Here is a 288,358-nt window from a genome sequence, read left to right as displayed (position 1 = left end):
AGGGGAAAAAAATTGCATCTTCATTTGCACTAGGCCCAGAGTGAAATTAAACAGTTTCTTCCATGACAAATGTAGACAACAAACCACTGTAATATTAGCAGTACCTGGAACTCTCACCAAGAGGAATTACACACATTTTTCACATCACTTTACAGTTGTTGCAGATACCTCAAAAGGTTGTCAACACTTAGCACTGTGTCAAAGTCAGTGTTCATCAGCTCTGCCTTGTTAACATGTTAATAAAGAGGTACATGTGATACTGTAATATAAATTTGTTTTTCAGTAATTTGATAACCATGTTTCAATCTAATTGGCTTTCTTTCTAATTGTATGTAGTTTATTTTAGTATTTACACATTTATCTCAAATTCAACTTTTGTTCATCCCATACTTTTTTGCTTTTATTGTAGATACAACACCTTGACCTCTAGACTCAGACCCTGTGCTTGACCTGATAACTGCAGCCCAGATACAAGAGTTTTAGTACTGAATGACCTAGGCTAGTTCAACACTGAATGACCTGGGGTGAGCCACCTTTGCATTTCCATATGCCAGTTGATGAATGAACATCTTAAATATAAGCTAGTGTATATGGTTCTTTCTGGGTGGCCCACACTTCCATTTGGCAAGCAGTGCCATCTTTGTTAAGGCAATAAATGTATACTGTGTTAAATTAATTTGGCTGGCATTATTTCAAGTAATTGGATGGGAAAAATAAAGGTGCTGAAACTATTTGCTAGAAGAGATGTCCTGAATTTAGATGTCATCAGGTTGAAAGCAGCATACAGCCTCATGGATGCCACTGAACGAAAGAGAAGGGTACAATTATAAAAGTCTATGGAAACACACCCCTGAAGCCCAAGTAAAGGGTGGGGTGGAATTGGGGATATAAAGGCTTCAACTCTCTAGGGACAGACTTTTTATTTCCTCATTCCATATTCCCTTAGAGCAAGCTTTTATACTCTTAACTTCCACACATGCTTCAGAAAAACAGCCTGTCTGCTTTCGACAAGCAATTAAAAAAAAATTCACATCTCACTCTTTCAGCCTCTACCTTCCCAAATGGTAGTCATCATTTTTGAATTTTTATGCCAAAAAGATGATTTCCATCACCCTCCAAAACCTGCCTAGATTCGTGCCAAGCTTCTTAGCTGATAGGTAGGTGATGAAGTGGTCTTCAATCACTTTAAGTAGCCTTTAAGTGGTCTGTCATCTCCCAGCCCTTTCCCTCCACTAGCATGCAACTGGCCAAAACACTCTTTATATAAGTCAACTATCTTTGGTGAGTTACTGTAACCTGCAGAACAAAATCCAAATACCTTAACCTGGCATTCAAAACCTTCCGAACTTTGCCCCAATCTGTGTGACTAATTGTGCATGACTCTCCTCTGAAAGCTATACCTCTTGACAAATAGATTTTTTTCCCTCATTTCCCAAACAAGCCACTTTTTACCAGCATGGAAATACCTGCACCCACCTACCAACCACGTCTGCTTAGATTATATTTATCCTTAGCATCCTTAACAGCCAAGTTCAAGTCTAATATTTCTTCAAGTATCTTTGGCCACAATGCCTGTCCTATATGAATATCCAGAGTCCTGAATATATTATTCGGTTGGGATTTTTTAATGAACTATGTTGAAGTTGTGACATATGGTTCTTTAACTAAATTGTGTTTTGATTTTTCTTTCTTTCTTTCTTTCTCTTTCTTTCTTTCTTTCTTTCTTTCTTTCTTTCTTTCCTTCCTTCTTTCTTTCTTGTTTTTTTTTGTTATTATTTGTTTGTTTCTTGAGACAGGCTCTTGCTCTGTTGCCTAGGCTAGAGTGCAGTGGTGTGATCATGGTTCACTGTAGCCTCGATCTCTCAGGCTGAAGTGAATTTCCCACCTTAGCCTCCCAAGTAGCTGGTACTGCAGGTGCATGCCAACATGCCCATCTACTTACAAAACATTAGTAGAGATAGGATCGCTCCATGTTGACCATGCTGGTCTTGAACTCTTGGGCTTAAGTGATCCACCCACCTCAACCTCCCAAAGTGCTGAGATTACAGGTGTGAACCACCATGCCCAGCCCTATTTTAATTTCTTTGAATTGAGTGCTAACACACAGTAAGTATTCAATAAACCCTGGCTTTGTCATTTCTTGATTATTTGATCTTGGGCCTGTTACTTGCCTTATCTAACCTTTAGCCTTCATATTGGTAAAATGATAATAATTGCCACCTTGCAAAGTTGTTGTTAGAATTATAGATAATATAAGTCAAGAGTCTTATATAAAATATTATAAGAGGCATCTTTACCCCAAAGTAACATATAATCTTGTTGGAGAAATTGATATAAATTAAAAGAGGCAAATTGGTGTAGAGGAAGAATACTAACAAGGAGTGGGAAGACATAAGCCTCATCTCAATTTAGCTTCTTAACAAATGAGTGACTTTCCTCCTCCTTTTTTTCCTAGGTCTTACTTTCCTCATATCAAATTGGAGGGAGGTGGTTGAGTGTGGAATGGAGAATCCCCAAGATCTTTTCTCACAGTAACACATAAGGATTCTAGAAACAGAAAATAAAAACAAGAGTAAAGATATGTAATTCTGAATTTTGAGGTGTGTAAAGAGAAGGCAGTGGCTGGGCACGGTGGCTCACACTTGTAATCCCAGCACTTTGGGAGGCTGAGGCAGGCAGATTATGAGGTGAAGAGATCGAGACCATCCTGGCCAACATCATGAAAACCCCTCTCTACTAAAAATTCAAAAATTAGCTGGATGTGGTGGCGCATGCCTGTAATCCCAGCTACTTGGGAGGCTGAGGCAGGAGAATCACTAGAACCTGGGAGGCGGAGGTTGCAGTTAGCCAAGATTGTGCCACTGCACTCCAGCCTGGCAGCAGAGTGAGACTCCATCTCAAAAAAAAAAAAAAAGAGAGAGAAGACAGTTATTCCAGGAAATTTTTCTGATACTATTTGAGACAACTCTTGAATAAATTGAAGAACACAAACTGGTTGGAAAAGAGAGAGTGGGGTGGGGGTGGGAAGAGACAAGAAGAAGCACAGACAAAGGAAGATTAACATTCCAGACAAAATCTTGGAGTAGTTGTGAAAAAAACCATCAGACCTCTGGCTAGAACCAGGAAGTTATGGCTAAGATGCAGTGGGACAGGAAGGGGAGGACCAGTGGATGTAAACCTCAAGCCCTAGGCCTTAGAATTTAGATTTGAACTGACTGGCAATAGGGAGCTGCCAGAGGTTCTGAACAGGGAGTAACAGGGTGATAATAGCATTTGGGGAAGTATATTGTGGCAGCTCCTCTGCTGTCTATATAAAACGGAGATGCTAGAGGCAGGGAGACACAAAAGGATCTGTGGAAACACTTCTGTAGGAGCCAGATTAGATTTGCTTCATCACATCTTGGGATCCGGGTGTGAGGTAATGGGATCCTTAACTAGGTTGATGTAGTACAGGGGTCCCCCAGCATCAGTCCATGGCCTGTTAGCAAACAGACTGCAGCGGGGGAGGTGAGCATAGGGCAAGCTAATAAGGCTGAGCTGCCCCTCCTGTCATATCAGTGATGGCATTGGATTCTCATAGGAGCATAAACCCTATTGTGAACTATGCATGTGAATGATCTAGGTTTCACTCTCTTTATGAGAAATGTAATACGCTTGAATCATCTCAAACCTATCCCCACCCTGCAGCCCTCAGTCCATGGAAAAATTGTCTTCCATGACACTGGTCCCTGGTGCCAAAAAATTTGGGGACTGCTGGTGCAGTCAATTGTTTTATTGATCAAAATATTTGTTCAAGCTAATGCATGCTGGGCTTAATATCTAGGTGATGGGTTGATAGGTGCAGCAAACCACTATGGCACACATTTACCTATGTAACAAACCTGCACATTCTGCACATGTATTCTGGAACTGAAAATAAAATATTCATTTAATCTCTCTAGGAGATTATTTTGCATTCATGCTCTCTGATGTCACCTTGGCCATGTGACTTGCAGTACCACTCTTATAAAGAGCATCAGGCCTATCTTCCTCTTGAACTCAGAAGTCATGTGGCTTTAGCCAATAAGAAATGAGTGGACATGACACATGCAACTTAGAAGCAGAAGCTTGAAGAGCCACTTCGAGGTCTCACCATCTTCTCTTTTTCTTCTGCCACAAAACTAGTGATGTTCCTGATAGGAGGTGCTCCTTCAGCTTAGGTACTGGAGTGAAAGTGTGTGGGGAAGAGCTGCGGTTGACCCGCAGCAAAAATGCATTTGCAAGACATAGTCACTGGCATTGTAACCCACTGAGGTTTTAGAATTGTCACTGCGGTTTATTTCAGCCTTACTACAGATGGATGTAGATCATGGCTATAAAAAAAGACACCATTAGAGAGGAAAAGAGAGAGAGAAGAAAGTCACTAATGCGATGAGGAAGAGCGAAGCAGACCTCTTGGGTTCAGGGCATTAGAATGTTACCTCCTCAGTGATGAGGGCCTATTAAAGGTTTGGAGGTGGGTGGGAACCCTGTTGTTGACAGCCTGAGGTAGAACTGATGTTAGGATGTCCAAATGGAGGGTCCTTGGAGGTCAGGCCTCCCCCAACTTCCTTTCCACTTCTCATTTCTCTCATTTGATCCTGGTATGAGGAGGAGGGGGCTAGAGCCAATGGAAAGTACCATCTGTGGGCTCCTAGATGGGATTGCTGGGCTTGTGAAATGTCAGTCCTAGGATCCTGGCTTTTCATCTGTAGGTGGTAGGAGTCTAATGAGATGAGAGCTGTGTAGTAGGAGTGACTGTGGGACCATGGGAGGGACTTTGATGAACTGGAAATGGGAAGAGTGTATTAATGACTCTGGGCAAGGGGTGAAGTATACATGAGCCAGTGCAGGGCACAGGAATGGAGGTCTTTTAATCTTTGAGATCAAAGTCCCATGGCTAATTTATAGACCAGTATTTGATATCATATTTGTTCTTTATATTATACCTAGAATCTCATATTTTTAGTGAAACTTCCAGAAATGAAATCCAGAAATAAGTCTCCACTCACAGCCTATCACAGAGCCTGTCTTATCTTTCACCTAATTGCCAAGCCCACTTACCTATCAAAATAATAGTGATGATAATAATAATAATAGTTGTTTGGCATCTGCTATGGTACTGTGTGCCTGGTATCGTGCTAAGCATTTTCTATACATTTATTCTCACCTGAGAATGGGCCATTTGTTAAGCGAATGTCTCTGAGCTCAAGACCTATCTCTCCATACTCCGCTTTCTGATGCGGAAGCTGAGACTCTGCAAGTCACACTGATGCCTTGTCAGCTGCTTCCTGTTAGGCTCTGCAGATAGGGGCAACAGAGGAGGAATGTGAGTCTTGGGTAGGGAGAAGGGGGCTGCTCCTTCTTGTCTGCTTCCTGTTTTAGTAATGTCTCCCCAGCAATGGTTCCTCTCCCTGGCAGTGGGTTCATTCCAGTAGCAATAATGAAATCTAGTTTGCTGGCTTTTCAACTGTCACAGAACTGGTCTCATCATGCCCACTCAGCAACCCTGTACCAGCCCAGCAATGCATATCCTCAGAGGTATGGGTGTCAGCCCTGCAGGAAGTTTCTCAGTTTTAGTGATTCTAGCTCCCTTTGCTTTGTTCTCCAGCCCTCAGGGCGGCAGCTACTTCCTGCAGTTCCCGCCTCAGTGATATCTCAGACTTAGCGTTTTACCCCTTCCAGTTGCCTAGTTAACAACTTTCTACCCACTCGATGATTCTTTATGTTTAATTCTTTCTGTTGAAATAACGTGTCATTTCTCTTTTCTGCTGTAACCCTGACTGGTACACTGAAGTACATGTTACTCCTTCCCTTGTATAAATAATGTAGCCAATGCTTAGTGTTATGCCCACTGTCATACTGCTAATAAGAGATTTGAGTCAGAATTCAAATCTTTCTTTTAACTCCAAAGCCGTGGTTGTAACTGTCCCTGCTTCCTTTGGGGTCTCACAGTCTTGCTTACTTTGTGTCTGGTGTGTGCCATCACTGAGTGACCAGTCCGGATCACCCAGTCTTGAGCTCAGAGACATTGACTCAACAAATGGCCCCGCTCTTTCCCCTACCCTCTGAGTGGGCAGGGTAGAAGGCCCAGAGGGTGTGAGGTGTAGATGGCATCAGTGTCGCCTTGTTGATGGCCGGCTGCTGCTGGTGCCCACATCCATGGTGTCGTGAGTTTAGGACTTAGCACCCCAGGACCCCCTTTGCAGCCCTTGGCTGAGAATTCGCTCTGCTCAGCTTCCCCTGGCTTCGGAAGAAGAGAAGTGGGGCACCAGCGTGTGGACAGGGAGCAGCCCGGGAAGGGAACCAGGCTAGCTGAAGTGGACAGACAAAGGGACGAGCTGGGAGCTCCCCGGTGTTTGGCTTCTCTGTTCAGGAAGAAAGCAGACACTTTAAATCTCAGTCTTCTGTGAATCAAGCCATCCCAGTTTAATATGGTTTTGCTTAGCCCCAAGCTGGAATGCCCCCTCGTTAAACAAAACAAACAGAACAATGCAAACATTTCATCCCCTCCGCCACCAGTTTCCAGGCCTGGGAGTCTCCTGCAGATCTGATGTGGTGGCTTGTGCTGTGGGTGGGGCTGCCCTGGTGGAATGTGGGTGAAGGGTGAGCCTCAGCCTGGCTCCCTCCCAGGCTTCCAGGCAGCAGGACCTAACTCTTCCTTGCAAAATTTTCACTAGAGCCTGGAGGGAGGAAAAAGCCAGGCTCATCAGCACCAGGCCTAACCTGGCCTGCCCCCACCTCATGGCCCTCCTACCGACTCCCTCTGGCTCTGGGCCAGGGATTATCCAGCTGACACCTGGAAGGTGGTTGAGGGTGGCCTGGGAGGCAGGCAGGACCCTCATGACACTCACAGTGTCCTTGTGCCTGATCTCATAGCTTTAGAGAGAGAGGCTGGAGAATCAGTTATCCACAAACAACTCAGAATTATGGGAAGGGCTGGATTGTTCACTGTGCTCCTGATGTTGATAAATTTTGTTAACTGAACGAGTCAAAGTGTACTGACTGCTTACAGTGTGCCACTGGCAGGAAGGTGCCAGCTCAGTTCAGTGCCTTGCATAGCAGGGCACTTGGGGAAACAGAATTTGTATTGTTGACATTTGACATCGTAGATTTGTCCACTTACTACGATAGTTTCCCACATACCCTTGCTGTTGATTTCTGTGACTCTGTTGGTATTTGTACACAGTACAGACATAAAAGCTCTTGTTTCCTTCTGGAGAGAGGAACTGGGGAAGAAGCTTCTGGAGAGGAGAAAAATAGGGAAGACAGAAGGGCTGGCATGCTTTCTACTCTCTAGCCCAGTGGTCACGGGGCCAATGACCAATGCAGATAAAAATACTCTTCATTGAGTCTCAGCAGTGAATTTTCTCAGGGCCCAGGGGCAGCTTGCTGTCAAAGGGACCCTTCTCTCCCCTGCCCCACATTCAGCACTTTTGTGGCATCAGAGAACTGCAGACCTTGGGGACAGGTAAGGATACGTGAACACTTGGCTGGGTCCCTCACCACCCAAGGATGGGCAATGGCAGGGAGGGTGTCTGTAGCTTATGAGTAAGAAACATGGAGCCATGGGAACTCAGAATGACAGATGGTAACTGGAGATTGTGGTAATTCCTTGTTTTTTGTGGGCATGTCTATGAGCCTCACAGACTTTTGGAGACAGCCACTTAGCAAGAACTGGGGGCAGATGGGGGAAGCTAGGATCCTGCTGCTTTACATTCAGTAAATATTTAAGGAGTTAGGAAAGCTGGAGTATTCTCTGTCATCTAGTGTGGTCAGGATGGGCCTCTCGTAGGAAATGACTTGATACAGTAGCCCAACGTGGGGTGAGGGGGCATTTCAGGAGGAGGAACTAGCTGGTTGTACATCAGGCTGTACTGTGCCGTCCAGTAAGGTTGGGGCAGTGAGTATGGGAGATGGATGCAGAGGAGGGCAGAGAAACAGGAGGAAACCAGAACCTTGAAGGTCCTAGACAGCACTGAGGTTTTCCTCTCAATGAGATGAGAGGGCTTTGAACAGAGGAATAAGGTGATTTGATGTGTGCAGATAAGGCTTTTAAACTAGCAGCCATTGCAGGGTTGTTCCCAGCAGCCTTTCATGGTGGTACTATTATTATCCCCATCATCAAAGCAGGAATCCTAAATACTTACAGGATTTAAGTAATTTACTCAAGGTTAGCCAGAGTGGAATGGAAGTTGGGATTTGAACACAACCAGAATGAGCCCTGCTTTTAATCACCAATGGATACTGCCTCTTCATGGCGGAAAAAGCTCGTCATGCTGCAAGAACCTTTTCCTTCAAGCCTAGTACTAGGTGTGACAGCAGCCTCCACACCTGCCAAGTCCTTTCTGACCTCCCGGGGACTGACTTGACTCAGCAATCATCCTTCTTGGTGATTGGAACACCCAACTGTTGGTGCTGTCTCAGGCAAGCAAACGCATTTGGGTTAAGGATCTTAGCTCAACCTATAGGGAGATCCTCCTTAGCTCAATCTATAGGGGATTCAGAGACCTAGTCCCATTGAGGCCTATGCATCTATTTAATTAAAAACACGTTCAAATCTTGAGGTTTGGGAAATTGCCTGCCTAGTGATGCAAATCTATAAATCCCACTTCCTGCTGCTTCCAGGCTGACTGTAAATACCCTGAAAAATCAGCCTCCCTGGAAATGTTTTGATCATTCCATTTCTGGCTCAATAGGTAGTAATAAATAAAAATGAAAGTGGTGGGAGAAAAACTAGACTAAATTAAAATTAGCCCTATAAATAGGGCTCAGCTCAGGAAGGGTGGTTAAGGACTTCTGGCTTGTTCCAGAAGTGGCTTCTGACGTGACTCTTTAATTACTAAACCCGAGTCCTCAGGGTCTGTACAGCCACTTCGTGTCTCCCTGATGACTCACCTTCAGCTTTGAAGTTAGCAGGGATAGATGAGTCATCATCGTTTCAGAAGAAACAACTGATGCAAAGGATCTGTTTTGCTATCAAACTAGGGCAGTTATTACCTGTACTCAACCAAAAGCAAGCACCAAGCCCTGGCATGGGCTACCCATGGAGCACTCACAGGGCAAGGGAGCAGGATATTTGAGATTTGTGGTGTTCTAGGAAATCTGGTTGCATGGGAGCCACATATTCTGTGAATTTGAAGTCAGGGTCTCTGGCAGCCTGAATTCTCTAAAAGGTCTCATTACCACTTAAGGAGACACATTGCCTTCCTGGTAACAGCAGCTGCAGTGATACGATAGTAACAATTACAGTACACCCCAATGTGCTGCAATCCCAAAACCATCTGAGTTCACCTGACAGTCCTTGGTATTTATTTGATGAAGTAAGCTTTGAGATAGGCATACTTCCAGAGCTGGTGGTGACACTGCCTGGATTCTACATGGACTAGTATGCCCAGCTAGTGTGTTGAGCAGTCCCAGGGAGGGCTGTCTGTGGAAGGGTAAATGAGATGCAGATGTGAGCTCCTCATTTCATTGCAGCATACATCTACCTACCCAGTGAACATTGTCATTGCCTTTTATCACAAAGACCCACCTCCCACTCACCTTTTCTAGCACTAACCTAGGGCTCTTTTAGATCTATTCAGAGATTCGTGGGCCACTCCACGGCGGCTAATAGCCCATTGCTTGCTCTCAACACCTGCCCACTGATGAACTTTTATTCCAATTGCTTAGCAGTGGCATTCTCAGGGATCAATGGCCATACACTCATGCTTTCTGCCATTCTGGTGACAGCACACAAACACACATGTGCACACTCCCTAAAAGCATATGTACACATACACACACAGAGGCCTCCAGTGAACCAAATGTGTAAATCTTTTCCAGAGTGAGGGCAACTAGACTATGCCAAAAGATAGAATTGTTTCACTCTCTTCTTATTTTACTTGGATTCAACTCTTATTTCAGTAGAATTGTTTTATTTTTCCAGGGAGGGTTACTATGAAAGGAACCTGATTCTCTCTGTGTCATTAGGAATGTGTCTCTTTCACACCAAGCTCTATGATTTTGCCTCTAGAAATGAACTCCCAACTCAGAAAGAAAGAAAGCTCTTTTTTTTTTTTTGGAATTTGATTCTTTCAGGCAACAGATGCTGAGTGCCTACTGTGTGCAAGATCCCAGCCAGGTTGTTGAGGATATAAGAATAGATAGATTAAACTTTCTGCCCTCTGATATACAAAACTTAAATGTCTTTGCTGGCAACATGAAAGACAAGATACATATGCCTATATTTAACTCCTAGACAGATAACTTCATGGATCCAATCTCAATGAAACACTTTTGCCACAGAGCTTTTGACAATTTCGGGTTCTTTGCTATGGGAGTTTACAGTGTCATTGCAATGAAGGAAACTCTTTTTCGTATTTTGTAAACTTTTGCAGTGTGCAGCCCTAGGGCAGAAGTGATTATAGTGAGCTTCTGTTAATTAATTATGCCTATCAGAGTGCAGACGCTGAGCAGTCAGTGGGCTTGGAGCTGCATCTGGCAGCTTGTGGAGAGCTGGGTGCCACAACGGGGCTATTGTTTTGCTCACTGTTGCCTTTGGCTCCCTCTTGGCATTGGTTTCTAATTGCCTCCCAACTGGGTAGGTCTGAACCTGTTTTCTGAGCCTCCTTGGCAGGTATGTAACCAAATGTCCCTAGGCCTCACCAGCCTGTGGGAGCCAATTAGATGACACTTTCACTAAGAGTTAGCTAGCTGCTTGCTCCACCTGTGTGACTCCTGTCCTTCATACCTCCCTTTTCTCAAAGTTTATCTTTTTCTTTGGGGGAAGTCCATAGCATGTATCAAGTATGCAGAGAAAAAGTTGGCAGCTCTTGGATGTTCATGGCTTGTCAACCATTTGCAACTGCCCCTTTCTCAGTGTCCTGTGTCTCAATTCCCCTGCTCTGATCCAAGTCTCTGGTTCAGCCACTTGGGACAGGTGGCTGAGCTGCTGGCTGGGACACCCATGAGCTTTCAGGGTCCCCAGCCATGCAGAACTCTGAGGAGCTCAGGGATATGCTCCGTGGGCTGCAACTGTGGCACAGCTCAAAAGAGCACTGCAACATCTCTCATGAAAATCCTCCCTGGGATGCTTCTCTCACTCTGGTCTTGTCTTCCAGGGTCACAAAACTAGCCCTTGGCCTCTGCTTCACCTGCAAAGTGCCACAGAGCACTGTGTTCCCTGCATTCCTTCTTGTGCTGGGTCCTGCTGCATTCCTCGAAGAACTGGAGAAAACACCCTCACCCCACCCTGTGCAGTTTTTTTATAGTTTGAGTCCTGAAGCTGCTATGTGTGTACCTGAGGATCTAAAATCCTCTGTGCGGACAGCTCCTCAGTTTCTGGCTCTGGCTTTGTGCTCGCTAGGGGCTCACACCCTACTGGGCCAACTTCCATCATCCTGCAACCCCCAACCCCAGTTGTCCCTTAATGTCCATCCACTGTTCATTAAACTCCTCCTTGATGCTCCAGCTAAAAATTAAGATGATACAGATCAACTGTGCAAATAAATACTTGGAGACAGTGGTTGGGTTCTGCTCTCAACTAGGCCTATTGCAAGAAAAGCACCGAGCTTCTAACATGTATATTCCTTTTTCTGGCTTTAGACAGAAAGCAGCTTACAGCTTCTTGGCCGCAAGGCCCTCCATTCCTTTCCTTGATTTCCTCACCCTGTTTCCTAAAAGGATAAAATGAGATAATGTGGTAAAAGTTACACCTAAATTGCAAATGGCCATGTCAGTGTAGTATAAGGTTAAAACCTTGGATGCGGCAATGCTCATTAGATACCAACACTGAATGACTAGTGGCCATGATATTTATTATTTATCTAGTAATCCATTAGAAATATTTAGTGAGCATCTATTATGTGGCAGTTTCTATTATAGATATGGGAGATATAGGGATGAAAAAGAAGGAGGTCCTAATGGGGAAAGATGAATGCTACATAAATTAATTTAAAACAATACATAAGAAAATATCAGACTGTGACAAATGCTCTTCAGAGAATTGATTTAGAGTAATGTGATTGAGGGCAACTATGTGGTTCTGTTGGAGCAGGAAATGAGGTTAGGCTTCCCAGAGTTAGTAACTGGACAAGATTAGATTGAAGGAGGAGTCATCCATGCAAAGGTCAGAGGAAAGAGGACTTCGGGCTGAAGAGCAACTTGGGCAAGGAGCAGGGCTGAGCTTGGTGAGCTCCGATGATGGAGTCCAGGAAAGGGGGAGGCTTCATTTTTCTGCTTTTGGCATAATTGGAAGCAATTAGAGTTTGAAACAGGGGAGTAACATAATCTGGTTTGTGTTCAAAAAAGAGAACTTAGGCTGCTGTGGAAGGAAGGGGCTGAAGTGACTCAAGACAGGCAGCAGGAAGACCAGGCAGGAGTCTGATCTGGTAGGATGGTGATGGGTTCAGGGTGACCACATCCAACTTGGAGACCGTAACAGATTGGGAGTCTTTGGAGGCAGAGCTGACTGGACTTGTTGATTGATTGGACGTTGAGAGTAAGGAAAGAAGGGGCTCCAGGATTTCTGTGTGGCAGCTATGGAAACCAGAAGCTTCTTACCAGATTGGGATGCAGGTGGCCTGCATCAGGGTGGTGCCCAAGTGTTAGGAGAGTGGCTTATCCTACAGGAGGGGGAAGGGAGACGAGCTCCTCTCTTTTTCTCTCTGACATGTATGGGTACTGCAGGAAGATTGGAGAGAACCTGCTAGAGCAATCAGTTGGTTTCAAATACTTAAGCAGCTTTTGAAAGCAAACCATAGCCAATTCCACAAGCTAGCAAGTCAAATAACTTTAAAATAGCCCAAGGCAGGTATAGTGAATTAAAGTGGCCGAAAGTTCTGTTTACTGTCTGAAATACCCTTGGCAGTGGTACAGAGAGTTCAGGAGCTGGGCTGGGCTTGGGGATTTCTGATAACAGTCTTCACATTGGAATTTAATTTGTTTTACTTAAAGGTAAGTCTGAGTACTGTTCTCATGAAAACTGCCTGCCCAATCTATTCTTTAAGGACCTGAAAACCCAGACCCCAAAGGAATGTTCTGCTTTGCCAACATTCACTGTCCCGGTGTTTGCTGACTTCACAAGCAGAACTTGATGAAAATATGAAAAGACCTGCGAAAGGGTGAATGTATGAGAGAGAGGCCCTCTGGGAGCCCAAGGAATTTACAGATCCCTGAATTTTATCACTGTAGTTACTTTTAAATTAAAGACAATACTTTTCCTTCCAGGTTCTCCTTGACAAATAAGAATGCAGATGTCACTCAAGTGTATGATACGAAAATCTTTCCCAGAACTGGGAGTATCCAGAACTAACCACACATGGGAACTGTTTTTTTTCAAGGTCTGAGACTTTCTCCTAATTCCATCTTAGTCACACGTAGTTACTCATTATCTTGAAGGGCATTAAGAGTTTATCCATGGCCACTGTACATTTTGTGCTTCTTTGTTATATCAAGAAAAAATGCAGCCAGCTGAGTCATAGTGTTCAATTAGTTTTTCAATTTCACCAGGAACACAGTTTTTCAATATCTTTACAATTTTGTTGCTTTTCGTATAACTCTGATTACATACTTTGCAGGATAATCCAGGCTTTTGCTTAAGTATATTAACAATGCATAATATAAATGGGGAGCAACACTATTAAAGTAATCTTAAGCAGAGGTGAAAATTTGAAAGACAGCAAGATTTAGTGACTCACATTCAAGGTCTATCGGGATGTGACAGAGAAAAGGAGAATGAGACAATTATGAACCTCGAAATCATGACAGGGCTTTATTGAGCTATTCTATGTGGTTTCCAAAATCTAAAATTTATTTAATTCAACAGACATTACACACCCATTTTACATCCAGCCCAGTAGGATAAGTGTATTCATACATTTATGAATATTTATACATACTTATTCATACATTTATGAATAAGTGTATTCATATATTTTATCAATAAAATATTTTAAGCACTGCTGACATGTAAAACACTATGGATACAAGGGCCTCATCTTCAAGGAACCTTTATCTAGTTGGGTAGAAAACACAAATGAACTAGTTCAATGGCAGCACAAAGTGGTGAGATGAGCTCAAATGAGAGGTATGGGCAATACATGCCTGAAGGTCAAAGACTGTTTCCTGCCTGAAATAGTCAGGTCCCTGACCTCAGCTAAATGGTCCTTGAAGGACAAACAAGATTTGGGTGGAAGAGACTAAGGGACAAGTTTCTTTAGGCAGGGTGAACAGCACACACAAAGGTACTGTCTGGGAAGGGTTCAAGTGTGCATGTGGCAAAAGGGACCCACTTGGTGAAAAGGCTTTATGGGGACACAGTTAAAAAAAGTAGACTAACACAAATAGTGTCATTTTCTGGGATAGAAATAACATGCTTTCTGAGACAATAATGACTTCGCTGACACTGTGTCTATATGCAATTGTGGAGGAACTTAGTCACAAATAATCTTTCTTATCTATTTGCATGAGTCAGGCTGAAGCTAGAAAAATTTATGAAAAATCAACGCATTAAAGAAGCAGTAACTCACTCCTCAGAAAGTAGGAAGAGGAATTAAGATGGACTCATACAGAGTGTAGTTATTTGAGCAAAGGAGAGGCAGAGTTATCAAATGGTAATGCATTTACCTGCCAGTCCTATATATTAATTTCCTCTACTGAAGAGGTTTGATCTCAGAGGGATTAACTCTTTTTTGGGGGGATTAAAAATAATCTCAATAATCAAGAGATTTCTTTAGCTCAGATGGTCAACGGATTTAAATCCAGAATGAGAACCATAGAGATTGTCCAATTCTTAATTTACCTGGGCCATTAGTTTGCCACATGTGTGATCCTAGATATAATTATAAAATGCCAGTTTTTTTCTTGCTTGCTTTTTCTCTCTCTCTTTTTTTTCTTTTTTTTTTTTTTTTTTGCCATGGAGTCTCACTCTGTTGCTCAGGCTGGAGTGCAGTGGCATGATGGCATGATCTCGGTTCACTGCAACTTCCACCTCCCGGGTTCATGCAATTCTCCTACCTCAACATCCTGAGTAGCTGGGATTATAGGCTCATTCCTCCACGCCTGGCTAATAGTTTGTATTTTTTTTAGTAGAGACAGGATTTCACCATGTTGGCTAGGCTGGTCTCCAACTCCCGACCTCAAATGATCTGCCTGCTTCAGCCTCCCAAAGTGCTGGGATTACAGGAGTGAGCCACTGCGCCCAGCCCCCAGTTTCTTCATCTTTAAAACACCTACCCAAATGTTTCAGAAAGTGAAATATAAGATTCATATTCTCTCTCTCTTTCTCCATCCCCCTCTCTCTCTCTGTCTAACTAGGGTGGTGCCATGAATGTCAAACACCGTATTTTCAAAGCTGTGACAGGCCCTGCCACTCACTACCTGTTGACTTCGTATAAGATGCTGAATTTCTATAAGGCTCAGTCTCAGGCTCTCTTTAAAACCCGCATAATAATACAATTTGATAAGGGTGTTATACAGTTGAAGACAAATATTATGTGCAAAGTGCTTAGACAGAACTTGGCAATTCAATAAAATAAAGCTATTTTTTCTTTTTGTTAAACTGGTATAGTTATTTACAGTTTATAAAGCATTTTCATGAACTTCACGATAACCTTTTAAGGTAGAAGCAGTTATTACCAGTTTTTGAGATAAGAAAACTGAGGCTAAGAAATATCATGGCCATGCCTCAGCAAGAGACAGTCGGGCAGTCTATCAGGCCAATTTCAATGGCATTTACCCTCTGCTCTAGCTGTCTTTTGTGGTGGGACACACAAACTAAAATGAAGTAAGTTATATATTTGTTACATACAGTTCATAGTGAGCATTCAGTAAATGTGGTTCCCTTTGAATCTCATAAGGTAGCTAGTGAGGGCTCCAGGCAAAACTAGTAAGCTGGTCAATAATTTCTTGATTTTATACCTTCGTGTGTCTAATATGGTAGCAACTACCAACATGTGGCTATGAGCATTTGAAATGTGGCTACTCCAAATGGAGATGAGCTGCAAGTATAAAATACTCACTGGACTTTAGAGATTTCATGTAAAAATATGTAAAATATCTCACTGACAATTTTGAAAATTATAATGAAATGAAAATATTTTGGTATGTTTAGTTAAATATTTCACCTGCTTCTTTTTACTTCCTCATAATGTGGCTACTAGAAAATATGCAATTGCATATGTAGCTCATATTTGCGACTTGCATTGAATTTCTATTGGACAGAGCTATTTACTTAATCCTTTGCCCTTCCAAAGGTATTCCCTGGCCTCTTGGCCCTCTTCACCCCTCCTCACCAGGACTCCAGGATCCTCCTGTCTGGAAAATAGTGTTCTGCTCACCTACTTCATGCCAAGATGTTAGTTAATATCTGTCTCTGCAGAAAGTCTGCTTTTAGAAAATGTACCGAAAGTGGATGTTAATACAGCTACGTGTGGAAGAGATACTAAGGCAAGGATTGGAATTTCAAATGCCTACAGGAGTCAAGAGGATACTGTAAAGTTGACTAGATGCAGGCAGCAATAGGGAGTGGTGGAGACTGTGGCAAACTGAAGAACACATGCCTCATTCAAAGGGAATAGTTACCACCCAGCTCTAACTAACTGTTGCCATATCATATCCCATATTGGGCCCAAATTCTTTTGATTTTTTTAAGGGCAGCCAGAAATCAAGTGTCTTCTATGATGTCTTCTGATTTTCAAAGATTTGTGATTAAATACTTTCAATAAGCATTGTAAAGGGCCTATGAAATCTGCCCAGCAGTTCCATTTGGCCCACTTGGCCTCAGCTTTATATCAAGGCTCACCTGGTGAGGTGTGTGGTAACCTGGACAGGTAGTGCTTACGATATCAGCTTTTGCTCTTGACATTTGTGGAGCTAGAAGAGTCCTGCTTTGTTACAGATAAGATACTATGGCCCACAGCAGACAAATGGCTCACTCTCAATCACACTATCACTCTCTTAGGCCAAGAATGCCAGAGTTGGCTGGGCACGGTGGCTCACACCTGTAATTCCAGCACTTTGGGAGACCAAGGTGGGCAAATCACAAGGTTCGAGACCATCCTGGCCAACACAATGAAACCCCATCTCTACTAAGAATACAAAGATTAGCTGGGCATGATGATACATGCCTGTAATCCCACCTATTGAGGAGGCTGAGGCAGGAAAATCACATGAACCTGGGAGGCAGAGGTTTCAGTGAGCTACAGTGCACTCCAGCCTGAGTGGCAGAGCGAGACTCTGTCTTAAAAAAAAAAGTTAAAAAAAAGCCAGACTCCTGCTCTTCATGACTTCAAAGTCATTGAGTCCTCAGTCTTTAAAACAATAGTCAGTAGGCAGCTATTGATTTGGCAAGACGACAACAACAACAAAAACAACAGGCAATGTCTCTTTCTGTCCCATGGTTTGCCTCTGAGAAAGGCCCTTGGTGAGTGGAAACACTCTGTCAGGTGGGTAAATCAGAGCAAAAGATGCTGTGTCCACACTGGTTTCTGGCTGGTTAGGGGAATAGTACAAATGGATAATGTTCTTCATGAATTTATCTCACATATCATAGAACTTACTCTACAAGGTCGTACACTAATCATTTACAGAGTGAGCTGAAATCCCTAAATAACCCAGGCGGAGAAAATCACCGCACTGCTGAATACTCTTGTTATTTATGAGCAGGTGCACATTCTAGACACCTGAGTCAGGCCCAGAGGGAGAAAGTTTCCTTAATCTGCAGTTGACATAGGAAGATTTCTGTCTGTGTCATGCTCTGAATGTGTCTGTCCTCTTCCCAATTCTAAAGTGCAAATGGTCTAACCCAGTCAGCAGGAAAAAAATGCAGGTATAAAATTTAGCATTCTCTCAACACAGCATTTGTTCATTCTAACCTCGCCTTTTGCAAATACACCTTTAGAGCTCTTAACACTTAAGCTACTTACTTATGTTATTGATAATGGTTCCAAAACAAATATCAGACTTTAAGTGATTTCAACCCTTCTTGCATAAACTCTGAGCTCTAGCTTATGAGAACATTGCAGAGATAGCCAGAATTAGCTTTTTGCTAATTTGTAATATTATGGCTTCTAGGGCTTTTAAGTCTTAGAAACAATTTCTTTTCTATGAAGGGTCTTCAAAAGTTCATAGAAAACGCATATTGTGGAAAAAAAACTACATGTGGATTTCAAAATTTTTTTGCACCAAAATAAACTCATACTAACTTGTTACAACATACCTGAAGATGATCTAGTTTAAGGCACTAAGAATAAGACATATGCCAGGCAAGGAGACTCGTGCCTGTAATCCCAGAACTTTGGGAGGCTGGGGCAGGTGGCTCACAAGACCAGCGTGGGCAACATGGAGAAACCTTGTCTCTACAAAAAAAAAAAAAAATTAGTGGGGCATGGTGGTGTGTGCCTCTAGTCCGAGCTACTCAGGAGGCTGAGGTGGGAGGATCACCTGAACCTGAGAGGCAGAGGTTGCAGTCAGCCAACATCACAGCACTGCACTCCAACCTGGGTGACAGAGCAACAGTCTGTCTCAAAAAAAAAAAAAAAAAAATAAGAAGGATAAGATATAAATTCAAAGAGAGTACATATCAGAGCATTAAGAATTCTGCTAAAATTGAAGCAAGAACAAACATGAAATTTATGGTGAAACTTGGGTGGAAGAATGGTGAAATCACTGATGCTTTATGAAAAGTTTATGGGAACAATGCACCAAAGAAATCAGCAGTTTACAAATGGATAACTCATTTTAAGAAGGGTTGAGAAAACGTTGAAGAAAAAGCCCATGGCAGCAGACCATCCACATCAATTTGTGAGGAAAAAATCTTGTTCATGCTCTAATTGAAGAGGACCAATGATTAACAGCATAAATAGTCAACACCATAGACATCACAACTGGTTCAGCTTACACATTTCTGACTGAAAAGTTAAAGTTGAACAAACTTTCCCTTGATGGGCACCAAAACTGTTGTACCCAGATCAGCTGCAGACAAGAGTAGAGCTTTCAATGAAATTTTTAAACAAATGGGATCAAGATCCAGAAGCATTTCTCCTAAGAATGTAACAGGAGATAAAATACTGGTTTACTGATATGATCCTGAAGACAAGACATAATCAAAGCAATGGCTACCAAGAGATGGATGTGATCCAGGGAAAGCACGAGCAGAGCAGTCAAAAGCAAAGACCATAGCAACAGTTTTTGGGATGCTCAAGGCATTTTGCTTGTTGAGTTTCTGGAGGGACAAAGGACAATAAGGTCTGCTCATTATGAGAATGTTTTGAGAAAGTTAACCAAAGCTTTAGTAGAAAAATGCTCAGGAAAGCCTCACCAAAGAGGCCCTCTCCATTATGACAATGCTTCTGTTCATTCCTCTCATAAAACAAGGGCAATGTTGTGAGAGTTTCAATAGGAAATCATTAGGTGTCCACCCTGACTTCTTTTTGTTTCCTAATTTTAAATATAATCATAAAAGGGCACTCATTTTTCTTCAGTTAATAATGTAAAAATGACTGCACTGGCATGGTTAAGTTCCCAGGACCCTCAGTTCCTTAGAGATGAATTAAATGGCTGGTATCATCACTTATAAAAGTGTCTTGAACTTGATGGAACTTATGTTTTTTGTTTGTTTTGTTTTTTGAAGCAGGGTCTCACTCTGTCATCCCATTGGAGTGCAGTGGCATGATCTCCACTCACTGTAACCTCTGCCTCTCAGGCTCCAGTGATTCTCCCACCTTAGCCTCCCTCCCAAGTGGCTGGGACTACAGGCATGCACCACCATGCCCAGCTATTTTATTTTTATTTTTTTGTCGAGACAGGGTTTTGCCATGTTGCCCAGGCTGGTCTCAAATTCCTGGGCTCAAGTGATCTGCCTGCCTTAGCCTCACAAAGTGCTGAGATTACAGGTGTGAGCCAGAAGCTTATGTTGAAAATGAAGTTTGTATTTTCCATTTTAATCTTTTAATTCCATTTTTCCACTAACTTTATGAAGTCTCTTTATATTATGCTTTCTGACCTTGTCAGCTGTCTAATAAGATTGGAAAAGCAGGGATTATTATTCACATTTGAAAGATAAGAAAGTCCAGCAAGGGAGACTGACTGTGTGACCCACTGAGATGACATGAACAAGGTGTCTCCCTATCCCCATGTTTTTTTTATGTAAAGCAATTATGATCTAAGAAATCTGTAGCTCACATTCCAAAACAGAGCTGAACTCCATTACTACAAAATAGATTCTTATATTGCCTTAGATATTCTGTGGGCAAAAAATAGACCTACTGATATATGCCTTCATATTCATATTGATTCTATAATACCTGTAGATCTAAATCATAAGGATTATTTATAGCATTATACTAAAAAAAATCAAATAAGAAACAAAAAACAACAAACCAGGTACAGTGGCAGATGCCTGTAATCCCAGAACTTTGGGAGGCTGAGGCCTCCCTGATCACCTGAGGTCAGGAATTTGAGACCAGCCTTGACAACATGGCAAAACCCCTGTCTCAACTGAAAATACAAAAATTAGTCAGGCATGGTGGCATGTGCCTGTAATCCCAGCTACTAGGGAGGCTGAGGCAGGAGAATCACTTGATCACAGGAGGCAGAGGTTGCAGTGAGCTGAGATTGCACCACTGCACTCCAGCCTGAGTGACAGAGTGAGACTTCATGTCAAAAAAAAAAAAAAAGGCCACAATTTCTGATATTCTTGAATGACATGAGAAAGCTTTTTCTCTCTCCATTGGAATCCAAATGAGAGAGCACATCCTTCCAACCAGGAGCAGCCAAACAGGTGGTCTTGACATGTTCTCTTCCTATGACCTCCTTACTCTATTTTTAAGTAAAAACAAAAAACATGAGAGAATATTTTGCAATGGCCATAGTGTTCAAGGAAGAGGTGAGAGAGGCCTCAGCTCTCAGAGGGACAAGGTAGGGATAGATGACAAAGTTTGTACCTGGTAAAAGGAAAGGGAAATGACCAAGAGAAGACCTAAGAAGGGGGACAAGGGTGCTGGGTATAGGATGGGACACCAAATATGAGGTCACATTTTTAAGTTCAACTTATATTTCGTTGTTTGATGTCAATAATCTAACAGTATTCTTTTCTACAGTGTACATCTTAAATTTATGGTTATCAATTGCCTTATTCTTACATGTGCTTTTGTGGCCCAGCCTGGAAACTCTCCCTATTTATTATGCAAGTTCTGTAACATAATATGTTCAAACAGTTGAAGTAAAAATATGTTTTAGGGCCAGGCACAGTGGCTCACGCCTGTAATCCCAGTACTTTGGGAGGCCGAGGTGGGCGGATCAATTGAGGTTAGGAGTTCGAGACCAGCCTGACCAACATGGAGAAACCCCATCTCTACTCAAAATACAAAATTAGCTGGGTGTGGTGGCACATGCCTGTAATCCCAGCTACTCTGAAGGCTGAGGCAGGAGAATCGCTTGCACCCTGGAGGCAGAGGTTGCAGTGAGCTGAGATCATGCCATTGCACTCCAGCCTGTGTAACAAGAGTGAAACTCATAATAAATAAATAAATAAATGTTTTAGGAATACAACATGTCAGTTGAAGACTATTGGTAAGTACAGTGACAATCCTGGAATGAACTGTGAATGCAGGTTATGAATCATAGAATTGCTTTAAGAAATAGCATAGGCCAACTAGTATTCAATGTTGTACCACATTCATTTATCACTGCACCCCAGTCCCTGACATGGGAGGCATTGGGAGCTTCTGGAAAAATATGGTCAGAAGCAGTCTTACATCCCATGGGGACTAACATACCCCATGCTTAGCATATGTTTGTGTATTTTTAACAGATTAAGGTATAAAATAATTATATTCAGATCGCCACACAGCCCACAACAAATGTGCTTTGTTGCTAAAACAAATGTATTTATATACAACACAAATCATCTATAATAATAAATTATTTAACTGGCCCCAGACCCTATGACAATTTCTCATAAAGGAAAAATCCTTCAGTCATTACAGAGGGCTCTATGGAATCCCCCTGCTAAGCATGGTTGCAAGTATGGCAGACGTGCAACAGGCAGGAGTCCCTGCTCTCAAAGGGCTTAAATCTTGAAGGAAGGAGATAGATAAAAAGCAAAATATATAGGACTTTAGATAGTGCAATGTGCTAAGGAGAAAAAAAAAACTAGGAAGGGAAATAGGAATTTTCAAAGAGGTAGAATGGGTTTGGAAGCCCTCAACTGAGACGGGACGCTTGAGCAAAGACCTGAAGGCAGTGAAGGATCCACCACATGGGCATCTGAAGTGAAGCTTTCAAGGCAGAAGAAACAGAGGTGGAGAGGACCTGAAACAGAAGGGTGTCCAGCATAGGCAAGGAATGTGGAGGAGCCCAAGGAGGTGGTGGAGTGCGGGGAAGATAGTGGCCAAGAAGCCTGAAGGGTCATATTTTATATGTGTCCTATGTGGAGAGAGGGAAGAAATGTATCCAGTCCAACTGTCTGATACTGTTCTCCCATCAAATCCAAATTCCTCTTTAGCTTTCCTCATCTCCATGTAGATCACTCACGCAGATAAAACCATCACCCTCAAATATCAAAGATGGTCAGTTCTTTGGCATGGAGTATGTTTATTTCTTTCTGGTCATGCACAGCATTGGCACACATTAGCTGAGAGGGCTAAGCAGAATCAACTGAATTTGCTTTGTCTCCTCCTCTCCATTCCTACACCCCTCACCCACCCTAAACCCTCAGCATCTCTCCTCTGGGTTACCAGAAAAACCTTGAGCTCTGGTCCCACCTCCAGTGTCTGTGGCTTTCAGCCATGCTACACAGCTGCCCCAGCCACCTCCCTAATGCCAAGAGTTCTGAGGCTCCCTGGGGTCTCTAGGGAAGGCAAGAGGAGAAGGTGAGTGGTTGGGGCTCTAGACTCCAGCTCCACTTCAGCCAGAGCATCCCTTTCTATTAGAATCAAGTATGATGCCTCTATGTGAATTTTTTTTTTTTTTGCCTACGAAGCTGGTAAGTCACTGCCCTAAAACAACAGCTCGAATCACATTACTCCATCATTCTCAGGCTCTGAAACCCTCAATACCCCTTGGCCAATGAGATAAAGCCCAAGCTGCTATTACACTAAAATAAAATCCACAATCCTTACAGTGGCCCATTAGGTACCCAGTGGCCTCTTGAACTCCTTCCTTCCTGTCTTCTCCTCATACTGGCCACGCCAGCCACACAGACCTCCTTCCAGCACCCTCCAAGTATGGCACTGCCTTGGACTTCAGCACTGACTCTCCAGAGCTCTTCTGCATGTTTGATTGGCTGACCCCTCATTTCATTCAGGAATTCATTCAAGTTCCTAACCAAGTGTCATCTCCTTTTAGCCAGCCCTGGCCACCCCATCAGAAATGGTGCCCCATGCACTGTCGATTTTCCAACCCTGCGGTATCACTTTATAGCACCTACTGATACTTGATGTTGTAGTATATCTTTGTTTATTTGTTTATGGTTTATCTCTATACCAGAATTATATGCTCTATGAGGAAGAGGACTTTATCCATTTTGTCACTGTTCTATCCCCAGGCATTTAGTATAATGCCTGGTGCATAGCAGGTACTCATTAAATATTTATAAATATATGAATGAATTAAGAAGAGTGGAGGCAGGGGGCTGTCAAGGCTCTCTAGCCTTGTCTGAACAAGACTGTTCAGTCCTAACCCATGGCTGTCCCTGCTCCTTCCCCGACCTGCCCTAACCAGATTCACTCCTCATCTGTCACCAGCCACCGCTTGTATTGTCTCACTTCGGCTCAAGGGATTCCTAATACTTGAATGCCCTTCCTGTCACCTACTGCCTGACATAACAAGACTCAGTTAAAATAAAAAATCCTTTTTGGAATTTTCCCCAGTCCTGTGCCTGAAGCATGTTTCCCTTCCTGGAGCCTAGAGCTCTTTATTCTCTGATCTTTCCCTAGAGTCCTGCCCTCAGTCCACCTGGCTCCATTTGTGAGTGCACTGGAACCCTGGGCTTGCAGGGCATTCTGTTTCTAGAACAGTGCTGCGGTATCATATGTGCTCAATAAAAGTTGATTTCAGAGCTAGAAGGAAGAAAGGATTGAATGGTAGCTGACACCACATTCCTTGACCTCCCTACTTTTACTTTTTTAGTCGTACTGAGCTACAGTCTGATTTACCTTTGGGTATCATTAACTCGCAGCAATGTAGCTTTTGTCCTTCCCAGGCAAATGCTGCCAAGTTCTTCCCAGCCTGGCTTTTCCTCACGCTTCTGTTGTTGGACCTGCCCACAGCACCAAGAGGTCCTTTTGTGTGCCCCTACCTTCAATGCTCACATACTTTCCTCACCAAGCCAGAAAGTTTCATTGACTTGGATCCAAATTATTTATTACCAGCACTTCCCAAAGTGTATCCTGATGACACCAATTCCAGGAATGGGTCTGTGGAGGGAAAGGCTTCTTTCTGGAGTGGAATCAGGATATTGAATGTTCTGTGAAGTTCTGCAGTAAAAATACCTGTTGAGCATCATCAAGCCAAAGAATCACATATTTTTTAACTACTGAACAATTTTTCCCCTCTGGAGTACTTCCTAATACTTTGAAAAATTACAAATTTGCAGAACAGAATTGTACTATATTTTCTTAGATGACATAGGTGTAAAAGAATATTTGCAAAATAAATTGGGGAATAACCTGCTGATAGCACCACAATTCATGCATACATATAGAGATAGAAAATAGTCAATAGCATAAAACTCAGTATAACAACAGTCAGCATTAGTAGATGCTCCTTACAAAGTTGGTACTCTAGAATTCATTCAATCCACAGAGACACAGATTGGTTAAGTCCTGCTAAATTCATGTAGCTATTGAGTAGCAGATGAGGGTCTCAAACCCAGGGGTCTGTCTTTCAGGGGCTTGCCTTAGTCACCCCACTCTGATAATGCATGCCCCACGGATCTCTCTGTAGCTGAGATTTTATGGAACTTTTCTAAGGGCAGGAAACTAATACTTATTTTGTACTCACTCTGTTAAAGTTCTCAGTAACCTTGTGAAGCAGGAATCAGAATCTATATCTCAAGTCATCCAGTTAGGGGCTTACTTCTATGTTGCTTTCCCATTTGTGAAAGGGCTCAAAAGTGCTACTGGGACCCATTAGTCCTGTCTGATCACTTGTTAGGGTTTCCATATGGCAGTGGCTCGTTTGCAGCAATTCCTTTGAGAGGCCCGGAGGAAGGGCTGAGGGAAAGGCCTCTCCTGGGGACTGCTTGTAAGCACAGAAAACATGTCTGGAGAGAAAAGGCAGCATTAAGCCAAGGGCACACATACATCAAGGTAGCTTTTCTTTCCTTTCACTAACAAGCCTAAGAGGTAAGGAATAAGACTAAAATGGTCTGTCAGCCAATACAGGTGAGAATTGTCGATTATCAGACTCCACCGGAAAGAGGGGCGGGCTTGATGACTGGAACATCTGCTGCCCTCTGAGAACGGGGCCCACCTAACACTGAGTTGAATCTTTCTTGAAGCTGCAATGTGCATCTTCCTCCACCCCAAACTACACAAAAATGCCACATAATGAGAGAGTAGGACAAAGGCAAAACGAATGCCTTTTCTCTTTCTCTCTCGGAAGGATAATAGTGGCACAGTCCAGGCTGATCAAGTTAGGGGCTTACTTCCATGTAAACCTGAGAGGAGAGTATGTCTAGATCTTTATCTTCAGCAGAAACCCATGGTGGAGTGTGAGAGTGTCTTTGGGCATGACCCTCCCAGATGTGGGCGTCCCCCAGAGGATCCTTTGAAGGGGGAGAGAAACAGGGTCAGCTGGCCTGCAGGTAACTATGCTGGGCTTCACACTGGGCTGATGCATCAATAAAGGAAATCCAGGGGGATTAGGTCTCCTTTGGAGAGAGATCTGAGCCTGAAGATGCCTCTTAGTGAAACTGGGCTCAGTCCAGGGCAGTCTTGCTGGTCTTGAAAGTACTGTGGCAGAGAGAGAAGCATCCGGGGCTCTGAAGTCAGTGGGCTGGTGTGAACTGCTGTCCCACTACCTTCTTAAGTGCTCTCTTTAAGCCTTGGGTTTCCCCACTGTATAATTTATATATTAATGATAATTCACAGAGTGGTTTTAAAGAATAAATGAAATATATGTGTATAGACTCTGTAAACTGTGAAGTGCTGTAAAATGTAAGCTGTTATAATTATGAGATCATTTTTATCCACCTCAGATCACCTAGGTGGCCACTGGAAGTCAGGACTTCAGCAGAATCATTTTTTTGGTCATTCATTCAAATGTTGTTTGTAAAATTGCCTGCCTTTCATTAAGCTAAATACTTACTAATATTGATTAGATGGTAGGTACTATTGGAGCCACAAAGGATATAGAGAGAAGACCTGGCCCTTGGTCTTGAGTAGCTCATAGTCTTATAAGAACAAGAGTCTTGTAAACAGATATTACACCTGACTTATACACATTCAGCCCAAATCTGTGAGTGGGTGGGTGGGTGGGGAAATGGTGAGGCAGATGAGGAAAAGAGTGAGGCTATGATGGACTTTGCCGTAGGATCTGTTCAGGGCTATCACAAAGGGGGAGCTGTAATGTGCACCTGGGAAAGGTGGTCCCTGAGAAGTCAGAGAAAGTTTTGCAGGGTTAGAATCACCTTGGTGACAGATCACCGGACAAACTGCCAAAGACAGCAGCTCCCTGAAATAGAGAAAACTGCAAGGGCAAGATCCTGCAGCTTCAGGGAGGAAATCCAAATGGTTCCAGGACAACCCAAAATGCTTACGCCTTGCAGAACGCTAGGGGGCGATATTTCAACTGTACTCACCATAGGTGAGCAGATCGATTAAGACTATTATATGCAGATGGCAGTCAAGCGTCTTGGAGGAAGGTGACATTTTTTTCCCATTCACAAATAATGCTATATGAGCTCACCCAGTTCTGCCCAAACCTTGAGCTGCTCACACAGGCAGTGGTGCCTAATTTGAGCCTTGCATTCTCTTCATGCTACTTCCCCTTTGGGTGAGGAGGAAAGGGATGGTCACGTTCTTGCTCAGGAAGAAAGCCATGGTGACAGCCTTCCTGGGGCCAGTGGGGCCTATGCCACCTAGTTTATAAGAAAGGCTAACAAACCTCTACCTTTTCTTCGAATCATTTGGTTAGTCTTGTTTTCACACTACTTTTCTCTTATTTCAACTGGGACTTACAAACATCGGGACATTTTCCCTTTAAATGCCAATGTAAAAGGTGACACAGTTAGAGAACCTGGAGAGAAAAGTCTCTTCCTGCTCCCCTACCGGCCACTCTTCCAGGTCAAAGTGCGTAAGGTGTGATGACTGGCCCAAGGCCTAGCCCTCCCTGAAGCTTTTGCGTTGATGAGAACCCTCTTGGACTTCCAGGAAAGGAAGTGAGCTGAGTCCATTCCATCACATTAAGAAGGGGAATTCTTAGGTACTTGCGGGGAAGAAAGCTTTCTCAAGCTTAAGCTTGCCCAGAGGGAGAAAAACCATCCTGACTCTCTCTCTCCCTCCATGCTTTGTTTCTTTTCTTTTTGGTGTCATAAAGCCTGGGTGCTCTGGATGCCTGGGCAAATGTGTTTTATTCCTCTTGGCTCCATGCCTGTCTGTGCTGTCCCTGCCCCAGGCCAGGGCAGCTGGAGGTGACTCATTGTCTGAGTCTAGTTCCTGTAGATTCTGGGCTGGTTTTGTTTCTTTAGGAAACTTCCAGCACTGCCCTGGACTTGCCTTAAATCAAACCACTCTTTGAGATCAGGAACTGCTGCTTTCTACCATTACTCTTAACACTTAGCACAATGTGGAGCACATGGTAGGCAGTCAAAGAATCTGTGTTGAATCAATGGAATGAATGGTGTATTTTACATGCATTTATGTATATATAATGTCTGGTTTCTCCAGACAAAAATAGCATCAATAAGATTAGATAGAGACATAGGAATAGAGATAGAGAGATACTTACTTTAATTTATTGGCTCACACAATTATAAGGGCAAATCCAAAATCTGCAGGGTGGGCTGGCAGCCTGGAAACTCAGGGAGAAGTGGCTACTACAGTGGAGTCAGAATTCTTTCTTCTCTAGGAAACCTCAGTTTTTGCTTTTAAGGCCTTCAACTGATTGAATGGTTGAATAAAGCCCACTTGTTATCAAGAGTGATTTCCTTTACTAAAAGTCAACTAATTGTAGATAATAATGATATCTACAAAGCACCTTCACAGAAATACCTAGAGTTTGATTAGATAACAGGGTACTAGAACCTGGCTGAGTCACCACATAAAACTAACATCACATCAAGAAACCCTGTCTCTACTAAAAATACCAAATTAGCCAGGCGTGGTGGTGCATGCCTGTAATCCCAGCTACTTGGGAGGCTGAAGCAGGATAATCACTTGAACCTGGGTGATGGAGGGTACAGTGAGCTGAGATCACCCCATTGTACTCCAACCTGGGCAACAAGAGTGAAACTCTGTCTCAAAAAGAAAAAAAAAGTCCAGAAAAACAGCTGGCCTAACATTTGTACCCCAATTCCAGCTAGGTGCTGACAGTACCAAAGTACTTAAAACACATTCACTGCCCTCAAGGAGATGACTCTCTAGTGATGGAGACAGTCCAGTAAACAGATAATTACACACTGATGGAATAAATACTATAATCAAGGTGTGAATAAAACTTGCCCAGTGTTATTTAGAGTTCGGTAACCTTGAAGTAGTCAGAATGACCTTGGTAACCCGAGAGAGGGTCTGATGTCAGCCAGGCTATTATTACAACCTAGCTGCTCTGGGAGTGAGTTTAAAATACCATCTTTAAATAAATGGACTGTGAAAGAGTCAAAGGGTCTTCATGCCAGCAAATGTCAAAACACCCTAGGCAATCTGGGTATTTGGAGAAAGACCTGTAAGTCAACCACTCTCATTCTTGCTGCCTGCAGCTTCTCCTGAATGCCAATCAGACACGCCGGGCCCTGACTGAAATCGTCCGGACAAATCCCCCAAGAAATTGATGCCTGGGAGGGCAGGTTAATGATGCAGCTCTGTCTGTTGTCTTACCTGTGGTAAATGAGGCCCAGGGCCAAATTCAGCAACATTTCTATTTCTGGAAGGGTAGCCTTGCATCTTGTTTCCCTCCCACTAGTAGGTGTGAGCAGACTGCAGGCATCTGTTGACTTCAACAGCTCTGATAGCTGTAATATGCTCGTTTTCTTCTACTATCTTTCCAACAATATCTGCTGTCAAAGTAAAGATTGGGCTCTGCATATTTAGTTGCAGATGCATTTCTAAAAGCATGTTGGTGGTGGTGGTGGTGGATTCCTCCCTTGTCTCCTGCATAGAAACATTAGGATCATGCAAATAAATACCAGTGTCCCTGCATTCTTAGGCCAGTCCATGTGGTCACATGCATTAACTAGACTCCAAAACTGGGTCTGTTTTATGTAAAATCTGCCGCTAAGCTAACTCTTGTGGAAGCAGAGAAGTTGAGGACAGAAGAGAGTCTCATTGATACAGAAAAAGCAGCAGGGATGTTAAGATGTCACATTAAGAGTCAGAATCTGGCTGGTCAAAAAAGTATTCAAAGACTGCAACCAGCTGCCCAGGAAGAGGGAAAGCCTCCAATCTCCTAGAGGCTCCTTCAGGATGGGGGGATTGAAACCAGGCACAGAGGAACCCTCATTGTTCACTCATTTACTTTATACACTTCTACATTGTGTAACTTTGCTACAAAGAATATATATTGCTTCCATAATCTAAAAATTAAAAACAGAGTTTTTTTTTTTTAAAGATAATGGATTACATAGCACAGTAACAACAATAACACCAATTAACACAAGAGGACCAACTGACCCTGACAGGGAAAAACTCTGAACCCCACCAAGCACTCAACTCATGAGGGCAGATTAGAGGCAACTTTGATCTTCTGTTTTTTTTGCTGAGGCTTTTAAATGCACCATTCTATCCAGGACAGTCAATTCACAGCAATGTTGCCCACTTGCCCCCTACCCTAAACCCAGGATATTTGTGCCAGGAAGTCCCATGACCCCCACCTAAACCTGACAGGTGGTATGTGGCAATGGCCATCTGAGTGTTGATTTGTCAAACTAGAAGGAGCTTAGGACTGACACAATTTAATTATCATGCAGAGCTGCAGCTGGAGGCGGCCGGAGTGAGTTGACATCTGCTTTTGCAAAGCACAATTTCTGCAAAAAAAAATTAACCACCAGAACTCTTGATTCTCTCTAATTAATGAAGAGGAAGCCTGGAATCTTCAAAGTCCACGAATGTCATACTGCCATTGTGTCAGGATTGATCTCCTTTGTTCTAGACCGAAGAGCATGCTTCTCCTAATTCTTTATAAATTGAATTTTTCTATTACTAGTTGTGACAGCTAAGTAACATGACTTCAGAAATTCACCCGCAGTTCATGCTAGTATTAGAAGCTTGAATAATAATAATTTTTAAAAAGAACCATAATGGAACAAACGTTCTGTCTTTGACCCAGAATTAATCATAGTGAAGAGATACCTACTGAAAAGAAGGTCGTTAATTAGCTCTAATGGCTCTTGCTGGGTGGAGTCTGAATGATTGGGAAGTCCGCAGACAGAACGAAAGAGGAGATGCTTCTCCTTCCCTGTTTCCATGTGATGCCAGGGTGAGGCATGATGGGATTTGCTTCTAGGGTACAGGGAGTCATGATGGAGGCCAGAGCAGCGCTCGGCTCAGTAAGGGATGCATTAGCCTGGCGGACCAACAACTCCAAACATCCCCCAGGAAAATCAGGGGAAGTGCATGGTTGTTTTCAAAGCAAATTGCCTAACCCTGTGGTCTTATCTGAGCCTAAAATAAAACCCACCACACAGAAGCCAGAGTGGGATCTTATTAAGCCCTATGTCAGACTGTTTCACTCTGCTCCAAACCTTCCAGTGGACCCCATCTCTTTAAAAGAAAATAGACGTTGTTCATCAGCCTAGAAGGTCCTGCCTATCTGGCTGCTGTTTCCCCTATGCCTTTATTTCCTTCTCTTCGGCTCAACTCACTCTGTTCCAGGCACCTCAGCTTCCTTGATATTCCATCAACACTCCAAGCATGCACCCACATCAGGGCCTTGGCACTGGTGCTTTTGTCTGGATGTAGCACTGTTTTCCAGATTTTTACTTGCCTTACCTTTTATCTTCTTTAAAACTTTGTTTAAATATTCCGTTCTTAATGAGGTGACTTTGAGCACTCCATGTAAAATCGAACCCTCTCCCCCAGCATCCTCCTTCCTCTTTACCCTGCTGTATTTTTCTCTCTTACCTCTTAACACACCTTATACTTTTCTTATTTATTATGTTTATTGTTAAATCTTTGCCTCCTCCACCTTCCACTAGAGCATAAGCTCCACAAGAACAGGGATTCTTGTCTGTTTTGTTCACTAATGTATCCCCAGCATCTAGAACTGTGCCAATTCAAGAAATATTAGGAGATTGGAAGAATCGGTCCTTACACTTTGGAGTGCTTGCTGGTCTGTGTGAAGACTGCCTGTTCCTGCCCAACATGACTGCTCAAAAATCTTATAAAGGCCAGGGTATGGGCCAGTCCTTTTTTTTTTTCCTCAAGTGCCTGGGGAGAGTGTTATTGTTGCCTTTGGTTGCCAGATGTTAATAATTAAAGCAAATGGGTGATCAGAGTTAACTATTACCTGAGGTGTTACTTTCTTTTCCAGTGGCTTCTATGGGAAAAATCTTGTCCTAGACTCTGCAAGGATGGTGCTTTTATGGGAGGGGTTGGTTTTTGTCCCCATGGTGCACACTGTTTCTCTTTCAGTCTACAGAGAACGGGAGGTCTTTAGAGGCGTTGTGCAGTGGAAATCACAGAAGTCAAAGGCCAGGGGGTTTTCCTTGGTGTAACTCAACAGTGACTCTACTGAGCGGGAAGCATTCTTAGGCACCCAAGGAAGAGGCAAATATGCTGAGGATACAGGACCAGAGCCCCAGGAGGGAGCTTTAGGGAAGGAGCTGCAGTAAAGCCTACAGCCCCTGCCATCTCTACAGATTGTTTCCAAACGACAGGGCCATAGATCTCTGTACAAGTTGCTTTCTCATACAGAAGAAAGAATTGAAGAACGCCTACTGAGTCTTGCCTGTGTCTCTAACTTACTAGGTGTTTAGTATATCCAGCAGAGATTGCAGTTTAGACAGATCAGGGCCCTGGGAAGTGGATATATCCAACCTTCCGGCTCTACTTGATTTGTGCCTTACATCCCGTCCTTAGCTCAAAGGGCCTGATGAAATAGGAAAACATGTCTGCATTCAATTAACAAGCCTGCTAAAGCTGGGCTCTATCCCTGATTCTGCAGCTGCTTGTTGAGTTAATTTTGGCCTTTCATCTCCCTGTCCATGGTTTCTAATCCCATCTTCTTAAACTTTACAGAGTTTTTTTTTTTTTTTTTTTTTTTTGGCATTCACTTATCTGAATAACTGTTTCCTTAAACAAACAAACAAACAAACTTGTATTTTAGTTTCAGGGATACATGTGCAGATTTTTTTTATACAAATAAGCTCATATCATCAGGGTTTGCTGTACAGATTGTTATTTCATCATGCAAGTACTAAGCCTAGTGACCAATAGTTATTTTTCCCGATCCTCTTCCTCCTTCCAACCTTCACCCAACTCTGTTTCTTAATTTAAAAATAAAATAAAATAAAGAAAGAAAAGGCCCAGAGAGGTCAACGTATTTGTCTGAGGCTACACTGTTATTAACAGGTGGAACCAAGACCCACACCAACTCTGCAAATCGTTTCTGTCCACAATGCCCTTGAGATCAGAATGACACCCACTCTGTTTTCCTCTAAAAGCTGCAAATAAAATTGTTCTTATGAGTTAAAAAGTACTGACACAAATTGGATTATCATTAAAGTGGCCTCCCAAAGTTAGAGGATATTCAGAGGTCAGAGATGAGAACCCTGGTTAAATCTTGCGCGTGTCTGAATGATTGTGTTTTTAAAATATTCTAAATTCAAATTCCAAGACTGACATTTAACACATCCTTCCAAAGCCAAATTTGGCGTAGTGCTCTGGTTCTAAATAGCAGCATTGACCTTCCCTCTTAGACTCATAACCTAAATTATTCTGAAGATTCTTCCTCCAGACTGTGCCCGACAACCCACCTGGAGCAGCCTCCAGGACACTCCTGCTGATTTACAACTGCAATCTTGCTAAAAGGAATGGAAAAGAGCCAGGATGAGTTTCTGCTAGACAGAATTACTGGCATGAAATACTAACATGGCTACAACTTGGCATATGAATGACTGACTGCATCACTGCCCCACCCCACTTTTCTTATTTCACTGAAATAGGTTATTTGTTGGAAAATTGAGGGAGTCTTATTCCTCAACCCCAGCCCCTAAAGAGTGAAGGAAGAAGGCTGCTGACTATGCTACTTAGTACGTGTTTGAATGTGGCTCCCAACAGTCAGCCTTGAACCAGGAAGCCTTTTCTTGTTCAGTTTCCATGTCAGTGGTTTGTCTTTGATGAGCATCTGTGACTGCTGTGTGCAGAGCCCTTCTGTTTTCTGCCTTTATAGGAGGAATAAAGACGACTAGGCAGGAGGCAAGCAGTAAGCTCCAGCTGTCTCTGGTTAAGATGCAATGATTTGCTGTGAATCGGCCATTTGGCTTAGGTAAAATAGTCTATATGAAAAAGGGAATGCCTTTCCCTTGTATTTATTCTCTTCTAGAACCTTGACCCAAGCTGTCAATTAGTCAATCAAACATTTATTGACACTCCCCCTCCTCATTTTGCACAAAGTGCAGGGTGCCAGAAGTAAAACATTACAAGTTATTCAAGACTTAGCTTGGAAAATAGGACAAGTATTTATTCATCAAGAGTGGAAAACTCAGATGACTATCTGAGGGGAGCAGGTGGGCAATATGAATGAATGAAGCTGTTTCATAATAGCATTTTAAGGTGCATTGTTTTTACACATACACATTTTTCTTGTATATTTAACACACAGGAATATTCTTTCCTCCTCAAAATCGAAGCCTTGTTGGTCTATCTGTAGTTTTCATATTTTTGAGAGAAAAAAATGTCCTCCTCAATTTTTCTATACAATAGTTAGTGCCAAGACAAATGGCAAGCAAAACCTGGTTTCCGTGTTCAAAGACAATTGAAAGTGGACAAGAAAGTGATGGGGACTGGATCCAGTCAGAGAACGTATGGGTTATTGGAAGGGAGCAGCTGCTTGTTAAGTGCCATTTGCTTTGTGGCTGAGTGAGGATGGGGGCCTGGAAATGTATCTTTAAATTCTTCTAAAACACTCTATTTCCCCAAGCTTGCCATAAGGTATGTTGCCATTTCTCTCTCTTAGATATCTTTTGGTTTGTCTTGTCCTTCCATTTCTCTGAAGTGGATGGGAGGCTCCTCAGTGAAGGTGGGGTGTTTTGTTTGTTTTTATTTGTTTGGTGTGCTCACAGGGGTAGTCTGAGCTCGCTGCACACAGCTGCTAGACAGAGCTTACTCCATGTCATCATCAGGCTCACCAGGGAAGAATGCGTACCATCCCTACAGTCTGGTCAAAATCATGCCAAGTAATGCACTAACTCATGAGTATCCATTACTAAAGAAAGCAGAGGAATACTCCAGATGACACCCAGGCCTCATACAGATAACCTTGAAAAGGCCCCTGTGGTAGATTGCAACATGGCCACAAAGGCCTCCCTTTCTTGTATTCTTGCCTCTTTGCTACCCCTCCCATGAAGAAATCAATTTCTCACGTTTGACTTTTGTACATTGATCTTGTATACTGTGATCTTGTTAAGCTGAGTTATTAGTTCTAATGTGTTTTGTTATAGATTCATTAGGATTTTTGATGTAGACAGTCATGTCATCTACAAATAAAGACATTCTTACTTTTAAAAAGTATTTTTCTCCACTCCATTCTGGGTGTGACTATGTGGCTTGTTTTGACTGTTGGGATATTAGTAAACATAGTACAAGTAGACACTTGAAAAGTGCTTGCACACTGAGGCTGGCTGACTCCTGCTGCTCCAGATCCATGGGATCACCATGAAGATAAACTTAAATTAAGGCCACTTAGAGGAGAAATGAAGCCCACACTCTAGCAGACATCCTGTTACCCACCAGGTGTGTGAGTCAGGCTTCTCTTAGACCAACCATCTGGACCAAAGGAGACCTGCAGAAAAACTGCCCAGCTAAGCCCAGCCAAAACTGCCAGCCCACAGAGTTGTGAACTAATAACACGCTATGCTGGTCAATCCAATTGAAGGCCAGATTCTGCCCACTGCTATATCAATTTGCTCCAGGCTCAGGTAACGATGATAACACGGCTACATAAGAAAAGTGCTAGTGAAATCACAGAAACTCTGTGCAAGGGCACTGTACCCATTCCCTCCTCCTGTATCTCCAGGTCAGCCTTCTCATTGTTTGAATGCCTCTGATCAGAAAAAAAAAAGGAGAGAGGAGTGTATGTGGTGAAAATTACTAACCAGGAAAAGCAAAAGTAGGAACTGTGCTGGTGATTGATCTTGAAGTCAAATTTACCAGGTTAAGCCTACGTCCAAGTTGGGAATTGCATACTTGAGTGGAGAGTACAGAGATTAAATAGAGAAGAGATAACCTAGAGGCATAGTATATATATGAGCCATGAATGGTGTCTATTTCAATTTTAACAGCCTTTTTGCTTCCTATGTCTTCAACAATTGGACTGTTCTCATGGGGCAGCAAGCCAGCCCTAGAACATCTTTGCTTCTGCCTCTTTTTCTCCCATCTAATTCCCTGGTCCCCAAGAGTTTTCCAGTTCATCTTTTGGCAGAAACATCAGTTTTCCTCAAGTGCACATATCGGGCCTTAGTCTACAACCCAGCTTGGAACTTGGCAAGTCAAGTTCTGTTTAGTGAATGGCATAAGTAAAGACAGGAATTGAATTCAAATATATTTTCTTGAATGCAACTAGCTGATTTGTTTATGAGGTTTATAGTTTTATTAATTACTATAACAATATTTACTTATAGATTTGGTTTAGGTATGGCTCTTCATATCGTGAACCCAAAATCAACATTAGTTTCCTTCATTAAGAACCCTGCAGCCTAATGAGAGGGTTCAAACTGTGTGTGTGTGTGTATGTGTGTGTGTGTCTGTGTGTGTGTGTGTGTGTGCATGTAGAGAGAGAGAGAGAGATACAAAAACAAAGAGTGCATAATGGCCCAGCCCGGGGAGCACCATAGATGAAGGAACTAACCATATATATGTGCATAAGTTGAGTGAGGAGTCAGGCAAAACGTCATCAGAAAGTGATGCTCAACCAGATTCTTGAAGAAAAGGAGAAGATTCCACTAGGCAGATCTGGAGACACGAAAGAGCCCTATGCGTTTAGGGAACAATAAATACTTAGTTTGTGCAAAGCATAGGGTATATTGCTGTGATGAAGGAAAGATGGTATGGAGGGAATAATGAGAGATGAGGCTGGAAACATGGACAGAAGTTTCTGGATCTTGAATAATCTTGAATAGCAGTTGAGGTGCTGTAGGTGTTTAATTGTGTTCTCCAAAGTTCTTGTGTTGGAAAGTTAATCACCATTGTAACAGTAGTAAGAGGTGGGACCTTTTAGAAGGGATCAGGCCATGAAGGCTCTACTCTCAAAATGGATTAACACCATTATCAGTGGAGTGGGTTCATTGTAAAAGCATAAGTTCAGCTCCCTGCTGCCTCTCTCTCACCCTGTCTTGCTCTTCCACCTTCCATCATGGGATGAAGCAGCAAGAAGGCCCTCACAAGATGCTGGCCCTGATCTTGCATTTCCCAGCCTCCAGAACTATCAGCTGACAAATTTCTGTTCATTATAAATAACTCAGTCTGTGGTATTCTGTTATAGCAGTACAAAACAGACTAAGATGATAGGGAACTTAAAATTTATCTTGTCTATGATAGGGAGCCAGTGAAGAATTGTAAACAGAAGATAAATGCATTCTGATTTGTCATTTTGAAAAATAACCAATGGCAAAACATTGGCGAATTGGAGGGAGGAAGATTGCTTGGGAAGTTGGTGTAGCAGTCTAGGCAAATGTAGATGAACTATAACGCCAGTGGACATGAAAGAGGGAAGGACCAACAGCAGGTCCAGGTGAAGGAGGAAGACAAATAGGCCTAAAATTTCCTACTCAGGTACTTGGTTGAAGTAACCTGATGTAGGAGAGCTGTATGTATGGGTGAGCTTCCTGTTGTTAAACAAAGTAATCATTTTAATATTACAATTTGACACATCTATCAACCTCTTATGGGGTACCCCAAGGAGGTAGAATTTTTTTTTTGAGACAGAGTTTCGCTCTTGTTACCCAGGCTGGAGTGCAATGGCGCGATCTCGGCTCACCGCAACCTCCACCTCCTGAGTAGCTGGGATTCAGGCAATTCTCCTACCTCAGCCTCCTGAGTAGCTGGGATTACAGGCACGCGCCACCATGTCCAGCTAATTTTTTGTATTTTTAGTAGAGACAGGATTTCACCATGTTGACCAGGATGGTCTCGATCTCTTGATCTCGTGATCCACCCGCCTCGGCCTCCCAAAGTGCTGGGATTACAGGCATGAGCCACCGTGCCAGGCCAGAATATTTCAAAGGAGTGAAGCAGTTAGGGCATAGAGTAGATAATAGTTTAGAATGAGCTAAGTACAAAGCTGAATGCCAGCAGCGTGAAGGACAGTCAAGGGCCTTCTTTTGGGAACTCCAACCTAAAATAGCAATCTGGGCAAGGCTGGCTGGATTGGCAGGCCCATGCCCTGTGGCCGGGTTGAGGTGCCATGCCTATGAGCATGCTGGATGGATCCCCAGATGACCCTGGCCTGTAGTTAGCTCTTATAACTACATTTGGCTGTGGCTGATTTCCAAAGTAGCAGCAATGACAGCTGACAGCTTTGGAGGTATGTTTATTTTCTGTAAAGAAGTGCACCTCCCAAGTGGTTGTTCCTCCTGGTTGGACTAAGAGCTTCTGTGGCTGAGAAGATGCCTATGGTTTTGTAAAGATTAAAAAATTAATCGCTTTTTTCTTGAGTCAAAATGTCTTGAATCTCTTGGGTAATTTAGAAGAGTCAGTGTAAGTTCTACCCCTGGGAAATATGTCAAAGAAATGCTTGCTTGCATGCTTTAGTTCATTAGAGTATCTTTTCTCCTTCTGTATATCACAATAAAGTAAATTCCAATACAAGGATTCAAAGGCAGAGAAGGAACCTAACCATAACAATCAGATTAGAAATAAATGCCCCCTTTGAGGATCTGAAGTTGGAATACAAGATTACACTAAGTTTGAGACTCTCTGCTTAAAAATTCTTGCTGTCATCTACAGCTCACAAGGCCAAACATCTGGTGCTAAGTTTGCTTTACTCTATGGTAACTAGGGAAGACATTGAGAGATTGCAGTAGTAGGATTTTGTTTGTAAATTGAACTTTAGATATTGTATTTCATGCAGGGAACACTAGAGGGAGTAAGTCAGAGAGAGGAAAAGGTTACGATGGGAATGAATGGGGAATGTAGAGGAGAACTGAAAAGAGGAAGGTGTTTTTTTGCATTTCACTAAGGCAAAAAATTTTCCTTAGGCAGGCACCAATATTTGTATTATGACCACGTGACTTTATATTTAAAACCCCATATTAAAAAACTTTATGATATTCTGAGCCCGTTCAAAATCTAAAATAGGAGAGGAAAACTATTACTCTCTGATCAGAATCTGTATTCTGTCCATTTAAGGCATTTTATAAGCCAATATAATATAGCTCTACCTGTGATTTTCTTTTTTAATTTTAAAGGATACATTATTGGATGAAAAACCTTTCACAGATATTGGATTATTTTTTCTTTACAGTACTAGTGGTCATACTTACAGTTCTCATGGTGAATAGCAACGATACTAGGCATTTTCAGACACTTGTAAGAATAAAATACTCTTTATAGATAATCTGAATTGGAAACCCTTTTCTTTCCATTTTCTCCATAATTCTCACGTATTAGCTCTACACTAAAACACCATTTTACAATCCAGAGACACTGAAGTTAACCGGCCCAATGTCACGCATATGTCAATGTAAACATGAACTGATATTTATTTTCTTGTTTAAATGTCCAGTTCTTCATTTCCTTTGTGCCTCTTGAAGATAAAGTTAGTGAAGACTAGCGTCTCATCACTGATTTTTTAAAAAAACTTGAACAGTTACTACAATCAGAAACAAATATCTCAGAATCTTAACGAGAGACTGATCAACTGATTATTAAAATATTTTACTGAATAATGAACTAAGGCTTTTATAAAATATTGTCCTTAAACCATAGCAGATTTTTAAAATGCAGCTGTCCAAACGTAAGAAAAATCACAATAAAGCATGCTAAGTTAATAAGGATTTGTCCTTTTACAAACCTTGGGGTAGGCTCACCTGGACGTTAATGTCAAGAGAGTAGAAACGACATTACAAACTCCCTAAGGCAGCGTCTGTTGGAAACGATCGGTGACACTGACAAGAAACACTCAGTTCTGAAATTTGGATTTGCATTTGTTAGCCATGCATTATCCTACTTACCTCTCAGGGTAGAACCTTTAATTTCAGAAAGTGCTGGCATGCATTACTGCACCCGTTATCAAAAGTCTTTGGCAGAAATGCCATTTATCCTTGTTGTGGTAATGAACAGATTTAAAACATTCTGGTGTCACCGTCCCTGAGAAAGCACATTCATTTGAATATTTCTTCCACCGGCATAATGAAATATTTCATGAAGGCACATGGGTGTAGAATACTATGGAGAGATATTGCTGGTGAATGACAGAACGTCTGGTTGATTTACATGAAACCCCAAGTGCTCATATGAGAATAGGATAGGTTTAGATTGACGAGCAAATGTGTAACCAGACTTCTGGCTGACAAATGGCAGAACTATGCCAGCACATTAGCTTCTCTGGAGAGAGACCAAAAGTGAAATGGGAGGATCAAGTTCATTCTATAAAGTACATTCAAACCTAGTGGATGGCAGTGTGGCTGGGATATTAAGCACTTATAGATATTAATACCCCCAAATAGTATTCAGTGAGTTTACAGTTGAGCTGGCCAACTGTAACCCAGTGGTTAAACTCTTATAAAGCATTGCCATCTCCTGTGTGTATATATCGACATTCCTTCAGGAGGATCCTGGTGTTTTCAAGATAAGTCTATTTTATTGGCAGCTTTGGTCACTAACTCTAAAAATGGATTGTTTGAGTAAACTAGAAACTGAAAATAACAACTGATGAGATTAGTGTAAAATGTGGTGCCAAGCATTTAGTGGTCCAGATTGAATTAGATTTATTCCGGCACAGCACAGCTATGAACAGAAACATCCACACAGGCTTTGTCCAAAGGATGAAGAGTTTGGACCCATACTCTCTTTCACAGGCTGAGATTGAAAGTTCAGGATTTTGAGTATGCCTTCAAGGAATTAATGTGATAGTAATAATAGATCCTCCTCAAGTTCCCATGGCGTGCCAGGCCCCCTGCTTGGCACTTAGTGTACATTATTTCATTTGATCCTGACCACCACACTGTGGGTAGGATTCATGATGTTTGCTTTATAAATGACCCTGAGGTTCAGAGACATTGGATGACTTGTCCTAGGCCATATAAGTAGGTGACCAAATTGTGATATCAACTCCAGTCTGACTCTTAAGCCCTTTCCATCATGTTACAATCCTTCCCAAGTGTCTGATGAACAGTACTCATTAAGGTTTGCAGCTTGCAAGCCCTTTGGTATTTGCAGAGCATTGAGCCAAGAACAACAGAGAGAGCCAAGAGTTCCGGGTTTGAATCCTGGCTCTACCATTTCTTTACTCACTGTGTGATCTTGGAAAAAGTTCTAACCTTTCTGGGCTGTCTCCTGATCTATAAAAATGTGTGTGTGTGTTGTGTGGTGGGCATTAGAAGGTTTATAAGCTACCTTTCATTTCCAACCTTTGATGATTTTGTGAGCTTTCAAGAGGCTTTTAATTTCCTGAAATTGAGGTGCAGGTTTGGTCTTTTGCTTTGTAAGTGAACTCAGCTGTGAGGAAACAGTTCCATTTGAAATTCAAAACTGACTTAATTTCTGCCACAGAGACATCATTTCTCCCCTCTGTAAAATTCATGTTTCTAAGTGGGTTGTCTCAACACAAACTACCTTTTATTTTCTTGGTGGGCAACTCCACTGTGTACTGAATGTGGTGCTCTGCTCGTAAGTGCCCCATAAGGAGGGTTGTAGGACATGCTAGGAATACAAAGTGGTATACCATAATATTACCACGAAGGGGTATCACTGAAGTTGGCTTTCATATGAAAGCAGTAAATCTTACTTCCCGTAGGTTAGAAGACCAAATATGCACGGAGCTGCCTATTTTGGATGCTTTGGTTTATTTCTGTAAATTAATGAAATTTTATTTATCACACGTCCCTCCTTATTTATAATTCTGTACAATATGCTGACATCTCTGCAAATGGCTGTCTGTGCTTACAGTGCACAACCCTTTGCTAGTGTGGCCTGCACCCATTCCTCCTGTTGATGGAAATGTATTCATTGACTCTCCTGCCATGAATATTCATCGCCCACTGCTCTGCATTCTTGAAGATCAAATGACATGGGCCATGCTGTATGTGGGGAGCAATGTTTCAGAATTCCTTTGATGTTGCGCCTTGTGACAATGGCTAAATCCAGGCTTTTGCCATTTGACTGAATGCCAAATGTGTTAGCCTGAATTCCTATGATCTTATAGATAGATAGCTGGATGGAAAAATAAGATACAACCACTGCTAAAACCTATTTTTCCAGGGCTAATTAAGGTAAAGTTTTGACTAATTGAAAAGTTAGTTGAGCAGGATGTTATTGCTAATTAGGAGCTAAGGTATAACACTTAAAAAATTCATTTAATATATACTTTGTGCCATCTTTGTACATAGTATTAAGTATTGAAAGAGGAACAGAAGTTCTTATAGTCTTTTCTATCCAAAGCACTTTTTGATTTTCTTCTACCAATTACTTCTGAAAATTTTTTCTACTTGTTCTAGTCCTTTTTAAGGCTTTTTGTTGCTTCTGTTACCAAGATGTGATTATGCAGAATAGGCATTTTGAATCAATTTCCATTCATTTAACATTACAAGAAGTTAACCCAAGTATCATTCTGTCAAGTGTATATAACAGTGTGTTTAAACATTCCCTTGTTTGTTTAAAATTTGAGTTGTTTCCACTTGTTTTCCATGATAAAAATGCTATGAAGAAAAGCTTTCATATAGAGGTAAAGACAAATTTTCATATGTGGAATTATTAGATCAAAGAGGACACTTTAAAATGGTCAGTATTATCAATATTTTAATTGCAATTGCTTTCCAAATGAGTAGCACCATTTATACCCCTCTCATTGTGTGGCATTAAGTTTCTCCTTACTATCTTCATCAGCATTGGATTTTTCGCTTATGCAACAGGCAAAGTTCTTTTGGAAAGAAAATGTAACACCCTCTATCTATTGAATTCACACAATAATCTTGTGAAGTCAACCATTTACAGATGAATAGATACTGAGATGATTAATTGATTTGCCCAAGTTTGTATAACTATTATCAGAGCTGGACCTTGATCTTGGTTCTTCTGAATCCAGCCTATTGTGTGTTTCCATTCGACCACAGCTGCCCCGTAAGTAACAGGAATTGGCTAATGAGGCCCTCAAGATAAGCTTGAAGAAGCTCAGTGGTTGGTGTGAATAAAGATGGAATAAATGAGCAGGACTGTAAAGTAAAATGTCCAAATGGCTTTGTTTCTTTAAAAACCAAACATTTCCTCAAAAAGAGTGAATAATTTTGATTAATTCATGCACGCCGTTTCACTCATCTACATGCACATTAAAAAGGTTTAAAAGAAAAAAAGTATCTTATTTAATGGTGGCTAGGTGTTGGAGTATTTTAACTAAATTCAGATATACATGAGTAATTCCAGTTGGAAGTTGTTCATGCATATCTGAAGGCAGAATGTGGCCTTTTGACTTTAGCCTATTAAACACAAGAAAATTCATAGTTAAAATGCCACTCTCACTCCCCAGCCAAGATGGGAATGGCCCCAGCCATAAAACATGATGGACAAGGCTGCCACCAGGCCCAATAATCTTGTGGCATTATAGAGTAGGGTAGGCAAACCACAGTAAATCAAGGCCTACCCTTCATTTTTCAAAAAGCCGAATGGGTTAAAGGTGTGTGCATCATTCTTTATAGTGAGAAGGCAGACATGTTTTGCAACACGCTAGAGGATGGTGTGTGGAGCAAATAACAAATGCCTCTTGGTCGGAGGCTGTTTGATCACTCCAGGTATCCATTAGGAGGGTCATCTTGAAAAAGGGACTTGGGGCCGTGTGCTTTCTTATTCTTTGCAGGGATGAAAAAGAGGAAAACCCAGTTTGGAGGCCACAGTCTGTAAAATGGCAGGATCTGCCAGCCACAGAGTGTGGCTTTGGGCAGAGCAGTTGTGCTTCCATTTATCTGGAGGTTCCTGGTGTGTAGAAGCCCCACCCCTGAGCACAACAGGAGGTTGAATAATGAGGATTGGCAAAACTCAGGAACGGGCTCACCTCCCTAGATTATGAAATCCCATTATCTGATCAGACCGTCTCATAATGGACATTAAAAACAAACAAACCAAAGAAAAAAGAAAGAAAAAAAACCCACCAGTATTTATTTTTCAAAGATTTGATTGTGACTGTGGATGGCAGAAAGAATGTCTTGTTAACATGACTCAATGTCTTTTAGAGAATTGCAAAGAAGCCTGGTGTCTTCAAGCATTCAGATGAGCTCCTCTAGAGGCCTTTACGAAACTGCTTCGGTGCCTCCTTCAGGGCTGAGACCATGATTTGGATTCACCCTGCCTTAAAGGAGAAAAATTGGAAGCAGCAGGAGGCATCTGTGTAGAGAAGTAGTGAACATCTCTCTAGGTCCCTTGTTTTGTAACCAGATTTTAATTTTAATCAGTAAGGAATCCTGAAAAAACAGTAACAGAAAGCAGCCTGGAAGTAGCTTTGATTACAAAACCGTACAGTCATGTCTCCCAGCCACCAAAGTATTTTCATAGACATTTGCCCGAAAGGTCAGGCACTAAATAAGCATGTCGTCCGCTGCATGGATCTGGAGTCTCATTTTCCTGGAGGCATTAGAGGAAAGGCATGCAGAGCTCAGCTCCAGGAGTGTTGCTCCCCAGGCTAGTCTAAATGGCTCCTCTTTCTGACGTGACTGGAGTGTTTTCTGTCACCTCTAAACACTGCCTGCTGTGATAACATTCATTCCCCAGGCTCAGGCCCCCGTGACAGTCAGGAATGCTTGGAAGAGGCCAGAGTGGGACAAGATGGCTGTCCCGCCCAGCCCGCCGCTGGCCGGATGTGGAGGGGGAGGAGCTGAACCTCATTTTGCCCCCTGTTGTCTTTGGAAGGCTTTCATTTGGGTTTTGACTGGGTGGTCCCTTAGGTCTGCTACTACATTCCAAATATTTCCAAAATGTTCTGAGAAATGGTGGTTCAACTAAATGAACATATTCTCCTGACTAATGTGGTAAGCTGTGTGGCGCTGGCAGTTCCTCCTTGACATTCCCCACTTTCATTTCCTTTGAAGGCATTTAGAGCAAGGCAGAATGTGTCCATCTGAATTCTAAGATTCAGGATACAGTAGATTTTTTTTTTTTTTAACAGCCCCTATGGTTTAATGCTCAGTGGTTTCCAGCCTTTCTGGATGTCTCACTGGATTCAGTAAAAGGTTTTTAAGCAGATACTCCCAATACTCGTTATTTATTTGTAAATTATATATATGTACTATTGAACTAACATATTAATTTAAAACACACAGAAAGAAAATGTTAAAGAAAGAAGCAAAGAGGCTGGGGTAGTCACTCAAGCCTGTAGCCCCAGGACTTTGGGAGGCTGAGGCAGGTGGATCACTTGAGGTCAGGAGTTTGAGACCAGCCTGTCCAACATGGTGAAATCCTCTTTCCACTATACAAAAATTAGCCAGGAATGGTGGCGCAGGCCTGTAATCCCAGCTACTTGAGAGGCTGAGGCAGGAGAATTGCTTGAAATTGGGAGGCGGAGGTTGCAATGAGTGGAGATCATACCACTGCACTCCAGCCTGAGTGGCAGATCAAGACTCTGTCTCAAAAAACAAACAAACAAAAAAGGAAAAAGAATGAAGCAAAGATGAAATAATATTGTTTACTTTCTTGATGGTACAAAACCCCTTTCTTCTTTTTGCTTTCCTATTAAGATTGTACACCCATTTTATATTTATATGTGACTGAAAATGAAGATGCTTTATTTGAAACAGCACTTCTCAGTTTTTTTACACTTTATTTTTATTGAGTTTGGTTTAACACTTTGTGACACCATTCAGAAGTCTGCTTCTAATATCAATCTATTCTGATACCTGGCTTTAATGATTATCATGGCTCAAACAATACTGCAGAGATAATGCAAGAAGGGCATTATTGGCTGTAATTGCTAAGTTCGAGTCACTTTTTCAGCCACATCCACCAGCTATGCAAAAGTTTTGTTGAAAGTTTACCAATACATTTTCATCTGCCTTGAGTCAATCGATAGTTCTTACACTCTAATCAAAGTGCTTCCCATTGATGAAACCCAGAGAAAGTCATAAGGCAAAGAAGCCTGGTTGATGAACCATTTTTTACATAAATATGCAGAGACAAAGATAGATAAAGACATATTCAATGTTCTCTGAAATTGTACATTTGAAAGATTTTAAAATAATTTAGAGAAACACCAGTTGTCAGTTTTTTTACACTTTTTTATTGAGCTCAATTTTATATATACATATAAAATTTATAATCTTTACCATTTTTAAGTGTACAGTTCAGTCAGTGCTAATAAATACATTTATATTCTTGTTTTCCCTTTCATCTCTCCCTCTTCCCTGTCTTTCCTGGTCTCTGGTAATCATCCACTTCTTTAGCTCCCACATATGAGTGCAAACATGTGATATTTGTCTCTCTGTTGGTTGGCTTGTTTCAATTAAGTGGCCTCTAGTTCCATCCATGTTGCTGGAAATGACAGAATTTCATCTTTCCTTATGACTGAATACTATTCAATTGCATCTATATGCCACATTTTTCTTTCTTCATTCATTCATTGATGAAGCCTTAGGTTTAATCCATATCTTGGCTATTGTAAATAGTGTTGCAATAAACATGGTAGTGGAGATATTCTTTTAATATATTGATCTCCCTTTTTTTGAACATAAAAATATGTCCAAAGCTCTCTGAAACTGTACATTTAAAAGTTTTTGTTGTTGTTGTTTAAGAGATGATCTTGCTCTCTCACCCAGGCTGGAGTGTAGTGATGCAATCATAGTTCACTGCAGCCTTGACCTCCTGGGATCAAGCAGTCCTCCCACTTCAGCCTCCCAAGTAGCTGTAGCTACAGGCGTGAACCACCATGTTCAGCTAAATTTAGAATTTTTTGTAGAGTCCAGATCTCACTTTGTTGCTCAGGCTGGACTCAAACTCCTGGACTCAAGTGATTCTCCTACCTTGGCCTCCCATAGGTGCTGGGATTACAGGTGTGAGCTAACATGCCCAGCCTACATTTTATATATATATATATTCTTTTTTTTTTTTTTTTTGGAGATGTAGTCTCGCTCTGTCATCCAGGCTAGAGTGCAGTGGTATGATCCTCAGTCCATTGCAACCTCTGCCTCCCAGGTTCAAGCAATTCTCCTGCCTCAGCCTCCTGAGTAGCTGGGACTACAGGCACATGTTACCACGCCCAGCTAATTTTTTGTATTTTTAGTAGAGACAGGGTTTCACTGCGTTAGCCAGGATGGTCTTGATCTTCTGACCTCATGATCTGCCCGCCTCAGCCTCCCAAAGTGCTGGGATTATAGACATGAGCCACTGCACCCAGGCTCTCATTTAAAATATTTTAAAATAATGTAGAAAAATTCCCATTTCTCAGTTTTCAGCACATGTACATATTAGGATTTTTAATAGAGGTAACATTGTTTTCAGAACCAACATTTCTCAATGGTGGAAACAACTCTAAATATCCACCTTCAAAGTGTTCCCTCCATAGCATACATTTCTTTTGTCAAAACAGTCAGTTTTTCACTCACTAGTTACAATTCATTATCTTCATTTTTGCAGAGCCATTTGCATATTCCAACAGCTTCTTGTCACCATGGAAATCTTATAAAATACTTTTTTACACAGTAATGTGACAGAAGGGGTCTCACCTGATAATCCATTCTGGTTTATTTCTGCTAGGTAGGATTACATTTTAGAAACAGCTCAGGCAAATAGTGAGGGAAACAAGTGGATCAATCTAAGTTCCTGTAAGTAAACACCTGGTGCACTGGAGTGGGGTAATTGAGGAGAATTAAATAAAGGTAGTTACAAAGGCATGTGCACAGTTCAGAGAAAGCAGTGATAGGGAAGCAATAGCAGGGGCCCTTCCTGCTTTCTCCTAAGCCTGAAGGGGTAAGGAAAGGATGCAGTGATCCAAGCCCAGGTAGAGAACTGGAGCTCTAGGAGTGGGGTCATGGACTGCAGCTGTGACTCTGGTCGAGAGATTGTATTAGTTTGTTCAGGTACCATAGCAGAATAGCACAGATATGATGGCTTAAGCAACAGAGATGTATTTTCTCACAAGTCCAAGATGCAGGTGCTGGCAGGTTGGTTTCTTCTAAGGCTTCTCTCCTTCCAGTCTTCACATGGTCTTCCCTCTCTGCCTGCATCTGTGTCCAAATTTCCTCTTCTTATAAGGCTACTGGTCATATTGGATTAGGGTCTCACCTAATGATCTCATTTTAACTTATTTACCTCCTTTAAGGTCCCATCTTTAAATATAGTAACATTATGAAGTACTGGGGGTTAGGAATTAAACATATTAATTTGGCGGGGTCTTAATTCAGCCCATGACATGGACACTGCCAAACTGTGGGCCACAGGGAGGAAGCGTTAATCAATCTTTGCTTCAGCCCACCTGGCAGCCTACTGGTCTGCCAGGACATCTCATTGGCCAAACCAGATGGAAGTCAGAGGCAAGTAAGCTTGTTTGATGCCACCTGTGAAGGTCAGTCTCTTGAGCTATAGACAGCAAAAAAAAAGTAATCTGCAGGAACATGGAGAGTTTCTAGCTCACAAAGTCACTGAGCTGAACTTAGAACACAGAGATTTCATGGCAGGCTTATGAATGATTTAATGCAGAAAGAGGGAAAGAAGTAACGATCCGAATGAGCAGTTTTGTGGATCACACAAGAGATGTTAATTTCAGGCAACTGCTGTTACTAGGCTCAGTGTTGCAGTGACAATTTGAATCTCTTGTATGGCACTAGTCCTTGTGAGAATTAGAAAAAGGCATCCCCTGTGGGCAGACAAATAAGAAAACATTGCCTTCTGCTGGACTGAGCAGTCTTTTTGGTACACAGCTTTTGGTAAGCTCCCTGTTCAGTCTCTTCAGCCAAACACGCACTGTTAGGACTGAACACTTTCTGACAGCGCCCCTTACCATGGGCTCAGCTGGATAGCCCACACCCTGTCAGCCCTCTCTTTTCAGCCCCTAGTAGGAACAACTTGAGGTTAAATTCCGATGTTGTGCCTGCTATACTCTGCAAACTGCCAGCCTCCTAGTTCCCCATGAAAGAAAAAATCATTAATCCATGAAAAAATTCAAATCTATCCCTGGCTGTTTTATTAAATCATTCAAGCCCCTTGTGCTGGCAGTTTCTGGCTGATCTGAACTTAAGTATTTGGTGGATCTTCTCCCTAAAGGGAGTAATTAATGTTAATTTATATCACTGGTCCTTGTTAGCACTTCTGGGAACCCCATTTTGAGAGTTTAGAATTATTAGCAAAAATGAATATAAGTATTGACTATAAGCATTGGATTTCTTTCATCCATCAAACAGACTGTGGCTTTTGGTGAGAAAGCTACACATGGCACAACTCTGGGGGCGCCATTCACATAGTCATTGTACATTTGTATGGGCTTTCTGACAATTTTCTGGCAGATGGCATAAAGATTTCTAAAAATAGCATACTCCTTCATCCCCAATTGAATTAAAGTTGCAGTTTGAATAAGTGGTAGGTTAGGTACCCATGTGTGTGAGGCACTAGGAGTGGGGCTGGGGAAAGGGAAGGACCCAGTGAAGACAAAGGCATGATCCCCCTTTCTTAGTATAGTGGAGGAGGGAGACATATGGGCAAAACCTTATGAAGCCTAAGCTTCAGAATAATACCCAGATTCACCCCCTCCATCTGCCCCACCCTCTCTGGTTCTGTGATGAGTCGTAAATGAAGAGAACATTTCACCACCCCACTCAGGCAGTGGCAACACTGGGCTATTAAAGCTATTCTCTGAGCTCAAAGGGCAAAGACTGTGAGAGACCCATGATAGCCACTGCCAGGCCAGGAGAAGGAGAGTGGCAGAGGCCAAGGGGACTGGGGTGGATAGTGAGCATGTGGCAGGTCCTGGAGCGGCATGGGTGTTTCCCCAGCTGCCATAGCTGTCTTTTGAAGCCACTGGAACAGCATGCAATGCACCAGAGCCCCATAACCATGAATTGCATCTTTGCTTAGCCAAACCCAATTTCCTTTTTTTAGAAGAAAGGAGAGGAGCTCTTCTGCAGTATCCACAAAACCAATGCAACTACACATGGGAAGCCACTTATATCCCTGCTATCCTAAGCCCAGCTCCCCTTCATTGATGAGGATTAGCTCCCTCTCAGCTACATACCTCGGGCTCTCTGCTGGTCTTTGCCAATATTTATCCTCTAACCCACTGGGCTCTTCCTACTGTTCTTTCTATGACAGAATGACAGATACAGCAAAGAAATCATTAGATAATAGTTCTTTTACGTAAGAATAGGATTCTGACCCTTTGAGCATGGAGAGCTTGTGGCAGATACTAGATTGTAGTAGAATGAGGTGGACCGGAAGGTGGGCACATGGAGACAAATGGGGTTGGCAGAACTGACCAAAGCTGCAGAGGGCCAATTGGAGGACAAAACAGGTGAGATGAATTAAACTGGGGACTTCATACTTCCCCATGACCATAGAAGGTTGAAGCTCTTTTCATTCTCAAAAACTCAAAGCATTTATTTTAGAAATTTAGGACGGTTCAACTGGTGAGGATGAGTCCATGTGTTCTGTGAGGCTGTACTTGCTTTTCTTCGGAGGTGTTTGAAAAATACCTGGGAAGATCCAGAGGCTGCTGCATTTCAGTTTCTGTGGGAAGTTGGATTTGTGGCCTCAAAGTTAGTAACTCACTGCTGACATCTTAGAAACATCACTGTTTCGTTAATTTAATACATGCCAAAGTTGGTGGCTGAGAGATAGTATGGGCTATTACAAGCCTATTACCAGCTGATTTACCAGGCCTTCAGAGAACAGCTTTGGAAAGGTGATGTTAATCAATCGTTCATTTCATCTTCCTTTTCTCCTACACTTTTTACTTTTTCTTGCATATATTCATTTTCTCACTTAACCTTCTTAAGTCTTTCTTTTCTACTTCCGTTCTCTCCTTTATGCCACCCTCTCATTACTCCTCTTTATACTTTTTTTCAGATTTTCCACTTTCACACCCTTCCTGCCCTTCAACTCTGTTTCACACTTTATCACATTCCATATGACAGTGAGACATAAGCAGACTTCATGGGGCAAATTTATGCAATCACAAAAGGCCTCTTCTTGTGGATGGTACTTGCCTTCTTATGGCAGAATTATTTCTGTTCTTTAATATGCAGTTCTCTCTTGCTTCTGGGCAGAGAGTAGGAGGTGAACCGACTTCCTTACCACCTCCAAACTCCCACACAGAGCAAGGTATCAGAGCCTGAGCAGAGTTAGCTGGGCTTTGGTGCCAGCAATGCTGGTTGCACCCAGGTGGATTGAGCAATGAGTAGTAAGTGTATTAGTCCATTCTCACATTGCTATAAAGAACTACCTGAGACAGGGTAGTTTATAAAGGAAAGAGGTTTAATTGATTTACAGTTCCACAGGCTGTACAGGAGGCCTGGTAGGAAGGCCATGGTGGAAGGCAAAACAGAAGCAAGCACATCTTCACATGGCGACAGAAGAAAGAGCGAAGGGGGAAATGCTACACACCTTTATACAACCAGATCTTGTGAAAACTCACTCACTATCATGAGAACAGCAAGGGAGAAGCCCACCCTCACAATCCAATCACCTCCCACCAGGTCCCTCTCCCAACACTGGCGATTACAATTCAACATGAGATTTGGGTGGGTACACAGAGCCAAACCACATCAGTAAATACATCAAGGGTATTGGGAGCCATGTTTCTTACCATAAGAAAATAATTACAAAAATGGGAAGGGGTCAGGCACAGTGGCAATTCCAGCATTTTGGGGGGCCGAGGCAGAAGGACTGCTTGAGTTCAACAGTTAGAGTTTAGTCTGGACAACATGGTGAGATCCTCTCTCTGAAAAATAAAAAATAAGTTAGCTGGATGTGGTGGTACGTGCCTGTGTGAGGCATTCGCAGTGGGTTGCTAGCTCAAGTAGTCCTAGCTACTTGAGAGGCTGAGGTGGGAGGATTGGTTGAACCCAGGAAGTTGAGGCTACAGTGAGCTACATAATGGTATCACTGTACTCAAGCCTGAGTGATAGAGTGAGACTCTGACTCTAAAAGAAAAAAAAGGAAAGGGAAAATGAAATCTGTGGTTGAAAATTCATGCTTTCCAATATTTACAGACAAGATGTAAATATGTGTGTGGACATACAAATGCACACACACTCTCTCTCTGCCTGCCCCCGCCCAATCCTGTCTACCAACAGGGCTTGGGAACAGTGACATGTAAGTAGCAAAGAGTATACCTAGCACCTAGACCTTAACTTCTAAATGTCATCTCCATCAAAAGAAACTAGGGCTGGCCAAGCGTGGTGACTCAAGCCTGTAATCGCAGCACTTTGGGAAGCCAAGGTGGATGGATCACTTGATGACCAGCCTGGCCAACATAGTGAAATTCGTTCTCTACTAAAAACACAATAATTAGATGAGCTTGGGGGTACATGCCTGTAATTCCAGCTATTCAAGAGGCTGAGGCAGGAGAATTGCTTGAACCTGGGAGGCAGAGATTGCAATGAGCTGAGATCGTGCCAGTGTATTCCAGCCTGGGTGACAAAGTGAGATTAAAAAAAAAAAAATGGGGAGAGAGGGTGGAAATAAAAAGGAAACAAGGCTCTTTGAAGAATTCCAGGGCTGGGGCAGGGAAAGTACAAAATAAGCCTGAGACAGCTTCTGGTGCCAGTAGGCAAGGGAATGCTTAAAGAATGACAGGGACATGTCTAAAAAACACAGAGGCTGCCTTGCAGGGCTCCCATGGGCCAAACTGGGGAGAATTTGAACATCAAAACAAGTAATGACTGCAACCGATTAGACTCCATTGAGTACAATAGGAAATTCTGAATCCATACTAACATAAAGTAAATGAATAAATTAGAAGTTTGAGGATGCTTGTGGTATTTCCATGGTTTCAAAGCACTTCCTCACTAAATACTTCTTAACTGCAAAGTGTGAAGTAACTTTACAGTGGAAGATGCCTGGCAGACACCACCTTAATTAAGTGATCAAAGAGAGTATCACAGGTAACGAAACACAGTGAAATCATTCACCTCCTGATGGCGTGCAGTGAGGAGAACACAGCTTCACTTTGTTGATATTCCTTCTAAAAGTGGACCACGCGGAAACTTCAAACAAACGAATCTGAGACACTCTGCAAAATCACGGGCCTGTAATCTTCAACTGCGTCAAAGTCATGAGTCAAAGACTGTTCCAGACTAAGAGAAACCTAAGAGACACAACTAAATGTGTGATTTTCGAACTGGATCTTTTTGCAACAAGGAACATTTCTGGAATAATTGGTGAAACTTGACTGGGTCTGAGGTTTATTCAGTAGTGATGTGTCCCTGTTACTTTGATGGTTGTGTTGTGGTCATGTAAGAGAATGTCCTTGTTTTTAGTGGGTAATGGAGCATTTGTTCTGTGATCTGCTCTCAGATAAATTAGGATACACCTTCTTTGTACTGTACTTGCAACTTTTTGTTTGAAAATTTAAAAACATTTAGGCTAGGCATGGTGACTCATGCTTGTAAACCCAGCACTTTGGGAGGCCGAGGGGGATGAATCACGAGGTCAGGAGTTCAAGACCAGCCTAGCCGAGATGGTGAAACCCTGTCTCTACTAAAAAAAATACAAAAAAATTAGCTGAGCATGGTGGTGGGCTCCTGTAATCCCAGCTACTTGGAAGGCTGAGGCAGGGAATTGCTTGAACCTGGGAGGTGGAGGTTGCCGTGAGCTGAGATTGCACTACTGCACTGCAGCCTCGGTGACAGAGCAAGACTCTGTCCCCCTGCCATAAAAAAATAAAAAATATTTAATAAATCAATGGCATATCCATTTTGGGTAAAAATAGACATTATGAGGTAAACACAAAATTCCCATTAATTTAGAACAAAGCAGGAGAATTTACGGAAATTTTATGTTTATGTTGGGCCACATTGGGCTCTCTCTGCCTTGCATCCCCGAGGCTCTCTATTCTCACTCCTCGGCTCTCAAGGGTCCTTTGATGGCAGAATAGAAAAGGACTATGATTTGTGAGAGACCTAGGAAGCCTCCAGTATTAGGTAATGGAAAGGGTCATCAGCCTACTTCCTGATTTACTGGCCAGAGGAGGGAATGCCTGTCCAAATCAGCCAGGCCAGCAACTCACCTCTGAGCTGCTGCTTCGGGTGAACCGGAAGAAACTGATTGGTGTCTTAGGTATAACACGAAGTGCTCAGTAAGTGGTAGGAGGACTTGTGGCTTGCATCCTTTTCCCATGTGAAGAGCCAAATGTGGAAATAAAAAGGATCTGGAACATTTTCGCTGTTGCAGAGCTGTTTTGTCCTTCAGAATCATAGCAATGGGCTCTGTGAAAGGGATGAGGTGTATCACCCACAAACATTTGATGAGACTTAGAATACCTGTTTTGAGTCTGTAGCCTACCAGTGTCTATCACGAAATGGTCCCTTGCTGTGCTGCCCTTGACTTTTATGAATGGGTCCTATCTGAAACAGGCTTGGGAAATTGTCATTGTACTGGTGGTGAAATGTGGTGGACACAGGAGCCCAGTACCCCTGGCAGCAGCCCCTGTACACAATCCTATCTTTCCCAGAGAATATGGCAGGCTTTATTCTTTTTGACAGTCAGAGCTACAGATGCGTGTTCTTTTCTCCCTTTTTACGTTGGCTGCCGGGAAACATAACTATTGAGGTTTAACTGTAGTGATGGTGGAGAACTTTTGGCCTATAGAACCACATTCTGTGTACTCCTTATGTCTCTTCCCTGTTAATTTCTCAACTCCAGAGTTCTACATTTCTAATTAATTGCGTGTCCTTGAAAGTTACCTCAAATTTTGGTAAAATACAGGTTTGTAAATCAAAAAACTCAGATCATTGGAAGAATTAAGTTGAAGGATACAAAATTTTCTCAATAAAATTGAACTAAATGTTAGGGGGAAAATAATAATGGAAGGTCCTTCACATATTTCTTAGGAAAAATTGTTGTTCCTGGCTAGGAGGCCAGGAACAATATTTATGGTCTTGAACATGTGTCAAAGCACACGAGTTACAAAGTGGGTAAAATGGGATTCCTGCCTAGATGTCCCTGAAGAAAATAATAGAATATTTCTGAAGATATATGGAGGGCTCAGAAAACTATACAAGTCTTTGCAAATCCAAAATCTGATGTGTGGAGAATATGTGACCAAGGGTAAAAGAAGTCAAAACGACGTTACCTGGAAAGTATCCCATACCCTACTTGATTAAAAAAAACAAGACAGTAGTTTCTTGTTACACATTCCAATATTTTCAGAGCAGAAGTGACAGCAATGTCAACTCTTTGGATATCTGCTCAAGTCGCATTCTGGTAAGGCTAGAGCTATCAAAGACTTCCTCTGTCTGCCTGACAATTTCATCTCTTAGAAGGTAGAGGAACCGGTGAGGAAAATGGCTGCTCTCAAGTGAATTCCGATTGGTAAAAAAGGAACTGGTTGGAAATGCAGAAATTCTGAGAATCTCAGGAGAGATGTTTTCATTATCTTCGCCCCCTCACAGAACTCCCAGAGCTCTTTATTTAGCTCTTTTCTTACTTCGCCTTACAATATCGTCACTTATAGACTTGTGTCTCTGTTTAAGGTTGTTCATTGAGGACTAGGACCACATCGTATCAACTTTATGTCTGCCACTATTTGGCGCAGTTATTTTTCAAACACAAAAAAATCGATCAAATGTGTTTAGTTGGAATATGAGCATAGCAACTTGCATAATTTCAGGATCATCCGACAACATTCTTTGTTAAAGAAATTTCTTGATCATAAGATGTTTTTATTGTTGAAAACTGGAAAAATTATTCAGGGAAGTATAAATGAGAAAATACAGACTTTCTATAATCCTCCTGCCCTGCTAAGCATTTTGAAGTACTTTCTCCTTGTGATTTATTTATTTATTTATTTACTTACTTACTTTTGAGACAGGCTATCTCTCTATCACCTAGGCTACAGTTAGAGGCATGAACATAGCAGCCACTGCAACTTAAAACTCCTGGGCTCAAGCAATCCTGTCTGAGCCTCCCAAGTGGCTAGGACTACAAGTGTGTACCACCACACTCAGCTACTTTTTAAAATTTTCTTGTAGTGATGAGTCTTGCTATATTGCCCAGGCTGGTCTCAAACTTGTGACCTCAATCAATCCTCTGGCCTTGGCTTCCCAGTGTTGAGATTACAGGCATAAGCCACTGTGCTCAGCCTCTCTTTGTAGTTTATACTTAAATAGTTTCATACTTTTAATCATACTGTATCTATGGTTCTGTTCCCAACACTTTTTGTTCACGTTATATCCTAAGCATCTTCCATGTCATTAAAATGTCTTCTTTTTTTTTTTTTTTTTTTCGAGACGGAGTCTCGCTCTTGTTATCCAGGCTGGAGTGCAATGGTGCCATCTCGGCTCACTGCAACCTCCGCCTCCTGGGTTCAGGCAATTCTCCTGCCTCAGCCTCCTGAGTAACTGGGATTACAGGCACGTGCCACCATGCCCAGCTAATTTTTTGTATTTTCAGTAGAGACGGGGTTTCACCTTGTTGACCAGGATTGTCTCGATCTCTTGACCTCTTGATCCACCCGTCTCGGCCTCCCAAAGTGCTGGGATTACAGGCTTGAGCCACCGCGCCTGGCCCTAAAATGTCTTCATTTTAAAATGACTTCATATTATCTTGCATGTCTTTAGCATAACTGTGATTTAAAAAATAAAGCAACGTAGGGATTTTCACTGGCTACAAGTTCTAAGAATTGTGGTATGTCTGAGAAGTCAAAAAGGAAACCATTTCACCTGTAATAGCAAGATCCAGCAGGGCAGGGGAGACAGGTGAAGCCCCAAGTTCTCCCTCCGGTTTTGGGTTTTATCCTGAGTCAACTGTGGTGCATCTGGAAAGTTAGCTGATGACGTGGAGTGATCAGGGCTGACGCGGAAGAGTTAAAAGCTGGAAGGAATGCTCGACACAGAGAAGGGCAGAACCATGGATCACGTTTCCACACCTGAAATATGACTGATTCTGTGGCAACCGGGTTGGCAGCACTACGGCCAGTAAGTGGGAATTTCAAAGCCACAAGTTGGACTCCTCTGCAAACAAGTTTGAGAGCTGTTCCCTAAAGATACCTGATGCCCTGTGAGGTGGGCAGTGTATGGCCCCTGGAGTTGTTCAAGTAGGGCAGGTGGCTTCAAGGATACTAGAGGGTAGGAAATCCCTGCAGTCTGGTTTATAGTCTGGGTCTTGTGTGAGCACTGGAATAACCTACATCAAATCTTAGTCTCTCAGTGCTGCATCGAAAAAAAAAAAAAAAAAAAAAAAAAGAACAATGTTAGAGTTTGTATTTAATTCAAAGCCATGGGTTTTTAATTCTGAGCAGCCCAGAGCCCTGCCAACGCTTTCTCGCGCCGAGTCACGTGGTCTGGCAAGGCGCGTGGTTTTCTCCCTAGCCCCCAGCTTCTCTGCACCTTCAAAGCCACATTTCAGTCATTCCCCAGTCTGAGCAATGATGCTCACAAGGAGGGTTGCTGCCAGCACCGGCGACGGCCTGCTCCAGTCTGACGAGGAACCCCAAATTCAAGAACCCTGTGACCCAGCCTGTGTGCCCCGAGAGACTCAACCTCCACCCTGGGGGCCTCCTGTTGCCCGCGGCCGAGGGGCTGGGTTTCCAGCCTGCAGAGCTCGGGGCCTGATGGCTGAGGAACAAAACACCCCCTCTAGCGGCTCAGGCTCACACAGTCTCTTGCCCTCCGCAGCCCCTGAGTGAGTCACGGGAGACACTCCGGAGCCATTTCGCGGGGCTGGAATTCCTTCGCCCGGCGCGCACCCCTCAGCTGTGCCGAGGACCCTGCGCCCTGGATGCCCCGCGGCCACGTGACCGCCATCTGGCTCTCGGCCGGGACTGAGAGGGCTGAGCTCATCGCGGTGCTATTTGAAGAGGAGAGATGGCCTGGCCTTCCTTAAACCCTGAGTTCCGTGCTCTCCTCCCTCACCCACTTACTTGACATCTCAGGCTTTTTGTGGGAGGGGCAGGGTGGTTGTGAGAGGTCAGTGACCCTTGTCCCAATGGCGCTGGATCGTTTCCTTTTTGGCTACCCTAATGGAATGAGGATATAATCAGTCCTATCTTAACATCCACTGAGCCCCTGCTCAGGCTGGGAGGCACTGCCTTTCTCCTAGCGAATTTTAAATCAGTATTTGTGGGATTTCAGCTCTAACGGATAAACCTAGAGCCACTGGCCATGAAGGGTGTAGCAGCGGGGTGAAAAACGGAGCTCTCCCTCAACCCCATGGCTTTCCTCATCCCAGCCACTATAGTGGGGGAAAATATGTAGACCACAGAGCGACTGCCAACCCCAGAATTAATTCCACTTCAGTCTCAAGCTTTCACCAAGGTGGGGTTTACCCCAAAGGTGCCACAAACCCTTTAGTTATATGGGAGCGGCAACTGTGAAGCACCATCACTGGCTTGATCCTCCCTTTTCCCTACACTGGTGCTCCTGAGTGTGTTTACAGGTTTCAATATATAATGCAGCCAGATGGATGGCCCCGGACTTCAGCTGCGGCGAGAAGCTAGAACAAAAATAAGGTTAACAAAACCGAAGGTGCCCAGCAGCCTGAATTGCATTTCTCTCCTACCTCTGGTCATAGGAAAGAGCACTTAGGTGTGTGGCTGGAACGCAAAATGAGACCACAGCTTACATTCTTAGCAGCCTGGGTTTGTCTCAAGAGGCCATGTTTTTTTCCTCCCTGACATCTTGCTTTCTGAAGGACCACTTAGCATCAGAGGAATGGTTCCTTCTCTGAAACAGCCATCAAGTACCAGCGATTTCTTGGCTCTGGCAAGTTAAGTGCTCTGACCCCTCCCTTAATCTAATTCAACCTGCACACCATCCACATTGCACCCAGAAATGGAGAGGACTGCATCTTTTCCTTGCCCATTCTTTTTATCATCATGACAGAGTCACTGGAAGCCAGGAAATAAATACTGGATCACCATACTAAAACGTTTACTCCACTATGGGCAGAAGGGGCCTATTTGCATATTAAGTGAAATTTTGCATATGAAATCCCATAAAGCAGCCATGTGAGGGAAAGAGGAGTTCTGACTCCTCTGTGAATGCTGCATGGAGCCTCCAACTGGGAACAGCTGAACAGGTCATAAAGGCATGGATAAGATCATCCTAAGGTCCTTGCCCATGTGCTTCCCTACCACAGGTGGGAGGGCTGTTGTTACTCTGTCCTTGTTGAGCATTGACAAGCAATGAAATAGACGAGGGGTAGCAGCAAGAAAGGAGGAAGAAAAAGGGTCTGGTTCTTTGGTCTTTAAGAATAGACCACTACTGGTGTATTTTGGGCTGCACATTTGCTGAGATGACATGTGCTGAGCCAGGTTGACATCTCTGGTCATTACACAGATTTAAATAACCAGAAAGAGGGGGGTGGAAAGGTTTTTCCAATTCCTTTCAAGGAAGTGTATTTTGAAGATATAATGTATCTGACATAACTTTCAAACCAATATACTGAGCTGAAGAAAGAGATCAGAAATGAAATTCTGATATATACTTAATCTACTTAAAAAAAATTGACAGGAAAAATAAAATTTCAGATGTTTTTTATTCAAAGGTTCTCAAAAGAAATAAAACAGAAAAGCTAACAATCTGATCAAATGTACAGTTCAAAAATGTCTTTTGGCGTTTAACAACAAGTCCTAGGAAAGAAAACTACAGAGTTATCTTGAACCGGACAAATAAGTTACCACTGGCAAGTCTGTGGCACTAGTAAAACAAAAATAAAAAATTAACTCTCTTGATCATATAGATATCTCTATGAAAATCTTTTTTTTCAATCTGTACAAAAGGTCTTTCTTCATAAATTAATTTTTTTTATAATTTAATGGCTGTCTACTATGTGATGTTTAACTGATTTTTTTTTTTTTTTTTATGTACAGAGGTTATGTTTCCCAAATCTTACCCAGACGAGTATGGCACTTAGTTCAGACATTCCTAGCAGCAGATTTCCCCTCCCCTCTAACCGAGCGATCAAATTTCTGTCTTAACTAATGCAAAAATATCAAGTAGTGAGAGACCCAGGTTTATAACTGTACTAGGTACAAGAGGGTGCTGCGTTCAGTCTGGACTTTGACAAAGCAGTAATATTCCAGGGAGCATAGAACCAATAATACCACAACTTTAAAAAAAATGAAACAAAACAAAAACAAAAACACATTTCTCTTATGACTATGTAATTTTCACTAGAATCTACACTTCTCAGAGCAGCAAGGACTTTTGAAACTATGAAATGTCACTGACATCTATCATCAAATACAAGCATAAAATTTAAGAACTAAAAAATACTCAAAAGAAATAACTGCTTAGCCCTAGCTCCTGAGCTAGGAGGATTTGGTCTGTGGAAACAGGGAGGGCCAGCAACCTGTCCCAGCACAAAAGAAAATAGACTTTGAGGTAGATAACTGATCATATACAGCTGACCAGACAAGTACACAGTTCTGGAAGACAACTTAATTTACCATTGCTTTTAAAACATATGCAATTGCCTTAATAAAAGAGCTTTAATAACAGTGAATTATCTTATATGTACTAAAGTAGAAATAACTGTATTTATGAATCAGGAATTTCATAGTTTCAAAATTGGTTTTCTTTACACTTGAACACTTGTAGTGATGATGTAAAGTGTGGCACTGCTTGGATCCAAATCTTCCTTCATGCTTGTTTGTGTGTGTCCATACATCAATTAAAATTATAAAACCTAAATGCAAAGGTACAAAAAAGGCACATTCTCCTAACCGCAAACTGGTCCGGCAAAAATAAAGAGCACAGAAGATGTGATGCTGAGACAAGTTGGAGCTACTGGTTACTGGCTCTTCGGTCTTTGGTGAAGTTACCTTTAAAAGTGCCAAGTCATTTTTATTTTTCAAATTTACCTAATAGAGAGAGAGAGAGAGAGCTAGTAGCCAATCATTTTGCTTCTATTCATATCTCAGCTTATGTTTGAAGATAAATCCTTACTTTTAGCTTTTGCCACTTTGTTGCAATAGCAACATTTTTCGGTTTGCCAGATTTCAGGCATAATTCTCACTCTAAAGCACTATCATTAGTATAAAGGAAGGACAAAACATTCAGTGACTCCCCTCCCCCGCCCCCCAACCCCAACCCCCAACGCTACCTACACTAAATCTAGAACATCTAGTTTTTTTTTTTTTCCTGAAAAAAGGCAAAAAAGACTTTACATTGCATCATACAGCAGATATCCTAAATCAGTCAAACTATCAGAGGAAACTGTTGGCGTACAGCCTTACAAACAATTTACCCTAATAAAAGTTCCCCAGTCAGAAAATGTGTTTCACACAAAACATTTTTCCCTTCTTGCATATCACTACCTTACACATTATGTGAAAAATCATTAAAAACACCTACTACATATTTAAAAAAGCCAAAATTTCAGCAACTTTTATTGACTACCTTTTAAAAGCCCTATGCTGCTGTTTTACAAGGCATAATAGACCAGCTCATTTGGTCAAAGCATTCTACATCATTAGTTTGAACTAACTTTTACTGAAACAGCTACAGCATCAAAAGAGTTAAGGCAAATTGGAATTCATAGAAAAGGATAAGACACTTCACACTACGTTGAAAGAAATACAGAAAGCTAAGAAAAGAGACACTGACGGCAACACTGAATTACAGCAACACTCGCACTGCAAGCACAGAACACCATGGGTGAAGTCGGACTATTTAAACTTCAGAAAGCCCATTTCATACAGCTGGAAAAAAAACCCACAAATTAAACACAAAATGAACAAAACCACAAAAATCCGGTCATGCACTTGGATAAGTCTTCATGGTCTTTGTGCATACCCAGGAAATTGAAGTTTTCTTTTCTTTTTTTTTTCTTTTTTCTTTTTTTTTTTTTTTTTTTTGCATCGTAACATTTGATAAAAATCTTTTGTTTTTGTTTTTTGTTTTTGTTTTTTTACTAAAATAAACCTGTTCGGGGGAACAGCTACTAGATGAATTTAAGGGTTTTATGCACCTTATAGAACTTATAGCAAAAATAGTTTTAGTTGATTTCATTATAAATAACGTTTTCAAGAACCTGTGCAAAACTGTCAATAATTTCCTAAAGCACAATTGATCAGAAAAAATCCATGATTGTTCAGCCTTCACACCCTTCTTCATGTAAGAACACCTTTCTGTACATCTGCAAGAGAAAAATAAAAGACAAATGCTTTTATAGATTTGGTGTGATAATACTACAGAGATCAGTAATCTGTTTCTTGTTTTAAAGAGATACACGTTTGACAAAGGCTATGCTCATCACTTGTGGTAGACTGATAAATGCAAACTCTAGAATAGAAGATTACTTTCAATGCCTCTCACATCCAGGACTTGCAAAATATTTTCTTCTCCAATTTAGAGTCAAATTCATGTGGGTCTCTAAAGAGTGACTTTATGAAGTCAAAAATACCTATCATCATCAGGGCAATCCAGAAACCAGGGTATTCTAAGTTCTTCACAGCTATTTTATGACAGACTGCATGACAAAGTGAAAAGTTTTGAAATTCGAGGTTCAAGTGAGAGCTGGAAATATCTTTCAATCTAAGGATATTGCCATTTATCTAAATTCATAATTAAGATGTTACTAAACTTGTAATGCTAGATTAAGCAACATCTTATGCTACAGGTCCTCCAGTTTATGATTATTAAAGCAATATAATACAGGATACTTATATTATAGGACAATTTTGGTAATTAGTGTTCTCTGATGTCACAGATTTTTATTTATTTCTTTTTAGTGGGGAGAGTAATCATACATTTGGCTTTAATATAAAGTGTTCTCTTTGGACAAAATGATTAATTTTAAATTCATAAAATCATTGATTTTAATTTTTCAACAAGACTGGATGCCTTGGCCATGATTAAAGCAGCAAGATAAATCTGAGTTATCCCAATCACTAGTTTGATTAAAAAAAAAAAAGCCCTATAGATTGTGCTTGATTAGAGCTCCCCCAGTCATGGAGACCTTTCCTTCATACCTCACAGTTACTTATTGGGTTGAAAGGTATATGGAGAATGGTCATTAGACGTCTCGACAGCCACCTGCTGTTGACCACTTGCCTCCTACAACAAAGCAGAATGGAGGAGACATGTTAGTGAAAAAACCTCAGCTCTGCTACTGAGGCCTGAGTCCAGCAGTGCCTTAAAAACAGTTACTCTTTAAATTTCTTCACATCATGTAGAGCTTTCAAAGTTAATGGTTTTCCTAAGCAGCTGGCATGTCTAATAGACCCAAAGCACCTCCCATCCAAATGTTTATGACTTTCCTATTCTTATCAAGCTATAGCATATCAAACAAATCTCTTACCCACTTATCCTCTGGGGACAGATGTAAACTGTATTTTGGTATTTTCAAATTTTATAATCTGAAATATGATATGCATATGCTGTATATAGTATGAAAACTCCAGTAGGGTCTATGGCTGTACCTCATAATCAAACATATGAATAGTTCTAGACTGGAAGGCATGAAGCAGCACAGTTAAGTGGGTTCAAGATTTTGTATCATTTAAGTTCAAGCTGGGTTTTGCCATAGGTCAGGTTTTATGCTAAAGTAGTTACAAATATAATTTTTATTTCTTTGAGTTTCAGATTGCAGATAAGGAATCGTGAGTTCTGGTAATTGTGGTTGTCAGTAATTGCACAAACAGAAGTAAAATACTACCACCACCACCACCACCACCACCACCTACTACTACCATTATCACCACCACCACCAGGCCAGAGTCCTATGATGCTTTTCTGGAATCAGAACCTTTAGGATCTGCCTAGTGCAGAAGATCAACTAGATTGACATAATTCCTTGAAATTTTAAGGATACTTTGCAGGAAAAGCTAAGCTTTCTCTCTAACCATAATTCAAATGCCAGACTTCTTTCATATCTTCCATAACAAGAACAGTTATCTAGCCATACTAACAGTCTTGTAAAAAGAGGTATAGTTTCTTCCTCATCCCTGTAGCAGTTCTGAAACAGCTTTATCTTTTCCACTAAGTATTTTAACTACAACTGATTTATTTTCATCATTATTATCACTGATATGATCTTTAGTACTGGGACTGCAAACTCCAGATTTATCTTTTTGTGCCTGTAGTATCATTTTATAAGAGACAAAGTAGAGACTCTGAGGGGTATGAAAGGCACTACAAGTGTAGAGAATATTTCTGGGAGTCTTGGAGGTGTGGCCTGTTGTCACCCTAATTTGTCAAGATCATAGCTCACTGCAGTCTCAAACTCCAGGGCTCAAGGGTTCCTTCTGCCTCATACTCCTCAGTAGCTGGGACTACAGATCCAAGCCACCATGTCTGGTAAATTTTTTTAAAAATTAATTTTTTTGTAGAGATGGGATCTTGCTATGTTGCTGTGGCTGGTCTCTAACTCCTGACCACAAGCAGTCTCCCTCCTCAGTCTTCCAAATTGTTGGATTACAGATATAAGCCAACACATCTGGCTAAACTCAATTGTTGATGCAAATATTTGATGTCTGGTAGATTTTTCTGAGTTCTATTTAATTTACCCATTTCTGAAAATACTTATAGCGAGAATGGTCACTGGATGGTCTCTACCAACCTCAACAGGAACTGCTGTCGTCTGCATATGTGCATACTGTGGCAAGTAGGCTCCTTGCATAGCTGATGTTGCAGGCATGTACTGGAAAAAAGGAGGAGGTCAGAATGGGCAATGGTAAACCATGCAAAATGTGGAGAAGTTGGGGGAATTGTGAGATATATATAAAGTATTTGTAAATCTCAAGGAAGAAATTTAAATGGGCTACCTTGAACCTTAAATATTGCATATAAATATGTCATATGGAAGGCAAACCGTTTTCTCCTTTTTGAATCTGTCGAACTAAAAATCCCACACTTCACTAACAAAGTGAAGATAAAAAAGTTTATCATGGGTGAAGATAAAAAAGTTTGTCACCCTCAAGAATTCAGTGTCACTGATGTGTGATTTTAGAAGATCTCTCCTCAAAGGATCTCATTATTTTCTAGCAGCTCCCTAAACTAGTACCTAGTACTGTTTCTACAGGTGGAGCCCACAGGGGTAAATGACCTATTAGACCTCTAACAGGTCACTGCAGATTAGGCAGCAGAGCCCTGCTTTTCTGACACTGACAATCATCCTTTCCCAAAGGCAGGAGAAATTTCTAGTCAATCTCACTGGGTATGTATGGCCCTGGCTTAGCCTCCACAAGAAACTACTGCTGGTTTTGAGTGTATGAAGGGAAAATGGACCACTCTTTGTTCTTTTAAGCCACCAGAGAATACAGGCTAAATTAACACGCTTTAGCTATCTTACCAGCAAAATGCTAAGTACTAAACCTGGAAGCTGATCGGGTGCCAGCTCAGCCTCACTACCCAGAGGGGTCTTCTGGACTTTGTTGAAATATTTCAATACTAAGATCATGATTCAATGCTCCCAAACTCCATAAAAGAAGAAATAAGCAAGAAATAATTTCCTGCTTTTATCACCTTGTATTATCTTCATCTTTTGCTTCATGACACTGCCACAGGGACAGTGGTACTAGATATAAATGACACTAGTCATAAAAGACTAGATGTGGTCATGTGTAGGTGCTACATTCTTGTTAAGGAGAGATACCCAGAGAATAGACTTTCAGTTCATCAATTAATCAAGAAATTGCTATTTGTTTTATGGAAGGTTATGTAGGGGGGAAAGACAGGGGATTAGACATAATCTGTTATCATAGAGCCTATCATTTGATAGGGAAGATACCGGCTGCATTAATTTACCCTCCTCTGTTTACAGGGACATATATTAATTTGCCACCTACTGTTCCAGTGCTGCCTAGCGACAGATGACTCATCTGCTGGGCCAGAGGGCTGATCATTGATGCGGGCTGTAGTGACATGGTGTGCTCCATTGAGGGAGTTAGCACGGCACCCTGGGGAGTTGGAGACAAGAGCAAAATTAGAGAAACTGAGGCAAGAGTTAAGATCCTGTAATGACTTTTGCAAAGGAAATGCCTTAGTTTGTTGAAGAACATGAAGCAAAAACAACCTCCCTCAATCTTGCAAATGGCATCATAAACAGTTTCCTAAAAAGCTTCTAAATTGCTCTTCCTGAGAGTTTTGTAAGAGCATTAGGGGAAATAATATCTTGGCATTCACTTCACAACAATCCCTGTATTAAAGCTGCTGTCCCTCCTCTCCCTTCCTTTCCCTTCACTTGTATAACTAGAAGCAAGCTAGTCCCGCAGGAGGAGCTATCATAAGAAAAACAAACTGATCATCATTGCCTGCCTAGGCTTACAAAATGATTTTTTAAAAAAAACTGGAAAAAAAAAAAAAGGGCAGTTGATGTTTTCTCCAGTCACAAAACAATATATTATATTTAATATGATCAATATAGTATCTTGTTTAACAATGTTCTATCCAGATGGTCATTTAGCTCAAGATCAGGTTGTTAGGATCAGTAACACATTTCTTCATTCACTCAGTGTTTCTCAGAACTTTAAGTTACATTTTGGTGCCTGGAGGGAAGGCAATTCAGAAATGATTAATAATCTGAGTCCAGATACTTTCATTTCATTTGAAACAGTGTTGGTCATTAAAAATAAGATTAAATATATTTAAGAAAATAGGAGGGAAAACAACAATCACTTCTAACTTAGCCAGTCCAATAGAACCACTGTTAGCTATGCCAGGGTACTGCTGCCAGATCCTAGCCTCTGTGTGTTTCTGTACAGGTTCAATCAGAGCATAACAACAATTTCATATCCTGGGTTTTTACTCTTAACTTAGCATCTATTCTAAGCACTGACCTAGCTTACTGCAAAACTACCATTATTATCATTTTTTAAATGATTACATTGATTGTATAAACCAAATTTAATGAATTCTTTATTTTTGGACTTTTGCAATCACCTCAATATCTGATAATGCAAGTATTCTGACATGTTTTACAAAAACTAATGTATGTTTTGGTATCACTGTACCTGGCATCCCTTAAAATACAATGTTATTTATTGATAATTAGACAATCTAGGACAGAGTTAGGTATACAGGCACTTTAATTCTGATTTAAATCAGGCAATTTAAAGCTGGGTGGGGAAAGGTAATGAATCCTCAGATAGCAACCTTCTGCATACATTCCTAATGCCTTCTCAAAGATGTTAAGCTCAGATATGTGCAGTCTTTTTCTGAAATGCTGCCAAAAAGAAAAAAGATATAGATGTGTGTCAGAGATAATGTTTGTTGTTCACACATTTCGAAAGAAAATTTTTTCCTTTCTTTTTTAACATGCATCATCAAAAAGCATGTGGTAACACGGAAATGACTCAGAAGCCTAGAAGATGGTGGAGGAGTTTTCTGCTCCTTTTTCTCATTCATTGGCACCATCTGTAATAGGAAGTCCTCAAATTCAAAGTTGATTTCCAAGCATTCCAAAATAGGATAGCATGGATTATCAGGGAGATAGATTGCTATGGGCATGTGTGGATCAGTGCATGTATATTAGGTACACATGTACAGGTAAGTGTGGATTTGAAGATGTGTGTGTGTGTGTGTGTATGTGTACATGTATAAATATATATGTATATATCACACAAAAGACATACATATATCAGAGAGCTCTTCTATGTTATCACCTAAACATGTTTTATCTGCTTCTTAAATGTCATCTCAACATTTCTTATCTGGAACCTGTTATCCCTGGATTGCTATTTCATATACAGGGTCTTACTTTGCAGTATCCACTTCAAAAGGTATCCCGAGACAAATTCCTGTCTGAACATAAGGTCAAGAATAGAGTTCTTTTTCTTTTTTTTTTTTTGAGACAGAGTTTCGCTCTTGTTACCCAGACTGGAGTGCAATGGCACGATCTCGGCTCACCGCAACCTCCGCCTCCTGGGTTCAGGCAATTCTCCTGCCTCAGCCTCCTGAGTAGCTGGGATTACAGGCATGCGCCACCATGCCCAGCTAATTTTTTGCATTTTTAGTAGAGACGGGGTTTCACCATGTTGACCAAGATGGTCTCGATCTGTTGACCTCGTGATCCACCCGCCTCGGCCTCCCAAAGTGCTGGGATTCTAAGCAACCAAATCTGTTTTTATTTGACGCAAATTGTGAACTGTATTGCTTATCAGGATTCCCATTTTGTATCAGTTACTAGAAAGCTTAGAGCCAAATCTGTGATCTTCTCATGTGAGCACACAGGCCATTGTGTTGGACATTCTTAGCCTTTTTGTAACTTTGTTCTCCATACTTATTTTTCAATTTTCCAACCCTTCTTTTAATTCAACAAACTAGATCTTATGTGTCTTTGAAAAACACATAAAATACAATATATAATAAGGTAAAGTATAACTCAATTTTAAAAAAATGTAACATAAATGCTCACATAATTAAGAAATCACATTTGTTATTTACTAAATAACGTGATGCCATTTTAGTATTTATAATCTCCATAGAAAGGTTAAGTAAAACTGATAAAAATATTCATCTCAGTTTTGAACTTTATATTTGCATTAAACAGAATGTAAAAAATGAGAGCTGTTTTATCCCAAGTACTATTAAAAATTTAGCCTCTCAATTGAATGATGTCTATAGACTGGGATGAATAAGAAAATGGTGCCTGCCTCAAATATGATGTATTTTAAGTTCTTATAGAAAATTTAGTATCTTCTACCAAGTCGTTTTACAACAAGGATGAGAAGTTTTATAATACATTTGTACATTCTTGTATTCTATGTTTAAAATTTCCAAAATCCTATACCACCCTTGGCAAATGGTTTTAACCCAGAGAGAACATACATACAGCTTACTTGTAAAACAAAAAGTCATTAAGATGAAAAACTTACGGGGTGCTGTAGAATATATGGTTGGGGTTGCATCCAAGAAGGACTTTGCACCTAGAAAGGGGAGGATTTTGAAAGAAATATTGATTTCCATTGAAAAGCTTACCTATTTCTTTAGAACTCTTTTTAATCATGTTAAAAAATCTACAGAAGGAAAACAAGGAAACAATACTATCAATGATTAAAAAGATAAAGGCAGTTAGAATTCTTGGCAAACTGGTCACTCTGAATAGGATGAAATGATTATTTAGCAACAATTTCTATTTGCCCACTCAAGAAGTAATTATTGAGTGTCAGGCGACAAAGAGAAAAAGGCAAAAAAGACATGGGCCCCACCCCTAAGAAATTACTATCTATGCAAGGGAGATAAACACAGAAATAACTGAGTAATGAAAAGCATTAACAGTCAAGGTACAAATTAGGTGCTTAGAAATACAGATAAATGATGATTAATTCCAGCACATCTTATAAGAAGCTAATCCTTAAAGTATGTGCTTATTTAATACAAATAACCAAATTCAATTTCTCTTTGATACCTAGGACATTAGTTTTAGAAATCTTATATGGTGGTCAATGATTTCTAGTTAGTGCAGAAATTCAGATTAAGGAAATTAAACTTCGGTAACTAGATTTTGACATCTATAGTCAAATGGGCATCCACACAGTAGACCCTCCGAATTGAGAAATAAGATGTGAGAGTCAGGTTTCGTGGCAGGAAAGCAAGTATGTGTAGTCTGCCACTCAAGAGAAAAATGTATCAGCCCATTTCTTGATGACTGGAGCTTTCCAGAGTCGATGTAATTTTATAGTAAATTTAAGTTTCTAATTCTTAACAACAAAGCCCTCCTGCATTTTACCCCCTATTGTTAACTCCAGAGGTTCAATAGAGAGGATATGGGGAAGAGTCATGGGGGAAGAATGTATTGTGATTTACCTTGATAGCAGAGCCCCGATACTTGTTTTCTCTGGTTTCCTTTGCCACCTAAGGCAGACCAAAGTTAAGTGCTTCTGCCTTGTTAACATTTCAGTTATCTGGACTGTAGCCTTTCCCCACTGGGGTATTGGTGGTTTCTTGCAGCTGCCAATTTCTCAAATCCAATTGCATAAGCTTATGGTGGTTTACTGGAGAAAGGCCCACTCCAACACGAGTGCAGGGCCTTCACTGGATAAATGATGGAAAGGCAAACAACTCCCTACAGACCCTAATTTGGGCCAGATGCCCCCATTTTTTAAATATGCTTCAGTGGTCTTAAAAATCTAATGGCTTACAGCATTATGGGGTTAGGGAGCTATGACATCTAATCTAATTTTCTTTCTTAAGCAGCAAATCAGCTGCTGTCCATTTCTATTCCTCAATTTTCTAATTATAAAATGGGAATAATAATGTTTTGTAAACTCTTCACTATTGGTTTTTAACCTCTTTAGGGTCATGGAGCCCTCTGAAAACCTAATTAGAGAAAAATAAATTTTCCCCCACTTAATTGCACATATACAAGCAACATTTTGCAAACAGGAGTCAAACATCACTTAAAGCTCATCCACTAATCCTTCTAGGTCCCTGAAGTTATGGGGTTAAAAATCAGTCTTAGAGGATATGGCACTGAGTGTCAGGCAATGTGGTGATATTCCGTAAGTATCTCAGAGAAATACAGAATGCCCAGTAGAGGAAATAAGGCCGTTGAAATAATACGTTGTTTCCAGTTAGCTATATCAAATTTTTACTGATACTGATCTCCTAATTTTTATTGTACAAAATGATTCTGTGGCCAAAATACACACTGGTTTTATATTAAAGAGGGAAAAAGAGGTGTTGAAGCAATGTGTTAATAGCTGTAATATTTATAGCAACATAAATTCAAATTAATATTTACAATCTTTCATTTGCCTGAGAATAACTTACCCTTGCCCCTATTTTTAGTAAGATATAAATGACAGAGGTTTCCAAGTTCAGACAGTTAAGAAAGACTACCTTCTCATACCAGACACAGGAATTATTTATTAGGGAAGTGCACTAGAGCAGATCTCACTATATAGGCAAGGAAAGGGTAGGAATCTTAAATCCAAAATAACTAAAGGGAGATTAAATTAGTAGATACTATGCCCAGCAGAATGAAGCACCAGAATAAGTAATGTAAGAACCCAGAGAGAATAAAGAAAAGAAAATGAGTGACATCTCAGGGAAGGGAGGCTATAAGAGCCTAGAGGCCTAGGAGACTGTGAATGATACTGTCAACCTTCAGTTTTAGCATATCTAATCATTTCTGTTATTCAAAGCCATTTTTATGTTTTTAGACAGAATTAGTTTTATGGTATTACTTATTTTGGCCAATTCATTATTTAAAAGTATAACTAACATACTCATTATCAACTACCTAATCCTGCATATTAATGATGATCAGAACAGTCATAGCTAACATTAACTGAGTGCTAATGATATGCCAGGTCCTCAGCTGGGCTCTTTACACAGTCTGTCTCATTTGGCTTTTATAATTCTCTCAAGCCTATGAGATAAACACTATTATTATCCCCATTTTAAAGATGAGGAAACTGATGCTTATAAAGTTAAAATAACACAACTATTAGATTACATATTGTAGTCCCCTAACCCCAGAAATTAGGGCTACAACACCTAATTCAATTGTTTTAAAATCAAGAATACAACAAAAATTTAGTCACACAGGATCCCGACAGTCGATGAAAGGGAACTCTGCTCCCACATGTCTTGCAATTGAACTCCATTATGAGACTCCTATCTGGGCCCAGGCAGTAACCCTGTTAGAGGTTCTCTGACACAGGAGGAGAAATGCACGTACACCACTGGGTCCATGGCAGACAGGAGCTACCTTTGCATTAAAATCAAATCAGTATAATAAATAACAAGTAAGCTTCATGAGTTTTTGTTTGTAAGTTGGGAATTTAAGGTAAAACCTTCTCACACGAAAACCTAAACAGAAAGTCACATCCTTTTTGCTTTTATATTTTTGCCTTAAATGTCAGCTGCATTGCACACTTAATGTTACCTACTAGAGACACATCTTTGTTTACTTCTTTTATCAGTTCCTGCTGATGAGTAGACAAAAGCAAGGGTACGCGCCTACTCTGTATTATATCTAATGGCAATTATCTTAAGTTTCAATTTTTGGGACACATGGTGTCCAAAAGCAGTGCCCTTTGGTGAAGGAAGTGTTTGGGTTCACTCCAGTGCCAAAATGCTATGATTCCAAGGACTGACCACTGACAACCATCTTCCTTTGCTTTACATTCTACTATACATAAAAGTAAATCACTCTGCCAAATACAAAGCAGCTCATACTAAATTGGGTATCCAAGCTGCATAATATTTGACTCAAATTTCATTATAAGTGCTCAAAATTTTAAGACACATAAAAATGTAGCAGAGATTCATGGTCCACAAGTGGTTATATTGCTGATGAATCCTAAGGGTACAAACCTGGTAGGCAGATACAGGAGATGCAATATAGGGTGTAATAGAAGTTTGAGTGATCATTCGGTTTGTAGCAATACTGTATGGTGAAGGATAAAATCTAGAACAAACACAAAAGCCTTTATTAAGTAATCCTTTATATAGAATAATTCATGGAACAAATGTCTGATATTTTCCACCTTCACATTTTCTCTCAAGCCATTATGCATTTATCTTAATGACATACCCGTTCTGTAGAGCAGCTGTAGTTGGGTCGTAAGTAAGTGTCATTCCAGCCTATGGGAAAGAGAAAGAAATATAAACATTCATCTAGAAAGGCATGATTTAAAAATTATATTTCTAGCCAGGTGTGGTGGTGTGCACCTGTAGTCCCAGCTGCTGGGGAGGCTGAGGTAGGGGATCCCTTGAAGCCCAGGAGTTTAAGGCTGCAGTTAGCTATGATTATATCACTGCACGCTAGCCTGGGCAACAGAAAGAGACCCTTGTCTCTTTAAAAAAATGTTGGGGGAAGGGTGCGGGTTTGTTCTTAAGTAGTATTTGATAAAATTGGGAGTTTACGTTAGCCAAATAAGTGTAAATATGAAAATTAATCTCTAGACTTGCACTGTCCCATGTGATAGTCATAAGCCACATGCAACTATTTAAATCCACATGAAAAATCAATCTCTCTAGCATACTAGCTACATTTCAAGTGCTCAGAGAGTCACTTGTGGCTGGCAGCTGTCACTGGACAGTGTTGATTCTAGAACACTTTCCCTAGACATTCTCGGATCAATATTATTATTGTTTTTAAAATAATAATTCATGGAAAGTCAATACAGGGAAATGGAGGTCCAGCATTTTATTAGGTAATTGAGGGTTTAAAAAAAAAAAACTATTCAAAAGAGAGGTTAAAAAAAAAACAACTCAATGATAAATACACTATTTATAAATAAATAATTATAATATTATTTAGGATAATTTCTTTTAACCATAAACCCCTCTAAGAAACCATGCCAACCTGGGCAACATAGTTAGATCCTACCTCTATAAAAAATTTAAAAAAGTAACCAGCAGTGGTGGCATGTCCCTGTGGTCCCAGCTACTCAGGAGGCTGAGGTGGCAGGAGTGCTTGAGCACAGGAGTTTGAGCTATGACCACACCACTGGACTCCAGCCTGGACAATGGGGATCCTGTTTCTTTCCTTTTTCTTTTTCTGAGATGGAGTCTTGCTCTGTTGCCCAGGCTTAAGTGCAGTGGAGTGATCACAGCTCACTGCAGCCTCTGCCTCCTGGGTTCCAGCGATTCTCTTGTTTCAGCTTCCCAGGTAGCTGGGATTACAGGCATGAGCCACGATGCAGGGCTAATTTTTGTATTTTTAATAGAGATGGGGTTTTGCCACGTTGGCCAGTTGGTCTCGAACTCCTGACCTCAGGTGATCTGCTCATCTCAGCCTCCAAAAGTGCTATGATTACAGGCATGAGCCACTGTGCTCAGCCTACAGAGACCCTGTTTCTGAAAAAAACCAAAAACAAACCCAAAACACTTGTGTTTTTCTTATGAATTAGAATGCTCTTTTACTTCATGTGTAGCTAGCTGGTAAACACAGCTGTTTCCACCACCTATCTGTCCATCTGGAGAACCGCTCTGTTATCCCCATGTATAATGAGAAGAATTTTAATTTGACATCACTTGAATTATAATGTACCAACAGGAAGATTTAATCCTGGCACCTATTTCAGAAATGTAGTGGCCAAGTTAAGATGCCTTTTATGTTACTTTTCATGTGAGCATTCAAGATCACACACACCCCCCACTAAAGTTTCAAGAAAGGACTTACAAGTCTCACCTCTCCTTCTCTATGCCATGGTCTTCCATTAGGGATGTATTTGTTTGGGTTCTGTCTCTTTTTCTGTCCTCCATCCGCAAACTTACACAATAAAGGTTCTGTGGGGGCTAAGTAAACAGAAAAATAAAATGAAACCACAATTATATAGTGTATGTGGATGGCAAAATGTATTTAAAAACTAGGAATAGTGTTCATATTATAAGAAAATTCAGATAACACTTTTAGGCAAAAGTAGTTTACTCAGACCCTTGTAAAATTATCCAATGGCAAAAAACACAGTGCAGAAAAAAATACTAGTTATTATTTCTGAACCAGAGTGTAATCAAAACATTTAAAGAATCCGAGGAAGCAAAGGATCTTTCAATTCACTTTCATGCTTAAGAGCAGACACATTTCTTTTTGTTTTGGGCCCTCTCCAATTCTACTTCTGGACTGACACCAAAATAATCTTCAAATGTAAATAGGTTTGTGCCATCCTCCCCTTCCTCAACTTATAACGGTCTCGCAGCTTCCCACTATAATTCCTAAGAGAGATATTCAGTTCTCACAGTAGAAAACAAGCTGCCTCTACACGGCTCACACCATAGTTTTATTCACAGCATTTGTAACAACTGATGAGTATGGTTACTTGTTTGGTGTCTGTTTCCCCTTCTAGACTATAAGCCCTAGAGGGGAGGTAACGTTGCCTGTTTTGTCCATCACTGTATCCCCACTGCCAAAGTGTCTGGACATTCGTAGTTGCTTATTACATCTTGGTTGCATCAACGAATGAACAGAAGTAGGTGTCATTTGTTTATTTTTGGGCTATGTCAGGAAGATGGCTGTTATGAGAAAGCTAAAAATACGTGTCCACCCTATTTAAAGGTTTTTCTGTGCCTTTACTCAATCCCACTGGATATTGTTTTACTATATATCTATGTATCACTATATATAGATGTGGATATATTACTATATTACCATATGTATAGTAATATAATACTTTTAGTATTCCATATTGATACATATTACTATACATATAACACATATTACTATACATTATATAATATGTAACATTACTATACAGTACTGTATAGTAAATCATTACTGTACATATAGTATATGTAATGTTAGATATTATATAATTATAGTAATATATATACTATATTACTATACACAGTAATATATAGTATTATATATAGTAATATAGTCATATATAGTAATATATAACGTATATAACTATATATCATATATGTAGAGATATAGTATATAGATATATAGTAATATATAAGTATACATTACTGTACTATATATTATACGCTATATAATATATATTATTATAGATCTATATATTTTTTAACTCTAATGAGTATATATCCTTTAAAATAGCCACTACATCTTCTGCTTTGCTGTGAGGCAAACATAAAGAAGGCTGCAGTGAGCTATGACCACACCATATGACCACACATCTGCTTTTCTGTGAGGCAAACACAAAAGCAGAAGATGTAGGGCTCTTCTAAAGGATATATACTCATTAGGGTTAAAAAAAAAAAGTCTACAAACAGCACAATAGCATACCAGTGACTTTTCCTTTTCATTGCTTTCCTGCAATAGAAATAGCACTGTATTCCCGAAAGTTGTGGATTTTTCCATTTCTAGATAATGTCATAAAGGCAATCACACCTTCCTGTCTGGTTCCCATATTCTGTCCTTTGTCTACTATAGAACCATGATTACTACTTTCAAGTTCTGTTTCAAAGTTAAATAACCATGAAGAGAAAAATATTACTTGTGGAAAATTTACTCCTTTCTCCTGTGCCTCTTATTATCCTAATTCATCTCTTATTTTATTTCACGATTACCCACCCACTAATGACAGGGTGGAAGCAGTAGTGTCTCTCAACACTTCTCTGCCAAAAAACAAAACAAAACAAAACAAAAAGCCCAACTGTAACTCCTCCTGGGTGAGCTGTCTGGGCTGTTGCCTGGCACTCCTTTCTTCTTTACCTGGTACGAATGACTCCAGAGGGATGGGTTGGAATGCCAACTCTAATGACAACTGGACTATGGATATGAGGAGTTAGGAACAAAAATGTTAGGTGTCTGGTGAGAAAATCAGCAAGCCTTGGCCCAATCATTCACAAAGAGGCCCTTTCCCTATCTTCTGACTCCATCCCTGTCCTCTTTCCTGAACAAGAAACTTCCATTTAAGGCAAAGGGGTGTGATGCGAGCTGGACTGAGGCCAAATCCCAGACTGCAGATGAACTACACTATTCATCTTTTCAAAAAAAAGGCGCCGACTTTGGAAATTTCTACCTTCATCAGCAATCACAGAAGGTAAATAAATAGATGAAACGAGGCAAGAGAGCTTCCTAATCACTGATGATACTTTTAACTCTACAACCAGACTCTTAAGAGATAGATGGAAATTAGGGCTGAAAATGCAGAGCATCCAAGAAGGAGAATGGGAATGGTAAACCATTAAGACTTACTTTACACCTGGAAGAAATTACCAGTCATCCTTGCCTTTGTAGGCAACCAAAAAAAAAATGCTGCTTACAATTCCAGTACTGAGACTCCCCTTGATCTCCTGGGTCAACGTGTTAGCAGATGCATGTGTATGTCTAGAAGGGGCTGTGGCTGCTGGGGGATGCCTCACCTTGATATCTATAGACAAATCAAGAATTCAGAGAGAAGCAAGATCCCACTCTTCACAGATCTAGAGAGGTTTATCCACTAACATTTGAGGTTTTAAGATGCTTACTCCACATAATCTCATAGAACAAGAGAGAAGATCATAAATTCTGTGGTGCTGGCACATAGTGGGTCTTCTCTAAAAGAGATGCTTTTATCTAGAGGGTTTATGAAAACGAAGTCCTAGACTGAAATTTAATTTTTTTTTTTTAAGATGTTACTTGGCTCAGCAAGTGATGCCAACTGGCTGTTTTCTTCCATTAGCATAATTTCTTTCAGAGACAGTAAATGATCAGGTTGGACTCATTCTAGAAGTTCAGCTCAGGCCACCTAAACAGGCAGGTGTGAATGAAAGCAGGTAAGCAGACAGACCCTGGTGCCTGCCTAAGCTCAACATGTGCTGAATGACCAAGTGTCCCTATCTGTGGATAAGGTTCTTCTAACACATTTTCCTTCATCTAGACTCTGGCCTGTCATAGAAAAAGAAATCTCAGGTGACAATAAAGCCTGCTAAAAATGTGTAATGATGAGGTAAAAATCAAGGGAGTGATGACATGTTTGCACATAGATCATTTAAAATGAAACAAATAAAAGGATGTAGCTGAATCTTTCAAAAAATGAATTACATTTACTACATGATTCTACACTGTCATTAAGCTATTTTTTCCCCTCTAAAAGCAAAAAGGGAAGTAGTTACAATAGTTTGTGTACTGGCAGGCATCCTGTATCTTAGGAAAACTAGCTTTTCAAGAATTATAACCAGTAAAAGTTCTGAGATAGCAACTGGCTGCTTGTTTTGGGGAAATCGGAGTACCCCAATATTCCATGTGAAGCAATATAAAATTCGAACAGCTTCTTTCCCCTTTAAAATTCTCTTTGGTCTATTTAACCATCAAAAATTTAACTTAATGTCTACTTGTGCCAAGTACACAAGAGGTGGGGACACAGTGGTGGATAAAACAAGGTCCTTGTGTCCTTGGGGCTTGCAGTTTAATGCAGAAGAGAGTGTACCTAATCTCATGAAAACGCATTTAGTCTTTTACGGAATAGAGCATTGTCTTTAGAGGGATTTGTTTTCAATAAAAATGCTACCCAGAAGCAAAATACTTTTGATGCAGAAACATCTGTAGTTCTTTGACAATTGCTGTTCCATTTACTTGAATGACATTATTAGAAACAGCTTCTCCCTGTAAGTTCTTAATGTTTTATTCATTAAAAAGGTTGTACATGTGACCCAGGAAAGCAAATTACATGAAGATTTAAGAATTTTCTTAGTATTTTAGGTGGCAAAAGGGCCTGATTTACTCTAATTGATATATGGTCTTACCATGATGTTCAGTGAGGTTTAGATGGTCTCAGTTAGATTTTTAGGTAAGAAAAACAAACAAAACACACAGATGTCATGACCCCCTTATTTTTAAGTGTGTGTGAGAGATCCTTATTTAGCCAGCATCTCCTTGGCTTCTACCAAACCAGTGGTAGTCCCTGGTTTGCCTTTTGGAGCCAAATACACAGGTTCCAGGTTGAAGAATTGGGAGATCCTATGTGATTGTAGCTTGTTCTATAGAGTGGACCTTTTAGCCGAACTCCAATTGTTTTTTTACAAGGTAGATACTGAAGACCAGCAAGCAGAAAAGGAAGTGCCATAAATACTAGTCATATGACTCTGAGTGATAGGCAAGTTTGGGCAAATTAACATAAAAAATTAATATGTAACTGTCAAACTTCTATATGTATGGTTAATTTTCCAGATTAGCAACTTTTTGCCTTATTCTACAAAGCAATGATTACAAAGCGTTCTGACAAATGATTTGTGATTTAAGATGTATTCCTGTATTAAAGTACTATAAAAATTATATAACCTATCCTTAAATCTACTGATTTTGCCAAATATGCAGAGTATTCTAGTATTCTAGGCTAGATTTCCCTTTAATTCGTTAGCTGTGATCTTTTGGGTTTGTAAAGGGATTCTCATTCTCATCACCCAAGACTAAAGAGTTATTTTCCTGTTCATCAGAACCAACAGGAACATGCATCTCCAACAGCTTGACAACTGCAGTGTTACCTTGAGCATTTGTTAAGGGCCGCAGGCAACACTGCAAGTGCAAACACTGATCTAATATTTTCTGGCATCTCTTAAGAGCCATCTAAGGTAATTATGTTACTGGATTCTTCAAGCTGCTCTCAACAGTGATTTGACAGTGGGATGATCTCTTACACAAGCCTGATTTTGTGGTACTAACAGTCTCTCCTGATAGACTGTGAACTCCATGGGTAAGGCTCAGGTTGACTGACTTGCTGCCTATCTCCACCAAGTATTTTCTGTACTGATCTTCTGAAACTTAACTCTACACTGATTTGTGCTCCAATGTCTTTCCTTGATAATTGTACTAAAAAATCACTTCTAGAATGCCTTTGTAGCTCATGATGAGATCTGCAAGTCCTTCTCACTTATCTGACAGCTTGGAGGACTGGAGCTCTCTAAAGTTTGTAACAGAACAGATCTTTTCCTCAGTGTGTTCTAACGAAGATCTTCTCCATGCTTTTCCCTATCAGATGCTGAAAGCAGTTAACAGCTGGAGAAACTGCCACTTCCAAACTTCCATCTTTCTAGTTATGCTGCATTTTACCCTAATCAACGCACAGTAAAATGTAAACTGCACTTGACAGAAGATTCTCCGTCCATTGTTGAAAACTAGTCCACTCAGCAACTGTAATTAGCTTTCTTTCTGATAACGTTGGCTACTGTCAACTTTCCTCAATTCACAAAATGCAAGAACTAGCTGCTGCTTTTAAAACATTTCAATAAGGATCCAATAAATATTATCTATTTTTTTAGCACAGTATCATTTCCTGTTTAAGCCGTCTCCTTTCTAACCAAATTCTATTGACCTACTCAACCAGTAAGCAGAGCTACAGCTTCTCTCTGTGGATGTTCTTCCTCCATTGGCTGTTTTGGGTTCTCCTCCTCTCCAGTGTTGTTTCTATCTTCTACCAAGTTTGAGGAGAGAGTAACATTTGTAATATCATCATGTTAAAATCATGTTACCTGATTATATACAGTCATGCTTTGCTCCTGCTGGCTTTGAATTTTCTTCTTACTGGAATTTTCCCTCACCTCACTTCCCAGCCCATCAACAAAGAGTTGTGTATCAGTAAAACAATGATTTGACAATATTAAAGTCATGTTAAATACAAAACAAAAACTCCATACCTCCCATGACTCCCAACAAACATATTTTAATTTTCTGTATTTACTACTTTTCTAAGTCTATGTAGATCCATTTATTTTTCACATTTCCAACAATAGGTCCTTTTCTTCTACCATTTATGTTGTGGATCCTTCCCCACCTTGTTTAATGGTAACAGAGTATTTTATTTGTATAGATTCTTTATTATTTTAACGAACACTGCAGGAACATCTGTGTGTGTATCCTAATCTTTTTAATACCAGTGCCAACTGCTGTAGTGGTGGGTGCACTCTATGGTGGTATACTAACCAGTATTCTAACTGGCTCATAATTAGTCTCCATGGGTTTACAATTCTGCTTTGGTATATACTAGCTAGTGACTCCAGGGAAGTTATTCAATGTCTCTGTCTCAAAATCTGTGAAATAGGGATGATCATAGTGACCACTTCAAAAGATTGTTAAGTTAACAAGTGCTTAGAACAGCCAGTGTTCTTACTCCTGCAATAATAGGGGGAGCTCAAATGTTTGAATTACGGCTCTTCCTCTTGTTTTTGAATTAAGAAAAATTCTCAGGGAAGGGACACTTCTACTTCAGAAGTTCTAAATACTTCTAGGGACTGGCCTGTTATCCACGTGATTTGATTCTGAGAGATTTAAGGAGCTGGCTACAGTTGCTGCCTTCTTACAGAATTAAGAAATGTTGAAGTTATGGTTAAAGATGAAGTTACTGGTGAATGCCTTTTAGAAAACTGTTACACAGTAACACCTACATCTTTTACCCAAGAGCCTTGTGCTTTAATAAAATCTTACTCCATTATTTATTCCTCACTGGCAGAGCCTGAGAGTGAACGGGTGTAAAACGTTGATTTGTGAGGCTGGCTGTAGGCTGGGTGTGTGATTGATGGTGATAATTGTTGGAAGGTAGCCTCACCATAAGCCTGGTGTAGCACTCAAAAGCATCTGGGGCTAGAACACTGGCACATCTCCAGTTGTGGGCCCTTGCCACTTTTTAAAAACTAGTCTCCTTCTCAGTAGGAATGATTTTGAGTTCTGGATCTGCAAGACTGCCCTTGCACCCTGGCCACCCAGGCCTGTTCCAGCACTTTGGCTGTCACAACAACAATTCCTTTTAAGAGTACAGCCCTTGAAGGGTATAGCTCATGATGCTGTGTGAGTTCAGATCCATTCTGTTGTTCGTACTGGGTGAGGGAGATATGACTGCAGGTCCTGAAGGTACCAGAAACATTGCACATTTCTTTTGTCCTAGAGCTACCAAAATTTTCTGTTTTTACAGGGTAACAATGCTTAAGAGAAATATTAAGGGAACAAAATGGGCAATAAAAATCTTTGAAAAATCTCCAGGCCTTTTACTAGAGTCATAATTTTCCCTCTAAACATTATCTTTTCTGCTACCTGGCATAGGACAATGCCCTAATAATATCACTACACACAGAGAGTTGGGAAATGCGAGCAAGAGTGGTTTTCAAGCCCCAATTGGAAAAGTCAGAGTAACAGAGAAAGCAGATGTATAAAACAAGCTCAAGTCTTTGGAGGGAGTCTGCCAGCAGACACATGCATTTCACTGGGGCTCCTCTGTGACAAGATGAAGCTGTGAGCGATGTGGCAGAATGGTAACAGCGCAACACTGAGAATCTAACAGGCACTCCCTGCCCTTAGCACACAGGGACTTATTCACACTCCATTAACATCATGGAGAGCTTCAGATAGACAGATGGGAAATCATACTGTGTCCTGCAGCACCGAACACACTGTTAGCCTTTGTCTTTGAGAGGTGGTGCTGGTGGCAGTGGGTGGGGGAGGCATTTATCCAGAGAGTCAGGGCTCCAGAGCTGTTCTCAGCTCTAGGATAGTTCCAGCTCACATGCCATATGTATTAGTCTTCTCAAGGACTGCACTCTCTTCCAGGAAGATCCTAGAAGAGCATTTTTAGACAAACCACTGAATCATGATCATGTGTTTCAGTGTTTTTGCCTAAAGCATCTCCTAATTTGGACACTGGTTCTAGATAACTAAGGCTTCCCATCTCTTGTTTCTAATGTTCATTATGTGGAAAACTGCCATCAGAGTATTTCTGCATAATGGAATTTTTATCAAGCAAATATTAAGTGCTTGTTGAAAACCTCTAAGGAATTCACCTAGACGGTTCACAAAAAAGCCATGGGTTATTTCATCCTGGTTGGAGACCTCCCAGGTAAATCTGACTTACTATCAACCAACCACCTCCAATATTTCAGGAAAAAAATGCAGGATTTGGTGGGGAACGACAGAAGGAAAGGCCGCATAAACAATTCATCCCCCACCCAACAAACTACAATATACATTTAAAGAAACATCTGCTATAAGAAAAGATAAAGCCTCTTTTAAAATATGGTGACATCAGACATGAAAGCACAACATTTTAAAAGAGCATTTCAGAAAGCAGACTGCCCTAGAAATGGTGATGTGGTACATTAGATTTTTAGAGAACTGTAAATATGTGCTATATTATGTGCCATGCCCTACACCAGAATGGGACATGGCTGGCACAGGGGACTAGCCATGCCACCTGGGTATGGAAAGAATATGTTGGCAGGAGGGCAGGCGATGCAGAAGTGACGGCTCATGTGCATAGCTGACTTCCTCCTGCTTAGCCATCTAGAGACTTCCTTAAGAGTATCACAGCTAAGATGAGTTCATTGTTCAGTTTGTTCATTTTCAGAAACTATCTTTTGGGAATTGTGTCTAATGTGGGTTTCTTTTCTGTACTTGGCTCCAATGTCATGGGCAAACTGCCAGCCACACAAGAAACCAAGTACTCTGACAGGAACCATCCCAGATAATTCTGCTTATGCCAGCTAAACAACTTGCATCATTAAATAAACTGTCTTCTGACTGTATTTATGAAATGTTATGTCTGCCTAACAATGAGACGATATTATTCAAACATTCAAGTGGAGGCTCATTCAACTGACCCCTGCCTGACAATATTTTTGTTTTTCATCTAGTTCTACTGATAATAATCACATGCACTCCACAGAGAAACTGATGCTATGGAGTAGCCACTTAAGGGATATGAAGAAAGAACAGTATCTAATACACAAACTGGTATTCAAAAGAATTCTGAAGTTAGCATGTATACAAAAAAAGAAAATAATAAGTCCACAAAAGTTGAAAACTCTTTCACATGCTTTTTGGGTTTTCAGGTCTGCTGGGGACTTGTTTTTGGGAAAAGCTGAATTCACTGTGACAGTGTGTTTCCAAGTCTGGCATTATACATTTAAAATTCATGCCTAAAGGCAATTTAGCCTCCCATGCACAAAGGTGGTACTCAAAAAGGCCCTCAAAAAGCAATGTTTCTTGGGAGAAGCTCTGCATGAAAAATGCTCTTAGAAACCCGTTGGTAACTTCTGGTGGTAGGATGACACACAAGCTCCCTGAGCCCAGCACAAAATTAAAAAGAAAACACAGCTACTACCCGCAAAGAACATGCAATCTAATTGTCAACCAAGATTTATATGCTCAAAAGATCATTAAACGTTAAACATTCAAAATGGCACAAAATTAAGTGCTGCTTCAGCACAGAGAGAACAGCTTGACTGAAAAACTGAACCCCTGCAGTGATGCGCTCAATATAGAAGGAACTCATCTGTTTCTTGTGCTTCATTTGTAACTTGGCACACCTTGGAAGAAACTACTCTCTACTAGCTGTAAATGTGCAGAGGATCCTATGATCATTTACATGTGGTTTGAAAATCTAGGGCTTTTTTTTTCCTCCTTGAATGGATGTGACCAGTAGTCTGGAAACCTACTTCAAAGAAAACAGTTAAATGATAAAACCATAAAGTTCTTAGGGAAAAAAAGAGACTGTCTAACCTTGATCTGTGACACCCTGAGATCTACTTCACTCTCAAGGAAATGAAGATCTTTTGTTGTTGTTATTAATTTCGCAAACCATTCCTTCAACATGGAAGATCTTATCTTAGATTGATACACCATCAAAACAAAAGTTTCCTAGATGTTTCTCCTTCTCAAACTTTGCTTGTTGCACATAAGAATGAGTTAAGAAAGTGAAGACGTCACAAGTAGGTGGATGAGCAGGTGGTCACAAGGAGGTGGAACAGCCCCTTCAAAGGGAGTAATATGTGGCGCCCTGCTCATGCAAAGGCTGACACAGTAGAAGCAAGAAAACACCAGCTGGACACAGGAGCTCAACATCAGAGGCTGGCAGAGTAGGGTTTACAAAAGGCTCCCACATACAAAATTTCTTTTGTCTTTACTTGGGCAGAAGTTAAAAACATTATTTTCTCTGTTTTTTTTTTCAACTCTACTGATGTTGATGGGAAAACAATACTAACTTAAAAAAAAAAAAACAACGAAGCTCTTCCACTAGATTAAGTTTTTGGGAATAATGTACTTCCAGGTTTTATATTTGATATTCCAAATTTGTGCATGTAAGCAGTTCAACTTCAGATACAGTCACAAATGCAGTGTGCTCTCAGGTTTTAGTATTACAAGATCAGGTGTAGCCTGTGGAACTGCATATACAAATTAGTTTCTCTATGAAATAAAACGCAACTGAATACAGAAAATTAAAGTGAATTTCTAATGGTACTCATCAGTCATCTAGCTAAAGATAATACCGTGGAGCTATAGCAGAATAAGTACTAAACAGTAGTTATACACGCACAGCCTTGGCGAAACTGCTCACTTCAATGACTTCTGGCTGGAATGAATCTAACTTCAAAATACCTCAATGTTTCCTGGCTGTCTCTCACATGAAAAACTGGGATAGATATTCTCTATGGCCTCTGTGCTTGCTTTCAAGATTGGGCCTGACCTGTTTTTCATGTTATTTAATAAGGTTCAATTCACTCAATCTATTAACTTCAGTGTATACGTATTTTTGCATAGAAAAAGTGGCAAAAATCTGTGCTTTGGCAAATGGGGCACTCTTTTCTAGTTCTTGTGGATTCTGTGGCAGTTGCTCATTTTAAAGATGCCTCCCCCATTCAGAGATGAGCATGAGTGTCTGCTCTCCCAGCCTGAGTATTTGGGATAAATCTTGTTGATATGGCTAACCCACTTAAGAGATTCCAACAAACAGGTGGCCAGAGTAGCAATTCAAGGCTCCCCCTCCAGACCTGCACCTGACACTAAGTAAGACCTCAACTTTAACCCTTGGGCATGCTTGGGCAGAAGCTGGACAGTGGGGCTTTTAGCTTACGTGGACCAAAGGATCAATGAAGCCTTGCTGATCTGGGATACAGACTGGGAAGTGGAATTACAGATGTATTATGCCAGCTAAGCACACTATGACTAAAATTACAGGGGAGGAAAAATGGAGGAAGATGTATGTGGCTTTTGTTTTTTCTTTTTCCCTGTTTTAACAATTTTATTACCTTCCCCTCAAAGCAAGGTGATGTGGTTTCTAAATTTTGAAACTTTCTCCCTTCTGGCAGGAAGCATGCTACTGGCTGGCTGGAAATCAGATCAGAAGACGAAGACATTTCAATTTCTCCCATATGCTAGCTTGTTAAGGACATAGTAGTGTCCTGGTGTTATAGTATAGTAAAATGTATTCAAAACCAATAAATATTTGTTCTTGCATAGTATGGCTCAAATGTTGTGGTGGGCATGAAAATAAAAGGCTGAGGATATAGCTTCTGCCTTCAAGGAGCTTCCAGTTTAGTGGGACTGACACATGCAAACACGTTGAATTCCATACTACAGGGAGGTGCCCTCGAAGTGATGAACTGGGTCAGAGGAGGTCCTTGCAGGGAGGAGGCAAGCCATGAGCAGAGTCTTGAAGGCTGAGGAAGAGAGAGCCAGGCTAAAAGAAACCAAAGGGATCTGGGCCACTGGATACCATGAGAGTTCAGAAAGCCCAGAGAAATGATGCAGCACAGTGGGTTGGGGATACTGTTTGTAGTTCAGTATTGGAGGAGGATAAGCAGGAAGACAGAGGATGGAGGGAGACAGGACTGCAGAAGTAGGCAAGGACTCCATTCACCTTTGGCCTTCCATGTCATTCCAAAAAACCTCGGTTTTTCCTCCTGAGAGGGGGTGGATTTTTAACAATAAAGTGACATGGAGGTGTATATTTTATCTAAATCTCTCTGGCTACAGTCAGGGAGAATATCTTAGAGAGGTAAGATGAGATAGGGCAGGGAATGAGGAGGCTGATGCAATAGCACAGATGAGAGATGATCCGAAATTAAACTAGGCAATGATAGGAGCACTAGAGGGAGAGGGTAGGTTCTAGAAATAATCAGGAAGAAAAATTTAGGGAATTGAATGATTATTTGTATGTGAGCTACAAAGGACAGAGGAGGTGGTGAAGTCCAGTCCTAAGTTTCTGGCTTGGGTGTCTGGGTAGATACTGGTTCTACTAACTGAGAGCAGGAAAATAGGAGGAAGAGCAGAATTAGATGGCAAGTGAGGTAAGGGGACTTAGGCAGTTTTGGAGAAGATGAATGTAAGGTAACTGAGGCCAGGCAGTCTGAAACTCAGGGGAACAGCCAGGATGAGAGATAAATGAGAGTCAGTGACTATGAATGTAAGTAGTAGTTAAAACCTTGAGAGTAGATAAAATTATCAGAATCCTGAGCCAAAAATGGAATTCAGGGCAACACTAACAATTAGGAGCAGACAGAAGAATCAAGTTTACAAAAGAGAAGGGATCAACACAAGATGGGAAGAAAACAGAGACAGGTATAAAATAAGCCAAGGGAGGACACATTTCACGGATGAGTGAGGGACCAGCAGTCCCAAATACATACAGCAGACAGACACAGGATAAAAAAAAGGGGAAATTCTCCAGATGGGGCAATCAAGAAGTAAGAGTTACAGGTTGAACACCGAGCCCTCAGAATGTGATCTTACTTACAGACAGGGTCATCAAAGTTAAAGTGAGATCACAGGGGTCGGCGGGGTGGCTTCATCAAAGATGGCTAGGGTCTTCCTAAGAAACGGAAATCTAGGCACAGAGACAGATGCACAAAGAGAGAAGGTGCTGTGAGGAAATATGGGGAGAAGATAGCCATCTACAAGCCAAGGAGAGCGGCCTGGAGCAGGTCCTTCCCTCACAGCCCTCAGAAGGAAGCAACCCTACTAACACCTTCATCTTGGACTTCGGACCTCCACAACTCTGAGATGCTAAGTTTCTGTTGTTTAAGCCACCTGGCTTGCCGTACTTTATTATGGCTATCTAGCAAACTAACACTGTAAGTTTACCAAGAGGAATTTCAACTGCACACCAGGGAATGTCAGAATGGAGAAAGCTGAGGCATAAATGGGAAGTAAGGAAGTGAAGACTAAACTTCAAAAGTGTTGACATGAGGTGTTCTAAAGAACCGGAGTGCTTAGTTTAGTTTCTAGATTGCAAAGACTTGAATGATTTCAAACACAAATGGCTATCTTCTTGAATATTTTTGGCATGAAGTAGTCATAGTTTTTGTTCCCCGAATCCTGGGATTTAAAAAACGTCTATTGTAGTTATGTTCACAAGTTTTGTTCCCAGTATTACTTGTTTGCACATTTCCCCCCATCTCCTCACCAATTAGTCTTGCTATGTATCTGTTACTTCAGTAACTGAAAATCCAATTTCTTGGCTTTGCTGAAAAACAAATGAACAAAAGCAAAAGACAGAGACTGAAATTACAGGAGAGGGAGGTAATGATTGGCAGAGCAATGTCTCAATGGGATGAAATCTCAAGGACAGCTTCTAAACCCTTGTCCTTGAGACTTTAAGAAAGGAGCGTGGTAAGACTGGATGTGGGTGTAGGTCCCCTTACTGGGAGGAAGCTGAAGGAGCTACTACCCGGTGATCTCAATTTTATTCATCAAGAAGGAAGTGAAGTCATCCACTTGAGAGCTTTGAAGTGGGTTAGGTATGGGGCAAGTAGGCTGGGGAAAGTGAGAACTGCTGCTAGGAAAGGGAAAGAAAGCCGAGTGAGGACTGGTGGTGCTGAGCAACTGGTCAAGCTGAAGACATTTAATTGGTGGTGCCAATCTTTGGCTGCATGGATGTAACAGGACTTGTGTGGGTGAATTATGCAGGATTAATCGAGGTTCAGCATTCTGAACCTGGACATTAGTGTAACCAAGGGATGGGGTGCAAGAAAAAGGAGAATCCCACTTAAGAAATGATTTTAACACTAAAAAATGGAGGCCAGATTTAGTAGGAAAGAGAAACAGGTAAAGCAGGATGAACAAACAGTGGAATGAGAAGGATGACCTTGGAATGAAAAACCTAGGAGTATGGTATTCTTGGTAATAACAACACAAAGTAAAACCATGGGAGAAAGTGGCTAAGGTGGAGTGGACATAAAAGCCATAGGAGCTGAGGTCCAAGCACTGCTGAGATAGAAGGGTACATTGCTCAATGGATATGATTGAATGAAGGGAGGTTACTGAGGATGGTGATAAGATGGCTTAGAAGCTGGCTACTGTATCAAAAGAGGAGTGAACTGCACAACACCTTACAAGTCAGCTCCTTACCACTGCTTCCGTTCATCTTTAAGCATCCAATCCCTAGGGAGAGGTGATTTTTTAAGTCTTATTTGTAAATCCAACAAAATGCATCTTAGCAAAATGAGGGGTTTTTGTTCTATGAAGAGTCAACATGTGCTAAAGTTATACATACATCATATAGAAGACTACTGATAAAGTTTTAGACAAACAACATACCAGAAACTCCTGGTGGTGTCTTAATAAATTTTCCATTAAAATGACCAATAACAGCTTCGCATTTTTCTGTTGATTCCATCCTATTTATACATAAAAATAGAATACATAAATATTTAAAGATCTCTTAGCTTTCATCTTGTTCTGTGCATGCATAAACAGTCTTATAGGTTTTTTGGATGCAAATGAAACCTAGTAAAAATGTGAATATGATAAAGCGTTTAGTCTACCTTTTAGCTAAGTGTCGCTTTTGCACTTCTATAGTAAAATGATAACCGATAACCATAGAGTATATTCTGAAGCAAAGCAAGACTCCATTATATCGAGAATGTTTAATACCAAGTATATCAAATGAATAATTTTATTCTAATTGTTGTAAAATTGAAAAATCAATACACAATAGCTTTGTTAGCCATAATACTGAATTGAAGAAACAACAGTTTAAAATACTAGTGCATTTTCTACTTGCTAAAATACTAGTCATTTAAAAATTGTCTTTGCTGTTACAATTCACAAAATGACAGACTAAAAAGTCATGATAACAACCGGTGTCAATGAGAGGGTGTGCTCTGTATGTTTCTTAGATTTGTTTCAGGTTAAAAATTAAATTATTGAAATCAACTGTATACCTTCTTTGTCACCTTGCCTTTGGAAGAGTAAAGGCTGAGTAAAGTCGTACTAACTTTACAACTTATTCTATACACACAGGTGGCTGAAAGTATCTGAGAAACATTGCTAGGAACTTAAATTATTTCAAGTTATTTTTCTTTAATGGAAGAAACGCTGAATAAGCTACTTAAAATGCTCTATACTCCTAGACTACTCAGAGAGTTACACCTTAGTTTTAACAAACAGTGACAGTTTCAAAAAACAATGTAATTTAATTGAATTCTGTCTTTGGATACAGAAATGATACAACTTGATCTGTTTTCAGAACACCCACAGAGGTGACAAGATAATGCTGAGCTATTCAGTGACTCACTTGCGTCATTTTAACCAGTGGAGCATGCACTGAAAATGCTGGCCTTTGTGAGTTACTACTAGTAGGATATTTTCGTTTTATGATAAAATTATCTGACCCAACAGAGCAATGAACTGAAATCCAGCTGAAGCAAGTATTAGCCCCTGCTTCATCATTTGGCAGTTAGGTAACAACGGAAAAGTTCCCTTCTTGTCTCAATTTTCTCATATATAAAACAACATGTAATAATAATACTTTGTTGCTATATCACATGTGATATAGCATGTGATTGTCATTTGTGTATAAAAGTAAACTCTCAGAAATTTTTCCTATAAAATCAAAGTCAATACCTTAAAATATGTACATATTATTTGTTATTGCACAGTATTAATGTTTCTAATTAATGCATCATATAAAAATCAGCTTTTATACATGGGCTTTTGGATTAGAATTCTGATAAAAATCATAGCTCTATTTATTATTTTTCCACCAGAAACCAAAATAACCACTACTCCGAAGTTTCTTTTTTTCTGTGGAGTAACGGATAAAAATTAGATGGAAGGAGTGAGGGCACTTTAGTTACACCTAGACTTTTTTTTTGAGAGACAGGGTCTGTTACCAAGGGTAGAGTGCCGTTGCATCATCATGGCTCACTGTATCCTCCAACTCCTGGGCTCAATCACTCCTTCTGCCTCAGCTTCCCATGTAGCTGGGACTACAGGTATATGCCATCATTCCTGGCTACTTTTTTAACTTTTTGTAGAGTCAGGGTCTTTCTATGTTGCCCAAGCTGGTCTCAAACTCTTGGGCTCAAGCAATCCTCTCACCTTGGCCCCCCCTCCCAAGTGTTGGGATTTATAGGCGTGACCCACTGCGTGCAGCCGCAGATTTTCTTTCTTTCTATTTTTTTTTTTTTGAGACTAAGTCTTGCTCTATTGCCCAGGCTGGAGGGCAACGGTGTAATCTTGGCTCACTACAACCTCCATTCCCCAGGTTCAAGTGATTCTCATGCCTCAGCCTCCCAAGTAGTTGGGATTATAGGCACCTGCCACCACCACGTCCAGCTAATTTTTGTATTTTTAGTAGACAGGGTTTCGCCACATTGGCCAGGCTGGTTTTGAACTCCTGACCTCAAGTAATCTGCCCGCCTGGCCTCCCAAAGTGCTGGGATTACAGGCATGAACCACCATGCCTGGCCTAGATTTTATTTCTTTAAAAAAAGATCTGAAACAGAAATTATAAAATGTTAATATTTGTCAAATCTGTGTGGTGGTTACACAGGTATCATGTCCTTGTTTTACTTTCTGAATATTTTAAATATTTCTTTTAAAACCTAACTCATTTACTTTATTGATGAATTGAATTTCCATCTAATAAGAAAAAACAAACAGATTTATCTATGAAATTTAGGAGACTGCTATTTTTAAAAAGTTAGAAGCATCCTGATCTAAGGATATACACACATTCAGAACTTTTTGCTCATGTGATAGCTCCTTTCCATGAGGCTCCAAATATTTTGTGTGCTCAGCTTTATGAATTCTAATGAACAATGCAAAAGATCTGGAAAAATGCAGTCCAGAATTTACATGTAATTTAAGTTCATGGTGCAACTGCTCCCATAACCCTAGCTTACACTCTCTTTTCTTGGTCATTTTTAATTTTCCAAGATAACTTGGCAAAGCTATTGCTGTTGACATAATAAAGACAGGGCAACGGGCTTACCTAGCAAAGCCAACACCACGACTTGTACCACTGGAATCACGCAGTATCCTTGTAGAAATAACCTGTCCAAATGGTTTGAGCATATTTTCCAGTTCTTGCTCATCCATGGAGAGTGGCAAATTAGAAATGTACAGGTTGGTAGGATCTTGTTCCTGTTGCTAAAAGAGAAGAGAGTGTTGTTCATTAATTTCCAATAATTAATTAAAGGTGAGATATTTATGTTAATACACCTATTTTTATTAGCTACTTTCATTGCGCAGGTCTTTTTAAAGTACTAAGTAAGACCATGGGAACTACAGAACACCAAAGTCACCCTGGACACTTGAAAACAGTGTCTGAAGCTTGGACAATTTGTACAGGCCAGACATGATCCCACCAAGCTCTTGTGAGCAGATCTGAAAATGGCACTACTGAGTTGGAGTGGATGCCCTCATGGAACCACAACTCTCAGCTGTTTGCAGTATTTCTAAAAATAACCGACCTCTCCTCCACTGTTATTTTTAGGAGTCCATTTCAGGCACACTATTGCTCAGGAAGCTATTATTGCTAATAATTCAATTTAGAGATATATGAAGGATTCTGGACCAAGTCATCTAGAGTCCAACAGGGACTCTGCCCAAATTCCCATCCTCTGCTCTATGGCAAAGTTCATACCAGTTTTGAGTAATGATCACCAATAGTAAAAACAGCTAATTTAACAAAAACAAGAAATCACAAAGCCATATACAATAGTCTGTTCTGAGTAGGGCAAATTTTAGACTCTTGGAAAAGCTAAACTCAAGAGTAGATAGGGGAGAAAATACTTTGTTCAGAGGACACAGCATTGACTTGGGACCCATGGATCAAACAGAAGTCAAGAGGCTTGCAAAAGGCTATCTAAAAGGTTTGATTTTGTCAGTCTCTGCTGCTTCAAGTTTCCTACTTAAGCAGTGCTGAAAGCAAGAATAATTACGTAAAAATGTTCTTGAAGTCTTGTGTTTTATCTTTAAAAAAAGTAATGTACATTTTGCAATCTACTTCCTAAGTTTACCTTAATAGAGAAACAATGTTTTGGACCTAATACCAGTAAGTAACACTGATACTCCAGGAAGATAAGCCATGTTTATCTTGTTATATCATGCAGTCATGAGCTGCATAATGACATTTCAGTTAATGGCAGATGGCATATATGATGGTGGTCCTGTAACAGAAATGAAAACTTCCTATCACCTGGTGATATCTTGATGATCCTGACTCTGTGTAGCCCTGGCTAATGTGTGTGTTGGTATCTTAATTTTTTACAAAAAAGTTTAGAAAGTAATAATACATTCTAAAATAGAAAAATGCTTATAGAATAGAGGTATAAAGAAAATATTTTTTTGTACAGTTGTACAATGTATTTTAAGCTAAGTATTAAAAAATCAAGAAGTTAAATTTAAAAGTTTATAAAGTAAAAAAAATTAAAATAAGCCAGTTTATTAAAGAAATAAATTTTTAAAAATAAATTTAATGCAGTCTAAGTGTACAGTGTTTATAAAGTCTACAGCAGTATAATGTCCTATGCCTTCCCATTCACTCATCACTCACTCACTGACTCACCCAGAACAACCTCCAGTCCTCTAAGCTCCAGACATGGTAAGTGCCCTATAAGGGTGCACCATTTTTATCTTTTATACCATATTTTTACTGTACCTTTTCTATGTTTAGATACACAAATATTTATTATTATATTGTAACTGCTGACAGCATTCAGAACGGTAAGAGGTTGTACAGGATAGTAGCCTAAGAGCAAGAGGCTATACCACATAGCCTGGGTGGAGAGCAGGCTACACCATCTGGGTTTGTCTAATTGTACTCTATGATGTGCACATGATGACAAAATCACCTAAAAATGCATTCGCCAGACTGTATCCCCATCATTAAGCAACACGTGATTGTACTCCGGTAGGTGATGGGGAAATGGGAGGAGAAACTGCAGTCTGAAAGCTACATCTTGAAAAATAAGGAGATTTCAGAGGCATGGAAGCAGGGGAATGATATGATCAAACCCATCTTAGATTTGATTTTAGGTTCTATCTTTTAATAAAGATAGGGACCCTTAATTGAAGGGCACTAAGACACCCTTTGGACAGAGATGTGGTATAAAAAATGTTACAGAAGAAACACGTATCAAAATATTGTGAGGCTAGGCACAATGGCTCATGCTTGTAAATCCCAGTATAAGCCAAGGTGTGAGGATTGCTTGGGACCAGGAGTTTGAGACCAGCCTAGGCAACACAGTGAGATCTCATCTCTTTAAAAAAAAAAAAAAATTAACCAGGTGTAGTGGTACACACCTGTAGTCCTAGTTATTTGGGAGGCTGAGGCAGGAGGATTGGTTGAGCCCTGGAGTTCAAGGTTGGAGTGAGTTGTGATCACACTACTGCACTCCAGCCTGGGTAATAGAATAAGACTATTTCTCTGTCTCTCTTTCTCTCTTTACACACACACACACACACACACACACACACACACATACACAAACACATATATATATATATGGAGTGAACTTTCTTTTAAAATTACAATTAGGAAAATCTAAATGTCATATTTAAGAATGTTCACAGGAGAATTTATTATGTGTGAAGAATTTTTAGAAGGGGATCGACAATGTAGGCACTAAATCTGTGTTTCAGTTGCTTCTGTTATTAAAATATTATTTAAAATATTACACATGCTTTAAATTTTTGATTCAACTTGAAAGTATACTGATGAGGAAATAATATTAAAAAGTGCTAAAAAATCAGAATCCAGAAAGAAACTGTGCTCTTAACCCACGCTTTGATATAGTGAAACAGTGTAGACTAATGCAGGTAATTATTTTCTATCATGTTAATGCATTTGTTTTCAGTAGCCACAGCCCTGTCAGTTAAAAACCTAATTTCATTTGGGATGATCCTTAGGGCTAACATTATTTACATTTCTTTTCAAATGGTCAACATACCTTGCAAACACATTGCCCACAAAGTTGTAATAACTAAAAAAAAAAAAAAAGAATGGGAAGAAACTCCAAGCTGGCAGCACATGCCACAAAATAATAAAATGTGTGTGAATTCTTCTTCTTTTTTTTTTTTTTTAAATCCTTTCTTTTCATGGGTGTTTTTTTCTTTTCCTTTTAAATTTCACTTTTTAGTTTTTGTCCAAAGAAACTCCAAGCTGGCAGCACACGCCACAAAATAAGAAAGTGTCCATGAAATTCTTTTCTTTTTTAAATACCTTCTTCTCATGTTTTTTTTTTTCTCTTTAAATTTTACTTTCTTTTTAGTTTTTGTCCATGCATTCTTATAACCACACATTCACTGTGAACAGGACATATAATACTTTTAGTATGTTTAAAATCAGTGACAACCATAACTGGTTTATTATTTACAATGCTATGTCTGAAAAAAAAAAAAAACAAAAAAACACTTATTCTTTCAATTACAGGTGACCAAACATAAAAATGGTGTCACAGGCCTCCTTTGTCCCTAGGAATGGAAGGGGTTCAAAGGCTTCCATTAACAAGTTTGGGGGGGGAAGGGAGAAACAGCGGGGAGTGGGGAGCTGGGGAGACATAGCATGGGGAGAAATGCCAGATATAGGTGATGGGGAGGAAGGCAGCAAATAACACTGCTGTGTGTGTACCTATGCAACAATCTTGCATGTTCTTCACATGTACCCCAAAACCTAAAATGCAATTAAAAAAAAAAAAACAAGTAGAAAACTAGATCCCACATTGGCCATGAGAGGGATAAACAGCTACCAATGTTCACGTGAGTAGAAAAGCCAGGCTCAGAAGTCCCACAAAGCATAAAGCACTCAGTCATCATTCGAAAGAAATTAACAAAAACCTCCCCATACATGTGGTATGGTTCCTAAAATGCAAGAATGGGGACTTGGCAGAAAGAGCAGACACCTGACTTCTCCTGTACAGAATAGGTTTACCAACCAGCAGATAGCCACTCACTGGCATGTGACTGCAAATTGCTCAGAGTATGGTGGAGCTCTGCATGGAGGGGGGACTGCATTCCTGCTTGTTTGACCGCCTATTTATTGAAAAAAATGTGTAAACTTCCTAAAAGCCAAACAACATACGAGGATCTGCTGACGCTTGTTAGGCCAAAGGAGGAACTGAATGACCTACAGAAGTCACTATGTCAATAGATATAAACAATCCCCATTTGAGATTTCTGTTTCTCTGTCTTTGTAGCTCATTATCTGCGTTTCTTTTCTTTTTATATAATCTGAGTCGTCTATTTGAAAGATGCACACATTTGTAACATTTGCCTAGTTTAACATAAACAGGTTTTCCAAAAGGCCCAAGGCCATTACTGTTGGTTAAGTTTCATCAGCGTACTAGATGGGTATAATTTTTAACTGTCCCTTTCTTAATACTCAATAGCTGCCCAAACTTAGAAAAAAGTTATTTTCTCAATTAATTTCTTTGATCATCAATTAAACAAATACTTAAAACCTACCATATGGCAGGTACCAAGCAAAGCACTGAAAACTAAAACACGAATAAAAAACAATCACTGGTCTCTAATGCTCACAATTTGCAGTTTTGCAATTTAGTTTTAAATATTTGTGGGGTTCTTTTTCAACTCAGGTAGCCAGTATTTCAAACAATATTATATTTCTGCACCTATCCTCTAAGTGATTGCCCTTTTTTTTTTTTTCTGATTATGTAAGGATGATAGGGAGGGGACCCATCACTTTCCACTTTCCTCTAGTGAAAGGCATATGGAAATACGAGTTTTTGGCACATTCTAGTATACTGATTAGTTCACTAGAGGAAAGTGGAAAGTGATGGGTTCCCTCCCTATCATCCAAGCACAGGAGATGGACTAAAATTCCTTTTAAAAATCATCTCCCCACTGGGTGTGGTGGCTCATGCTTATAATCCCAGCACTTTGGGAGGCCCAGGCAGGTGGTCTGCTTGACCTCATGAGTTCAAGACCAGCCTGGCAACATGGCAAACCTGGTCTCTGCAAAAAATACAAAAATTAGCCAGGTGTGGTGGTATGTGCCTGTAGTCCCAGCTACTCAGAAATCTGAGGGTAGGAGGATCACTTGAAACTGGGAGGCGCAGGTTGCAGTTAGCCAAGATCACCCCACTGCACTACAGCCTGGGTGACAGAGCTAGATCTTGTCTCAAAAAACAAAACAAAAAAATCTGTCTCCCTGAAAGAATGTGTGGCAGGTGCTCCTTTATCCAGACAGCATAAAGGGGCTAAGTCAGGTCTAGATACTCAGACTCATGGTTCTATGCTATATAGAACAATAAACCCACTGACATTTAAAATATCTTTTGTAACTTTAATGATATAATAAAAAAGAAATCAGGTCTAGGAGTTTCCAGTCATTCTACAGAGACCTAAAGAAATTCACAATATGCAGAATATTGGCACCTGGTCAGTAACTCTGAACCTGAATACTTGTCCTCACCACAGATGATGGAGGAAGGGGTCCTTTTCCCTGGCCAATTCATAATATCAAGCTTCCTAAAGAGGTCTTTGAACAGTGCTCATTTTCAACTTAGGGAAAAGCTACTACTTGAAGAGCACTGTAGACACAACATATAGTGCCAATCCATACCCAGTCCAGTTTTGAATAAATGCATTATAAAGCCTTCTTCAAAACAGTGTATATTTAATATTCTATGCTGCTTAATATTACAGGCATTGGAACTGATTCCTAGGTAAGTGTTCAGGGGCCACTATGAATGAAGCCTCTACATTCTTTTTTTTTTTTCTTTAATTGCATTTTAGGTTTTGCTAAAATACAACCCTTTTTAATTCTGTTTCAGCAGAGACCACAAAACACTGAGTGTCAGGCTCCAATATTCCAGAGTGAGAAACTAGACCACCTAAAGATAGCCTACAAGGAACTGGCTGAGAACTGGTTTGGGACACTTAACTGACCACCCACCTCCTATCTGTGTGTAAGAAACTGGAGAGACTGAGAGTGAGCATTTATTGGTAGGGAAATGCTGAGGTGTTCCAAGTCTCAACAACTGAACCACTTTCCTCTTACTGTCAGTCAAGCAAGAGGGGCAACCACTCAGGGAGCTTAATTTGAGTTTCAAGAAGCTGAGTGGCTACAACAGACTGATGTCCAACTTAAAATCTAAGGATCTTCAAGGAGAAAGGCTGAAGGGCCGACAAGTGTGACTGGGAAGTAACTCTCTCTTAGCGATGACTAGCAAAGGTACATCAGATGTGGGCCACACAGAGATGGCCCAGGGTTGTGTTAGATCCTCCTAAGAAGGCTGCTTTGAGGGGCAAAGAAATCCCAGCAGAAAGAGGCTGAAGATAGACCATCAGATTATCAGGAGCTGAGCATGTCAACCTGAGGACATGTATTCTTTCACTTCAAGGAGCTTTAGGACAAAGATCTATCTGGGGAAGTGGGGATGGAGTTGGTTAAAGATCTCAGAAAACCAAAGCATTCCATGAGAGAAAGCATCAGCATGCTGCCTGGCTAAAATCAACATCAGATGACCTCTTTGTCAGGTCATCCATTTCCAGCACACCAACCCTGCAGGGGTTAAATGAAGCCACGGCTAGTGAGCTGAAGGAAGAGTGGGAAAAACAAACTTTTGAAATAGGAAAGAAATTAATCGTGTGCTCATCTCACTATAAACTTGCTACTTGGCGCAGACCTAATCCAGGGAAGGGAGAAGCTTCAGCTGAAGATTTACTACATGATACTCAAAATTTTTGTCAAATAAACAGTATTGGAGTATTAAATTATAAGCATCACATACTTAACATCATAATCTGTTCCTGAAAATGAGAAATTCAGCATCAAAATGATAACTGAGAGTCTATTTTACTTTATGTCAAATAGGGAAAATTTATAATGTATTACACATCAGTCATAATCCTCAACCAAGTTGTCTAAAATGTAACTATTTTGTTTTCCTATTTTTCTATAATTCCCTACAATGCAACTAAATACAGTCATTACATCTGTCTCTTTGTGTGTGCGCATACATATAACAAATGGTTCTGTTGGGATGGAGACACGGCTTCCTGATCACCAAATAATCAATATGGTTGTCAGCCAACAATTGCTTTTCAGTCTATGATCTCTCTCTCAGCACCAACAATATCCAAGACACACATCCCTTATATTGACTCTCAGCAGTTTTAAAAACATCTACACGAGTCTGACATTCTACAAACTGTATTTGCTAAGCAACTTGAGACTGTTCACATATGTCTTGTTAAAAGTATTGTACTGAGGTTGGACAATGTAAATATAGACAGAAATGATTGAAAATGTATTGAAACGTATGTATGCTTTATGGAGTTTGGCTATGAAAAATTGAGGCATTCTACTGAAAACAAAAAAAAATCAACAAGAAACACCTGAAACAAAAGAAGCTGGGGGAACTTCTTGAAATAATGACAGTGTCTGGAGAAGTGAGACTTGCCCAGGATTTTATCCAAAAGCAAGGAGCTTTAGTGAGTGCATTATTAATAAATGAGCAGTGGAGGAAAAGAAGAAAGTTATTTTATGAGTGTGCCCTAAGAGTCTTGCTTATACAGCACCTGGGTACCCATTGTTTACAGAACCAGATTAAACATTCTGCAAATCATTATGCAACACAGGTATCATATAGTCACAAAAAACATATTTAAAACCTCATAATCACTGTCTTTCAATAATGTCAGAGGGAAGCTCTAAATGATGGTCAAACAATCTGAAAATCATGGTGCTCAATATTTACTGAGGCAAGGTGCAGTGGCTCATGCCTGTAATCCCAGAACTTTAGGAGGCTGAGGCAGGTGGAACATTTGAGGCCAGGAGTTCGACACCAGCCTAACCAATATGGCGAAACCTTGCCTTTACTAAAAATACAAAAATTATCTGGGTGTGGTGACAGGTGCCTGAAGTCTCAGCTATTTGGGAGTCTGAGGCAGGAGAATTGCTTGAACCTGGTGGGAGGAGGTTGCAATGAACCAAGATTGTGCTACTGCACTCCAGCGAAGATTGTGCTACTGCACTCCAGCCAAGATTGTGCTACTGCACTCCAGCCTGTCTCAAAAAAAAAAAAAAAAGTGTGACACACACACACACACACACACACACGTATATACACACATACATACAGTTTCTGTTTATTTACACACACACATACATATAGTTTCTGTTTATTTTAACTTCTTACTTTGGAGTTTAAGAAAATCTTAAGTAAGTCAACTCAATGTAAAGTTTTAAAAATATTAAATGGCAATGTCTACTTCCATACTACCATTCAGATGTAGCAGAAGATAGTAGTATAAAATTACTTTCCTCTTTACTTCAAGAAGCCAGATAATATAGAAGTATTGCTTTTTTAAAAAGAATACTCAAAATATCAAACTGCTGAGTTTCAGGCTTGAAAATATTTTCTGTAGCAACTGAAGGACTCAAATTTTTATTACATAATTACACAGATGTCTTAATAACTGCACTGTACGAAGTAGGTATAGGATGTAACCCAAACTTACATTTGGATAATAAAGACTGGGACATAAATATCAGTTTATTCAACAGAGACTCCTAAATGTGTTTGGTGGATAATGGAACCTATATTATAGAATATAAACACTTAAGAGATGCATGCCATTCCAAGGGTGACTCTCCTCTTTGAGCCTTAGCTCTTCTTAATAAAAAGGCCATGCCCATTTGAAAGTGGGGTTGGGGGTGGATGCACCAGACAATCTAAGGTCCCTCAAGCTTTAGAATTATGACTGCACCTGAACTAGGGATTTAGATCATGTAAAGCCAGCTTCTTCAAGGCCATCAAGTCTATCTAAGGCATCATTACTTTTGGAAGAGGGACTGAGCATCTTTAACTTTCAGGACAAACCTAATGCAAAGAGAAAGCCACAATGACTGGCTGGTCAACTCCATTTACATTCAGAAACTGTGATATTCTAAGTCAAAACTGTAGAGGGAAACTACCATAACATGAAAGTTTTCAAGGAAAATGTATCTTATCATAACTAATATCCATGTGTGCTGTGCTAAAATACATATTAAGCATGAAACATGGTCTCCCATTTTATACTCCCCTAACATTCAGGTATATTCCTCACCTGAAGACATTTTCAACAATATTGGTCATCTAAAATATGCTAAAAGTTCATTAGAAATAAGTCTTGAATAAAGTCATTATAGAACTACTAAAAAGTAGATTTATATCTCATCAATAATCAATATCTAAAAATGTCTCATTACTGTACAAAAAACTAGCATCTGTAACTTACATTTGTGTTAAAACTACTTGTTTTAATAGTTGTATAATGCACCAGTTATATATAGTTTTGAAATGGAACATGCTATACACAATTATCTTTTGAAACATGTCTAGAAGTGTATACATTTCTTAAGCATTGACATTTAATTTTTTTTTTTAAACAGGACAGATCTTAAAGACTCACAAATACCTGATTATCTGAGAAAATCTGCTATTTCTCAATTTACTTATGGGGTTACATAATTTACTATGTAAATTTTATATATTTATAAATCCTCCTCCATGGGTTAAGTTATGAAGAACAGTCCTCTGCACAATAGTGACTGTAGAGGCTGCGGAGGCATAGGACAAGTGTCCAGAAGGAGCTGTGCTGAGTGGGATGAAGGAGAGAGAATAAGGATGCGACAGAAAAAGCAGACCTGTCAGGCTTCACAACCAAAGCTGTGGAACAGAGAAGCCATTGCCGGCTCTCAACTCACCTTTGCCATTTGAGCTTGAACCCCACTGGCCTTCAGGGCAGACACAGCTTTTTGAGCTGCGGCAGGGCTGTCAAAGTCCACAAAACCGTAACCTGAAATGCAAAACACACTTAGTATTTAAGTTATTATTCTGTGGTTAGGTAAAGGGTAAATGAATGGCTCTACTTTGTTTCTGGTGCAGGCAAGAGAGATGAAAATGTCCTGAGGGAGCTCAGGCATTAGCAGCTGCAGGGCAGCGGCCTCCTGGGCTCTTCTTCCCTGTCATCTATCACCAGCCAGACAAGCCTCCCTTCCGAGGGAGTCGGGGGCTAAAGAACCAGTGTTTCCCTACTCAAGGTCATAGATATCCTGTAGTTACTGGGAAAAAAAATGACATCTAAATTGCCAACCAAGGTTAAAAAAAAAGAAATTTTTAAAAAAGGAAGAAAAAAAAATCAACTTCAGAGAAACAGCATTTTAATGATTCAGTAAGAAAGACGGAGCCATCCTACAGAGTTTACAAATGACAGAAACAAAAATTATGCTTATTTAGTAAACTTTTAAAAATTAGAATAAGTACAACTTTTAGATGCTGCAAATATAATCTATGAAAATTAGAGTAAGTACAACTATTAGACACCCCAAACATAAAATAATCAAAATTTTAGGACTTGGTTAAAGACATCATACTTATTTTCTTAAAATACAGCTCATCACACCCTTTCAAAATAAAGAAGAGCTAGGAAAAATGCCTCAAGACACCAAAATACATTTCGGCAGTTCACATTATTAAAGTTTAAATACAAAACATAACAAAAAAACACATAACCTCCTAGAGACTCTGGTTCAACGTTTCTTTATCCATAGCTTCATAAACATTTTTAATGTGCTGGTCATCTGCCTTCATAAGTATATGAATGATGTCTAGCAGAGAAAACTACTAACAAGCAATAAAAGAGAAAAACTAGGCAAAGAATAGGACTTAACACAGCCTAAGCACTAATAGCTTCATGAATCTCAACAGATCCCAGGAGTATCACTGGATCAAAATAGGGAATCACAGACTTTCCTCTGTGATAATTGTTAAGTTATTGAGAAAAGGGTCAAGTTATATTTAATACACTAAAGAAACAAGGTACCAGGCAAAATACCAGGACCTTTCTTGGAACTCAAACTAATTTTAAATGAGTAAGAATATTTAAAAAAAAAAAAAGTGACATTGCAAGGTTGTTTAGAAGAGGAGCCAGCCCTATCATTTACTTACAGGAATATTATAAAGTAGTAATAATTTAGATAGTATGATCTAGTGTCAAAGTCAATATCAATAAAGTCAAACAGAAAGCTCAGACACAAAACAAAGTCAGTTTTACAGTATTAGTACCAAAAATATTGCCTGGTAACGAAATAAGTTATAATGAGATGGAGCAGACTATTGACTACAGGAATAGATGTTTCAGGAGAGATGAACGTTAACGCTGAAACAAGCAGCAGCTTCCTTATATTAACTTGGCATTGGGCTGAAACAAGGCTTAATTTGATTTAGACAGTAGAGAAGAAGCCAGTTTGGAAAGCAAAAGGAAGAGGTTGATCTAGGTAAAACAGAGAATGCTACTCAACTGCCAGGTTATCAACTAGGTTAAACCTATCTTGGATGTTTTTTTAAGACATCTGTTGTCCATGCTAACATGCAACAACGCTCTGTGGATACACACACACACGCACATACATGCACATACTCTCTCTCTCACATACAGTTTCAGTGAGTCATAAATGAGCACCCAGCTACGATGAAAAAGATACACCTTTTACTGATGGATATTTAAGATTTTTCCTTCAATGTTGCTATTGTCAACAAATTACAATAGACAGATCTCAATTTTGATGTTATTATATTTGAATTTACTATCTACTCGGGTAATATGAGCATTCTTTTATCTATTATTTTCTTATAGAGAAATCCATAATGCTTGTATTTTAGTTAACTTTTCACATCCTTTTCTGGCCTTTCCCAATGCCTACTACACTAGGGCTGTTTCATAACCATTTGCTGAAAACAAACATAATAGTTAAGTATGAAACCTTGTGCGCTTTCATGTTTTCTACCTGTATTACTTTCAAGTAAATAGAAGACTATATAAAATTTAAGTTATGCAGGCTCTATGGATTTGATTATATAAATAGATGTAAAGATGTTTTTGAAGGCAGGGTTCACTAAGTAACATGGTGCCCTCTCACTGAGGCTTCCAGGAGAATTCCTCTCAGATTTCAGGACCAGGAATAGTTACGTTACTCTTGCTTCCTGTGTTTTTCTCTAACATTGTGATGACTGAATCATGGGAAGAGCTATGTGTTCTATTTTCGCCTTGGCCACTAGGAAACACAGGGCCTGATTTGGTAATAACTTAAAGCTGCCCACTTTTACCCTTATTTTTCCTGTTGGTCTAATTCATCCTGAAACTATTTTTGCTCATGTGTGTTAAGTGTTCTGGTCTTACATGTACTTCTGTAAGTATAAATAATTAATCAATCAATTTCATAACCAATCTTCTGTGAGCTTTTTTTTGGTCCTGAACTGCCACATTTACCAGTACTGGAGAGCCTATAAATGCCTTTTGTTGGCTAAACTTTGATTAAAAATTAAAATGTAAAACAGCAACTGAATTGTGAATTTTAAAATTTAACAACTTAGGAAAATGTTATCCTGTCTAATGTTTCCTTTAGATAAATTCTCTTGAGAATACAGGTTCTGAAAATACGTTTTGTGGCAAAAGATGTTCTATAACCCTGTAAGACTTCTCATTCCCATATATAAGGTTCTTTGATCTGTTTAATTTAAAAAATTAGTATATAACACAAGTAGCTTTCATTTATATTAATATTCTATAATGTTTTATGCATTTATTTATATTAATTTATCAATCATCTTTATGCCTACCTATCTATCTATCTATCTATCTATCTATCTATCTATCTATCTATCATGTCAAGTTATCTTGGGTAACATGTTATCTAACTTTATTATGAGCTAAGTTAAGTGTTATTTCTTCTCATTTGTCCTGAAATTACTTTTTTCTCGCTTCTAGGATTTTATAAACCCACTCTTACCCTCTCCACTCACTCACTCACCGCCCCCTCAACCCACCAGATATCTGTTGACACCTATTGCTGGGAGGCTCACGTAAGGCAGAGAGCCCTGGGAGGTTTGTATTACTGCCCCCATACCCAAAAGCAGTGACTCCTAAGAACCACTTTAAAGGAAGGTCTCCAGGAGACTTCTTGTATCTAACATCAGTTCTGAATTAGTCCTACCCTTAGTTAGAAGTCCATAAATTTCTCCACTGTGGACCCTTAACAAATGTTAAGGGTTTGCATTATGACAACATGTTAGATTTAGCATTAGTTTATTTTTACCCATATCTTTTCTAGATCATGTGGAGCACTTGGAGGAATTTTGGCTTCTATATAATAGATTGCTTTGAAGCAGAGTGTAAAATAGCATGGTTTTTAGTTCAGGGGTGTGGTGAAGAATTTAACCTCTGGATCCTTTCTTTTACTTAATTAGGACATCTCTGCTTTTCAACACACTGAGTTGACATATAAGATTTATTTTGGGGTGGGGAAGGAAAAGAGGGGAGGTTAAGTATGGCTAAAACCACTTGGCTACTCTGATTTCTCTCTTGTTTGAAAGTAATGTTGGTGATCTGCTTCCTGTTTTTATGTCTGTAAGGGCCTATTTTTCTTTATAAAACCAAAAGATTTTTTTCTTGTGTCTCAGCTCTCCCAAATCATTTATAAATACTAAATAAGACTAATCTTGGAAACTAAGTATATGCATGTCAGTCTACAATTTGACTCTCCCTAGTTTAATTCATTTAAAATATTTATTGGGTACCACTCTATATAAAGCACATTCTATTCACTGTCCCAAGGCAAAACTGTCTTAATGCACCATATTGATAAAACATGGGCTTAGCTATTTGCCACAATAGCTCCTTTACATTTAGACACTTTGAAGAAGAGACAGAAATACAATGAACCACTTCAAGTTCAGATTAAAGGAAATGCTTGGCTTATAAGGAGAGGCCTCTACCATAGGGTTCATTTATGTTCTCTGCCTTTTTCAGATTGCGCTAAGCCACTGCCCTGTCACTACTACTTAAAAAAATGGGGTCTAATTAATGAGGAGATTTGCCTTCTCTGCCTATTCCTGTCAACTTATTTCAATTCAAGGGGTCAGTAGTTAGATTCAAAGTCAGCTGACTCTATTCTTCCCTTTTCCTAGAAATCACATGGCTATTGTTAAGATGCTGGATCATTAGAAGTCAGAACCACAGAGCATCAGGGCTGCCTACTGTAGACGCCTCCTCTTCCAGCTCATGGGGCTGGATGAGCTCATCCTAATTACATGGAAAACTGAAGGTCAGTGCATCAAATTAATGCAGCAGCATATTTCAAAGGGGTGCATGACCTCCCTTGCCTATTACAATTTGGTCAGTGAAAATGGTTCTCTCCTCCCCGCTGCCAATATTGTCAACAGGCATTCAGCAGAGAACAATTGGGAGTATTGAAACATGTAATTAAGTACTGCTTAAAACTACTCTATTCTAATTAATAGAGCCAATTTGCACAATATGTAATCTTTTCAGTTCTTTAGTACAGTCCAGTGGTTTTCAGTAAGCAGCTCTAATCTCCTCAGGCTCAGGAAAGAAAGCTATTTTCTAACTCTACTCCCCTTTTAAAAGCAAGGGCTAAATGCCAACCAGTATTTTGCATGTTAACTCTACTGGCGTCAAATCTGGAATTCTGGCAAACTGCTAGCTGCTGTTCGGTTTCTAGCCAAAACCTAACCAGGGACAAACATAAGCAATATGCTGACACTGTGCAAGACAGAAACTGGGTGATATATAAGATCTAGTTTCTAAGAAAATGGAGGTGGTTCTGAAACCAAAGATCAGGAATTTAATTCCATCATTTTTCTAAAGTTATCATTTACCAAATAACCAGCCAAGAAAACATACCTTTGCATTTGTTCGTTGTCTTATCCAATATTGCCTTTGTGGAGACTATTTTCCCATATCTGGAAAAAAGAAAAGAGAAAGAAGTTATAAGGAACCCTTATTAATGCCTAAATCCAAAGAACACACATCCTTTTCAAACATCTGCAAACTTTATAGTACAAAATGTTCTTTACTAAGAGACAGGAAATGAGAATTCTAAACTCAAAACTAAAAAAAGGGAATGGCTAGGCCTCTCGTTTAAATTGAGGGATTCCAGTTTGAAGTTCAACTTTGAAGAATCAGGTACTTACCTGACAATCTTAGGGCAGAAATATGGGACGTGAGCTGTATACAAAATATTTTCTTCTAATAACAGTACGTCTGTGGTAAAACACAAAGCCCAACACACGGCTACAGAATTCTCACAGGAAAGTACCATGCTATGACCCGCAGGGCTTTTATGAAATAGTAAACGGTAAAGCTGCTTGCATTATTCTGTTCATTCTGTTCTGTGGACAGCACTGCAAGGCTCCATACTTCCACAGAAGGGCGAATGTGCATGCATACTTTTGTATAACACACCTAATGGTATCAAACAGATCCTTTTTACTGACGACTTTTATAACTGTTCATAAAAACACTTATTTACACCACTTCTAACTCGTTAATAATTATACAGTATACTCACTAACTTGTGTGCATGTGTATGTGTCTAAGAAATGGACAATCAAGAATATAGTGAAGGACATAAGAATCAATCAGGGATTAATCATTAATTTATGAGGTTTCTATGAGAAATATGTTTAAATTCCTTTATATGCCACAGATGCTGGGGAATATAGGAAAAACAAAGAACATTACAATTTAGCACACTGCTACTGAAAATGAAGTGACAGTGTAATGTAAATATGAACCAAACCCACCCTCTCTCCACAGTGACTATTTCAGAAGGAAAAGCGCTGTTATCTATGCTTGCCTTCTAAAAATTGAGGGCAAAAAATTTTGAAAGATAACTTTTAAAAAATTTTCTTAAAAATCAAAGTAAGGACGGGTACAGTGGCTCACACCTGTAATTCCAGAACTTTCGGAGGCCAAGGTGGGTAGATCAGTTGTGGCCAGGAGTTTGAGACCAGCCTGGACAACATGGCGAAACCCCATCTCTACTAAAAACAGAAAAATCAGCTGGGTGTGATGGTGCATTCCTGTAGTACCAGCTACTCAGGAGGCTGAGACAGGAGAATCGCATTAACCCAGGAGGCGGAGGTTGCAGTAAGCCGAGATCGCACCACTGCACTCCAGCCTGGGCAACAGAGTAAGACTCTACCTCAAAAACAAAACAAACAAAACAAATCAGAGTAAGACTCTGGGAAATGCACATAACTTACCTGATGCATCTGCATCTCATATTTCCTCATTTACAGTTGAGATATTAACTTCCTAGATATTAACTTCAAAATTTCCACATGTGCTCTACTTTAACTTTCTCATGATTGATTTTGAGGACTAAAAAGCGTACTAAAAATTTTAGGAAACGGAATTATTTTGTAGCATTTTAAACCATTGTGAATATTACAGACTTGTATTTTATGCATTGAAACAAACTGAAATATACTTATCTAGAAGAAAAAAAAAGGCTTGAGCCACTTTTCTCCTTCAGTTACTCTTCTCTATGTTCACTCCATGTAATCCTGTAATCAAATGATTACTAACTAGGCATGAAAGTAAAGATAATTTCAGGTTCAAATGACAATTACATCTAAGAGGCATAATGCTGCACAAACACCTTCAATTCCCTGTTAAGATTCTGAGCATTTATAACAATATTAAAACAGATCACTAAGCTTACAAAGAAATAATCTGTAAAAATCTACAAATGAGAAAAAGTAAGTTATTTAAAGACAACTTTTTAGCAACCATCTATCTACCTAGGTTATATGCTTGATATCTACCAGCTCCTACTGTATGGGTATTTCACCCATCCAAATCTCCTGTCGGAATATGATTCGCAGCTGAGCATGGTGCTTCATGCCTCTAATCCCAGCACTTTGGAAGGCTGAGGCCAACGGATGGCTTGAGCTCTAGAATTTGAGACCAGTCTGGCCAACATGGCAAAACCCCATCTCTACCCTCTCAAAGCACAAAAATTGACTGGCATGGCGGTGTGGGCCTGTAGTTCCAACTCCTTAGGAGGCTGAGGTGAGAGGGTCACTTTAGCCTGGGAGGCAGAGGTTGCAGTGAGTTGTGAACCTGTCATTGCACTCCAGCCTAGGTGACAGAGTAAGACCATGTCTCAAACAAAACAAAACAAAACAAAACAAAAATCCCAATGCTGGAGATGCAGCTTAATGAGAGGTGTCTGGGTGATGAGGGTGGATCCCTCATGAATGGCTTGGTGACATCCTTGTGGTAGTGAGTAAGTTCTTGCTCTATTATTTCTGGTGACAGCTGGTTGTGCAAAAAGCCTGGTACCTCCCTCCTCTCTTGTTTTCTCTCTTTCTCCATGTGATCTCTGCACACATCTTCTTCCCTTTGCCTTCTGTCAGGAGTGGAAGCTTCCTGAGGCCCTCACAAGCAGCAGCTGCTAGTGCTATGCTTCTTGTACAACCTGGTGAAGCACAAACCAAATAAACCTTTTCTCTTTATAAATTACCGAGCTTCAAGTATTCCTTAATAGGAACACAAAAATGAATGAAGAAACCAGGACTTTCATTTGCACAAGTCCTTGACGAAAGCACTTTTAGATTGTATCCCTGCTTCATACTTTTCCAAAAGCAGGGGAGATGGTAGGTATGATTCCAATTTGGGGTAAGGAGATTGAGTCAGAGAGATTAAGAGACTGCTCGAGCTCTCAGAGTTCAGGGCTTTTTGTACACCAAACAGAAGAAAGGCTATTTCGGAGAAGGAAGGTAAAGGACTGGCTTTCGACACTTCTAGTTCTGCTTTCAACATTTAATGATGGGAAAGACAGGAAAAGGCATGGAGAAAGGGACATGAGGAAGTAGGCCAAGAGAAAAGGCTCGATAATGCTGAAATGCAAGCCACGCCACACCCTCTCTCGGCCTCTTTGCTATGTCTGGCATGAGTCCTCTATGCCAGTGCTCCTCCCTTCTCTGTGGCAGGTACTCTCCATCTCATTCCATCTTTCGTAGCCCTCTTTCAGGGGTTCTTCCCCCATTCAGCTTCCTTTTCTTCCTCCTTAACTGAGTACTTTCATCAAGCTTTATACTTGGTGTTCAACTGTTCTTTCTTTTAGGAGATTCATTCAGTGCAATGGTTTTAATTAATGAATCTCCTCTGTTGCTGCCGAGTTCTTCCTTGTGTGTGTGTGTTTTTTAAAAACTCACCAAAGCTTTAGTTTTTCTCTCTTCCTCTTTCTACTTAAATACCTTAATATTTTATTAGGATTCTTAAATATCTAGTTAAATATTAACGTAGTTAAATATCAAGCCCACTGCTTTTTAAACCCCACCTCCAACAGTATCTCAAGCATGGCTTTCCCTGTCTCTCTCCACTTCTTTTCATTCACTAGCACTGCCCCTCTCCCAATCTCCTACCAAGCTTGGGTTCCTTGTGGCATCAGCAACTCAGTAACTCCTGAATCCAGGAGATCAATAACTCTTCTGAGTTTTGTCTTTGATGTGTTTCCAATATTCACTTTCCCCCTTCATTGTTCCTAGACACATGTGAAAAGCACATAATGGCTCTCCCTGCAACCAGCCTTTCAACCCTGTCTGTTGCATTAATTTACCTTAAATACCACTTTAATACATCTCTCCATTACACCATTCTACCCATGCTTGAACTTGAAGGACCTGTTCAAACATTATCTTTTCCATTGAAACTATCCCTAATCTCCTCAACTGTTTAGTTGGCTATTTTCTAAGAAACCAGAAAGGGGATTACATTTGTTGAGCTCCTACTTATATCCTAGGCACTGTGCCAGGTACTTTACATGTATGATCTTATTTAATCAACTTCACAACAATCTTGTGAGGTAGGTGTTATTATTCCCATTTGTGCATATGAGAAAACAAAAAGTTCAAAGAAGTTTTGAGTATTATACCTTGCCTGAAATCCCAGAGTTCACAAAGGAATAAATTTTCACTGCAACTTATCAATGAACTGATTTTGAGAAACAGTGTTTCATTTATGCACTCTGAGTATGGAAATTGAAGGCTAATGGAAGGTCTCTATGGTATTGAAATATTCATTTTCCAAGCACAGGCAATTTTTTACTTGTTTGTTTTAAACATAAGAAATTGACATGGGTCTTATAGTTGAAAGAGGGATAATGAGACAGAGGATGGTGAACAGAAAAAGGGTGATTTCTGACATTTATCAGTTTTACTTTCTAATGTGGTTTTCCTTGCAATTTTTCGGGTAAGACTTAAAGACTGTGATTTCACAGAACATCAGAAAACAGGTCTCACTCATCTGTGGGGCAGCTGCGTACTGGCCTCCTGCAAACAAGTGGTACAAGAAGCTGCTTATTTGGAGTTACCTATGGTGCTGAAGGGCTTCCATCTCCTAAAATATGTGACTCAGTTATGCCACTCACAGCAACAAGAGGCTGCCATTAAAATACAGACCCCAGAACTGGAAACTGCAACCCTTGAAATTGGTCAGGCCCTAGCTAAGTTAGCTCCTCAGTGGGTAACTTGAACACCTTATTGTGGTAATGGAGTAACAACCAGTAGTTTTGATGGCATGAGAAAAGGGCCAGGAAAGGTCCAGATCTAGAATATGAGGAGGAGCCATATTTCAAATGGCACCTCAGGGACTGAGATAAGGGGTGGCAGGGTTCAGGGCAGTCACCATCTCTCTCTACTCATTTTACTTGCAGTAAAATTTAAAATGGGGGTTGGGAAAGGGGGAGCTGTTACAGACAGTTAACATTTAGTCTAATTCTGCTATCACCAGTGCCTGCAAGAGTAACAAACATCTGGGTATAAACTCATAAAGCAACCAGATCTTCACCTCCCCTTGCTCCTATCTTAATTAAAAAAAAAAAAAAAATCATCGGCCAGGCAGAGTGGTGAATGCCTGTAATCCTAGCACTTTGGGAGGCTGAGGTGGGCAGATCGCTTGAGCTTAGGAGTTCAAGATGGGCAAGGTGGCAAAACCCCATCTCTGCAAACAATACAAAAATTAGCTGGGCGTGGCAGTCATATCTGTAGTCCCACCTACTTGGGAGGCTGAGGTGGGAGGATCGCTTGGGCCTCGTAGGCAGAGGTTGTAGTGAGTCAGGATTGTGTTACTGCACTCCAGCCTGGGTGATAGAGTGAGACCCCCCCATATCAAAAAAAGAAAAAGCCGTCATTAAGGAATAGGGACATATGGCATACTGAGAGAAACAGGCCTCCTGACTGGCAGAATTCACACTCTAAGGACACCAAGAAAGTGCATGACCAAACAGCATGGTGTACAATTTTATGGAAAAAAAAATGTGACTATGAAGAGTCTTGGTTTTATCTGGCTTGAAAGTAACATGGGTTAGACCACAGCCCCAGCTACCCAGATTATAATATTCTTTGCTAAGGGTAGATAATCCACTCTAGAGCAAGCTCTGACAGTAAAAAGATAAAGAGTAATTAAGAGACATGACTATACAATAATATGAATTTCAAAGAGAGAGGATAACAGGTAAAAGCTCATATTTAAACCTCTTGGCCTAAGTGAACTTGGCTGATAAAACCTTTTGCTTAGAATTTACTAAAACTTTTTTACTTTCCACCACAGTTTTACTCATTTCTTTATTTCCATTTATATCTCCTCTTTCATCTGCTATAATATAAAATCTAGACATATCTTAGTTTGCACTTAGTATATAAAGCTTAATTTTCTCCTCTGCCGCCATCACTTAGTTCCTCCTAAATTCTACATTTTGGTAATTTATACTAAAAAAGAAGCACAAGCTTATTGTAATTAGAAGACATAGAAGAGTAGGTTGAAAAAAATTAAAATCACCTAAGTCCTAGATATGAATATTGGTGCATATCATGACAGACTTTATCCAATGTATATGTACAAATGTATAAATGCGTGCGTGCATGCATGGGCACACATGCCCATGTACATGCGCGTGCACACACACACACACACACACACAAACACACAAATTTTCCTGTGTGCTAGGAAACGTGCAGCTGTTGAGGAGTCCCAGTTATAAGTCAAAGCTCTGGAGAGTGGAGTCCACTCCAACCACCACCAACAGATGGCGATAATGGTTGGTAAATTATTTTAATATTGGTCATTTCAGCTGTAAATTCATTTAAGGCGCATGGGGTCATTTGCAGTGCTTACGTTAGTTTTAGAATATTTTATGAACATTATTAAACCTGAAAAAGCAATGGGTGTGTTAAAAACAACAGTTAAAAAAAAAAAGGATACATATAAACAAAAAGATACTTTAAGTTTGAGAAAGGGCAGGATATTTATTGCTCATGCACATAGGAGGATAGTTTTCATAATAACTACTCCTGAAGGACAAACTGGGATTCACACATCCTGTGAAAGATGCTGCGCCTATGTAAATGGCAATAATCAGCAAGTGGGGGGGCAGGGGATTGAAATGAGAAAAAGAAGAGAAAAAAAAAACATCATCATCAAAAAACCTATGACCTCATGAGTTAATTCAGGGGAATAAAAGTAATTACTTACAGGTATACAGCTCCTACTCTATGCCAGGCACTATTCTAAGCAATATATATAAAGGCCAATTATTTTAAGCAATATATATAAAGGCCAATTATTTTAAGCTCCTCAATCTTTTGCGGAGGTGGAATATTATTCCTTCTCTGTAGATGTGAAACTCAGGAGCAGAGTGAGTAAGGGACGTATTCAAGGTTACACAACTAAGTAATAAAGATGGGAGGCTGAATGTCTGCTTTGGAGTTTAAAGGCCAAGCATGTTGACAGCTCTAGAAACTTGGGTCACCAACCACAGACTGTTCTACAGATTGAAAGTAATTCCCAGTTCGACTCTGCACAGCTCCAAAAGAGTCAGGGGATGAGGGTGGACTCTGTAATTGCTAAGGTCTTTAAGACAGATGCTGATGACATTCAGGAAGAAGTTACCTGCCTAAAGACCTTCTGGACACACAACATTGGTCTATCTTGGAATAATATGCCCAATAGAGCATATACATCAGTGAAGGGTTGGCAAGACAGGCTTTAAAGCTTAGAAGGAATAACTAATGTTATCTATTTGAAGGAAATGAATTTGAGGAATACAAGCCAAACCCCCTCTTGTTATTTTGGAGTTGCTGGGAAAAAAGAAAAAAATACAATACACCCCCTCACACATATACACCCAAATGAATGCAGTTTTCTAAAAATCACCTTTTTGGCTACTTTGTTTTTTCAGTGGCCTCCCAGACAAAGGGGATTTCCTAAAACTTGCTTTAGTCCTTTTAACAGTGGTTGGATAGGGAAAGGAACACAAAGTATACACTATACCTGTTTGGCAAATAAAAACGTTTTTTTGGAGAATGAGGCCTAAAAATAGTAGAGTCATTTACCCATGTTATTCTGAATTCTCACCACCTGGAATAATTCAACTGGTTATATTTTCTTTATTTAGTATGTAAAGTGATATTTGGAAATGAGACAGAGGATGTAAAAATTTTAAATTAGGCAATCAAAATCAAATAAATTTTATAAGACTTTACCTCTTCTGCCCTGATGATTTTCAGTGTTTCTACAAGAATCCTCCAAGACACAAAAATTAGGTGTATGGAAAGATATTCCACATTTCATTTGGTTGTTCTGGCCTAACTCTTACATTAGATAACTGCCCCTTCCACTTACGTTATATGGCTGAGTGTACCTTGGCTGAGTGTACTTTTGTGAATAAAAGCTTCCTGGTATATGTAGAACAGGAAGCTACATCTTATACAGCTGGAATTGAAGCCAAGGTTTAAAGGAGAATGCTTGGTAAGAAAAGCTACTGAAGACCTAAAGGTCAGAAACTAAAAACCAGGCGCTGAAGGTGAAGGGATTACAGGAGAGATAAGTACAGTCAAGAAAGGAGAGATCAAACCAAGAAATCAACTCGCAAATATTTATAGCATGTTTACAGCACGCCCTTTCAAGGCCTATGAAAAACACAGCAGATGCCACACCTACCATTAAGGAGGACAGTCCTTTGGGGGATGTAAAAAAAACTTTTAATACTAAAAAATAACTAAAAAATAACAGGGGCCCTGTATGATGGATGCTAAATAAAGGGGGCATAAGCATAGAGGGAAAGTCAAATTGAATAAGGAAGACTAGGGAAAACAAAAATCTAGGCGGGCTCTGTAGGACAATAAAGAATCTAATGCAAACCTGTGTAGTGAGTTATGGAAGCTAAAGTCTCCAAAGGTCTTAGAGGACTCTGCATTCCAAGATGAGGACAGAGAGAACAGAATGAGGCTGGAGGATTTGGAACTGTAGAATGAAATCACAAAGAGCAATTATTTTGGTGAGATTAATGAAAATTTTATGTCCAGGATTAGCAGAGAGCGATGCCACATTTTATTTATTTTCTTGCCTTTTTTTTACTATAGCAGTAACACTTAAGTTCAAGAAATTACAATGAGGGATGATGAGAGGGAGGGGGTGAATGGAAAGTTTTTTCAGGGAAGGAGAAATTAAAGACAAAGTATTTATCTGAAGAAGTCTTAAATGCCTAACTTGACATCTGAGAAAAATAATCCATGGTATCTGTGCAATGGAAAGCCAGTGGCTTGTCTCTGTGAATTTAGAAGATGGGGAAAAGAAATCACAAACTTCACTTTTCTGAACTGTCCTGGAAAGGACAACAATTTCAGCTCCAGTCACAAACGCAGAGCCTGCAGATTTGAGGTGATTTGGCAGAAGTTCAGACAATCCTCATGAGGTCTAACCCTCAGCTGGCATAGCTGCCTTACAGCAGGTGAGCTGATGAAGAATAAATTACAGAAGCATTGGGACAAAGTATCACATTTTTACAAGAGAGGATACAGACATCTACATATGTGATTTTTCATAACTTTGAAATTTTCAGATCAACACATCCTTTGAGAGTACAAATGAAACACTGGTCATCTCTACCCAGATTTTAAGACTAACAACCCTTTCTCACTAAATTCAGAACCATTCCTGTTAAATTGTCTTACAGACATTCCTGGGTGAATCCATTATAAATAGTATATAAAGGTAACAATTGATGCTGTTTACTTTATGTATAACTTAGACTAAAAAATTCATATAAGACACTAAAACTACCTCATTAAAAAATCGCTAAGATGCATTTTTTTGCCATATTCTATGAAAAACTTATAACCTCTCTTCTAAATAAAAAAGCATACTATAAGGCATTTGATTTACTACACAGGCTTACTATTATAGTTTAGTATTTAGTCTATTATGGTCTGCAATCAAGGTAAAGCAGCTTTACACTATTTTATGGTCTTTTAAGAGCACATTGCACACAAAAGGTCATTTACATTATCTTATGACAATATTTTTACCACAAGTCACTGTACTGCAGCACTTAAGGATGTAGTCACAGATGGCCAGACCCAAATTAGTGTTCCCTAGTACTAATATGTCAGAGGAAAATAATATATGCCGAAAATGAAACCCAGAATTTTAGTAAAACATGTATTATCTATCATAACAATGAATCCCCAAATGTCTCAAACACTGATTAATGCCCAACTTTTAAAGCAAAGGCAATTCGATTATAGAAGGTGGCCTTTTATATCTGAATTGAATTTATGAACTGACAATAATTATTTCTTAAATTTTGTTCTTCCCCCACCAAAACCTGTAATGTATTTTCTTTGCTTTGACAGTGTCACCCTTGTGTTTCCATATCGCTTAACTGTACTGAAACATAAGGAAGACAATATTATAATGGAAACAAGACAGAGTTGCCACTAAAGAGACCTGTCCTCAAGTGCTGATATGGCAAATGGGCAGCCCTGTGGCTCTGGTCTAGCTGCCTAGCCTCAGGTTCCTCATCTGTAAAGTGGTATGATAAGGTCTCCCACACAGTGCTGTGGTAAAGGATCAGTAGTACAGTGCTTGACATATAATGAATATTCAATGACTAATAAATATTATCCTTTTCTCCCATGCCCTTCAATTAAGGGCACTTCTAATTCTAATTACGTGAGAGCATTTAGCCAGACTACCTTCTTACCCTAATATCAATGTGCTCCTATGTGGCAAAAGTTGAGAAAACAGAGACCTAACTTTTTTGCTACTTTTCACCACAGTTTCTTTTTTTTCATATTGTTAATCTCTAAACATACATTGGTTTGAGTGAATAAAATATAAATACGTAATATAGTTATCCCCCCAAAAGTGTTTGGTGTGGGGAGTTACGGGACATTGGCAGCAATGAGGAGAAGGGAAATATATTTTGCCTTAGAAAATGAATATGACCTTATATTTTATGCCAATTTAGCTTATAAAATCACAGGAGGGAAGCAAGGCAATTTAGGAGCTTAAAATGAAATTAAAAATTAGCAGCCCCTTCCCCCGCAGCCTTAGAAACAAAATGTAAGGGACCAGGGCAGGGGGTGGTGGTGGGGGACACACACACAAAACAAACAAACAAACAAACAAAAACCCAGAAAGGCTTTTGTTCCTAGACTGTTTTTTAGGTGTCTCTAAATTTGTCACTCCTTTTGAAGTAAATCACATAACTGAAAATCTTACACACACATATACAACCAAATAACTGTGTCTGCATCTATAGAAAGTGAATGCATTAAACTCCAACACTGAAAACCATAAACGACTGCTTCATTCAAAACAAGAACAGCATGACAGAGAGTAAAAGTAAACATCCTCTCTGAAGGAAAAGAGAGTTATCTGAAGCTATTAAAACAGAGTGTGCAAAATTACCTAGAAATTTCTCGATTCTGATACAAACTAAAAAGGCAAGAATCAAATTGGACATTTCTTAGACTGAATAATAACGTTGGCTTTGATCCAAAACAATGCACCGGCATATTGATTTCTAAATGTAGTCCATCCTTTTCTCAAGTAATAAATCCTGACTGTCCTGTGACCTTGAAAAGCCAGTCTGAAGAACAGACTGACAAGGAAAATGATATCTATTTTACCCACTTCAGCTCTAAAACATTGGGGGATAGGATATAAACGTACCCCTAGTGAAAGACACACTTGACTGTCTAGGCAAGGGAATGCTACCGTAGCCTGCTAACAGAGTTGACATTTCTAAACTCATACATTTGGCTCAAAGGTCACTTGTGACAATAGTTACAGCTGTAAGAGCGGATCTGATGGAAAAGTATACATAGGCCCCCATATTGATTTCTTACTGGTTTGCGTGCAAACAACCCTGTCCTTCGATACTGCAGATAAAGATGAGCAATCATTGCCGAGGCAGGATAGTACGGCTCCAAAAATTCAGAATCTTGAAACTTAAAAAAAAGTCAGAGAATTATCTTTGTATAAAAACATACAACTATAGAGAGCACCAAATGCTGTAAAATTACTTTAGTATCAGTTTCTCACAATTACCATATCCCAAACGAAGGTAACATGCCTCACCCTCAACAGAGCTTAAATCCACTGTTTTCCAGATGATGATGTTCTTCTGCTTGTACTTAACAAGTGTGGGATCCGGGTATGGAGATCAGGACTAAAAGTGCTTCTTATGTATATGAAAGTCAATAAGCATTTTCCAATCTTGTTTTGAGAAACCTTGCATAACATGAGAGCTGTTGATAGGATGGCAAAAATGCTATTCAACTTCCTTAAAAAAAAAACAAAAAAACTAGATTCTGGAAACTAAAGGCAGGTAAGACGAATGTTGATGTGAAGCAAAATTCTATACTGGATTAGTAAATAGAAGGTTAGAGAGACTTATGAAAAGAACAGGTACAAGCAAAGTCCTTAAGAGCAAGTCAGGACACCTTACTTTTAGACATCTAACCTCCAGAACTGTAAGAACATTAAACATTTGTTTTTCTACTTTGGGGGGTAGTGAGAAAATCAGGGCTGCTTAGGAAGGTTACAGAACATATTTTGATTTGAGTTAAATTAAAAAATCATTATTTGCTCATGGATGATGAGGAAATCTGGGAAGATGAAATGTGGCTTGCCTGAGTGGTAACTGGTTGAACAAGTGACTGAGCTGTCAACTGTTGGTTAGTGATCATGGCAAACACGAAGGGAGGTATCTGGGGACATGCCATACAGCTCTGTTCTTGGCCGGCACTTGTCAAAGACGCTTTAAACAATGACATAAATCAGGTCACTGGTGGCACACTTATCAAATATATAAATGTCCCAAAGCTGGGGGGATGGTGAATATAAGATGACAGAATTAACATTTTGAAATTATTTCAACAGGCTAGAATGAATACTTGGCCAAAGTCCATAAAATAATATTCATCAGAGAAAAATAGGTCTCACATGTAAGTTCCAAGGGGGCAAAATCAACTGCACAAATTTAGTAAAAGCCTTGGCTTATTCACATGAAAATACCTGTTTGTTGTTTGTTTTTGATTAAGCACAAGTTCAAGGTCCCAGAATAATTAAATTTTAGGTTGCACACACACAAAAAGGCGATCATAGGAAAGACATTATGCTCTTGGGCCTTTCTGCTCACCATTCTCCAACACCCACTGTTATGGGTTAAACTGTGTGTCCCAAAAGATATATGGTAGTCCTACGCACCAACGCCTCTTCTGAAGGTGATCTTATTCAGATACAGGGTCTTTGCAGATGTAGTCAAGTTAAGATGAGTCTCTCGGGGTAGGCCCTAATCCAGCATGGCTGGTGTTCTCATAAGAGGGAGATATGAACAGAGAAATACAGGGGAGAAGGCTACGTGAAAACAGAGGCAGAGATTGGAGGGAGAGATTCCTGCAAGCCAGGAATTTACTAAGGATTGCTGGCAAACCACCAAAGCTGGAAGAGGCAAGGAAGGATGTTCCCCCACAGGTTTCAAAGGAAGCATAGCCCTACTGACATCTTAATTTTGGACTTCTAGACTCCACAACCAGAAGACAATAACTATTTGTTGTTTAAGCTACCCAGGTTGTAGTGCTGTTAACAGTAGTCTTAACAAATGAATAAAACTCCAGCTTGCCTCTGTATCTCTATATAGGTCCCTGTCCTGTCCTGCTCCACCTTAATTTCCTGCCCTTTAAGATGTTCCTTCACCAGGGAAATTTAGCATCTTTCTGCAAGACTCAGTTTAATGGCATTCTCTAGCAGCAGGCCTTTTCCAACCTTTCCCGGCTGAGCTGAGTACTGTCTCTGCACTCTGCCCACGGCATCCTGTCCATGCAGCATCTTGATGCAGCACTCAGCACGCTGCTACATTATCTGCATGGCTGTCATCCCCATTAGGTGTGTGTCCTTGGTCTGTGTTTTCCTCCTTGTATATGAGGCCTCAGCATAGTGCCTGACAAATAATAAACATTCAACATTCAGAAGAAAGGAGTGGAGGAATAAATAAATGAGTGAGATAGCCTGCTTTCTACACTGAATGCAATCATTCTAAACATCTCCTTTAACCTACTCTTCTGAGCTCTTTCAGAAGAGAGTAAGCACCATAAACAAAGAGCTAGAAATCACATCCTGCAAGGAAGGAACAGCTGAAGGTCTTACAGATGCTTACCTAGAAAAGGAAAGACTATAAGGAAGGCTATTCCAAAAACTGGAGTCATCTGTTTGCAGCAACTAGGTGTTTTCAAGCACAACTAGCCTGGGTCAGGAAGGGTGCTGCTGAGCAGGGCTTCACAAAAACTAACCTGGGGAAAGATGATCACTAGTGTGTCAGCAGAAAAATAGGTGCCGTGGATTTGTCAAGAAATTAAGTTCAGTTATGTACTTTTAATTTTTTTGGTAGCGAAATCGTCTTTCTTTTTAAGAAAGAGTATATAAGATGGTGGTTGTTGCAGTTTGTGTTTTGACTTTACTGGATCTCTAACCCTAATATTTTTTTGTTTAGTTTACTGGTCCTTAAAATCTAAACATCTAGGAAACTACTAAAACATGGTGGGTTGGAGATGGAGGCTTTGATATCCCTGCTTTGAAAGAGGACTGGACTGGATGATCAATAAGATGAATGTCAGTAAGTGTAATGGTTACATGTACAGAATTACGGAGTAAACGAATAATGGCAAACATGCCTTTTAAAAACCATACCTCACAGCATTCAATTTATTTTAATTTCAAGTTATAAACTGGGACAAAAAGGGTCCAATAAAATTCTGTAAAATTATGTATTAATTGACCATGCCACAAACAAAAATCCACATAAGAAAAACAAATCAGACAAAAGGGAGAGGCATCTGATTCGTTTTTCTCCTTCCCATTCTCTCTGGGATTCAGCTGAAGTGAGCATGTTATCAGCAACGATGCCTCCTCACACTTCCTGTGACAATCCTGCTGAATTAGCAGAACACAACCCCTCCACTCCCCTGACTTCCTGCTTCCTTTCTCGCTTTGTTCAGGGCTTACTTAACTTTGTATGCTTAAACAGTCAGGGTAAAAATGGGTCTGAACATCCAAGCAGGGTTTTATAGGTCTGCCAAAAGCCCCTCAGAAACAGAAAGGAGTGAATCTTCCAAAGGGAGTTGAGATCCTAGTGGTACTAGAAAATCACTGAAGACATGGCATCAAAGCCTGTAACCAGAAAGCTTCATTACATGACATGGTTTTATACATATATATAACATACACACTTTGTATGTGTATAAATGTATACACAATGAGTGTGTTTATATAGACATACACACTTATGTGTATGTGTCTATACGCACACATATATAAAGTAAGTATACACTGTTTTATACTTTAAAGAGTAAATGTAGCATCTCTGGCATTAAAAGGGGATTCAAGACATAAGGCAACCCAGGTGGAAGTGAGTTCACTCTTTGCAGACCTCACCCCAGAGGCTGCTGGGTTATGATGGGGGTGGGGCCAGAAAGGGTAGGTGAGATTTCCTTGTGTTCGAGTTGAGGGAAAGGCAGGGATAGGAAATGATTATCTCTCCTGTGCTCATCTGAGAAGTACGTATTAGAAATCATCTATATTATGATCCTATTAATACTAATTCCCATTCTCTTCTTAGGAACACAGTGTGTGGTGTAGAAGGGAGGTACAATAAATGATACATTCGTGAATAAAAATTAAGTCCCCTTTCCCACAACTTAACTTCTCAGAACTCAGCGTATCAAAATATTTGTTTTATTTTACCTGGGTCAGCCCTGACCAGGTCAGCCTGAGATCCTTCCACAGGCCAGTCCCTGTTCCAAAGCACAACCAGAAGAAGGCGATAATGGCCCCCTTAACACCCAGACCTGCACTGGGCTCACTAATTGCTCCATGCCTCTGCTTGTTTCCTCTAACAAACACCTTAACTCAGAAAGGTGGCAGGGAATGGCTTTAAGCAGAAGCTCATTTCCTAGACCTGACTCCAAGCCCTTCCCAAACCATACACTTCACTGATAAAGCCAATAAGACAGGAACAGGAGAAAGTGAAACAGGGATGGGTGGTGGAGAAGAGTAAGCACCTTTAGGTCCATTAAATGAAAAATTGAATTTCCTTCTAGTGGCTGAGCATAAAACACAAGACACAATCATAGAAGAATCAGAGAAGTTGTGATGGAAACTCAGGAACCCGTTTTTCTAAAATCAACAAATACTTCAGAGAGATGAAGCCATATAACATTTCAGCATGAACTCTAAATAGTGAACTTTAAAAAGAAGTTCATAGATTAAAAAGTGCATTCATTTTAAATAGACGTGAAAACATGAGTGGTACAGCACTTATTCTAGTACCATAGAAATGAGATGCCCACATTTATAAATCTTTTTTTAAGAATGATTATTTTGAGAACTCAGTTCTATAAACATTTTCATTCTTTCTAATGAGGAAATCTTCCATCACTGTTCATAGAGCATTTATCTATAGTACTTAAAGATTTCCATTTATCTGACACAACATTATGAAAGGAGATTTTGCAGAAAAGGAAAATAAGATGTAGAAATGCATTTTAGGTGCTCAACAAAATATTTTTAAGTAAACATAGGAGCTAACAGATGGGGGAATTTGTTATTTGTAATGAGTTTAGCAATAAACATGTGGGCAGTTAGGATAAGAACCAGGAGAGAGCTATGACAAGTACTTAACTTCTATGACAAACTTTTAAAAGTATTGCCACATTTGACACATTATAAGGGCTTTCACACATGGATCTCGTCCAAGCCTGTGGCAACCTGGCAAAGGCAGCACGATTAATCCTATTCTACAAGGAAGGAAACTAAGGCAGAGGGTTCCCATCGCACTGCAGATGAAAGAAACCAGAAAAGAAAACCAGGTTATTTGGTAGGCCCTCAGTAACAAGAACAAGTCTGAGTTAGCTCTTTTGAGTAGCCACTTCCAGTGACTATATGTGTTAAGGAAACTGTTGGCTAAGAAGGGAAGAGATCATTACCAGAGCCAAGATCGGGCCTGGGCCAGGAGGAATGTATGGAGCCAAGGAAATAACGCAACACAGCCTTTTTCTTTAGGGAGATGAAACAGAAACATTTCAACCCAAAATTCAACCCGTTAGTCACCCATTCCAGGCTAAGTTTAAATCACAAGTTTTTAATGTATACTAATATGAGTAGAGACTTGAAGTGATTCTGGGGGAAAACACAACCCAAAACGATAGTTTCTGAGCCAAACAGTTAAAGCTATAAAGGATACCTAAGATTTTATCCTGAAATGTAAAAAAAAAGGAATATTTATCTCAGAAACAAAAAAGTCAAAACCCTTCAGCTCATCATGTAATAAAAACAAAGGAATGAAGATTAAAATCTGTCCCAACCCACTCTGCAAAAGAAAGATGATATGTTTAGAATCTAAAGAATATGGTTTGTACACACAAGTTCAACAAAGAAATAGAAATAATTCCTGGAGAAATGGCATGTGTCGGACCTATACACCACTTGAAAAGGGGATGAGAGAATGCGTAAAACATCATGTGGGGGGAAATATTTTTTTTAATGTATTTTATTGTCAAACTAATGAACCCAATAAAAAAATGCAAAGGGACAACGATTTGCAGTACCATCAAGCTCCTACTCAGAATATGGAGTAGCTGGGAGAAGGAAGGTGGCAAAGCAATGTCTGGGAATATCTGATGCACCAATGGGCTGAGATGCTCTTACTGTTATACCACATAGCAACCCAGACATGACAATTACAGGACAGCAACCTCCTGGAGAACTGTTCAAATTGTTGTGTGTAAAAAATGTTAATATGCTGGAGACAACGGTGACAATCAATTTTCTAAAGACCAACTCGCTCCTACTCTTGCTAAATGAAAAGGAGGAAAGCTACAGTGTGTTCGGGGTTTCTTTTCATTTGTTATTCTCAAGTTCAGGAAGCACAGAACAGATTTTTGTAACTCTCGGCTAATTGGACTTGCAATCCTGATGTAACTGTATCCCATATAGCCAGGCCAATTAAAAACTTCCCAGTTGAGAAGGACTCTTTTCCCCAGGATCTTCATTCATTATGTTTTTCCAAAACTACACGTAATGTTAACTGTTCTTAGCCTCCTTTCGTGTCTAGGGCACATTTACGGATTGGTTCCCACAGGATTCATCCCGCCAGGTATTCTGTGCATTTTTAGTTATTTGTTTCTTAGGTCTTCACGGCTGACAAAGAGGACCATTCATTAAAAATATAATTTGGAATGGTCACTGAGTCTGGTATACTTCTGCATAGACTGCAAATTAATTCAAACCTTTAACCCAACTGGGTTAGGATAAGCTGTCCTTCATCATTTTCTCCTGTTATTTTACAATGAGCAGGTCATGTCAGAGTGTGAAATTTAGGTGTGATCCCTTTTCTAATAGAGATAGTGTGTAAACTGGAAAAGACAACAACAAGTGAAAATTCCCAGGTCAGAGAGAAAACGGCAAAACAGGCACACACATCTGGTAAGAGCAAACTGCTTATACACGGAGTGCAATTTGGCAATCTGCAGCCAAAGCTTTAAGTCATTTCTTCTAAGAAAATTATTAAGAATGTGTACAAACACTGTGTGGCAAAGATTACATAGAAAAGTTAACAATCTAAATACTAAGTGAACTGCAGAGGAGCCACAGATTGGAAAAAACATGCCATCAATGATACTGTATGACCGTATTGGTAGGGGGAGACAACCCATGCCCCTAAGAAAGAAGAAATAGGATGCTGTGTCCTAGGAGACATAGACCATGAAGAAACCAAATACACATTCCCCTCCTTCTCTTCTCTTGAAATACCTAAATCAGTGCTGTCCAATAGAAATAGAATGCAAATCACAAATGCAGCCGACATTTGTAATTTTAAATTTTCTAGTAACCCCATTAAAAAAAGCAGATGAAATTATTTTCAATAGTATTTTCTTTAACTCAATACAGTATATCCAAAATATTATTGTTTCAACATGTAATGAATATAAAAATATTGAGATGTTTGACATTTTTTTCCTACTAAGTATTTAAAATCCACCGTGTATTTTACACTGCCAGCATATCTCTGTTTGGACTCGCCACATTTCAGGCACTCAATAGCCACATGTGGCTGGTGGCTACCGTGCTGTGCATGCAGATATAGATGTTTATGGGCTGTTGCCTCTTTCACAGTTTAACATTTCCCTTGTCATGAGAAACAGGAGCTTGGCACCATTTAAATCATGGCTAACACAGTCGCCGACTCTGCTTTAGACTGTTTATGGTAGTTGCTTTAAAGTGGGCTCACATAAGGGCAATAATCCAACTTTTGTATTTCTGAAGCAATTTTTCTAACCCTGGGTCTCAGGGAGATAATCATTCAGTTTTGGGATTAATCTCTGAGAATGTCTGAACAGCAAGGCCTACTTGAAAAGTCCCAACAGTATTTTCTTTTCTTTTTTTTAGAGGCAGAGTCTCATTTAGTCACCCAGGCTGGAGTGCAGTGGCATGACCTCAGCTCACTGCAACCTCCAACTTCTGGGTGCAAGCCATTCTCTTGCCTCAGCTTCCTGAATAGCTAAGATTATAGGTATGTGCCACTGCAGCTGGCTAATTTTTTGTAATTTTAGTAAGGTGGGATTTTGCCATGTTGGCCAGGCTGGTCTTGAACTCCTGACCTCAAGTGATCTGCCTGACTCAGCCTCCCAAGGTGCTGGGATTACAGGCATGAGCCACCGTGCCCACCCCGCAACAATTTTTTCCTTTTAATGGACTTCGTAAGACTAATAAGTGGTTACTCTCATGGTATAAGTCTTGTGGCATAGCAGAACACTCTACAATTCTACCTTCATCATTCACAACTCTTACTTTGAATGAGCTTTAATCATATACTCTGAATGAAGTGAATTATCATATATGATTTGAGAACACACATCACAATGGTACATTTGTTTGAGAAGCTTCATTTTAGGGAAAAAATCGGGGGGGGGGGGCAGAAGGAACCAGGAATTTATTCATTGTCTAAAAACCAAAAAATTGACTAAATCTGAAGCCAATTGACCCTGCAGATCTGCAGCCTCTACTTATCTCTAATACTATAACTTAACCATATAACATTAGGGGAGCAACCAGGGAAGCCACTAGCTCTTAGGGTACCTTTTTTGCAAATTAGAAAAAGGTACCCTGTATGGGAAGGGTCAATCTCTGAAATATAGGACTTGTGACTCAGCGTGAGATGGGTATCAGCTCCACTCAACCCAACCAGGCATTCCTGTGCAGGTGACAATGTCCACAATTATACATGGAATCCTGGGAACAATGTCCCAGTTAGTATACAACAGCAGACATAGGTAGAAGGCTTTGACGACAGAAGTAAACTCAGTATGTAGGTTACAGATTTCCTCTAGACACCCCAGTACCAAAAATACCATCCTTATTGAATACTGCAAAATTGATAACAGTCCTCCTTATGGAAAGGTGAGGCGGAAAATAAAGAAAAAATGCCAGATTTTCAAAAAGTAACACTACTGATATGCATACAAACTGGAAATTAGAAATTTAAAGTTTAGGACAGTTCTTAATATGAATAAATACGTGATAATTTAATGAAAACATTTTACGTAAATGTTTATAAAGTATGTAATACATGACTCTGAGAGTGTCCACCACCCATTGATATAACTGAGGAAGTTGGAGTTTGTTGATCGAACACTTTTTCACTCCTCCTTTACTGTAGTGACTACAACAGAATATAGAGTACTCAATTTTACGTATACTAGAAAAAAAGTTACAACACATTCTACTGTCCATCTAAATAAGGACTAGATGAAAATGCACAATAGCAGCATATCAAGCTCATCTCCCCAAGCAAATCTGGTATTCCTTATACATTAGGAAAGCAGTCGTCATATCCTGCTTGCTATCTACATATCTTTTTCTCACATATATTTAATCTTGTTAAGGGTAGGAACTGTTTTATTCATTTTTATGTCCTATGCTAGCTACCACAACACTTTTAACATAATAGGTGCTAAATAAATGGTGGTTGAATTGATTTTCTTAATTTAAAAAGAGTTAAATTGTGAAAAAGAAAAGGTAATGGCCATAAAACAGACAAAACAGGATGTGCACAGATGAGCCTCTGATAACCAACACTCGATAGGCAGAAGAGGAGAGAGTTGAGAAAAGAGAATAAAGCAAATAGTATTGGTTCCAGGCCCTATTTGTGCCATGCACTGTCCAAGGTGCTTTACAAATGTTACCTTACTTAATCCTCATCACAGGCGTTATAATCCCTACTTTATGGACAGAGAACACTGAGGCCAGAAAGCAAAAGCAAGTTCCCAGGATCGTCTAGCTATTATACAGGCAGCCAGGGTTTGATTAGGCCTGCCTGTGCCAAATCACATCTCTCTCCCCAGTGCCCTCAGCACTGGAGGACAGGCGTGGTGGGAGGAGCCGCCGAAGAAACGCCAAGAAGCCAGCTGCACAAGACTCTGGAGAAAAATTCTATGTATGTCATCTAAGGAAAGAGTTACATTTTCCGTTTTTCCTTTACCTGTAACACAACTTCTTCTAGTCCACTGAAACAAATTTTCATTTTGAATAACATGACCACCTCAGCATAAATTCTAAATTGATTAACAAGTTATTCTAATAACATTCAAGATAAAATTCCAGGAAAAAAAAAATACTTTGAGCTCTTATTCCTTTGAAGTTGATGGTAACGATGACCTTGTTATTCAGTTTTCCTGTGTTTTGGACATAGTTGAAAAAAAACAGATGTCAAAGCCATGGTGATGCTCCAAAATCATTTGTGGTGATCTAAAAGTTCTGGGAAAAGCAGTTGTAAATTAATTTTTGCCACAGTGCCAGGAAGGGAAACACAAGAGTGTATTTACTACACATTGTGATGTGTTTTTTAAAAAAGTTCTTAGCGAAAGGTCCAAAACAGCAACATGAATATAGTGTATATCTTCCCCATATTGGCATACATCTTTACATATGTGTGTGAGAGATGCAATTAAAATACACACACACACACACACACACACACACACACACACACACAAAACAGCCTTTGTGACCGAAGTAAACTGTTATAAGCTGTTGTTAGTAAACACACAGCAAATGTGTTAAAGCCATTTATTTTATCTTTGTTTTGATGTTTAGGTCACCACTACTGCTCATCAAATGTTCACACTATTCAAAGTGCTATGTAACTCTACATCCTCATCCTTCAGAAGCCTGTACTATTTAGGTTCTGATGTCTCAACCATTCTCACTCTTAGACACACAAACATAACATGTAAAAATTTGGTGCTGTACCTGAAATTAGGACCAGCCTGGCCAACATGATGAAACCCCATCTCTACCAAAAATACAAAAATTAGCCAGGTGCAGGGGTGGGTGTCTGTAATCTCAGATACTTGGGAGGCTGAGGCAGAAGAATCACTTGAACCCAGGAGGTGGAGGTTGCAACGAGCCAAAATTGTACCACTGCACTGCACTCCAGCCTGGGTAACTGAGTGGGACTCTGTATAACAACAACAACAACAACAACAACAAATTGATACTCTGTTGTGTAGACCTTAAAGGATCAGTTTGGATTAATTTAAGTATTAGCAAATCAACTGTTGAGAGGGGTTCTTCACCAATGGTATCACTTTTTGATTCTTAGTTTCTTCATGTTTTTCTCTAATTTTTCATGACCTACATTATTTTTGAGAGAAAATACTAAGACATACTATTTTCTTTGCTATCATTTATGAATGGATTAACCCTATTTAAGGACTATAGGTTAAAATATCTAAAGTAGCTAGATGAGACAATTATTTGAAAACATCTCTAATTCTGCTCAATCCCCGTGACAGCTTTAAAAAGAGCCATCGTTGAATTTATGTTCTTATGGATATGAGCCTCTAGATGAGTTTAGAAGGAAGAATTTCTCAAAACATTTTCCCAGGAGGCAGAGGTCCAACATTGGCTTTTGGTTCTCCAAGGTGTAATCCTAACAGCAGAAACACACTAACATACCTCAGGGTACCTGGGGGAAAATGAAGACCAGAGATCCCCAGGAAACAATGACAGAAATTAAAGGGGGTTTGGAGTGTGAGGAACCAGAAACACTTGGAGAACATCTGAGGCAGGTGCGAATTCAACAAGGAAGAAATGTAGGTAACAAGAATTTTCTGATATACAAGTTATAAAAGATGGGCAAACTGTTACCACCATCCAGGAAAAAACCTAGCAAAACAAAGAAAACTTCCTACATCTAAAACTAAAGAAATTAGCAGTACTTGTACATTCCTTAATGAAAGTAAAAATTCTAATTTACTTTTTTAGAAAACTGGGATCCTCATAGGTATGTTAGTAAACATACAGATTTTTTAAAACTTGCTATTGTAAAACACATGTAAGTCTTAAGAGGAGTGATCAATACTTTTAAGCCAATTTAAATACCCAACTTTTAAAGAGAGTGTCATACAGCAAATGATGATTCTTAATCTGATGACTAAGTACATTTTCACAGTTTACTCTCAATTTTCCCATTTCTCCCCTTTTAGAAAATGTTCTTTTTTAGAGATTATAAAATTGCTCTTAAAGAATCAGCAAAGTTACTAGTTATTTTAGAGCTTAAAAAATATATGTGGCCGGGTGTGGTGGCTCAAGCCTGTAATCCCAGCACTTTGGGAGGCCGAGGCGGGTGGATCACGAGGTCAAGAGATTGAGACCACCCTGGTCAACATGGTGAAACCCCGTCTCTACTAAAAACACAAAAAATTAGCTGGGCATGGTGGCGTGTGACTGTAATCCCAGCTACTCAGGAGGCTGAGGCAGGAGAATTGCCTGAACCCAGGAGGCGGAGGTTGCGGTGAGCTGAGATCTCGCCATTGCACTCCAGCCTGGGTAACAAGAGCGAAACTCCGTCTCAAAAAAAAAAAAAGTATGAGTAGGTGGAGGGATAACAAAAAAATTTTAACAGAATTGAGATGCTGACTCTATAAGTATTAAATCCTTTTTATTTAATCATATAGTGAAAATTTTTTCATGTCATTAAATATTCCTCAAAAATAAGATCGGCAACAAATGTTTTAATGGACACACTATAAACTCTAAGCATTTATATTGTTTCCAATGTTTTGGTATTACAAATGACACTGTGATAAACACCCTTTTACTACCATCTTCAGCTCCAGAATGACCTTCCCTCTGCCAGCACCCATCTCACTGTTCCTGTAGGGTGAGCAACTGTGACGGGGAGAGCCCTGACTCCCGGCACTTTCATTCTGACACTGAAGCTGCTTACTTGGTACCACTGTTAAGAACAGTCTCCCTCTTGACAGCCCAAAAAGATCAGGGGAATCTCATCTTCACTGTGAGGAGGGGAGAATTCAGAATTCAAGGTCCAGAAAGGAATCAGAACTGAAAAAACAAACCATAAACCACAAAAAAAATACATCTTAATTAGACAACATCCAGGACACTGTCCCTGTTTTTAGGGACTCCTAGAAAGGGGTGTTCATAGATAGGAAGGTGACAGTTGTGCTGTACTACAATCTGTTTTATGTTTTAAACTAAATGAGTAAGGTACATTAAAATGTTCAAATAATTTTTTTATCCCACATCTCAATTTCCCTTCCATTTGAAATTTCACAGTAAATATTTGTGTTGATAAACGAATCTGAGCAAGACCTAAGGTTGAATTTTCAACTCCAATCTAGTTACATGTTTTAGTAGTAGTCATGTTTTAATTTATGACTAAATTAAAATACTTAATGTGGCCTACTAATAATATTGAGGAAACCCAGTAAAAAACATACTCTCCAAAAGAAAGTTCAGTAAACCTAGTAAGACATTTCCTAAGCCATTTGTTTTATCCAACAGTAAGTTTCACTTCACAGTCTTAAAATGTGATCCTAAAACCCAGTTGAACTTGCCTATGAAATCAAATGAGAGTAACTTGTTTTTCAAAGGGCTAATTGAGATGTCCTGCATTCTGAACAGCTGCTTCATTACTGTCATTTACAGAAATTTATCTTAAATATCTGACCCTTTCCCCTCACAGAAAATGGCTTCTATTAATGCTTGGCATAATATGAAACTGGGAGACAAAATCATCTTCTGAGAATTACGTGTTTTAAGTATCCAAAAATCTAAATCTATGTTCCCGTAAAGTTTTAAACAAAAATAATCTAAGCAGCTATCACTAGGGTCCCTTAGAGTAACCAAAGGATGTAACACTATATGCAAAGTTAAGAAAAGCTTGTTTTTAAAAGCCATTATATTTATTTGTTAATAGTGCCAGTGGACTATTTACAGTATTCAAATGTTCAAACAGTCAAGTCTCCTCTTAAGATTAAATCAGCATTACAGCAGAAATAGAGCACGTTCTAGAGGTCACTCACTCACCACACCCTGAAGCATCCACATCATCTGCTCATATCAAAGTCCTTTAGATGCATATAGGAAGTTAGTATTTCAGAAAGGAAAATCAACAGCTTTTTTTTTTAATAAAGAAAAATGTTACATTGCCATTATCCCACTACCAGTGGAACTTAGAGATGTCCAAGTGATACTTGAAAAAACAATTATCGGCTGGGTGAGGTGGCTCACGCATGTAATCCCAGCACTTTGGGAGGCTGAGGCTGGCAGAGCACCTGAGGTCAGGAGTTTGAGAACAACCTGGCTAACATGGTGAATCCCTGTCTCTACTAAAAATAAAAAAATAAAATAAATTAAAAAAAAAAAAGATTAGCTAGGTGTGGTGTCGGGTGCCTGCAATCCCAGTTACTCGGGAGGCTGAGGCGGTAAAAACACTTGAACTCGGGAAGTGGAGGCTGCAGTGAGCTGAGACTGGGCCATTAAACTCCAGCCTGGGTGACAAGAACAAGATTCTGTCTAAAAAAAAAAAAAAAAAAAAAAAAAGAAGAAGAAGAAGAAAAGAAGAAATGATTATCTCCCAAGAACTGGAATAAGGGACATATGAAGCCACCATGGCATGGAGCTCACTGAAACTTACGGACAGGACAAACTGAGATCCCAGGCAATACCTCCATTATAGACCACATCTGGAGGAAGACCACTGCCAGCTAGGCAAAAAAGGCTCACTTCAATCAAATGCTACACCCAAGGAGGGGCAATCACACAGTTCTCAAAGCTTCCTCTTTCCACAGAATCTTAGGCAAACAGAATCAGATTTCTAGTGAATATTTCTAAAAATAAAGGCAGAGTGTTCATTACTTGTATCTTCAAAGATGGCTGATTTACATTTCAGAAATTCTCTTGGAATGTCATAAATTTTTAAAAATTTAAAAATGTTAAGTCTACATTAAAATGACAGACTGATTTTAGTTAGCAACACAGCAGCACTGGGCCACATTTTGCTATCTTACTGTAGCCAAATTATAGCCATGGCTTTGTCCTAGGTCTGCATATGAAAATGGAACAAGTTCAGTGGGGCCTCCTGTTTCATTATTAAGCCTATCGGATTACTGATTCTAATTAAGGATCGTGTTACTGGCTACCACACAGTTATTAATGTGCATTACTGCCATTATATGAAGTTCTGACCTCTGCTGTGAGTCACCTGGAGTAAAATTTAATTATCAACCAGAGAAAATGGGAGTAAGGATGATATAAAATGGCTTCTTGTGAGGCATCTGTGATTATAAAATACTGTTTTATAGTATTTGTTCTGCTATTAGGAGAATAATTAGAGTGAAGCCCCTTTCTAAAACCTAAAAATAATCCATCCAGAAGGTGAGACCACAATGTATCTATTCTACTTTTCATGTGTTATTAACTTAGCAAATTGCATAATATATTTTTCAAAGTTCAAGAACATGAGCTACAAGAAACTGAATTTATGGAATGAAATTAGGCTAATGTTTAAAACAGTATCTTAGGAATTGAGAAAATACGTGTTAAATAGACATATTTTCCTATCCTATTCTTTGTTAGCCAAATATAACATCTTCAAAAGATATGAATGAATAAGTTATTTTTCACTGGTGTGCAAGATTAAAGATATGAAAAGTAACTGTGAATCTGAACTTGAAATTAAGAAATCAGCTGCTACCATTTAAATGGACATTTCCTTTCTTTTAACCAGAAAATTACATTTTTTAAAAGTCAAGATGAAATCAGTGAACAACCCACTTCTAATATTTTAGTTATAAAACGAACGATGTTACATAATCCTCGCAATGGTCAGTCAAGTAGGCAAAAGAGGTAACTTGTAAGCAGCAATGGGGGGAACAGCAGGGATTACTAAGAAAGACAGTGGTTTATTCCTCTAGAAGTTTTAACCAAGATGAAGTACTTTCTTCCTGAGATACTTTCTGTGGAGCCACACCCAAAGGCAGAAGATGGGCAGATACATTTCTGAATCCGATTCCCTATCTATGATGTTTTGCCTGCCTTAATGAATACTGTATTTTCCTTTGGGATTTTTGTTGCAGTTGTTTATTTCTAGAAGTTCTTTCATTCTTAACGAACACTTTAGTCTATGACTCTAACAACATATGGAAACACCAATGTTTTCTATGAAGGTGCAAATTATTCAAAAGGAGGTCAGATTTTAATTTTCAAGAGGCAAGTGCAAGGAAATGGCAAAACATTTACAACTATGTCATTTCACAACTATTTACTGAGTGTCTGTTAAGTGTTAGCATTCAGTCCAGACACTAGAGAGGACAAAGAAGAAAACCCAGTGTTACAATACAGGTGGGTGTTAGGTCCGGTGGGCTATGGAGGGCTCTGCTGGTTGGGCTTCATATCATCCCATCATTTAGCACAGTGCTGGGCACATAGCAGATGCTAAAATAAAAGCTTACTAAACTGGACCTGGTATACAATGACCCCCCAGACTAAAAAGGTGATATATCAACTTTAACTTAAAATATAATGATACACATATATTAATAGAAATTTCTAGCCAAGAGTGTGTCTATGGGTTTGCTGGTCTACATGATAGGATATATAGATATATACATCTATAGATCTCCTACGAATAAGCTTAGAATGTTACTATTTTATGCCTGTTTTACAAAAAGTGACACTAAGTCTCAGGAAAATTTGCCCAAGGTTACACGGTAATTTCAGAAGAACTGAAACGGGAAACTCTTTTTCTTCCTATTGTGAAACCCACAATGCTAAGTAGAGTAAGGCGCACAGCACTTCAGTCGTAGAGACTAGTGGACAGAAAAAAAATAAGACAACAGCCCAGAAAAGAGGGCTACACCAGATATTTCCATACCAGAAATGATCAGTTTATAGAGAGCAGCTGAAAATAAGGGCAAGGGAGGAAAGGGTGAGTTACTAACATTTAAAGGCAGGAAGTTAAGCCTATGAGGGGAGGCTAGTAGTGTTTCAGGGGCCACCGTGAAAAGTTCTTTAAGTGGGATCTGAAACTGCCCACACCTAAGGAAAGCGAGGAATCCTGAAGTAGAGATCAGAAATTCGTATTCCATGTAACATCATTTCTATTTTAAAGATAAAGACACGGAAACTCAGATATTCAGGGCATTCTTAAAGGTTGGCTTGTAAGCAACGCTTGCTGGTAACTAGTAGGCCCAAGGTGTGAAGTCAGGTCTTCTGTTTCTAAACTGACTCCAAGTCATATGCTTTGTCTTTTACTTATTCTTTGAGAAAACAGCCCAGGTAAATAATATTTCTTAAAATCCCATTTAAAAAGTCAGAGAAGTTCCCCATGGGTGGGCAGAATGGGGATAATATTCCATTTTTCAGTGCTTGTTCTTACTGTCTGGAGTCTGTTTTCTAATTGTTATATATTTTGAGGATCACTCCAGAAGTAGGTGGTGAGTAGTGGGAACAATCTCCCCTTATAACGCCAGATTTAAAACTTTAAGAAGGTTGGATACCACTGAAACAGTCCAGGCTACACAAAGTATGGTGTCAAAATTGGTATTACAAGCAGACAATAGCTGTTCAGAGTGAAGGAGTGTTAGTAACTTCACTCTGCATTTCCCAGAACCTGGCATAGTAGGCACTCTCAATTTTTGTTGAATTACTTGATAAACAAATTTCCCCAAATCTTGGAAGCCTTATCCAGTCTCTAGGGTCTTCTCAACCAATGTTCTCTCAACTCTGCCCCTTCTTCAAAAAACTTTTAGCTAGAGCTTTAGCTCTTGATCTCTTTTGTTCTGAGTCTTTACAGTTCTTATCAGAGATGGGCTGTGATATTACTAACCACAGGAATGTACTCTTTAACATGAACATGCCAGTCTAGAAGCAATGCTAAAAGTATTTAATGCTTTGTATGACACAAACACTAAGCAAAGTGGGCAGCAGCGCACAGGGTCTCCTGGTGCTGCATGGGGCCCAGGCCAGCCTGGGCATTTTTTCAGAAGAGTGGCCCCCTTCAAGGGGGAATTTTGTTGATCAAAATGGTATAAAATAAGATTAGAACACATCCTTAAAATAGGGACAAATCACAGAAAATATTCCAATCTTCTTTATATCCACTTAAAAAGTGAACCTAAGTTGATCTGAGTTCTCATGCTGCAAAACTGGGAAAGCTTCCATCATCCATCCATTCCTACTGAAGATACATTAACAAACACATGAATGGTTAGGATGAAGACAACCCCCAAGCAACAGGTGCTGCATATTAACTCTCTCAATGATTAATCCTAAGACTAAATCTTTCCATTGTTTTAAGCCATTTCCAAAACTTAGGACTCTCAAGGTAATGCAATGGAAGGGAAAAACTGAACAGAAATTAGCGTCTTATTTTAGACAATAACAAAATAAATACTATAGAGTTCTGAACAAAATTTCTTAAAGCTACCTTCCAAAATACACGAAGGAAAACCTTAGTTTTCATTTGGATTCCTTGATAAATTTAAACTAGATATAATTATTACATAGAAGTTCTGCTTAAAAAGCAAACTTTGCAAAAGAATGATTATGGAAGAAATTTTGTTGTTCTTTTTCTAACAGTACTAAGAAAAAAAAGATATTTTCTTATCACAGTGGAAAAAAAATAGTTGTAAGACCCCTGTCCCAGTCTTTGAGCTTTAACTTAAATCATATAAGAAATAAATATCAGAAAAATGAATGTCTTTGAACTACAGGGAGAAAAAGTCACTTTTACTATTAATGTAGAAGCGGGACCATGGATGTCTTTTTTTTGTTTGTTTTCATTATGAGCTCATAATTAATTGCTTAGAATGCTAAAGCTGTGTTCTCTTGCCTCTGTAGATGTACAAATTCAAATGGTTTAAAGTTTCAATGAAAAATTCAACATAACTGCTCACAAGACATTTCAAACCACATCACCACCCAAGCAAATAAAACCTTGCCAAAACACAAAACACAGATTCTCAACGAATTTTCATGTAATGATTATAAGACCATACTGTGTTTCTTTACGTAAACACCATCTTAAGCCTTACTTTTATCACCTCTTATAGCATCAGTGTGATAACCAGTGATGTAAGAGATAGCCACAACAATGAACTCCATTGATGTCAAAGATCAAGTAAGACTACAGAACTGGAAAATTATTCTAAGTAGAATGGTGGTGAACACAAGACAGTAGTAGAACTAATCAGTTTTCTCACCAAAGGTCAACAAGTACCAGTATAAACCAGCTCTGAATACTATGGGTAAAATCACTTTGAAGGTCTGTCTACCAATTTCTATCTGTGGAAGCTGTCATTTTGAGAATTGCCTTTTTTACTGATCTTTAATACCACATAAAAGCACCTTCATATATATTATCATGATTCATAAAAATTTTTAAACTAAGAAATTTTGCTGCACTTCAAGAGCAATGTCTCAAATCTAGCCCAACAGTACACCCATAGAAGCCCTGATCTTGTTTGAATAAAGTGTTTTATTACTTAGTGCTTTCACATTCATTATTTCAATCTTAATTTAGAGTCCATGACTGAGAAAGGAGGCTAAAATAAACAGCAACAAATTAAGCAGTGTCTATTGCATGGAAAATAGGCAGGGGTAGTATTTCTGAGCTTTGACCATTCTAGAACAGAACAATGGCCTGCACAGTCATTATCTCTAATTTTATCACTGGAAACAAGTTTTCCTAATTGTGATCCAATTAAAGGATGCTATATGTATTGCACTTAGTGAGAAAGTAAATCATTATATGAAGCTACCCAAAATCAATACTGCATTTTTTTTCCAAAAGAGCATATGCATCTGATATCTTAAATGCTCCCCCACAAGATATTTTAAAGGTGTCTCATTCAAAATATCCTCTTTACCAGAGGAATGAAAATTTTCTGGTTGATGTTTTTCATTTTATTTACACAAATAAAAATGACATTTACCCATCTATGCATTCAAACATAAATGCTTGTGTGCAAGTATGTGCATATGTGTATTTATATATATACACATATATGTAGTATATATACCTATTACAGCCTGTCTTGTTCTAGAAAGGACTTAGGGTAGCTTACAAAGAGACATACCCTAGAAGGCAAAGGTAAGAAATCAACAGCAAAGAACATAGGACAAAGGCAAAAACAAGGCAGGGATGAAATGGCTTTGACAGAGGTTGACTGTTTCAAGTGCTTGACTTCTCATTGATGGCGGAGCCTGAAAAGTTTATCTAATGACTATCAACCTGCACTGCTCAAATATAGCATATGACCTAGAAATGAAGCACCTGACTGACAAGAAATCTATCATAAGCAGCTCTTCAGAGCAAGCATAATTCAATACTAATTGGTCCTAATGATGAGTTTGGAATGCAAGTGATAAGTGTAATGTGAATGATGATAAGAAAACGTATCTCAATGCATCCTATTGCTTTTGAAAACAGGCAATTCACATTAGACATATAAGGTAAAACTCTATAATCTGAAATTCAAAAATGCAAAAAATCTGAAACAAGCAAGGTTCTAGGACCTTAGAAAGATGAAGAGAAACCCTTTATTTCTCCTTTTTTGGATCACAGAGCTGAAAGAAATCTGCCAAGAGTTTCAAATAACTTTCCTCTTGCATGCCCACTCTGATGAATTACTAGTGGTTGTATTGTATAGGGAAGGATTCTGAGTCCCAGCCAGGCACAGCAGGAAGAGTATTCTCATCTATTTATTAGCAATTCTGCCAGGAGAGAGGAAATGAGGTGGTACATGGCCACTTGCTTGTTTATTTCTGATCTCTGGTTTAATTTGCTGATATCACCAATGAAGAGCCAGAGGCTAAAAATATTTGATTATTTACCATTTTTTAATAGATGTATTTATTTGTAGCCTGCCTCATTACAAAAATGACTTGACATGTTACAGAAATACATATGATAACAATAAATAGATGAAAAAAATACCCAGGATGATAGAGAAAAATACACATCATGTAGGAGGATAAAGTTTGATGACTTGATGTGTTACAGAAATACACATGATAACAATAAAGAGATGAAAAAAACCAGGATGATAAGAGAAAAATATGTATCATGTAAGAGGTTAAAGTTTGTTCTTGTGGCAAATTATAAAGACTTCATTTTTGCCACAGCCTTACCCAGGACTGAGTAATCCACATTCACTGCTATTATAGTTGAGAGAGAGAGAGAGAGAGAGAGAGAGAGAGAGAGAGAGAGAGAGAGAGACAAAGAAATATGTATGCCAGGAACAGGTCAATGCCTTTGTAATTAGAGATTTGGGCTCACACTCAGCCTCCTTTGTGCCATATACAGCAGGATCTTATTCTTTCATTAAAAAATATTTGCTGATTTTGTTTATAATAAATAAGAAAAAATAAGCAAATTATACAATATGTTAGGGGGTGGTATTATGACATAGTACAAGGAAAGTGGAGGTTGAGATTGAGAATGCCAAGGCAAAGAGGAGGCAGATTACAATTTTTAAAAGGGTGGTTGAGTAGGCTGACGGAGAAGGTGACATGAGCAACGTCCTGAAGGATATGAAGGAGCAAGTCAGGAGGATCCAGAGGAGGAGCAGTGCAGGCAGAGGAGGAAAAGCTTGTGTAAGCAATGTGGAATGCCTGGTGCACTTAAGAAACACCAAGAAGTCCACTATGGCTGAAGTGCAGTGATGGAGGACAGTAAGGAGAGATAAAGTCAGAAAAGTTATGGGGAGAGGAGGAAGAAAATATAAGGTCTTGTGGCCATTGTAAGACAGCCTGGCAACTGCGTCAGTGTGGCAGCAGCACTCCAAGGACCCTGCTGCTGGAAGCTTTATACACCAACAGCAGTACAAGTGAAGAATGGAGGACTGCCTATCTGCTGCAGTCTGAGATCATTTAGGAAGCGTCTCCTCATTTCTCCTCAATACAGTATTAAAATTATTCTGCCCTGGACATTTGTCAGTGGTAGGACCCATGGAGGAGACCTTGGTCTAGCAGTATCAGAGGTCAGACAACCATGACATCTGTGTAATAAGGTTGAGGTAAAAATGAACAACCCTGTAAAGAAGTAAAAACAATCTGGAAAAACTCATAACAGATCCATCATTACTATCCATGCAAGCCCAGGAAAGGCTGGTACTGTCAGACAGACATTGCAAAAGAAAGGAAGAGAGGGGAGAGGAGGAAAGGAAACGAATGAACAATGATGCCATGATGAACTGATTCCAGAATGTTCCTTCAGGCTCAAGGCTGGGAATATATCAAGAGGTTTATCAGGAACTTACAGTAGGTAGAGAAGGAAGCAGATGTATCTCACAGGAGGTTTAAAAGCCAGAACCAATATTTTTAAATTGTGACTTATTCAGCAGGCAAAACACAGGTAATACAAACCTTTGCAGCTGAAACACATATCCAGGCAAGTTGCTGAATGTTTCCTATCTTCAAATAATTAAGAGGAGAGGCAATTAATTCATTGCCAAAGTAAATTCCAACTGAGAATGGGTATAAGAAAAATCACATTTTAACAAACTTTCCTTTCAATAAAGATGCCAATCAAGCTAAACGTTGCTAGAAATCTTGATTTTGAGTATTTGCTGATTTTAACGTTTACTGACAGTCTAGGGAACTGTTGAGCATCCACTAATTTCTTTGCAGGGCCATTAAGAGAAGGGACCAGATTCTCCTTTCCAATGGAAATGCCATTAGATATCAAAATATCAGCATTCCCAAGTGAGCAACTTTGATAATAAAAATAATGATTGCTATGCAAACTGAAAAAAGGTGACTAAGCAATGTTCCTTCTGTGATTTAAAGGAAGTCAAACAGAGAGCATGAAAAACATTTACTTCTACCTCTTCCCCTAAAAAGTTTGAGGTTGCTGGCAAAAATATATGCAACACCACAAGAAGAAAACAGATACAAAGGTCAAGGTAAGTGAAGAAAAAATAAACCCAGGAGTAGTTTTTCCACAAATACATAAACCTGAAAGTGAGATCCTGCAGAGCTGATAATGCTGGATGCAGAGTTTACTCATAACTTCTTAGTAGTGAACAAAAGGAAATACAGCATTACAGAACTGAGTATTCATTAGAGTAAAACCAAGTCCTGGGCTTGAGAGAAGTTCCATTTTTCCCAGCTCTAAGGCCGGAAGGAGCATCTTCCTGTGGTTCCTCCTTAAAGCCATACTTTATGTGCTATGCATGGTCAAAGGATCACATGGAGCTCAAGTATTGTAACTCTACAAGGGAAAATAGCTATGTGGTTAAAGCATAAGGCTCTCTGATAATGTTGCTGCATCCAGGGATAAATGGCACATGTCTTGGAACAGTGGCTACCAAATTAGGCTCTGAAGAAGTACTTTAGGGGTTCCATCAATTTTCCATATGAATATTTTGTATTTAAAAACTTCTTAGCCTTTAAGTTCAAAAACAAATAATAGAAAATGCAGGCAAATATATAACATAACAAATGTTAACATACTAATCACCATATCTACATTAAGTTGCTTCAAGTGCTGACACTAGACAAATGAGTCTCCTACCATCTCTTTGCCTAAATGAATCACTGATTAGGAAAGTTGTAAATATGCGTTGGTATTCTTTGGAAATTCAAGTCTGCACTTGTCCATTCATATAAAATTGTACACATGACCTACACATCCATCATGCTCAAACAAATGCCGGGCCAAGAGCAGGTACAACTAGTTGGCACACACCCTCACCATGATCTAATAGACAGTTGTACAATACTAAAGTGCCTACCGTGTTGAATCATGATAAAGTGACATCATTGACTGGTACTGATGCTAAGTTTTGGGTGCTTCTGGTCTGACTTTTGTATCTATTGTGAGGCACATGAGTAGCTATATTATTATGAATTCAATGTTGAAGCAGAAAAATTATTTCCAGTTTCTAATAAGATTAGTTCAAGAGGATATCAAGACAAAATGAGTGTGTTAAAAATTATAACCTCCTACAACTGCTTATGAATGTGCATAAGGACTATTTTCCAAATGCCATACAACCAAAATGAAATACAGAAATAAATTAGGTATGTTATTGGTACTGTTCTGCAACTGTTATCCAGAAGCCCTGATCTCACATTTTTTAGTTTATCAGAACCATCTCACTGTTCTCCCTGATAAGTTTATAAATGTAAATTTGTACTTATAAAGCATATAATTAAAAATACTACTTTTAAATATTTTTGTATATAGTTTTGTTGAACATTTTTTAAAATCCACACCTGCTGGGGTAGTTCCGTTAAAGGTATCAGGAGATATTGATTCTGTCAACCCTTGGAGACTGGGTGGGGCCTGTCACCTCCAGCAATGATCAGCCTCATCCATAGGTGGCAATCCAATATAATCTAATTCAATGTCAATGTAACAAAATACAAATATTATTCTTTTCTGGGTTTGTCAAGACAAAGTTGGGAAGCTGTGTAATGAACAAAGAAACTCCAATCCTTCATACAATTCCTAATAAATCTCATTTCTTCCAAGAGCTTTTGACAAGACCTGCCCAGTGGAGAGGACAAAGTTTTTTGGCAAGAAACTAAAGTACACAAATTTCATCCTCATGATTAAGAGCAAACTTGAGGGGAGAGTTTTCATTAACTCATGAAAAGTAAAGTGGCAAATCAAAATGGGTGGGTATTTCAGGAGACATGTACTCTTTTCCCAAGCCTGCCTCTTCCTAGTTTTGTGACTTCAAAAAGTTCATTTAACCTTCTGTAAGTCTCAGCTTTCTCAGTTATAACATAAAAAGACAAAATCAAACTCTCAACTTGGATTCACCATTAGAATCTCCTGGGAAGCTTTTAAAAATACGTCATAATAGCAGTAACATTAATACGTGCCAGGAAGTGTTCAGAACACTTGACATTAACTCACTTAGTCTCTAGAAGAACCCTATGTTGCAGACACTATGATTATCCTAATTCTATAGGTAAAGAAATGGGCACAGAGAGGTTGAGACATTTGCTCAAACAAGAGGCAGAGCCAGGTGGAAAGTCTGTGCTTTTCAGTATAATTGCCTGGTACGCTGCCTCTCTGTAAGTATCTTGCTATCTTCTGACTCCTGAATCTATGGAAGGACCTGACGTGTAAATTTTGATTCTGGTGCGTGTTCCTCGTTAACGGCCACTTGACTAGAAGAGATGTAAAGTTCTGTAATTCAGACTATAGATGAAAAAAGTTCAATAAACCTTTTAATTAAATAAATGCTCAAATTCTTGTGCCTCAAAAATCAGAGCCAAAATTAAATAAGCATGGCTTTTAAAAGCTAATTGCATGCTGTCAAACTTAAACTAAGGATAATGAATAAGGGTGATGGAGGAAAATCTAAGAAACAAAATATTATCTATAGCTGCACCAGGGCATTGAAATAGGTTAAGCATTGGAGCAAAAACTGTGCCTCATATTAAGGGGACAGTGAAAACAATTTCACAATTTATGGCCTGGCTTTGAAGGTGAAGATGAAACACTCTAGCAGCCCCATTGGAAAGCATCAGTGCTCCTGTCCAAATGGCCTAGCAGGCCCAATTTGTTTCAAGGACCACAAATGACTGTCTCTCTCTGTTTCATCTTTAAAGAACGAGTCCTTATGCTATGGGAAAGTAAATTTCCTTTGTAAATCTGGAAATCTACAGCTGTACATGTAAATGCTGATGCTCAAAAACATGCCGATCTCCCATGCAGGTTCCTTTATTGAAAGGTGACACTTAACAGAGGCAAGAAGATGCTATGGCACAAAAAGAAAATGAGGAAGACAAGTGGCCCCATAAGCAATTTAGACAAGCATTAAGTCTGGCATGGCCAGGTTAGTGAGTGCATAGAGATCCAAGAGGAGAGAAAGTCCATGTGCCCTGGCAGAGCCATAAACTTGGTCAGGACTGTTTGTGCTGTGAGTCTACTTTCTCGCTAATTCTAGGTACCCCATTTATGGAAACTGAACCTCCTCTTTTCCTCCTACTTGGCTCCATGGCTCTCTCACAAAATTTCTTCTCAAGAGTCTCCAGTCTGAAGCCAAACAATCCTAATCAAGGAAGTTGCAAAGTACATTATTCAACAAAAAACAACTTTTAAAAAGCTTGTACCCCTAAAACAAACTATAAACATCTAAGAAAATAATTAAGTATCAGAGAAATTTCTGCTGAGAAACAGAATGTTTAATTACTAGCCTCTCTTCTGCATTGAAGATTCACCAGCCTGGAATTGATGCACTATTTCTTTCTGTTTAATAGCCATACCAAAAGTACACAAAATCATAAAGCAAACAGGCACTCAATTTGGAGTTTCCCCTGAGAGCAGAAGAGAATTTCCAGGCAAGAATAAAAACAAACTCTTCCTCTTGATCCCTATATTTGTTAATGATATCAACTTCTCAGTTTCTTAGACTCAATCAAATCTTATACTCATCTTTGAACCACATTGTTTCTCCACCTTCCCTCTGGCCCTCATTCCATCAGGGACAAACCTTGGGGCAGCAAGTATTATCTACCTTCTCAGTGAAGTACAAGTCCTCCTCTGGTATTAAAGACTCTCCCTCCAATATGGCATCAGTGAATACCAGACAGGGCAGGTTAGCAAGCTAGTCCTGTCTCCAGTGCCAGGGTGGGGCTGCCCAGTTCATTCTGAAGACTCATTCAAATGACAAGCTTTGCCTGATATCCCCCATCTCATGCAACCACTCCCTATACTGTGTAATCTCAGTAGCACTTTCTATCTCCCACATTCTAATGTACATTATGTGTGAAGTTTATTTTCTACACCTCCTTAAAGGTAGAAAATGTCTCAGTGCAGTATCTAGAAAAATCACTGGCATAATGCCTAATAAATATTTGTTAAATTATATAAAAAATGGTACCCCCCATTCACTTTTCTCCAGAAGTGTCCTGATTTTATGTTTTAATCAGATTTATACTCATAGTATTCATGTCTTTTGCAGGAACATGGATGAAGCTGGAAACCATCATTCTCAGCAAACTGACACAAGAACAGAAAACCAAATACTGCATGTTCTCACTTATAAGTGGGTGCTGAACAATTAGAACACATGGACACAGGGAGGAGAACATTACACACCAGGGCCTGTCGAGGGGTGGGGGGATTGGGGAGGAAAAGAATTAGGAGAAATACTTAATGTAGATTACGAGGTGATGGATGCAGCAAACCACCATGGCACGTGTATACCTATGTAACAAACCTTCACATTCTGCACATGTACCCCAGAACTTAAAAGTATAATAAATAAATTTTAAAAAATAAAAACTACCAAAAAAAAAAAACAGATTTATACTCATAGCAAAATTATAAGGCTCTTACATGCCCATTATTTTCTAAAGCAGTGTTAGGACTTGTTAGACAGTGATCCCTAAAAGATTGTTTCTTATTATATATGTACAAACCCTCTCAGATATCTAGCAAGTGACAAGTTACATAACTTCTCTATGCTGTGTAATCTTGGGGAGTTGCACATTAGACAGCTAACCAGGAGCTGAGTTTCATACGACCAACTACGCTAAAAGGGACTACTCTGTTAGATGTCAGGAAAGACATGTTCCTCCTCTATTGCCCTGCCTTTGAGTTTTTTATTTTATTGCCTATTCAAGTGGACATAAGGAAAGGTGCTTTATCTAATAAAATCTTGTTAAATCTATCATGGCTGAATATCATTTAGGGTCCTGGAGAAATTAATTAGTCTTTTGTAGTTTGTGGTGCTGATGAGGTGAAGAGGAAGTTAATAAACTGGCATTCAGGGTACACTTGGAGAGGCAGAAAGCACAGTGGATCAGAGGATGAGGTGTGAAGTCAGACTGTCCATTCTTAAGTTCTGATTCCAACATTATCAGCTATATTATCCTGAGCAGTAGGAAAAGAAATCTCTTTCAACTTCATTTTGTTCTTCCTCCATGTTATGAAGCAGCAAAAGGGCCTCACCTGATGCCAACATCATGCTCTTGGACCTTCCAACCTCCAGAGCCATAGCTGAATTAACTTCATTCCTTTATAAATTACCTAATCTGTGTTACTTTATTATAGCAGAGGAAAACAGACTAAGACAGAAAATTGGAGATGATAATATTGCTCATAAAACTGTTCTAAGGACTAAATAATAAAACACTTGGCATAGTCACTGGGGGACAGCAAGCACTGGACAAATTTTGGCTGCTAGCATTATTTAAGTGTTTACACATTAGTCAGGATTTTTTTCACATGCATTTACTATGAACTAAAGATGAAGAGAAAGATTATAAATTTCTGAGATTCAACAGTAACCCATAAGGAAATTCTAAATAAAACCCAGCACAACTACCAAATAAAGATTGTAGAGGCTTTTATTCCTGATGACAGTAAGTCCATATTATGGTTAAATATCCCCAAGCTGCTGCTACAGAGATCCAAGGCTCATATAAAGAAACAAGGAAAGGACGTAAAGTAAATACTGCCTTCAATCACAGAGAAGGAAAAGGTGATTAAAAAAAATTCTTATGTTTATAATAATTATGTTCAGTGCTGGCTCCCCAATTAACTTCTGCTAAGGCTGATATTAAAATAAGCTTGCCAACAACTTATGCAGTATTTGGGCATTAGAAGAGAGAATGGCTCTTCATCATGCCTAGGAGTAACAAAAAAATACCCTAAAGAAAAAGGTCAACTGACAATAAGGAAGATTGAGTAAATTTCTAAAGATTCATGCTTACCAGCAGATTTTATATTGAGGATAAAGTGGAAAATAGACATTACTGAGATTTTCTGTCAAAATAGCAAATGCATGTATAAAGTAGGTACTCGGTAATAATTAATATCTGAGGTTTCAACAACTCATGATAACACTAAAATTCCCTGATGTGCAGTTATCCTTAATATTGCAACAGCATGCATTTGAATTGTGGATACTCTCAGCAGAGGGGAGCAGTCATGAAGCCAGTGAAGAAGCACAGCCCATCATCTAAGGTCCACATTTCAATTAGGTTTTGTTCTAATTGTGTACACAGCAATATTCAAGAAGGGATTAAACACTGTGTTAATATTTAAAAACTGCCCACCCCCTAAAAAAACAAACTGACTGATAGTTCTAATGATAAAACTAAAGAAAGTACACACAGAGGTATAAGTAAGATGGTTCTCTATTTGGGAAGCAGGTATTTATTTAATGAGATTTTCTTTTTTGTGATACTAAAATTATTTCAGTGAAATCTGGGGATTTCCAAAAGTCTTCAGATTATACCTTGGTATGTCAAAGAAGTATTGTACATAAAGTATTTCTTAAAATGCCAAAATTTTTCTACACCAAGAATAGAAATGATACAACTAGCATAAACAATAAACTGTTTCTATATTTCGCTTACCCAAGAGATGAATGGGAAGAAGATTCAGTTAATTACACAATTGCTCTTAAGCTCTCAACTTTGCTTTGGTATCCATTTATTGGGTGTGGGGGAGAACACAAAGATTCTGTGTTTTGCTCAGTCTCAAATGCATCACGTGTTAAACTCTTCCACATGGAACCTTACTGAAATACTGCCCGTGATGAGAGAGTTAAGTTACTATCAGGAAGTCAACATTTCAACTTAGCAGACTGGCACTCCTTTTTACAACGATGAGACAAATTTTGTAAACTGCACATCATATAGATTGCACTTTTCAGCAAAATGCTCAAGTTCCTTGGTCTAAGCCCTCATTGTGTTATTTATTATGTGTCATCCTATTATGCTAGGAATAACAGAAGCAAGTCATGTTCCAAAAACTACTTTTATTAATATTTTATGTATGGAGAATCTTCTAGATCAATGAAGAAAGAACTTAAGAGGATAAAAATGGGTTGTTTTATGGAACAAAAACATTTGGAAATTAAAAGAAAGCCTATGATTTATAAAATAAAATTTGTCAATGGGCACAAGAAGCTATATAATAGTAACAGAAACAAAAATGGCATGCATTTTCTATAATTAAGTATGAAAGACTCATAATCTTAACTCAATTTTCACTTATTGGGAAGACTAAAACATTTTTTACCAGTCAATAAAGATTAGTCTTTTTTAAAAAAAATTTTTTAAAGGACACACTGAATCAGAGAAGAACTATGTGCCCACACTCTGTTTTTGTTTACTTTTATTTTTCTTTCCTTGTCTCAAAAAAATGTGGGAAATAAAAATTCACTAGATATAGATTTCGGTACCCTGTAAAATTCCATTTAAAAATACCAATTTAAAAACCATTTAGAAAATTCAAACAACTACAGTACAATATAATATAGCTCAATATGCCCGATCTCAATTACCTGAAATGTAGTAGCTACCAAAGAAAAAATCATCTGTGGGTGTTTTACTGTAATGCTTGTAAGTTAAATACACCATAACCATTATCATCACCACCAGCAGTAAGACAGTTCTTCAATTTGCTTGGAAGACAACACATGAAGGGTAAATTTCCTTATATTAGCCTCTAATTTAACCCTACATGAAAAGCTTCAGGTTTCTAAGACTCAGAGATGTTCCTTTAGAATGATGCTGAATGTAGGCAATGAAGCCTTTGGTTTACGTCTGTCACATCTGCATAGCTATCATAATATTCCTGTGTGGAATACATGTGGAGCATGTGTGTGTTTTTCTTTCTAAAATAAATGAAATAACTAAGGGTATGTTCAGGCTTTTTGGACTGAGTCATTTTGAGTCAAATGGCTCAAAATCCTCTCTTTAATTTTGAAGTGAGAACTGAGTCCCTGTTCCGTGGAGTGATTTTCCTTCTGCATCATAGGATCATTCTTCTGTATTGAAAATAAGGGCTCTCCTATTTCATGTAATTTCTATACATTCCAAAGGATTTCCTATTTATGTAGGGATTTCAAAACACTGGGTTGGCTGGGCCCATTGCTCTTTTCAGAGTAAATGTTGAAGATAACTTCGTAACAGGGTAAAAGCTGATTAAGTATCAAAAACCTATTCAATTTATTAGAATACCTTCACTTCCAAATTTTACCCTAAAGGTAGCCTAATCCTTTTGTAATAAAAAGGATGATCATTTAATTTCAGGGTGGAGAGAAAACATCTTTTTTTTTTAAGATGGATTGCTTAAGAAATCTTAGTGTTATAGAACTCAATGGAGATGTACAAATAAAGGATATAACCATTTCAAGTTGTCCTTTTCCTGTTAGTTGCCCTCATTTCTTATGACATTAAGAATAACTTAAAATATTCTTTTAAATCCCAGCTACTCAGAAGGCTGAGGCAAGAGAGAATCGTTTGAACCTGGGAGGCAGAGGTTGCAGTGAGCTGAGATCGTGCCACTAAACTCCAGCCCAGGCAACAGAGTGAGAATGTTTCAAAAAAAAAAAAAACTTTAAAATCAGTATTCAACAAATTATCTCGTGGTTTCAGAAAAGCAAGTGGTTCACTGGGCCCCATTTCTAGATACCACAAATAAAAGCATGGTCGAATCTGGGGAACACAGGGAAAAGCTGGAGTTTAGGGACTAAGAGAGAACTACTAAGAGTCGGTGCCTTTCATATGTACTCTCTCCCAGTTAATGCAACTGGAGGTTTCCCTCTCATCTATGACAGTCCTGGCCTTCTCCAATCTACCCTCTTACTTTCGTCAAAATTAGCATCAGAAAGGGAAAGAAAGGCGAGAGATTAATTATGCTACTCTTCTAATCCAACAGCTAACCTTTTCTCTGTAACTAAAGAATCAACGCCAAACTAAAATATTGGCATTAAGTGTATTAGTCAAGATGCTAACAATATGCCCCCTTCCTAAACCGCCAGCCTCATATTCCTTTACACCCACTGATGCCCTGTCATGAGAGCCCTGGGTAACTAACAACTGCTGAGTGCCAGCTCTGTACCAAGAACTCCTCTCTGTGCCTTTTTAAACAACCAAGAGTTCTCACACCTCTTGGGAGCTTCCTGATGCCTGGAGGACACTATTGCTTTCACCTTTCATGAAATTTTCCTTGTCCTTTAAGACTGAGATTTCATCTTCTTCCTGAAAGCTACCCCAATTCCCTCACATCAAGGTTAGCCTTCTTCTGGCTTCTCCCAGCTTCTCCCAGTACACCACATTGATGATAATACTAACCCTGTCTCTCTGCTAACCTATCTTGCTTTACTGTTTCACCTTTAAGATCTGTGCTGTGTTCAAAAGCATAAGGAAAACTTACACAGAAAACAAAACAAAGGGACAGAAAATTAATATGTATTGGATATTACAAATGGGGAAACAGATTACATTTCAACAATATTTCCTTTTAAATAGTAATAGGCTATCATAAGCTAAATTTAATTTCACATTTCTATGAAAATTTTATGTTTTACTACACTTGGAAACATATTAGAAATTTACTGAATGAAAGGGAAAGACTGGTTGATCAAGAATTGGTTTAGGAATGATGGAAGGGCTGTCTGTAGAAGATGGAAAGAGTAGTTTCCTCATTTTGTTTTAGTATCAAGTCAATGGTTTTTCCATTAACACTGCTACACTGAGTTATCTGGAACTCTTCATATGATGTCAATACCCAGCCTTTAAGCTACCCAGCCTTGGTCAACAGAGACTCTCACACATTTTCTCCACTACAAATCAGGGAGAGCTATTACCAAATCTTGCACACCCATGCTATTTTTAAATCTTTAAAAAAAAAAATGGACATAATGGAATATTTTACATGCCACAGCAATAATTATTATGAGCAATAATCAGGAGTGGGTACCATGTGGCTGAAACTATTCTTCTGCAAACACAGGGATATCTCAGACATTACTGGTTCCATTCCAAACCACCGCCATAAAGCGAGTATTGCAATAAAACAAGTCAAACGAATTTTTCTGTTTCCTAAGCATATATTAAAGTTATGTTTACACTATATTGTAGTTTATTAAGGATGCAATAACATATGTCTAAAAAACCCTGGTATGCATACCATAATTAAAGAATACTTTATTAGCCAGGCACAGTGGGGCACACCTGTAACTCCAGCTACTCAGAAGCTGAGGCACAATCGTTTGAGCCCAGGAGTTCAAAGCTGTAGTGCACTATGATCATGCTTGAGAAGAGCATGTGCTCCAGCCTGGGCAACAAAGTGAGACCCCCATCTCTTAAAAAATATTTTATTACAAAAAGTGCCAATTATCATCTGAGCTTTCAGCCTAAGTCGTAATCTTTTTACTGGTTGAGGATTTTGCCTTGATGCTGATGGCTGCTGACTGATCAGGGTGGTGGCGGCTGAAGGCTGCAGTGGCTGTGGCAATTTTAAAACAAGGCAACAATGAAGACTGCTGCATCAATGGACTCTTCCTTTCATGAAAGATTTCTCTATAGCATGCAATGCTGTTTGACAGCATTGTACCCACAACACAACTTCTTTCAAAACTAGAGTCAATCTTCTCAAATCCTGCCACTGCTTTATCAACTGAGTTTATGTGATATTCTAAATCCTTTGTTACCATTTCAACAATGGTCACAGTATCTTCACCAGGAGTGGATCCTATCTCCAGAAACCACTTTTTTTGTTCATCCATAAGAAATAATTCATCTGTTTCAGTTTTATTGTGAGAGTATAACAATTAAGTCACATCTTCAGGCTCTACACTTCTAATTCTCTTGCTGTTTCCACATTGCTTTCTTTACTGAAGTCTTGAACCACTCAAAGTCATCTATGAAGATTGGAATCAACTTAAACTCCTGTTACTGCTAATATTTTGACCTCCTTTCCTGAATCATGAATGTACCATAATTTAATGCCATCTAGAATGGTGAATACTTTCCAAAAGTTTTCAATTTACTTTACCCAGATCCATCAAAGGAATTACTATCGATGGCAACTATAGTCTTATAATACATAATAATAATTTAATAATTATTCAAAGTTGAAATGGTCCCTTGATCTTTGGGCTACAGAAGAGATGTGCTAGCAGGCATGAAAACAACATTAATCTCCTGTACCTCTCTATCAGAGCTCTTGGGTAACCAGGTACATTGTCAATGAATAATATAAAGATTTCTTCTGAAAGGAATCTTTTTTTCTGAGTATGTCTCGATGGTGGGCTTAAAATATTCAGTAAACCATGCTGTAAACAGATGTGCTGTCATCCAGGCTTTGCTGTTCCACTTCCAGAGCACCTGCAGAAGAGATTTAGCATCATTCTTAAGGACGCTAGGACTTTTGGAATGATAAATGCACATTGGCTTCAACTTGAATTCATCAGCTGCATTTGCTCTAAAAAGAGTACTGGTCTGTCCTTTGAAGCTTTGAAGCCAGGCATTAACTTCTCCTCTCTAGCTATGAAAGTCCTAGATGGCATCTTCTTCCAATAGAAGGCTGGACTGTCTGCATCAAGAATCTGTTGTTTGATGTAGCCACCTTCATCAACGATCTTCATCAATGATTAGCTGGACCTTCTGGATAACTTGCTGCAGTTTCTCCAACAGCACCTGCTGTTTTCTCTTGCACTTTTACATTATAGAGATGGCTTCTTTCCTTAAACCTCATGAACTTCTTCTAGCTTCAAACTTTTCTTCTATAGTGTTCTCATTTCTCTCAGCCTTCACAGAGTTGAAGAATTAGAGTCTGGCTCTGGATTAGGTTTTGGCTTAAGGGAATGTTGTTAGCTGGTTTGATCTTCTATTCGGACCACTCAAATTTTCTCCACATCAGCAATAAGGATGTTTTGCTTTCTTATTCATTTTTTCATTGGAGTGGCACTTTGAATTTCCTTCACCTTTTCTTTCGTATTCACAACCTGGCTAACTGTTTGGTGCAACAGGCCTAGCTTTCATTTGGCTTGTGGCATGCTCTTCTCGCTAAGCTTAATTTTGATTTTAAAAGCTTTTAATTTAAAGTGAGAGATGGGAGATTCTTTCTTTCACTTGAACACTTAGAGGCCACTGTAGAGCTATTATTTGGCCTAATTTCAATATTTTTGTATCTCAGAGAATAGGGAGGAGCGAAACAGAAAAGGGGAATGACTGGTCAGTGGAATAGTCAGCACACACACAACATTTAATGATTAAGCCATATGTAGGAATGGTTTGTTGTGCCTCAAAACAATTAACATCAAAGATCACTAATGACAGATCACCATCAAAGACATAATAGTGATGGAAAAGTTTGAAATATTGTAAAAATTACCAAAATGTGATGCAGAGACATAATGTGAGCATACACTATTGGAAAAATGATGCCAATAGACTTGCCCAATGCAGGGTTGCTAAAAACCTTCAATTTGCATTTTTTTAAAAGCAATATCTGCAAAGCACAGTAAAACAAGATATGCCTTTAGCCCTTCCTCCCCACCCCACCCCAAAAAAAAACCCTCAAGAAAGAGGAGGTTGGAGATTATGTTAGCATAAGCTACCTTCCCGGCTTTCCCAGCTTTCAAAATCAGAATTGGATGGGGCTTTTTCCTCCTTTGTTTTAAATGTAGAATTGAATATAAGTTAAGCTTATTCTAGTAGTTAGAATTTCAAGGATGGAAGAAACGAGGGATGCTAATACTTGTTCAGTGACAACTGTGTTCTAGGTTCTGGGGCCAGCTCTTTTACTTACATTATTTGATTTAATGCTTATCACAATTTTTGATAATAGCATTATTTGACCTATTTTACAGTCTGACTGAGAATGCAGTACTTGCCTAGCACTTTGAGGTAACTCTGGGATACCAAACCTAGCAATCCTGACTACAACTCTTTTGTAGTCTGGGTGACAAATCTGTATAAGATACGTTGCTAGCATCGTACACTGTCACAGACATATGGCCAAGTAATGTAACAGGCACTTGGAGCTCAGAACCCTATGAAAGTAAGATGCTGATTATGAGCTGGCAATAGGTAAAAATTAAAAAATAAAGAGGAGAGTTACTGGTGTGGTCCAAGCATAAAGGTGGCAGACAGAGTTTGGACTTGGCCTTGCTGAACTGAGGCGGGGAGGGGAAGCCCCAAAGGCAAGGTAGCAGAAGAGCAAATGGTTCTCCTGTCACACTGCAGAGAGGGAGAGTCACCCTGTTCTTCTGGCAGGGAGAAGAAGGAAGAAGAAGAATGACAAAGAAGAATCTACAAAATTTAGTGACTAAGGGACAAAGGGAAGGAGCTGCTGACTCCTAAAGCTTCATGTTTAGGAAAGTAAATTTGGAAAAGTGACAGTGTTGAGAGAGAGGATATTCTGAACTTGAGGAAAAAATAAAATATTCAAGTAGAAAATGTACAGTAAAGTAGAAACAGAGGAGAATAACCCTATCAGAGGATGGGGCTACGGAGGAGCCAGCCAAGGAAACAGAAACCAGAAGGGCAGAGAGTCGAGGAGGAGAGAGATGAGAGTGAAAAAAAGGTGGGGAAAATAAGGGGATATTTAAGCTGCTAGTGCAGTTTCAGTTGAAAGTCTGAAGGCAAAATAAAAATGGCTAAGATGTCAAGAAAATGGATGCAACAGGAGCCCTCAATTCATCCAACTTAAAAGTCTGCCTGAGAAATCTGAATGAGAGAAATATTGCATTGGCAAATATTTATATGACAAATACCATACAGATACGCGAATCAAGCACAGTGTTTGTCTAGCTTGATTTCAGAGAAGGAAGAGAATTAAGCCAAGGGTTAGCAGATGAATCCTTTGGGTCACCTGGATTGTTCCATTTCCAGTACTTGCTGGTTAACTATACTGATATATTCTTTGTGAATAGATAACCTCTTAAATATAGGGAGAGAAGCTACACCAGCCTACAGCAGTCAAGGTTCCAAGATTTTTCATATGTGTTTTACAATTTAGAAGTTAACTAGAGCTGGCTGATGTCTTTCATTAAATGCTTCTAGAAAATTTATCTCTTTTCAATTCAGATTACCTGACTTACCACCATCACCACCCTGTGTCAGGAATGTAGGTTGGTTGGCTTCTGGTCTGAGCCCCTACCCCACATGCCTCCTCCTCTTAGTCATGGTGATCTACACTTTCCAAGGTCGGTCATGACTCTCTCTTTTGAGTATGGGTGGGGCTGCCTTTCCCTGTCATCTCAACATCACATTTGCTTTTCCACTGTAACCTCCTCTAACATTACAGCATACTTATGTTCTACTTCAAACACAGTTTTTAAAAAATATTTTTTGTTTTCCTCTCCAGTTTTAAAAATCTTCACGTAATACTCGCCTTTGGACTTCATGCACTGTTTGTATGGAATTGGACCACCATCAGAAACATTCCTGGCTTGTCCCCATCGTTCTGTTAAATAATCTTCTAAAATATCTAAGCCTCCTGGAGAGCCAAATCATTTGTTTTCCTCCCAATTCAGCCTCATCAGGTCAATTTGTAATTACAGTGCTAAGTTTTAGTTCTAAGTGTTTCTTTTCTTTTTTTAGAGGTATGGATTTATATCTATTTTTTTTCTGAGACATTTCTGATACCTACTTTTCTAAAATCTCTAATTATGCCCACTGGGTTTGTAAGCTCTAGGATGAGTTACTTTCCCAAAAGGTTCTTGTCACTTCTATGTCACAAGCTAGCTCTTCTTTTATGGGAAACAATTAAGTCCAGAACAGGGATGCTCTTTTGTGCTTTTTCTACATTCTAAGACATGAAACTCTCAGCAAGTCAAATTTAGTATTTACTACATTCTCTGTGTTAAATGGAATGAAGTTTCCTGCAAATTCTGAGATAGAGTCCTCTATTATTATGTTTTGCCTCTGTATGGTACATATCAAGAAGACTATTATCAGACTTTAGTACATAACCTGGAATTTTATAAGAGCCTTCCTTTGCAAGTGATGGGAGAGAGTGAGGGTTGCAATGTTATTGCTGCTATTGATAACAGCAAGGAGAATAATGTTTATACAGGTTAAGAAAATCCATATATGTCAAAGAGAACAGCAAAAAGGAAACAAATATTCTAGAAAAAAAATGACAACATGTTCTTCCATATTTGGAATATGATTTGGTTCAATAAAAAAAATTACTGGCTCAATTTTTCAAGTACTTATTTACTGTATATAAAACATGGTGTTACTCAGGTATCCTACGGTTAATTGTCTCCTTGACATCAAAACTCGCCCTACATAATTCACCGCTAGCTGGAGAACAATTTGTCTTTTGAATTCCTCTCCCCTTCTCTTACACCTCATGAATTTGAGCGTTAGCTACATTCTTCTGTTTCTTACAGACATATTTTTAATTCCTTAGACTTCATGGCACTCTATCTACCTGTAATTACACTGCAAAAACATAATACGACGCCACTGAAAGGCCAGCAGCAGAAGAGATAGCAAAAGGCCTATTTGTGGTCTTGAACAGCTGCAACAGGGCAGGGCTTGCCTGGCAGTGTTCCCTCTGCCTCCAGCCAGCAATGACAAACCCCAAGAGCTGGGCTTGCTTCACAGCAGTCCCTAGTGCAGTACATTATTTCACTGCCCCAAAAACCAGGGACCGGAGTCAAAGTCCACAACGGCTGGTCAAAAACGGGGACACGGAAAAGGCACAGGGAGAGTGCAGAGAGGGGATGGCCTTCTAGACAGCTCTCCAGATCTTAAAGAGCCACCACTTACTGTCCCAACCCTCCTCTTTCAAAACAAAAGACAGCAAAACAACCATCACCTCCACCCCCACCCATGGAAGGCCAGACGTTACTTTTAGTTCCAGTTTGGACCAAGTTAGCTTTGAATTTTTTTTTCTTAAAAAACAAATAAGAAGTAATGAATCTGGATTTTACACCCAACAAGAGAAATGAGATGTTATCAGTCAGATGTTTCGAAATTCAGGGAATAGGAAACATTCTCTAGCAAAAGTTTTCTACTGCAGTTATGCAAAATTATCTTTATAAGGGACCAATATTGTCTTAGAATAAATAAAAAGTGCTGTTGTATGTGTAGGGTTTTCTAGCTTGATGCAATTTGATGCTTTCAGTCCTTACACAATGATCTTTGCACTATACAGTGCTTCTGGATGCTTGTTTTAAATTAGTGCTTTCTTAGTTAATGTAATTGCAGCAAAGTAGCACATTTATATTCTATTCATTGACAACATTAGCATATAATGCAAATTTACTTTGGAACTTTATGCACATGTACACATTTCTTCATAACACACCGAATGAGTAAAATTGAGTTCTTATTCCTAAAGAGATGAGGTTGAACAACCCAGACCACAAAACTATGGATGCTAATGGGAACAGACTAATATGGTCCCAGCTGGAAGAGCTTATACTCAGGATGAGGTAAGATGGTTAACAACCTTTCTTACAAACAATGATAGCTAAAGTTCCTTTCATAGGATAGACCGGCCCTCAGAGGTGCATCCACAAAAAATGACAACTTCTAAAAAAATATCTAGCCATACATTTTTTCCAAAAATTCACATTGTACTTTTCATATTACCATAAAGTCAAATTCTATTAAGAAAATGCTCCAATTCTTTTTGATATGTAGCCAGTTTGATGATGTTAATACTGACTGAATAAGTATTCAAGAAGTTAATACTTGAAACCCATTTTATTGTTGCGATACTGAGAGTCCACAGATATCGCCTATAAACTTCTCTTATAATGTGGTATATATCACTCTATAATATGATCAAGAAAATACTGAGCAGCTAAAATAACAAGAACAACTGCCACTTACGGTTGACAGAGCTTCACCAGGTCCTGGTCGGTGGTGTGGGGAGGCAGTCCTCGGATATAGAGGTTCGTTTTGCTGAGCTGATCCCATCCTGAGTTGCTACTGCTGCTACTGTTGTTATTACTGCTGGTGGTGCTGGGACTGGGAGGGGCCATGGGGTGGGCTGGGACCAGAGACTGCTGAAAAACAAGGATGAGGAGCCTTAGTATGCTAGCATTAGGAGACTGACACCATTTAGAGGCTGTATGATCTCCCACATAAAATGAAGTTACCAAGATTTCAATACAGATTACCTTAAGCTACTTTGAGGTATAAATTTTAATTTACATTTTTAAAAAGGACTGTTCATGCTATTTTAAAAAAGCCCTCTTCTTCAACATGAAATTCATAAAAGGGTTTTACTCAGCAAAAGTTCTCTGTGTGCACCTTAAATGTGACTAAATTTATGTTAGATTAATTTATTCACATATTTTCAGGAATACATCTACTGAGACTCACAATTAACGTGCATGAAGTTAGATGATACCATCTTAACATACAGTAATTTAGAAATCACTAGACTTTTGAAAAGGTTTTCAAATTCTGAAGAATGTTTGATTGAAAGTTGCTTATAATTTTATTAGGATGACTCTTCAAAAAAAATTACTCCTGAAGTATAAGAAAGTTACAGTTTAATCCAGATCCTCCAAAAAGGACGATCTCACCTAGTTCTAAGATAGGCACAGGATTTCACTGAGACATCTGGGTAAGATTCCCAGGCAGGCTGCCTTTCGCTCTGGCTAACCTTGTGAAATTTAACCCCTGTGAGAATGCTGTCGAAGCTGGAAACCTTCCCAGCTTGCAGCACCCATCACAACTCTTGTAAAGCCTATAACTGAAGGGCTCAGTGTGGTTTTACAGTCGGCAGCCACCTAGGAAGAATGTCTGAAATTGTACTCACACCAGATAATTCTCCGTGCACCAATAGAAAGAAACCACAGTTCTCTGACCCAGTCCCACACGCATGACTTTGAGGAAGTTAAGTAGCCCAGCTTGAGATGAAAGGGCACGCAACCCCAAGTGCCCTCACAGCAAACATGCAGCAATTTCACAACAGGATAGGGACTTTTTTTCACCTCACATTTTCTAAATAATAAACATACTGTACAGCCAGGCGCGGTGGCTCACGCCTATAATCCCAGCACTTTGGGAGGCTTAGGCAGGAAGATTACCTGAGGTTGGAAGTTCAAGAACAGTCTGACCAACACTGGGAAACCCCATCTCTAGTAAAAATACAAAATTAGCTGGGTGTGGTGGAGCATGCCTGTAATCCCAGCGACTTGGGAGGCTGAGGCAGGAGAATCGCTGGAACCCAGGAGGCGGAGGCTGCAGTGAGTCGAGATCGTGCCATTGCACTACAGCCTGAGCAATAAGAGTGAAATTCCAACTCAAAATAAATAAATATACTATACTAACTTAAGTACATCGCTCATATGAATGGTTTGAACATTCAAAATTAAATAGTCACTAGACAATCAACAAAAGGTTCAAATCTCATGGACTGATTTTTACCAGCACAAACAAGAAAGTCAGGCATGTCTATATAAGACAAATCAAATCTCACAGTGGAAAGCTGAAAAGCAGACCCCTTGCAATAATCACATCCTCATTTACCTCATCAGCAACCTCTGTTGGCCACTATAGATTCCTAATTTTGTACCCAGCTTCTGTCATGGTCATCCTAATTCCATAATATCCCAATATGTGGTGATCTCATTAATTAATCAATTTTTTTTTTTTGAGATGGAGTCTCGCTCTGTCCCCCAGGCTAGAGTGCAGTGGCATGATCTCAGCTCACTGCAACCCTCTGCTTCCTGAGTTCCAGCAATTCTCCTGCTTCAGCCTCCTTAGTAGCTGGAATTACAGGCACGCACTACCATGCCTGGCTAATGTTTGTATTTTTAGTAGAGACGGGGTTTTACCATGTTGACCTGGCTGGTCTCAAACTCCAGACCTCAGGTGATCTGCCTGCCTCAGTTTCCCAAATTGCTGGGATTACAGGCATGAGCCATCACACCCAGCCCCAATTATTTAAATATGTTACCATTTCTTCTGGCCCTGTATCTTTCAGATTCTTCCTCCCACTGCCCACGTTCCTTGCTAAGGTATCATCCAAGTCCAAACACCATTTTATTTAAGGAGATTCTCTTTCAGAAGGAGAGTAGCTAGGGTCAATAATAGTCAACACAGAAATGCTATTCACTGAAAGCTGAACTTGAACTGGGAATGTAAGTACAGCTTAACCCCTAAATAAAGGCATCCTGAGATCACATCCTCACAAATCTATTTGATTCACGCCCTTAATGAGCAGCTGAACTCATATCCTTTCCCCAAGCCACCAGTTTTTCTCTAGGAGCTAATAACTTTGCTTTCTAGATATAAAACTAAGACCAAACTCTGTCACGTGCTCTGCCACAGGTGGCACCTCAGAGCACCGGCCATGCCCCACAAAGCCTGTGCTCCTTCTCTGAAACTCAGTTGCTACCTGCCATCCAGCCCTCCTCTATTTTTCACATCAGTGAGAACAGAGGGATTGGAAAGTAGTCCACACACAAGCCTCTCTGTCCCACGCCTTTGATTGACACAGAACTTGTAGTTCTCAGAGCTAGACAGGACTAAATTTTCTCTTCAACCTCCTTTGATTAGTGTCTCAGAAACCATCCCTGACAACAGCCACACTGTTTTCACAGTAGGACCCAGTATGTTTACTGCAGCTGTTGGGCAATGAAACATGGTCATCTGGGATGAGACTTGGAGAAGTCAGCAACAAGCAATGGATCAGGCCCGCCCTCTACCTCTTAGTGGGATTACATCAACACAGAAGCAAATGAACCATGAGGCATTTTAAAGACTGCATTCCAAGGCTGGATTCACTCGAACCTTTGATTTTGCCAGGAGTGGAAAGAGAGTGGCAGGCATGCACTTGTATAATTAAAGAAACATTTGGAGGTATGACTTATTTGGAGATTATTTAGACATGAAAGTCATAGGTTTTTATTTATGTATTCATTTTTGGCAAAAACGGAACTATGATTTACATGACTGAATTTACATAGCTGGTTTAATATATGTTTGACAGGCATCCATATTTACTACGGTAGTATTTTCCCACTGTGGGAAGCAGATACAACCTGTGCCTTCCGCTGACGCTGTAAGTTTGCCCTGTGAGGGAATAAAATCTCCCAACATCTGATCCCAGGCAGACGAAGGGGGTTCCTAAATGTACCCGATGAGGACTACCAGCCTCTGGTGAATCCTATATAGAACAAAGTTCAAATTCAATTTTTATTCCCAAATCAATTCTTTCTTGGGGCTTATTGAAGGCAGAGAAAGAAAACTGAGAGAAGCATTGAATTATTCTAGGTTGTCAATTTTTAATTTTCTGGTGCAGAAATTTTTAAACCAAAGATTGAGTTTTTAGAAGTCACTGAAACTAAAAATAGCTTGATTAAACACTAGATACATGTTCAAAAAAGAAAATTCAAATACAAAAAAACTGTTTATTCCTGACTATTCAGAATGAGTTAATAACAATTTTAATAGTAGGATATATTGCATGTTGACTACGCCAGAAACTCTGCTGAGTACTTTATATACATTACCGTATTTAATTCAATCAGACAGGCAGATAGATTATTGTTCTCTGATTTTACAGATTAGGAAACTGAGTCTCAAGAAAGGTTAGGCAATGTGCCAAGGCCACACACATTTAGAAGGTGGAAGGTCTAGAATTCGAACCCAGGTCTGCTAGAAAACAAAGCCAGAGCCTTCAAACAGTACTCTAAGTGGCACCCCAAAACACTTTCTACATCCTGAATGTCCTATTTGTATTCTTTCATGTTCTGTGTCCATAACTTTTGCTAATTACAAAATTCAAGCTTCTCTGAAATGTGGTAATACCATTGGCAGACATGTTTTTTGAAAAGTAAAAGGTGCCTGTAAGTTCACAACTTGATAGTGTTAAAAGATTAGCTGTTAAAACAATTGGTTTTAAAAATTCTACTTTATAATCTTTTCATTAAATAAATTCTACAAACAACTTTTGAAAGCTTCAGCATATTACTGCTGACCATTAGTCAACATTTTAAGATGACATGACTTTATGAAAAATTAAATCCTCACTCATAGATTAAAATGCAAATACTGATAAGTCTTTACAGCTTTGGAACTCTGAGAAATTTAAAGCAATTACACTGGTAGTTAAGAGTATGTGTCTTGGCAGGACAAATGACAAACTTCAACAAAATTTTAAAAAGCTTACAAAGGGACCAAAAGGGAAATATTTTACCCAGTTCATCACTCATTTTCATCACTGATAGTCCTTTTACATTTTGCCTCTTAAACCCTAAGCTGCCTTGGAACTTGAAAAGATCCTCTTCAGACGAAGCTGGAAACTATTTACACACATTCAATCTAATTAGGGGAACTGGTGGCTGGATAACCACAGCTAAGTACCCACCCCTCCCAAAAGAGCCTCTTTGCTCAGCTTTCTCTAGCCTAATTTTTCCCATTAGCAGGTCAAGTAAACTACATTCTTGTGTCTCCCAGGGCAAAGGAAACAAGCTAATTCCACTTTCTTGATAGTATTTATTTGGGCTTAATTTGCATGCCAAAATGGATAGAAAACAAAGTCACTCATGAATAAACGGGGTGGTTGTATTAGGAGACCCTCAGCCTTTCCTGCACAAGTGGTTTGGTACCACCAGGAAGAGCGCTCGTCAGCACTCAGGGCGAACTTCCTGTATGGACAGCACTCAGAGAGCACATCCTGTGTGGGCAGCACTCAGGGAGGACTTCCTCTAAGGAGAGCAATTAGGGAGCACTTCCTGCAGGGACAACACTGATGCCTCCATCCGGCCAGAAGTCCCACTGGGCCTCCTAAACTAAAAGGATCAACAACTCAACAACAGGCACAGGGCAACTATACATAGAGCAATACTATCTCCCTGTCTATCACATCACCCCCTAATGAGAAGAAATAGTCTCTCCTCTAGAAATACAAATCTAAACGTCATTTACAAAATTAACCATGTGTGAACTAAAATACATTAATAATCACGTACATTGTTGTAGATTTCTGTTCAGCAAAGACAATTTTAAAACAAAAACTTGTCATTTAAAATCCTACTGTCTGACTTCCTTCCTATTACTAATAGGCTAAAGAGCAGTGCTTGGACCAATCTTATAGCTGAAGCTGTCCTCCTCTTCTCACCCCCACCTTACTTAGCCACTTGTCTAAGAATTCTAGCACATTTTGAAGGGAAAGGAAAGCTAGGACCTGCCCTTTAATTTTCTTCACCACCACCGCCACCACCATGACCACCACTTCTTTAAAGTTTTCATCCTTACAGTTTAAGAATGTTATCATTCCCATCTGTTGCCCGTACTCCTACCACCGGCACCACGACCACCACCACCATCCCAAACAGCAGGTTGGTTTAATACATCAACGATTTCCTTTATCCAGAAGAAAAATAATCACTACAGTTGCCTCTGGGCACAGACAGAAGTTTACAGCACATTATCATTTTCACAGGGAAACAGTATAAGATCAAGCCTGAAATGAACTGAGTACTATGTGACGACACTGTCTAGTAAATTCATTTCCATACACTGGTTCCTCTCCGTATGCTTTCAAGATATAAAAGATTCTATCTTTAAAAAAATTATTATTATCTTTCAAGATTAACAATGTAAAGCAATTATCAAACAGGAATGAGGGGATACACACATGCACCAGTTATCACCAAGTCAAAACATTTTCTTTGTTTCCTTTTTTGCCATCTGAGCGACTGAAAGAGGGCTGGGAATGGTGGCTGGAAAGAGAAGTTCTGGCACAGGAAACTGGATCAACAAAACTGAACGTGGGAGGTGAATGGGAGTGAGGTGAGAAACCGGCCAGGAAGCAGTTGCTCCTGGGGATAGGTCAGGGAAGGAATGCTTGAGGCCAGGATGCTAAAAAACAGCAACTAGATTAATGAAGAAGAGTAACGCCCCTTTACACAGCCCGCGTATCTCATTTATTCATACCATGGAGTAAGGGAAACAGTCAATTAATCCTATTTGATACAAGGATATCAACACTTAAAATCACATAGCTCATTAGTTAATGAAACTGTGTTCTCATATCTTCACTGTTCCTTATTTGGAAAAGAAACCTTGCAAGGTTTGTGTAACTTCTCAGGACTGTGTAACTGAGCAACAGAGTATAATTATGATGATGATTTTGGGTTGGATTAAGCCTGTTCAAAAAGAGGGGCCCATGTTATATTCACTATTCAAATAAAACCTAAAAATAAAAATTCTCCATAGGCTTTACAATTAATTCTCCACAATATCCATCAAAGCTGATCCTTGCATGTAAAACTACAGTCTCCACATAGAAATCTCTTGACCTAAGTTCATGAATAACACATCATTTTCTTATGCTTCAGATAAAAGAATTAAAGTTAAGACTTGCATTGTTGAATACAACATGGCTGAGATTTCCTTCCAGATCCCATCAGGACACTAGATTCCTTATCATTCAAGTATCTTTCAAGGATTTGTTCTGTGCTCCTGCATGCTAATCAGCCCAACTATTCTATCTCCTCCAAAAGTTCTAAGAACCTCAGTGACTGGCCAAGTTGCCCACACAACTCTGGGCCAGGAAACACACAAGAGTTCTTGTGTAATTTGTTGCTTCTAGCTTTGTAACAGCATTTATAAGGGGTATGGGTGTGTGAAGGAGTTAAAGATGAATATGAAGATACCAGACTGAAGACATCAAATTTAAGTTAATCACCAGAAAACTAGAGGGCCAAAAGAGAAAGTGAGGGGCCTAAGGCAATGGTTTCGAACTCTCCTTGCCAGAGAATGCATTCATCAAAAAGGAAAAGCTTTTAACAGTGGGTTCCCAGCCTTAGCTACCCTTAATTGCATTGCTTATAATGGTGTAGTACCCTATAGTTTCTAAAAATAGAGTTCAACCAAGGGAAGATCAGGGAGGAGGGGGGATGAAAATGCAGGGGACAAAAAGGTTGAGGAAGGCTTCACAGAGTGGGTGGATGGTTGAGTGAGCTGAATATTAATGACATGTCATTAAGAATAAAAGGGGTGGTGACTCCCGCCTGTAATCCCAGCACTTTGGGAGGCCAAGGTGGGAGGATCACTTGAGCCTAGGGGTTTGAGACCAACCTTAATAACATCGCAGGACCTCTATCTACGAAAAAAAATTTGGTGGTGCATGCCTGTAGTCCTAGCTACTCAAAAGACAGAAGGATCACTTGAGCCCAGGTCAAGGCTACCGTGAGCTGTGACTGTGCCACTGTACTCCAGCCTGGGTGACAGAGTGAGACCTTGTCTCAAAAAAGAAAAGAAAAAGAATAAAAGGACTGGCAAATCTGTAAGAAAGGTGGGTAGAGTAAGGAGAGGAGCAACCAACAAAGACACAGACTGGAAGGATCATTTTTCATAAAAGCCAGAGTTACCCAACCTGAATGGTTCAGAGGAAGCTCCCACAAGTTGATGTTGGGGTAGGAGTGAGGCGGTACTAGAAAGGTAGTAGGAAGAACCTAGAAACCAAGGTGAAATGGGGACATGACATCACAGATTACCAGAGTCTCACATGTACAAAAGAATTTAAACACAGCAAGTGAAGAAGATGGCTCTGGAGAAGGCAAACATAGAAAAACTCTTCCCTTCCTTCTATGAAAAGAATGTTTATAATAAAAAAAATTTTATTGAATGGAAAAGTTAGAATATCCAGATTCAAGTTTTGCGTTGGCCAGGTGCAGGAATGAGTATCATCCCTGGAAGGCTCAGGTCTTCATGTGTGAAATAAGCATGTTAACTGGATGATTTCTCAGCTTCCTTCCATTCTCTAAAATTGGGGATAGTGCAGGACAGTGCCACCTCTAACTAAGACATATCAAGATGCAACCCAGTCAGGCCCTTGAGTATTCTCCCACGTCTGCCAAATCGCCAGAGAAATGAAGCAAGAGGTTAAACTGGCAGACTCTAAGGCCAACTTCTGTGACATGGTGGAACTTAAGACCAGCAGACATCACACTGCAGCACCATTTTCCTATACCCCTTAGGCCAGCATGGATTCCTGACTTAGTCATAAGTGGTTCTAAGAAAATCTTCCAAATACGTAAGCGATACTAAAACAACAACTGAAGCCTCAAGGAACAAATGTAAAACAAAAAGTAATCTTAAGAGCTCCCAAAAACAGAGTATCCTTAAGGTGGAAACAAGATTATAGCTAAAATAACTGTAATAACTCAGATTTACTCTGTGTTACTCAGTACCCTGTCATCTTTGTGTTTCAACCTGTAATCAGTATAAAGAGTTAATCTCACATTCTATTCAATCTCTTGACTATAAAAAGACTTTGTAATGGCTCCAAAATCACTTTAAAAGAAAATTCAAAACAATAAATAAATTACAGCCCAAACAAACAGCAATTAAAACTCGGTAAACACAAAATCCCATCCAACTTCAGGTGCAGAATTAATTATTCTTCTGAATTCTGATTGCAGGTGCTTAGGGTTTTTCTCCTCCTCCAATTTCCAGATCCATGCCAGTTTTCTTCCTCAACACAGAGCCTTGCAAAGGGGACAAGGTCAATCTCTTCCTTTACTTTTTACTGAAGTGGAAAAAAAAGAAAACTTCCTAGGGGAAGTGAAACATTACTTTTATCATGACAGTTCAGAATACCTCTGCAATGCATTTCCTGCCTCACCCCAGTAGAGTTAGGATTCCAGGGCTGACAACTTCCTCACAGCTGTTTTTAAAAGTCTATCTACAGTACAGTTTGTATCTTGTATTTCTTGTAAGTAATGAATGATCGCTGAGATTGTAAAGTCCTCGGGGTGGAAAACACCCATTCTAAAATATACTTTCTCCACATTAAACAAACACTGAAAGTATTATAAAGTGATTAACTAAATATTCAGTTAGAAAACTTACATGAGTAAGCTTACAAAGAAAAAATACTCCCACAAAACTGACTTATTTACTTATTCTTAAATGCGGAGGGACATGCGAATGACCTTGCAGGACTCCGGGTTTCACAATTTAGCCCCTAGAGAAAAAGGCATTATCTGTACTTACAGGAAACTGAACAAGTATTTGCAATCTCCCCATAGTAACTTAAAAACATAAAATCTTATCTGACAATGTTGTAAAATTTCTTATAAATATCAATGAGAACAATTTTAATTAATATAACTCAACAATGTCTACATTTGTTTCTTTCTCACGGTAAAATCTAGTAGCTTACATCTGACATGAATAATTAGAGAAAGTGAGTGATACTAGAAGAGCTCTTCAATTATAGATATCAGTCTATGTATTTGTTTTTTTAATTATTTTTTTTTTTAAGAGACAAGAGTCTTGCTCTACCACACCAGCTGGAATGCAGTAGTGCAATCATGGCTCACCACACCCTCCAACTCCTGGGCTCAAGTAATTCTCCTGCCGCAGCCTCCCACGTAGCTGGGACTATAGGAGCATGCCATTATGTCTAGCTAATTAAAAAAAAAAAAAAAAAAAAAACTTTTTTGGTAGAGACTAGATCTCACTTTATTGCCTGTGTTGCCCAGGCTGCTCTTGAACCCAGCTTCAAAAGATCCTCCTGCCTCAGCCTCTCTAAGTGCTGAGATTAAAGCCATGAGATACTCTGGGCCTGGCCAATCTGTGTATTTCTGTGTGATGTTTGTGTGTGTGAACAGTCATGTTTGTCTATGTAAATAAAGCCACAGAGAGAAAAGGATGGCTGTCTCTAAGGTATAAAATGCCTGAGACTGTGGCTTTCTGGGTTTTTTAAATATTTTCATCCAAGATCCACCTCAGAAATTAACTTTTTGCCTAACCTTTCCATCCTGTTTACATAAACAAGCACAGACATATAAAACTGAAACATACATTTTGTGAAGCAATATTTTCCTTTACCTAATGCAATGTACCCTAATGTCATCTTTTCTGGTATATTTCATTAAAAGACAAATACATACTGGTTGTAACCCACTAAACTGACACTTCCCATTAATATTGCCACCTACAGGTTAAAAAACAATGTTTGGCAGCATTTCTCAAACCACTGTGCATGTGATGCACCTGCGCTGCTAAAATGCAGATTTTGACTCAGCCATTTGGGGTGAGGTCAAGTTAATGCATTTCTAACACATGCTTCCAAGTTTCACCCATGCACAAGGCAGGACTCTTGGTCTGTGTGGATGAATTTGGGAAGGGCACCCTTTCAGCTTTAAGGAGAGGCAAACTGCATCTGTTCACAAAGTGAGATGAAAACCTTTGTTCCATTGATTTCAAATCCAGTATCTGCTGAGAATAACAAAATGCTAGAGGTGGGAGGGGTATGAGGGATCATAAATGCCAATAATTATCCAATGGAAGGATAAGAAAATCTTGGGAGATGGCAGGATGGGAAGCAGAGGTGGGGGCATATTTGAATTTTTAGCAAAGGGAGCTTGGCTTTGAAAATGCTGACAAACACTGATGTAATGCAACTCCTCATTTTTCAGGAAACCTGAGGCCAGGAGAAGTCAAACCTATTTCCAAGGCCATACAGCTAATCAGAGGCAGAACTGGGCTTCCAGTGCTAACACTGCTGTCATAAAGCACCAATCCTTGTCTGTTACCAGGATTGCAGCAAAGATGATGGTATAGGCCAAGTTTTCTTAACGAGTTTTTAAAAACTGAGTAAAATTGATATGCTAGGCCGGTTAAGACAGCAGAGAAAAATCATTTTGTGCCGCCTCCTTTATACCTCAGATTTTATCCACTGTCCACTTCTAGATCCCTTACTTAGATGTCCAGGTCTATGCTAGACATCTAGTTGCTTACTTAAAAAAATAAAAGAAAGAAACACACCTATAAAATTGATAATTTAAAATTCCTAAAAATACTTGTGACTGCCACCCATTTCTATTTTTGTATTTATTTATATTAAGAATTTCTGAGTAGCACTCATGATTATTATTTGTACCATCTACAAGATACAAAAATCAAACAGGTTAATTAAAGCAGTTTGGAGGCTGGGCAAGGTGGCACATGGTTGCAATTCCAACACTTTGGGAGGCTGAGGTAGGTGGATCACTTGAGCCTAGGAGTTCAAGATAAGCCGGTACAACACAGCCAAACCCCATTTCTACAAATAAACAAACAACAACAACAACAAAAAACGACATACACAAAAATTAGCTGGGTGTAGTGGTTCACGCCTGTGGTCCCAACTACTGGGGAAGCTGAGGTGGGAGGATCACTTGAGCCAGGAGGTCAAGGCTGCAGTGAGCCAGGATCATGCCACTGCTCTTCAGCCTGGACACCAAAGTAAGACCCAGAGTCAACTACCAATTTAACAGGATTGAATTAGGAACCCTTAAAAGATTCACTAGAATTGCCTACCCATAGACAAGTCCCCCTGTATGTGTCACAAATTCATACACTTAAAACAAGTTACTTCAACCTTTTTCTTTAAACATAAAATGGAAAGATTTGTAAGACTGTTTTCTTTTGGGTACTCCAGTGTTTGCTTTTATCCTAAAGCTTCGCAAAGCATATACTCAGATACATTCTCTAAAACAAACTGGTTTTCCTTCAGAACTCAAACAGTTAATGTGGGCAGGGCATGGTGGCTCAAGCCTATAATCCCCACACTTTGGGAAGCAGGGATGGACACACTGCTTGAGATCAGGATCAAACAGTTTAATTAAAGCAGTTTGGAGGCTCAGCATGGTGGCTCATGCCTGTAATCCCAACACTTTGGGAGGCCAAGGTAGTTGGATCACTTAAGCCCAGGAGTTCGAGATCAACATACAGGGGAAGCTGAGGTGAAAGGATCACTTGAGACAGGAGGTCAAGGCTGCAGTGAGCCGAGATCATGACCAGCCTGGGCAACATGGTGAAACTCTATCTCTACAAAAACAAAAATTAGTTGGGCATGGTAGTGAGTGCCTGTAGTTCCAGCTACTCTGGTGGCTGAGGCCGGAGGATCACTTGAGCCCAGCTGGCAGAGGTTGCATTGATCAGATTGCACCATTGCACCACTGCACCCCAGTGTGGGGGCAATAGAGGAAGACCCTGACTTAAAAAAAAAAGTTAATGTGAACCTTGCTCCCAGCAACCCAACATTATACTCTGAAGGGCTGTTTCTAATTTGACCTAAACATTTTCCCATTTTTATGGGGACAAGCTTTCTTTGAGGTGAGATTTCTGTTTAATGAAACCACATATTTGGATTGAGTATCTACTGCTAACAATAGCCTTGAGACTTTCCTCTCTTTTATGGAGTCAGCCCACGCACCATTGTCTAATCATTTTAGTGGTGATGGTATCAACCTGGGAATACTAGGTGCCCTGGGAGCTAATGAAACCAAATGCTGGCAAGCCTCATTCCTCTCTTCATCTCTTCTGAAGCAGATAAACTGAAGAAGAACGTCACTCTGTGGTAAGCAGGATCTGGGAAATGCTTTCAATATTTACAGAAACCAGATGCAACATTTTTTTCTTTTTGTTTTAAAATTATTTCACAACACTCTATTTGGAGTACGAAGTTATTGCTCAACAATAACTTCTCTACACCTTTTTATTTTTCTGTTGCTGAAGTTCAAAGCATCATTTCTTCTTTCAAAATAAGCTAAATGTGCACATTGCTAGTTATTGAAAATGTCAAAGGGAGCTTCTTTTCCAAAGACCCTTAGACAACATAAAGTTCTGGCCCTCTAGAACAGGGACCCAGGACCTTTGTGTGTGTGATCTCTACTGGCTATGGAGATCAGTGGGCAACACAGGACTCAGTTCCTACACTTGAGTGTGGCCATCCTTCTCTTCTTTCATGATATGTGGTTTCATTATAAATCTTTTATCTTTGTTGTGCATGATCAAACATGCAATCTTTCATTGTCCATTTCTGCCCCAGATTAAACTAGTGACAAGTACACAAAATGAGTTTTATAAATCTCAGCCCTTTAAAACGCACGAAATAAGAAAATGACACCATCTCTCCTCACTCACCACAGAGAAACAGTTATTTAGAAAATCATGCCTAAGTGGAAACTGGCTTCAGGAGCCTCACACTCAATGACCAGTGATGGGGAGCAGCTCTCTGCCCACCCCTACCTAAGCCAAAGCCACTAGTGGGCTTTCCAGAACAGGAAAGGAAAAAACAGGCTATATAGGCCAAACGTGGAGAAACACTATGGTGGACCCCTGCCCAAAGGGCAGGGCAGACAGGAACAGCATTCTAGGTGTGGTCTGCAGCTACACCAGGACCTCAAAGTGAAGTAAACAGAAAAAAAGCAGTAGCATGGAAACTTTAGAGCAGCCTGAACGATAACAAATTATTTTGCTAAAGAAGAAAAAAATGCAGGAAGAGGACACACAGTTATAAAATTTCTATTTCCTTAAAAATACAACTTCACATATTCCTAAAGTTCAAGTCTTTGGATCTAACAGTTTAAATCTTAGAGCACAGAGCAAAATGAATGCATTAAGAGAAATGGTGGGTTTTTGTGATTGTTATTTTGCTTCTGGTAAAGATCAGAACCCGGCATGACAACTTCTAGCATGGAAAACAATTTAGGAAAGAATAGACAAGCTTCCTTTCTTACACTGCGGCCAGGAAGCTGGGGAAGTCCACCCACACCCTCATGGCCGGGGAATGGCGGCAGCCACTCTGCTCTTCCCTGCAACCCAGTAGTTGCTCCAGTTACATAAGAATTGTTTAAATTAAAACGTCACCCTACCTTTAGAAGAACTTCCACCACAAAGCAAATTAAAAGAAGATACAAATCTGAGGGACAGTTTAATCCTGCCTGGATATGTTTTTTTTTAAATTAATATATAAATTGTAAATATTGCAATGAGAATTTATCCACAAATCCTGGAGAGATTATCTCAATCTGCTCTCCCCAGGAATACATACAGAAACTTGGTCTGCCTTATAGATTCCAACTAACTTCATCTCTGTTCTCCCTAACTGCAAAATTCAATCTTTCCTTACAATAATAGCTCATATGCAAATCCTGGCTAGCAGTTACCCTAGAAATAGATAACACACTGGGAACAATGTTTCTCCCTTAATAGGGGGATAGGTTTAGCTCTCTGTTTACTCATTTTAGTTGAATCTGTAACATTTTATCTTTTTGTTACTATCAAAATAACTTAGTTGGCCCTTAAAAATAGTTAAATAAGCAAAAACTAAAGAGGAAAAACCCAAAGCATGACAATTTCTGGAAAGTATTTTTTCCCCCAGAGAACTGTGTTACTCATAATACTAATTGCTAACATTATTGAGCATTTACTGTGTTTCTGGCATCAAGCTAAATGCATTCTTTCATTCAGTTTACAGATAAGGGAACAGAAGGGTTAAGGGATCACCGACGCTGTAGCAGCCAGGTTGTGAAAGATCAGTCGACAACCTCTTCAGGAGCTGAGTGGAAGAGAGAATGGGAGTGAGGGAGGCATATGCCATCAACTTCCACCAATTTGAGGGTTTTGATACACAACTACTCTGAGGCTTTTAGAAAAACTGACCTTTGCTACAAACAGTATATCTATGTCATGATTACTAAACATCTTCCAATAAAACATAACTAAAAGATTTGGCTCAAGAAACTGGTTGCAAAACAGTACAAATGAGTGACACATCCTTCCTTCCTCTAATACCAACAGCACAGCATTACTGTGAAGGATTATTGCTAGAAAACATTCTGGTAACCTGTTTTCCTTTAGATCTCAATATATGATATTTCAACTCAACAAAAGGTCAACACTTTCTAACATGGTGTTTCTACATTTGAATTAAAGAACAGATCTCCCCCACCAGCCTGTCAACTGCTGGAGGATATGGAACCATGCCCTGCCTAGTAATCCCACCCTATGTCTTGGGGCCTGGACTAAGAACTTTATGTGTTCGGTGAAGGAACATAGATTAACATTATGTTAGAAACCGTGAAGCTGCTGCAGTGATTAAAATGTTGTATGTTGAACAGCTCCAGGGCATAAGGAGGTGGGTGAAGTTGGCAAGGGATAGATGGTGGTGGAACCTAAGTATCTTAGAAAGGAGTCTGACATCTGGGGAGAAATGCATTAATCATACCATTTTCCTAGCTGAAACATAATCTTTCACTTGAAATTTATTATATTTCCTCCACAGACTAAAGCATCTCCAGAACAATTTCCCAACTCCAAGACAGGTGGACTTTTAAAATTCCTAGTTTCGATTTCAAAACACCAGGGACACTAGACAAATGATGTTTGATAGCAAGAATTATAAATCAGAAAAAAATCTGAGTCCTAATAATCTTAATCTTATTACTTTTGCATACATGGGGTATGTGGGTATCTGTCTTTTCAAAACAGATTAATCAGAATTACTATAAACCTTCAAGAAGATGTAATCACTTTGGGATCCTCCTGACTTTGGTAATGGTCACATCTGGTCAGGCAGTTGTTATTCATTCTTGCCAGGATTTGGTTTATTAGACTTTCAATTGAAAAATGACACCTTCACTCCAATCCTTCTAATTGACTTTTAACCTTAGAGAAGTGTGAGAGAGTTCATCAGAGAACTAACTTAATGGAGTCATCTGGGTGGTTTGATAAAATTCTTTCAGAAGAATCACAACATTGTCACCTTGTAACACTAACATGGTTTACTTAAATTTTTTTAAAAAGCTACTCCTTAAAATGCATTTCATCTCTTTAAAGCATTCAGTTCATAAAAAGAGCTATCCTAATACAATTTTTATTTTTATTTTTTTTAGACAGAGTTTCGTTATTGTTACCCAGGCTGGAGTGCAATGGCGAGATCTCAGCTCACCGCAGCCTCCACCTCCTGGGTTCAGGCACTTCTCCTGCCTCAGCCTCCTGAGTAGCTGGGATTACAGGCACGCGCCACCATGCCCAGCTAATTTTTTGTATTTTTAGTAGAGACGGGGTTTCACTATGTTGACCAGGATGGTCTCAATCTCTTGACCTCGTGATCAACCCGCCTCGGCCTCCCAAAGTGCTGGGATTACAGGCGTGAGCCACCGTGCCCGGCCCCTAATACAATTTAAATGTGACTGGCTCCTGTCAGGAAATATAAAATGTACAATTCATACAGTAACTACAACACTGCACATGGATATGAAGCTATTCCAAAATTTCAGATGAAATATCAATGCAGAGAGTGGAAAGTGGCTGTTAGTTTCCAAAGGATGCTGTAAAAAATTACCATGAACTGGGTAGATTAAAATAACAGACACGCCTTCTCTCCCAGTTCAGGACAACAGAAGTCTGAAATTGGGGTGCTGGCAGGTCAACATTCCTCCTGAAAGCTCTAAGGGAGAAGCCTTCCTTGCCTCTTGCATCAGACTCTTGTTCCTTGCCTGTGGCAGCAGACTTCCAGTCTCGGTCACCATCTTCACATGGCCTTGTGTGTCCTATCCTCTTCTTAAAAGGACTCCAGTCATCATCACTGTTCATCTCAAGATCCTTAATACCTGTAATTAATTAATTACAACCACCCTATTTCCAAATAACCCCTATTTGCATTCTGGGGTTCTGGTTAGACACAAATTTAGCTGGGGGGGGACACACACTATTTGACCTATTACAGTGGCTTTCTCTAAAGGACTATTTTATTTTTTAAAAATTGACAAATAATAATTGTATAAAATCATAGGGTCCTTAGTGATGTTTTGATACATATAATGTGTAGTAATCAGATCAGGGTAATTAGCATACCTATCATCTCAAACCTTTACCATTTATCAGTGTTAGGAACACTCAATATCTTCTTTCTAGCTATTTGAAACTACATATTATTGTTACCTATAGTCATTGTATTGTGGTATAGTGAGCTCTGCAATCAGAACACATACAGAGAATTATTTTACAGAAGCAACCAGAACACATAATACCAGTTAGTTCTTTAACCATATTTAGATCCAGAAAAAACTGATAGGTCATCTTGTCCAGTCTCATACCCAAAGCAGGAATTTTCTTCATGGTATAGAGAGATTGGGGATGGAGTAAATAAAAACTTTAAATGTCAGTTTTAAATGAAAAAATAGAATCTTCTCTATGGCACAGAATTTTACCCATAGCATAGAGATTTGAGGTGGGGGGTAAATTTAAGAAAACATCTGTCATTAGAAAACAGCAGATGTCCCAATTTCTTTCTAAAACATTTCTAACTACTATAACATAGAACAAGTCTAGTCTTCCATTCTTTTAACCAACTTTAAATCTTTAGTGATAACTATTATCCCCCAATAATACGCCTCTAAATCTCAAAACAGACAATAACCAAACAACTTCTTCGGCCTGGGCAACTTCTAAGGAGGCAGTAAAGCAATTAGGGATGAAAGATGGATTCTGAGATTAAAGTTTAGATCCCACCACGGCCACTCACTAACTAGGTGACCCTGGGCAAATCATTTAAAGCTTCCAAGTCTCATCTCTTCATCTGCCAAGTGAGGAGGATGATACCATCTATTCCATACTAGCTTGAAGTGTTGTGAAGATTACACAAGCTCATTATGAAAATGTCAGGCTTGTAAGAAGTGCTCAATAACTGCTACCTACACTTGAGTCCATCTTTCTCAATGTCTGATATGGTTTAGGTATGTGTCCCTCCAAATCTCACAGTGAAATGTGATCCCCACTGTTGGAGGTGGAATCTGGTGGGAGGCTTGAATCATGGGACCAATCCCTCATCAATGGCTTAACACCATTCCCTGGGTGATGAGTGAGTTCTCACTCTGAGATCTGGTGGTTTAAAAGGGTGTGGCCTTTCCCTCTCTTTCTCTTGCTCCCTCTCTTGCCATGTGACACGCCTGCTCCCACTCTGTCTTCTGCCATGACTGTAAGCTCTCTGAGGCCTGACCCAAAGTCAAGCAGATGCTGGTGCCATGCCTCCTGTACAGTCTACAGAACCATGTGGCAATTAGATATCTTGCTTTATAAACTACCCAGCCTCAGATATTTCTTTATAGAAAAACACCAACGGACTAACATAATGTCAATCTCTACATTTTATTTCCTGATATCCAGGAGGGCTCTGCCTAGGGCACACACTACCAGTTCTCATCTTAAAATCTACCTATACATGTAAAGAGCTTCTCAATCCCCCTGGTCCACCTCGGAGGCTTGGAGGCTCCTTTGCATAGTTGCATTAAAAAAAGAGCGAGAGAGAGAGAGAGAAAGAGAGAGAGAGAGAGAGAGAGAGAGACAGAAAACTAACTAAAACAACAACAACAAAAACCCTCAGGTTCAAAAGTGACAACTAGGTGAAGCTGGGAGAGCCACCTCCCCAGGAAAGGTACCTAGAAAGGCTGACCTGTTCTAGACTGTCACTGTTCTGGGACTTTGTCACTTGAGATTGTTTTATCATCTGAAACTCTAATGAGAGAAGTATTTGGGTTAGGGCCCCACTTTAAAATCTCAAACATCCAGGATGTGACGTGATTAAATGCTCGTCACTTAGGACAACTAAGAAGAGCATCAGTAAGGGAATGTAAAGATGCACACATGTTCTGCTCAGGGCACCTCTCTTTTATTATTCTCAAGCTTCATGGACAGAAGAGAATGCAAAAGATCATCCATCTACATTTTTCACTAAGATTATTAGATGTCAGGAAGACACTCTCTTCCTCTACCCATGTACCACATGACAAACCTACACTCACAAGAGACTCAGAATGGATGCTGGCAATATTGGTTCTAAATGTCCATCAGAAGACTGGGCTTCTGTGGTAACTGGGAAACCTGGGAACCAGTCTACCAAACACAGTACAATGTTTCTATCAAAAAACAAAAAAAAACTGTGTTCTGATTTCAAAACTCCAAACTTCCGAACTAGAACCTATTTGTCTAGGTAGTATGATGATTTCATTTCTTAATCGAAATATGATTTTATTAATTTTAGGTAAAACTATACTAAGGGCCTAAGCAACTAAATTAATTTGTTGGCTAATACTCATTTATAGTCAAATACTGTGAATTGAATGTTTGTGTCCTCCCAAAGTTCATTTGTTAAAATCCTAACCCCTAATGTTATAGTATAGAAGGTGGGGCCTTGGCCAGGCATGGGGGCTCACATCTGTAATCCCAGCACTTTGGGAGGCCAAGGCAGGGGGATCATAAGGACAGGAGTTTGAGACTAGCCTGATCAACATGGTGAAACTCCATCTCTACTAAAAATACAAAAATTAGTCAGGCATGGCGGCATGTGCCTGGAATCCCAGCTATTCAGTAGGCTGAGGCAGGAGAATCTCTTGAAACTGAGAGGCAGAGGTTGCAGTGAGTCAAGATCGCCCCACTGTACCTGGGCGACAGAGTAAGACTATGTCTTAAAAAAAAAAAGTGGGACCTTTGGAAGGTGATTTAGGTCATAAAAGTGGAACCCTCATGCCCTTATAAAAACAAACCCCAGAGAGCTCTATGGTTCTCTCTCTGCCACATGAAGATAAAGCAGTCAGCAGTCTACCACCCAGAAGAGAGCCCTCACCAGAACCCGATCATGTTGGCACCCTGATCTCAGACTTCCAGCCTCCAGAACTGTGAGAAATAGATTTCTGTTACAGATAAGCCACCTAGTCTACTTTGTTAGAGCAGCCTGAACGAAGACATCAACCATCCAGGTCTTTTGATATACCTAGTCATACTATAATTCTCTCAGTATTTTTCACAGAAATGTGAGATTTTATGATGACTTATTCCTATTACACTTCCTTTTGTTAACTTGGGCTTATCTGCTAGTGTGCCGCTATCTTTCTGGAAGCTGTTATTTTGTGTATATCACCACTCCTCCTAGCGAGGTGTCAGCTGAAGAACTGAGAAGCATGTTTTCTACATGGTGTACAAGTTGCTGCTTTCAATCAATTTGATCACAGGATACCCACCGTCTGTTTATCAAATTCTAAAACTGTCCCTATCCCTTGATTTTCCTGGCTGCTTTCCCTTCTAGCTGTTCAATAGCCCCATATATGGTTGTCAGTATAGAAGTTAAAAATTTCAAAATGTTATTAGCTGCAGCAGCTGGGGATGTGGGGATGCTAATAAATAGAAAAAAGACTGAGGCAAGTGAGATTACATTACAGTAACTAGTCTTTTTATTTTAATGATTTTTTTTTGCAGTCTTCCCTAAGGAGGGATGAATAAGAATTGGGCAAATCTCTACATTTTAGCAAGAGCTTTTAATCTCTAAATGTTTTCTCCTAAAAGTAGCATTAACTGGCAGGTTTTATAGATGGAAGCTGAGCAGGCAGAGGCAGGGTGAGGAGCCATGTCGTGTCTGTGTGCTTCTCTGATTAGACAGTTGACTGGTTTCAGGGAAGGAAGGGGTTTTCTGCAATGGCACAAGCCCTGGAACCTTTCCTGTTTCTGCTGCCAATGACAGTCTTGCCCACTCTGTATACAGCAGAGAAGGTGAGGAAAAGGGTCAACAGAAAGAAAGAAAATGGAAACTCATTCTCATCGCTTACTGTATTCAGGCTCAATATACTCTCAGGAATCTCTCCTCTTTGCCACAGCCTTCCCCACAAAACACACAGATCCTCCCACCCCATAATGTGCACATGCATACACCACCACCTCACCAGGCAGTTACTTTAAAAATCATACGACAGATATTAGACAGGAAAAAAAAAAAAAAAAAAAAAGAACAGAAAAAGCTTTTCCTTATCCTAGATTTCAAAGAGCTTCATCTGAACTGAGAGGTTTATGCCTGGCCCTGGCATCTTAGCTGGCCCAGTATGTCTACAGGCTGACCTCTGAAACCATTTCCAATGTCCTAGAGGAACTCAGAATGGCTCTCATGCATCAGTCCAGCTGCTCCAGTACTATAGCCAACCAGGGTTCCAAGGAACATGTGCTGTTAGCTTTTCTGACGTCAACCTTAAGCAAAGTATCCCAATTTTTCTTTGGACTCAATTTTAACTCAGTTACTCATAAGTTTGTCATTCTCTACTTGGCACTCATTTACATTTCCTGCCTGCATCACCCCGGACTTAAAAGATCACTGTTTATAAGACAGTTCATTTTGCATCACTGAAAGGTTCAAACACACAGAGCAACTACTCTTAGAGGAGTATTTCATCCAGTGGTCCTTAGCCTTCAGTGAGATTCCTAGTCACCTAGATAGCCCAAAATGTCCCCCCTCATTGTTTTTGCCTGTGATAGAGGGACCCAATGATTTACATTTTTAATGAGCACCCCAGGAGATTCTGATGCAGGTGGTATGGTGAGGAGTAAAACTAAGACAGTGAGTCTTCGAAATTCAGAGATCCAATGTCCGGATGTCCCCGCTACTCTGGAAGGGCTACTCCACGGATTCCACAGCTGATCAGCACTCTATTCTTCTGGGCATTCTAGCTCTGTGTCTGTGCCACTCCCAAAGCAGTCCCATCTTGCCCCTTGTTCCACACAGAGTCCATCTTTCAACTCTTCCAGATGACCCTTGACTTGTTACTCCCCAGCAGGAAAAGGCGTCTCTTGGTTCTAAAACAGCCTGCTCTCTGCCCGCACCCTTCAGATCCTCTTTTGTGTCAGCTGAGCCAAGCAATTTCCGGTTCCCTGAACTGACACTTCTAACCAACCCTCCCTCTGACGTGAGAGGTTTTCGTGGCTCCTCTAATTGACATGTAGAGAGTTCAAGGTCCACCTCTAGGTTGGACCTAGGTTAACAGGTCTACAAACTTCATCGGGATAAACAAATTGCTTGGATAAATCCCCACTGAGGGAGGCCTTCCACAACACCCACTCACACAGTAACAGGCAGACCTTTCTGTTCCTATTCAGGCATGGAGTCATTTCTACATGTGCTCATCTCATAAACTGTCTCCATCCTTACTTTAGCTGACATGACTGTTTGTGGCAAAAATTTCAGAAAACAGCTGTTCTGGTCAACTCAACGACCTTATTTTAATTAGAAAGGGTGGAGCACCTCTTAGGTGCATCCCTGACATACAGCACTGCCACACACTGACAAATTCTTGCTGAGATAATGACTGATAAGTAACTTCACACACTGGATGTGTTCTGAAAAAATTTGATATGAGCAAATCCATGTTTTAAATGCAACAAGATTAAAGGAAAGCCTGAGGAAAAAAAATCACAAAATGCTGTGTCCCACAAAATATGCCTAAAATACATAAACACTATGCTACACAGAGAAATTCCAGTGCTCAAAGATATGAAACAATCTAGTTGATAATGAGAAACATACCCAAACAAAAGCTTAAAAAACAACTCAACAGGCTGGGTGTGGGGGCTCACACCTGTAATCCCAGAACTTCGGGAGGCCATAGCAGGTGGATCACCTGAGGTCAGGCATTCGAAACCAGCCTAGTCAACATGGCGAAACCCCATCTCTACTAAAAATACAAAAATTAGCCAAGCGTGGTGGTGCATACTTGTAGTCCCAGCTACTTGGGAGGCTGAAGCAGGATAATCACTTGAACCCAGGGCTTGGAGGTTGCAGTGAGCCAAGACCATGCCACAGCATTCCAGCCTGGGTGACAGAGCAAGACTCAGCAATTAAGCAACAATCATATAATGAGGAATCCTTTCATAATGAGAAACGACTATTTTTTTTTTTTTAATCAGTGCCATCCAAGATGTGTCACCTGTATTCTGGCAGGGGGGAAAAAAACAAAAATTTACCAAAAACATGAAGGTTGAGAACAATAAAAGAGAGGTCCCTCTAACAAAACATACGTACATCTTTAAATTCTTACATAAGACTCAAGAAACTTAAGTTTTTACACTCCTTCATATTCTTACAGAATTGCAGCTCTATAATAGCTTTCAAAACAAACTTACAAATGGGCAAGAATATTACAAGAACTCACTCCTATTCCCCAGAGGTAACCTAATACCTTAATGGGCAGTGGTGCAAACCCATCCCTTTCTCGAAACAATAGGCATTATTGCTTTTCTACTCCACCCACCTACACACCCCAAGTGAGATACAGTGGATGAAACCCATCACATCAGAATTGTTCTAATGTAATAAAGGGCAGGAAATTTAGAAAAAAAGAGACCATCTGCCTGGAAGATGTAGACCTTGAATTTCAACTTAAAGAATAGAGGAAAATGAACTTGAAGACAGGATGCTGGCGTTCTGTGGCCATTTGTGATAGCCTAACAAAAGCATGGAGGAGAGAAAGGAAAAACACTTCAGAAAGAGAGGAAGGGGTCAGGCATAATGGCTCCTTCTTATAATCCCAACACTTTGGAAGTCCAAGGCAAAAGGATCACTTGAGGCCAGGAGTGTGAGATCAGCCTGGGCAGCATGGTAAAACCTTGTCTCTATGAAAAAAAAAAATTTTTTTTTTTTTTTGGGGCAGGCACAGTGGCTCATACCTGTAATCCCAGCACTAGGGAGGCCGAGGTGAGAGGATCACCTGAGGTCAAGAGTTTGAGACCAACCTGGCCAACATGGTGAAACCCCGTCTCTATTAGCCAGGTGTGGTGGCAGGTGCCCGTAATCCCAGCTACTCAGGAGGCTGAGACAGGAGAATCACTTGAACCTGAGAGGGAGAGGTGGTAGTGAGCCAAGATTGCATCATTGCATTCCAGCATGGGCAACAAAGAGTGAAACTCCATATCAAAAAAAAAAGAAAAAAAAAATTTTTTTTTTTTAATTAGCTGAGTATGGTGACACACGCATGTGGACCCAGCTCCACAGAAGGCTGAGGTGCAAATATCGTTTAAGCCCAGGAGGTTGAAGCTGCAGTGAGCCGTGTGCACGCCACTGTACTCCAGCACACTGTACTCCAGCCTGGGCTGAGATCCAGTCTCAAAAAAAAAAAGCAAAGAGGAACTTTTGGCTGGAATGGCAGGTATGAACTTGTGCAAAGCAAAGGGGCAGTGACTCAGGGACCTTGATGGCTATAAATATAAGTGGATGTTGCCACAGCCATTAACATATTTAAGCTATTAATATTTCTGTAAAGAAAATCTTCTAACTGCAAATTAAAAACAACAACCAAAAAAAATAACATTTCTGTATACATTATGTACAACAGAGCCACCAATATAATACTTCTGCTATGGAAACTAATGTGACCATGAGTGAGTCATGAAGTATTTTGCCTTTATTTCAGGTCCAACAATGTGCCCAGCTGATGAATTTTGCCTAAATTGAATGTCTTTGGTACCATATTATTATGGGGTGAACTGTATGCACCCAAGAAGACAGACTGGAGTCCTAACTCCCAGTACCTTGGAATGTGACCTTATTTGGAGACAGGGTCATTACAGAGGGAATCAAGTTAAAATGAGGCCCTAATCTAGTATGACTGGTAACCTTATTAAAAGAGAAATTTGGACACCGAGACAGGCAGGCACACAGGGAGAATGTCATGTGAAGATTGGAGTTATGTTGCTACAAGTCAAGAACTACTAGAAGCTAAGAGATAAGCCTGGAACAGATCCTTCCCTGGCACCTTCAGAGGGAGCATGGCCCTGCTGACACCTTGATCTCAGAATGCTAGCCTCTAAAACTGAGAAAACTAGTTTCTCTGTTTAAAAAACAGTTTGTGAAACTTTGTTATAGCAGCCCTAGCAAACTAATACTCAGGTGCTTCAACAGTCTGCTCGGGCCAGGTTGTCTTATTGACTAGTAAAACACACATTTGCAAAAAAATAGTTTTTAAAGAATAACATTAATATTTTGCTTCCATGATGTAATTTCTATTTTTCCATGGCCTTCTCTCTCACCACTTGAGAATCACGGACAAGTCTTAGGGACTCGAAACAAAAATAACCAATGTAAGGCTGGGCACAGTGGCTCAAACTTGTAATCCCAGCACTTTTGGAGGCCAAGATGGGCAGACCACTGGAGGTCAGGAGTTTGAGACCAGCCTGGCCAACATAATGAAACCCTGTCTCTACCAAAAATACAAAAATTAGCTGGGCGTGGTGGCACATGCCTGTGGTCCCAGCTACTTGGGAGGCTGAGGCAGGAGAAATGTTTGAGCCTGGGAGACAGGTTCAGTGAGCCAAGATCACACCACTGCACTCCAGCCTGGGTGACAGAGAGAGGCTCTGTCTCAAAAACAAATTAATTAATGAAATAATACCCAATGTAGTACTGATTACACAGATACATGAAGGATGCTTCCCTAAATAGAACCAAACAAAAGAACTATCTAGTCAAGATTGAGCTCTTAATCCAAAACCTTTTGCCCAAATTATGAATCGGATCTACCTTCACTTGGTTTTATTTTGTACCTATCTATGCTGATGGTGCTAATAAATATCATCATTATCTGGTTTGAGTTTCATTTTTTTTCAAGTTGTTCTGTGCATCGTCTGGTAAAAGAGTCAACAAAGAAGGATCCTACACATTAGGGACCTGCAAACTATGGTTTGCAGGTCAAATATCACCTGCAGCTGGCTTTTGTATTTAAAGTTTTACTGAAACACAACCATGCCCATTTGTTTATATATTTATCTATGGCTGCTTTCCAGCTACAAAGGCAGTGCTGAGTAATTGTTTCAAAGACCTCATGGCCTACAAAGCTTAAAATATTTACTATCTGGTCCTTCATAGAAAAAAATTTGCTGATCCCAACTATTGATAATTTACGAAATATATGAGCAATTCCCACATGAACTTTTATTTCTTGTTTCTCTCAATTGTCAATAATCCCAATTCCACTATCCTATTTTCCAATCCTATTTCACACATTTGACTAGAGAACAATAAAAAGAGGAAGGGCATTCTAGCACTTTGGGAAGTCAAGGTGAAAGGACTGCTTGAGCTCAGGAGTTCAAGACCACTCTGGGCAACATAGTGAAACCTTATGTCTACAAAAAAAAATTTAAAAATTAACTGCACGTGGTGGCGTGTGCCTGTAGTCCCAGCTATTTGGGTGGCTGAAGTGGGAGGATCGCTCGAGCTTGGGAGGTTGAGACTACAATAAGATATGATGAACCATGCACCACACTCCAGCCTGGGCTACAGAGCAAGACCCTGTCTCAAAAAAAAAAAAAAAAAAAAAAAAGAAAGAAAAAGAGAGAGAAGGGCTCTTAGAATTTTAAATGCTATCTTTTCTTTTGCTTAAATTTCCCTTAATGTTCGCAAGATTTTCTGCATTCCTTTTAAAGAAATAAAACCAAACTCAGCAACGAATTGACGTCAAGAACATGAAAGATATATTTCCTTTATTTTTCTCTATTCTGCTTTAGTATCCTAAGAAGCAGTTTAATAGAGTCAATTAAAAGGTAGAGTAACTCTAAGATGACAACACAAAATAGCCCATTGAAAACTTTGTTTCTATCCCGGAATCAAATCAAATGCACCTGGAAGAAAAATGGTGAAAATTCAGGTAAATTGTAGCATGACAGCTACAAATGAGACATATTCTTACTAGGTACTTCTTAAATATCTGAACCTCTTGTGGCATTAATTTCTAACTTACATAGTTATTTATATACCTGTTCCATAGTCTCTGTTAGACTGTAAGGTCGACAACAGGATTACTAATTTATTATTCCTGTCAGGGCCTAGCACAGGCCCATAACATATTCTAAAATATTGACTGAATGAATGATAATCTAAGCTGAATTTGGTTGAAAATGGCCAAGCTGGCCGGCACAGTGGCTCACACCTGTAATCCTAGCGCGTTGGGAGGTCTAGGTGGGCGGATCACTTGAGGTTGGGAGTTAGAGACCAGACTTATCAACATGGAGAAAACCTCGTCTCTACTAAAACTTCAAAATTAGCCGGGGTGTGGTCACACATGCCTGTAATCCCAGCTACTTAGGATGCTGAGGCAAGAGAATCACTTGAACCAGGGAGGCAGAGGTTGCATTTGCAGTGAGCAGAAATCACCCTATTGCACTCCAACCTGGGCAACAAGAGCAAAACTCCATCTCAAAGAAAAAGAAATGGCCAATCTTCACTGGCAGTCAGGATCTATGCATTCTAGTCCTGGCTTTGTTACAAATAAGCTATGTGGTATTGAAACATCCTCATCTCTAAAATGAATACTGGGAAAAGCTGATCTCTGGGTCCTTTTAGCGTAATATAGTATATTTGTTTTATGGTAACACATTACATAATGAACATTCCTTCAGATCGCTTCATCTGAAACACTAGTATCACATCGTAGAATTCATTCAGGATAAAACTGCATGCTGTAGACACCAGAAACAGTTGGTGAGAGAGACCGACAGACTTCCACCCACTTTTCTTTGGACTATGCAACTAAGAACCTTAATATAGATTTTTTTTAAATGGTACAAGTGAATAATTTGGTCTGAATTATCTATTCTAACAATGGGTGATCAAGTAGCCATTCTGAATTTTCAAGAACACAGAGCAATGAGTACCTCGCAAATGAGCCATCTGCAGAGTAGGGCTGTAAAGTCCTAACTGCGGTTTCTTCTATACAGGAACTTAACACCTAGAAACCACAGAGTAAAATCTGCATGTTGTAATAAGTCAGGCAGGCAGGGACTGAAAGTATGCAAATTTTTCTACCCACAGTCAATTATATGAGAAAGACAAAACAAATTTAAAGGGCAAAAGAATATTCATTAATAATTAGAATGTGCGAGTTTTCCAGATCCCTGATATTTTAAACTAGATTGATTTCTCAAGTCAGCTATCTTGATTTTGTAAATGCTTTAAAAATCAATAAAACAGGTGAAAAAACTGAGCTTAACAGAGGAGAAATTAAAAGCAAAAAAAGAAATGAGAGTTGGCAGATACTAGTTTACTTTGCCTGAAAATAACATGCAACTTACTATTGCTAATGGCCTACTCTTCAGAGATTGATTTTTAAAACCTCACATAAAAATTCTGAAGCCCTATCAATGATCTTTTAAAAAAATACACTCCTTAACATTCATTTAAAAAATAGTGCAAGTGTGTGCCATACTTGGAAAAACAAAGGCTTTTAAGATAGGATGGTGAAGCACTAAGTCAAAGTCAGAAGATCCAGGCTTTTTAAGCTGTGAGACTTTAAAAAAATCACTAGAAGTTCCCGGATTTTAATTACTTAGGGATAAATTTAAGGGGTTGAACCTGATAATCTCTGATGTCCCAACACTAAAATTCAAAAGCTTCTTTTAAATAAGTGGTTCCCAAACTGTTCCAAGAACACAATTAGTAAATATTCTAAAACTAAATGATTCCATGATCAAATAATTCTAGGGAAACAAAGAAATGCATAAAGTCAGACAAATATCTCTACTGTGGGACTTCTCACGGACTTTTTTCTGCTAATTTACACTTTTACTTTCCTGGACAATAATAGATAATATGTAGTGTTTCCCAAGTTTCTTTGTACAGTGAATATTTTAATTCCTGGAACACTTTCAACATTTAATAGAATCCGTGTATCTTAGTAAACACAATTTGGGAAAAGCAGCTTTGAAAAATAAATTTCTGAATTTAAAATCAGATGCTGAAAGAAGCAAAATGCTCACATAATAGTCGAAGCCATCTATTTCAGAAACTGCAATAACATCTCTATAGTGTTTACAAATTATAAAGCATTTTATCTTACATTAACTCTTTTGACCCTTAACCCTGAGAAGCCAAGGACAGATATAATAAAATATCACAAGTCTTTCTCATCACAAACATTTTTTGCTAATGAACAGAATAATCACGATCTTCTTCCACTATTATAATCATAGGCCTTCCTTGACCCTTCCTCCAAAATCCTCTTTCATATAAACTAACCTGTTTGGAGACACCCCAAGGAAGGAGGGAAGCATCCAGAGAACCTGTGCCAGGTAATGTGTCAAGTGCTGTCACCCAGATGATGTCATGTAATCATCTCAATAAAATTAAGTAACTTATCCCTGGTTTTGCTGCCAAGGAAATTAAGACCCAGAAAGTTTAAGAAATGTCCCTTCAAGTGATAAAGTTGGGATCCACACCAATGTCCACCTTTGTTCTTTAAAACGAACTGTGTTTTTGAAATAGTTTGATGGTGAAATGTTTTTAAATGGAAGTTGGCCATGTGGTTCAGTTGAAAAACATTAACATTTTATTTTGGTCTGTGTTTCATGGTTGGTGTTATCTGTTTGAAACATGATTTGATTTACACAAATATTACAACAGTAGTTAGTGAGAGGTGTAATTTATATAAAAACCTCATCTTCATCATTATAAACACCTGAGTTCTTAGCAGGTGCCAGACAGACCCATATGGACTATCTCATTTAATCCTCCAAACAACTCCACAAGGCAAAGATCCCAGAACTACTCTTCCTTCAAGGTTTTGACCTCAAAATTTCCTCTCTGAAAAAGCCTGTTTGCTTCACCTCTCTCCCAGGGACTTTTATTTTCATATCTTATCAGAACCTCCATGCCCCTCCCTATCCTAAAAGTTCACCTGCTTCCTTAGCCTTCATAACTGTGCTCTTGATTTTCAGAGCATACTCATCTTACCAATGCCAAAACCTACATAAACCCATTATCCAGACGCTTTCTCTTATTTATTGTTGAAGGAGGCTGCTCAGGGTATCATGCCAACTCACACCTCTGAATCGCCATGAGCCTTCACTACCGCTTAAGTCATCTCTGCACTCATCTCTTTGAAGGTTCACCAAATTCCCAAGAGCATTACTTCAAATCCTTTGTCACTATCCTCAAACTGAAAATCCCATCTTTTTTACTTTGTAGAATCTGAACAGGCAACCTCGCCTCCCTACTGAAACCTAAGCCTTTATAAAAAAGTGAGCTTCACTGGCCTGCCTTCCTTCCATCTCTAGCATAACCCACTTTCTCCTTCCTGTAATCACTGTCAGGAAGATCTCTGAGGAGCCCTTTCCTCTAAGACTAATCCTGCCTCAACCTTTCATAAAAGCAAGCCCTATTTCCAAATATTCCCTCTTTTTTTCTATCACCTTGCTCTACCTATAAACACAGTCAGATGCTGAAATAATCTTGTCTCTAGGCTGTCACTTGAAATTTTCAGGAAAAAAACTCTTTGGCAACTCATTTCTTAAAGACACACCCTCTTCATTCATTCAGTCTTTAAACCCTTTGGAATGTGCTTCCCCCACCCCTGCCTCCACCCTTCTTTCCTGCCCCACCACACACACAGTACTCCATTGAGACTTCAGTTTCAAAAGCTTACAAAGACCTCCCAAAGGATATGTCCAATGGCCCTTTACTAGGCCTTTGTCTTTCTTGACCTCTTGGCAACATTTAAGGGAGCTGACCACCTCTTCTTAAAACTTTGTTCTTTCTGGCTTCTGTGACACCCTCTGGATTCTCTCAGTTTTCTGCCACTTCTTTCCCTGTACTTTGCCTAAGGCTCCCCCTACTCCTGCCCAGTATACAGTCTGAGCTCCCAAAGTCTGTTCCATCTCTTTTCTTGACACATTCTCCCCTGGAAGTGCCTTAATTCATTCCCAGTACTCCACCTATTAAGTCTGAGAAGTGTCTGTGCTTCTTCCCCAGAGCTCCAGTTCTCTACCTGCTTGCTAGAAATTTCTGCCTGGGATGGCAAGTAGGAAGAATAATGTGTGATTCATGTGGCCAAGTTAAAATGGCCAATCCAAACTCACTGCCTTTCCTCAGAAACTCTTTTATTTTGGTAGGCTGAATACGCTAAACCACTGACGACCCTACCTGCCCATCTTCCACATTCCTTTGAAGTGGGAGACGTTTTAATATAACCAATGCAATTGTTAGACTATAGATGTTATAGGTGACTATTTAAAGATGACACATATTACCAAGAATGAAATTTGCCATATAAGAATGTGGTTGAGAAGATCCAGGACAAACATGAAAATCCATGCAGAGGCGTGAGATAGCTTCTACACTGACTTCAAGGAAATCTCAAGGGAGTGGTAAAGAAACGCTTACAGCCATCTCCCCAACCAAAATGACTTCTTACAGTGGTTTTCACTGGGGGATGTGATTTGCTGTTTAGGCTGGACAATTCTTCCTTATGAGAAACTGACCTGGACACTGCAGGATATTATGCATCCCTGGTGTCTGGACACTGAGTATCAGAATTCAACAATCCCTCCCCCATTTACTTTAACAGCTAAAATAATAATAATGTAGAAAATCCCTGTAATAGAAAGGCTGGGTTTTCCCTCATTACTGAGCCCCAGAGCAAACAAAGTTGCAGTAACTTTTCATTTTCCCAATTATTTAAGACTAGAAGCCTATTACGGTCTATTCCCAGCACCTTCCCCTCCCCATCCAGCCCGTCACCAGCCAAATCTTGTCAATTCTTTCTATACAATATCTTGAATCCATTCTATTTAACACATAACACTGTCACACTACTCCATTTTACATCTTTATTCCAACTGAGACAACACTTTCTAAACTCAGGCTCTGTCTGCTCTTACCCATTTTAGCAAACTTGCTCATAATGGTCTCTGTTCTTCAACCTCTAACCTGCAGTCAACCTAACCTGAATTACCCACTATTTCCCTGATAAAGCCCATGTTTTCTATCTTCAAATCTTCAAATTTTTGCTGAATCAACGTTCTTTTTACCTGAAATGGCACCTTCCATGATGCAACCAATTATCCTGTCTCCTGAGTTAGACATTTTGGTCAAGTTCTTGACCCTCTCCCTCCAAATGTAGTGTTGAAAACTTTTGGAGGACACAGATCCCTCTGACAAATGGATGAAAGCTATGAATCTCTACCTAAGAAATAGCCAATATATTCACATTTTGCATATAATTTTAAGGGTTTCCTGTATTCAAGTATCTATAAAATCTGATCACTCCTCCTGTCTACAATTTAACTGACTTCTTTTGGGTCCTCAACAGCTCTCAGCTGTTTTAACAACTAGCTAGCTGGTTTCCCTGCCCAGTTTCTCCCCTAATGTGCACCAGTGCTATCTCTGGCATGCCACCAGTTTACTTCACAAGGATTCCCATCTGTTTTTAAAAGATCACTTAACTTATGCTACAACTCAATAATTATTTAACTCAATGTTTCTGAGCCTCTGTTAAACTTTCAGTTAAACAAAAGAACTACTCAATCTCTTAGAATTGGTCTGATACATTTAACACACAGAACTGAGAATATAAAGTCGAGCCAAAGTACTTTCTAGAATATCTGAATTGGTAGGGTTGGGTTGATCACAAACGGTCTTCCAAAAAGGTGATTTATAGGCAGTTCTCCAAAGAGGAGAGAAACAAAGAGATCTTGTCTTAGAATAAAGAAAGAAAATGCTGGATGATAGGACTGATAACTAAGAAAAAAAGGGGGGGAGATGTAAGAATCTGAGATCATTCAAAATAATGAGGCTATATGTTTGCTCCCAACGTACACAGCACCAAAACAATGAGACTGGAACCAATTTTGTAAAGTGATGCATCAGCTAGCAAGGTAAGAAACTAACAGGGTAATAGTGCTTTCTTCTTAGTCCCTACCTCCCCTGCCCTCTCTTCAGTACTCCCTCCTCCTGCTCTTGCTCTCCAGCTTTGCGGCCTCTGCAGTAGACACCTAAAACTCCCCAGACACACTGAAAATTCCCCTGGGTTATACACCAACTGCTTCTACAATGCTGACATTATCTGTACCTGATACTTCTTACAGAAATCCGTACTCTTCCATTATACATTAAAGAAGCCACATCTCCCACTGCACTGCCCTTTCAAAAAGATAAAAGCTTGCACATGTATCCTGGAACTGAAAATAAAATTTAATTTAATTAAAAAAAAGAAAAAAGAAGAAAAATACAGACATATATATGAGAAAAAAAAAAAAAAAAAAAGAATCGAAGAGCCAAAAAGGAAGTTTGCAATGAAGACAATCATATGTATTCATAAGAAAATAAACCCAAAGGATTCCAACATTAGTAGGACAGTCTTGGTTTGTCACATTTAATACAGAAATTAAATGTGGAGAAAATTTATCTGTCCACAAAACAGCTGTAAGTCAAATGAAAACAGGTGACTGTGACAATGCCTCCATATTTAGAATGTTTAGAATAGCTACTCTCCTGAAAAGTAATCTAGAATATGAAATTTCACATAAATAGCTACATTTCCTCCTAACTCATATAGATACATTTGTGCCTTAAAAATGTTTTTAAAAATACAGAAAGTCTATTTAAATATGTATAAAAATAGGAAAATATTAAGTTACTAACTATAAAAAGTATCTGTCTGAAATAAGTGATTTCTAAAAAGGTATTACAGGAATTTGGAGGAAATAAAAATAATATACAAAAAAAAAAGGAAAGGACCACACCTCAAAACTCAGGCATTAGAAACAAGCAGCACCTTCACGTTTGAAATTCTCAAAATATACTCTTTGCGGTTTCACCAGAATTTTAAGACATTAAAAAATTACAAATTTCTAACTGGTTTATTTTGGTTGCTTGTTTGCTTGTTTCACCGTCTTTTTCTTGATAACTAAAGGACCACATGCTCATTTTGGGGGATGAGAGGGACTTGATGGTTGAAAAAAATGTAAAGGACTACGAAAAATAGTCACTTGATTCTATAGCAGAGGAAGCCATTTGTTAATATTTTGGCATATTTCCTTCCAGTTTTTAAAAATACATTTTTGAGACTGTATTGCATATACAATTGACAAACAAAAGATAATCTTCTCTAGTTTACATTTCACTGTTTTGAAATTCCAAATGTTTAAATGAATAAAGTGGAGCCAACTTAGTTTTCTATTTATTAGGGTACTACTCTGAGGAACACCAAGTTTGTTGCTGCTGCTGTTGTTATAGTAAGTGTTAAATCCCAACCATTACACTGATTTTTTATTTTAATCCAGAATTTCATTTGCTCCATTTAATTCTTTTACCTTATCCTAATTCCAGGAAACACTCTCTTCCTTTTCTCACAGTGTGTTCTATACTATTTTAAAGTTTACCAAGATTTTAGAATGTGTTAAGCAAAGCATTCTGTACAGATACGAGTTTAAAAACAAACACCCACTAAACACCTACAGATGTCCAAGGACAAAAAAAAAGTTTACTTTTCAGAGTAATGCAAAGACAGTATCTTTGAAAGTCAAACATACAAACAAGACAAAGGAAAGAATTCAGGAAATAATCAGGCATACACTAATAATCAGATCTGTTTTCCAGCCCAATAAAAAGTAGCATTTTTCACTGATAAGAATGATCAATGCTCTTTTTACCTTCTTCATAAAGAAGAAAGGATTAAAAGACTTCCCCAGAGAGAAAGCAAATTCTACTATAGAGAGCATAATCCATGATCAACTGCTTAAAAATATGGTGGTACTTTCTTTTTCTTTTTTTTTAAATGTGGTTGAAAATGAAATTTTCAACCTCCAGACAGGTTCTTACCCTTCTTCAGGCTGCCCCTCATTCTAAATACAGTCCATTCTTAGGAGACCATGTCAAGGTCTCCCTAGACCACACAGAGTATCCTAGGACCACCCACTATTGCTTGCTCTGCGGGGACATTAATAACAGCACCTTAGAAGGATTAACAACAACCACCCTGTGAAGTGGGCACTATTATCTTTACTTAGCAGAAACTCAGACTTAGGGTGGTTAAGTGAAAAACCATGCAAATGGCAGAGCCAGAACTTAAGCCACAGTCTCTCAATTAGGTAGAGTGCAGGCAGAAGCATTGACCAAATGGTTAAAAAAGGTGAAATGTGAAATGTGCACTGTCATCAGGGCTTAAGGAATAATATGCTAAGGGGCAAAATTTTAAGTGGAAAAAGTAAGAATAATATGTCTTATAATCATGATTTTTTTTTTTATAACTAGTTTTAAAAAGTGAATTGGATTTCCCTGAGAGAGGGTTGCTAGATTTAGCAAATTTAAAAATGCAGTACAATGAAAATCTGGGACATACTTATACTAAAAAATTATTCCCTGTTTATCTGAAATTCAAATTTAACTTGGTGCCTAGCATGCTATCTGTGAAAGCCTTTATAAAACAAAAAACACTAATACATTCGGAAGCTACAATTCCCAAATCTGAAATCTGGACACCCTGTGGGCCACATGTCTCTGGGAGGCCATGTAAAGGGAAGTGTAGTGAGGCCACAGCTGTTCTTGATGGGTCTTCCTTCTTTTTCCTAGTAGCAGACACAGCCCTTGACTCCAGGGACCTAACTTTCACCAACTATGCCACTTAATGTCACTGCCTCAAAACTCCAGACCTTCTCTATACGGATGCTGTGAAGATTATATATGACTGAGGTTTTATACAACCTTAAAATATTTATTTATTGGCTGAGTAGTTTATAAATACATTCTCAGAAACCTGGATCAGATAGACTCATACCTTCCTGATCAAGAAAGGTCTCAAAAATAAAAGTATTACCAATACATGGCGAGCCCAGTCGACAGTAATCTCTAAAAAGAAGGAAAAACAAAAAACTGGAGGTATGTTCAAAACCTGAAGTGAACTATGGAACATGTAGTGAGATGACACAGAGTCCTCAGCAGAAAAAGTGGACAATCACTGATGAATTGTACAGCTTTCAAACGGCTATGCACAGGTAGATATTTAAAACATCATCATCATGACTCATAGATACTACCTGATCACAAATACATAGAGGTAACATGAAAATGGGACAAGGCCTTACTTACATGTACCAATTTACCTTTCTGCTACTCCCCCCAAACCTCCAATCTCTGTAGCTTGAAAACTTTTACTTTCTTTAAAACAACAAATTGAGACTGTTTTAGGCAGTGTTCATTTAAACATCTTCTACGTACAAGCCTAATCTTCAAACTTTAACAAAACCCAATCTACTAAACAGAAATTGCTGTGAACAGAAACTGCCTGACGAGGATTAATCAACAGCTTTGTATGTCATCCTCTAAACAAGGCCAAACACTGAATCACTGTTGAATTCCTCACGTGCAGCTACACCCAGTTAATCTTGAAGAAAGCAGTAAACTATGTAAATCTACTTAAACTGGGAAGATAAGTACTTCACTCATCAAAAGTTAGCAACGTTTAACAAGTACAACTACTGGAGGGCAAGATCATTTGTAAAGAGAAAGAAACACACACACAGACATAAACACACACATACGCACATGTGGAAAAATTTTGCATTCACTCCCCTACCTCCAAAATCCTACTGGAAACCACTAGGACAACATACTACTTAGCCAAAAAAACAGCCTTCCTACAGGCCATGATGTGCAAAGCCAAAGTATGGTTGGTTTGTAACCTTACCTCCAGGAGAAGCAGTTCCAAAATGGAAGTAAGGAAACATGAAAAGGAGTAGCTAGTAAAAGAATTAAAGCAACAACACAATGACAAAATGAAAATATCAGTTTTCTGTATCTAAAAGCCTTTGAGTATAAATCACTTTTTGTTTCAAAACATACTAAAATATTTTCACAACTACGAAAGTCTTGATAAATGGTTTCATTTTGGTTTTTGGTGTGCTCTTTTCATATCAACAGATTGGATTTACTTAATGAACACCATATACATCAAAGTCACAACCAACAGTAATAAAACGTACTGATTTGTCCACTGAGACTTGAACCAGTCATCTTTACCTAGATACTGCCTACTGGGTTATCACTCTATTCAAAAGCTTCTCACTTTGACCTGAGCTGAGCAGGTGTATTTCTAATGTGCTCACAGGCCTGTGAAGCAGGAAAATCCTGTTTATCCCAGATGATGCCAGAGATCAGTGCTCCCTGATGCCCTGGCTACGCTACGTGGGGGCAGGTGAGGGATGAGTACCAACCACCTCTACTTTAACTGAAACTTGCTCACACCTACACAGTCGGCCCTCTGTCTAAAGAGGTTCTGCATCTGCCTACTGAGGATTAACAGTATTTGGGGGGAAAACAATAAAAATGACAATACAACAATTTGAAAGTAATACAGTATAACACGTATTAACATAGCAGCTACATTGTATTAGGTATTATAAGTAATGTAGAGATTAAAGTGTATGAGAGGATGTATACAGGTTATATGCAAATACTACACAATTTTATATCAGGAACTTAAGCCATCCTGGAATCAATCTCCTTCAGATGCTGAGAGATGACTGTATGTGTAAAATGTACAAAGTTTTAAGAGTTGTACAATCATTCAGTACAGCCAAATTTTGACATCAATGCTGCTTCCAAACATCACAAACTCACCATCTGTATCATCCATTTACTTCATCTTTCACCTCCTATCTCACAAGTTCTCCCTCCCCAAAAAGGTGAGAGGAATCCCTAAACTGGACTTCCCAGATTAGAAGGGTGATGGGTAATGATGAGGATAAGCTTTATATGAGCTTCTATTGAGGTGTGCATGTAGGCAAGCAGCCGTAGTGTGGTGACTTGAAGAGAGTGATTGTTAGGGTTCAAATCCTGGCTCTGCACTTTGAATTGTACAGACTTGGGGCAAGTTACTTAATCTATGCCTCAGTGTTCTAACCTGTAAAATGGAGATACTAATATTGCTTGCCTCATAGGACTTTCAAAATGACTAAATGAGTTAATCTGCCAAAAACATTCAGAACAGCAACAAGCTAGTAGTGAAGTACTCAATGAATGTTAGCTACTACTATTACGTATGTATAATGCAAGTGTGATTCGGAACCATTACATTTTTTTCCAAAGGTGACTGTACAGTATTCCTTACATTCCATTTTTTCCTCAGGCAAATTATCTGAGATCAGCTCCAACAGATGATTATGTATTTCTAGACTAAAATCAAACTGCATCATACACTTAAAATTTTCCAATTCTTTCATCAAAATGAACAAACCAATATGAACTGAGAGGTTGAAGCTTAACATCACGAAATCTTATAAAAAGCATTAATTAGACTTCCCATTTAGGCTAAGCCAGGATGAGATCACAAAGTCACTCATGGTAACCAGGTCCCCGCGCTGGAAGTGTGCTTTCCCAGTGAATGGCTAAATACTAACAAAAGAAACCTTTGACTCAAATACCACTGGTACCCCGGGTCTTGTGTCTGTATAATGCCTACACATTCATTTCTTTCTTTGCCTATAGAAAAAAGAAAGTCTGTTTGTTTTTCTGATTCAGTCAGCCCTTTTAGTCTTTGAATCTAAGGAGAGCCCAGTGAAAAGAAGAGCATCTTATCAGCGTGCTCCAGACCAGCAGGCTACCCCCCTTCACACACAAAACCTCCAGCCCCTCACAGCCAAAGGCCTCGCCCTCAGAGCCTTTTCCCCATTTCAGAGCTAACACCCCGCCAGGTTTTGACAACAAATAAATGAATACACAAGGCCCTAACATAATTAGCCATCTTTTCAGGTAGAGTGAGGTGGGTGGGGAGGAGGGGTTGTGAGGAGAATGTTTATTGTAAATTGGCTGCATTTATGAAGTTGATGTAAGTATACTGGATCCGAGAGCATTTTTTTTTAAAATGAAGCCACATGTAGTGACTTTGAGAAGCCTGCTTCCGAATCTTGACTATCTTAGCATATCCTTCATCCAAGTCAGAAATGCAAATTTTATTTATTTAATTCATTAAAGGAAAGAACGTCTTAACTTAGGTAAAAGTTTCATGGACTTCCCAATCAAGGGCACACAGACCACGGTGTGTGTTTATTGGCTTTTTAAAAAGAAATTAACACAGAAAAGAATGAAAGACCAGAAGGCAGAAAAGATTTCTTTTTGACATTGCCACTATACTTGCAAATAATGCTGACACACACACACACACACACACACACACACACACACACAGAGAGAGAGAGAGAGAGAGAGAGAGAGAGAGAGAATAAATCTGAGAACAAGAACTAAACATAATCAATAATCCTGTAAATACCTAAAGGGAAGCCACCAGGCATCACTGTCATCGGTCGTAATCTTAAGAGAGCTACGGTCTGCATGGAAGGATACAGTTCGCTTGTATCCTTACTGGGATAATAACTTAATTGATTTGTCTCAGTGGCTAAGGATGTAGACAAGAGATTTATTATGGAGGAAAAATATCTGCAATCCTGTTTTTGTTTTCTCAACAAGCATCCTGCCACTGACCTCTAAATCAGTTTAACCTTTTCTAAACAGACCTGCACATTTTTTAGATAATTTAAAGCTAGGTTTTGTTATTGCTGCTGTTGAAAGGCTCTGTGAGATTTATCACAACATGGCTTCAGTAACCTTCTTTTAAAAACAAAGATGAAAAACAAAACAAAAGGCCTCAACTATAAGCTCTCAGTTCCATTCCTTTTCCCAGCAGGGGATTGTGATCTAACCACTGAAGTGGCTTTGGAGTTCAATCTGTTAAAAAATGTATGAAACGGTATTAAAATAGGAAAGAGCATGTGTATGACTCAGGCATATCCAAGTATCTTCTGCAACTAGGATGTCACAGGATTTCCCTGTGCTACTGAAAACCTTGAGAAAGTGACAGTAGAAGTTCCTGTTTCTTTTTCGTTTTTCTTTAAATGAGGGGGGCGCGCGCGAACACACACACAGAGACACACACAGACACACACACACACACACACACACACACGTCTTCCGGGTTTCCTACGAATCAGACAGGTTCTCTGAGGTTCCAAGCGAAGACTGCACAGTAGCGTCACGACTTATTACCGTACTCCGCTACAGACAAAGGTTTCGGGAAAAACCCAAACTTGTTGCAGCAATGGGCGAAGACCCCGGCCAGGCGCGCCACTGCCCTCGCTGCCTCTCCGCCCCTACCCCTACCCCTTCCTCCACTTCCCACCCTACCCGAGCCGGGCAGCGGGGGCGAGGGCATCTCCCTGGCTCAGGTCGCCGGCCAAGCCGTCCCCGCGCGCCGCCTTCCTGGGAAACAAGGTCACCGCCCAGCCGGTCCCTCCGAGGAGGCGCGGAGCCCCCGAGCGCGGCCGTCTTTGTAACGCGGGGCTCTCTGGCCTCGGCGCGGCATCCCGGCCGCCGCCTCACCTGCTTGCGATAGGGCGTCCTGCAGTTGCTGCTGCCCCCGGGGTTGCCGCTGCTGCTGGGGAAGATCATCGCTGCGGGCGACGGGCGCGGGGCAGCCTCGCCGCGAGGGGGAGGCGCAGGGAGGGGGCCGGCCGGGCCCGGGGCCGCGGCAGCTCTGGGAACTCCCTCTCGCCGCGCGGCGGCGGCCGGCGGGGGCTGCAGCTCCGCGCTTACTTCCCCTCCACCCTCGACCTCCGCACTCGCCTAAAAGTGCGGCGCGGCGGCGGGCGGGACTCGAGCAGCTCGGGCGGCCGCCGCCCTGCGTGCCATGGACGGGAGTTCGCGCGCAGAGCTGGCGGCGTCGCCGACTCTCCCGGCGGCAGCGGAGGAGCAGCGCCGCCGCGTCCCCACCTACCGCGGCCTCAACCACCGCCCCGAGAGCGTGCCGGCCGGGGGCGGGGAGGCGGCCGCGCACCGCCTCGCGCCGCGCCCAGGCCCACCCGCGCCTCCCCGCCCGCCCGCTGGGCGCGGCGCCTACGGCCCCACCGCCCGCCCAGCCCCCGCGCTCTCCCTGTCGGGCTCGGAGCCGGGGTCGGGGCCGGACGGCCCGGGGTGCCGCCGGCGCCCCCGCTCTGGTGCAATGGTTGGGTCTGGCTCCCCGCATGCCGCACATTCCTCGGAGTAGCCATTCCCCCCTCCTCTGTTCTTTTTCCCCCGCAGTTCTTTCCTAAGTCCCAGCGGCAGCTTTGCACCCCGGCTTGAAGACCTTTTGAAGGGCGTCGCTTCGGGGACTACTCTGGCACCTGGGTCTTTCTTCTCTTCTTCACCTTTCAAACTAGGCCCCCCGCACCACTCTCCAAGGAAAGGTGCGGACAGTGACCCCTACTTTGACTAACACACGAACCTCCCGTCAAACCTCTGCAAATCTCTGTCCCCCCGATTCACACGCTGAAATTTTAGCAGAGAAAACAGGTCTCCACTCCCCAACCCTTCAACCAAATACGATCGGTAAAGTTTTGTTTTATCCCTAAACCAGAGTTTACCAGCTTTCCTTCAGGATGACAGTATCAAGGAGTGAAAATCATTTAAGGCCATCGGCTTGGTAAACCTTTCTCCTTCCTGAAAACTGGAACAGTGTAATCCTTCCTTATGTTAATTATTAGATGCGACACAAATGTGTTCTAAGGACACAGACACTCGGCAAAATAAAAAAAAAAAAGACAAAGGAAGGAGGGACTTTCCTTTGTTTCCCGATGTAAATGACCTAAGGCTGCTCAAGCTGCCCCTGTTCTCGACCACCTTTCCGTGGACGTATGAAGCCCCGAACCTGGGCAGTGCAGGCCTCCATGGCAGCCCAGACTGGCAGAACCTGCCGTCTCTGGATAAGCCACTGCGACGGGCTTGCCATCCTTCAAATTGGCCTGTTCCACAGTTACTATTAGAGAAAATTATCGCTGCAGTAAACATTACGGAGTTCTTCCTTGGTTTCTGATCTCTTAATACCTTCGTGGTAAGGCTCATCTGCCATGATAATGAAAAATCCTAACTTGTCTAAAAAGTGTAGGCATATAACTTCTGGCTTCCCTAAGGAAAACAGTGTCCCCTATGGAAATGAAGTCTTCTGGTAAAGCTCTGGCCATTCAAGGGTTTTTCTAGCCACAAAGAATTGGAAAAATATTCAAACCAGATATCCTGCTGGTGACTCAGTGAACCCCTTCCACTCAGGCTCTTCCAACGTTCTCCAGCCAGATAACTGGAAAGTTCAGCTATTATAAATAACCGTATAAAATACACATGTAATTCCTAATTCTTTTCATTAAAAAAAAAGCAGCAAAGTAACTTATTCTGGGCACAATACTAGGTGCACAATGGACGAGTAAGAACTTGCCAGACAAAATTCACAGTAAAAATCTGTCCTTTAAAGTGATTAAATATTAAACACAGTATAATGGGCATTCATTGAAAGTTGGTATATCTGCTGGAACTACTTTCTGCTACTCCATGGATAAGACAACTGTTTTGATGGCCCTTTTGCAATCTCCTCTCACTAGGACCCTTTATTGCAAGTTACCAAGCACAAGTATAAAATAGACGACATTCATCAGAATGTTCAAGTCATAGGTGCCTTTCCCTGAGAACTTAACTGCTCCATACCCCAGCAGCTCAGACCTATCATCTGTGCCATCTACTTTAAAAATTCCATATACAACCTCAGTTGTCAAGAGTGGTCTCTTAGGAAACCACAATGTAAACCACAAAAGAACAGCATAGATTAATTTTTCTATGGCTGTAATCTAAGGTCATGATATTTTGGACACTGTGCTATCCAGAATGCTAAAATTTGATTGGATACGCTCTGCAGTAGTTTTGCGAGGATAAGAAACGTTTTAAAGTGATGATAAAATTTACATTAGAACACTAAAAGAATTCTAATACTAAATATTAAGATATACTAAGAATACTAAAAGAGTACTAAAAAGACTCTAAGACTAGAAAAAGATATCTAAAAGGCAACAAAATGTATGTTCTGTAATGGTGAATGACATAAAAGGAGAGAATATAAGGCATATTTGTTTAGAAAAACAATGTCCAACAGGGTTCAAAAGTTCCAAACTTAAGTAGGTGCTGTGTTCTTAAGTAAGTAAAGCATTACAAAGAGATAAGATAGATTGTCTATCCTCAACAAAATATAAAATGTAATGAAGTCACTCAAACCCCAAGAAGGGAATGTAAGAAAAATAACATGAGGCCCTGTGGACAACATACACACTCAATTATAGATTATTCGTAAGTGCTTAGTTTTAAGAGTGATTACAGAGATAGATCCTGGTGAGGTACAACTAAAAAAGTTCCTCAATCTTTGAAACAAATACGTTCTAAGACAGAGAAATGCTGGAGATGCTTATCCTCTTTAAAGGGAAACAGACTTTGCTGCCTGGGCTGTCCTGTCTTCCTCCCTCACCTCATTTAGCTGGTAGGTAAAGAAGCTGTGGGAATCTGATCTAAAGGCAACCAATCCACAGGCAGGCCAGTGACCTATGACCTGGCTGGGATTGAAAAAATGAGCAGGGCCAATCCAATTCTCACCCTTGGGGATTTGATTCAGAAAACTCCAATGGCTGAATCAGTTACAAAAGGGGCAGAAACTGCAAGAGTGCCAGGGGGTAGAGTTGAGGCCACAACAAGCCAAAACCATATGCAAACTGAGGTTATGAGGAAGCAGAAACTATGAGTAAACAGGAAGCTGACTGGCAGCAGGCAGACAGTAGGGCACGCCAGGAGTGGGTGAGCACTTGACAGTGAAATGATAGAGGGGGCTGCCATCCCTAGAGCTGCTTTGGCTCCTAAGACTTACAACAGCCCCTCCACATGTGGACTTCAAACACCCTTCTTCAGAGAGCTTAAAGGAATCTGTACTTTGCAATCCAAGGAACAGAATTAAAGCGGAGTCAAGCAGATCTGGCTCCATATTTCAGCTTCCCACTTGTGCTCTGGGCAAGTCTACTAACCTCTCTGAGTGCCAGACTCCTCACAGAAGTGTCTTCAGTACAGTACATGGACAAAAGTGCCAAACTCAATAAATGGCAGTTGTTACTGTTTTTCCTGGTTTTATCATGGTGGTGTATAGATTTAAATGGTTACACTGTGCAAATAACTGATGCTGAACATCAAAAAACAGGAGCAAGGGTACAATAGGAATTGATGTCAAACAAATTTAGGCAAAGGGAAGTCACTTTTTAAAAAAACTGTTAAATGGCTGAATGAATATGCTTTCTAAGGTTGTGTATACTACAGATTTAACTTTAAAAGGATAAAAAAAAGTCTGGAAAAAGGTCTGTTTCAAGAGCTTAGGTGCACTGAAGTTTTTCTTCATCTGTTTTTGTCCAATTTCCTTTAAAGAAGTTATGTATTGGAACAGAGCCATTTTTGTATGAATATGAAGACTGTGAGCAGTATCAGAGATCACTCTCATAAGCCAGGAGGTGTATACCAACTAGGATAATAAGGATGGAGCCACCAATAGGTGCAGAAGCCTGCAATCTAGTACAGGACACATAGGTAATAATGCCTTCTGCCACTTAAAAGAGCTTGTATACCTGAAATTTGAGAATCTGAATTTGAAAGACATTTGTTCCAAAGCAACAATTTTAAAATGAGACTTTCATTTTTAAGCCTTTCACCTCTCATTTAACTTTCACAACAACACTTTGAGGTTGGAAGAGTTATAAGCTTCAATGTACAGATGAAAGAAAAAAACTTAAGACTGGGTGACCAATCCATCCACAAAGCTAGTAAGCAAATAGCAAACTAGGGCTAAAATCTAGACCTAGCTAGAGTTAAAAGATTTACTAAGTCTTGTGCTCTCTAAAACTCTGTAATGCTGCATTTCAAAAAAAAAAAAGCCTCATAGATAATGCTTCAATTCTTAGGTGAGTACTTATAAACCATAGAGCATCCAAATTGCTTGCTGTACACTAATAATGTAAGGCATTAAGTGATAAGTGCCAGGCAAGTGGTCTAGACAATCATGTACTATGGGAGTCCACAGCAGGGAGAGATCAATACAGGATATAACATGGGCGTGGGAAGCTCAGCTGTATAAATGTTTTGTTTGCGGGATACTCAGAAAGAAGTATTGTGCACATGATCAGAAAAACAGAACTACAGATAGAAGGCTTGAAGAGAGAGAATGCAGACTTGGGATAATCACTGCTGAAATAATTGCCAATTGATGGACTTCCTGAAACATGCAGGTGAGGAGTCCTAGGGGGCCCATCACCCTAATACACCTATTACCAAGCCCCACATAAGAGTAAGCTTTGAATGAAATTACTACAAAGAAAGTATGGTGGTGAAGCTAAGCTTTGAAAGAAGAAAAAAAAAATGGGGCAGAGAAGATGTCCAGTGAGATAAGAATAGAACACTCTATCAAGGAAAGAACTGACCTACGCACAGGTTCTAACCCTCTATTGCTGCTGAACCATTTCAAGCACCCATTTTTATTTGGGTCAAATTAAAAGGTGAAAGGAATTAAGAAGAAAAATTCATTCAACACTAGATCAGACTGCAATCTTGAATGTGTAACATGTAGCCACACAGTACAGTTTAGTATAAGAAGTTCACACCAAAAAAACGATTTACATTTGACAGTCTATGTATAAAAGCTCACAAAGCCTCTGGCTCCCAGTAAAACAGAAGAAAAAAAAAGAAGAAGAAAAAATATGGGATCAGCGTATTCTTTAAATTTCTGTTCTTTCTTGGTACAAAATCGGGTTGATAAAGTACCCTATTTCTAAAGTAGCAGCAACATTTTTTATTATTTACTGTTTTGCTTTTTAAAAAATCTGCAATTCTTATTCCAGACTTAAAGGCTCCCTAGACATGTATAAAAGTACATGTGTATAAAACTGAAACCATTGTAATAAAATAAAACTATAGCTATAATCCTAGAAGGTATAGAGAACAATATAAACATAGCCATATTCTGATGAGTCCCACCAGAAGCCATAGTCTGATTATTCTGTCCTGGTTAACAAAACAGAATAAATGAGTTTTGTCCCACTGCTGCTTCTCTGCATGTAGGATTAAATAATAATAGCTGTCATTTATTGAGTAACTACTATATTCCAGGCACTTTCTAAGCATATTACACACACATATATACACGGAAGAATGACTATCCCGTATTACCAAAGAGAACACTGAGTAATTTGCCCAAGGTCACAGATCCAATACGTAGTAGAGTTGGGGTTTGATCTTGAATCTCTGTAACTCCAAAGTCCCCTGTCTCCAATATTATTACTAATGGTTATTATTACTATTAACTATAGATCAAGTCTAAGCCCCATAGGGAAAAACTTATACGGTATTAAAGAGCCAAAGCTCGGGCATCAGAGCACCTGACCCTGAATCTCGGCTTCACCATTTACCATCTGTGTGACATTCGGCAAGGCACTTATCCCTTCTAGAAGTCTCCAGCTGCTCATTTATAAAAGCATATGAATTTACATTAAATTTCCATTCCACTGAATATAAATGCAAACTTTCCAATATTCAAATATCTCATGAATAGCACAGGTATATATTCAGCCGCAACCTAGCACCTAAATCTCACTTCACAAATGGTTGCTAAGGTATAACTCCTCTCTTTAAACCAGTTTTATTTTCTGGAATCACTGGCAGGACAGAGTTGGGAGAGAAGCAGAGAAATTTATCCTCTGGGATATTGTAGGATATTGTAAATTTATCTTCTGGAATATAGCTGAGATGGTGGTTAGGGGAAACTAATTTCCAGAATCCTGAAACTGGAACTAAGTTTTATTTTTCCCTCAAAAAAGGTTGAGAGACCATATTAGAAATTAGCTATGTTATGAAATTCCTAGATGCTTATTTTAGGTCAACTAAAATCTTAATCGCCATGTACGGCATTTCTCTTTATGGAGAAACATCCTGCAAATTTGAAACAAATAACTTACAAATATTTTTGGATCTAGTCTGCTCATAAATTAGTTATTGCTCTACTCTTGCATAATAGATAATAAAAATTCAAAGCTGACTGCAATTTTTGGCATAAGGGTTCTCTATAAGTTTCTGTCCCTATGTTTTTCTATTAAAAAAATGGTTTAGTTAGGTAGCCCAACTAACCTGGGAGGTTGAGGCTGCAGTGAGCTGAGATCTCACCACTGCACTCCAGCCTGGGCAACAGAGCAAGTCCCTATCTCAAAAAAAAAAAAAATCTATAAAAACAGGTACATGGATTTATATCCTTTTTCAAAAATCCAACATCTGAATAAAAGGCTATTTAAATTAAAAATTCAAGATTTTGCTTTGGTTTAAACAACAGTGAATTTGTAGCTATATATCAAATTCCATAGCAAAATAAGTAAACTATTTGGGATACTAAGACAAATAGAAGGTCCATTTTTCATATATTGTGAATTGCTGTTTTCCTAAATTGACTGGGCGATGTCTCAATTTTCTGTATTCTGATTGTGAAAATCTAGTATTGGAGCTGTTATTCTCCATGCCTAGTGTAAGCCTATAAAAATATAAGTGCTTATTTTCAGAATATTTCAAGATAAATGAATTTACCATGAATTATAGTAAAACTCATAAATTAAGACAGAAAGATATTACTAGGTAATCTCTGAAATTACAGTAGTAGAGCTGATCTTGGGTCTCTGACTCGCAAGAGATGAAAGTAACATAATTATGTATGTGAGCACACTGTGAGTAAAAAACAAGAGCTGAGGTGAGGACAGAAGGAACAGGTGTGCTGGGAAAATTTCTAATCACATCCACCTCTTGCTGTAGGACCTGGGAAGAGACAGAAAGTACTTAGGGGGGAAAAAGAAACTGGAAAACTGGAGCCAAAAATCTTTAAATCATGGGAAACAAAATTAATTCAAACCTGGAATGATCATGTCATTGACATGAGTAAAAATCTAACTTTAATAGCAAATTGTTTTTTCCCCCGGGGGGGAAAACCCTCAGGTAAGCTAAGAATGGCAAAAGGTTATTTAACAAGAAATTCCTAATTATCTATAGGGAGAGAGTACATAACCAATGTTTAGTTCCAAAACCTAGCATAGATAGCACAAGTAAGGTTTTAAAGCATTCAAAACACTGAAGGAAAAAAACAGTACGTTTCCTTTCTCTTCAGTTGCTAAAATTACCATTAAATTAGGTCTATTTCACTTGAAGAGGAGGATGCTAGAATAATTAATGATGTCCTTTATGTAAATGAGAATGCTGAAAAGCCTTTCATTCTCCACTGAATTACAAAGGTTCAAACAAGAAGATATAGAATTACAAGTGAATTTCTATTCAGTTGAATATGTATGAAGGTAAACTTTCCAACATCAGGATATATAGTTAAGGGTACTGAAATAGGATATTACAAGGAGCTAATAAAAATTCCCCACCCCGGGTGTCTTTAAGAATGACTAGTTCTGGGTTATCTAGTACACTTAACACATGGGGTGAACTGATGACAGACCTGTGGCAAACTGATACTCCCCAAGCAAAGAGAAGGCAAATGAGGAAATTCCGATGCTGCCATGACAATATGACTGATGGTGACATCAGTGATTCTGAATTCCAAACTGAAAAGAACACTCCCAGAATGCTGACAAAATATTAGATACACCCAGAACCACCCTTCCTTCATCTCCCAATCTAATGTTTGATTTAGTGGCAAATAAAATGTTTCAAACAAGGCATTAAGTGTTAAAATCGACTCTTTTAAACTGGAGAAAGTGCCAGAAGGAAGAAGTAGATAACTTCTGAAGACATCTCCATTTTTCAGAGCTATTTACACTTTTTCACACCTATGACATAATGAATTTATTAAAATGTTACAATTTATAAAATGCTTTATTTTGCATTATCTCATTAAATAGTCTGGGGGAAGGAGTCAGGACTGGTATTCTCTCCCCCAACCCCACCTGTTTTTGAACGGGTAGATACCCTCAGGAAGGTCAGATAATTTGCCCTAGGACATGAAGCCTTAGAAATATAGAATTTCAGAGGTGGAAAAAATTATTATGGCCAGTCCTTGTAATTGATATACAATAATCATTCAATAAATCTTTCAGTAATTGAATAAATGCTACTGTCTCTCCTTGGACAACTCAACCAGTAATAAATTCATTTCATCTATTCATATTTAGTGATATCTACTAGAAAACTTTGTTAAACAGCCTTGAAATCTACAACCATCCATCATAGTTCTACCACAGGACTAGAATCTGCATCTTCTAGACATTGTATAGTGCTTTTTCTCTGTATTCTGTACTAGTCAACTCATAAAAGTGAGAGCTAAGTCCTCTTTTCTTGAGCTTTAAGAATCTTATAAGACTGTTTAAACAGTCTGTAAATCTCTAATGATTTAACTTAACCTAATGTCCTGCACATAGTATGTTTGTTGCAGGCATGAATGGATGAGGTAAAAGTTTTCTTGTGTACACACACACACACACACACACACAGAGGTAAAAGTTTTCCTGTGTGCGCGTGTGCACACACACACACACAACCCCCAAATAATTTTCACCTTCTTTCAAAACCATGAATATCTGAGTTAGAAAGAGTTGGATGTAAAAAAATGTAGTGATCAACTAATACAGAATATGCTTTATAAACTACATAGTGAATCTGCATCCTAATCTTTAGGTTACTTAAGATCATGAAGAGATACTAAATAAATGTTGCATCTTGCAACTGTATGTGACTTACTTATTCAGGAAATGAAATTTGATAACCAAATAGTTTCTCTTGACTTCAACCATTAATTGTCAGAATAAATCTTCTCACTTTATTTTTTGGGTAAAAGAGAAGTCTCATACTCATCTCTCTGCAATCAGTGTCCTATAAATACTCAGATACAAACTGAATGTCATGCAATCTAAGAGGCCACTGATTGTGAGCTGCCTGAAAATTACTGAGATGTTAACATTTGAAAAAAGTGGACAACAGTAATTAAAAGACACCATAACTTATAACCTGCATTTCAACTGCAGAGATGTTGAAATGTAAGAAAGGTGAGTCTTAGAATCTCTAAAGTATGGCACACAAGTACATGAACGCACAGCATGCAAATGCATATCCATGTCCTTTTTATTCATAACCTTGGCTTTACAAATACATTTGTCAAACACTCATTTTTAACCTTCCTAAGAACACAGAGCTACTAAGTTTTTACAAGTAAATGACTCATAGGCTCAGTTTTTCCAAGGAGATCTGACAGTGTGTCTTACAAGTAGTGGGTACAGTCTGCACGCCTCAGAATGAGAAACTTTACCCTAATCTCACAGACATCCATCACAAAGGAACAAGCTGAGCTGTCTGCTTCCCTCCTCAGCTCTCTCTCCACAATCATGTTATTAAAGTGTTTTTACACATACAGTGCATTTATATAATAAGAAAGATGAATGGGAGATGAACCTAAATCTATAGATACTTATCAGACTTCGCCATGTATATTTCTTGCTGTTACTGCTTTAAACTGTCAGTTGCAAACATAACTTGAGAACATGAATCTTGAACTGTTACTGCTTTGGCAAGTTTTAGTCAAATGCATGCATATACACAGACAGAGAGACACTGAAAAGATCAGTCATAGGTACTGTTCTGGCACACGGTACCAATTCCAACCAACGAGCCTCACCAATTTCCACCCTTTTACAGTACTGGAGTGCCAGTTCTCAGACTTCCTGGGGCTTCAGATTGGAAAAGTAATTTTTACATAGATCAGGTAAGTCAGATAAAAATACATATATCTGAAATGATTATCACAGTCCTTAAAATTGATATGAAATTACAAAGTGAATCAAAAGCAATAACTTAACAGTTAAGATGACCCAGTTATAAGAAGAGATGTAAATGATTCACATTTGGAACAACGACTCTTAGTACCTGATATTTCATATTTATTCAGGAACCGACTAGTTCCTTGCATTCCCTCCTCTTCCATATGCAGCATTCCTTTTAGTCATTTAACTGCTGGCATGATGATAAAAACAACATAAAAAACCGAAACAAATTGGCCAATTTATTTATTGACTACAGGTTGATTAACCTGAGGCTTGGGGATTATCTATTAATTTAATTTATCTACTATATTCCGCTTGGTATAAGAGAAATAATAATTGATCTCACTTTGAAAGTCATCTTATAAGAGTTATTAACATACCAAACTACTGATATTCCCAACCCCCTAACACATGGCTTGGCACATATGAAGTGTTCAAATACTTGTTCATGAATGTTTGAATGAATGAATAGGCAATGTATTAAAAATGTATGCAAGTCCAAAGTTAAAACAAGCTTATGACTGAAATATTTGTTGATTCAGTGATAAATTTTACATTCTAATTTATTAGCCAAACTTCTTCAATATTAAAGAAGATCATGTCAAGTTCTGTCATTCACAATTTCTTGACTGATTTGAAAATATATTCTATTTTGGGGCTCTTTTTAAAGAGGTCATTTGCTATAAACATTATTAAATGTATCAGACCAAAAAACATTGCAAATCACTATAGGAACTGTTTTCCCCTCTTTCTATGCCCATCTGCTCCTTTTTTTAAAGAAAAACATACTTTAAGTTTTTAGTGACTAACACATTTTTTTAAGTGGGTGTATAAACTCTTTTAAAAATTTTATTTTAGTCCCATGTCTACTCCTAGGTATACAAACTCTTGTAGTTCGAAATCCTATTTGTTTCATTCTACCATTTAACATTTAAAAGGTTATATCAGTAAATAAGAATGAACAAAGTGCTGATAATTGCTGAAGTTTTTCTTTCTACCTTATTGTATCTTTGGAAATGTTCAAAATTCAAGTATTTTTAGTGGATCTCACTGTACTCAAAGCCTTGTGAGGTTAATTCAGAGGATTCCATTCAATCAAGGTAAATTGATTCTTTGTGCTACAGCACCTAGGAAGTGACTACATAGTTGGTGTTAAGTTTTCTTTTAAATAACTACTTTATCTGCCCATTTTACCTTTTCCTCATGAATCCTCTCCTAAAAAGAAAAATCGGGGCAAAAAAACATTTAAAAAGTTGAAATATGAGACTACAGTCTGGATAGTACAAAGGTTACAGTAAACCCTTTAAGAAATGCTGCAAATTTAAGTGGTGAAACAGATAGGATGCCGCCGATTTCTACACTTCACAGTGAAAATACACCATTTTTAAATTAGCAGCTTATCTGTGAGTCATACTGACTCTCTTCTCTTTCTCCATATCTTTTATCTGTTAGTTTTCTCAAGCTAGAACTGCTGGAACTCTACTGTTTTTCCCTCTGACTAGTCCTTATTTACTCCAAATTGTTGTATACCCTGCTTCCAAAATAATTTTTTTCTGGTCTCTTTGGCTGTATCACTCTACTTCCTAAAACTCCCCCATCAACTGCAAATTTCTGAACAGCACTTGTAAAGCTCTCCACTTTCTAACTCCCTTATCCCTTTACCTCTATTCCAGCTACTATTTGTGTCTTCTTGGCTGCCCATGAACTCACTCTTCTCTGGCTCTGAGCTTTGCCAGGAAACAGCCTCTGTTTTTCCATCAGCCAAACCACACTCATCCCTCCGTTTACTCTGTTGAAATCACAGCTCATGGTCTACCCCCTCTGAGTTTTTCCTACTCTCATCTATTTTCCAAGACCTCTTGCTACATTTTCTGAGGATGGTATTAATGCCTAAATTAGGCCAACTCAGTGTTGTTACATTATAAACTCCTCTACTGAAGATATAATGATGGCCAAGATTTGGTATGTACTCCCTATATGTGTTCTATTGAAAGGCAGCATGCGAGAGCTCAGTAAGTGCCCATTAACCTGGGTTCACTGTCAATCAGTAGTTCTCAGCCTCCTTTCCAGTCCAGCTCATCTGAGGATTATAATACATTCCCCTCAGTCACTGTGGCTCACTTCTACATGATTCAGAGCCAGAAATTATGAGGACACATGCTCCCAACTTTACTGAAAATTATTGTTACAAATAATGAACCAGAATGTGGTTACAGGAACTCGGAAAAGATAAGCATTAACCTCAGTACCCCCTACAACTTTCTCTGCTATAAAATAAGTTTTGCTGTGAGACATATAAAAATTATAGCTTCTTGAGCTAAGAAGGTTTGAAAATAATTCACTGTTATCTCCGGTGAGCATTTACTTATTAAAACCCAAGATGGTTAACACAATGTATTTTAGAATGACTACAGCAAACAAGAATTACTTTCCTCAGATGGGACAACTTCTGTTGAAACTTCAGTGGTTGAATGTTCTGTCTTCCCCACACCAAGAGGCACCTGACTCTTCCTTTCCTCTTCAAAGTAAAGCAGGAAAGCCTTTGAGATCCACTCTAACTCATTCTATCCTCTGCCATTTATAGTATTAAGTAGCAGACAAGGAATGGGCTTTCAAGAACTACTGTGTCCAAAAGACGATTCTACTACCTGTTAGCTGCCTTTACCTAAATCTTCTGTTCAATTGTAAAAAGCAAAAAGACAACGATATCTTCCTCACAGCTTTTGGAAGAAACAAAGCAGACACTTCAGTTTGTTAAATTACAAAGATATTTATCATCATTTATTTACCTTCTGCAAATGACCACCTTTTAGTGTAGCTAAGCACTTTTCCTGGGTGATATCATTTCATCTAAACCTCAGCCTTGAGTTTAGGGGGCCATGAATAAGCCTGACAGTTCAAGAAAACCTACACAGCCACTTTCTTTCATTGACTGACATCATTGTGTATCATCAAGTTCTGTAATTCTGATTCTTCCATCTATTCTGTACTCTAGTTCACAAAAATTATAGCATTAGACATTTTTAAGTGCTTAATTATGCCAGACATTGTTATAAGTATTTTACAGGCATTATTTCACCAATTCTCACACCACACTATTATTCTTATTTTCAGACAGGGAAATTAAGTTTCTCCCTCATTCTCTTCATTTTCCTATCCTCTGGTCTATGAGGTCACCATCACCACCACTAGCACCACCAGCACCTACCCCCCACAATTCCCCCCGCCCCACCACATTTCATTTACTCAACCAACCTAAATACCCAAGTCAGCCAACTCAAGTTTGTTATTCCTGGTGCCTAGTATTCATAGACTTTTCATTCTGTCTTTAAAATAAGCATTTTTCACCAGACTTTTCATTCCTCTTCCTGAGTTACTCACAACCTCCCAGGCAAATCATACTAAGCTAAAACCTCAATTTTAGTTACACCTTTACTGCTGTATAGCATTCATTTTACTCATTTGCAAGCAGCTCCCTACCCCATCCCAAACAGAATTAATTCCAAACCTTTTATTTTTTTTCCTCAAATTCCTAATCCTACCCCTACAATGATAAGGTAGAGATCATTCATTATCTACATGAAATTCCCTCAGTTCTCTCTCAAATACATACCTATACTTTTGCATCTCTTCTTAGCATTCTCCTCTATCCTAGCTTGATAGCTTCTCCATCCTAGTTCATTTTAAGATTTAGGTTTCCATTTGCATCCTTGCGTAAATGAACTTCTCTATGACTTACCCTCACTTGACTTTCCCCAGCTCAACTTCTATACCAGGTTGACTACTTGCTTTTCTTTTTTTCTTTCAATTTTTCTTGGCAACTTAATACATTTTTTACTATAAAAGTAATACATTAATATATTTTCCTTTTAAAAATGTGAACAGCAGATGCAATGGCATTTTTCCAGTAAACTAACTTGCTCAAGTCTTCTCTATTCCAAGAAAAGGCTGGGGGAAGGGAAATGATTTCTTTGCTTCTTATGCTGCTTTATTCCTTCTCTCTTTCACTGCTGGAGTTCTTGAAAGACTGTCCGTCAGTGGATGTTTACATTTCACTGTCCTTTCCAGTTATGGACCACGATAACTTGGCTTCTGACTCCCACTTGTCCCCACACAACGTGATGTAGTTTTGTGACAGTGCCAGCCACTCACCCTCATGGAATTTCAAGTTGTCTACTCTTTTGGGGCCCTCCTGTATCCTTTTTTTCCTCCACTCTAGGTTCTTTTTCCACATATGATCACACCTACAACTAACACCTCAGTAATCACCAGTGAACAAAAGAATAGCATAGCCAGAGTTCTAATATTCATTCTTCCTTGGGGATTTAGACCCCCAGTTCAAACTTTCCTGAGGTTCTATGTCCCTTGGTTGGCATTCACTCCTTTCTCTCTCTGATGTCACCACTGAAACTGGTGTGCTCCCCACTAGGGCCACTTGTATTGTACTTTGGTTCTATCTATCTATCTGTCTATGTCACTGGAAGGTAAGCTTGTCCAGAGCAACTGGTCTACCTCAATGCCTTGTATACTGTTGCAACTCTAGAAACAAAAGTTATTTTAAATTTATTGACTTGGAAGTCCAAGAAAAATTGCCATTTCTTTTTTTTTTTTTTTTTTGAGACAGAGTCTCGTTGTATTGCCCAGGCTGGAGTGCAGTGGCACAATCTTAGCTCACTGCAACCTCTGCCTCTTGGGTCCAAGCTATTCTCTTGCCTCAGCATCCCGAGTAGCTGGGATTGCAGGCATGTGCCACCACACTCCAGCTAATGTTTGTATTTTTAGTAGAGACAGGGTTTCACTACGTTGGCCAGGCTGGTATCAAACTCCTGACCTCAAGTGATCCACTCACCTAAGCCTCCCAAAGTGCTGGGATTACAGGCATGAGCCACTGCACCCGCCAAGTGACATTTCATAAAATCAAGAATTTCAGCCAGAGGTGAGAGATTGGGGGAAAAAATAAAAAGAAAAAAGTCTCATACTCATTAACACTCATTGTCTGTTTTGTCTGGTTTTCGCTCAGAAACCCTTCAGAATCTGAGAAGCACTTTTTCTCTCATGAGTGAAAATACTCTCAAATGCATTTGGAACTGCTGGTCATTTCCAAAGTGCAGGAGAATGAAGCCCCATTAACTGGCCACTTTTGGATATTCGTGCTAGAACCGGGAAGCTGAGCAGCTGAATTTTAAACTGCTGTTTGCGTTCTTCTTCAACCCAACTTCCAGTTAAAAACTTCATATGATTAAAAACATACATATTTGGGCCTGCTTATGTCTACTGTCTATTCACTCATAAATGACCACACGAATAACAGAAAATAAGAAAGGTTTTACAGAATGTTTATAACCCTTTATATTAAAAAAAAAAATAAAAAGAAGCATAGGGATGAAGAACTGAGAACTCTTTCCTGGTATTTATTTTTGTACCCTGGGCAACTAAAAGCGGTTGAGGGGGTGGGAAATGAGCAGCAATCGGAAGGTGGGGATTTAAAAATTAAACATTAAAAAAAAAAGATTGCATTAAAAATAAGCAGGAATTGACCATCTATTCACAGATAAATTATTAAGATTAAGATTTGAAAAATTTTTTTAAAAAAGCCTTCAGACACTTATTACACCTTAATTTTGGCTCCTAAATGGAATATGGTCAATAAAAAAATGACTGCTTCCCTTCTTGGAGTCTGAAGTTAAATTATCTTCTCCATTCCTGCCAGTGTGGCTACTTAAATGCGACAGTGTGAAGTGGGGGCATTTAAAAGCACTACTGCTTTATATAGGGTAGTCCAGACTCTTAAGTTTAACCATATACACTTCTTCGGTGCCTCTGTAAATAAATAATTTTTTACTACTAATACAGTGAATCCTTTTTAACCTGAAGAGAGATGATAAGGTCTCTTAAATTTTTCAAAATAAGTTTTGTCTTTTAATTAATTTATATCTTATTAGCTTCTTCAAAGGCTAACTAAAAGTATAACACAGAATGCTGACTTTTTGTAATTCCCTAACACTGTTTCTCATCTGTTCATTCAGTGTTTACAGGGACTTGTGCATAGAGGAGGAGGCCATATATAAGGCAGCTGAAGGGCCGTGAGTAAGCAATGCTGTGAAGAAGGAGAAGCAATGAGGCAGAGGAATCATCACTTGGAAAGTGAATCACAGGACAGTGAGACTCAGAGGGTGGAAGAAAGATAGTAGATAGTAAGAAGCAATGCAGCCGGACTCCAAACAAGCTAAACAAAGAGCAACTAAGAGGAAGAAATGACAGTTCAAGAGGAAAAATTTGAAACTCCTGCTCTCGATTCTGTGCCTTGAATGGAAACCTGTCATCCAGTTGTTCTCCACAGGCCCACCTAGGAGGCTGCTTTCTCAGTTCTGTTGAGATCAGGTTTCATAACTGAGATTCTTATTCCCTTGTATATTCTTAGAACAATTCCACCTCATTACTTAATGCAAACAGTAGTGGGTCTCTATTACTGTGCTTGCAATCAGAAGTATCCTGCTAAACAAATACTAATAAAATTGTGCAAGAAACTGCTTCTTGTAAGTTAGTACTTAGCATAGCAAGTCCACTTAAGAAGGAAATAATTTAATGTCAGGCAGCACCACCTGCTCATTTAAGACAAGTTATTAAATTATTTCCACTTCTTTCAAAACACTTAGTATTAAGAAAAATCTGCAGTTCTTGCACTTCCATGATTGGCGGGCACCATATTCATCTTATCATCCCAATTAAACTGTTGCCTGGTGTCCAAACGAAATAGAGAGAAAGAGAGAGAAGGAGGGAAGGAGGGAAGGAGGGAAGGAGGGAAGGAGGGAAGGAGGGAAGGAGGGAAGGAGAAGGGAGGGAGGGAGGTTGGTTCTCATATACAATCTAAGCTGTCTCTCACTTTTTAAAAGGAATAGGATACATGCTTCCTCCCCCTCAACAAATACATAAAAATTAGACTATCCTTTATGAAATTTAAAATGCTTTTAATGTTTATTTATATTTCAGTGTCTCTGAAAGAAACTATCATGTGACATATATGAGTTAATTTTATTTGTTGTCAATTCCTATAAAAAGTGAATATAGATGTTGTTTAAGTAAGTTTTAGAGATTCCATTTTAGTTTCAAGCATATACCTTTTAATCAAAGAAGGTACTCTGTTTGCTATTAGGAGCCAACAGATTTTTGACGAGATGGTCTTAAGGATTGTGTTATATTTAGGAATGAACGCTTCCTCTCCAGATCTGTGCCGCCACCTCATTCCGGGTGACTTCTAAACAACCTAGGGTCACAGTGGCCTCTCTTTAATTAGTATCTCACTGCTGAAGGGAGGGGAGCACGTCAAGGGGAAAAGAATGTAAGAAGACATTATAAACAAAGGTCTTCAAGGCAACTTAGTGGTTTGGTCAAGGAATGGAAAAAAGCCTAGCTCCTTTTTTGTTACCAAAGTAAAGCCGGAAACTGTTTTGATCCCTACAAATTGAGAAGGTTGGAATTTTTATGTATGCTTGTTAATTCTGCTTTAATATATTAGACTTTATTTATCTCTACGTCAATTTGATAACCTATGACTGTAAACCCTGCATTCATTGTTTAGATGACAAAAGAATGATCCATAAAGAAAACAGATGATTCAGTGAAAACTTTCCATCTAAGGCATGATTCCGTTAAGGTTTTAGCAATATCCAAGTTACATTAATACAACATCTTCCTTCTTGAAAATAAACAAGTATAATATTTAGGAAAGTAAAGGTTAATAATAGCTATCTAAAAGATATGTTTTAAATCCATAATTAATAGCTAAAACGGTACCTCCCATATATATATATATACCTACAACTAATTTTATGAGGCCAGGAACAAAATTCTATTTAAATTGAGTTCACTGCAATAAATAAAAGAGTCAATAGGTAAAGAAAACTGAGTCAAAAATAAATTTTACCTGAAAATCAAGAATGACACAATTTTTTCAAAATTTTAAAGCCTAAATATATAAACAAATGTGTTTATCGGTATCTATATTATTTCTATCTGATGGTATGTATTAATACATAGACAGTGATAGTAATTTCATGTAGATCTAATTACACAAGGGAATTACATTTTTAAAATACCAGAGAGTAAAATTCTTAAAAACTAAGACAGTTATATGTATGAGTAAGCAACACTTTTAGAGTATTAATTCTTCAGTTAAAACACTGACACTGATTAATGGTTTCTGTTGGGTATTATTTACAAGAAATCATCTCAGCAGGGTGCCTGTGTCCCGTTTCATAATCACATAGTACACTCACCCTACAGGATTATGTTCTAGGCAAGTTCGAATGTTAAGCTGAATTTCATTCTCTTCAGGAAGTGACTTTTACTCAAGATTGAATACAGCTGTTAGCACAGATCACTGTTCCAAAAACATTTCTATGAGAGCTGGAAGAAAACACCATTTTAAGAAATGCAAATTCACTTTCATTATTTCAAATCTGTGCAAGCAAAGCTGGAAGGGAATCTCTGGTCTCTGTTTGTTAGTTAAATTAGGTTCTTATAAATATTCAAGAGAAAACATGCAGGATGGTTATGAGATGGCGATAAGACTTTCCATGTACTTCTGGAGCCTACATATTTTAATCACCAGTTGTTTATAACAAATATAGTGGCTTGTTTTTTGTTTCAAAAATCAAAGTTATACTTACACTCAATTTTTTTTTTTTAATTTCACTCTCTAATACAACTTGGTTTTTCTCTTTATATTCACAGAAACATAGCCTGGCAAAAAACATGGGGTAGCCTCAGCAGAGGAAATGCTGCCAGCTGAAAACACCGGATGTAATTGAGACCACAAGAGACACAGACTTAGTTATAAATGTCGAACTAAAAAGAGGAATTGGAAAGAAGCAAAGTCTAACTTTTTATTGGCTGGATTAATTATTGTAGTGAAATCTTACTATTTCATAGTTTAGTTCCAAACAAAACAAAATCTCTGGGAATTATTTTGATAATCCTAGGTTCCCCTTTCTACAGCTTTAAAAGAAGAAGAAGAAAATAAACCTATGGATTCTTACCATCCCTGGACATTTTCTTACCTCTGTGGGTGGGAGAACAGAGGTTTGTGGTGTCAAACTGCCACACAGTACATGATAGGTTGGATCAGCTTCCACAAATAGTGGGAAAAGAGTATTTTAAAAGGATGGCTTTTAGCATCATAGAAAAGTCCTTTTATTATATTAAGAACCAGAATAAATTTGTCTGTAGATGGACCCACAACAGAGTAAGTTAATTAGTATTATTAACTCTCTTTGGCAGTGGGGTGGGGATACAAAAACTGAATTTACAAAGTCTGTAATAGCTGTTTTTCTATTCCCGCCCTTTGACGTTGTGCTCCCTTTTGTATGGAGCAGTGGTGATAACTATGATGAATGTTCCTTCCCTATTGGCTATAAAAATCCAAATTTGAACTTTTTTAAAAAAGAAAAGCGTAAAACTTTGGGATTCCTATCTTGCCCCACCCCCTAGTTTGGCTTATTAGTGCTTTTCAAGCTGCACATTTCAACAGTTATCTTTTGCTATGTAAAGACTATTTCAATTAAATACATTTGTCTGTTAAAAAAATAATTCTTCAGGAAAAATTAAAAATTTTATTTACTTTTTAGTCAGGGAAAAGGATATTTTAATTGTCAAAATATAATAATTTTTATTTAAGACCTTGACTAAAGGGAGCAGTTAGCAGTTTTTGCACTGTAAAAGTTAACAGGAAGCCTCCTTTCTTCTTTTTTTTGCATATAATGCGATCAATGTTTCTTAGAAAGGTGAACATTTCTCATAAGAGATGAAAGGGTCTGCCATAACTTACACAGGAGAAAGTGTGCATCTTCAGGTGGTAAAAACAGGTCATTTTTTGAAACTATGTTATGTTATACATATCAGCCATCTTATTATTTTCAGTAAGCTCTTCAAAAAAAAAAATCTTTTGCCACTAGAGGGAGTTCAAAATTCCTTTTGTATCAGTAAACATGTAAAGTGAATTTAACTTCTGAAACAATAAAAACTATGATTGTAGTACACTTGAAAAAAATTAAACAATAAGACTAAATCAAGAATTAGGTTTTTAGGTGATGTATCTTTTCCTTCAGTTAGAATAGCTATGGTGAATATATGCCATGGTTTTTATGTACAGCTCACATATATTAAAGGTAACTGTATGATTTTAATATCTGGAAGCAGTACAGGTTGAGTTTGGTTTGCAGGGCTTATTCATTAGGATTGGAATCGTTTACTCTTTCAAGCTGTATTTAATAATAACTGTAGTAGAAAGTTTAAAAAATAACTGCTACAATCCCTCCTGCTCTGCACATACTTTCCCAATGTGATTCTCTCCTCCAAAGCCCAGGGCTGCAGCCTGTTTTACCTCCCCTTAACTATGGGATGGCCCTGTGTGACTGGACCAGAAGGATGCAGAAGCAGGGCTGAATGACTTTCAGATCTGGGCCTGAAGAGGCTTTCAGCCAATCACCCTGTAAAGAAGTCTGGGCTAGTCTGCCTTCCAGTTAGAGCTCACACGGAAAAAGAGGCTCTACAGAATGAGAAGCTACACAGAGGAGATTGGAGGCACTCCAGCCAACAACCAGACCACTGTGAGGCATGTGAATGAGGCCATCTTAGATATTCTATACCCAGCTGAGCTCCCAACTGCATGTGGCTGCCTGAGTGACCCAGCCAAAGTCAAATAGAGCAGAAGAGCCACCCAGCTGATCCCAGCCAAACCAGAAAAATGCAAACTTTTAAGTCATTGTTTTAAATGACTTAAAAGTCAGGTAATTGAAACAATAATACAAACAAAATAAATATGTTTGTATGATGCTCTATGGTTTTTAAAAGCCTTTTTACATCCACTATTTCCTATAGCCATACCATGCAGTGGGAAACTAGGTCAAAGGTCAAATATTCTAAGATCTCAGAGTGCTTAAAAACAAAGTGTACATTTAAGAGAAAGATGTTTCTCATAAGTAAATTCTATATCCCTATTTTTCTATTTTTTTATCTAATGTAGTAGTGATTATCAAATAATCGAGTACTGATTGAAAACTACTCTCTTCTGTGCTTCTTTTCCATAAGAACTAGTTAATCTAAACAATTATATTCATTTATATTTCTATTAGTCCTGCCAGTTCAAAAAGTAAAAATAACATTTTTGGACCTGCGCCTCTTTATGCACACCTCTAGCTGTGTTTTGATGTTTGAGAAATATTATTTAAAAGTTCTACACACAAAGTACTGACAATTTCAAGTGATGAACTGAATTTTTTAATATGAAATGATCCTTAATTCTTTCCTTGCTTATTCTCATTGTTGTAGTCAGGTTTTACAGCTCTCCTATCTGTCTGACTTCTAGTTGAACAAAATAACGATGGGGCACTTAGCACCAGGTCCTTTGCATTTTGGTTCCTCCTCCCCTTTTCCCTCCTCCAGGGTTACCTGGGAAAATGTATATGGCTGATATGGACAAGACAGCCCCAGCAAGAGAAAGACACTGGATTTTTCCCACTGTTAGCTAAGTGTCCTTACAGGGAGTTGTGTGGCAGGAGGAATGGTCTCAGAATCCAAGAATGGCTTGGGTTACCGAGGCAGTGGTCTAATAATAACAATAAATTAGGCTATTGCCTAGGTAACCCAGGCCATTCTTCGATTTATTAGTGTACTCTGAAAATCTGCCAGAAATCAGATTTAAGATAGAATAAAATTCAAGTTTTGCAATCTTTGTATCTAGACTGAATCAGTCTACTACCCAGATTCTTTTCTGAGGAAGCAGGCATCCCACTACCTTAGTAGAGAGGTTCTCATTACCTGTAGAAGACATGCTACTTCCTCATTTAACACAGCAGTCACAAGGCAAATGAGAACCTAGTATAAATGTAAGTTACAGAGGCTAGAAGCCAGGAATCCACTGGGAGGCTAGTAAGATAAATGTAGATTAAGCATCTTCTGCTTGATACCTTCCAAAGGCTGTCTTGTAACCTTAGGCTAAAGAACCAACTTCCACATGGCCCACATATCTCGGCCCAAATGACTCATACTCATTTCTCCAGTACAATCCTGCACTATTCTCTTCCTTACCACTAAGAATCAGGTAATCTGGACTTTCAACTCCTTATACTTGCAAAGCAACCAATCCAGCAATATGTTTCACACATGCTATTCTCTATGCATGGAATGCTCTTTCTCTACCTCTTTGCCTAGTTAAATCTAACTTATTCTTCAAGGCTTAGCTTAAATTACTTACACCAGAAAATCTTCCCTCTTAATCCCCAGAAAAGGCTGGGTCTTCCTGTTATATAACCCTAATATAGCATACTGTATATCTCCTGTTGTGGACTTATCAAGCTGTAATCTAAATTATGATTTAGATTAAATCATAATTTAAATTATGATTATGATTTCCATCCTTTCTGCCTCCTTGTAAAAGCTCCTTGAGAAATGGAGTTGCACCTGTTTTGTTCATTATCATTAGTGTTTGGTATAGTACAGAACAGGTATTCAACACTACTTATTGAACATGGATCTATTATACTTAAGGAATATTAAAATATGTTACATTATATGATATGTACTTCTGAAGATACAAAGAAGAATCTGATGGTTTCTGTAAGAAAAAGATATGCACAAATGACCAAGTGGCAAAGCAGACTCTGATCAGTAATATGATAGAGAACTAAATAACAGACCATGGGAGAACAGGGAAAAGGGGATTAACTCTAAATGGTGACCACGAAAGCTTTATGGAGGAGAATCATAAAGTGTCTCTAAGAATGGGCAACATTTATACATACATTTTTCTGGCCCACTAGAAACAGCAACGTTCACAGGTCTGCCATCCCACTAACACTTTTCTGTTCTTCACTCCTCCTTTTCACTTGGTATTCCCCAATGCCTTCCAAACTCAAGGAAATAAAAGAAATCATGGTTTAATGGGGCATTGGCATTTTAACAATAAACTATTAGAACTACTGTGAGGAAACCAATTTAAACCCTTGCAGCAATAACAGCTTTGCAACTATGTAAGAACTCAGATTAGGAACTGCAAATCAACTGTCCAAGGGAAGTCTTTCCTAAATCCAGATACGAGGTATAAGGAATATAAAACGTTTGGGTGAGGAAAAGGGAGTAAAGGCCATGCAGGCAGCCTGGTGGCAATGTGTCAGAGAAGGAGCCAGAGCTTTGGGAAAAGCTAGGCTCACTGCAACACTGCAGGAAATCTTTGTGACACACTGGTGTGTCATGAAACAATGACTGGGTATCACTAATGACAAGCATTTCACTTAATGGTTTGGAATTCTGGTTATACTACATAGCCTGCCCAATTACCCAGAACAAAGCAGAATTAGACCTGGGAAATCACTCTGTTTCCTCAATCCTCAAGGCATCCTAATCACATTGAATCCAGCAAGCTGAGTTATGAGCTACTCTTCTCTTCTGAGGTTTCTGGCTCCTAGCTAACTGGTCACATCTCCTGAGTGAGCACCTACTCTCACTGGTTTTGAAATGAAGATTAAAAACAAAAATCTTTAGGCTAGGCAAGGTAGCTCACATCTGTGATCCTAGCACTTTGGGAGGCCAAGGCAGGTGCATCGTTTGTGTTCAAGGTTCAAGACCAGTCTGGGCAACATGGCAAAACCTCATCTCTACAAAAATACAAAAATTAGCCAGGTATGGTGGTCCATGCCTATATTCTCAGCAACTCAGGAGGCAAAGGTGGGAGAATCACTTGAGCCTGGAGATGAGCCAAGATTGTGCCACTCCACTTTGGCCTGGCCCACAGAGTGAGACCTTGTCTCCAAAATAAAAAACTCTAAGAAGTCTGTTCACAGTTATGAGAATTTGAGTTCACTGAATTCAACTTTTCAGCAACAAATTTCCATTTTTAGTTTCACAATTAAAACCACTGAGATTTGGTCCAAATAACAAACATTAAGTGACACTGAGGTATAATTTTGATTCCTGGATTAACATAAATTATGTCAATGTTACAGTGAAAAGAGGCCTCCTTTACAGAAGACACGTTTAGTAAGCTACACCGACTACACAAAATTTTCTGATTCTAATCTGCAGAAATGTGGCTTGGCTTTGGAGACTGTTCTTTTTCATATCATGTCTTCACAGTGCTATCTTAAAGCCTTTTAGCAATGATTCATCATAAAGTGAATTTTAATTTCCAAGTATATTTTAATATCAATCTTTCAACACAAAGCACTATAATTTCAAAGCAGTTTGGAATATCTAGGAACATGTCTGTGCAACTGAACTGCGCTTTCTCTTAAGTATAGCATTGTGCAATCATCATTTACTTTGGATTATGTGATAAGGACTCAGCTCCTAATCATTTTAATCTCACATTTTTTATGACCCTTTGTTTAAAGTCAATATTTTAATTGGCATATATCAAGATCTGAATGGATCTTGGATTAGAAATTTTGTTTAAATTGAGCAAAGGGCATATACTAGTTCAAATGACTTCGATATGAGCACAGTAGCCAAATTTTCACTGTAGTAAAAGAGCCAGTCATAAAGTAAAACTTTTAAAAGTAATGAAGTAACATTCAATTATTATGAGTAGTCACTAGTTCATGAGAAGTGTTTAGCTGATACATGATTCTAGTCCATTTAAAAAACAAATAAAACCTTCTACAACTGTTGCTTTGGGCGATACATATATATTAAATTCAAAAATAGTTTCAAAATCTTACTCTAGCCAATAGTTTCAGTCCATCCAGTTACCAACTATTTCATCAACACTACTAAAATATAGGGCATGAGTGTGAGCGCCTTTTCTCCCCACATTGCTCACTGAAAACAAACAAACATGAAAGAGCCTTTGAGGGAGATAGCAAGAAAGAAAAACAGCAACACACAGGCTAGAAAGACTACTATCCACTAGAATTTTCTGTCATGATGAAATGTTCTACATCTGTGCTGTCTAATATGGCGGCTTCTAGCCACATGCAGCTAATGGGCACTTGAAATATGGCTAGCATAACTAAGAAACTTAATTTTTAATTTCAATTTTAATTTTAACAGAGTTTGTAGCTACAGTATTAGATAGGATGGGCTTATAATTAACTAAATCCCTGAAAAATGAAACTATTGTTTATAATCAGTTAAATATGGCAATTATCTTGTGGCCAGCAGGAGTCTAGAATTATTTTTATCTGATGATTATCTAATGATCTTTAAAAATCCTTACTAAATAGGCCATGAAAAAGAGCTTGGACTACAAATAAAAGAAGCTTTGACTTCCTGGTCAAAGACCACCAGAAATGGTAAGAATCCCAGAGCAGAAAAGACAAGCCCAACCCTGTGTCCTATTGTTACTGTTCTGCCATGTTACCCAGCTTTTCCAGGAATTAGACATTTAAAAAGGACTGGTATTTTAGCCAGGGCAGTTCAGCCTGACCCTAACTTTCTATAGAATAAGCAGAACCAAGCAGAAATGAAAAGAAAGATCTTTCTAACTTTCTATGGAAAGAGTGGGGTTATTTAAACTATCATTATGCCTTAACTAAATAACCTACTGGATATATACTCTATTGAGACCATAAGCCCTTTATGGGGGGCATATAAATATTTAATTGGGCTTTTTCTCTTTTTTTTTGGTATAACAACAACTTTTTAAATCATAGAGTTATTATGCCTTATTTGTGGTCCTGAATACTTTTATTCATTTAAGTTTCACAAACACTGTGGTAGGTGGAGAAGAAATTATGATCCCCATTTTACAGATTAAAAGAAAGGCTTGAACTTAAATGATTTGCTAAAGGTGACTGGAACATCAGTCCTCTGCTATTCCATGGCTCTTTCTTCAGAGTATTTTATAAAGTAACAACCATATAGTATATTTTATTGTTTAATAGTTGGAATACAATAGGAATGGCAGATTTTTTATATTGTCCAAGCCTTAGGCTTGTCTTTGTATTTGGGAGGACCTTTTAAATTAGAATTCCAACCTTATTTTTTCTGTCAAAAAAGGCACTTATTTTCAAGATCATCTCTGGATATGAGAAAAGAAACCTATACTCCTCATCTAAAAAGCAAGAAGAATTATCTGAGCAATTAAAATAAAATGATGGAAAATCTTGAATTATTTTAGGTCCAGACTAACTAAATTAATCTTCTTTGCCTAAATTTCTGAACACTCAAGAATGCATTCATTATAGTATCCTAAGGGCTTAGAATGTGTAACTAAATGTTCATCAATAACCAAGTTATTATTTAATAGGAATGGATAATTTGAGTGGGGTATAGCAGGAGGAGTTCTGATGAACATTATCGGATTCATGAAGTCACCTCCATGAGATTATCAATAAAGGCTTCATGAACTCCACTTGACTGGAAAAAGTTAAAGTCACCAGTTTAACTGAGGACTCAACTGATGGTCCCTTCCAACTTAAGTAACATAGGTAATGAACTGTGATAGATATCTCCAAAGAGCCTCCAACAATTCCTTCTTTTCTAGCACTCACCTGAAAAGGTAGAATCTACCTCATCTCAAATCTGGGCTGGCATGGTGAGTTGCTTTGATCAATAATGCCTGCTGGAGGTGATGCTGCACTTGGCAGTTTGTTCCTCTACTCTTGGAAGCTGACCACCAGGTTAAAAAGTCCAACTATCTTGAGACCACTGACCTCTGAGAAAGGCCATGCTACCCATGTAGAGACAGAAATGCTAACAACCAAGCAAGAGGTACCAGCTATTAAAAGGGAAACCTTCCTAATATTCTAGCCCATCCAAGCTGCCAGCTGAACGCAGCCCACTGACTTACCCAGATGATGACATGTGGACCATTCAACACCCCTTCCAAATTCCTGAGCCACAGAAACATGAGAAAAAATAAATGATTACTTTTTTAAGCCACAAAGTTTTAGGTTGATATGTTATCTATTGCCTTACTTGATTAACAAGCTTGCTACTTCTCCTTTTTATTCTGAATTTTAAAAGTAACTTGAAAAGTAGTGATTCTCTCACATCCTTAATAAAGGAACTAACTTTGAATTGTCCATTTTCACTCAAGTTTAAATATGGCTGAACACAAATATTTCCGAGGGTGCTGCTGTCATGGAAGAGGCCCACCCAGATAGAAAGCTTGTCCCTGAGGTTTCCTGCTCTGTTCATCTCATTCTTATTGCCACCACCTACTAAAAGTAAAATTTTAAAGGAGCTAACAGAATAATGGGTTCCTGGAAAAGCACAGCATCCATTTTCATATGGTTTGAAGACACTGTGTTTAGCAAAAGAATCTGCAGCTAAGGTCTTTATTCAGAAATTTGAAGGGCAATGAAGATAAACCTGGGGAGCATAGCTAGAGAAGTCTACAATGCTCAAATTGGATACTCTCCAAGATAAAACCTACTGTATAGTGCCCTGTTCATTTAGCTTGGACCCTGTAAGAGTGATGTTAAGGGAAAAGAAGGAAACTTACATAGAAATAGAATAGCAAATTGACAACTACTAAAGGCCATTATCCCAGAAATTCATGGTTGCCCTTAGGGACACCTAACTTATCTCCACCATTGCTACCTTATTCTCATTTTTCTTGAAGTCCCTCCCAATTTTGCATAGTTAGCAAGAATAGTATATATTCCATAAGAAAATAATATAGAATCCGTAAAGCAAAGTCTACCTAATGCCTCACTCAGTTTCAAAAATTGCCAGTTCTGTCAGAAATGTCAATACTCCAATCAAGTATTCACTACACAGAATCTTCATCTTTCCATCATTAACAGTGAAGAGTAACAGATGTTGAAATATGACCAACTTTGTGGCTGACGAATCTTGAAATGTCTATAACAATAAGAATAAAGGTAATATATGAATATGACACTTGTTCTGGATCAACTTCCCAAGTATTTGATGGACACTGTCTCAGAACATTTTCGCATCTTAAAAATGTATAACATAGGAAATGTTCAAATTCTGAAAGCTAAAGATACAAAAGAATGGTCCATGTCACCTGCACTACACATAGCTGTCATTCAGGAAAAATCAGAGGCACTGATTATCAAGGGACCTGAGTTACATGTCACAGTTTTTATAAAATAAAGTTTCCATATCAGATATATCGTGTGATATAACCTGAGTTATGCATCACAGTTTTTCTAAAACAAAGTATTAGATACTACCTCATTTAAGGGATTAATGATATACAAGTGAAATTCTCTAAAACAGTTTCTAAGAGCCTGACTCTTACAATGCAGGAGAATCATTCTATTCATACCACTTTTACTCCTGTGATCAGGGAGATTAGCTGAGATTTTTGACAAGACCTGGACAAAAACTAAGAAATGCCTTAGGGTCCTCCTGTTCCTACCATTGCTGGAAGGGAAGAAGTCACTTTGATGTTGATACCCTCTCTGACTTCTCAGTCCTTTTTTTTTAGTAGCATTAAAAGCTTTCAGAAGTCAAGAATATTCTTCGAGATCATTACACAAGACTCTATATGGGAATCATGTTATATAAAAAGTCCATTGTTTATGCAGATGAAAGGCAATCTTCAGAGGCTCAACACTTTCTTATAACTATGAACATAAAGGATTTATCCTTCTCCGTTAGGAAGCCTGATCACATCAACTTCACCTCCTATCTGAAGCAGGACCCAACATCTCTGGCCTCAAGAAACAGTGTGCAAGAACAATTCTCAAACCTAAAATGAATCCAGTGTCCCTGAATTGAGGATGTTTCCACCTCAGCTCCATCTTCAGCATACACTCACCAACTGATCTTTCATCCATCAGTTGACTCCAAAGTTGAAGAACATGTGACACACCCCAGGAAGGATCTCCATGTATCACCTTCTCCACTGGATGAGGCATGAAAGTTGCCATATTTACTGATAGCAAAGCCTGTCCCCGTCTTTCCCTTACCCTCACCAAAATCTAATCACTCTAAAATGGCCTCTCTGGTGATGTCACTAGATCTGCTGGTACAGAAGCTGTACTTTCCATTTCCTTAGTAGGTTGTTGACTCGAGGTCATTTTCTGTAACATTCTTTCAAGGGATTCTTATAGCACAGACATATTTCTGCACATTGTAGGCAGCTATCACCCTCTCCCAAGAAATCTCATTTACAACATCTTCTCACATCCTCTAGGTTCCCATCTTGGATTATTCATAAGTGTGCAATCATTTCAGCAGGGGAAGATAGATTCTTTTTGCTTTTTAAAAAATTTTGAGATATAAGTAACATAGAATAAAATAGACAGATCTTAAGTGTCCAGTTTATGAGTTTTGACAACCATATATGGTTATGTCACTACCACTGAAAACAAGACATGAGGCATTTCCTTCCATTAGTGTTCCCACCTGCCCCTTTCCTGTCAAATCCCTCGCTAACCACTGTCTGATGTCTGTCATCATAGAGGATTTTTGCCTGTAGGATTTCACGTAGATGAAATCATAGGATAAAGACCTTTTTTTCCAACTGGCTTCTTTCACTTGACATGTTTTTGAGCGTCATCAATATTGTTGCTTGAATCGGTTGCTTGTTCTCTTTTTATTGCTAAGTATTATGGCATTATAAGACAATTTGTTTACCCATTCTCCTGTTAATGGACTTTTGGATTATTTCCAGTTTGGGGCTTTACAAATAAGGCTGCTCACTGTTCACAATAGCAAAGATTTGGAACCAACCCAAATGCCCATCAATGATAGACTGGATAAAGAAAATGTGGCACATATATACCATGGAATACTATGCAGCCATAAAAAATGAGTTCATGTCCTTTGCAGGGACATGGATGAAGCTGGGAACCATCATTCTCAGCAAACTAAAACAGGAACAGGAAACCAAACACTGCATGTTCTCACTCATAAGTGGGAGCTGAACAATGAGATCACATGTACACAGGAAGGGGAACATCATGCACTGGGGCTTGTTGTGGGGGTGTGGCAAGCTAGGGGAGGGATAGTATTAGGAGAAATACCTAATGTAGATGATGAGTTACACCTGCACATTCTGCACATGTATCTCAGAACTTAAAGTATAATAATAATAAATAATAAATAAATGAAATAAAATTAGGCTGCTAAAACATCTTAATGTGTGTTTTTTGGGAACCTATGCTTTTATTTCTTGTTGGTTAATACCAAAGGGTGATATTTCTGGGTCATACAAGTTAAATGTATGTTTAACTTTTCAGAGGCTGGGCACAGTGACTCATGCCTATAATCTCAGCACTTTAGGAGGCTGAGGCAGGAGCACTGCTTGAGGCCAGGAGTTCAAGACCAACCTGGGGAATATGGCAAGACTGCATCTCTACAAAAAATTTAAAAAATCATCTGGGTATATAGTGGCATGTGCCAGTAGTTGTAACTACTGGGAGGATTCAGGAGGCTGGGGCAGGAGGATTGCTTGAGCCCAGGAGTTTGAGGCTGCAGTGAGCTGTGCTCACACCACTGTACTCCAGCCTAGGCAACAGAGTGAGAGAAAAACTTTATAAGAAACTGTTTAACAGTTCTCTAATATAGTTAGACCGTTTTCACATTCCCTCTATGATTAAGAATACCAAGTGCTATACATGCTCCCTAACATTAGGTGTTGGCAGTTTTTTTTATGTTACCTATTCTTGTGAATGTGAAATGGCATCAGATTATCACTATAATTTACATTTTCCTGCTATTTAATGATGTGAAGCACCTTTTTCAATGTTACTGGCTATTCATATATTTTGTTTTGTTCAGTGCCTTTTCAAGTCTTTAATTGGATTGTTTGCCTTTTTATGGTAGATTTGTAGAAATCCTTTATGTATTTCAGATCCAAGTACTTTGCCAGATATATATGCTATGAATATTCTCCAAGTTGGAACCTGTCTATTCAGTTTCTTAAAAGTAGTATATTTTGGTAAGCAGAAATATTTCATTTTGATACTATCCAGTTTATCAATTTTTTGTTTATGAATTGTATTTTTTGTGTCATGTGCACAAAAGCTTTGCCTACTCTGAGGTCACAATGACACCTTCCCATGTCTTCTTCTAACAGATTTACAGTTCTGAGTTTATATTTGGGTTTATGACTCAATTCAAATTAAATTGTTAAGATTTCATTTTTTCCCAGAAAGACTGTTTCTTAATACTATATTTGCCCATGGCTTGGGAAAGAGTAGAATCCAGTGTATCTGGAATATAATTTAAACACCTCAGTTTACATGTAAGCGGCACATGCCCATGCCATGCTGATTTTATTTTCTGCTGCATTCAATATTCTAGGAGGACTAGCCATCCCAATACTGAGAAGTATTATAAGGATAGATCATTTAAACTGCACATCCTACAGCAGCTAGAGACTTTGCGTTATATAAATATTTCACTTTGATTTTTTTAAAGCAGGAGCTCAGATATAAAAAGACTCTTAGGTTCTAATTTTAGTGAAAGTCTTATAATTTGACTCATAAGTACGACTATTTAGAATGAAATGTTTATAAGTGTGAAACATCCATGACTTGTTCCTGCATTTGAAATGGAAGAGAAAGGCAACAGGAGGCCCAACTTAGGCAGCAGAAGGCCTGAAAGAACAGCTGCCTGTTAGAAAGGGCACTAAGGGAACTCATGGGCAGTTTCTTTCTTGCTTTTCCTCCTTCTTATTTCTTTTTAAACCCTGCCTGCTAAATAAAAATGACCTTGAGGTCGGGCTCGGTGGCTCATGCCTGTAATCTCAGCACTTAGGAAGGCCAAGGTGGGTGAATCACGTGAGGTCAGGAGTTCGAGATCAGCCTGGCCAACATGGTAAAACTCCATCTCAACTAAAAATACAAAAATTAGCCAGGCATGGTGGTGCGTGCTTCTACTCCCAACTACTTGGGAGGCTGAGGTAGAAAATTGCTTGAACCCAGGAGGCAGAGGTTGCAGTGAGCCAAAATTGTGCCACTGCACTTCAGCCTATGCAATAGAGCGAGACCTTGTCTCAAACAAACAAACAAAGAACTTTGATTTATGCAGAAAGAGAACACAGCTCCTCCTCTGGACTTAGAAGGAGCCCAGAAAGACTGAAGATAGCCTCATAATATAATGATGATCATAAAAGATTGAGAATCAGTTAAGTGTGTGATATAGTTTGAATATTTGTCCCCACCCAAATCTCATGTTGAAATGATCTCCAATGTTGGAGATACAGCCTGATGGGAAGTGTTTGGATCATGGAGATGGATCTTTCATGAAGAGCCTGGGCCATCCCCTTGGTGATGAGTAAACTCCTGCTCTGAATTCAAACAAAATCTGGTCATTTGGAAGTGTGTGGCACCCCCACCCCCATGGTCCCACTCTCTCTCTCTTGTTCTTGCTTTCACCCTGTGAAGTGCCCACTCCTGCTTTGCCTTCTGACACAAGTCAAAGCTCCCTAAGGCCTCCCCAGAAGCTGAGCAGATGCTGCTGCCATGCTTCCTGTACAGCCTTCAGAACTGTGAGTCAATCAAACCTCTTTTCTTCATAAATTACCCAGCCTCAGATATTTCTTTATAGCAATGCAAGAATGGCCTAACACAGTGTGTTTTCTGTAACGTTTTAATTCAAATTCTATTCTATATTCAGTTTAACACAAGAAATAGAATATTGGCCAATGAATCAGACCACTCTGCTTTACTTATAGAGTTTCTGGTAAGCTGCTCCCTACTTAGCTTTCCCAAACACTAAATAAATGGGGATATCTTTGATCCCAAACTCTCTAGGAAGAGTCCAAAGATTACTGGAATTCTTGTTATGAATGAAGTACTTTGACTTCCACAGTAATAAGGTCTACAACAACATTCTATTTTTTATTGTACAGGTAGAAAACCAGTATGTATGCACATATAATAGTAAGTGGGAAAATGGAACAACTTCTTTACAAATATTATAAAATACATTCTATAAAACAAAACATACTCTATTCCCTTATATTTATGCATCTATCAATATTTATGAAGAAATTTTTCCAGGCATATTCTGAAACCTGATGCTAAAAATTATTTAATATGCAAACATAAAGTATGTGGAGACCACCTATATAAAATCATAAAACTCTCAGCTAAAGGCACAAATATCTAATTAGATATTTATCAATAATAACTGACTTTTATTGAGCACTTTATAAATGCCATGTACTGTTCTGAGTACTCTGCATGTCTTACTTAACTAATTTATTCAACATGATAAAGCTGTGAAATTACTATCACTATTCTCAGTTTACAGAAAACTGAGAAACAGAAAGGGTAACTTGCCCCAGATTACATTGAAACTCAGTTCAGTCCACAGCAGACTCTAGAAACCACTGCCTTTCTACTGTGGACTGAACTGTGCCTCCCAAAAATGTCTGTGTTGAAGCCCTTACTCCCACTATGACTGTGTTTGGAGATAAGGCCTGTAGGAGGTGATTAAAGTTAAATGAGGTCATAAGGCTGGGCTCCTAATCCTACAGGTCTGGTGGCTTTACAAGAAGAGGAAGAGAGAGTAGGAGATCCCACCACCCCAGCACCAAATACACATGCACTAAGGAAGGGCATGTGTGCACACAGCAGGTAGACGCCCTCTGCAAGCCAGGGAGAGCCCTCGCTAGAACCTGACCCTGCTTTCTTGGACTTCCATCCTCCAGAACCGTGAAAAAAATGGTTTTCTGCTGTTTAAGCCACCCAGTCTATGGTATCTTGTTATGGCAGCCTGAGCAGACTAATCCACTCTGGAATTTACCCATCCCAGAGACTTCCAAATAAGGGGAGAATCAGAAAGAACAGAAGATCTAATTTTTACTTCACCTATAATTTCTTATCATACTAGTAAACTTGCTCTCTTTTACCCTTTCAGAGGGTACCAAAAGCAACTGAGAAACTGAAACCTTATTGAATTTTATCATTATAAATATTCATAGATTTTTTTTAAATATACACATCAATACATGCAGGTCAAGACATGTTTACTACATTGATCTTTGCAAAAGAAATATAAAAGCTTCTGATCAATATAAATGTAAAAGTTTGTGGTCAGATTTTTAGCATAACTAGATTTTTCAGGCAATGAGTCTGGAACTAATATGGAATACGAATGAAGACCTTAAATGATTGCTGTACAGTGTTCCTCATTTGTTAAAAATAATCACGAAGCATTACTAGCAATGCCAAATCTCTAGCATTCTGATCAAGTGAAAGGAATTATCAGTGTCTAAAAGGTCTTTGTCAACTCTAACATCCATAAACATTTAAGTGGTATTGAGCAGATTCCATAATCTGACCTGCTTTTAACTGTGGAAATCAATGCAGTTATTAAGAAGCTATTTGAATAATTCATGTTGTAAGTGAAGGCCTTCAGAGTAGCCATAATGTGCTTGCATCTTAATGGTGTTTTAAATAAAGCTGTGTCTTGCTACAATGCACATTTAGTAAGCAAGACCAATCCCCATCCATCAGTTCAGAGGCACTGATGAGAGAAATTCTGACAGTTTTGGAGGAACAACTAAGCTATCTGGTTTTTATAAATAAGGAAGTTAAGGGAAAGTTTCTTCTCCCAATATCTCAGAGAAAGATAGTATCTGCCTTTTCATTCACCCGACTGCCTTGTTGTTGAGGTCGGACATTTTGTTGGTGGTATCATTCAGTGATATCATCAAGGCCCATCTAACTACGTTAATTGGAATAAATGCATATCCATCAGCTAAAAAAATGTACTAAGTGTCAAGTGGTTAATTCTATGTAAAGAAATTTAGGCAAGAATAGTTTTCTTTCTTTGAAAGTTTTTCAACTTTCTATTATTATCATAGCACTTCCCTTACATTGATACCAGAATTTGGATAGCATCCACCTTGAGACTATAACCAAAGGCTCCAAAAGTTACCTAGTCCCAGCCTCATCCAGTACTTGAAGCTTGTCTATGACAGTCCCTTCATGTTAAGAACCAGTCTGTTTGAACTCTTCCTGTTCATAAACTCATTGCTATCTTTTCCAGGATAGACTCTTCAGGCAATTATGACAAAGTTCCTCCTTATGCTGAGCCCACATCTGTCTCCTTATGCTTCTACCTGTCTGTTCTAACTCACCCTTAGGGGTCACTTAGTCAAGTGGGACTCCTCTTTTACCTGCGATCCTTTCTGACACTTGAAGGTTGAGTTTATGGTCTGTTTCCTCTTCCTCTGGTGAAGCGTTCTCAGCATCTTTGCTTTTTTCATGCTCTGTCCATGTCCATGGACACATCAACATCAATGGAAGGGTCTAAGTTACACATTTTTAGAAACTGTGTATGTGAGAGAACCCACTGGGCATGTCCACTATCAAAACTTATCTCTATTATAAGAAATTGTTTCTATTTTAAACTAATGACTGGACCCAGGCTAGCTCTTTTCTTTATTGTTTGACCACTCCATTATACTCCCCATTCCTCAGACTGCTGTCCCCTCTGGTTGACAGGGCTCTCATCTCTTATCCCACAAAACGTCCCATGTACTTGCCTTGACTTTCTTCTCCATTCCCATCATGAATACTGCCCTCTACTGCCGCTGTGCCCTGGCCACACCAGACTACTGACTGGGGCCTGGAAGTTGCAAGCTTTCTTTCCACCTTATGCTGCTCTCCACTAGGAACACCTGTGCCCCTTCTTCATGTAACTAGTGCTTACTCCAGGCAGGCAGCCTGAGAATGCAAAGTAGAGTGTGTTAATAGGTATAGCTGAAGTGCTTAAGAAATAACCTTCAAATCTTAAGGACACAGTGAAAGTTTACTTCACATTTATATTCCAGCTCAACAGTCTGGGGGCAGGGACAGTATTTCTACACCGGTGAGTGAGCTGCACACTGTCATCCTTCAAGGTCCAAGAATGCTGCCATCTTCTACACCTGACCTCCGAGGCCATCTCAGAAAGTAAAATAAGATCATCAAGGTGTGTACAGGAGATTTTATGCCCAGACCAAGATGTGGTATATGTCCCTTCTGCCCACATTCCACTTATCACAACTCAATCACGGGCCTCCAGACTTACTGCAAAGAAGCTAAGAAATGGAGCTGCCAGAGGAAAATGGGTCGCTAAATCCTAACTCTATTTTGTTCTTTATGATGCTTACCGATATTATTAGAACTGGTATTTTAAAAATGATACAAGATGGCTCAAGCCTGTAATCCCAGCACTTTGGGAGGCCGAGGCGGGTGGATCATGAGGTCAAGAGATAGAGACCATCCTGGTCAACATGGTGAAAGCCCGTCTCTACTAAAAATACAAAAAATTAGCTGGGCATGGTGGCGCGTGCCTGTAATCCCAGCTACCCAGGAGGCTGAGGCAGGAGAATTGCCTGAACCCGGGAGGCAGAGGTCGCAGTGAGCCAAGATCACGCCATTGCACTCCAGCCTGGGTAACAAGAGTGAAACTCCGTCTCAAAAAAAAAAAAAAAAAAAAAAAAAGATACAAGAATATACAGTATTAGAAAAGGATATGTATAAAAGAATAAAAGCACTGCTCCACTGGGTGGTGCAATTCAGTATATTTACTTGTTTTTCCCCAGCTAAACTGTAAATTCCTGGTAGCCAGCAATGTGGCCTTCATTTTTATACTGCTAGAATGTGGTGCTGGACATTCCTGTCACAAGTGTCCCATTTATACTTGAGACTGCATAAATGAGTCTCTGTTCATTCTTTCTCCAGTTCCTAACTAGACCACTAAAATGGTACTTGAAAATCCAGAAATTAAGAGATACTGGAGCATGCTCTTCTCAGTGCCAGGGGGTCAAGAGATGCTACAGTAGCTCTTATAGAGAACTCGGTAATGTCCTTGATAACCATGGGGAAGATGCAGCCATCTCCTTTTTCCAAGACTCTGATCTGAGTCTTACTCATCACTGAATTCTTAGCACTCAGCACTCTTAGAAAGTGTTGGATAAATAAACGTAAAACACTAAAAAATACTTTTATAAATATAATTAGATCCTAGGCTATGTTAACTTTCATTTTCATGCCTAAAGTAATAAAATCTGATAACAGGACCAGCCACAAAATGTTGTTAAACAGTTAGTTTTTACTGGCTTATAACAATTCTTTTTATATCCTTTTATAATATTGTCTATTCTTACATTCTTTCCATAATATTGGCTCTAATTCATTTTAGACTAATAATTTTTTTAGAAAGTTGTATTCATTTTTAAATAAAGTGAAATGGTAGAAATCACTTGACTACATGGATTTGAAAACCATTAACCCAGCTAGTCATAGTGGTGTTTTGTTTTGCAGATGTACAGAGAATGCCTTCTTCCTTTGGATTAAATCATTTCAAGCTGAGATATTATTAGGAAACTGCAAAAGCAGGAAATGCTGCCTTCCTTTTCCAGTCTATAATTAAACAGGAAGACAAAGATAAAGACTGAAGTAGCTTCCAAGCCAATATTTTGAAACTTGTGTTTACCTGACATAAATACCTTGCTTAATACTCTGACCGCCTTTTGTTAAGGAAAACAACAACAAAAAACACTCAAGTATCTAAAACTAGGAAAATGCCAGGTGCAATGGCTCATGCCTGTAATCCAGCACTTTGGGAGGCCAAGGCAGGAGGATCGCTTGAGGCCAGGGAAACATAGTGAGACCCCATCTCTATGAAAAACTTTAAAAATGAGGTGGGTGGATCACGATGTCAGGAGTTCAAGACCAGTGTGGCCAATATGGTGAAACCGTCTCTACTAAAAGTACAAAAAAATTAGCTGGGCACGGTGGTGGGCACCTGTAATTCCATCTGCTCCAGAGGCTGAGGCAGAAGAATCACTTGCACCCAGGAGGCAGAGGTTGCAGTGAGCCGAGATGGCGCCACTGCACTCCAGCCTGGGTGACAGGGCAAGACTCCATCTCAAAAAAAAAAAAAAATCAGTCAGGTATGGTGCTGCATACCTATAGTCCCAGCTACTTGGGAGGCCGAAGTAGGAGAATCCCTGGAGCCCAGGCGTTTGAGGCTGCGGTGAGCCATGATAAGCACCACTGCATTCCAGCCTGGGTGACAGAGCAAGACCCTGACTCAGAAAAAATAAATAAATACTAAAAAAAAAATTCATAATATGCTTCTTTTCTTGAAGTTTTGTATTAACCAAAGAAACAGTCAGGATCTCTAAATTTATCTGGTTGTATGAAACCAATTTAAACATTTGCTTTCTGGGTATTGGCTGTTGTGTTCAAAATATCCATGATTAACTCTGATGAGCTTTCACTTTCCAGTGCCTTCACAGTTTTTAACTCCTTTGATAAATGAAATAAAGAAGCAACAGGTCCAAAACTAATCCAAACAAAGTGTTTCCTTTGGAATGTACAAGTATAACCTAAATTTGGATTAAAATGTAAACATCAATAACTTATCATTTTGGTAGTAAAATAAACTCAGTATTCTTTGTTAGTAATTTTCTACTTAAAATCTACTTAAACCCAATGCATCAGATAAAATATAGAAATTAAATGTTTAATGCAGCATTATTTATTTTCATTATTATCATTATTATTATTTGAGATGGAGTCTTGCTCTGATGCTCAGGCTGGAGCACAGTGTTGTGATCTCAGTTCACTGCAGCCTCCATCTCCCAGGCTCAAGTGATTCCCCTGCCTCAGCCTCTGGAGTAACTGGGATTACAGGCATGTACAACTACGCCAGGCTAATTTTTGTATTTTTAGTAGAGATGGGGTTATATAGCATATTGGCCAGGCTGGTCTGAAACTCATGAACTCGGGTAATGAGTTTAGGAGGCCACCTCGGCCTCCTAAAATGCTGAGATTACAGGCGTGGGCCACTGTGCCCAGCCAATGAAGCATTATCTTAAAAAAAATCATCATTTTATTATTTCCATCTAACTTTTTTTTTCAAATTATAAAGTCTTATACTCAGGTTGTACACATTTAGTGAAAACCAAATAAAACCTAAATAAAAGCAAACCTGAAGCCCTTAAAAGAGACTTTACAAAGAATTTAAGTATCAACCGTGGCAGGACTAGAGTCCTTATCATCTGGACCTCCATGTGAATGTGATCTAGTTTGAGGCCTAGAAAATCAGATCAGTTATGAGAAGGCTCCATGGAATTACTGGAACTTAGAGGAGATGGAAAAGAAAGATACAGTTTGATCTGGAGGCCTCTGAGCTCCCAGGAAATCCCAAAATCCTCATCTAAAGTTCCCACGACTGTCATGGTGAGCTAATAAGTATAGTCATTCTTCATCCACGGGGGACTGGTTCCAGGACCCCCAGAAGATACCAAAATCCCCAGATGCTTAAGTTTTTATATAAAATGACATAGTATTTGCATATAACCTAGGGACATCCTCCTGTATATTTAAATCATCTCTTAATTACTTATATTAATAACACCTAGTACAACATAAGTGCTATGTGAAGAGTTGTAATACTGTCTTCTTTATTGTAGTATAGTTATTCTTTGTTTTGTTTTTAAAAATATTTTTAATCTGTGGTTGTTGAGTCCATGGATGCAGAACTTGCGGGTATGGAAGGCCAACTGTAATTCCTTCCAAGGTGTGAGCTTTTACAGGTCAGTGCATCACAGGCCTAGACTGACCTTATTTCAAAACTGGTGATCACCAGTGTCAAGTGCTTGGTTAATTGAGCACCCTACTACGTACCAGGTAATCACAAAGCTAAGCACTGGAGGGTATAGCAGAGAACAAGACAGACATACTACCTGCTCTCACAGGGTTTACAGTCCAGCAGAGACAACACATTCATCAAACAAGCATGATAAAAAGTCTCCCAGGAGAAATTAGGAGCTTCTGAGATCACATTACAGGGCTCCAAACGTGGTGATGGAAGTGACAACTCGTGATAGTTATATTTGCTCAAGTCACTTAACCTTGTCATGCCTTAGTAATATTCATCTGTAAAATGGGGTAATAGTAGTGCTTACCTTATAGGACTCACATAAGGATTAATGAAGCACTAACCACAGGGACAAATATTGGACAGGTGAAGGTTGTGTGTTTCTGCAACTACTGTTATGATGATGATGATGGTGCTTATTACTATTATTATTATTGGCCTGAATGAGGAATAAAAGTTAGCCAGGCAAAAGTAGGAGAAAGGAACAGCAGGATGAAACAGTCCAGAGGAAATGAAAAAATATATATGTGTAAAACCCTGAAGATCCAAAAGGTTGTGATGCTTCCAGATAGACAGAATTAGGGTCGGCAAAGAAGAAATAAACTAGACATCTCTAAAAGGAGGACCCTTCTGGATGCTTTCCAGAAGTTTTTCTTCTCACTCTTACCATTCTAAAAGCATTTCCCCTTGACTCTGCTTTTCTTTCCATATTATAATCTTTCTTTTCTTTTTTATAATTTTCTGCATTGTCCAAATGATCCCTGTAAGCACGCATTACTTTCATAATTAAAAAAAAATTTAAAGTGATCCCTTCATTCTTTCTCCCCCCATTAAAACCTAACTTCTGCCAAATTTGACTTTCATTCATTGACCTCTTGAGTCACTTCCCAATCACTTAACAATGCATTGCCACCATGCCAGCATCATGTTTCTCAAACACAGATCTGCTCTCTCATTACTATGCTGCAACATTTCATGGCCTACAAAACAACACCCAAGCTCCTCAGGAAAATCACCCAACTGACCCAGAACCTACATCTAATCTATCTTTCCCCTGTCATCTCCTACCACTCTTCTTACCCACTCTACTCCACAAGCATTCCCAGCCACACAGAACTTCTCACCAATTTCCTCAATCAAGCATATACTTTGGTGCCCCTCTAACTTAGCTCATGTTAGTTTTTATGCCAAGAGTGGCTTTCCAGCCTCCAGCTAACAAAATTCACTCCTCCTTCCCAACCCACTGAGTTTCAATGTCATCTCCTCTGTGAACGTTTCTCCTGTTTTCTCCACCTCTCTCCAAAACACAGCCCCTTGCAATGACCTCTATGTTTATCTCCTGCTTATACTGAGTTCAGTCAAAGTAGAAGTCATATCTACTTTACCTTTGTTGCTACATCCAGATCATAACTCAATAAATGTCTGTATTGCTATTGTTCAAATTAAGATAATAAAATGGCTGCTTAGAGGAAATCTCATGAGAGGTAGACTGTTTAAACTAGAAGATGCAAGGACAATACACTATTCCAATTATTTATTCTTTTTTTTTGTTTTTTGAGATGGAGTCTTGCTCTGTCACCAGGCTGGAGTGCAGTGGTGCAATCTTGGCTCACTGCAACCTCCGCCTCCTGGGTTCAAGCGATTGTTCTGCCTTGGCCTCCTGAGTAGGTGGGCCACAGGCACGTGCCATCATGTCCGGCTAATTTTTTTGTATTTTAAGTAGAGATGGGTTTCACCATGTTGGCCAGGATGGTTTCGATCTCTTGACCTCATTACTCTTTTCATGCAATGTTACATGAGTACTTGTTACCAAGTTAGCACATAGTTACTGACTGTTTACTATTTGTGCTAGGTACACAGTTGTGAACAAAATCCTAAAGATACTAAAGAAACACACAAATAAATGCATAGTTATAAAATGCAGTAGGTGCCATATAAAGAAAGAACAGGAGAACATAAAGGATGGCAACTTTAAGGTCCTGGGGTATCAAGTAGGGGCTCTCTAAGGAAGCAACAGTGACAATGCAAAGTGAAAGTGGAGGAGGAATTAACCATGTAAAGAATGTGAGAAAGAGCATCCCAAAAGAAGGAGAACATAATGGGAGGTCCTGAGGCAGGAAGGATCTGGGTGTGTGTATGGAAGGGAAGGCCTGGAACCCAGTGAAGAAGGGGAGTGGAGAGCCAACCTAGAGCTCCACTAAGGAGCTGGTTCTGTGAAAGAGCCTGCACTTTCTTGTAAAAGCACCTGTAAGTCATTAAGGGTTTTGGGCAGTGGGAGTGGGGTCCAGACAGTGACAGGATCAGATTAACATTTTAAAAATATCACCATGAAATGAGCCATTGAAATTTCTTTTAGGTATAATTACTAGTGAGATGGGAAAGTTCTCCATTTATTTGATTTTTCAGTACATTTAGAATTATAATTATTCCAACATCCAACAGTAAATATTATATTCATCAGTGAAGTATTTATCTCTGATCATTCTTAAAAGTTAAACTCAAACTACTTCTGTAGCTGTTTCTCTGTTTCTCTGAATAGTATACTCCAGGTATACAAAGTTATGGAGCAGATCCTGGTTCCCAGAATGCCACATTTTACATGCCATCAAATGGTTTAATCAGAGCTATCATTCCAAAAAGTTTAAAGCCTCTTGTCAAGATAAAGACTGATATCTGATGTTGACAGAAACTAAAATTTTTCATTTTTACTTCAGTTGAAAACCTGGCCTTTTCTACCTGAGCTGATGCTTTATAAATGGCGATGTAAGACACAGTACAGGCTGTTATTTTTGTTTGTTTAGAAATGTCACAGTCCTTCTCTCTGTTGCAAACAAATTTGCTCGTTACAATTATGTCACAAAAAGTAGATAACATGCAGTATCATTTTTTAAGAATATTCTTGTGACATTTTGTTAAACCAAGAGAAATGTTACAACTAGAATGGGTGAGAGCAAAGAAGAAGAGAAATATAATTGCAGACTGAACAAAAACGAAGAGAAACACATTTGCACACCTCAGTTTATTAACTGTAGCTGGCAAGCCATCATGCTGCATGGATACTATTTACTGCTTGGGAGGAAAATTGTGAATCTGCATGGAGAGGACACCAAAGGAATATCCAAGCCAAGAAAAGAAAGAAAATGGAGAAAAAATTATGACCATCACATACAATGTAATATCAACTCCTTTCCCAGGCTTTTCACAGGCAGTGATTGACGCATTATAAAAGCAACGTTTGGGTAATCAATGAAAGAAAAAGAAACATAGATCAAACAGGAGAGTAGAGAGCAAGAAACTACAAGCAATGTGAAAAGAGTAAGACCTAACAATTTCAGGAAAAAAAGGACCAACTTAAAGAGGCAAAATAGTAGTTGTAATATTGATAATATCTCCACCAATAATAAAACTTCATGTATTGAGGACACACTACATGTTAGGTACTGTGCTAAGTGCTTTCCATGGTTTGTCTGATTTAAACCTCTTGCCAGCTCTAGGGTGAGTCATATTTTTCTTTCCATTGGAAAGATGACGAAATTGCTGTTAAATCCAATGTCAGGAAGCTAGAAGGTGTATGTAAGGTCATCTGACCGGCACTTTTGCAAAGGAATTCCAGGTAAGTTTTTTGGTATTATTTTTAATATAGATAACTAAGGCTTAAATAAAATACAGTATAGATTGTTACCTTACTACATTTAGTGGAAGGTTTTCTAAGCCATATTGTAGATTTTCCTTCTCTTCTAAGCACAATGCCTTGAGCATAAAGTTCTCTTACTAATTCACAGTAGACTGAGCATAATTTAAACGTAAGCTATCATACTGTACTGTAAGACAGCCTCCAAGCTGCTAAGATATGTAAGGACCACTTGTTCCTTCACCACATGGAAGCAGAATGCTCTTCTGAGCTGTTCCTGTTTCTTATATTTTGACTGTCTTTTGTTTCCTCACTGCCAAGCGGTCCACTCTCCACCAGCAATCTGCCCTCCCCTTCTTCCGATCTGGCTTCTTCTCCAACCTCCCCTTGAGCCACCCATTGCCGACTGAATTCCAATCAGTTCAATTCAATACATTTTTCACAAAGTCTACTTTGACCTGTACTTGTTCTCTGTGAGCTATTTTATCAACAGTCATAGTAGAGATATTGTGCCAAACCAAAACAAACAACAACAACAACAACCTGGCACTTCTTTTCCAGTAAACCTCAGCTAGCCAGATATGAGGGACTTTGTGTATCTTACCAGAGGCTGAAAAGATTGACAAACCTGTGAGTTAGCAGTAGTATCCTCATTTTAAAAGGAGTAAACTGAGGCTCAGAAATGTTAAGGAACTCACTTAGGCTCCCATAGCTGGTAAGTAGTAGAGCTGAAATTTGAACATGGTCTTTCTAATGGCTAAGTTTCACTGCCATAAATGGGGTGGGAGAAGGGAAACAGCCATTTCTTGACAAACTAATGGCTTCAAGAAATAGCTACAATTTGCTTTAGGTATTTGCTGTATGGTAAGTATTAGATAACATTACAGATTCATATTGAAATGATAACACCATGAAAGATGATCTTACAATTTTATAAGGATTCAGAACACAGACCAGATATTGCTTAATAGGCAACATACAATATAGGATCAGCTGGGCAGGGCTGCCTACACACTAACAGGTGCCAGCCTAAATGTAGCACTTTCACAATCATGTGACCTTCTTGGCAATTTTCTGGCATTCTCGGATGAGGCTCACCACTTTGGAGGCAGATTATTGTGTGAGGGTAAAACAAATATGCAAAAAATAAAGGTTTCTCTGACTCATAATTTTTTAAAATTATTTTTGGGGTTCTTGGTTTGTGAGTTCGTTTTTGTTTTTGTTTTTTTTTTGAGACCGTGTGTCACTGTGTCACCCAGGCTGAGTGGTATGATCATTGTTCACTGCAGCCTTGACCTCCTGGGCCCTGGTGATCCTCCCACTCCAGCCTCCTGAGTAGCTGGGTCCACAGCTTCTCACCAGCACTCCCAGCTAATATTTTTATTTTTCATAGAGACAGAATCTCGCTTTGTTGCCCAGGCTGGTCTTGAACTCCTGGCCTCAAGTGATCATCCTGTCTGGGTTTCCTAAAGCGCTGGGATTACAGGCACCAGCCATGGAACCTGAACTAAAACTGTCAATATCTAAAAAGTGGATCCAGAAACTTGCCATGGAAACTATTTTCAATGTCAAATTACACTTAAAAGCATTTTCTTCCCAATTTACTTGTATTTAAAGTCATGTAAATCTTTACACGGGATAGAGAGGTCTTCATATGGCAACCACACTCCACGAAACTTCCTCAGATCTGTAGTAAAAATCGTTAGTCACATCTTGGGTTCCTAGGTGTCAAAAAACACTAACTAAAAAGAAATCTCCAGGCCAGGCACGATGGCTCACACCTGTAATCCCAGCACTTTGGGAGGCCAAGGAGGGTGGATCACCTGAGGTCAGGAATTCGAGACCAGTCTGACCAACATGGTAAAACCCTGTCTCTACTAATAATACAAAAATTAGCACACCTATAATCCCAGTTACTCTGGAGGCTGAAACAGTAAAATCACTTGAACTGGAGAGGTGAAGGGTGCAGTGAACTGAGATAGTGCCATTGCACTCCAGCCTGGGCAACAAGAGGGAAACTGCATCTCATATATATGTATGTATATATATCCAAAGTAACTTTTAAAACACGAAGGCCAATAATATATACTACATGCACAGAGTTGTGTAGAAATGGCTTACTGGATGGGACAGGCCTTACACTGCATTCACTTTAGAGGTGCCCAGCCTTTATGTGCTGCTTTGACTTTTCTGTAGCCACAAATATGAAGTGCCTGAGCAAAAATTTCATGAGCTAAAACAGTTCATTAGTTCAGGCAGCACCTTTAGGGTACTGTTTTGGAGAAAAGACCTAATACCCATCATACAGTCTAATCATTTTTTGTGATGCAATTATGTTTTGAGATTGTTTGGGCTAGGGTCAGTCTGTATTTATGCTCCAAATAATCCTGTTAATAGATGATTTCCATTCATGTAAATTCATGCTTTATTTGTCTCATTTCTAGCACTGGCATATTTATTCCTACTTCCCATAAGTATCTACTATTTAGAGAAAACACTGGGTGGCTTCCCAAGAACGTGACATTTAATGTGATGTTAGAAAAATAAACAGGACACCACACAAAGTACTATCATTCTTTCTGCTTCTAACATTTACATTTAAAATGCTTTTACTTGATCCTCCATGATCTTTTTAATAGCACAAATTCTTAAGAGACTAAATATATTTGGGGGGAACTTTTAAGTCCTTAATTCTTAATAGCATATTTCAAATAACTGAAAATGATGCATATGTTAATCATTTAAAATTTCAAACAGAAGTATAAACCAACATAATCATTAAGTTTCTGACCTACTTAAAAAACATTTTCCTCTTTCCCCTCTACATTTATCATGATTAACTGTTGACCAAAATCATGTATTATTTCACATGTTATATGGTTAATCTTACTGGCTCCAGTGACCAGGGGGTATTTGATGAGCAAAGTTCTCAATAAATAATTTACTCTACTTTTCCATTACTGGAAAAGTAATGTTTCACAATAGGGTCTGACATTAGTACTCGAAGCATAGCCACTGATTTACTAAATAGATGATCTAAGGTCTAATGCACATATCTTCTTTCTAAGAGATGAGTTTGTCAATACTGATTGAACCCAATGTGCACAAAAGTATATATTAGGACACAGGAACTTCCTCTAAACACCACTTTACTTCAAGCCTAAACCTGCCGAGCCATGGGAAGATGTATGGCTTTTTCTACACCAGCTTCATTAATTGAGGAAAATTCTTAATTACAATCTAACACACAATTCAATCCATTAACCTTGTGGATAAGTTAAAACTAACCTCTGGGCCCACAGAAGGTAGATGCTCCCTGAAGCAGGTGACGGCTCCACTCCTCCCCCAATGGTTGTCCTTATCCAAAGCAATGCAGTCAAGGTGAATGCCCTGCTTCTGATCATAACTTTGAAGAGTTATCTGCTTTTTGCTTTCTGTGGGAAATAGGAAGTCGAGGCCATTCAATGACTCTGAAAGGTACCAAGTCAGAGGAGCAGGAGGAGAAGGAGGTGGTGACCATCCTGGGTGCCTTCACCACTCAGCATGTCACCATCAGGTAAGGAAATCAACATAGATCACACACACACAGATACACACACACACCCCCTCAATCCAGGGGCTTTTCAGATGACAATATATTTAATCTCGGCAACAGCTCTGCAAAGTCAGCATTGTTTCCCCAGTTTTGCAGATAAGGACACTGTGATTCAGAGAGACTAGCAGTCTCACGGAAAGTCACGTAGGACAATTGTGGTATGACCACAGGTCAATGGGGTGTGACCACAGGTTATCAGCTAGCTAGTTACCAGGGGAAGAGAATCCTGGCTCTGCCGCTACACAAGAGTGCCTGTTTCCTTTTCTAACACAGGCCATCAGAAAATCTGTTGCTTTGTTGCAATTTCCTCTTTGGCTATTTTGCTTCTTTTTAATGATGCCCTTGACTCAATTTACTCTGATTTCACTAATATATCTTATTCTGATTTCACTAATACAACAACTACATTGACTTGTGAGGTAGGGAGAAAGGAGGTGTGTGTTCTCCCTGGTCCCTAAGCTCTGAGGGAATGTCCATGCCCCAACCTCCCTTTTTCTATGACCTTGTGAGTTTTCTTTGAAAGACATATAGCATCCTCTTGTCCTCTCTGTTCTTCATCTAGTCTACAATAATAAGAGTTAAATGAGCAACAAAACTTAATATTATCCCTCTTAGAAAATGTGCTCTTGCTGGGCATAATGGTTCATGCCTATAATCCCAATACTTTGGGAGGCTAAGGCTGTTGGGGGGGGTCACTTGAAGCCAGTAGTTTGAGACCAGCCTGGGCAACACAGCAAGACCCCATCTCTTAAAAATATTATCCAGGCATGGTGGTGCATGCCTCTTGTCCCAGCCACTCAAAGGTGGGAGGATCACTTGAGCTCAGGAGTTCAAGGCTGCAGTGAGCTATGATTGTGCCAGTGTATTTCAGCCTAGGCAACAGAGCAAGATCCCAACTAAAAAAAAAAAAGAAAAAGAAAAGAAAATGTCTCTTTTTAAAAATCAATAATAATTCTCTGATGAAAACAATACAGTGAAAATGGTGGCATTTCAAGCATTTGAGTGAGAGGCAGGGTGACTGTGGCCTTGCCTGAAGTTCTAGAACTTTCTTCACTCCAATTCAAATAAGTGGAGGGACCTTTCGTTTCATTGTAAAGTCAGCTCAACAGTCACTGAGAGCCAGAGCCTGCACCTTTATCAGCTCTGGAAGGAAAGCATGGTGGCTGGTCCGGCTTTGGGAGCACTACAGATCACAGCGTGTGCGCAGGCCTGCAAAGTCTGCAGATGGCACCTCAGCCGGGCTCACACCCATCACTGCCATACACTGCTGTCTTCCTCCTTGTGTTACAGCCTCCATTTTCACTGCTCTATACTCCATTAGGCTCACACAAGTATTTGCCTACAGCAAACAACTCAGTAATTCTTCACAAATACAAATTTCCAATAGAAAATAATACAAAGAGAGAGTCTCGTTTCCCTTGGATCTGCTGGTTATTTTCTTTTAGGCATGAGCCATTGAAGTGGCCATTTGCTTCGTTATAAAACAATTCTCTCAGGCTTGTAGACAATCAAATAGAATCATTATTGCCATCCTCTTGATTTAATAATTTCAATCAATATTCAGCTTTCTATGACCATGGAAGGCAAGCGGAAGAGCAGACCGCCCTGAACAACAGAAGCACAGGAGTTACTACTATTGTTTCAGCTAGGGGGTGCCTCACAGGCTCTTCCCCACCAATTGGTTTTTCAGGTTCTCCTTTGCTTAGCTCAATGAACCCAAACTTGGACGTGTATCAGATTCACCCAGGGGGAGGGTATTCAAGTGACCTAACAGCCTGTTGTGTTGTGAGAAAAACCAATCTGTCTTGTGCTATTTACCACAGATAACTGGCAAGTGGACCCTCAAGCATTTGACCGTGCTTATATTTACTGAGTTCACAAATGTGCTAAGTACTATAACAAACTAACAAGGACATAATGCGTTCCCTCTGCTTTGTGTCATGCCTTTTGCCCAAGATTTCTAGGTAGCGGCCCTGAGCAGACCTTCTCTTGACTTATAATGTTAATATATGGCACCAGTCAAATTGGGACAGAAAAGGAAGGGGCTGAAGAAAAGGAGAAAATGTGCTATTTTGTTGAAAAAGGGCAGTGAGTGGTATGTAGGTGGAAAACTTTAAAACTAGGTGGTTTTTGAGATTCTAGTACTGGTAAGTAGAAATAATACTCTCAACAAGAAAAATATTTGGCAAGAGAAAAAGAGACTTTAGGAAAAGATATGGAGTATCATATTAGGCAAGATCATTTCTAAACTTAGATGAACATTTCAGTTGAAGAATGAAACCCCAAATGAATGGAAGAGATGGGAAGTGAGAAGGCAATCTAACATTTGTTATTTACAGTATACACGAAAGGAAAAACATAGTAAGGAAATGGGTGCTTCCTGCAGAACTGAGAAGAAAATGGACCCCACGGTCAGGAGAAGAAGAAAGAAAAAATAATGTTATCCATAAAATCAGTCAGATGCTTTCTTCCCCCTTCTGACAAAAGCAGGGGTTTCATTTCTGCTAAAAGTAGTTTTCACATAAAAGAAATAATATCTGTTCTAGAAAAAAGAGGTTCAAAAAGATGTTCAGATTGGTCGGGATGGTTAATCCAATCACTGTAAAAGCTGATTCTTACTCACTTAAGCTATTTAATATAGAACCTTTTAGTGATATCTACTTTGGTTTTATAATATGCCTCTCAAAAAACACCAATTTAGGCTGATACAAGACTAAGTATTTAGGGCTGAAAATGATAATGATGTAGTATTTTCAACTGGGATTATAAGCAGGAGAGTGAGTCACTGCCCCTTTCAGAATGAGATGCACTAAAGTGAGTTCAACAGCAACTTCAGGGCCGGGAATGGCAGCTCACGCCTGTAATCCCAGCACTTTGGGAGGCTGAAGCAGGTGGCTCATCTGAGGTCAGGTGTTCAAGACCAGCTCGGCTAACATGGCAAAACCCTGTCTCTACTGAAAATACAAAAATTAGCCAGGCGTGGTGGTGGGTGCCTGTAATCGCAACTACTTAGGAGGCTGAGGCAGAATTGCTTGAACCTGGGAGGCAAAGGTTGCAGTGAGCCAAGATCATGCCATTGCATACCAGCCTGGTTGACAAGAGTGAAACTCCATCTCAAAAACATAAACAAAAATAAAAACAAAAAAACCCAGCAACTTCAATGAAGAAACAAATGGCTATTCCTTTTTTTTCATTCACAAGTGTTTTGTTTTTTATGTGGTCTGTCTTTCTCTATGGTTATGAAAAGGAATTTGGATTTTGTGAAATTAAATGCAGGTAAGCCACCTACCATGAACTTAAGAAAACACATGCACACAAAACACTGTCTATTTTACTAAATGTCAAAGCCTTTTAAAAGAAGTATGGAGCAAAAGTGCTCTCCTGTATGCCAGTGGAAGGATATATCAAGACATCCCCTTCAGGAAACATGCACCATGCCACACCATGACTCCCCACTCCACTTGCAGACACATGTCTCAGAGAATCTACTGCACGTGCGCACACAGAGACCCATACAAGGATGGGAATTGTGACATATCTGTAAGTGGAAAAACCAGCAAGTTGTTTACATATGCATCAAAAAGTGAACAGTTAAACAAATTACAATATAGTTTAAAAACAAGTTACTAAGCAATAAAATGAATAATCAACAGACATTTCTCAAAAACAATGCTGCATGAAGAAAACTGCAGAAGGATACATAGATTATGACATCATAAATGTAGATTAAAAACAAAATACAGTTGTAAATATTTTTTGTTAGCATACAAAAATGTAGAAAAAGTGTGCATATTAAGAGTAGACTTGACCGCGGTGGCTCATGCCTGTAATCCCAGCACTTTGGTAGGCCAAGGCTGGTGGGTCATCTGAGGTTGGGCATTCAAGACTAGCCTGACCAACATGGAGAAATCCCATCTCTACTAAAAATATAAAATTAGCCAGGCACAGTGGCACATGCCTGTAATCCTAGCTACTTGGGAGGCTGAGGCAGGAGAATTGCTTGAACCTGAGAGGCAGAGGTCGCAATGAGCTGAGATCATGCCATTACACTCCAGCCTGGGCAACAAGAGTGAAACTATATCTCAAAAAAGGCAGGCAATATTTTGTTTCTTTTATTAAAAAGAAAAAAGGAGGTAAAGCATATGGTCAATACTGTAATCTTTTAATACTATCAGGTGGATATATTGGTATCTTTTATATTGTCCTGAGCAGCTTTTTGAATATTAAGTTAACTTTCTAAAAATTACGTAGCTTTCAATATTTTCTATTTAAAAGTCACACATTTTCTTGAGTTCATTCAATTGCCCATTTACTTATGCATCTGACAAATATTTGTTGAGCATATCATTAATCCTAGGATGTGAAGAGTAAGAAAATCCCCTTGCCCTTGCAAGACCCACACAAAATGGACTAATTCCTATTCAAGAATCCTGTTATATTCCACAATGTAGGTTTCTGCACACAGTAAGGAAGGATTTCCACCACTAGGTTTAGTATTTTCCAAGAATAATTGCAATGGGTTATTTACAGAATAGCATGTTACTTTAGTTCCATAAATAAAATGGTCAATATTTATCTTTGTCTTCTTGTCAAGAGTTTTTATTAAAGGGCATCTAAGCAAATGAATCTTGAAGATGTTTCAAAGTGAGTTATTATCAAATAATCACAGTGACAAAAAGTCAAATAAGCTAATCTTTCTTTGAAGGTTTTCCAAAGAGACAGATTAATTGGCCAACCTGTCACTATTAATGGCAAAAGCATGTGATATGGTGTAACTTGTATTTGGCATAGTCATTACGATAGTACTTCCAACATCTTATGGCTTAATTCTTTAGTCATTCTAGAGTATGTGTTTGGTCCATCCTTATCTTTAAGGCAGGCACCAATAGTCTTTGCATAACAAATATCAACAACTATACTGAACAACAAAAAAAAATCAAACAGTCCTCGATATTGTTGGCTAACTCTAACATTATTACTCCTGCCCAACTCAATCCTACATTTTTCATTCAAATTTTTTATTTGATAAAAGAAGCCCCACTGTTTTGATCATCACATGTCAGCCTTCAGGCTTGCAGGCTACCCTAAGTATCTCTTACTCTCAGAGAAGTACTCCAGATCTTACTCAAGTAAGAAAAGGTCAGACACTAACCAGATTACAACCAGTCTCAGGAGTCAGGAATCCCAGCATCAAATCATTAAAGCAGGCTTGGCAGAGTAACCAAGCCGGAGGACTGCAAGGCAGAATCATCTCTTCTCTCTAGTGACTTCTCCTGAGTGTTCTCATCAGTTACCAAAGCTCACGGCAGAGCTCATCAGATTACAAAACTGATTTGGTTCATCTAAGCCTATGCTTGGGTCTGATTATGAGACAGGCAACAAAACTCTAGGTAAACAAGGGGATTTGGCAGAGCTACACCCTCCCGACACCACATACCACACATACACACACACGTGTGCACACACACGCTTACATTTCTAGAATTTCAATCTTAACATAGTAGTTATGAATGTCATCTAACTTCCACAAAGCCTCCCAGTCATGATAATTCTAACGCTTATCAGAAAAGTGTTTATTATTTTAAAATGTATTTGTGTATGACTATCATATGGAATATACACACACAAAGTGTTTTACTGTACTTTTATTGCAATTTATTACCATCTCAAATGAGTTACATTGTGTCTGTCAATCATGCCTATGAAAACCAAAGCTCCTAAAATCATTCTTTTATGACATTAAATGTATTCAATAAATTATATGGTACTGATACATTCTACAGATTCCTCAGAATATAACAAAATATAAATATAAAATATTGTTTGCTTTCAATTGATGCTTTGCCAAACTCTAGTTAAAGAGTAAAAAACCCTCTAAATTAGACAGCCATGTGAAAATGAGACACCAAGCAGATGTCAGGCTAATTTTAAGATTTTTAAATTTGAAAATTGGAACAGTGAAGTCCTCAGCTTTTGTTTTTATCTAAAATACTCATTTCTCAAAATGTTAACACAGTAACAGAAAGCCAAGATGTATACAACACACACAAAAACAAAACAAAACGAAATTCCTGTAATCCCAGCACTTTGGGAGGCCGAGGCAGGCAGATCACGAGGTCAAGAGATTGAGACCATCCTGGCCAACACAGTGAAACCCCATCTCTACTAAAAATACAGAAAAATTAGCCAGGCGTGGTGGCACGCGCCTGTGGTTCCAGCTACTTGGTAGGTTGAGGGGGAAGAATCGCTTGAACCCAGGAGGCAGAGGTTGCAGTGAGCCGAGATTGCACCACTGCACTCCAGCCTGGTGACAGAGTAAGACTCCGTCTCAAAAAAACAAAATTGAAGCCCAAATCTCAAGTTCCAGAACCCACACCTATGATGCCATCATTTACAGTATCTGCTTTTAGGTGGCTTCTTTATTGTTTTGATCTCTATTGCGGATAAGTCACTTAAATGAACCTAAAAGGAAAGAAAGCAAAACAAAAACCAAAAGCTAGGTGCAGCGCTGCTTCAGGGAAGTAGTGTGGTCAAATGAAAACAGTTTGACTTTGAAGTGTGACAGAGGTTTCGAATCCTGGCTCAACTTTTTACCAGCCATATGGCCTTGGGCAATTGCTTTACCTCCGTGAACCTCAGTCTCCTCTTATGTAAAATGGGATAATAATTATTTGCTATAGGTTGTTGATAAAATAATTTCATAAGGTACCCTACAATAGTAGGTAATAAATAAATGTTAATAATTTCTCTTCCTCTTGTCTCTTCCCAAAGAAGAAGAGAATTACCCAGGGAGAGAGCATTAGGAAAGTGTGAGCAGCACTATGGAAGGAGAGAAATGCATAGAATGACACCCAGTGAAGACCAGAACTCAGGAGGACATTCTAGTTGGCACATGATAGCAAAAAGATGGGCGTTCCTGCAGATCATATGGGGAAAAAAAGGAAAAAAAAAAGATGGGCGAGGATCAATTGCTGTGAGGAATGTGAAAGGAATGCAGCTGACCACTAAGTGTATAAAGTGAAAGTCTAGACACAAAGGAGAAGAAAAGTCATTTAGTGACAGCCAGATGAGATGAACCAGGACTTCTGATTAAACACCACTTGGATTTCTAGTCTTATCACTTAAGTGCCATCTCTAAACCTTGCACACAGCAAGGGACAGTGATGCAAGAAACTACAGCTGACTTTGTTTCCCAAGCGCCAGAGAGGTTTAGCAGAAATAACACTGTGAAGACCTGGTCATCTAGACTTACCCATAATTTTGAATTCATGAGAGCACCACAACCATCTTCTGTACAAAATAAGCTTTCTGTTCCCACTGGCAGCCAACAAGGCAAAACCTGTCTGGGCTTTCAAATGTCATGGATCAGATGGATATATGGCAACATAAATAAGTTTTCATCCGCTCTAAATTGCCATCAACTGTAGGATACACTATTAATCTATGTACCATTAATAAATTTTTTAAATACTCCAAAATGAAGAGTCTGATAGAAGACTGCTACAGAAAACTGAGACACCAAAGGGTCACATTTTCTGGGGAAGTACAAACAAAAAATAAACTTTTCACACTGAAAGAAACAGCAAGTAGACCTGCATGTCTCAAGCTTGGAATCAGCTGAAGAAAAAAATAAAATCTCCTCTGAGAATGCAAACTACCAACTGGTACTGCATCCACACAACCAGTGTGATTCAAGAAAATCTCAAGCAGAGAATTTAAGATCAAAAGGTCTCAGATTGATAGTGTCCCTCGATGGCTATCACAAGCAAACACAATCTCCTCTGGAAGAACTTGACTCTAATCCAGGCTGATGACCCATTGAAACATGCAATCAAATATAAGATGCACCCCAATTTCAGGGATGCTAAAGAATGGGGAGGAAATGTGTACATTACAATTAAAAAATATATAGTAGCCATTTTCTTAAAAGAACAAGGTTATACTATATATGGGTCTGAGTCTCTCAACAAATGTTTATTAGTGGGTAACCACTACATGAGTAACAAAGGTTTCAAAGCAATTGGAGGCACGACCCCTGCTCACCCGTGGCTCATTAACAGTATCTCTAAGAACACAGATTCATGTTTCTATCTGATTTAGTTTTGGACTGTTTTGCCAATGTGCTTATAGTACAGTTACAAAATTGGGACAGGTAAATGCACCCTGCCCCAATCTTGAGTAGGCTTTTTTACCACCTAGCATAGAAAGTATGTCTATGAAAAGTCAGCTTTAATGTAAGTAAACTTATTTTCATTCCTTCAATTTCAACAAAAAACACAAGTTATTTTCTGATTATTTTGATTAGTTTTCACTCAAACTATTAATAGCATTATGTGCAGCATGTGGGATATGTACATTTGATCATTTGGTTAAAATGTAGAGATTAAGTAGATATGACTAACTTCTATTTGGGGCAGGAAAGTCTGAGGTAACTTCATCTTTAAGGCTTAAAAAAAAACCCTATAATGTAAGACATCATTAAAGTAATTTGTATCCATTAATTCGACTTTGAAAAGTGAGCATATATTTTGGTGAAGAGATTCAAACTCTTGCATGAAAATATGTATTGGGGTTAGCTAAATAACAGCTCACAGAAAATATTACTACTTAGCATTAGTTTTGCCTTTTTACCCATGGATAGAGTTACCTGTTTTACAAATATTACATATACTTATACCAAAACCCACCCCCAGAGGACCCTTCAACACAGTCTCTAATGCCATTTCCTGGGAAATGTTCTATTACCATCATCTGAAAGAATACAGGTTTCTCCTCCAAAGACAGAGCCACTTGGATTCATGCCTTTCTACTTTTCTTGGAATGCCCTCATCCTTGCCTTGGGTCCTGGTAACTGTTTACAAGAAAACACAAAGAGAATCTCAGTGAATAAACTATATACAAATTAGACATATCATAGATACCCTCTCAAATTCCACATGGTCTGGCTCATGTTTACACATTAAATCATTCTTTCATGGCATTTGCAATCTCTTTTCTGAGTTCAACCTCATTTTTAACCTTAGCTCAAACCAGAATCCTGTCTTCTTTGCCAGAGATGCAGGACAGGACCCAGAGCTTCTCGCCTGGTGCTGTTTCTCATCTCTTTGGTTCTTGTTACCACCCAGCCCTGACTCCAGGCTTCCCTGGAGTCTGCCCACACAGAGTGCTTCAGGGCCTTGAGAGCTTCCAGCCATTCTCTAAATGTGTTATTTCTCTAGTGGGTTCTAGTTTCTTCTCAGTTGGCTAACACTGGCAGAATCACTATCCAAAAGTTTCTAGCTTTTTGTTCCCACCTCTCCATAGACCCTTTTCCTCAGGGAGTCACTCACTACCCTCTGCATTTCTATCCAGACCTTCTGTTTCCTCTCAGGACTTTATTGGTATCATGTAACTAACTCTCACACAAGCATATCAACTCAGAAATTATTCTGGGGATGAACACGAAGAATTGCCATGAGATAACATATAGAATTACAGGGAAGACTCATTTTGGAATACAGATTTCAAAAAAACTAAATTAAAATAAAGGGGACAAAAACTTGACCTTGTAGTGAACAGACAGAACAATGAAAATCAGGGTGGGGGGGGCTAGAAATTTCTGGGAGGAGGAATGCTAAAGAAGATTCTTAATAAAAGATGCTTGGCCTGCACTGGCAACATCTGAAGCCTAATGCTGATAACTAGGATTTCATTGAGTATGGTACTCCAGAGCCAAGACAGTAAAACTGCACAGATGTATTTTTAAACTCATGAGGCTGTTGTGCGTGTGTACATGTAAAAGAAAAACAAATGCAAGCTGATGTTATACTTGGAATAGGTCCACATCACACTCCCCAAATATTATTCTGTACACCCAATTTATTTTTACTTCCTAGCATACATTAATTATCTGCATCACAGAGGTTTTCGATTGTCAGTATAAAACAATGACAGTATTTCCCACAGTGCATAGGTATTTTCCTGATTATATGAAATAGTAAAATATTTACAAATTAAATTTATTATATTTATCAACCATATCAATTTGTTGTCTTCTTCCTTTTTCTATTACTTACTCTGACATAAAATACGTTCATACTTAACTGTGCTTTATATTTTAACAATAATGATTTCCATACGTATAAGTTTTCTAGAACAATGTCCATCACATGGTAAATATTTAATAAATGTTACCTGTAATCATTATCATTATAATCATTGTTATTGTTGTTAATAACAATGGTTATATGAATTCTAATTATAACATATTCTATACCTGCCAGGAAATTCCTACAGCTGTGCAGGATGGATGTTGCCTCATCCACAGAACTTTTTTTAATCTTTCCTGGACAGAAGTTAGGTGTATTTCTCTAGTTTTTCTGTAGATCTCTCTCCTGATACCATCTATGGCCCTCATCTTAGATTGTTAATATCTATTTACTATATTATATTTCCTCTATCAGATTGTACTGTACTCTCTCTCAGAGTGGGAGTATGTCCAACCTATGAATCCTCCATATGCCTAGTTAAGAATATTTGTGCAATGAATGTCATTATGTGAGAAAATGTAACAGGAAGCCAACATGATGTTGGAACTGAACTTGCCTTCAGTTCCAAGAATGGTCTCTCTCCGACTCATGTCTTGTTATTTCAACATTTTTATACAGCATTGGAAAGCAATTGTCCATGATGAAAGCTTCGCATCTGCATATAACACCCTACCGTTTCATTGCACTGACATACTGAGCTGATGGGGATAAGCTTTTGAAAAAGTGCGTCAGAAAAGTGACAGATGATCTTCAATGTCCCTAGGTAAGACTCAGCCCACTAAACTATCAGTTCTAACTGGAACCATTTGGGAGCCGTTTTGGACAGTTCCTTAAAGGTCGGAGTCCAATATGAACCATAACTCAAAAAGGCAATGAATGCTGGGCGGGGAAATAAAAGTTATTTATTGGAAATAAAACTGAAAACATAATGCTTCTATGTACAAAATTCAGGGGCATGTAAATTGGTCAGTCAAGCAGGTTGTAATAATTGCCCTTTGAAAACAACGAAATGGCAAACTACTAAAATGATTCAAGGAATACAGACATTTCTATGTAAGTATACTTATTAAAACTAGGAGTCTCTAATCTGAAAAAAGAATTAATTTAAAGGAGATATTTTTAAGTTTATAAAGTCAAAACTAAATTTATTCATCAACTTATTGAAAAATTAGGAATAGAGGGAAAAGTTTGAAATACCTATTTCAGGGGAGAGAGAAGCCAGTACTACTTCACAAATACGTGTGAATCACATTGCTGGGTTGTTTAAGGAATATTTGGAGGAACTGGTTGATCTCTCACAACTCACAACTTGTACTCCAAAAACTCCTTCCCTCATTTCCAAAAGTAGACACAAAACCATGTTTGGGAAATGCTTTGGTCTAACTCAAATATAACCTTTCATCCATTATAATTATAAGTAGAGGCCCACCAGGTACTACAAGAAGTGAGGAGAAGGATTTATACTATGAGAGAAAGTAAAGGACAAAAAGTTGTTTATGTTGAGGGCTCTAAACTACAAGTTTCAGGCCAGGGTTAGAGGGAGGCAAACATTTCATTTCTTCTTGAAAAATTACATTTTAGGATATGTTTTGATATTTTGAGGTACTCTAGCACTTGATCATTCAAGTATGTAAATCTTCCATTTATCAGGCTGACAGTCTTTTATTTATGTTTTTGCTATACAACAGGTAAATTTGTATGAAGCAGTTAAATCCTCTCTAGAAACATGCTTAATAAATTCCTAAATTTCAGACAACAGACTAGAAAATAGAAGCAAAAACAGCTGGCATCACTGGCTTCGGTGACCTAAATTGAGCTCAAATCTTCCTCCCCGTTTTGAGTCAGGCATTTCTGTGTCAGTTGACATAACTATATTTTATTTTGGTGTCGATGTAAACTATTTCTCAGAATTATAAAGCCAAACATTTCTGGGAAACAGGCAGAAAAACAAAACTTCAGGGAAAACCCCATACCTAGATTAAAAATATATATATTTGTATCTCTGAGTGATAGAACTATAAATCAATTTCTTAAATATTTCTATTTTCCTCAAGAAAAAAACTGCTTCAGTTGTGTGTCATTCCCTCTTACTGTCTATCAACAACAAAGATGTAACTTTCTGGCTGAGCTATCACTACGAAGTTAGCCTAACTAACTCTAACAAAATATGATGCGAACTTAAAAGTTAGCTTGTGGGCTGGGCACGGTGGCTCAAGCCTGTAATCCCAGCACTTTGGGAGGCCGAGGCGGGTGGATCATGAGGGCAAGAGATTGAGACCATCCTGGTCAACATGGTGAAACCCCGTCTCTACTAAAAATACAAAAAATTAGCTGGGCATGGTGGCGCACGCCTGTAATCCCAGCTACTCAGGAGGCTGAGGCAGGAGAATTGCCTGAACCCAGGAGGCGGAGGTTGCGGTGAGCCGAGATCGTGCCATTGCACTCCAGCCTGGGTAACAAGAGCAAAACTCCATCTCAAAAAACAACAAAAAAAGTTAGCTTGTGTTTTGTTTCATTTTAATCAATAATATTGTTGCCTCTTTGCATGTGCTATTTTTTGAAAATGTCTGAAAGAAATCAGAATGTGCATTTTGTATTAATTTCTAGTGTTATATTCAAACAAATGAAAATCACTTTGTAATTAATTTAAATACAATCTCTCTGTTTATATAAGCTTATATAAAAGTCCAAATAAGGTGAGTGTTCAAGCTCAATTGCAAACAATAAAAGTACTGCATTCTTTGACAGTCAAAGAAATAATTCTCATTCAGTGATCCTTTTATTATTGCTATCTTTAGTTTCCATGGGGGTTTATGTGAATAAAATAAAATAAAATCCCACATGTACTCAGATAGAATTACAAATGAATGTTCTCTATTTCTGTTTATGTTAAGAGTTCCAAGAATGACTATCATGAGTACACATAATGGCACTCTTTTAGCAGTGCTGACATAAAAGGGCCGCTCAACTATGTTGTTTAATTGTATATATTCCAATGCTAGGCAACTCTCCAAACCTCATTGTAAACATTGTATAAGGTCTGTAAGTTCGACAAAATAATGGAGTTCAGGCTTTTACAGTTAATGCTAAGTGACAGTTGACTTCTCTTTAGGATTGTATATATTGTTTGCCTTGATTAGTGCAGATTGCTCTGTCACGTAAAACAAGCTGGCATTTGGAAACTCAGCCTAATGTTCCGCTCTAAGGGTGTCACTTTTTCCCCATGCACACTAACTTGGTGCAGTGCTCTGTTTCCAGGTCTACAGAAAAAAGTAATCTATTACAGATTCTCATGTTAAGGCTAGAAATAGAATAGAATAGGAATATTCAATCAACTGCTATATTGAACATGTATTAAGTACGTGGGTATTACACAGCAACAGAGAGATTTTAATTTCATGGAATTCGTCAGTTAAAAGTATTTTTAGGCAAAATTCATGGTTTTTGTATAGTCTTGAAGTAGACCCTAATTTCTGTGCTATGATTAAGGGGGAAGGAAAGGCAGAGAAACATAGGATAAAAGGTAGTACATTCCTACCCTCGAGTTTTATAAGAATGAGGCTCATTTACTGTTCAAAGGACATTGTTTATACATTCCAGACTTCCATCTTATAATTGCTCCAGGATTTGTAAAAAGGAAATCTCAGCAGGACAGCAGAATTTATTCAAAGCAATAGCTGCACATAATTGGTATAAAATACCAGAACAGTCTGCTCTGAAAACTCTTTTTCTCAGCAACGCAGATTTCCACCCCCTCAACTCTCTTTCTATATGCAAATAAAGTTTGACTACTTCTCCTCTATTACTTGAGTCTTTTCTTCCTCTACTCAGATAATCTATTTTTAAAGGTCCTATAAATATTTTCAATATCATTTATGTGAAAAACTTTTTTGATGCCCATTTGGTTGTATTAGTGTTTACCTGGTTACTATGACAACAGGTAAAAAGAACCCATGTTGTAGAGGAAAGCTAGCTTTATCTTTATATTTTCATGAAACATTATCAGTTAATTATGGGTTTTATCTTACATAAAAGTTAAAAATTTCACTGCTGTGTTATTACCATCTCAGAACTCAATTAAATGAACAAAAGAACGTAAGTTTGAGTCTGGATATTATTATTCAAATTTGAAAAATACATTAAAGAAAGGTGAGTTACAAAGTGTGGCATATCCCATACATTACAACCATGAGTCTAGAGTGTTAGTTGGACTTCCGACAGAATTCCTTCAGAGGTTAAATAAAAAGAAGCAAAATAACAACATCTTCCTGTTTAAAGTGGCATGTTCATTCTGTAAGTTATTTCCAACAAATTCTTTTTCGTGTGTGTTGACGAACAAGCTTACAATAGCTTTGCTAATTTAATACCACTTTAAAATGTCATCTGATAGGACTTTAGCAGATGTTTCTTTACTCATATGAATGCAAGCTCATGGGATTTTACTGTTATTCTTTTTGGAAGAGAAAAAAATTTCCTTGAAACTAGAAACACCACCTCTCAATAGGAAGGATTAAAACATTCTTCAGTGGTGATGGTTGCCTAATAATGGGAATGTACTTAGTGCCACTGAATTGTACACATAAAAAATGGTTAAAATGACAAATTTAACATTATTTCCCACAATATACAAAACAAAAACTTCTTGAGTATATACAGGAAGAGTCACTTTAAATATTTGTCACAATTAAATTTAGAGCTCATTCCTTTTAAAATGCAAAATCTCAGATATAATTCTTAAGTCTTATCAAAGACAGATCAAATAAAGCATAATGTGGAAAATGTGGGCAAAACATAGGCTTGAGTTGTGTAAGAATAACCAGAAAACAAATATCCACGGAGTTAATGCCCCGCAAAGTATTTTCAGTTGCATGGCAGGTAATATGTTGTATTTACGATGTGAAAATGTTTCACATCCTTATTGAATAATTATGAAATTCAAGTGATTGTTTTTTTCAGGTCGTAGACTTAACACAGATTTCTGAAGACAGGCTAAAAAATTCCACTAATAACTAATTTTCTTAGAAAGTTTCCACTATTGATTAGCCATAGACCTGTAAAAATGCTGTGATAGGCACTCACTAAATACTGCGTATCTAATTCATTTGAGTAATAATAGCAGATTGTTAAGAAGGCAATGGGTAGCCCTATTAACTAAAAGAAATGAAACTATCCATTAAGAAAAGTGATTTGGCCATTTGGAAGTAGAGAGCAGCCTTCATGGAAAAAAAAAATTAATTAAAAAAAAAAAAGAAAGAAAAGTGATTTGGCGGGGGAAGAAAAGTAACAATCAGCCATCCCTTTATTCAACAAAATCTACTGATTCCCTCACTTCATTTGCTTCTCTACCTTCTCCCCTCTATTCCGTGCACTGAGGGCCGAACACTTGCCCTGCATCTCTGAGATCCTCCTCTCTCTGGCTTCCTGTTGGTTCCAGTTGTAGGCATTGGCAGATCTAAGGGCAGGAGGAAAGTGAGAGATATCTGGTCAACGTGGGCTTGGTCCTTGGCTGAAGGTCATCAAATCACTCAGGGAGCCCCCTGCACTGGGCTCCCCCTCCAGGTTCTGGTAACTGCTCCCACCCTTTGCTCTTTCAGACTTTGACTAGTAAAAACACTCATCTTTTGCTGGCCTCAGAACATGTCATTGTTTCTTTTTGGTTTCCCTAAGACCTGCCAACACATTTGTAAATGTTCCTTAAATATCAAGTTTGAGTATGTATGTCATGCATTTCCTATCAGAATCCTAATACAATCACATATTCTTGTCAGACATAGTTCTAGGTCCTTAGAAATCTTCAGTTAATCCTAAGAAATATCATTTTTAGGTATGTAGCCATTTATTTTGCTTTTTAAAACTTAATTGCTTTTCAATTAATAATGCTCCAACCATATGTTATTTTTTAAATTACATGAATAGAGTAAAATGGGCCTCCCCCCCAAATTTCTTTCTTCCTTTTTTTTTGAGAAGGGGGTCTCACTCCATCACCCAGGCTGGAGTGTAGTTGCGTGATCTTGGCTCACTGCAACCTTCGCCTCCCACGCTCAATCAATCCTCCCACCTCAGCCTCAAGTATAGCTGGGACTACAGGCACAAGTGATCACATCCAGTTAATTTTTGTATTTTTTGTAGAGATGGGGTTTTGCCATGTTGCACAGGCTGGTCTCAAACTCCTGGGCTCAAGCAATCCAGCCACCTCGGCCTCCCAAAGTGCTGGGATTACAGGCATGAGCCACCACACCTGTCCCCAACCCCCCTTTTCTATACACATTATATTCTTTATATTTAACTTAAGATAGTCATTGAATATTTGGTTTTTGTATTTTATGAAGTGTTTATGTGACGACGACAAACTAGCTTAGTAATGATCACCTTTGCGGACACTATGACCCAACTCTCATAGCAAAGTTTGAGACTGAGGACATTACTTAGGTAATTTAGGCTAAAAGCTCATTTTTATCCTAGTCATGTATGTATTTGAATCAGAAGCATTTCATCACTAAAGAATTCTGTCTGTGACTCATATTCCTCTTTATCATGTTGGTAAACAAAAGACATGGATGGATTCAATTCAGTAAACACTTACAAAGTACCTACTATGTTCAAAACATTGTAATAGGCACATGAACAAAATATAATTGTTGTCTTTAAGGATCTTACATTGTCGTGAAAGGAAGCCCACTGTACACAAATTACTGTTTATAAAGTACAATATAAAACTATTTCTAAATATACATGTAATCTCATGCTATGCCTTTTCTTTCCTGATATTTTCTGATTTTCCCAGTCTTTTTCCCCCAGCATTAAATGTAAATGTATTATACAGTATAGTCTAAATAAAATGTCACCTAGTGAAAGTTAAAATATAAGAAGAAACAGAAAAATCAAATTAGCAAGCAGTCTCCATTTTTTAAGCATCCAAAGAATGAAACTTTACAGGCTGCCTAAGAGTGAGCAAATAACCAACATAGAATTGCATATATCTAGCAGGGCATGGTGGTGCATGCCTGTGGTCTCGGCTACTTCGGAGGCTGAGACAGGAGGATCACTTGAGCCCAAGAGGCTGAGGTTGCAATGAGCCATGTTTGCACCATTGCATTCCAGCCTGAGCGACAGAGCAAGACTTTGTCTCAAAAACAAAACAAAACAAAACAAAACAAAAATTAACTAAAAGAATTTTATATGCTTGCTTTAGTTTGCCTGCATTTTTTTTTCCTAAGGGACAGAGTCTCACTATGTCACCCAGGCAGGAGGGGAGTGACACAAACCTAGCTCACTAGCCTAAAACTCCTGGATTCAATGGATCCTTCTGCCTTAGCCTCCAAGTAGCTGTGACTACAGGTGTATGCCACCACACCTGCTATTTGCATGCAGATTCTTAGAAAATGTGAGTAAACTGTGCTCAAAAGCTTCTTAATATGTTAAGAAAGTTTGATGAAATGTACTAAAACCAGAACCTTTTATTGTAGGAAGTAAACTTGTATCAAAAAGAAAATTCTCTGTATTTCCAGAGATAATAATTCCTCATCTGATTATTTGACTCTTTTTAAGACTTTATAGCTCCCCAATTAAGTACATACATTTTAACTCAGACAAATAATGCACATGACTTTTAAGGTATTCCTCATGTCCATCTTTCACATGGCACACAGCCAGTCATGACATTTTCAGCTGGTGGACCTAATGAGTATATGATCCAAACAGCTCAAGGGAAAAGCTGTGCCCAAATGCACAATGGGCTTGTTGATGCCACCTACTGTGCATTTTGTTTTTCCAAGGTTACCACATAATTGACTAAAACAGAGCTCCTGAAGCCTAATTGTATGATGATTCTTGAAGGCTGCCCACCTGCCAAGTGTGTTCAGATAGCTCAGGGGAATAAAAACAGAGACCAGTGTGGAGTGCTTGGTATTAGGAAGGTGGTTCCCGTTAGAGTGGTGCATGAAAGGGTTGGCTTCAACAGAGAGAGGTGGTGTTTAACAGAGCCTCACTGGGTTGCTGTTGTTGACCAAACTAATTACAACAAGGAGTGATGGCAGGATAGAGAAAGTTTAGCAAGAATGAAATAGTTTGAGTCCATCTGGCTGATCTGGGAAAATTCCAGGCATGCTGAAAAACTAAAGAGGGTTTTGGCCCCACAGCCATAACAACAAAAATTTTTAGGAATGTGGTAAAGAAAGACTTCAGAAACACAACAAGGCCATCAAAAGGCCAGGAGCCCTGGAGTGTGAGTAGCATGTGGCTATGGACTACCCAGCTAATCTACAGCAAGTTAGACACATCGGAGCAAGGCAGAATCAGCTCTGGACGCTGTTCTTTCAAACCAAGAGAAGCAGCTACCTAGATGTAGAAAGCACAAAAATCTGCCCGGCCATGACTGCTGGTTGACCTGAGACAGAGAGGCCAGTACTGATTCCTATTCAGACACCAGCTGGTGCCACTGGCCCCATTCACATCCCATCCAACCTGTGACCAGTTTCCTGGAGTGATGCTGAAACTCCTGTGTTGTCTCCCTTCCCCCTTTTTCCACTGCAGGCCATGGATTGACCAGTCCTGTGAGGTTAAACGCAGACCCTTCCCAGCTCTGGCCCTTCTGCCACTTCCCCCTGCCTCCCTAGAGCTCTACTTCTGTCTGTACACTCTGGGTAGCCTTCCTCATCTGTAAAATGAAGGGCTTAGACTAGATAATCTTAAAGCTCCTTCCCATTCTAACATTCTGTGATTCTTGGATGTTATAAATTCCTAGAATCATAAAATTTAGAGTTGAAGGAACTTCAGAAGTCACCTATTCAACCTCCTACTCAGCCTAGGCTAACCTAGCCAGAACTAATAAGCTTTGAAGTTTCTATGTAGTTGTTTTTGGCTGGCTGAATATGGCAATAATCAAAGCTTAAAACTTTCAATATAAAACATGAAAAATATATGTATATACATAAGATTTTTGGAACACCTAAGAAAAGGTTTGAAGGAACCGAAGCCCACTGAGCAGCATGTTTTATTGCTTAGAAGTTAGTATTAAGCAGTAATTCCCAATCTTTGCTTTCACAATATCAGGGGCATATTAAAAAAATCATAAGAGATTTCAGAAAATCCTCCAAACAAAACTAATTTTCAATTTATTATTATGTTTATAAATAATAAGGCAGGGTGATGGGGTGTCACAACAACATCAAATAAACAAAGAGAATAAAGAGTATAAAGGGGAAACACAGTTATATTTTGACATGCATTCAAGAAAAATCAAAAAGAATGCCGTCTGTTCTTAAAGAGTAAGTTTCAGTGGCAAGCTCCTTTTCAAAATTAATTTTGATCTCTGACAATAAACATTCTCTCTTCAAAAGAATTATTTTCTCCATGGAATCTATGCCAACTATCATAATACAGATCTTGAAGAAATCACTGGATGTATTTAAGAAACAAGTACTTGGGCCGGACGCAGTGGCTCACGCCTATAATCCCAGCACTTTGGGAGGCCGAGGCGGGTGGATCACACGGTCAAGAGATTGAGACCATCCTGGTCAACATGGTGAAACCCCGTCTCTACTAAAAAAAATTCAAAAAATTAGCTGGGCATGGTGGCGTGTGCCTGTAATCCCAGCTAGTCAGGAGGCTGAGGCAGGAGAATTGCCTGAACCCAGGAGGCGGAGGTTGCGGTGAGCCGAAATCGCGCCATTGCACTCCAGCCTGGGTAACAAGTGCGAAACTCTGTCTCAAAAAAAAAAAAAGAAAAAAGAAACCAGTACTTAAAACAATAATAACTTTTCATTGTGCTTTATTATTAATTACTTAAAAGAGGTAAATTCACAAATAAATAAGAGATATACCAAAAAAAAAAAAAAGAGAGAGAGAGAGAGATGCCATCTTTAAAGTTTGGAAGACTCATTAGTATAATATGTCAATTCTCCCCAAATTAATGTATAGATTTAGCATCATTCCAATAAAAATTTATTTTTACAGAAATTGAAAAGCCAATAATAAAATGTATAAGGAAATACAAAGAACCTAGAAAAGTTAAGACCACTTTGGAGAGTACGCACTTACTATACTGCTACAGTAATTAGTATTGGCACACAGATACATATGAAACAGAGCAAGAATCTATTGGGAGGCCAAGGATCACTTAAAGCCAGAAGTTCGAGACCAGCCTGGCCAACATAGCGAAACCTCATCTCTATAAAAATACAAAAAATTAGCCATGCGTGATAGTGAACACCTGTAATCCCAGCTACTGGAGAGACTACAGCATGAGAATTGCTTGAACCTGGGAGGCAGAGGTTGCAGTGAGCCTAGATCACACCACTGCACTCCAGCCTGGGCAGCAGAGTAAGATCGAATTGAAGAAAAAAAAAAAGGCAAGAGTCCAGAAAAAGAACCACACAAACATGGTCACCCAGTTTACAACAAAGCCATCAATGAAATTCAAAGGAGGAAAATGTCTTTTCAATAAATGGGGCTGGATCAATAACATATTCATACTGGGGCTGTGGGGGTGGGGGTAGGGGTGGAACAAATCTTGATGCTATCCACACCAAACACAAATATTAATTGGAAATTGATTGTAGACCTAAATGTGAAAGATAAAATACAGCTTCTAGTAGGAAATGTAAAAAAAAAACAACTTCACAATCTTAAAGTAAGCAAAGATTTTTTAAACAGAAACGAAAGCAATTATCATAAAATACTGATAAATTTTACTTCATTAAAATGAAGAACTTCTATTTATTGAAACGATTAATCAAACAGTAAAACAGAAAACTGAAAACTAGGAGAAGATATTTTCATACATATGTCTGATGAAAGATTGTATCCAAAATATATTTTAAACCATACAAAGCAATAAAAAAGACAACCCAATTTAAAAAGTGAACAATACGTTGAATTGCATGATATGTAAATCACATCCCAATAAAGTTGTTATTTAAAAAAAAATCAAAAAATTTGCAAAAGATTTCTCAAAAGAGGATATTTAATTGGCCAATGAATATATTTTTAAAAGTGCTCAACATCATTAATCATCAGGAAAATGCAAATTAAAATCACAACAAGATACCCACTCACCAGATGGGCTACAATTAAAAGACTGATGATATCAAGTTTTAGTGAGGATGTAGAGCAATTAGACTTCTCATGCTTTCCTGGCAGGAGAAAACTGGTAGTATCTACTCAAGCTGAACACACACATACCCTATAACCTAAAAATTCCTCTCTTAGGAGTAAGTACATATGTTGAAAGCATGATATGAACAAGACAATTACTGTAATTTTATTGAAAATAGTCTAAAATTGAAATAATCCAAGTGCCCATTAATAACAGAATGGATAAATGGTGATACAATATATTCTGTGATGTAATACACATAGCATTAAAAAAAGAACCAATTGCACACATAACAACATAAATGAATCAAACCAAAATAATAATGAGCTAAGGAAGCCAGACAGAAAAGGATACATAAAATATGATTTCATCTTTATGATGTACAAGAATGGATATAACCAACCAACAAAGATAGAAGTCACACTAGTAGTTACCTTTAGTGGGTTCAAATGAGGATGCTTTCTGGTTCTGGAAATGTTTTATCATTGTCTGAGTGGTTATTACATGAGTGTATCAACCTATAGATTTAAAATTTGTGTACTATATAAATTTTAAATAAACAAAAATATTCTGCTATGCTTTATGATGATGCACACTATGTTTTAATTACATATCATACCTTCCAGGGCCTAATACCATGCCTGCATAGTAAGTATTTATTGCATTTAATTAAACTGGCCGGGTAGTTCCATCTATATCATCTTAACTAGATGATTTTTATAGTAGTAGGATTCTGATTTGCTAATTGAAGAACTATAGCTGTGCACTTCCTGAAGACTCCTTTAAAATTCCCAGTCCATTCATTTACATTTAAAATATCTGGCTTCTTTCCCCCCCAAAAAAAGGAGATATGAGTTGCATACTGAAAAACAAATGAAAATGACCCATTTGCAGGATTTAACAAGATTCAAATCAAAGAAGCAAAGGAAAAGGAAGGTGCTATTGTGGCGCCCTAGAAAGCAGATGTTCATTAGGGCTCAGACACAGATTACTATCACAATGTACTTATCTCAACCTGCTATCGTCAGACCACACAGTCCAATCAAATTTTGAAGGCTCAAAGGATGTGCACTGAAGAACATCCTGTACTGCCGAAACATGAATTTGAATTTTATGACAGAGACAGAGAGGTAGAAAAGAACACCAGATATCACCCACTATCATTTTAAATCCTATTTGTAGGTTAAAAAATAATCTCCCCTAGGAAAAAAAAAGCAAACAAAATCAAGGTTAAACATTTCTGCAACTAAACTTAAAGTCTGAGAAACTATTACCAAATTAGAAACACCTTTTTTAGGTTTTTGCCAATTAAAAAAAAAACATGACTTTTTTGTCATTATTTTTTAGGTAAAGAATAGTATTCAAAAGTAGAAAAAATGAGTATATGCAATTTTAACTTTTAGTATGGGTTAGGAAAAATAGCTTGCTATTTGACTTTGTCATATTTAAGTTTCATTCTCATTAGGAGTATACATTTATCATAAAAATCCTTTCTATTATGCTAATTATGTACTTTTGTTCAAAGTATTACGTCATTTCTATGATTCCATAACACACTTATACATGGCCAAATAAAAACTTTATTTAAAATTTCCATATAAAATTGGATAAGGAATCAGAAGAGAAAACCCAATTCAAAGGGGCAATTGTTGTTAGCAAACGCTTAATCATAATTTACAGCGTTTAGAGGTAGTAAAGATTTTTTAGCCAAATTATGTCAGACACACTTGGTCCCTAATTCTGGCAGATCAAGTGGGAGTAGCTTAGAAGATGGTCACCCTGGTGCATCTACCACTAGCACACACACCTGTTAGTGGTCAGAAGTCAGTCCAGAGTGGCTTAACTCTAAGAGTACAGGAAGAAAATTGGAGGGCAGGAGTTGGGGAAAAGAGAGAAAGGAAACACATTTTGGAATTGTTCAAACCCTTGCTGGATAGGGGTATGGACTTCACTCCCTCCAAGCCCACTCTGCAGGACATCGGCTTTTGTGCAGCTCTTCACCACAGAATCTGCTGAGCTACAACTCAGAAAAAAATATGAAGGGATTTCTGGTCTGCTCTGATTCATCATTTTCTTTTTTTTAAGACAGATTCTCGCTCTGTCACTAGGCCGGAGTGCAATGGCTAGGCTGGAGTGCAGTGGTGCAATCTTGGCTCACTGCAACCTCTGTCTCCTGGGTTCAAGTGATTCTTGTGCCTCAGCCTCCTGAGTAGCCAAGATTACAGGCATGCGCCACCACACCCAGCTAATTGTTTTGAATTTTTAGTAGACATGAGGTTTCACCATGTTGGCCAAGATTGTTTCAATCTCCTGATCTTGTGATCTGCCTGCCTTGGCCTCCCAAAGTGCTAGGATTACAGGTGTGTGATTCATTCATCATTCATCCTCTTAAGCATAGATTTGTTCAGTCTTTGTCTTCCTTCCAGGATAAGATGCTTCATACATATACATATATGTGTATGTGTGTGTGTGTATATATATATATATATTTTTTTGGAGAGACAGGGTCTCACTATGTTGTCCAGGCTGGTCTGAAACTCCTGGCTTCAAGCAATCTTCCCCCATCAGCCTCCCAAAGTGTTGGAATTACAGGCATAGCTACTGCTCCCTGCCCTGGGTAAGATTCTTAACCTGTGCTCCACAGGCTGATCCTAGGTAAACATTTGAGGTTAATGAAAATGTACACCTTCATTGGATTCTCAAGGAGGTCTGGGGTCTGGGGATTCCCTAAAGAGTTATGAACCATCAGTGAACCAGGAAAAGGTTAAAATAAGAGATTTGGGAGAGATAGACAGAATTTTTACTTTGTCTTTTTGTTTCCTTCTGGTTACCAGCTTCAAGAGATGTTTGTTTGATTCGAGGCTAGAGGAGAGTACAGAAAAGCTGTGAGGCTATAGTAATACAGTAGTGGTGAGCTCAGCGTGAGAAGCACTACTAGGAACTCTTGGCTCTTAAAAAGGAAAAGAAATTTTTTTAATTAGGGAAAAAGGGAACAAATTTATCTCTGAGGCCAGCACAAGAAAAGAAAACAGGTGAGTGGGTCTAGGAGTGAAGAGGGCTCTCAGAGGACCCCCAGAGGAAGCTACAGTACAAATTCCCTTGTCCCTGTGACTTCACATCTTCTTGAAACCCCTCCCCCAGTCATAAAAGCTCAAAGCCTTGTTGAAAGATTGTAGAAGAACCCTGCCTTCCCACTCACCCAAAGAAAGCAAAGATGGGTTCCTGGAAATCTAACCCTGGAAACTCTCCCCCCTCTCCAAGAAACATCATCTGATGTGGTGATTTGGTTCAATGACAGTATTAGTAGAAAAGTGTATGTGAATTATAAAGCGGGTTACTTGTATAGACTCTTACAGGTTCGCTGGAGATGATATCATTAAGTATAACAACTTATATATGAAATGAATTTCAAGTTTTAAATAACCAAATGACACGCGGACTGTTTGGAATAAAATTGTTGGAAATACAACTCACTTGTAAGGTAAGGTATAACCAGTTTTTGAGCAAATCACATAGAACATGAGAAACACATCATCTAGTAGACAATTCTCTGGTAAGTAATTCTTTCTGTGTTTATTGTTTTTTAAATAAAAGTACGCAAGTGATCATGTGGAATCAAACCTAAAAAGAGGCTGAGATTAGGCACCTTCTTAAAAGAACTTCATTTTAGAAATAATGAAATTAATCAGAGCTGTGTTTTGTAGGAGGCAAAGAGGGTTGTGGGAGTATTTCAGTTAGTGACTTGAAAATACATTTTTCTGTCAAATTTTTCTTTTTATAAATGTCTGCATTTGTCAAAAACTTGTTTGATGATGAAACCAAATTGTTGTTGAGAAGACAAGGTAAAGTTGGTGACATTACAAATTTCAATATAATTTACTTTTCCTAATGACTAAATATTTTATCTGAGACCTTATTATATAAACTGTGAAAATACTTCATTGTAATTCTACTGGTAACGGAGGGTTTAAGGGTTCTCCAGCTCAAATGTACTAACAATTACAACTCAAAATCACCATGTTTCAAAAGCATTTAACAGGAGAAATAGTAAGTATTATCTGAGGATAATACAAATGTAAGCTCTTAATATAAAATTCTATTCTGGCAGTTTGAATCCCTGTCTCCCCGGCCCAAGAAACTCAAGTTCAGAGCATGGCATTCTGTGATATATCCATCCAATTCTGCCATTCTAAGTATTCGGGTTTTCAACTTGTAGAAAAAACACTCTTAGTATTGTGTGAAATGGGTCCACAACTGCAGAACTAGGAAAATGATGCATTTTTCCTTCAGGACCAGTGAAAATATTTATGACATCTACGAAATGACCTCATTTTGTTGCACAAAACCTTTCCCTGAAATCACTGTTTATCTGGGACCCAGCAGCCCAACCACATAGCACATGTTGTTCAATGGGAAGCCTGAGGAACAGATTCCAGGGCCCAAACTAAGGCCAAGCAGAGGACAATAGGCTCCTGAAGCACTTGGATCCAGTTGCAGAGGTGAATAACATCTTATTTTAAAAGAATTAAAGCTGGCTGATGACCAGATAAAGAGATATCCACTAAAGACCAGGAATAATTTCTTAACATTTTATTTTCTGAAGAAATGCCAGCTCTCTTTAGACACATTATCAATATGTAGATTGCAGGCTAGCAATGATCTAATTAGCAGCATTACAAACCCCAAACTTATTTCTTCCCTTTTGCCGGAAGCAAAGCTAATGAGTTAGGAGAAATAAACATCATTTCAAATGGTTCAAAACAATAAAAGTGATATTTCTGTATAATCTTTATGTCATCATTTAAGGACTACATTTCCAACCTGCCACACCTCTAATAGGTTGGCTTAACAGCACATTTTTAAGCATAAAACTAGAAAAATGAAAGGGTAAAATAAATTATTTGAATATGAAACGTTGAGAGAAAGGTGTTAATATAAAGTACAAAAAATATTATTCGTTTAAAATTCTAAGGATTCTTAAAAGGATTTATACAGCAGAAAAAATGCAAAACAATGCTGATTATCAAGTTAAAAAATTTCATTTATTCATATAAAGTTCTATTTCTTTCTAAAATTCCCAGGTTTATTGTAGCCTTTATTAGCACTTTACACTTTCTTGCAAAACACATGGCAAAGTATTTAATCCTACATATATCTTAGTGCCTTCTCAGTCACTCAAACCCAGCCCATCAGCTGGTGTACTGCTTTCGTGGGTGTACTACTTTGTAAATATTTTGAGCTTATTTCTTGTATTGTGTCTATTCTGTCCTCCCTGGTAGCTGTGAGGTGCTGGAGAGCAGGGACCAGATGTTCCACTCTCTAAAGTTTCCCAATGTCAAGCGCAAAGAATGATGTACTGGGGTCACTCAGTAAATACAATTGATTGGCTAGTGTTTTAGTCCTTCATGATAAGACTCAGCAATTTTATAACAAACCACCAGCTTTTACATAATCCAGAACACGGATATTACAGTGAATATAGGAAGTCACCTACCAACATTGATTTGGTATGTTTACAGTGCCACATTTACATGCAAGTTAACTGTTCACATTAGCATCCAACCTCACTTTCAGAATTTAGGTTCTCGTATTCAACATCCAACATAGTCTCTGTCTTCCAAAATGCATCCATTTAAGAATTAGTTAAGAGACAACATAGGGAGAGAATGACAATGCTTAATTTTATACATTTTTCTCCCCTAGGAGGTTCAGATGTTGATTTTTGCACTCTCCTAAAAATTTGTTTTTCTTTCATCATTACGACATGCTCATTTTCCAGTGCTTGTTTGAAAAATTAAAACATTCACATAATTTCATTAAGGAGACTAGATGCATTAAGAAATTAGATTATGGGAGATATATGTTCAGTTCGTGGTTGGCTTAGCTGTCACCATCCTCTCTACACTCTTCTGTTCCCTTCATGTATCAGATTAAGAAATGTTTTGTTTCTATTATCAAATTTGTGTATGTACTCAAATTTTTATGTGTGTTCAACACACACTGTTTGTTCTAAAATGACATTTTGCTCTGTATCACCAAACTATCCATGGTAGGCCTCCATCGTCCAAGTGCTGCCTCTCATGAGGCACAGCTGAGTTCCATCAGGTTTTACTATTTATTCATTAAAATAAAACAGCAGAGAAACCAGAACATTTAAATTCATCCCACATAAAATCCCCAAGCCAATGTTCAACTTTTGAATATTTGGTTTGGTTTTATACCAAATGTTATGGTGCTGCATTTGAATAACTGACATGCTATTACTACATTTCTTTAAAATAAGCTATTTTAGATTCCATAAAACACTTCCACTTGAGAGTACCTTGACATATTCCTATTTCTATAGTATTCTAATATTTTTTCTATAATATTCCAATAAATAGAATAAAACTTTATTGTCCCAATTTAAAAGCTACATTTCCAAATGGCTTCAATAAACCATTAAGCAAAATATGAAGTCAGAGCAATGTATCAGTGCAAATTCTTTTTTTGAAAGTATGTTACATGGAAATTCCCCACATCTGAAAGGTATACATAGTTATAACTGATACTAAATTAATACTTTCCTAGTTCTCTTCACCTATCTTTTCCTTTTCCCTTGAAGGAGCTTAAGATTTGGCTCCCAACATAGAAAAAAAAAAAGTTGTATGGGAAATTCAAAAGAAATAGCTATTGGAAGAGAAGGATGCTCCCCTTTGCATTACAATGCAACTTCATTTTAAGATTTACATGTTCTGCAGTCTTCCAATACCACTTCCAGACAGTCATCAGACCCCACTCACCTAAGGAAATAAGGTTGATTCACCAGTGTAAAATATTGCATTACCAAACTGATATATTTAAGCAAACTTTATTTACCTCATAAATGTGGTTGCTTCTTATGACACAAAGTGCACCACCTTTCAGTATCATGCCTGTGTACTTCCATTTAATTAGACACAATAGTTTTATGTATCAAATCAGGACTCCCAATTTCTGGAAAAACAGATTGTTTGATACAATATTCATTTGGCTACAACTAAGTAAGAGTTAAGGAATTCAACAAAAAATGCATGCAAAAGTTCAATGCAAAAAACTGCTTCGTTCTACTAGCCTTTATTAATAGAATAAATTATATCATTCACTATTTTCAGATTCCAAAGCTAGGTTCAGATATATTCTGTGCCATACACTTCTTATGTAAAAATGGTATAAAAACAAAATTAAAATTATTGTTTTTTAGAAAAAAGCATATTTTTTGTATAGACAGTATTTTTTGTATAGACATTTCTTTAGCATGGAAAACAATACTGCTTTATACATAAAAACTTTAAAAAAATCAAGCTTTCCATATATTTTATAGAAGTAGATTCTTAGAACTACGTGAATAAAGATTACAACTGTGTCAAATTGCTTTTAGTTGGTACAAAATATGTACCTAACTAATCATGGAAGGAAAATTTTGTACTTCCCTTTCTTCAAAAGAAATAGAGTATTTTAATCCCCATACCATTTGCATACATGCATTGGCAATAATGTATGTTGTAGTATATTTGAAATAAACACACCATAACTCAAGGCTTGCTTTTACAATAAGTGAAATTAATGCAGCCACTGGTTGAAAATGTGTACATACAAATCTTTAAGTTAAACATGTTAGATTATCAACATATATTTTCTGTGTAGCTAAAAGGTGGATATTAAATTTAATATAATACAGCATAGGTCATTTTAAAATTTAGAAAATTCTTTAGGATAATATATGTTATATTTATAAAGCTACATCAAACTACATTTCAGAACGAATGTGTCAGCTGATAAAAAAGAACCTGCTATGATAAGACCATTCTAACTGAGAAATACAAAAAAACCCAACAGCATGTGAAATCAGGTTGCTTAAAATTTATGTAACTCTACACCAAGGTATTATGAAAATTATACAATCTCATTCATTTCCACTCATGTCCTGCTCTTCTATAGTACACTCAAGTTTATTTTATGTTTCATGCAGACATATTACTTTTTCTAATGATTTTTGTCTCTTTCTGTCAAAGCACAAAGCATACCAATATGGATATTTGCTCCAATATAGCCCAACAGATGGTATATTTTTATTAATAAAATGTGGAAGTAACTAGTAGGTTTTTATGGGGAAAATTACAAAATAAATTTACAAAAACAGACTGGATCACTAAAGCAAGAAGGATGGCTTGGCATATATAACTTTTTAAAGTATGGTAACAAAACAAACTTTTAAGTTCCATTTTATCTGGTATTATTTATTCCTTCTGATGAAAAGAAATGGGATTTGAGAAAATCCCATCTATCTCTTGAGCACAAATTAGATATCACTTTTTAAATGACCATGCCATTCTTCAGTTTTTGATATAGCTTCCAAACGAAGTTTCAAAACAACTCTGCCTAGCAAACACATCACTGTACTTTAAACAGAGTGATGTTTTCTATCCCATATTTTCGGAAGGTTAAAGCACACACAGAGGCAAGAATCATGACAGATAGCAGATCCTAAAGTGAGTTTATTAACTCTTTAGGTAGATTAGGCAACACTTGTTTTTAAACTAACTACGAATAAAAGTCTCTATTTTTTTAAATGACTCGACACTACTACCATGGTACCGAGAGATACGTGAGGGAGGAAAAAAAGGGGCTATGTGTTCGGAACTCTGCTTACCTAAAATTTGCATCTAGTCACGTGCCATTTTTAGAAGATGTCCCCCTGTGAGATAATCAAGATACTTGTCTAACAGGGAATTTAGACTTAATCACCAAACTTTAATACTATGTTATATAGGTCAAGTGAGTATGTATACTTTTCTCCAGAAACAAAGGAATTCGGAATAATAGGATTTCAGATTTAATTGTAGAAATAGCAAAATATGTTTTGAGAATGTCATTTACCGCAACACAAATCAATATTAAATGCTTTTTGCAGGAAGCACACTTTCAGAAAATGGGCCATAAAGCTTTCTGGGATCCGACCCTAATTACTAGAGCAGGCTCTTGCCGTTTGTCTCTCTCTTCAATTATTTACAGGGCAAAAAAGCCAAATGGCATCGCATTAGCTATATTAAATGGTGTGGACTTGGTTTCTAACTTACTAATAGTACATAAAAATTACTAAGGTAAATGTGCCTGTAGAAACAAGGCTTTTTTTCTTCTTCACCTGAGTGGGTGTATTTATTATTCATATTGTAAAGTGTTGAATAAGCTGTCCTTTAGGCACCCAATGCTGCATAATTTAAACAAGTGCATTAAATATATAAGACATCTAAAAGGTAGTGCATTGATTATGCCACAGAATTTCTTTGAAGCTCACAGAAAACTAGCATCTCTTGCAAGTTCCTCAAAAGAAATACTGTGAGAACCACAGAGGGATGAATAAGGGGTATCCTTCCTGCTACCACTACCATTTTGCTGCTTTCTGGTGACCCAAAGTAAAGTGGGAATTGGGTGAAGTGAAAATGAGGCCCTGGAGTGCTACAACATTTCTGGTCTTGATACTGACAAGTGTCCTTTTTAGGTAGACAAATACAGGGCTATGTCCTAAGTACATGAAAACGTGGACCACACACATTTTAAGAAAGAAAAGGCTGTGTCAGAGATTCTTCGTACCAGGCCAGAAATGCCCAACTACCAGCAAGCCGGCCATGATTACAACCTCCCAAATAAAGTTCGGACACTGCATCCGTACCTGATTCTTTTGTGATCAGAAGGGCACCGGAGTTGTGAAAGATGTTAATGGCTGAAAAAGGCTGCTGCGTCCAGCTTCCAACCTCCTAAATTCTGGCGGCTGCTTCCAAAGCAGTGAAATCTCCAGTCTTTGTGGCCCAAAAAATTTTTTAAATGAGTTGGGGAGGCATCAAATTCTTATTGTAAAAATAAGATAGGCCCACTAACAGGGTATCCAGGGTCCCTAGAAAGCCAGGTGCAATTTATATGGTTGCATGTCATCAGCTGTTGTTACCCAAGAGTGTGCCGAGGTCACTTTTTTTAAAAAGCAACATTGGAAATAGATCTGTTGCAAACATATAAGGTAGTTTTGCTTTTGTTTCTTTTTTAACCAATACAAAGTCACTTCTTTCTCTGCACTGAAATCTGCCCATCGTCCCTCCTTTGCAAAACCTCTAGAGATTAAAAGGGACATCAATGAACGCGAGTGAACTTTGGCCACTTTTCTACCCAAAACACCAGCGTAAAAGTAGAAATCAGTAACCAGGTGAAGTGCCACACCGCACAAAGATCAGAGGCGAGGGGCGGGCGCGCAGGGCCGGAGGCGGGGAGGAAAATGTCCCGGCCCGGCCGCCCCTCCAGCCACAGTCATCGCGCGCGCGGGAGGTGGAGGGGCGTCCCGGGGGGGCGGGAGGCTCAGCGCTTCGGCGAGGGGAGCGAAGAGTCACAGCTCACAGGGCGAGGCCCTTGGAAAAGGGGTCGAAAAGCCGGGCCACCCGCGGATCCAGACGCGGACGCCAGGCGACGGCCAGGGCTCGGCGAGGGGAGCCGCACGGCCCCACGACCCTCCCCACTGGCTGGGCCAGGAAGGGGCCGGCGGCTCTTTCCTGTCTAGTCTCTCCCCCCGCGGTTTTCTGTAACCCGATCCCCGCACTCCGCTCCCCGGGAAGCCGCCGCCCCGCGCGCCGCCCGGCTCTGCTCAGGCCAGCGCTATAGTTAGCAACCTTCCAGCAACTCCGCCCGGGGGCGGCGGGGGCTTGCCGCGCGCCCCTCCCCGGGACCAACCCCGCGCGCGCCCCTGGGCCCCCTCCTCCGGCGGCCACCTCCCCGCGGCGCCCCTTTACCTTCGCTTGCAGATACTGAGGGTAGTAGTAGGTGGCGTACTGAGGGTACATCTGCTGTTTCCACACTTTGCCCATGAAGCTGGAAGGGAGCCTGCCGTGCAGGGTCGCGGACACTTTGGGGTTTCCAAGTCTCGGGCTCTCCTGCCTCTCCCTTTCCGGCTGCGGCGGCGGCGGCGGCGGCTGCCTAGGCGGCTGCTGCTGCTGCTGCCGCTGCTCCACCTCCCAGCCGGGACCAGACGTCCTTCTCCTCCTCCTCCTTCTCCTCCTCCTCTTCCTCCTCCTCCTCCTCTTCCTCCTCCTCCCAGGCAGAAAGAAAGACACTGCAGAGCGCAGAGGGCACCCCGGACAGGGCGCTCCCAAGGAGTTTCCTCCCGGAGCCCGACTGCTCCGGGGCTGCCAAGGGCTGGCGCGCTGGCCGCGGTCAGCTCGGACGAGCCGGCTGCGCGGGGCTGAGAGGTGATCAATACAAGCGGAAAGTGCGGCGGCGGCGGCGGCGGCGGCGGCTGCGCTCGGTGCCAGGCGGCATCTGGGGTGGGTGCGCCCGCTGGGGAGAGAGGAGAGGGGCTGGCGTTCCGAGGCCGTGGGGGAAGGGCGGGCGGGGGCGGGGCCTGGGTGCCGCCGAGCCCGGGACCCGCTGGAGGTGAGGGCTGAGTTTTAACCACTCCTCACCTCCCAGGCTCTCGGTAGGACTGGCGGAAGCCCTGGGAGTCCAGATCGCTTTGTGTCGGGGGTGGGGAAATGAGTGGGAATGGGAGTGGTGGTGGGGGTGGATTGGGGGGACCCTGCTTAAGAACTGCAGGGCGGGCACCTCTTTAGCTTTCCCGAGTTTTTATCTTCGTAAGGGGGAGGGGAAATAAGGGAAAAGAGGAAATCTGATTAATCTCTCACTTCCCACCCCCCAGTAATTTTTTTTCTCAAGGGAAGGAAAATGATTTAATGCCCAACAAAGCTGGAGTCCGGACACCTGGGTTCTGTTCCTCCCACACACCATCTACCCGGAGCCACAAGACTAATCTTCTAGGTGACCTTGGGAGGGTTAGCCTCCTTAGATTTGGTTTTCCCAGATGTGAGAGGTGAAATCATGCTCCTTGCACAAGGGGAGGCAAAGCACACACACGCACTCGCGCGCGCACACACACACACACACACATACACACACACCCCTCACAACAAATAGACGGATCCTTCTAAGGGGGTGATGCCGCAAAAAGGAAGAATGTTATTAGAGGACTCAATATAGACATCAGCTTTTCTCTGCCTGTTTCTAATGCTGCCAGACAGTCTGTCAACTCCCACTCAGGAGCAAGGAAACTCCCTGAGTTTGGAATATTTTAAGGCCATTTTGAAAGTCACGCTGGCATACTGTTGCAGTGTGCTTCGGTGACATATAAAATCAATCTCTCTGCCTCTCTCCGTCTCCTAATTGTCACAGCTCTAGACAGCCCCAGACGAGCAGTGGTTCCGTTCACTACATAACTGGATATAATTTAATGGAGTTAATTGGTCCCCGAAGCTGCCTGTAGAAGACTTTTATATTCCAGCTCCAAAAGAGAGCTAATACCAAAATGTACATACACATAGCATAGGTAAGCAAGCATCCTCAAATTAGGGTTCTGGCACATCTAATAAAATGTAATAAAACATTGTGTTTGTTATTAAATAGACCTTGATTACTTTGTCATTTTGGTTTTTGGAGAGTCTTTTGTTAATAGTACAAGGTAAATTAACCTCAACTGGAATTCGTGATTTTGTTAAACAGTTATATTTTTATATGATAACATTTTAAAACAGGGTTAGTAAGATACTTTAGAACAATGACAAAATAGGGACCTGAAACACTTATAATGGTTATATGATTTAGAGAACGTCCTAGATTATACATATTTGACAAAAACAAAATAAATAAAAGTATAGGTGAGAACATTTTGACTATGCCAGGAGGCAAATCATGTCCCTCTCATTTACCTATGTGAAATCCTGTAAGGAAGCTAGTATTTACTGTGTCTGCTATACTGTAGGCACTATTGAAGTTAATGCAGATCTGGAAGGTAAGATGGAGTGGTTCGCGGTCAGGCTAGGGGAGTCTAAAATAGTGCCCAATGTGGGCCCCTTTAATGTTTTTAAACAGAGAATTCACATGAACTAAATTGTGCTTTAGGGACCTGGGAAGACTAGGAATGATGGTTTGGAAGAGTGACGGAAGGAAGAGAAGTAAATTGAGAACAATCGCAGAAGTTCTAGGTTTGAGGTAATAAGGGAAAGTACCAAACTTAGACTGTTCTACTTACTGTTTTTTCTGGATGATGGAAATTCAGCCTGCTTTAGAGAGCCCAAAAGCAGACCCAGGCTTATATAGACACTTGATTTATGACTGAGTTAGTATTATAGAGCAGTGGAGAAAGAATGAACTTTTCAATAAATGATTTTGGGTCAACTGGCAATCCATATGGAAAACATGAAATAGGAGCCCTGCCTCACGAATACTAAGGGAGGAGGGGAAAATTGAGGTGAATCAAGACCTAGATGTGGAAAACAAAAGTAAAAAGCTGTTAGAAGATGATATAGAAGAATATCTTTTTGACCTTGAAATAGGAAAGATTGGTAAAATAACAGGAACAAGAGTGTAAGATTGACAAATTGACTGTTAACATTAAGAACATTGGTTCATTGAAGGATTTTATAATGAGTGATAAAAGCCACAAAACAGTTACTTGTAATACATATAACACAAAAAGTTAATGTACAGAATGTATAAAGAATTCCTTGGAAATAATAAGAAAAAGAGAAACAACTTGCTAGATTATGAACAAAAGAATGAATGTGTATTTCACAGAAGAAGCACCAATATCCAGAAAACATATAAAAAGATTCTCACACTCATTGGTAATGAGAGAAAGGCAAATTAAAATATTAATACTATACAATTTCTTGCTCACCAGATTGGCAAAAATTAAGAAGTCTAAAAATACTAAGAGTAGGTAAAAATGTGGAAGGGGGGAAATCTGAAAACACTGCTTGCTGAAGGAAACTTAAATTGGTCTAACCACCACTTTAGAAAACAATTTGGCATTCCTCAATTTCATTTGCATATTTCCTACAACACTGTAACAGGTACATGTCTTAAAGAAATTCTTTCATATGTGCACCAGGAGAAATGTACAGGAATGTTCATAATATGTAGAATACAACTCAAATGTCTACCAACTGTAGAATGTATTTAAAAGGTTTTAGTATATGTACACATTAGAACTCTTTGCAGAAACAGAAATGAATAAACTGCAGTTAAAAGCATCAACATGGATCATTTCAAAATTGATATTGAAAGAAAAAGGCAAGTCAAGAGAATGCATAAACGTTGATTCTATTTGTATGAAGTTCAAAAACAGAAAAAATAACTAAACAGTATGTTATGTAAGTATAGGTGCAAGAGTAGTTTTAAAAAACTTTTATAAGGAAAATCAAAGGTATAATACCATAAAATTCAGAATAGTATCACTTAGAAAGAAGAAGGATGACGTATTTAAGGAGGGGCCAAGGAAGACCTCTAGAAATCGTAATGTTTGAAATTTTCCTCTGGTTGATACACGAGAATGCATTCAATATTTTTCTTCTAGTGTTCGTAAGTTCTTTTGCATTTTTGCTGAATTTCATGCAAAAACATTTTAAAACAAAAATCAACTTTTAATTTTAAGCATGATCACTTTCAAACAAATACAAAAGCAGAGGAACCCTCTGTTCCTAATAATCAACTTCAACATTCATCAACATTTTGTCATTCTTGTTTCTTCTCTCTCTCTCTAACGCACACATAAACACACACACGCAAAAGCATACACACTTTTATTTTCCTAGAGTATTTCAGAGTAAATCTCAAGCATCATATTTGACCAGTAACTATTTTAGTACTTTCCTCTAACAAATAACTTTTTAAAAACATATATCATTGTCACACCCAACACACTTAGCAATAATTCGTTAATATGAGCTAATGCCCAATTATTGTTCATTATTCTACTGTTGTCTAAAAACCATTTTTTGTAGTTTGTCTATTTAAATCAGGTTAAAACAATGCCCACAAATAAATTTGGTTGATATGTCTCTTAAGAATCTCTTAATAAAAAGTTTGTCCCCACTCATTCTTAAATTTGATATTTTCTTTTTAAAGGATTTGCATCATTTGTCCTGTAGAATTTCCCACATGGCTGATGGCAACCTCACAGTGTCATTTACAATGATGGTTAGTTCTAGAGGTTTGATTAGATGCAGATTCACATTTATTTTTGACAAAGACTACTTCCTAGGTGGTACTGAACACACATAGGGAAGGTGATGTGATGTGTATCCCGTCAGAAAATCACAATGTCTTCTTGTGTTATTTTTAGGGATGTTAAGTTGATCAGAAGTTCGGGCATTATCAGTCTGACTTATTCATTATAGAGTTCCCCATCAACCATTCACAGGATGTTTTTCAACATTTGTGAGTGTTACCTTAATCTATTTTTTTAAAATTAGGAGTTACAAATTGTCAGTTTTGTCTCTTTATAATTTCTTCTGCACTTAGTAACTAGAAATTGTCTATGCAGAAGAATGTTCTCTCTTCAACTCTTTGGTTAACTTAAAATACAGCTAGCAAAGGAAAAGCAGGATAAATTTCTTCTATTTATCAATTTTCAGGAGAATGAGTTGGTGCCCTAAGAAACTCCAAAGCTAAACATTTTTAAGTAAGATTCTGAATTTGTAGATTTTAGTGTACTGTATTTGAATTGCTTCAGTCCATTGCAGTTATTATTATTGTTGGTGCTCAAATTATCCCATCTTTGGCCAATAGGAGCCCCTTCAAATTGCCTCATGCCTTAAGAAAAACACAAAAACAAAAACAAAACAGTCTCTAGCAGACTCTAATAGTCTTGACAGTTTTTTTTTCTTTTTCCTTTTTTCTTTTGTGCTTTCTAACATGATAAGATTGTCCTAGGTTCTTATACAGTTCATGCCCAGAGCTGAGTCAGGTATCAGCCATTTCTCTCCCCCCCCCCAAAAAAAGTCAGCTTGCCTTAAAAATTTTAAATAATGACAAATTTTAAAAAATGTGTTCTACATGTTTATCACGTTTGTGGGAAGAAGCTCACAGAAGAATCTAATAAAATTTTGTGCCAAGATGACCTGTAGGAAAGCATGAGCCATGAAGTGCTTTTTTCCAAGAGTGGTTGTACATTTACGTCTGTGCCAACACTGAAGACGCATCTGCTATGTTCTTCAGTGTTCTTCACTGGGGATACAGCAGACTTGATGCCTGCCTCATGGAGCTTACAGTCTAGTGAGAGAGACAGATAAAAAAAAAACAATGATAAGTCATGATAAATTATACGAAGAAAGCAACAAGACAATAGAGGGAGAGTAAATTTGTGGGAGTTGGGTTATGAATCCTAAAGTAGTAGGGGAAAACCTACTATGATGAGTAAGAATGGGTCAGCCATAAGAACCTTTTATGGAGTTAAAAATGGAGGGTTGTATTCCTATAGAAGCAGCAGCAAGTTAAAAACCTTGAGGCATGAACTAGTCCATCCAAGATCTACAATCTTATAACCTTATAATCTATAAACCTAATCTGTTTTCTCTTATAACCAAATGTAAACTTTTTAAAAATAATTAATCAGAAGTGGACCAAACAAATTAGTTTTGATTAATGCCTTTGTTCTAATGCCATCTGCCTGAGATTGTTGAAATAATTGGATAAAATGAGACATTTTAATATATAAAGCCCCTGTGCTGCAGCATTAGTGAATTGTAAATGGGATTTAGGTTCATGAGAAAGATGTGCAGAACTTGGAACATTACTGAGTGGTTACTATTCTTGTTTCTATACTAGGTAACTAGGTTGTATCTGCAATACATTTACTGAACACTTAAACAAAAAGCCAAAAGTTTTTGCAAGATGAAGGTGTTGGTGGCATATATGTTAGAGTTCTTAGGGGGTTAAACAAGTAAGAACATAGATAAAAGGGAACCAGTGCTTATAACCTACGATGAGGTTTTATCATGAATGGGGAATTGTTTTATAGTCTGCAGGAATGTTTGTATGTAAATCTTCTAGCCTGGTGTTCCTCAGGTATTAATCATCAGACCTTACTTTGTGAAGCCCTAAATTAAGGAACTAAAATTTTATATGTCATTGCTAAAGAAAAGTATCTTCTTTATAAATGGTAATATGCTTTTAAAAAATTCATCAAAATGAAACATAGCATTTTTAAATTTTCAGAATGTGTTCTTCAATCCCACCAGAGCTTGAGAAGCACTATTGACTTCATGCTTCTTACCATAACTTCCTTCCTGACTCGGCTCGTCTCATTTTTCCAGATTCTTTTCCACTATGTTACCTCTTGGTGTAGAGGTCTTTCTTCCTTCCATTGCTGCTTCTTCCAACCCTCACCATATTGTTGTATGTGAGGATTGGAAGGGTTAGAAGGGTTGGAGGATTGGAAGACCAACTTTGGCCTTTTCTGATCCATTTGCCTGGGGCACCTTTCACCTTTCTTCACCTGGTTCATTCTTACTCTTTCTACAAGACTCAGTTATAACCAGAGTTTCTTCAGCCGCCAGATTGGGTTGAGTACCCCTCCCATGGTTCCCAGTCTGAACCTCTCTCCAAACATCAATCACATGAATTCACTCAGTAAATAAGAACACAACTGGAATGGAGGAGAGGCAGAGTTGGAGAGTTGGGGAATTCCAGGCAAAAAGATCAGTATGTGCAAAAGTATATGCTTGGATATCTACAAATCATTCATTGCAACTTAGAATGCCACGTACATGCTGCTATGGTCTGAATGTCCCCAAAATTCACATGTTGAAACTTAATCCCCATTGTGTTGGTATTAAGAGGTGGGACCTTTTGAGAAGTGATTAAGTCCTGAGGGCTTTGACCTTATGAATGGATTAGTGTCTTATAAAAGGGCTGGAGGAAGCTGGTTTAGGCCCACTTTGCCCTTCCACTCTTAGCCATGTGAGGAAGCAGCAAGAAGGCTCTCAGCAGACACTGAATGCCAGACCTTGATCTTGGACCTCCCAACCTCCAGAACTGTAAGAAATAAATTCCTACTGTTTATTTCTGGTCTGTGGTATTTTGTTATAGTGGCACAATTGGACTAAGGCACATACAGAGGCTAGTGGGACTGGAGCTGGGAAAACTTAAGTAGGGGCCCACATCACGAGAACTTTATTAGAATACCACTGTGCAATGAGTGACATTTTAAAAATATTTTAAACATAGTCAATAGAAAGAGCCTTGTGGCCGAGTATGGTGGCTCATGCCTGTAATCCCAGAACTTTGGGAGGCCGAGACAGGTAGATCACTTGGGGTCAGGAGTTTGAGACCAGCCTGGCCAACAAGGTAAAATCCCATCTTTGCTAAAAACACAAAAATTAGCCAGGCCTGGTGGCGGGTGCCTGTAATCCCAGCTACTAGGGAGGCTGAGGCAGGAGAATTTCTTGAACCTGAAAGGCAGAGGTTACAGTGAACCAAGATGGTACCACTGCACTCCAGCCTGGGTGACAGAGTGAAACTCCATCTCAAAAAAAGAAAGGAAGGAAGGAAGAAAGGAAGAAAGGAAGGAAGGGAGGGAGGGAGGGAGGGAGGGAGGAAGGAAGGAAGGAAGGAAGGAAGGAAGGAAGGAAGGAAGGAAGGAAGAAAGAAAGGAGGGAAAAAGCATTGTAAATCACCTGGGCTTTGTTTTGCTGGCCAAAGGGCATTATTGAGGGGTTTTATGAAATCTGATTTGCAATCTAAGTTACAAGGTCAGATTTATGATTAGAAAGCATACATTGTCATCGACATGGTAGAAAGATTTAGGAAAGATAGGTGAGACTAGAAGCAGATACTGCAATTTTTCCAGAGTAGAAGTGACAATGGCTTAAACTAGAGCCAAGATGTATAAAAGCAGTGTCACTGATCCGTTCTAGGTACAGGCAGTAGGAGTGCATTGTCTGTGAAGAATGTAACAATAATAAGAAAGTAACTAAAAATCTGTCTGCTTCATATTAGTACTGAGCACACTTTTTATTACTAAACAATATTAGTAATAAGTACGCACCCTCAAAAATACTTTGTTGGTCTGAGTTCCAAACAACTGCCATGGTTACTATGGAGGTTCAATAATTGTATTCATTATCTATTACTGATGAAGTTATTCCCCAAGTTTATCAGCTTAAACAACAAACATGTATTATCTCACATGGTTTCTGAGGATCAGGAATTTGAGAGTGGCTTAGCTGAGTTCCAGCTCAGGGTCTCTCATTAGATTAAGCTATTAACTGGTGCAGTAGTCACCTGAAGGTTTGACTGGGGCTGGAGGATCTGCTTCCAAGCTCACTCATATGGCTGTTGACTGGAATCTTCAGCTCCTCTCTCTATGAGTCTCTGTCTACAGGACTGCTCCTGACATGGCAGTGGCTGTCTCCAGAGTGAATGATAGGAGAGAGAGTGTGAGATGGTGTGATCAATCAAAACATAAGCTGAAAACCTCATCTCAGAAATGACTTACCATCATCAATCTGCCATATTCTTAGTCACCATGTGGCAAGGGACACTGTCTATACAAGAAGGTAAATACTGGTGTGGGCATAATTAATGATCCTCTTGGAGGCTGGCTACTACCATCATGTATATGAAAGCTTCAAATGAACACATTCTTATTCTTTAGTCTACTTACTTACAATAAACATTGTTTGCTACATGAAAGTTAATTTTGAAAATTACTCTTTAAGCAGTTACTCCCCATTCCCCACTCCTCCTAGCCCCTGGTAACCAACAATCTGCTTTCTGTTTCTATAGATTCACCAACTCTGGATATTTCACGTAAATGGAATTATACAACCTATGATCTTTTTTTGCCTGGCTCCTTTCACTTGGAGTAATATTTTTTAGGTTTACCTGCTTGTAGCATGTTTCAGTGTTTCATTCCTTTTTATGGCTGAATAATATTCTGTTACATACCTATATATGATATATATATATATATATGATATATATATCTATATCTATGATAGATAGATAGATATATATCACATTTCATTTATCCAGTCATCCATTGATGGAAATTTGGGTTGTTTTTGGCTTTTGGTTATTGTAAATAATGCTGCAATGAATGTTTATATAAAACTATTTTGTAGGGGTTGGATATTACTAATTTTGACATGCCAGTGAACATTTGAGTGTGTTCAGTAGGTGCTCATACCTGTGAGTCTAAAGCTAAGTAAGACGAGAGGTCTGAGTTAGAGACAGACTTGGGAGTCAACAATGATATATGGGTTGTGGTTAAAATTAAAAGAAGGACGAGATCACCTAGGGGAGCATGCACAGAAGAAAGAACAGTGGAGCAAAGGTAGGAATTAAGTAAAAATATTTATAGCATACAAGACTTGGCTAAAACCTTTAGACATTCTCTGATCTAATACCTTGGGCCTCCTTAGCATCAAACTAGCTCACATAGGCAGAGCTCATTTATTCTTGACCCATGAACTTAATAGGACTATATAACTTCCTTCAATAACTTACTCAAGAGGTTAGTCATTTTTATTATCAAGAAATCCCTTTTTCTTTCTAGGTGCTCAAATTGCAATTTGTGACATTAAGAAATCACATTTCATTCCGTGGAAGATAGATAATGTTTATCTTTTCTATTGACTAAATAACCTCAGGCCTTTCATCTTTCCTTTAAATATTTTCTATATTTAGATGCATTTTCTAGATCTCCTGCAATTTACTACATCATGATTCAGTTGGATAGTATAGCAGGATGCCATCTCATGTTCAATAAAGTATGTGCTCTACTGAGTTCTTGTCGTGCACCCTACTCTGAAGATAGTATCATGCTCTGTTATTATAAAAAGAACAAGACAAACCCACTATTGATTTACGAGTATCTTTAACTTGTGTTCCATTATGATCTCAAGCCCATTTATTGGCATTTATGTCTAAATCTTCATTTCTCTTATTCTATCTGTAGACTGTATTTTAATTTCAGGGTACGTATTACTATTTCCTTCAAATTTTTCTTTTTCTTTTCTTTTTTTTTTTTTGAGACCGAGTCTAGCTCTGTCACCAGGCTGGAGTGCAGTGGCACAATCTCGGCTCACTGCAAACTCCGCCTCCTGGGTTCAGGCAATTTTTCTGCCTCAGCCTCTCAAGTAGCTGGGATCACAGGTGCGTGCTACCATGGCAGGCAAATTCTTTTGTATTTTTAGTAGAGACGGGGTTTCACTGTGTTGGCTGCCTCGGCCTCCCAAAGTGCTGGGATTACAGGTGTGAGCCACCGCGCCCAGCAAACAATATTCTTACATTGTTAAGTGTTAATACTTTTGTCCTATTTGTCATCAAACCAGGGTTGAAAATTTTCCCAATTCCTCTTTATCACTGATAGGGAATACTGAACAACCTTGGGGACCTAAAATTCATCAAATGTGATAGTTTTCAAACAGATTGACACTAAGCTGTTCACCTGCACTTTTGGGGATATTACTCTCCATCAAGTTATGCTCCTAGGATTGCATGAGCCTTTTTATGTTTGCAACCTTCACACTTTAAAGGATATTGGAGCATAAGCAAGACTGTAAATCTGTCTAGAGGACTAAATTCCAGCTCAAACGAACCTCAATTGTTTCCATTTCTTGTATGCTCAAAGCAGAAGGCAGTGATTGTAAACCATCCAGTCTTTGCCAGGACTTTCTGTGTTTGGCATATACATTGTGATGGGCACAGCAAGGATAATGAAATGCAAGTAATCCTGTGCTGCCAAAATGCTTTTGTTGGAATATTTTCTGTTTGGAAGATGCCTGGCCTATTGGGTTGAAGGAAATCTAATCTAGCATTCAGAACAGTAACTGCACCCTGATGTTTGGAAGAAAGTGACTCCTGAATAATGTGATTACAGGGCAGTGGTGTTAATTGCTGAGCAATCATTAGGATAACCAAAGTTTTTGAAAGATTGGTCTTTTATGTACTCAGACGGAGGAGGTAACATCCCTTAGTCAGTGTTATGCAGGGAGACAAGATCACCTGATAATTTCCTGGGTTACTCAGTTATCTACTAAACTCCTGGGTAATTGATGTTGGTGGAGAATGGGCAGAGTCTGTATAGGTCAGGGCACCTACCAGGATCCTGCAAGAAAACAGCCATTTTCTAGTTGGCTTCCTGGAGTTAACCTATAGAGTTTTTACTTAATCCTTACAATCCCCCTGCTCTATAGGTTACTGCCTTTGCACTTGCAGATGCTCACATTTGACTTCTATGAATTTCTTACACTTGATAGCTTTTGCACAATGTCAGACAATTACTTAATGTTATCTCACTTAATCCTTACAATCCCCCTGCTCTATAGGTTACTGCCTTTGCACTTGCAGATGCTCACATTTGACTTCTATGAATTTCTTACACTTGATAGCTTTTGCACAATGTCAGACAATTACTTAATGTTATCTCACTTAATCCTTACAATCCCCCTGCTCTATAGGTTACTGCCTTTGCACTTGCAGATGAGAAGACAAAACTCCCTGAGGTTAATCTTGCCTAAGCCTTCAGAGTAGAAAAATCATGATTTGAATTGGGTTTATTCTCCTTGCATTATACCTCATTATTTCACTTTAAGCAAAGAGCCAATGGATGATATAAACAATTCAGTTAATTTTAAATTAATTTCGTCATTAGTGGAAACATTTATGTAAATTTTCTGTAACATCATGTACTTATCTACTCTAATCTTGTAAAAGCTTCTTCTAACCTTAATTCACATATGATTATGATTTTTATGTAATTATAATAACAAATTAATTCACATATGATTATGATTTTTATGTAATTATAATAAATGCACAGTTTCAGGTTCATTCTCATGTAATGTTTTATTTACATTTTTCTATGTTGTATAGCTTTTATAGCTATAATTTTATAACTATACAATAATGCACTCAGTAAATATTCAATCATTAAAGAAATTCTTAAACGTAGCAGTGTAAATTAAGGCAGTACAAGTATACCTCACTTTAGGAAAACCAGAATTCTGGACAAGCAAAAAATGCAAAACAGGCTAAATATTTTTTTTAACAAAAAGATTCAATATAGAACACCTTTAAATAGTGTGCTCCCCTGGATCCCTGGGGAATTCAGGTTTTCAGAATATGTGAGGATTCCACTAAGGTTGGATAATTTCTGAGATTCTTTTAATTAATCATTAACCACCATGATTAATGCATCGGTTGTGTAAAACGAGGATGCCTATATATTCTAGGTGGTATTCAGTTACAGAAACGTACAGAAATGAAGGATGTGTTTATTTCTTAGAGGCCTCGATGGTTCAGTAAAAACCCAGAAGAGTTTTTCTCTGACTCATTCCCATGATGCCTGAATCCAGGCATTTCCAGAATTGTAGTGTCCTCAGGATGTCAGGGACAGTGTGCGGTCATCTATTCTAGTCCATCCTCCTGCCTCCAGTTGGGGCCACACCCAAAACAAGCCCAGACAGATGAGCCTCTGTCCTATTTTTTTTTTTTAATTTTTTATTGCATTTTAGGTTTTGGGGTACATGTGCAGAACATGCAAGACAGTTGCATAGGTACACACATTGCAGTGTGTTTTCCTTCCTTTCTCCCCTTCACCCACATTTGGCATTTCTCCCCGGGCTATCCCTCCCCAGCTCCCCCACCACCCGCTGGCCCTCCCCTTTTCCCCCCAATAGACCCCAGTGTTTAGTACTCCCCTCCCTATATTCATGTGTTCTCATTTTTCATCATCCGCCTATGAGTGAGAATATGCGGTATTTCATTTTCTGTTCTTGTGTCAGTTTGCTGAGAATGATGTTCTCCAGATTCATCCATGTCCCTACAAAGGACACGAACTCATCATTTCTGATTGCTGCATAATATTCCATGGTGTATATGTGCCACATTTTCCCAATCCAGTCTATCATTAATGGGCATTTGGGTTGGTTCCAGGTCTTTGCTATTGTAAAGAGTGCTGCAATGAACGTTTGTGTGCATGTGTCCTTATAGTAGAACGATTTATAGTCCTTTGGATATATACCCAGTAATGGGATTGCTGGGTCAAATGGAATTTCTATTTTTAAGGCCTTGAGGAATCGCCACACTGTCTTCCACAGTGATTGAACTAATTTACACTCCCACCAACAGTGTAAAAGTGTTCCTTTTTCTCCACATCCTCTCTAGCATCTGTTGTCTCCAGATTTTTTAATGATCGCCATTCTAACTGGCGTGAGATGGTATCTCAATGTGGTTTTGATTTGCATCTGTCTAATGACCAGTGATGATGAACATTTTTTCATATGTTTGTTGGCTCATGTATGTCTTCTTTTTGTAAAGTGTCTGTTCATATCCTTTGCCCACTTCTGAATGGGCTTGTTTGTTTTTTTCCTGTAAATCTGTTTGAGTTCT

The 288,358-nt window shown here is 39.1% G+C and overlaps 1 protein-coding gene and 1 long non-coding RNA gene across 21 annotated transcripts; one reads left to right on the top strand and one right to left on the bottom strand.

Moving 5' to 3' along the window:
* Positions 1–7,378: 7,378 nt before the first annotated feature.
* Positions 7,379–18,378, top strand: LOC118154578 (uncharacterized). The gene is made up of 3 exons (XR_004744643.3): positions 7,379–7,489; positions 13,231–13,343; positions 16,257–18,378. It is a non-coding gene; the product is annotated as an uncharacterized LOC118154578 (long non-coding RNA).
* Positions 18,379–59,176: 40,798 nt separating this feature from the next.
* RBMS1 (RNA binding motif single stranded interacting protein 1) lies at positions 59,177–275,144 on the bottom strand. 20 transcript variants are annotated; one of them, XM_017973443.5, is made up of 16 exons: positions 258,379–258,532; positions 251,750–251,855; positions 156,090–156,265; positions 105,705–105,763; positions 100,708–100,799; positions 90,979–91,136; positions 88,299–88,378; positions 73,740–73,855; positions 72,147–72,196; positions 71,927–72,020; positions 69,410–69,457; positions 68,479–68,529; positions 65,452–65,562; positions 64,224–64,304; positions 62,635–62,719; positions 61,025–61,799 (listed from the first exon to the last, which is right to left on the bottom strand). In XM_017973443.5, the coding sequence occupies exons 2-15, from the start codon at positions 251,753–251,755 to the stop codon at positions 62,642–62,644; spliced, it is 1,200 nt and encodes a 399-aa protein (XP_017828932.1). In that variant the 5' UTR covers positions 251,756–251,855; positions 258,379–258,532; the 3' UTR covers positions 61,025–61,799; positions 62,635–62,641. The 20 variants fall into 20 exon arrangements, with proteins under 20 accessions (XP_017828930.1, XP_017828931.1, XP_017828932.1 ...); XM_078327564.1 differs by having other exon boundaries at positions 73,749–73,855; XM_017973436.4 differs by lacking the exons at positions 251,750–251,855; positions 258,379–258,532 and adding an exon at positions 274,921–275,144.
* Positions 275,145–288,358: the final 13,214 nt, after the last annotated feature.

The sequence above is a fragment of the Callithrix jacchus genome, chromosome 6 (genome assembly GCF_049354715.1).
Source record: "Callithrix jacchus isolate 240 chromosome 6, calJac240_pri, whole genome shotgun sequence".
Classification (NCBI taxonomy): Eukaryota; Metazoa; Chordata; class Mammalia; order Primates; family Cebidae; genus Callithrix; species Callithrix jacchus.
This window is presented reverse-complemented; position numbering and strand designations above follow the sequence as displayed.

Bases quoted from the DNA above. Each gene is read 5' to 3' on its own strand.
- RBMS1 (XM_017973436.4), bottom strand. From the start codon at position 274,995: ATGGGCAAAGTGTGGAAACAGCAGATGTACCCTCAGTACGCCACCTAC. The intron at 73,856-88,298 runs GTATGTTGTTTG...CTGTTTACTTAG, and splicing joins GACACCACCAGGAGTTTCTG to CCCCCACAGAACCTTTATTG. The intron at 64,305-65,451 runs GTAGGTGGCAAA...CCTTTTTTCCAG, and splicing joins CGCTAGGCAGCACTGGAACA to TACATGCCTGCAACATCAGC.